Genomic DNA, 234,982 nt, shown 5'->3' with positions numbered 1-234,982 from the left:
AAAATTGTGATGTGTTCAATACTTTATTTTTGCGTGCTGTATCTTGAAATGTCTTAACTGAACCAATGAGCAAGGGCTCACTCTTTTGATAGTTAAGTTTATACCAAGAGTATGTTCCAAAGCATTTGAAAAGTCACGATTATGTCTGTCTGTATCATGTTTTGCGTTTCCTGTTTTATTTTATTAACTTTCCTGGTTTCCTGTCTGTTGTGCCTCCTAGTGTTTTGGTAAGATTGCTTATTGGTTTCCTCCCTGTGTGATTGCCCTGATTTGTATCACCTGTGTCCCGTCATCCCTCTGCCCCTGTGTGTATATAGTTAACTTAGTTAACTTAAATTAAAGTTAACTTAAGTTGAAGTTAACTTAATTTACTAGAAGGGGGCAGCTGAGTGTTTTTTTGACCCAAGAGGGCAATTTAGCGTATTTTGCCAACCAGGAGGGCACTTCAGCACACTTTTTTGCCTCCCAATAGGAAACTTTAGCGAGTTTTGGCTCCCAAGACGGCACTTGAGCACGCGTTTGGGCTGGAACTGGATTTTTACACTTATTTTGTATTTTATTCAAATACCAATACAAATACTGGAATGTTTTGCACACTATTGTCACTATTATTTGTGCTTATATAACGTGTCTTGATTGAAACACTGTGATGGCAGTCTTGTGCACCATTTTGCATACAGAAAAGAAAAGGCTTTGATACTGACAAGTGGACTGTCCGCCATTTGCCACAAAAGTGGCTACATCCCCCTCTGATAAGGAGAGACTGCATCTTCTCAGGTGTAGAACATCTTCTATCTAGATGTTGCTATAGTCACTGCAATGTGTTCAATTACAACTTCTTAGCCTAGGCACAAAAGATGTGAAGCGACGTTGCAGGTAGCTCTTTGATGTCAGTTTGTTGTGTCCTTCAGAGGGGAAATGATATTTAAAAGGTCTATATGAAAGGCTCCGGCCAAGAGCAGGCACTTGGTACTTTGTGGATTGTAGTTGTCATAAACAATGTACTGAGATAAGCAAAGATTTAGATTATTGTATGTATTCCACTAAGGACAAGTGAAGCAAATCATTTTTGATGTTAGTGCATGAAAGAGTAGCACTAGGAGCACAGACTAGGAGCCCTGCTCCTAGTTAGTTGGATCAGTTAATGTGTGTATTTAGACCAAGGTCTAGTTGTCAAAGTGTCGATGTACGTGCGACTAAATAACTTTTACACAATTTTTATATGGAAAAAAACATTCTGCACTTTTTGGTTAACCAGCAAGGTGGAAATTCTAAAGAAACAAGAGATTACACGATAAAACAAATTCTGTAGAAGTACTGTGTCATTTTGGTCAGTTTGTGATGAACACATTTCATTTCTATGGTATTAATTTAAAGCAGAAGTAGCTTTTTCTAAACTATAAATGAAAACGTTAAAGTTAGGTTCATATATGTTTGGACACTGAGACTATTTTTCTTTCTTCTGTTTACCAAAAACTATTATATGTATGGTCATATAATGAATATGTACAGACTCAGCTTTAATGTGAACACATCCAATTTGGAGGAAATACTAGAGGTCCCACTTTCTTGTGAAGTCGTCTCAGGCAAATGCACCCAAGAAAAGGGGCCAGATTAGACTTTCTCAAAAAAACAAAAACAAACAAACAAACTATACAAAAGATGCCAATGCAGTTGTGGGGGGGAAAAAAAAAAAATTTATTTATTTATTTTTAATTTCACAGCATGTCCACTGTAGAGGATAACAGGACGACATCCGTGTGAAAATTAAACTGAATTTAGAAAATGAGAAAAAGGAGCAGATTATATCTTTCGAGTGATATTCACCCAAGAACAATAAACGTCTGTATCACTATTATGTTACTTGTTGCTTACAAGGACAAAAATGTATGTAATAAACTCCCAACCTTCTTCCAGTTTGTCAATTGTGCCACCCGTGACAATAAGACTTTAGATCTGATGTATGCAAATGTTAAGGGTGCGTACAGCTCCACTGCCCTGCCACCACTGGGCAGGTCAGACCACAACCTTGTCCTGCTCTCACCATCATATAAGCCTGTGGTTCAGTGGCACCCAGTCACAGTGAGGACAGTGATGAAATGGTCTCCTGAGGCCATGGATACACTGCGTGGAGCGCTGGAGGCCACAGACTGGGATGCTCTTTATGAGCCACATATTGAGGACATTGATGGCATGACTGACTGTGTCTCTGAGTGCATTGGGTTCTGCACTGACAACACCATCCCCACTAAAGAGGTCCGCTGCTACTCAAACAACAAACCATGGGTAATCAGCGACCTGAAGGCCCTTCTCAACAAGAAGAAGAGGGCCTTTAGATCAGGGGACCGAGCAGAACTCAAAAGAGTACAAAGGGAGCTCGAACGCAGCATCAGTGAGAGTAAGGACAACTATAGGAGGAAACTGGAGCACAAACTGGAAGAAAACAACACCAGGGACGTCTGGAGAGGGATGAGAGAGATCACCGGCTTCCAGAGGAGAGGTGGGGGAGCAGCAGAGGGGGATGAACAACGTGCGAACGAGCTGAACTTGTTCTTCAATAGGTTCAACTCCAACCTCAACACCTCTGTTGGCCTCTCTACTGCTTCTACTGCCTCTCCGAGCAACAACCCCCCCCCCCATCACTCCCTGCCCCGCACCACTCCCGTCTACCCCCACCCCCCCGCAAACTGGAGAACACGCAGGTCGGTGCTCCCTTCATCGCTTGGGTCGATGACTAACTGACGGGTGGACCGCAGTTTGTGAGATTACAGAACTGTGTGTCTGATCGTCTGATTAGTAACATCGGGGCCCCCCAGGGAACTGTACTGTCCCCCTTCCTCTTCACCACATACACTGCTGACTTTCAGTACTGCACTGAGTCGTGTCATCTGCAGAAATTCTCTGATGACACGGCCATTGTGGGGTGTGTTGAGGGGGGGAGGGAGGCTGAGTACAGGGACCTGGTTGACCGCTTTGTGAAGTGGTGTGGGGAGAACCACCTGCAGCTGAACGTGACGAAGGAGATGGTGGTGGACTTCAGGAGGAACAAGCCCCTGCCCTCTCCAGTCTGCATCGGTGGGACGGATGTGGAGATGGTTCCTGCGTATAAGTACTTGGGGGTCCCACTGGACAATAAACTGGACTGGTCCACTAACACAGAGGCCATCTACAAGAAGGGCCTGAGCCGGCTTTACTTCCTGAGGAGGCTCAGGTCCTTCAATATCTGCAACAAGATGCTGCAGATGTTCTATCAGTCTGTTGTGGCGAGCACCATCTTCTTTGCTGTGGTGTCCTGGGGTGCAGGCATCAAGTCAAAGGATGACAACGGACTGAAGAAACTCATCAGAAAGGCAGAGTCTGTTGTTGACTCTAAGCTTGTCACCCTGGAGGAGGTGGTGGAGGACAGGATGCTGGCAAAGCTGCTGGCAATCATGGACAATCCCTCTCACCCCCTCTACAAAACACTGGACAAGCTGAAGAGCAGCTTCAGAAACAGACTCATTCAACCCCGCTGCTCTAAGGAACGATACATTACATCGTTCCTCCCAACTGCAATAAGACTTCACAACTCATCCACCTCTGTCAGATCCACCATCACAGAACTGAATCTGCACTGAACTGTCACCCTTTACTTCATGTCACTTTTGCACTTCCAGTATATCTTACATATTCAAGTACTTATTTGCATTTATTATACCTATACGATATATATTGTATATTATATCCTCTTGTGTGTGTGTGTATATATATATAGATATATATGTACATGCATTAATACATGTCTACATAATATATATTGCAATTATGTTGCTGAAAGACCCTTTGAGAGCAAAGTCTCCACGAGGTCGATCGTTGTGAAATATCGATCAAAGAACACATAAGTTCCTGTAGGAACTGACTCGACCATTCGCAAGACTGCTGCAGCTCCAACTCCAACTCCCAGCCTTTGGCCCCCGAATGTGTTCTTGCTCTGAGACACCTTGAAATCCAGGACCAGGCCATTTGGGGAGGCAAGCACAAAAACCTATAGTGCTTTATATCTGTAGTTATATGTAATAAAGTTATAATAATGAATACATCTCCCTACAGCACACAGTTATTAACAGCTATGCAATAACATAAGTGCTATTTGTCAGCGCTAAGTAAAGTGACAAGAATATGACACTATTATTAACAGATATAAGTTACTATGAGTAATTAAAGGTGCAATGAACTAAGTACTGAGTCTGGTATCTTTACCCCATATGCACAATGTTAATATCATAGGTGTTATTTGTCAGCTTTAGGTAAATTAGTGCAAATGAGGTGTTGTGGATATAAGACTATCATAAACAAATATGAGGCACAATGAAATGAGAGCCGGGACAGTAAAGACAAAAGGAATGCATTTAGTTCACTTTATTTTCATTTAAACCAACACACATAATCAGAATGATTATCAATGCTCTGAGCACATTACACAAACACATGAAACATGTGAAACAGGCCACAAAAGTGTCCTAGAGATGTGGCTCTTAAAAGTGCCTTTGGGTTGGTGAGGTGATTCAGGGTCAGAGGTCAGGAGATGGTTTGACAGCAACTACAAGAAGAACAGAGGCAAATCTTTAGTGCTCTAGTTGGGTTTGTTTTTAATGCAGGTTTGATTGAAAACACATAAGTAGATCACGTTTTTTTGTTTAAAGCAGCCTAATGAGACATTGTGTTACCGCATATCATGCAGGCAGCGCAGATTACCCGTAGGTGGCTTAAGCTATCTACACGAAAGTTACCAGACACGGCTAGTTTTCCCTCACAAGTTAGATCGTTTTCATATTCTTGCGTTTAATGATTGAAACCATTCGAAATCATTGCTTTATTACGTAAACGATGTGCTTCATGTAAGCAATGTAAGGCATTAACTCACAAAACATTAGCAGGACAGAGAGACAACCTACCTTTACATTTGACCCTTGGATGCGCAATCTACCGATACCTACACTCTTCCACGAGTGGGTTTCAAAGGGTTGTAATATTTTCATATTCCAGATATTCCTCATAAAACATGTTTGTGACATGAGGCCATTTGCATTTTATTTATTTTTTCATTACTTAAAAAAAAATTGCAGTTTTGTATCACTACCCCACTCTTCCATAAGTGGTGTCAAAAATGACCCCAATTAAAATCAATGAGTTTTTGCAATAAATTAAAGACATTTCTCTCATTTTGGTTAGAGATGATATATTTTGTTCGAACAAAAGAGTCATTTCATTTTTGACATGCACATTTTTTACTTTTCATTCACATTTTAGCACTTAACAATCAATCAATCAGTTAAAACATTAAAACATGTTTGTGTGTCCCTATGTCCGGAGGACGAACAGAGAACATTGAACTAGTCCGGAGATCATAACACTGACTAAAGCTGTCTAACCCTAACCCTATTATCAGATATGAACAGCTTCCATGCATCTACCGGGGAGACAGTACTAAACCCAGGTGCGGGCCCTGGCCGACTACTTAGAATATTGTGGCTTGGTGTTTCAGCCTGGCTTGGAGGTAACTCTGCCCAGTAAGAGCCCTTGCGGCTCATTCTGTTGAACACAATATCCATTTCCTCTTCAGAGGACTCCTCTGTGTCTGATTGGCCTTGTACAGTGGGGGGACAATAGTCTGGGTCCTCTACATCTAAGATGTCAGATTCTGAGTCAATGCCTCCGATGGGCTCTTCGTCCTGTCCGTCCTGGATCATTTGAAGGACAAGGTCCACAGGAATCCTAGCCATGTTACTTTAGATAAAAAATAATAATAATAAAAACATTAGATAGGAAACAATGTTTGAAATGCACAGAAAACTATAAGTCATATACAAAAAACTAGCTAATATAACATTAGCCAATACTGTTAGCTAACACAACACTGTGTTACCTACCTAAATACAACACTGTTAGCTAACAACAAAGTAGGCTAATCTGATCACACATTTCATACATTTCATCACTAATTTGATCACACATTATAATGTGTCAATGAAAAACAGGTTCATAAATGGAGATAATACTCATGTGTATGTTGCTGTGTGAGGCTGCTGACAGCAGATGTATAAGTGGGACAGTCAGTTGCTAAGAATTGAAGGTTCATAGAAGATTCCACAGGAAATGCTTGGGGACATTTTTGACCCCGCTTGTGGAAGAGTGTGGGGTAGTGATACAAAACTGCAATTTCTTTTTAAAATTAATGAAAAAATAAATAAAAATGCAAATGGCCTTATGCCACAAACATGTTTTATGAAGAATACCTGCAATATGAATATATTACAACTTTTCATTTGAACAGTGAAAGACAGTGAAAGATACTAAAATATGTTGGATTCATGTTAATGTGCATTTAAAGAAATTTAAATTTGCGACCCTCTGCAGTACCCCCGCGGACCCCCTACGTTTCGCGAACCCCCTGTTGAAGAACTATGATTTAGACCGAATGAACCCATGCAAACCAGATGATGTCATTCTCACCTAGTTTCAGGTTCTGATCATCAGGATCCAATTATTCATCGTCACCAGGCGTGTCTGGACGGGGCAGGACCTGCGGTTTGGGCTGCGGCAGCAGCGCAGGAGCCACTTGTGCCCTGGGTAGTCTTATTCTATCTGCAGGTGAGTTGATGCTGACACTCGGTGGGGTAGGGGTGACCTCTGTTGAACACATGACAGATGTTTCAGGGGAGCTCTGCACTATTGTGCTATTTCTAAAAGCGGGTTTCTCACGAACCGATGCGAGTGTCATAGAGCTGAGACAACATGTAGGGGCGGAGAATGTTCTCATTTTTTTCCACGAAGTATTTAACCGCATCATTCAAGGTAGAGATTGTCACCTGGAGGAAGACACATGCAGGGAGAGAGATGAGGAAAGCTTCTTGACTTTACTGTACTTTGATTAAAGTAGTCTTTACAACAGGGATTATGTGAGAACTGCAAATTGATTCTTTTAAATGTTGAAACTATGATGTTGAGAACAAAAGAAAAACTTTAAGGTGTCACATTAGCTTCCTTAAATTGTTGTTAATTATTAAGAGTGTATTTCTTGATCCTGTCTGCAGGATCTGAAACGATTTTACATGTGATACAGCATTTAGGGATTTTAAATTAAGTGAAATGAAATGAGTCGCCTTCAGGTTGGTTTTTGTAAAGCGTCTTGAGACAATTTGTAGGGTTATTGACGCTATATAAGTAAATGTGAATGAATGAATGAATGAAATTTAATTAAATGGAATTACATAATTTCACATCTGGCAGATTTACGCTACTCTAAACACAGACCGTATAAAGAAGATTTATTCCAGATTTAGGATGGATAACTTAAGGGTGATAATAAAGCAAGCGAGTGACTTCATTTGTGCTCCAGTATATAGATGCAATGCGTGCAGGACTTACTGGCTTCTCCAGTTCAATGACGAACCCTGACTTTGTGGCGGCCACTCTGTAGTTCTTCATGACAGCCCCCCTGAAACATGAGGAGTGTTGCGATAATTAAATGACACTGAAATACAGTAACAACAGGCCTCCGAGACACTTTTAATTAAATAATTCATAGTTTTGTGTTGAGCGTTAACACATTCAGGTTATTGTTTTCATGCATGCCCCGTGGACCCTGACCATATGCAATAGTTTTCATAACCTCCTATACATCTAGGTGTCAGATAACTCTCTAGGCGCACATGTTATAGCGCTGGTTTAGAGGGAAAACTATGAAACTTTATGAAAATGTATATGTGTGTGATTCATTTTCCTATGTTCAATCCCATGTTCTCTTTCTTTAGCGGTACTTTTCAGAGGCTTGGTTGTGGATGGTCAGACCTGGGTGTCGGCTGCCTGAGGGTCAGCGCGTAGCTGTTGGCTATGGCGGATGGGCGCAGGATGATGCCTCCATACTCGGGGTTCGCCTCCAGCATCTGCTCAGCCTCCTGTCGGGTCACGTCAAAGAAACATCTGCAAGATTCAAAGACAAAAAATGACACTTTGTAACCAGTGTAAGGTATTAACACCTTATGTCTGTCACGTTTTTCATGCCTTGTTACAAACAAAGACGGAGTCGTTCTGTTTTAACGTACTCTGGCATCTCAAACGCTGGCTTGTCTGTGTTGGCCGTGGAGGAGACGCCACCTGAAGCGGAATTTCTTTTTCTCTCCTGAGCCAGAATGTCCTGCAGCAGACACATCTGGCCCGGCAACAGCTGCAGCTTAGCGGGAATCTCCTTCTACAGGGAGGCAGAGCTCCTCATCACTAATACCATCACACTCAGGTGATTCAGTTAAGAAAATATGACCTGGTACAGTTCAAGTAAATATGAATGTCTTTTTTGGTTCGGAGTCAAACCATTTGTATCTTTAACCCGTTAAATGTTATGTTGAATAAATACAACCTCTTTATTTAAACTGATTTAAACAATCTTGTTTGTAACATTTTGATAAATGATTTGTGTCCTTGGCACTTTAACTTTTAAGAGGTGTGTTCATCCCACAAAGCGACATAAGTCAAAATTTCATTTGATCATTAACCATGGTCCGTTTGCAGACAAGAATTAATTTCAAAGGGAATACAAATATTTTCTGGCAACCCGCAGAAGCACTGTAAAATGAGTGAGTAACTGAGCTGAGAGTCGTGCGTGTGTGCTTGCTTACCCTGACCACAGTCAGGATGTAACCCCTCCACTCCTCTCCTGTGTCAGCATCGTCCATCTGCACAGTCACACAGGACACAGAGTATGTAAAAGCTATTTTAGCGCTTGAAGTAACACGTCATTTAAAACAATGCTGCAGTATTTTTTTTATCAATTTGTATCTGTGGCTAAAATCGGGTGAGTGAGAGGTGGTGTAACAGACCTTTAGCTGCACCTCCTCCGTGGGCAGGATGAGAGTGAAGATGGTTGGTGTCTTCTGTTGGTACGGAGTATCCAACTCCATGGACTTGAGCTGCTCCAGGTCCAGCATCTCAGTGTACTGACAAAAAAACAAAAAACAAAACAAAAAGAAACGTCAGATTCACGTTTTCACCATTCAAACTACTTCCTCGTCTTAAATTCTCATCATTGTTACATTTATTTCAGGGCAAAAATTCATTTTCACATTTTCTTACAGTGTCCTGTGTGTCATCTTTGTACAGAAACAGCGTAGCTCCACGGAGCTCTCCGTAGTACCGCTCGAAATCCTGAAAACCAAAAATGCTCATTTGTATTTCTTTTAATTACTCAAGTACTAATATAGTTAATTCCCTTTTTGATTGACCTTTGCGGGTGAAAAATGTACATACGATTATATTAATTGTAAACTTCCTGCCAGTGTTAACACAGTTGCAACAACTAAACACATCCCTCGCAGAGGTCAGTCTCCATTAACAGAGCCCATTTGATACTTAATTATTTACTTTTTCGCCCCATCAGTTCTGCACTTCACTGCTCAGTACGCTCTCTGTTTTTGTCCTTACCCTCTCTTTGGAAAGCTTCTTCAGCAGGTGTCCAGAGTAGTAGAGAGGCAGACATGTGATGGTCTCCCTCCTCTTATGAACAACTCTGTGGTGTACAGACATTTTCCCAGCGTTTGGTCAGATCCGCGAGCTTCTTCTGGTCCGGTTTGCTTCCACTTTGACTCCGTTTACCTCCGTTTGTCCAGCAGCGTGCTCATCAACCTTGGGGCAAACTGCTTAGAGTCCTGCTGAGAATATTTCCTTGTGCGGTTCTTAATGAAGCAATAACTTAGTATGGGTCTGTAATATAAAAAGATAAGCTTTTCTTCCCTCCTTTGTTTCAGGTTTATTGTTGCTCCATCCCCTGAATAAACAAAAGATTTTGTACTTTGAACATGGGCAATACTCCAGGCAGACAGACAGTAAAACCTGCAGACACACACGCACACACACACACACACACACACACACACACACACACACACACACACACACACACACACACACACACACATACAGACACACACACTGACTTACTAACAGATTCATTATTTGCATTTCACATAAGATGTGTTTAGGTAAAGAAATTTAATGTGCTTAAACACAGCATCTGTTCAGCATCTGTAATTGGTAACATTCATTCATATCAAGGAAACAGGAATTCAATTCTATTATTGATATACAAGTTTACAAAAAAAAACTCACCAGTGCCATGTTTACACTGTGTTTACACATATGTTTACACTGAGCGTCGGTCAGCGTTGTTAAGTGCTGGACAAGGGCAAAATATATAATGTATTTTACAAGGTGGTAAAATACTAAAAAGGAAAATTAGAATCATTATCAGAAATATTTCATTGATCCCGAGGGGAAATTACTTCTCATTAAGAAGTAATTTGTCCAACCAACTGATTATCCTCTGATAATCAGATAATCAGACAGGAGGGGTTGTACAGGTTGATAGCCACAGTCAAGAATGATTTCCTTTGGCGTTCTTTAGTGCATGACCAGCACATCATGAAGTGGGCCTGGTGGATCAATCTGATCAGTCTACTGCCCCAGGACACAACAGCATAGGAGATGGCACTGGCTATCACACACTTGTAGAATATTCATAACACACATTGTCTAATGTGTCTTTAAAATCTTTAAAATAATTGCTTGTAGCTTCCATTATTGGTGTACATGCAAATTTGCAAATTCCTGAATGTAAAAAATAGGCTTTTGTTTTTTGTTTTTTAATGAAAAAAAGGACATCAACATTTTCAAAAAAAAAATAAAATAATGAAATTTATGTTTATTTTATATACCTGCTGCAAAAAAAAGCAAAACATTTTGTTTGTCTTGGGATGGACTATTTGATTTACTTACGCTTATACCAAAGTAGGACACACTCTTTCATTAAAGTGAATCCTTTTTAATGTCAATAAAGATTAAATCCTGTATGTGACCAGAATCACAGAATTGGATGCATTTAAGCTTTTAATTTTACTGTTGTTCGTACTTGACACTTAGTTGCCATCTACCAAGTAAAGGATTTTAAATGCTGTTTTGAAATCAGAGACACATTTCTGTTCGATTCTATTTGATATTGTATCAATGGTAGAAACTGTCAGCAGTCATTGTAAAAAAAGCTTGTTGTTGTTGAATCTACTCACCATCCACAAACAGCATCATAAAGAGTTTCTGTCACCTGTCAGGTTAATCAAAACAATTTCAACTTTAGACTCCGTGTCATGTTTTACAACTTCATTTAATTGGTGACCAAAGCTTTTAATATTTAACGTCAAGAGTTTTGCCCACGGGTTTCTCATTAAATTGCGCAGGCACATTACATCGTGTAGACAAATGAATGGGAAACACAGCCACAAATAAAATAGATTACATACTATCTGATTTAAAACGGCTGCATTTTATATTCAGTTAGGGGTAACACATAAAGTTGAAAAACTGAGGCAGGCTATGCCAAAATCTAGCTGTAAAAAATCACTATATCAGAGATAAGATAACAAAGAGTGAAGAATGAAGCGTGCACTTTTGAACTGTCCAAAGTTACCGCTACAGAGGTGGAATAAATATCGGTGTCCATAAAAAATGATAAGATAAGAGCTGATATGCCTTTATTCATCTAACAATGGAGACATTCTCATTGTTAACAGCAGCAGGGACATTTAGGGCAGATATGGTGAACCACCTGGTAGTGACAATATAGATGGTAAACTGATAAAGACAGTAGCTGCTCAAATCACCGCCCCAACAGCCACAGCACATACACAAGTGAGAGGAGACGGGTTGAGAGAAAGACAGGGGGAAAAAAAGGTGGGAGTGGTAGAAGTGGATTACAGTGGAGCCTTTGATATAATGGACCATGGACTGTGGTATATTTGGGCCAAATCACTCACTGAACAGTAAAGCCCAGTTACATTTAACAATGTTACTGTTGAGCAGGTTGAAGAAACAAAGCTCTTGGGTGTCATTTTAGAAAACAATCTGTTGTGGACGAGGCAGAGATGGGGAAGAACTTATCAATCATAAGGAGATGCTCCGTGTGTTCGACACCGTAACTGGTCAAACACGTAATTGATACACTAGTGTTGTCACTAGTAGATTAACTGCTCAATGATTTGGTCAGAAAAGAGCAGCTGGCACAAAACAGAGCAGCTCCACTTGCCCTTAAGTGAACAGTAAGGTCAAATGTAAATGAGATGCAGGCCAAGCTCTCCTGGACGAACATCACAGGGAGGCTGAAGGTATCACTCCTCCCCAAGCCAACAAATCTGATTCTGATACACCTTGAAACACTGTGATTTGTAACTTTGGGCTATATACAGAATATAAACTTGACTTGAGTTAAGTTAACAGGGCTCTCCTGTGAAAACAGATACATTATCAAGATCAGCTCTTTTTCTTGTAGAAATGAATGAGTCAGCTGTCTTGCCTGTACAAACTCCAGCAAGAGATGATATGGGTTCCTGGTGTTTTTCTCTAATGAGTTCTGAACAAGGATATGTTACAGTGTTTATTAAAGGATTATCTGTGGGATAGGTTACAAAGCAAACTACTGATCTTGTATAGCTACTGCCCCCTACTGGCGTCAAAACACCACGTACTGAACAACATGGACCCATTTCATTGTTTTCACTTAGCTTCCTCCAGGACTGAGCGACGAAGCCCATGTGCCAAAAACTGCAGTGCATCGAGTGGCCGCTTGAGGCTGATTCCAAAAGGGAGCAAATCCCCTTAGACCCCCAGGGCAAACTTTACAGAAATATTAATCAAATCAAATCAAATCAAACTTTATTCATATAGCACCTTTCAAGCAAAGAAATGCAACCCAAAGTGCTTCACACAAATAAGAACTTAAAACGTTATAAGCAACAAAGAACCCCCACCCCAACCTACCATCACCACACACACACACACACACCACAGCCTCCACATACACACAGACCCATATAAGTGGATATACTGACATGCAATTTAAATGCAGTTTAACTGTGTAATCTTGTAAATCTCTTATTATTTTTGCATTTTATGGTCGGATTATTTTTGGATTCTCCTTCAGTCCCCATCAAATTTACCTTTTTGTCTCTACTATTCATACATTTTTTTTTCATTTTGTTTATCTCATTTAACTTTTCACTTCTAATTTGCAGTCACATTTGAGTGCTGTCAGTACCTGCACATAAAAATATGTGACATATGTCCCATCCAACACAAACACTCCATAAAGAAAACGTTACATAGACACAGATGATAGCATAATGTGATGCATGCAAATGCGTGCATGCTTGTGGTTGTTGTGGAAAGACGAGACAATAATATGCCTCCTGTAGACCGATCTCCACTGCAGGACACATTTCTTTCTCAGTGGTGTTCCTTGACCCTGCTGGTGCCTCTAGTAGCAGCTCCCCTTTCTTTAATCCCTCATCCTGGAGGGGAGGCTGGAGAGACGCACACTAAGGAGAAGAAACCGTTGCTGTTCTCCACCATGGGGCCCTTAATGATGCCCCCCCTCAACCACTGACTGAGGAGAAAATGGCCACGGGGGTGGTAATATGCAGGACTGATGAAGCTGAATTTGTCTTCTTGAAGACAAGCATGTGCATGTTCTTTTCTCCAAACGATGTAAATAAACATGAACATGAGAGGCGTTTCATTTCAGTTTTATTTCATCAAGTTTGTGTCGGTGATAAATAGCGATGATGCTTTTCCTTCGCAGCATTGTTCAGTTATAATGACACGACAAAGGGCCTAAACAGGAGGACAGATGAGGATTATGATACGCTGCTAGGCTGGGGTGAAAGGTCAAGCGTGGGTGAGACTTTTCCCAGGCGTCATTACAGGAACATGGATGGTTGTGGCGCACACCGCAGGAGACGTCCCCTCCTGGAAAATAAACCAGCTTCAGCCAAGGTTCACATTTACTTCCCTTCCCACCTCCATTTCTGTCTTCGCTCATTCTAATTATGGGAATGATAAAATACATGTATGTATGCATTTCCAGGGGCAACCGAGCGCATTTATCTGTGCAATGTCCTGCTCTAATGCCTGCAGTGATGGAGGAGTGGAGGTGTAAGCGGGCCTGTAATGAGAGGCCGAGGAGAGGCACAGAGAGCCTGCTGATTTAGAGGACAGGAGCCTGGAGAGGTGAGGTGGGCTTCATGCTGCGGAGGTTGTTTCTGCCGGATTAATATTAACACAAGACAAACCGGCCTCACACATCACTCTGCTCTGGAACAGCAGAGACACTGCGGCGATCTCTGAGTTTACTCTCTAAATACATCCATCTTCACAAAATGTTTACAGACACTAACGTCTAAAGAAAAAATTATTAAAACAATGAATCGGAAAAGACATGGATTCAGAGCCAGTGACCGTGAAATACAATTAAATGAACCTTGTATTACCAGATATAAAATAAACATATTTTTAAGTAAAAGAACAAACATCCAGTCATTAACAAGTGCCTTGAAACACATTTAAATTGACACAAACTGCAATAAACCATTTTGGTCAACAAGCTGTGAGCGTATTTCATGCAACATTAATTTAATTATTTGAGTGTATCTACAAGAAAAGTAAAATACTTAACTGATTGTAGAAGAAAAGAATAAGTTTGGTCGACTTTTACAAAAAAAAAAAAGAGCTTTTCACATTAGTCAAACATTTAATTAGTTGTGGACATTATGAAATCAGCAGGAGTAAAGATTGAGCCAAACTAAAAATAACACATTAAGCGGAAACAAATAGAATTATTTTGCTGTGGCACTTTCAAACAAATAGAAATACTAATCACAGCCACGGATATTATTACCTTCTTTGTGTTTACTGCTGCATTTCTTGATTCCCAGAATCCCACTGATAGAAAAGCTGGATTCAGAGGCTGTTCCCACGGCAACAGGTGATGCTAGGGACAGAGATTATAGTCATGAAACATCAAAGTGAAGAAGATAAACAGATTTAGAGGAAATGGACAAAAGAAAGACGGACCCACTCCATAAGACTCGGCCTGGACTTTGTTCCTGATGATCCTGTAGAGGCAGAGGTTTAAACTCACTCAAAAGTCATTTTAAAAGTCTGTTGTTGTCGAGCACACAAATACACGTGGTCACCTGTTGATGGAGCTGATGCTGGGCACGCTGTTGCGGTTGCACACTTGCTCCAGCACCAGCCTGTCTCGGATCTCCCACGCGAACATGGTGGGGTTACTGTTTTTTAGATGCAAGATGGTTTGCACAACTCTGGGAGTGGCCACTTTGGGCTTCGACCCTCCAATCAGTCCGGGTCTAATGCTTCCAGTCTCATTGTACCTGGGTGAAGAATATGAATGTGATCAGAGTTTACATATGACCTGAGGACAAAGCTATGGCTGAGGTTCATTTCACGTTTGCGTCAAATGTGTAAAAATTTTAAGATGACAGGCCCTGAATCACTCAGGGTGTTCCTTTGGATACTGAGCTAATTTGATGCGCCTGTTAATTATTTTAACTAATTACATAGCTGTCATTAACACAAGTCAATTTTTCTTTTTTTCAAATAAACAGTTAAAAACACACCCAGTAGAGTTTGCCATCATCATCAACATGAAAACCAGCAAGGATTCAGGTCTAAGAAAGTATAAAAGAGTCTTTTGGAATATTTGAACGAACATTTGAATGCAAATTTCGATCAAAATTTTCTATCCAGCAACCAAACTTTTTTTCTGTTTAAATCCAGACATGTCTGAATGCTTTATACGTAAATGATTATACATTGTACGTTTGAATAAAAAGAGAAAGAGGAAAGACCTTCACCGTAAAGTCAAAAAAGAACAACTGCAATTTAAAAGATCTTAGCTTTACTTAAATCAACTAACAAAGACATGAATAAACTAAATAAATGACCAAACTCAGCCCCCTTTTACCTGGCCAGTATTTTGCTGACACAGCCGTGACTGACGCGCAGGCGGCGGGAGATCTCACAGGGACGAACGCCGCGCTCAGCGAGCTCCACGATCCGCTGCCTCACCAGGTGCGGTAACGGGCGCCCGTTGACGAAGACACCTCCGAGCTGGTTCACCCCACCGTGACCTGAGCACCAATCAAACGGGAAGTGCTATACCAACATTGACGCCTAATTCACTGCGTGGACAAAGACAGCGTGAAACTCATAAACGAGTTTACTTACTGTGCGTAATGGTGAGTGGAACCTGTCCAAAACGCACTTCCATCCCAAACCAGCCTTTTAAGGTTTGTAGCCCTGGAAAAGTCGTAGTCTCTACTCAGTTTGGAGGACGTAGCATTTCTTTTCAAAAACTGAAACGTCGTGCGTTGCAGGGCTGCAGGTGGCTGCGTCTGCTACTCACACAACCTGAGATGTGGACGGTGGCACAAGCTTTTGGATGTACACGCATGGGGCCAGACGCCGTGTTTACTTCAGAAGTGCTTAGAGCTAGGATTTTAGAAATAGGCTGCGAAGTCCGTCTTCCTCCCAAGACACCACACTCCTTTTCCACGCTAGTATCCCCGTATAGCCTAGTTAGGAATTTGTCCAGTTAATTGCGGACTATGCATCATTGTTGGCCCACAACACAAAGTTCTACCTGGTGTTTAAAAGTTGTCTCGTCTAGGAATCTATGATAGCTTTAAATTTGGATGGAATTAAAAAAAATAATAACATATCATCTCGTCATCAACTCGTGTTCTTGTTTAATTATAGATGACATGTGTATGAAGCTCCTCACGTGGACGAGCTGTGATCCATACTGCCTTATACTTTAAAAACCTGTAAAGAAGTAAATAAATGACACAGAATTTCATTTGTTCCCAGCACAGCAGTTTTAGAAACAGGCAGACGCAGAAGTGAATGTCAGTATTTTTGATGTATTTTAGCCCACAGAATTACACTGACACACATTTCCCTCTCAGAACATTTTGTCTTCGATGTGCCCCAGAAAAGTGATTTTTCTCTTAGCGCACCAAAATGTCAGCCTCTAAAGGCGAGTGGGCTGTTGCTCGTTTTGTAGTAATGTGCAAATGACACATCAATTCTTCGTAAGGCTCATAATCAAAGTTCACAGCTGCTCAGCAAAGAAATACGCGAATGAAGCAACCATGGTTTATTTAAAAAAAAAATGGAGTCGTGTTTTGGTAGTTTCCGCCCTCACCCACTGTAACTGAAAATAAATCAGACGCAAACAAAGAGCTGAAAGTGTTTGAAGAAGTGAAAAGAAAAAACCGAGCCAAGACACTTTTGCGTAATTAGTTTATAGCTCCATCATCTGGCCATGTATTATCATTTCACTCGACAGTTTTGAAAAAGCCTACATCATTAAGTTTATTCCATTGAGAAGTGGCACAAACAAGAATTTATCAGAGAGATATTAAGAGCATAAGAGGCACCAGGAGTGCTTCCTTTTGACTCGAAGTCTCTTTTGACGTTGCTGCTCTGGTGAAGTCAGGAGGAAGCTGAGGAAACTGACACAGGACCGGAAACACCGGCGGATAAATCGTCACACATGTAAACACAAGCGTGGAAGGAGCAACTTTTAGTTTGAGCTATACACGAGAGCCGTATTCATTTATATTAGTGCAAGAAATCTCAACCGAGGTATTGTGGATTAAGGCGATAAGTGACCAAAGGAGTGCCTTATTTTACTTGATTTCTAATTTAGCTACGTTGCTAACAGCTTCTTCTACTACTAGAGCTAGTTAGCATCGCGTTGGTTAGCCAGAAACCACGTGTATAAATATTAGAAATGTTTCCATAGGAACGCAACAAATTAACGTTTCTGAAAGAAACACTCAGAACAGTGCAGTTTTAAATCTATATGAGCAGGTTATTAGTAAAAAATGTTGCGATGAACGAGCCATTAGCCGCCGGTATGTGACTGCAGTTCAGATAGCGGGCGTTAGGTGGTGCTGTTCAGCTGCAGCGTTGGGTCATACTATGGACGGCGCTAAGGAAAATGAAGTTGGTGGTGGTGAGGAAGCTGCCGAAGACGACCTCTTCTTCATTGGGGACTCCAGTAGTTCAGAAGGAGAAATTAATTTCAGCCACCAGCACAATGACATGAGCTGCAAGCAAGCCACAAGACTCAGGAGGGAAAGCTCTCCACCTCTTCTCCTGGCCTTCTCCGTCCACTCAGCAAGATCTCTGCAGGACACCAGCCTGTCCTCCAGTGATGACTCACAGGAGGACGACGAGGAGGACGGTGACCAACCCATTGAGGAGTGGATGATCCTGGAGGAAGAGGAGCAGGTGGGGGACTCGAGCATCCAGCTCAACCTGAGCTACGGGAACAGCTCCGAGGATGACTCTGGAGATGAAGGTTAGACTTCACGTTTTCCTCCAAGTGATTGCCTTTTCACCTGCATTAGTGCAGGAAAGTAACTATTATAACTGTTATATTTTAATGCCGAACATCAGCAACCAAAAAGTAAAACCTGAGTGAAGAAGACAGGATGTGACATCAGGATCAGTCGAACTGATTTTAGTTCAGGGGTCACATTTGATCCCAAGCAGACAGGACCAGTAACATAACAGAATAATAACCTATAATTAACGACAGTGCCCTTTATTTTAGTTCACAGGTGTACATTAGGTAAATGTTTACATTTAACGAACTATCCTTTTAAAAAAACATTTTATAAACAACCTGAAATTTATATTTATTGTTTCAGTTTTATTGAAATATAATTGCTCTTAAGCTTAATTCTAATTTTCACACTTTGCACGTTGCTTTTCCCGCGGGCCAGATAGGCCCCTCTGGCGGGATGGTTGTGGCCCGAGGGCAGTATGTTTGACACCCCTGACCTAGAGGGTCCTGCTACATTTCGTGCAAGAATAAAGATGCAAGAATAAAGCCCGAGAGAGTTTCCACAGCCTGACAGTAATGGGCGTTTAGACTAAGAGTCATGGGTATGAGAAGATCTTAAATAGATTTTATGTGATTAAAAAATGATACTGTGTAATCTGCGCAATCTATTTTACTTGCTAGTATGTGACTGGAAGCACTTATCGTGTTGTGTAATTTATGAGAAAAACAGAGAAGAAATTATCCACGAAACTGGATCTGACTCTTGCTTTTATTTAACAATGTCGAAGTGGTCATGGGTGGATCTCATCTTTACTTAAAACTGGACGTTGTTCATCAAAGGACAGCTTGGTTTTGAAAGACAATGTTGTTGCAGCAGCAGACTGTTAAGTTTATTGATTTTACACCTTCCAATAAGGGACAGACAAGTCCTGATGTAAATACATTTTTGTAGATATATTGTGCTTTCTGGTGGGAGAACACCAGTTACAGTTTGCTCAGGATGCACAGAAATTCCTTTTTGTATAAACGCTTCACAGAAATGAAGATCCCCGTAGTCACACAGGTAGTTGCACTACACATTTTTTTTCTTGTCTTGTCTGCTAAATTGGTCTTCACTGGATGAGAGGTTTAAGGTTTTCTTTGCACATGGTTATACGTAATAATTGGATCATGTTAGAAAGGCCAGATATTATTCATCACATATTTAAGCCTTAAGAGGTAAAGCATTTACAAAACTGAAAACCTTCCACTAATATTATACTCTATTTACTGGGCTTGGTCTGTTTTTGCACATTTTTTTTTCTTTTAGAAGTTTGGGTTCTCGTTCAAGGACCATCGCTGAGAGCGACAAAGATCTTTCTCTGAACGTACTGTATTGGTGCCTGTGTGACAAATGCCTCATTTGTATTTTCTCAATCACAGATACAGATAGAACTGACAAGAATGTGAAACCATTAAAAGATATCTGGGATGTATCAGACAAAGACAAGGTAACCTTTGACATCTATTAGTTTTCACAGATACCGCAAGAGATCTTATTTGTATCGAATAAACCGTGGCTAGAGAAAGGAAAGAAACCATTTTTCTGCAGTCTTTGAGCGGCCTTTTAAAAATCTCTGTCTTGTCCTTTCGTCTTGCCTAGTACGGTGCCTATCAGTCTCTGACCAGCCGCTATTTCGCGCCCGGCCGCTTGACGATCTGTCACGTCTGCAACAGGACAGGACACCTGGCCAAAAGCTGCTACTTCCAAAAAGTAAAGGAACACACTTGTCTCTCCCTTCTCCGTGCAATCTCCAGTGCCCCCCATTCACCTGCAGAGGTTGGGTGACAGAGCATAGCCTAACATGTTCTTAAAAACTGTATGTCAGCAGAAATGTCCCACGTGTGTCCTTTGTGGGATCCAGGGCCACATCCGGAGGGACTGCCCGGGCCGCCCCTGCTCTAGCTGTGGACTGCCTTTCCATGGCCTCAGGCCCTGTGAAATGCCTCCAGTGTGGAACCAGCACTGCCAGCGCTGTGGGATTACAGGACACCTTTCTGACGTGAGTTTGTCGAGGCAGGTTCTGTAGCCTGAAGGAGTGTGTGGGGCCCAATTTGTGAAGCCCCTATGAGAGTTAAGTATTTTTTTTCCTGTTTCCTGGGTTTTTTTTTTTTCAGGCCTGCCCCGACACATGGAGACAGTACCACTTGACAGTGAGTTGATTTACCTACACTTTCCAACGTGCAACGTGCACACACCTTTCTGGTTTACTGTATAAACATAGTTACACATTTTAATTAATTTGACCATAATAATGCAATTTAATTGAGCTAGAAGCAAATACCAAGGTGCTATTGTAATCTATCGTACTTTTTTATTTACATGGTGAAATTAAGAAACCAAATTCATGTTTGTTTTTCAGAAAGACACAGAGTAATACAAACTTTTTTTCCTTCTGTCTAAAATAGCACTCGTTTCACCATTTTCCCCCCAGATCAGGTTAGAGGTTCCCCTCAGGCCACAGATTGTGCCCAACGTCAACCACAAGAGATTCCATGCTCATTGTTACAACTGCTCTAAAAAGGGACATTTTTGGCTATGTAAGTGATACATTTAATCAGCACTTCGCTTATTTCTACCACCTCTTTCAGCCTTCCTCACTAAAACTTGCAAATACTCTCTTTCTGTTGCTTCCCTTTCTTCACATCGTTCCTCCTCCATCCAACATGCCATTGTCTCTCTCTGTTTTGGATCATTCTTTAATAAATCATCTTGCTCCATCGCATCCACTCTTTCTCCCCCTCATTTCCTTGTGAGTTGTTCCTTTTTGATAGCAGCTTTCTCAGTTTTGTATTCATCTTTCAGCTTTTCTCTTCTTGTCCGATTCATCTGTCTTTTTGTTGGTATCAGGAGTGCACTAGCAGGAGGATGGTCAGTGGCACTTTCCCTTCAGTGCCTTATGTTTGCTGCTATGACACCGTGCAGGACATTCTCCAACGTCGTACCAAGAAAGGAGTCAAAGGTGACCAAACATATATTATTGTGTATTGTACGTGCATTATTGTACGCAAAATCACTTAAACTTGTTTCCCTGGAAACTACAAACTCTAAATTACCATAGTTTTTATGTAGTAGTCAGTGTTGGGCAGATACTGGTGTGTAGGTGTCGTATTGTGCATCTGACATGAAGGTACAGACATAACAGGGCAACATGAATAAACTACACCAGCATTGAAGGCAGATTGTTATGTCAAGTCCAAAACCAAAAAGTTGCACATATCTACAATGCAAAGACTACTTGTTGCAGTCATGTGCATTGTGCTCATGTGCAAAAAGGAATAACTTTTGCTTTTAGCCCAGATGCTAGGAAGCTAGTGAGAACTACAAATCGTCATGTTTTGTAATGTCTAGATCAGATGATGTAAAATAAGAAAAAAAAAAATAAGAAGAGCCTCCTGCGTGCCCTTTGAAGTATGTAGTTTTCTTTACTTTGGTCACCTATTAGGCGAGCTGGAGTAGCCAACACAACATGCTGAGTTGGCTGGAGTCTGACTGGTGTCACCGATGCAAGACACAATACAAAAACCGAGTCTGGTGGAAATGGTGGAACTTGACCTTGAGCTGATTGAAAATAAATATCTAGCCCTCAAAGAGTCACCTTTTACAGATACACAACACAATGGCTAGATTTTAGCAGAACATTTAATGGAGATGATAGTAAAAAATAGAGAGATGTGAGCAAATGAAAATAAAGGTCTTAATTTTTATCTGCTTGCATTAGCATCCATTCACTTAATTTAACAGACGTAAGTAACAACAGGTGGCCTCTTATTTTAATCTGTCTTTCAGTCTCCACCTGCTCTTAAGCAAAATATGTCTTGTTCACCTTGTTCATCTGTCTCAGGGAGCATTAAATTTGGCCTGCTGTTAATATATAACAGTAGTTATTCTACACAACAGGATCACACCATTGATCAAGGAAGTCTTTTCTGTGTGTTCCAGAGATTAAGAGTCCTAGACCGCCGCCCCCTTCAGATACGGACCAGTTGTCTGAAAAAACAGGGGAGAGTGGTGAGGACAAGGAAAGGAGCAAGACAAAGCAGGAGACATGGAGTACCAGAGCTGGCAGGAGGAAGACGTGGCCAGAGAGGCGCAGGGAGAGACGTGAGGTGAAGCGACTGAGGAGGGAGGCCCAGGCCATGCGAGAAGGGAGCCTACTGGGGAGAACTCGAGGTGACTCTGATGATGAAGGCCGCCACGCAGATCCCCTAAGACACCGCCTGCACAAACAGTGCACCCCCCCTCCACAAAAGAAGAAGAGGGAAGAGACAGGTGCCAGAAAGAGCAAGAAAAGCAGAGAGGCAGAGAGGTGGAAGAAAAGAGGTGGGACAAAACGTGGGGATTTGTATCCCCATGGTGACGTGGGCATAGGAAATGAAAATCTTCTTTCTCCAAGACAAAGAGTACGCCACAGAAGAAGATGATGTGTCTTTTCTAAATGTTTTTTTAATTTACTGATTTAAAAAGTGTCATTGTTCCTTGATGTCTTTATTTATTTTATGTACAAAAAAACGAGCAGGATACTAATTTGTACTTTTTGATTTTAACAATGTTCGGTTATTACATCCTCATTTTTAAACTGCAAAACTGATACTGACTGTTATCAAATTGTATGTCTTTTCTCAACATGTTTTGAATATAGATAGAAACCATGGGCCTTTTTGATTCTTATACATCATAATGTGGTGCAGGTGATTGTTTATCTTTCTAAATATAATGCTAGTCTTATGGTAATAATGATTTTCTTTGTTCAATTGCCCCAAATTTGTATAAAAGCTCCCTACAAAGGAGCATCGGAAATATTGTAAGGGTAATAATAACCTACTTTTGTGCACACGAAACAAGGCGATTTTGGGGACGTGTGATGAGTAGAAACGCGCTTATGTTTATATAGTATATAGGTGAGTATGTGTATGTAGTAAGTGACTGAGTATGTATGTGTAAGTGAAGCACATCTACCTGAGAAGCGTATGAAGCCAGCGGCTTTCAAAGCGTGGTCCTATAGTATTTCTGATATGAAGCTGCTGAATTATTAATGAGCGGGGCAGCTGCCTGGGGTTGTCCAGACAGAAGTAGTCAACTCTGATAACAAACGAATTAAAACCATCCTTAGACGGTGCTAATAAATTAAGTCCGACTCTGATATATATTGTACGTGTTTTAACGTTTCGACGCTCATGGGTTGCGATATTTTATTTGAAGGTTAGCACGTAATTGTCTCATGACGAACGTTATATGTGTCTGTTATCGATTAGTGTCGACTCGCCAGAGATGTGAACCTCCCATTGATTGATCTCCACTACACTCCCCGCTGACCAGAGACGACGCTCCTCAGCGACTGCGAGAGGGGATTTAAATTAGACAAATGTTATCCGTCTCACTTGACGGACAATGTAGCTTTCCACTTTCTCGCGTGGCCAGAGGTAATTCGCTATTTGCACTCCAAGAGACTAGCATAACATCGGTGCAGCGCGACGTTAGCTGGCTTGTAATGTCGGCGCGGTTGGACTTGTTTTCCCCTCTAGTCCCCGCTTCCTGTTAGCCTTGGGCTAGCTGGAAAATCGAAATTATGCTAATGAACGAGCATGTATAGTTAACCAACGCCAAGGGGTGTTACTTGAATACTTACAGTAGGCTAGTCGGCGCAGTTTAGTTGTAATTTATTCACGAACCCGTGCTAATAACTTAGTTTTACCACCAGTCATCGAGACGGCTTTGCTAACGCTCGCCAGCTAGCCCTCTTGCTTGTGTTGACGGATTCAAGTATTTAACTTGGCCAGCTTTTTAGAAGCCAAGAGCAATATTAACTTCAGTTGTTTGTTAACATAGGCGTCGACGTAGCGCTCGCTCGTAAACTACCCAAATGCATGCGAATAAAGCGGATAAAACACTTTATGTTACTGTGGGTAAAGACTGATGGTGTTCACTGTGAAAAGACAATAGAGAAGAAGACTTGTTCATCAGTCGTTGTTCTGGTAACGAGGACACCGCGGATAACCAAGAGAGACATTATACCTCTTGGGATATTGTTTTTTTTTTCATTATTATTCTTTTTTTTTTGATACTACGTGTTCACGTAGCTGTTTTATTTTTGAAGACTAAATTCTCGTACGTGGTCTGAAAAAAAATAATAAGAAAGACGCGGTTTCCGTCAAGTTAAGCCACACATATAAAGGGAGAGTGGATGGAGTCGATGCAGCTGGTGCTTGTGCGACAGATGAGGGCTGCGCTTCCCTGAACCCACCTCTTCCAGGTACCTCACCTCGTTATATTAAAACAGTAGCTTTAAATGCCCCTGAAAACACTCGCTGTGCCGGGCCGTCAGCAGAGGTAACCAGGGTAGGGGTGTAGAGAGGCAGAGGAAGCCGTCTGAAGAAGCGAGGTTCCTGGACGTGCGTCCCTCCAGCCTCTACCTCCATCACATCCATCCACCACCGCCCTCCTCATTCCCAGCCATGGACCCCCCGAGGACTCGGTCGCGGTCTCGGTCTGGTTTTTATCATTTCGCCATGAACGGCAGCGTCGGCAGCAACGGCGGCAGCAACGCCGTCGGTAACGGGAGCTTGATGACCGCCAGCGGAGGAGGGGTGAGCTACCCGCAGCAGAGCAACCCCGGCTGGGCGCCGCATCACGGAGGTCGCAGCTACCAGGAGAGCCAGCAGCAGCAGCACTCCCAGGGGAGCTACCTGTCCGCAGGGCCGCAGCGCCACTCTTCCCACGGAGCCCACAGGCACCCCGGAGCCGGTAAGCGAGCTGAAGTGAACAGGGCCTGCAGCCCGACTGGATGCATCATTGCACACACTCACACAGTGTGCACCCCACTGGGGATGCAGGCAGGCAGAGAGGCAGGCAGGCAGGCAGAGAGGCAGGCAAACCACTAGCAGCTCATCGGGCTTGGGGACATTGAAACTAAAAGACTTTCACTGACAGCTGTTGCTTGCAAAGCCAGCTGCATGCTATTAGAGATGCTTTACTGTAGAGGTCTTCCTGATAGGATCCAGGTAAACGGGGCAAACTAGGTTCACGAACTTTGTCCCGTATGTCACTGTCTGCCTTTATCCTCCGAGTGCAAGTTATCTTGGCTCACGGTAGGAATTTAACACTGCTGAATTTTCCTTAGCATGAGCCAAGTATTCTGATGAGTTGCAGGTCACATTATGTTACTTCTCTGGATGTAGGCGAGCGGTAAGAAAAGTTGTGCCACAGGTTATCCGTTAAGTGTCTTAAAATAGTATTCCAGCTGTATAGCCGGAGATTTCATAAGCAATGAGGTAAATCTTTTAATGAAACGCTTATGCTTCAGTCCTTTCTATATGGATGTATAAGATTTCTGATTAGAGCCTTGAAACAAGTCTTTGAACTGCTTTATCTTTTTTTCTGTTTTTTGTTTTTAAACCCAGATTTCTCACTTTTGGTAATTTTCTTTGCATCCTAAAGCCTTCATACTATTTAGTGAAAATGTCAACATGCGCAAGGCTTTGACTTGTCCCTGACTAGTCAGTCTGATTTTTCTTGGCAAAGTAGAGTAAATATTGCTGGTATTATTTCAAAACGCAAAGAAATTAACTGTAGAGTTATATTTGCACAGTGCTGGTTTCTTACTTTGTCAAGTCAGATTGATTCGTAACAACCACTATCAATCAGATAGTAGTTGAATTGGCTTTTCCTCATCATGAAATCAATAGTTCTTTACCCAATCCAGACTGAATATGGAGACAACGAAAAAAACTCCCCGTGCCTTCAAGACATAAGTGAAAGCAAAAAATGGAATTCAGTGTGAAACTGCTTTTTTTATTTGCTTCTTATTTTTTTTTAATTTTTTTTCCTGGTACTGACACTGCTTTTCATTGTTCAGCAGCTTTTTTTCATTGCTGACCATTAGAAAGCAACCAGAGAAACCTTCTGTTACACCAAAATGGGTTCCCTCAAAGGCAAAAAAAAAAAAAAGAAGAAGAGTGCCGGATTAATGAAAGCAGCCTTTTAATGGCACTGTGTAGTAATAGCGGCGCTGTTGCCAAACAGCCAAAATAAGCCACACAGAGTGGACACTTGCAGAAATGTATGCTTCCCAAACTGACAGACTACAGCCTGGTTCGTGCGAACGACTTAAAAAGTGCGTTTCCCATCTGTGTGAGCCGTGTCCTTATTGCTCCTAGCAGCTGCACATGCCTCATTCTTTGTGGCCAGGTTGTTGTGTGTCGATGAGTGTGAAATGTTTTCCGTGTCTAAGCAGAATAAAGACCGTGCATGTGTAAGTACATCACAGGTTCTGGTTAGCTGTTGCATGTTTGTACATGTCATTGTATTACGCCTCTTGTCTTCTCTTTATCCTGGATGTGTCAGGTTTGTGTTTAGGGGTGTTAAAAATGTGTCCCACTGTCTTGCCTCAGTTTAGCCACCTCCTATTTTCTCCTTTGCTTTTACTCCCCCAGTTTCAGGCATGTAGCTTTAACAGTGGGTGCACTCCCAACCTGACATCATTGCACCACTTTATGGACCTTCATTAATATTATTATGTGACATCTTTGCTGATTATGTGGCTAAAATATGTTTTTCTAATTACAGCTTGTCTCTGCTAAATATTAGTTTCAAGTTACTGCATGTCAAGTAAATAACATGAACAAATTGTGTCTTGATGACAGCTAATACCCTTAAGTTCACTTCTCTGTCTGACTCAGTCGTCTGTCGTGAAAGAAATGGTGTCAGTCTTCCCCAGCAACCGCGCTAGGAAGGAACGAGGCTGAGTCCGCTCGCCATCAGAACCCGTCCAGTCTGGTTCACCGTCCCCTGGGATGAATCAGCATTAACAGGCCTAGTTCTCCACAAAACGCATTGGCGATCTGAGCCCCAGGACCCTATGCGGTGTGAAGAAAAAGGGATCGTAAGATGAAATAAAGATGTAAACCAGTGCGCCGGCCCGACCGTCGTCCAGTCAGTCAGCCGCCCGTTCCTCTGTTCTCCGCAGCCACTAGCAGGGCGTCTTTGAGCCGTCACTATCGGCAGACTTCACATGGCTCTGGAGTGGCTTCGCAAAGACAAGAAAGGGGAAGAGGGCTGCTTTCAGATCTGTTGTTTCTGAGGAGGCAGAGTGGGGGGTGCGGGGGGGCTGCTTGGATGAGGGAGGCATAGAGGAAGAAACTGAAAGGCACAAAGGGGGAGTTTTCTCCCCTCTTTTTTTTTTGTGATTAAATGTTATTTGGGAGGGGGAACTGCTTAGAGGAAACTCTTGTCAGCGGAGTTCAAGGACATCCTTCTTAAGCTGTTGAAATGTCCGTGTGCACATGTTGCATCCAGACTGCACATGTGGGCTGTCAGATAAACAGATGGGAAAGCGCGTTTTTTTTTTTTTTTTTTTTTTTTTTTTTTTGTAAAGATTATGTTTATGACATTTGTGTTCCGCTCAGTAATGTTTCTTTTTTATTTTACCATTTTTTTCATATACTAATCTCATTATCATTAAGGAAGCTTTTGTTTGCGATGGTTGGTTGAGCTTAGGATCAGTTCATCTTTATCGCTTTTATCACCACCACATGGAAATAATAATAATAATAATAATAATAATAACAATAACAAAAAGAATGGAATAAGCACAGTGCTGAGCTGTTGTTGTGGAGATAATAGTGGTTGCCCTGCTCAAGGACACTTGAACATAGCACATGCTTGCAAACGGGGTTACTCCAATTTATGATGTTGTGCTGGGGTTCCAGTTGATTTGTTAAATATCTGTAAAGTGTCAGAAAATCCCACAAAAATCCATCATAATTTCCCAATTAGACATCTTCAAATTGTGTCTCGTGTCCCAAACTGGAACATATTCTGCTTACGATACTGGCAAACTGACAAATGTTTGTGTTGATAACTATTACAGTCATTATCAAAATAGATGCCAGTTGACCAATAAGTCGTTCCTCCTCAGGGCAGCACACAGTGGTGACAGAAATGAACGTGAACTGGTGACAGGAGACAAAAGTGGTTATCAGTATTCAAAAAATGTTACGTGCGCAGAGTCAACAAGATGGACTCTGGTGTGCTGGACGTGTTTGATTGTGGATTGTCTGTTTGTGTGCGTCTGCATAGGCTTTTCATGGCAGATCAGAGGGAGTGATTTGTCTGTGAGAGCCAGGGAGGATAAGTCCAGCGTGACATCTTCCAGAGATGGATTGCTTTCTTGTCTGCTTGCTTAAAGCAGGAAATTCAAAAGCCTGTTTGCAAGACGAAACCCTCGCTGAGGACACAGCGTTTCTCTAATAAGATGTCAGATGCGTGTTTTTATTATCACTGTTGGATTTTGCGGCATTAAGTCCGTGTAACTATTCTGGCAAATTAGAGAGGCTTCATCAAGATAACGTCTTTTTTTTTTGTTTTGTTTTGAGCGTCCCGTGTGGCGTTCGAATGGAAAATATAATCAAAGGAAACCAGCTGCTGTGTGTGTGTTGTTGTGTTTTTGTTGGCTTAACAAGTGCATGTCCATGTGTCTTGTGATGTTGATGTTTTTCTCAGCCCCATCTTATCTGATTATGTTTTTTTTTTTTTTTTTTCCCCTCTGTGGCCTGCAGGAGGAGTGTTACATTTTCATCCAGATAATGTCTGCAATGAGGATCGGGACAAAGTAAGTATGAGAGATGACCACGGCCTGTTGCCTCCTGGTTTGAATTGAATTTGTATGTCGTTGTTTTCTCTCATTTATTCATTCGCCTCCTTTTTTCCTGAACCGACCTTCCCCGTGGTTGTCTCTCCTCCTTCGCTTGTGCGTGCAGATGGAAGACAGCCCGAGCCCAAAAAGGCAGCGTCTTTCCCAGCAGTCCATGTTAGATCTAAGCTCCGCCCCTCCCTCCACTCCTTCCTCTCCCATTCGCCCGTGGGAGCTGCCTCCGAGCCGCAGACCACACCCCCACTACATGCCAGAGAGATGCCACACACCTGTTCGAAATCGTCGCAGGTATGATCTGACTATTCGTCTGCCAATAAAACACCACAGATGACAAGTAAACAACATAAAATCTTGAAATCGCTCACATTTTTTAAAAGGAGATGTTGATGTCTGTTCACTGAACAATGAAACAAGATAAAACAAGGGTTTAGAGAAAATGTAATAAAAAAAAAAAATGTTGTCCTAAGTCAGTAGATAACTGTTAACGAGTCAGTCTCACAATTGTGTACACTATACTGTATGTGTGTGTGTATATATATTTCTTTCTTCTTCTTTTTTTGGACTTAAAATAGGCCAGAAACAGTCCATTGCTATCGCTGACACTTTTAAGAAACGCTTGCCGCTTTATTCTTTTGTAATGCAATTGTGAATATAATATATTTGAGATTTAGACTGTTACATTTAAAGTCGTCACCTTGGGCCTCATTAAACGTTCATGGTCTTAGCATAAGTGATAAATTGAAAAACCAGGAAACTTACATATGTTTTGGTTCATGTTCTTAAACAAGGTAAGCACAGAAACACAAACTAAATGTATGACTCTATCGAACACAATCACGCAATGTTCACTGGGAGTGTAAGTGATGTTTGTGTAAATATATGTCACTTATATAGGAATGAATTTGATTTTCTACATTAAAGCTGAATGTCAGTAAGTGAAGAACTAATCTGCATGTTGAGTTAATTTCAAACACTTGTTTGGTTAAAACGTCTTTCTGTCTCTGTCACCATTAAGTTTTAGGTTCAGGAGTTTATTACTTAATATTTTGCTCTACATGGCAAAATATGTTTGATGCAAATGACGGCATGATTATTTCTGCCTTTCCTTTAGTTTTTCCTCCTTTCTTCCACCTCAGCCCTCCAATGAGACGCCAGCGTGGCCGAAGAGACCGCCTGACCCGCCACCACCACACGCACAACAACCACCACCCCTACAACAACAACAACAACCACCACCACCACCACCACCACCACCCCCCCAACGCCCACCACCACCACCACCACCACCACATGCACTCCCACCACGGCCCGTCGCCGGGCCATCAGGATGAAAACTACCGCCACCCGGCTCCTCCTCCTCCTCAGGGTTACCCGCCCTACAGCCAACAGCCTCCCAGGGGACCCGGGCCGGGACCCGGGCCCGACGAACGCCCGGGTTACCACCCCCCTAACCCCTCCCCGAGGCCTCTTCACCAGTCGCCCAACTTGTCTCCCAGGCTGCTGCACCCTGCGGCCCATCCGCAGCACCCGCACCCGTCCCAGCAACAGAGCAGCGTGATGCTGGACCTCCATGAGCAGGTGGGTCGGTGCAGCGGGTGAGGAAGGATTCAAGTGATTTCAGTAAGGTCCCTGAAGTCAGCACCTCTTTAAAAAACAATGAAATGGAAAGCCGGCTGTTTACATTAATGTTTTCGCAGCTTAAAATGTCCATTAACATTTTCTGTTACTTGTCAAGGAAACTTAATCTTTACCATCCAGTATCAAATCATTTATGGCTGTTGCTGTTGATGGTAGTAAAGTGTTTATTCTCTTGACAGTGATTCCATTTTTTGAAAGTGATTTAAATTTTCTATGAGTCTTCACTATCTGTGCTCAACAACAAGAACAAATAAGTCTGCGTGGATAAAGTTACGAGCCTCTTTGATTTCCGTATTTAGGGTTCAGCTCCAGTATCATATCCTGTGTCTCCTCCGGGGGCGCCGCCCGGCCTGCCGCCTCGCTCTGCCCCACAGCAGATCCCAGCATGCTCGGTGGTCTTCAGTGGACAGCACTATCCCGTCTGCAGTGTCCCTCCTCCTGTGAGTGTGTTTTATTTCTAGACGTTCATGACGTGAGTAGTTGGGTCAGGATATTTCCACTGATGAGTTTTCTTTCTATTCTGTACTTAATCCTTGTTGAATATTAAGTCCTGTGTCCTTGTGTTTCTCTGCCAGGTCCTTCAGACTTGTTCTGTGCAACACTTACCGATGCCCTACCCGTTTCCCTCGCTGCTCTCCAGTGACCCGGCCTTCCTCCTCCCCCCTCCCCACCTCACCCATCCTCCAGCACACCTTTCTCACCATCCACCTCACTTGCCGCAGCCGGGGCAGTTCGGACCCTATCCGGCGCAGCAGGCCAGATCGGTGAGTAGGAATTCACGTGTTACGACTGTTACAATAACAAATGCGTCTTTTGTGAATTGATCAGATTTGTTTCTTGTGTTTATCTACCGACACCTTAAATAACTAAGAGTCTATAATCTCCCTGGGTGACTTTCAGTATTTCTCCTGCCATTCAGAAGCAGTAGAGGTGGTTTAAAACGTTAAAGCAAAGAAGAATATTCTTCTGGTGAACTGTCTGAGTTGCTCTCCTGTGCTGTTTACTCAGGCAGGGTATTTTTAGTAATAACTCAGCACATGTACTTTTAACCTCCTGAGACCTGAGGTTTTGTTTGCAGTACATTTTTAATTTATCCAAGATATTTGGGATTAGTTGGACCCAAGGAGTATTAAAACCAAACATCGTCTTTGAACAGGAAGTCGTTTTTGAAGAAAAAGCAGTGTAATGTAACAAAATATAAAAATATATATTTCAATACCTGGACATTGTTGTGCAAAATCAGGATTGCAAACACTTAAGTCCCGATGTTCTTATACTTGCTAATTAGTGACGTTGTAGCTTGTTACCACTCGTAGAATTTGTTAAATCTTCGTGTCATATGTTAACTAGAGAAGTTAGTAATCATAAATAAACAAGTCACAACCATAAAAATTTGATGAGGTTTTGTATCTTATTTACGTTTGTCTCGTTAGCTGCTGCAGAATGAATCCGCTCAAACACCACTATCACGTTCTCACACCGACTGGTGCAGTGACCCTTTGCTGCCACTAGATGGCAGAATAAAACGTCCACTTATGAGGACAACAGGTCTAAATGAAGTTTAACATAATAAATGTTACATAATAACTGTTTGAAATAATTAGTATGAAGGCTAAAGTAGCTGGATGAATTGTGAGATTCTGTTTTATTCTTGTGATGCTGTGGTGTAACAACTCTCTTTCTTTAGCTATGTACACAATTGTTTTTAGGCTTAACTTTACTCCCAGTCACTTATCATGTATGACAAATAGTTACGATGAAGATACCTCCTCTACCTTCTTCAGATATTTCTCTTTTGCCTCCTCAGCCGTTACAGAGGATAGAGAATGACGTGGAGCTGCTTGGAGAGCATCTGTCTCTGGGTGCTGGGCTCCACTATCCCCCTGCCACCCACCCTGCCCTCACCCCACACTCCACACAGCTCCACTTCCTCTCCCACGACCCTCTGCCTCAGGAGTTCTTTGGAGTGGTGAGCATGCATAATAAATTGATGTAAAACACACAGATCGCAGTTGAGAAGTAAAAATGGAAACGGTCAACGATCTGATCCGTTGTGTACGTGTTGTCTGCCGCCCCACAGTCCTATCCAAACTTCATTCCTCGGCGTCTACCAGGGCGACGGTACCGCTCGCAACAGCTGCCACCTTCGCCTTATCACCCCAGCCTCCTGCCTTACTTCCTGTAAGTAGAACTGTTATTTTATAAAGCGAAATGGGTTTAATTGTTTTGGTCAAATATAGTGAATGATCTTTATCAAACAAATGTGAAATGCAGGGTGTTGATGATGTTTATGTAAACATTTCTCCAGAACCGTAAAGGAAACCACCAAAGAAATCCATAAGTCTGAAAACTTATTCATTTTTACACAGATGGATAGATTTTGTGGATTTTGTGTCAAATCAGATTACTTTTGCAAAGTTTTGGAGGAATGTTTGCAGCTCTGAAACTCGAGCTCAAAGTGTTTAAATGTCTCTCTCCATAGATCAATGCTGCCAGTCCAGCCCACCGGTCCTGCAATCAGTCTAGAGCTGGATGTAGACGATGGAGAAGTGGAAAATTACGAGGTCTGATACTTTCTGCTGTAATTATTTCGTCTGCATGTTTGATAGAAGCCGACGATCATGCGTGTGTTGTTGATGGCACGTTTTTCCCCGAAGGCCCTCCTGAACCTCGCGGAGCGCCTGGGAGAGGCCAAACTCCGAGGACTGACCAAGGGAGACATCGAACAGCTTCCTTCGTATCGATTCAATCCAAATAATCATCAGTCTGAACAAACACTGTGAGTGCTGCTTTTACACAACCACTTCGCTGGCTGGAGATTATGTCCTCATAGTGGCTAACTTTTATTAATCGCAGCTGTTGTGCAGTTTCCATATTCGTCTTTGTGAAACCGCAGTGAGGGCCACCAGTGCCAATCATAATCTCTCTCTGTGGGGTTGGGCTTTTTGCTAAACAAGCTCCATTTCTTGGTTACATTTATAAGCACATATCAAGAAGCAGTTGACTGCTGTTCTTTTTTTCTAATATAATATATTAGTATAATAATAATCTCTTTCCCAAACGCAATGACTGAACTCAACAGGCGAAGCTAAACTTTCCTCAGTGCCCTGGTTATTATATGGAGAGTGTGCTAAACAACGGGTTTGCGTTTCTGTGCTTTACCTGCTGATACATGTCGGCTTTCAGGTGTGTGGTATGTATGAGTGACTTTGAGTCCCGCCAACTGCTGCGAGTCCTGCCCTGCAGTCATGAGTTCCACGGGAAGTGTGTCGACAAGTGGTTGAGGGTAAGTATACCTAGTGTGGAGACCACTTAATTACACCTAGTTCGTATCCGTTTCAGTTGTTATAAGTGCACATTAATAGAATAAAAAACGGAAGCAAACATCTGTCCGCATGTGTCCAAATGTTCCTCAAGTCACCACGTGAGTCACTAAGAACCACACTAAACCCCAGGACAGAACCACCCGAAGATGCTTTATGCATATGTGACATGTGATTTACCACTGAAAATGATTAGAGGCTCCTAAACACCGAGTTCTGGTGTTAAACCACATCGTAGTCTTGTGATTTAGAGACGTGGAGCGTTGCCTAAACGATCAGTGTCAGTTTTTTGGAGCGGATTTACAGAAGTGTGCAGTGGTGAGTTTAGAACGGGGTGTCATAAGCAAAGACATAAACTTCCTGTAAAACCTAATTTGCCGTTTCCACTCTCAGGCCAACAGGACTTGCCCCATTTGTCGGGCCGATGCCTCAGAGGTCCAGAGAGACTCGGAGTGACCACATGAGGGAGCCAGACACTCCCCGTTGTCTGTCAGACACCATCAGCACTGCCTGCTCCTGATATATTGATACACGTGCTCAGACACACACACAAACACACACACACACACACACACACACACACACACCATTACCTTAAACCTCTGTGCAGCACTTTTTCTTCTTTTGTTATTTCATTCTTTTCTAAAATATTATACCCCCTCTAACACGTCATGTAATTTTATTTTTTGTTATCTTATTTCCTTCTCTCCGTTCTTTCCTGTACATGCATATTGGTCCTCACATTTTCCCAGCAATGACCCACCATCCTACAGTGGTGTGGGTGTGTGTGTGTGTGTGTGTGTGTGTGTGTGTGTACATGTGCATGCACCACAACTGTGCAAGCGTTGTTCGGTCACAACGTTGTTGGTACATGATTGTGTATTTTGCGTGTGCGTGCGAGAGAGAGATTTTTTGGTGTCCTGGAGCATGCCTGAGTTTCTGTTGTGTATCAGACAAAAGTAACGACATGTGAGAGCTTTTTTTCCTCTCATGAGTGACTGACTTTACTTCCTGTTTGTACGTTTATGCACTGTCTGTCTGTATGCATACTTTGTGTGTATGTATGTTATAGACTTAATCCTTTTCTCTAGTTTGACACTAAGGGGTCCATGCTGCCACTATAGTTCTCGGTTACCATTTTGATCCATTTATTCAGTAGATTATTATTATTATTATTATTATTATTATTATTATTGGACCATTATAAGTGATTGTTTTCCTGCCTGGCAGTTACCTCATTCATTCCGGTTTTGTTCTTCACTCGTTACAAGCGGTTCACTACTTGCGCTACTTGGATATTACGCACATGTATTTTTCTTTTCCTTTTTTTTCTTAGCAAAAATAAGTTTGTCTGTGACTTTGCAGTGGCACATGTTACATATATATATCTATATATAGATATATATACATACTGTATAAATCTATGAATATCTGTATACCAAATAAAAGGCTTGATAAGAACTTTTTAAATGTGGTATTTTGTTTATGCTTTTCCTGTTTTGATTGTACCGATTGTATAACATTGAGGGATAAATCAGGTCTACTTATTCTTGATTTTTATGGGATAAATAGTATTGAAACGTTTTGAAAGTTTGAAACAAGGTTATACGAAACTGAAACTTCTGAAGGCTTGCATAATGTTGCATAATGTTCTGAAACGATGTTTTAATCTTTTTTTTGTATAACAGAATATAATTTCTTCACATCTGCAGCATTATTTTTAGTGTTTCTCCAGCACATACCAGACAGGTCTATATTTGCGCTCGTATTGCACTGTTCTCGGCCTCACCATCTGTTTCACAGTTTTAAACTGGAGCAATGACAAAACCAGGCACAAAAAAAAACAATTGCAAGCGAACAATTGTCTGGTCAAACTTCTAGAAAGTGGCTTCAGCACAAATACAAATTTACAGTACACAGTTCAGAAGATTTCATCCACAAGAACCTTTTGACCCTTTAAACCCAAACAACGAACCAATAAACTAGGAGCACGGTGACACATTTTTAGTTTTAAAGAAACATCATAATTGTCAATTATAAAATATTTGTAGATTTTGCAAAACATTTTTTATTGGTGTCAAGCTTTCAACGTTTTGAAACACCCGCAATTTTGATGAATCTCGTATTTTTGAAGGGAAGATATTAACTTGTTTCCAAATTCTGTTTAAGTGGTGCAACCCCTTCAAGCGACCACTAGATGGTGCCACCGTTTCTTTTGTTTTGGTTTCTGTGATGCATACACTATGCTGCACTATTGTGGTATTATGCAACTGGAATTCCTTCATTGGAGGAATAATAATACCAACTAAACATTAACTGTCTTTTGTGTAACTCCAAATTCACTGCAAGTTGTATTCAATCTCTGCTGTTATACCTGTGACTTTACTGTAACACAGACTAGTCCACCTAGAGAAAAATGTAATTACGTAAATCAAACTCATGGCCTCTACCAATGTACCGAGGATGTATTATTAGTGATATTGTTTTAAGTTGACTATGTGAAACAAATGTATGCGTACAGACAGGCTGCCCTCTCCTCACGGCTGACATCTGTTGCCTTGGTAGCACTCCTGTTGTTTTGTGCCTTATGTCGATTAACAGAGCAGGAAACTGTGTTACAGTGCATACTAACAGACTGTATACAGCTGAATTCCAAAAGCCCGGCGTCACCTCCAGGCTCTGCAGCGCAAATGGCCACACTGCGTAAAGCTGCTTGAGGCTCAGACAACACAAATGTCATTGTTGCTTTACTGGACACACGATTTACGGAGCGCGTTTATGAAGGATGCGACGCGGGTCACAGGGACCTGAGGGCTGTGCTCGTCTTATGCATATTTTACCAGCTGATAGAAAAAGGCCTTTTATGTTGACATTTGCTTTTGTGTTTTCAAAAATAAGTTCCTGAGACAAATTCACATTCGCTTGCTGTTTGAAAGTCGCTGGAAGCAGAAAAAAGTTTAAAATTAGAAATGGAATATTATAATTTTAAACAACATTTAGTATTTAAAGTTTTACTCTGGAGAGCTTCTGCGATGGAGACGTTTCTTAAGGTTTTGCCGTTGTCCTTCACCCTTTCCCAATGTTAGCGTCTCCTCTCCTCTCTATATATTTTTCATCTTTCATCTCACGCCTTGTACCAGTTCTCTGCTTCAACGCCCCCTTTTTCTTTTGCATCCCTTCCTCTCTCGTCTTCCGCCCTATCACCTCCTTTTCTGCTCTTCTTCCCCTCTCCTCTACCGCTCCCGTCCTTTCCTTCAGTGACTCCTCTTCCTCCCCCCCCGTCCTCTCCGTGCACTCTCCTCTGTTTTCGTCCTCTCTCCTTCAGCTATCTGCCCTCGCCGCCCCGTTTTCCTCTCCGCTGTCTGTTTACTTATGCATCTTCTCTTCCACCCTGCTCCTTCTCTCCTTGTTTGCCTCTGCTGTGATCACCACCCACTCCTTTAACCTGCTTCCGCTGCAGTGAAGTGGAAGTGATGGGGGATTTCTGTCTAAAACCGTCTGCACATTTACTCCCAGGGAACACATAATTTGCCTTGTCTCGTTTTCTCTTTCCCGGGCTGGAAGTTGCCCAAACTTTCATGGCTGATGAGCCCATCTTCGAATATTTTATTTGAATTACCCGTGAAACATAAAAAATAACTATTTAGGACAGAAATCAAGCAGCTGTGGCTCCTTCTCATTTGTAAAGCTCAAGAATCATTACAGTTTGTACTTACATACAAAATAGTATCTAACTGCATGATATTGCTTTTACACATGGTATTAAGTTTAAGATGCCCAAAAAGAGCTCTGGTGTGGATGACCGCCTGCTCGGTTGGTTAGTTGCACTCCGGTCACTTGTGTGTGGCTGTCGTGCCCCGAGGCCGCGCCCGGACTGGTGACATGTTCCAGGCAGCTCGTCGTCCTACAGCGGCTGTGAGGAGGAGGAGGCTTCTCCAAGTGTGCTGCTATCAGATCAAACAGAGGGGAAGGGAGGAAAAAAGACATTTCTGAACACGGTGCCTGCTTTTGTTTCTTGACGTGAACTTTTTAAAGGCCATTGGTGTCGCTGGAAAAGCCTGTGCACACGGCTGCTTACTGTTTGTTATTATTTTTTATTTAACCCATTTCTTCCTGCAAGAAGTAAATCATCTATTTGATTATTCAGCGTCGCAGTGTTCAATAGAGAGGAGCAACATGCACAGTATTTGACCACTGGTTTAAGATAAACTGGAGCACTCGTTAGGTATTTATTGTGATGTTGGGCCTCTTCGTGATTTCTTATTTATCTATTTTGCTTCTTGCTTTGCTTAAATGTTTCAGATCATCAAATAAATTTATATATAAGACAGTTTTAAAATTAAGATTTTTCTTATGAAAGTCCAAATACATATTTGACCCCTCTGTTAAAACATAACCTACCTGTGGTCTATCACACCTGAGTTTAGTTTCTCCAGGCCTGATTACTACCTCACCTGTTCTCAGTCAAGAAATCACTTAAACAGGACCTGACAGACCAAGTGAACCCGAACAAAAGATCCTCAGAAGCTAAACATCATTCTGAGAGCCAAAGAAATTCGGGAACAAATGAGAAAAGGAAGTCATTGAAATCTATCTGTGGAAAATGTTATAAATCCATTTCTAAAACGTTGGGACTCTAGAACCACAGTGAGAGTCGTCGTCCACAAATGTTGAAAACATGGAACCATGGTGACCCATCCCAGGGGCGTCAGGTCGACCAAAATTAGGCCCAAGAGCTCAGCAATGTCTCATCCAAGAGGTCACAAAAGACCCCACAACAGCATCCAAAAAACTGCAGGCCTCACTTGGCTCAGTGAAGGTCAGTGTTCATGACTCCACCATCAGAAAGAGACTGGGCTAAAATGGCCCGGAGAGCTCAAAGACCAAAACCGCTGCCAAATAAGAAATCGGGAAGAGCGCCAACACTCTTTCACACCTCTGTAAAACCACCACAGGTCGCTGTGAGCACAGACTGGCCTATTATCATACCAACAGATATATTATTTGGGCCGTTTGTGATCAGATTAGTTTGGGGTTGGGCAAACTGAACTGGTTGGTATATCTGTACAGTCTCAATGATGCACTCATTGTGTGTGAGTTAGTACAGTTGGAAGAAACTGATATATTTTAATGATATATTACAGTCTTTCTTATTCATTCACCAATAGTGGAAGTTGCCGTGCAAGGTGAAAGTCGGTGCTTTAGGCCCAGAGTTATTATGGCAGATTTCTACATATTTAAATACGATGCAACACATCGTTCATTCTGCACTCAGACAGAATGATTTCTTCCTTCACTTTACCTCTGTCGTCATTGTGCTGTCTAAACAAAGAGAGGGGCAGGTTTACGTCTCAGCTGTCTCCACGGCTCTCCTGCAGGCAGTCAACATTTCTAATGTGCGAATGCAAAACAGTATTTGTGTGTGTGTGTGCGTGTGTGTGTGTGTGCATGCAGGCTGTCCCAAGCTGACAGGGTACACGGATTCTCCATCCTCCTCGAATATAAAAAGAAAGTGAACACATCATACTCTGCCCGCTTTACTTAGAGTCACACAAGCATGTACACGGCAGCGTGCGCTGCATCCCCCTTCCTTCATTTCTCCTCCGCACTTCTGCGCTCAGGAGTGTGAGGGTTAAATGTGAACCCGCCAGCAGGGGAGGTTGTTCCCTGCTCATCTCCCTAGGTGAAGTGTGTGTGTGTGTGAGTGTGTGTGTAACATTTATTTCATCGGGATTTCCCTCTCTGCGTGTGGGCCGGCTGCCGGCCGTGTCATCATGTTCTGAGTTGTCACATGCCGTCACTGTCACAGAGCATGAGAGGTGTGTGTGTGTGTGTGTGTGTGTGGGAGACAGACAAGACAGCACTCTGTGAATGTGTGTGTGTGTGTGTGTGTGGCTTTCAATTACACACGGTCGACGAAAGGCCGTGCTCGGAGGCAGAGGCATCATACATGTTTGTAACGTATACACACTGTTTTGTGTAGAGCACAGAGTGTGCATGGATGGCAGGACCCTCGGGGGTCGTCTTCCCACTCTGCTGTGGGATGAGGTCGTCTGAGATAGTATGAATGCTGACATCATTGTTTGCTGCTGTTGGAAGATATTAGGAGTTTAAGTCCAACACAGGAAAACAATAAAGTCCTGCCTCTTTCAAAGAAATAAGAACTCGGTGTGTAAAGCAATGACAGTGTTTGTATCGGGCTCTTGGTGTCACAGTTTTTAAATAATAACACTTGAGATGCATTTTACTCTGAAAATAGATGTGGACTTTTCATTTTTATCTTGTCACATAACGTATGTGGAGTATTGAAAATCAGAAATGAACAAGCAGATGAAAAAACTGGAGATTTTTATGTGCATAAAGTTGCATTGCAATAAAAAGCATTTAATGAGTTTTTATTTTTCAAGTACCGGGCAGTTCATGATTAATGCATTTTGTGGTAGACTTAAAGTTCTTAAAATCTGACCATGCATATTGGCTGAATTGGTTTTCTCCATTTTTATTTTTTATTTGAAAATGTGTTCACTACATAGTATGTTCGACGCAATAATGTAATTTCCATCCATTCATTTCGTTAAAGGCCATGCTTGATTATTTCTTTCTGACGGGAATAACATTTAACAAAATTATTTATTTATTCAACACAATTTTAAAAACTAACTTTATGATTTTAACCCAACTTTGAACCCAGTACCAGTCCTTTCGTCTGATTTTGATGGTCACATAAATATCCACATGCTGTATTAATAAATCACACAGATATTATTCGTCTCGGTGCTGTTGTCCCCTCTCTGTCCCTTTGGCCGACACTCTAAAGTCTCTGAGGATCTGTTGCATCAGTCTGATGGTCTGATATTATTTCAAATGCCAGCAAGCACATCTGGTTCCAGCTGTCTCTTTGTGACTTTCCTGCTGTTCATGTCTGCACAGGCCAATATGTCAGACCACAGAAATACAATTTAGCACCATGTTCAAGTGATGGTTCCCAGGCTGAGTCTGAGACAGTGAAACAAATGGAAAAGCATTGGCTTCAACCTCACCTGATGTCGCCTACAGTTTGTACCTAATGGAAATCTGTCTGTTCTTGGTGGAACACGACCAAAACACAGTACTAAAATTCAAACTATCAGCCACGAACGGTAACACAGAAGAGAGATTTGAAGAGTACTTAATATCTTTGTTAACCAATGAGTACGAGGGGCTATAGATTCAATATTTGGAGAAAAGATTGATTTTCTGTGTCCTTGTGTGTCCTCTTCACCTATTTGTATGCAACCTTATCATTCGTCTGCTTGTTATTCTGTGTCTGTGGTCGTGTTATTTCAGGTTGAGGTATTGACTGCAGGCCCAGCAGCAGCCTGAGTAAGGTGTGCTGAGGTCAGCCACAGACTGAGTCATGTTGGCGTAACAGTGTCCAGGATGCAAAACTCTCCATCAGTGCACTCACACGTCCCAGCATTTTGCCCCACACTTAACCTTAGATGACATTTTAATCATATTTTTGTGTCTCTTCTCATCTCATCTTCTACTGCCGCTTATCCTCAAAAGGGTTGCGGGGGTTGCTGGAGCCTATCCCAGCTGGCATCGGGCGAGAGGTGGTCTGGTCAGGTCGCCGGTCTATGTCAGGGCTAACACAGAGACAAACAACCATTCGCACTAGCACTCACACCTAGGGTCAATTTGGAGTCACCAATTAACTTCTCTGGAGGTGGGAGGAAACCGGAGTACCCTGAGCAAACTCCACCCAGAAAGGCCCAAGCTGAGAGGCATCAATGCTAAACACAGCCCCAATTTTTATGCATAATGCATATATAAAATATATAAAATATTATATATATATATTTATATATATCACATCAGATTAAAGGCTGGAAAGTGACCCAAAACCAATTGCCGTTACTACATCTTACCATGAAGCTGGACAAAAGCTTGACAGTGACAATAACTCATCTATTTTGTTTTTTGTGTGTTGTATGTTGTGTTATTTACTTTCCTATGGCGTCAGTCACTTCATTCCAGATTTGAATGAAGACTGATAACTAACCTTTTGCTCGCTCGGTTGACTAAAAACTGTTCCCTCAAGGACACATTTCTAAATGAAGTTTCTCCATTCACGCTCCAACGTTTTTCCCACTTTTGAATTATCCGGGAGTTGGGTGACCTCAATTAGTGAGTGTCTGTTGAGTCAATGTGTCCCTCATATGTTAAGGCTGCTTGCCTCGTCTTATCAGTGGTGTGAATTTGTGGATCTTCTGTTAAAAACATATGCACAAGTCAATTAAAATACCAAAAGATAGCGAGTGCTATTTGAGATGATTTTATACATTTCTCAGCAAACACGATAAACTGATTTAACAGAAAATCTATGACATTTAAAATGCTTTAGTGAACAAGACATGCTCATCTCCTGTGCAGAATTAAAGCAACAGCTTGCTGACTTTAAATATGGGACTACACAAATAACCTCTTTACGCATCATCAACATCCCTGATATCATAAAACCCCTCAAGCCAGGCACCATCAGGCTTCCCTGCTGGTTTTCAGTGGGGACTTGGACTGCAGCAGCAAGCTTTCCAAGAAGCTCATGTGTTTGCCTTTACTCTGAATGTGTTGCCCCAGATAATTACGTCGACTCTCATTCGTTATGTCGGTTAACCCCTAAAAGCTCATTTGTTTACCTATAAAGTAGCTTTAATAACAGGAGTTCAGATGCTGCTCTGTTTCCATTTAGCTTCAGAAGACAGACTAATGGCAGAGAGTGAAATGAAAAGGACTTATTCTGTCTCCTTACTTTGTAAAAACAGACATATTAAACATTTATCACAGGAGACCTTTGACAACTTACCAAATTGGCTATTTCAGAAATGTTTCGTGTGAGGATGTGTCTTCGGTTCAGTATTAACCTTCTGTTTAATTCAGTCCATCGTGAGCCAGTAAGCAGTCAGATATGGATCCACCTGTACTGTCACGTTAAAATGAACCAGAGCCATTCAGAGAGAAGAGCTGCAGTATGAATCAGTTTATTATTCATGAGTGTTCCCGGTCATGTAAAGGCACCTGAAGACACTAAATGTAAAGCCAAACCTCCATCCCAACCCAACTAAGAGTAAGGATTTCCCACATCACACCTGAAACAATAATGCACTTTTAGTGCACCTTTAGATAAATGGACACGTCTACTCACACATAGTGACAGATCATTGGGGTTGTGTCATGATGAAGAAAATGAAACCTCGAACCCTGATCACCTAATGCAAACATGGAAATGTAATCACTATAATAAACCAGGCCAGCGATTTTAACCTTTTTATTGTCCTCTGTGTCAAACGTGACCCATCTGAAATGTTTCTGTGTCACATAATTTGATATAAACGTGGTCACTGCCCATGGATTCTGAAAAGAAGTTTTCAGTATGGTGTAATTAGCTGAGTCATAATGTGTTAGGCTTTTTAAATAATCAGACAGACCAGGTCATTTTTGGACAAAAGTTGCATGGTTGACAGGGAGAAAATACAGTCTCCTGCTTTGAATGGTCTCACGTTTTCATCCATGTATGCATCTGTTTTCCCCTTACAAATTTTTTTCCCCAGCAGCTGAATGGAGTTGCTGTCATATTTTTCTTTCCACAGCATGTGTGTGGTCCATGGCCTCATGTCAGAGTTTTGTTGGACTGCAGGCGGCACTTCGTGGCCTGCAGTAAAGATGGAGGTTTATGTGGAGGACGGCCACAGTAGGCACTACATATCCATCAATGTACACCACCCTGCACATCTAGAGACCTGTAAGAACGTGTTTCAAATGTGATACACTTATCCCGTATTCCTATATACTTTTTAATTACTGGCTCCAGACTTTCAGATCACAAAAAGGTGAACAGGGGGTCCTTTATTCAGTTGGATTTACTCACTTCCCAGACTTTCAGATTGTCTTTTTAGAGCAAAATCCCATGAACCACCTTCCTCTTTCACAGAAAACAAAATCACGCAATATGTGGCAGAGCAGCAGAGACACCCATTCGAAGATATGCTGTAAGTCCGAAGGCCTAGATAATATTCCTAGGATGTTTTCAACATTTTTCTCCCACCCACTAACAGCTAAGCAGGGGTTTCTATGTCAGTTTGGTTAAAGAGAAATGAGAGTAGGGTAAGAAGAAACCTCAATAAGAATAAGCAAAAGTCGGAAGAGGAGGCGACAGAAAGAGGTGAAAAGGTTAGCAGGCACATGAATGGGCCAAAAAGACACGGAGTACAAGGGACAAACAGTGACAGACGGCTATTGCTGATGATGAGGAGCTTAAAGCAGCAGCAGGGAAAACAGATGAGATGCATTCATCACCACGTGTTCAAGAGTTCCCATCATACTTACTCTGTCCCACCTGAGCAAGGCAAGGACCCAAAGTGACAGGGCACCAAGCTAGAATTTAGAAAGTCTCATATTATACTGCCTGTCCAAGATACGAATTTATGACGACATTAATTCAGCAGGGGGAATCGGCCACCTCGCCAGACCCCGCTGTTACTGCCTGAGCAGCCTGGAGGCAAACAAACACACCGTTAGATGACGGAGGAGCTGGCGAGGAGGAGGCTCTTTAGGACGGGAGGACACGAAACAAACTTAATCCACTCAAATGATATACGAAATGAAAACACAGCCGTAGGGAAATAGATGCAGATGTTTGCCGTAACTCAGGTGTGGAGTGTGTGTTTCTGTGCGGAGAGGATGCATTACATGCACATAAGGAGCTGTATGCAGTATTGGTTAACTGGATTATGATGTCAGAGTGGTTTGGTTATGGCATATCAGAGGATCATCGCTGTGGGAACGGAGCTGGTGAATGATTATGCAAATAGCACTTTGAGGACCGGACTGAACCAAAAATGTGTGTTAAATATGTTCTCATGATTTTAAATGGGTTCATAAAAGGCAAAATAGTTTTGGTTTAAATATCATGTGAATGTGTTTATTTTCCCAGTTTATCCACAGTCTATTTTTATGTTGATGATTTACCTTATTTCATGTTTATGTCTGTCAAATGTCCATTATGGCAGAAACAATTTTGTGGTATAATGACACTTTTTACTTGCGTGAACATAAAAAAAAAAAAAAACATTGCAACTCACCAATATCACTGAGCTGTTTTTCCTGTAACAACATGGATCCCTTCTTATTTCTAGGCATGTTGGGACAAAGTTTAGGGGTCACCCATGAAAATGGACTAGACACACCTATGATGTTAGAAATAGGTCCTACTGTATGTGACTTTCTCAGGATATCCAGCCTTTACTTTGAGGAGCTGATCTTGTTCCTGGACTAACATGAAAGGTTCGTCGACACGGGGAGATTCACAGATCAGTCATGGATACATAGCTTTGCATTTCTTCCGTCATCTGGTGCTCTTCAGTAAAGACAGATGACTGCATACCAGCTGGTATTACAGAATAGTCCAGCCTCAGTGTGTCACAGAATCTATCGTAATCTTGTGGACATGTCACATATGCTCCTTTCCACTCAAATTCATCACAAGTTCAGCTTTGAATACAGACTGGAGAGAACAGACTGTTTTTCTTCAAAGAAATGTCTGTGATGCTCTGAAAACTCTATCTGATGGGCCGTCCTTGTGGGGAGGCTGGACAAACCCACAGCCTGTTATGTTGTTGTGGTTTTTGCAGAGTCATATTTTTCTTAAGCCCCTGAAGCAAATGCTAAGCAACGTCCATGGCCCTGTGGTTGGGGACCCCGCTCTAAAACGAACACATCCCTTCTTGCCAGTAGCCTATCTTTCAACAAAATACATTTTCACCTCAACCACAACCACAAACTGTTTTCCTGTGAGTTGCATACAAAGTGTTCAATCCGAGGGTCCTCATTTGCACTTTGATGAAGACTTGCTTTTAATGATGATTAATCTCCCATATATTTTAGTTACAGCCTACAACAAACATGGGAACAAGGATTTAATCTCTATATTGCACGTATGTTTGTGTCTTTGCTGGCTGTCTCTGCAGAGACCCAGCAGACCCCACAGCGAGCTTAAGTAGCTCTGATTAAATCTGGCCTCCCTCTGCTCCTCTCCATTGCTTTTAGGATGCAGAGATAATGCTCATTAGGCGAGACGGTGAGGACTTTGAGAGGCGGATGCTCGCATGTTGCTAAAGTGAGGGCGTAATGAGACGTGATGGTGGGGTAATACAGTTTGGTTGAATTTGGAGCTGTGAGCCGGGGGTTGATTTTATGGAGTGTGTGAATGCATAGGCAGTACAATGCCTCCATCGTATGAGGATGAGGGATGAGGATAAGGTTCCGACGAGAGTGCTCCATGTCCACGCACCTTCACTCGAATGGTGAAGAGTAACATATTACAGAAGCTTGTTTCTCTGCTCTCAGGATCATTGTTTGTGTGAGGCTTAAAGGAATAGTATGAAATACACTTATTAACATTTTGACCATGATTTATATGAAAAATTAACACCACTCTTATTTATATATATAAATATATAAAGCGTTATAGCTATATATAGCTATATTTAGCATATAGCTAAAGTTACAAAATCTGTTGATCAGCATCTTTAGTCGGGTGGGGAACACACCAAACACCAAAACTCCTATGACTGTATCCACAGCAACTGGTTTCATTATAAGTAAGGTATATCTATATATATATATATATATATCATATGACGTTTTGTGTAGTAATTGTGTGGTTATGCCTTCAAAGCATGTCAGAAACCTGCAGGGGCAAATACTTTAATGACAAACTGTGAAATTCCCTCTCTAGATCCAGTGTTTGGTTCATCTTTTCTCAGCCAGAAAGATGGTGGTGATACATGGTGTTCTCTGAGGAAACTTGTTAATTGATCCTTCTATATGTTCCTTAATATTCCTGGTAAGAAAGCTCACATTTTTATCCATATGGAATATGTTTAATCCATCTTTGTAAGAGCTTACCTTTTTATTTTCTTTACTTTTTTTTACTCCTCTTCTTCATGTCCCTCTCCTCTCCCATTTCTCCATCCACGAGGTGAAAAGATTAGAAGGAGTCATTTTGTGAAGCACACTTTGGGTCACGTCTTCCTGCGTGCCCTCACCTCTTCTCACATCATCGAGGACCTCTGGGGGGCTTTTACCACACTGATGAGCGCAGACTGAGGAAGCCTGCAGCTTTTCCGTTCTGACAAGCTTGCGCACACAGACGCAGACACACTAGACCTGTAACGGGCTGCCTCTCCGCATGCTAAGTGTGCAATAAAAGGCCTGTCATGTTCCCCGTGTTGATCGATCTATGTCAAGCTGCGATTAGAAGTCAAATATGAAGGTTTCATAAAGAGTTACAGGGGTTTGCTGGTGTTGCTGTTATGATGCACGCCTTTGGCTGATGTAGTGATTCGCTGAATTGATATTATTCCAAACGCTGGGCTGTGAGGATCCAAAGGTTTTAATGATTCCTGTACAAAAAATAAATAAATAAATAAATCAAAAAGCCCTCACCTAAAGATCAGTCTCCACACCTCATTTTTTCTCAACCTCAGTAGCAACAATGTGCTCACTGCAGATAACAGCTCTTTATTTTGCTTCTGGGAACCTGCTTCAGTCTCTGAATTATTGGCATTTGGCTATTTTCCTAATTTGGTAGATTATAAAATAGATTATGAGATAAAGTCTACTTTTAATCGTTCCAGCAAAACTTGGGCTTCATGAGTGTGTCTTCTCATTAACTTGAAGAGGAACTCCAGGTTCCCGAGAGATGCTCGTTTAATTCGAGGCCATAAGGTTGGTTTTTACTGGCTCCTGGGGGTATCAAAGCTCTTCCCTGGGGGGGACTTCTAACCGTTATCGCTTCCTGTTTGCTGTCGCACATGTCAGACTGTGTCAAAAAGAGTGAAACTGACGCCCGGCCGGGGAGCGTGCTGGGTGGGCAGATCGAAGTGAGGACCAGGGCGCTTAAATCTTTTATCGGAAGAATGGGCGCTTTGGCGATAACGGGACTGGCGTATCCCCACTAGCTCCTGGCCCGCGTTCCCCTGGATAACCTTGTTTGCATTGCTCAAGAAGAAGTAAGGGTCACTCTGTTCTCTGCAGCCGGTTTCCGCTGTGCGCAATCACAGCTCCAGAACCAGCGGTGGAGTCGGTGCGCTCTGGCAGAAAGCGTCCAGCCTCCTCATCTCTCGGCTCAGACAGCAGTCAGCGTTCATCTCCATGCGTACCAGCGTCAGCTACCGGCTGTCATCTGTGGCACCCTTCGCAATGGAACCGCTATAATTCTATTTTCGGTCTTTTTCTTTGCACCCCACACCACATTTTACTCACTAGAAATCGAGCACAGAAAGGAAGTCAAAGCGACAAGCACACCATCTTCAAGTTTTCTCGTGTGGTTCGCACTGGAGGGGAGGAAGCGATGGCAGCCCCGGTGAAAGCAGTGTTGGCTCTCCTGGTTCTCACCGTGGCAAGTAAGTAATCCGTTTAAATAATCCTGGAGTGGGACGGGTTCTGCTGTGGGGGTTTAATCACCAAGTATTGTGCTGTCCATTATAAAATGACAAACTCTCTCTTAGACATATGCACTTAACGTATTGCACCCGGTAAGTAATGTAGATTTATTAGTATTATTATTATTATTCACTAAAACATCACAGTGTCACAGTAGGGCAAACGCATAATGATATCTGCTAGCATTTACCATTTTAGGGAAATGTTAAAGTCATACGTTTACCTTGCACACACATAGCATGCCAGTGGTGAAAAGTAGTGGTGCGCGTCAGACACATCAGCACGTGATTTTTCAGCGCGCCTCAATTAACCAACTTGCTCCTCTTTCCACAGCAAACCCATGGAGTCATAGCGAAATCGAATTTGGACGGTCATGGGTGTCAGATTTGAGACGGGGGCATTTATTTTGCTCACATTTACCTTTACTTCCTCTGCATTAAGTCCCAGCCCGGAATTTGATCAACACATTTAGCAATGTGTTCTTCTCCTTACTCACTGAGCAGCTGGTGCTTCTAAATGCAGACACAACTTGAGTTTTCAATCCACATCAGAAATCCGGGGATGTCATCCTGTGGCTCTTGCTGTACCTAATTGCATGCACATTACAGTTTGCAGTTTTGCTGTTTCAAATGCTAGATAGATAGATAGATAGATAGATAGATAGATAGATAGATAGATAGATAGATAGATAGATAGATAGATAAACTGTGTTAATCTCTGTTCAAGGAGAACAACATTGTAGAATCACTACATTTAGTTCAATTCAATTCAACTCCCCCATGGACATTGTTTTTGTTCAGTTTAATTAAAATCAGTGATTTGAGATTTAATTTGAGGTTGAGTCTGTGTAGGTTAGACTATAATTAGAGCAAGTGCTGTGCAGATAATGTAAAAATGTGTGTTGTTATTCTAGAAACAGTAACTTCCACAGAAACCAGTTTCAGTTTATTTAGTAAAAACCACATTAAATTCATTAAGTAACTCTCTACTTTCACAAACTGGACACGTGTATCCATTATTAAGTGAAACAGGACAAACATGAAGTTTATGGATCCAACTTCATCTGTGAATCATTCATTACCACCTGTGCTCCATCTGCAGCTGAGACAGTGTGTATCTGTGGCGCTGTCACTCCTGTCAGACTTCCCCCTCCCCGCAACCATAAAAAAAAGACTAAATCCAGTCAGTGACTCTGTTGGGATTTATTTGCTCCACATCGCATTGTGTCTACTGTTTGCTCCTGCACCCTTTTCACTGTCTGTGCCGTTCCCTGTCTGGTCCTGTTTGCTGTGTTTTCACTTTGACTCTGTATTTCCAGACTCATACTCTTGTGCTATAACCTTTCTGACACACAGTCTTCTGATGCCCCTGCTTTGTGTCTCTCTTATGCTCATTAAATTCTTAAAAAATGACTTTCAGTGCAATACGGAGTCACACAACACCCACTGTGTAATCCAGGCCATAATTTATATTGGGTATATGTAAAGAAACATGCAGTTGTGAGTTTTGGCATTTGTTTCCCGGGACTTTTTAAACTGCTTTCTCATAACTGCTGATGTGAGTCCGGTCAACCGAGCTCAGCGTCAGTGAGTCAACACCTGATAGTAAACTATTAGTCACTGTGTTGGCACACTTGTTTGGATGCAGCTCTTTGAAGGAGAGAAACAGGCAGACAAAGAGGGGGATCAGTGCACTGTGCAGGCTACATCAGGTGGTGCCAGCCCAAGCAGCAGTTACCCTTAAAAGTGACGTTGAGTGAGCTAAGAGCAGAAGAAAGACACTTTTTGTCTGCGCTTCTGTCCTAAATATGCGCTTGTTCCTGTCACTATGCAAAAAGGAAAAGAGCAAAGAAGGATGAGAAAGACACAAGGGAGGAGTTGCGACAGATAAAAAAAAATCTTTGTAGTAAGAGCTCTTTTTATCCTTAGACAGAAAGAGTCTGCGTTGAGGAAAATCCCACGAGATGCTAAAAACACAAAAGCCTCTCAGGCAGTTGATTCACCGGGAACAATGCTTCATGTGGCTGCATGTAAATGGTACTTGGGAGTCTTTTATAACGTAACCGTTTTGGCCTGTGTAGTGAAGAGAGCCAAAGACAGCTCAACTGTTTTGGCCTCGGAAAGACCACCCGAGATGCTAACACAACAAATAATTCATTATCCTAAAAAGAAACCTACAAGGTTGCAGAATTTCTCTGTGCTCTGGACTGATGAGACAGTCTATCCAACCATATGGAGACACTGCAGCTTTTCGGAGCGTTTCTTTTGTGTGTTTATTTGATTTTACATTTAGCGCGTGCCGTGATGGACATTGTGTCGATTTCACGTGGGCGAAAAAGACTCGGAGAATAATCTCTGATTGTGTTTGAGTCTCTGTGCATGTAGGATGATGGCATTTTTATTTTAGCGGCAATGAATTATTGAGGTGTGGAGAGTGCAGTGGGCCGGACAGGAGTGTGTGTGTGTGTGTGTGTGTGTGTCTGTGCATACATGTGTGATGAGACCTGCTGGTAGACTCCCTAATGCGCCATCTCTACTTACGTCAACCTCATCTCATTTTAGCCTCTTCTGCCATTTTAGCATTTCCTGTCAAACCCATTACCTTACATCTCTCTTAATAATCTTTACCTCCGCTTGATCCTTTTCAGTGGGATTTGTTGGGTTTATTTTTACGCTGGCCCCTTTACATTTTTAAGGCAGTGTGACACGTCGTCTTTCTCTCAGGCTGAAATCAGAGAGCAGCCTCCAAAGACCAAAGGCTGAAGCCATGACACAAGGAAACGCACTGCAGGGTCAAACCGCAATTTGTGTTTAACATTATATATAAATATATTCTGATTTGTGTGATATTGAAGCTGACAACTGGAACACAATACTGAGGTTATATGTCTTTGTAATCCATCCTTTCCTAAAGTGACATTCAAGCTCAAATTTCCCACTTTTTAAGCAAAATAAAATAAAATACAAATAAAAATCATCTTTTTTTCCTCTAGAACTTGAACTGTCGTAAACTGGGATTTTACAGTGTATGTTGTTTGAAGAGGGATTTCCCAAAACTGTAATACCGTGGATTCTGCAGTGACTGAATATGTATCGTTATAATTGAAATGCAGTTTCTTTCTGTTAGAGACAGATTAAAATGGATAATGCCTGGATTTAATGCAGCAGAGGTGGAAATATCTTAATCTTTAGACCCCACTGGATCCCATATTTCATGTAATTCAACCTCTGGCATCTTGTTTGACCCTGTCGTCCTGCCAATGTCTCTCACACTCAAGATGAGTTATTACGCAACTGTTTCCGAGGCCGAGTTAAAGTTCTTGTGACGAGTGAACTGAGCTTAATGTGTTAAACTTGTGAAGTGTCCCTTTAGCTGAATGGGAGTATGCCTCTTGCTTTTTAAGATAGCTTTAATCCACTTAACCAAAGCCTGATGACTACCAACAGTGAGCAGACACAACAGGATTCCTAGAGAGGCTTGTCTCAGCTCCCAGTGCAACCTTAATCTGAAAACCAGTTGCTTTTAATTAGAACCCAGCGTTCCCTTCATGCATCGGTTTGCCCTCATATTGCACATAAACGACATATTGTTGCCGAGCTGTAATCCCATTAAGCAAATTTACGAATCGCTGCCATTTCCCATGAATCATCAACGTAATACGACATGATGCCGTTTCTTTTTATCAGATGATTATCCCCCAATCAGGGAATTGTTTCGCATCACGCTCCGTGTATTGTAGTGCGTTTGTGTGCATTGTCCTTTTCTCCTTGTCTCCGTCTCCTCTCTCCGTCTAATCCTGACAGACAGAGCTTTCTGTCTCTAAACCCTCAGGGTTTAGTGTCATGTCATGACTGCTCAGACTGCTCCTGTCTCTTTTTCAGATGGAGGGCTGCTGGAGGTTAATGTGGAGTGACCAAGTGTAGAGTATACCTCCCTACCCCTGCACCTGTCTTTAAAGCGCAGCGCCTCTCCTCCTCAGTTCACGGACGCGCCTCAAAACACATTGTTATCAATGAAAGTGTCAAAACCAACAATATTCCAAAGGTTCACAGTCCTGACATGCCTGGACAAAATATGCTGCTGGTTTTTGTTTGCACAACTAAAAATGTAGATGCATCAAAAGAGGATACAGCTCTCGTGTATCATATAGCCAGCTGTTTAAGTCAAATGTGACATCCCTGATGTTTCTCAACCAGAAACTTGTTTTCTTGACTCATGTCTTAGAATCAGATTAGGTATTAAATTCTGTATCTGTAAACTTTGCCTGGCAACGGCAGATCGCAGTTTTCTCTCTGCCTACTGGCAAATCCATGGCTGATTCATCTCAAAACAGATGACACCAGGTTTTGTAATAATAGACAGAATAGAGGACTGACAGAATTGTAACTCACTAAGAAGTCATATTAGTTACTTTTGTAGCTCTATTGGTTTTTGATTGTGTTCCTAAAATAACAAGTTGTGAGGTTAAGATTAAGCTTCATTCAGTTTCATACTTAAGTAAAATGCTCGTCACTCCAAATTTAATCCACCTTTCTCTTGTCTTTATTGACACCCCATAGTTTGCACTCTCCTTAAAGCAGGAAATCCAAGAATCATTTCAGGGAACTAAGCTGTCAGAAAAGGCTCGCAAAAACCATGCAACATAAAAACAGACAAGGCAAACATGAGATACAAGCTGATACTAAACTGAAGACGTGAGCAAATGTTTATTTAGACAGCAAGAAAACACGCCAGCTACTGTAAGAATCCATCTCAATATTTCCTTTCTTAAATATTAATTCTTTCACAAGGATCCTCGATCCCTGATCCTTCTCCATGAACAGCAAACTGATTGAAACTTTTGTTGAAGTTAAGTATCATTTGTCCAGCTGACTGCCTCACAATCAGGTTAGGGCCTAATGGTTTCTAAGTTTAAAAATGTATTAAAGTCTGGGAGGGCTCGTGTTTTAAACCACTCAATGTCACTGAAGCTCTGTGATCCAGACAGATGTTCTGTGTCGTGGGGTGATGTTCTCCCTGAGGTGCTCTGCCTCCCTCTCTGTATTTCTGATTAAATGTGACCGATATGAAGCGCATATTGCATGCAGCGTTGACATGCAACATGCAACATGCAGCATGCGAGGTATGTGATTAAAGGCCTGTGAAGGAGGCACGTACGTATAGAGCATGTTTGTGTGTTTATGTTTGTTGGACTGTCACTAAATATGATGTTACATCTGATCAGTGTGTTAGATGTGGATAGTCCGCTCCTTCCCTCTCTCACACTCATTGCACACTCATTACATTCGGGCACATGCAGCATGCTGCATCGCTACAGCACTTGGCACGAGATTTAATCATCACTTCACCAGCTAAAGCTCTGAGAATGTGCACGTGAAGATCAAGTGTTTGTCAGTGATGATCAGGAATTTTAGATTTGGCGTGAGTTGTGTTTCTATTTATTAGTTGTTTGTGGACATCACATGAGAATGTAATGCCTGAAATAAAGCGAATGCAGTTAAGAATAAGCAAAATATGTTCAAATGAGGAACAATGAAGTTTTTAAAAGCATTTTAACTATCCATTAATGTAATAGCTTGATTTTAGCATATTTTTTCTTACTCAGCGAAGAAAAAAACAACTAAATGCTTTTTGATCTCATCAAACTCAAGGTTAAAATCAGATTAAGTCCTACAAAATCCAGCGTGAGGCACCACCAGTGTCTGCATTTAGGTTATTTTTCTGCTATTTTATCCAGTTTACTTTCTGCTTCTGTTGTTTAATTTCAGGAATCAATCATCCTGTATCTTTTAGTTTCATTGTTTTCATTCGTGTCTTGTTAGCTGTGCCTTCTGTTCATGCTGGATGCGTTCACCTGTGATGTCTTCTCTCAGGTTCCTGTGGCTCTTCTTCCCATTTCCTGCATTTGGGTTCATCTACGTAGACGATTTCTTTTTTTAACCCCCATCAGGTTTTAACAGTGTGCCGAAGAAATGTAGGATTTACTGCTGTTATTCAAGCAGTAATGATGATGGGATTTATTCTCAACATAACATAAAGCGTAACACAGATATTTATTAGTTGAACTTACATTCATTGTGTGTTTATTTCTGTGTATGTGCAGCTGCCCGCTGTGCGGAGGTTGAGGAGCGTCTGGTGAGTCACCTGCTGTCGTCGGAGCGCTACAACAAGCTGATCAGGCCAGCTGTCAACAACAGCCAGCAGGTTACCATCTACATCCAGGTGTCTCTAGCTCAGCTGATCAACGTGGTACGAAAACACCCACGCACACTAATCCAAAACCACATAAGCTGCTAACGTAAAGGCCTGCTCTGCTCATTTAAAATTTATTGAAGAATATAGTTGGTTGTTGGTATTAAGAGTGAGTTTGGGGTTTTCAGTGATACATTAACCTCGTGTCTGTGTTTTAGAACGAGAGGGAGCAGATCATGACAACCAACTGCTGGCTCTCTCAGGTTTGTGTCCTCCTTATTTGACTATACTTCATGTGTGTATTTTTACTGCATGTCTGTGGGTCAAACCATAGACTGTATATAAACATGGACAATGCATCCCCACTCCCTCGCATATGCCAAACTGATGCTAGTTTCTCAGGGATATGGGTGGCGCCATCTTGGCGAGTTTTACACATGGAGCTGTGTTAACAATCCTCCGGCTGCACTCCCGCCAGACTCACCAATGTTTTCGCTACATTACTGCATTCTGCTTTACCTCCACCAGTTACAAGTTGGATTATACACTGTATTTTTTTCCTACTCTATCAGCCTACAAGACAGAGCGGTTGGCATGGTGACTGGTAGTCAACCTGTTTTTATAGTGTTAAATAGTTAACTAAAATGCAACTAAAAATTGACACTTGAACATACACTTGCTGGCCACTTTATTAGGTACACCTTGCTAATAAAAGGTTGGATCCCTTTTGCCCTCAGAACTGCCTTAATTCTTCGTGACATACTTTCAACAAGGTGTTGAAAAATCAGAGATTTTGTTCCATATTGACATGATAGCATCACACAGTCACTGCAGATTTGTCGGCTGCACATCTATAATGTGAATCTCCCGTTCCACCACATCCCAAAGGAGCTCTATTGGATTGAGATCTGGTGACTGTGGAGGCCATTGGAGTACAGTGAACTCACTGTCATGTTCAAGAAACCAGTTTGAGATGATATGAGCTTTGTGACATGGTGCATTATCCTGCTGGAAGTAGCCGTCAGAAGATGGTACACTGTGGTCATAAAGGGATGGACATGATCAGCAACAATACTCAGGTAGGCTGAGGCATTTAATCCATGCTCAATTTGTACTACTGGGCCCAAAGTGTGCCAAGAAAATATCCCCCACACCATTACACCACCACCAGCCTGAGCCATTGATACAACGCAGGATGGATCCATGCTCTCATGTTGTTTATGCCAAATTCTGACCCTGCCATCTGAATGTTGCAGCTGAAATCGAGACTTGTCAGACCAGGAAATGTTGGTCCTTATACTTATATTGTCCAATTTTGTTGAGCCTGTGTGAACTGTAGTCTCAGTTTCCTGTTCTTAGCTGACAGGAGTGACACCTGGTGTGGTCTTCTGCTGCTGTAGCCCATCTTCTTTAAGATTCAACGTGTTGTGTGTTTTTAGAGACGGTATTCTGCATTCCTTGGTTGTAACGAGTGGTTATTTGAGTTACTGTTGCCTTTCTATCATCTCCAACCAGTCTGCCCATTCTCCTCTGACCTGTCACATTAACACTGGATATTTTCCCTTTTTCGGACCATTGTCTGTAAACCCTAGAGATGGTTGTGGGTGTAAATCCCAGTAGATCAACTGTTTCTGAAATACTCAGACCAGCCCGTCTGGCACCAACAACCATATCACGTTCAAAGTCACTTAAATCCCCTTTCTTCCTCATCCTGATGCTCTGTTTGACCTTCACCACGTTGTCTTGATCACCTCTAGATGTCTAAATGCATTGAACTGCAGCAATGTGATTGGTTGATTAGCTATTTGTGTTAACAAGCAATTGAACAGGTGTACCTAATAAAGCGGCCAGTGAGTGTACATCAGCATTACATTATCTACATAAATTGAGAGAATCCATTCTTGTGTTTGGCCAAGTACACTTATGACCTATACTGCAGCCAGACACCAGGGGGAGCTGTGTTTACTTTGACTTCACTTTTGGGGAGGCGTTCCACTGCCCATCTTTATTTACAGTCTTTGGTTAAAACACTGTCTCCAAGGGATGCAACAGGTGTGTGAGTTGCATTAGTCACTGACCGGCACACACCTATGCAGGTACACAGATGTAGACATCCACCTGGTTCACTGGGCAGGCAAGCCCTTGGCATGTAAGTTAAATATGTCAGTGTAGTGCTGTTTGAAATGCATTTTGCCAGACAGGTATGACTCAGCCAGTGTGTGTCTTGGTTTGTTTATCTATGGTCTCCAAATTCTTCTGTTTTATTTTGGCCCTGTTATTTGTATGTGTTCTTGTGTTTGGGTGCAAATGAATCCTAATCGTTGTTCCTATTTGAGCGCGGGACCACTGAACGCATTGATGTGCTTCTACATGTGTTGTCCACTTTTATGTTAGGGGTGGAACGACTACAGATTAATGTGGGACCCTGAAGAGTATGAGGGAATCAAGAAAATCAGGCTCCCGTCGCAGCACATCTGGCTGCCAGACATCGTCCTCTATAACAAGTATGTGACCGACATAATGAGCGCGCGCGCGTGTGTGTGTAAAACTAAGTAATGAAAGTGGGAACAAAGACTGAGCAACTTCATTGCAATAGTTACAAAATCCCCCATTTTCCTAAAAGGTTTGTTTTTGTTTTGTTTTTATTATTTTATCCTCTTATGCCATCCATCCTCGTACGTGTCCCTTTTAAACCCACTTGTCAGATCTTTTGACATAATGAATTCCACCAAATACATTTATTTAACACCACTGGGAACCTTGTGATGACACAAAGTGAGATTGGGAGAGAGTGAGATTAAAAATCTGGTGAAAAGCTTAAACAAGTAGGGCCATAGTAGACATTGTTAAGTATTAATCCTGAAGATTAACGGTTCTAGTGAATTTGGTCACATTTTAATTATTAGTGTCCTTGTCAAGAAACTAGTAGCTAGCAATAGCAATTGACTTTAGCATTAACTGTAATACACATGGCATCAAAAATATCTGCCTTGCAGCCACTTTAACTCCATTAACCAATCAAGGGATTCTCCTGATGTCCCAGTAGGGTTGATCTTTGACTTTTTACACATAAAATGTTATCACTAAATAATTTTATCCTGTTAGACATGTGTGGGAAATTTGATCCTTATTAGCATATGACCAAAAATGTGTTTTCTGAGGATACAGGGACCAGAGATTTGACCTTTGAACACTTAATTTAAATCGGTTCATCCATGACTCCAAGTGTTTGGAACAAATCTGTAGAAATTTCTTCAAGCCACTCGAGAGATGTCAAGATGAACAAACCAAAGGACACCCTGAACACATAATATTATAGCCCATGATTACTGCTGCTGTGAAGGCTATATATTATAATGTTTAGCTTCTAATCGTGCTTGAGATAATTTTAACCAGAATAAGGCCACCAGACGATCACACATGACAGGGTTTATTTTCCCACACATACAGAGTGAAATACCTTAAATTAAAAAAAAGTATTCTTGTGTATTTGTACTGCACACTACAGACCTGGAGGTGGATCAATACAATATATACACAGGACCACATCATGGCCTTCACTGGCCATTAATGTTTTGACAAAAATCAGTGTGCTATAACACACTTACACTAACTTACCGACTAATACGGTTACAAGCTGAACAGGACTGAAACAGGACAAATCCCTGTGCAATTTCGTGCGTGTTTCTTCTTACTGAGCAGCACAAAATATTGATCGAAGATCATTTTCATGTTGTGTTCACATCTAAAATCTGCATAAAATTGTTACAGAAGATCAATACAGGAGAAACTCGGTGCTGTTGTGAGTTGAGTCAAGGACAAATTAGTCATGCTGCCCATATTCACTGGAGTATTATGGTATGGTAACAGATACGAAGGCTTTTGGACCTCACTTCATCTGTCATACATACAGATGAACACATTGGTCTGATGTTGATGTGTTGTATAACATTAACTGCTCATTTAAACCTTGATGTATCCATGAAGCCTTTAGTCTTATGATCAGAGTTCAATCTAGTTTTGACTGTACTGTTTTTTATGTTTTTTGTTTTCTGTGAAGTTTCACCTACCTTATATTATCATCACTTCACACACTATCACATCTGCTGAGACCTGAGAAAGCTGTCATATTGTTTCCTTAAACTGTGCATTGAATGCCATCTATGCTCTCAGCCTGAGGCTGAGGTGACTCACAGTTGTTTGGACTTGTAGCTTTTGTGTTTGGGTCAGCGAAGTCATTGCACCGTTAACAGGCCGTGAAGGCGTTAAACTTTTATGAACATAGATTGCTGGTCAGCTAAGGAACACATTACAAAAGTGTAATGATTTTGCCTACACAAAATGATAAGAGATGATCAGCACTACTTTATACCTTCAGGTTGAGCTTTCTGACCAAGTCTGACAGGTCACAGTGAGCAGGTGTGGTCTCTGCATTTTTAATTAGCCTACGCTGCAGCACCAAAGAGGTCAAGTGTGATGGTTGAATTCCTAAGTTGCTTTATAATTGATGTGCGCTGTATTCATAATGCATCAACTGCAGACTTGGTGGGACGAAGAAAAGTCTCAGCAGGTTCGATGTTGCTCTTCTCTGGAGATGATGAACACATCGTCGTTAAAGGTTAAAGGTGTGGAAGAATCTGTCAATGAGCAGTCTGATGAAGCAGAGTGTCAATTTGCAGCCATGGCAGGAATATTTGATATGAATAAATAAAAGCATAGCTAATGGTATAAATCATCTGCCAGGGTTGGCGGCTGGGTGAGGTAGTATTGAGGCAAATACAGGGTCAGGTTTAACTGTAGTTCAACACCTCTATTACATCAGCGCTACCCCGACCACATCACATTAACGTGTGATAAGGGTTGTAAGGTTTCCCAGAGGAATATGTGTTCAGATTATTTGAAAACTCCCTCAGACAGAGTCTTACTTTCCATAATCTTATACAGAAAAGTGTTCATTATTGACATATCTCAAGGGGTTGGTTAGATTTTAACAAGCTAAGCAGAATAATCAGTGGTTTTTGATTAACCTATTTTTTTTTGAAGATTTACCCAGGCTAGACAAGGTATGTATATAAGGCCTGTTTGAAGCACCTGCCTTAAAAGCAAATAAGCATTATCAATACTATCACTATTATCTTCTACAGTATCATCTGTGTTTGAAGTGTAGATAGGTTGGAATGAATTATTAGATAGCCTCAATATGATTTGCCATGCTCCTTGCCGTTATCATCCTTTATTTCACAGCTTAACTTTTCTTCCTCTTTTCTTTTGATCCCTACATTTTTTCCTCAGTGCCGATGGCACCTATGAAGTCTCTTTCTACTCAAACGCTCTGGTCTCCAACAATGGCGAGGTGACTTGGCTCCCACCAGCCATCTACAAGTCAGCCTGCAAAATCGAGGTCCGCGATTTCCCCTTTGACCAGCAGAACTGCACCCTCAAATTCCGTTCTTGGACCTACGACCACACGGAGATCGACCTCATCCTCCTCAGTGACTATGCCTCACGCGACGACTTCAAACCCAGTGGTGAGTGGGATATTGTGTCACTGCCTGGGCGCAAGAATGAAGACCCCAATGATATCCGATACCTGGATATCACCTATGACTTTATCATAAAGAGGAAACCTCTGTTCTACACCATCAACCTCATCATCCCCTGCATCCTCATCACATCTCTAGCTATTCTGGTGTTCTACCTCCCGTCAGACTGTGGCGAGAAGATGACTCTTTGCATCTCTGTCCTCCTGGCCCTGACTGTGTTTCTACTCCTAATCTCTAAGATTGTGCCACCCACGTCTTTAGCAGTGCCTCTGATTGGGAAGTACCTAATGTTTGCGATGGTGCTGGTCACCTTCTCCATCGTCACCAGTGTTTGCGTGCTCAACGTGCACCACCGATCCCCAAGCACGCACACCATGCCCCTCTGGGTCAAGCGCGTCTTCCTGTACCGGCTCCCCTCCTTCCTCTTCATGCGGAGGCCCGGCAGCTCCAACATCCGTGAAAGGTTCCGAAAAAAACACCAGAAACAAAAGTACTCGGAGCAGAAGCTGCGCGGCGCGGAGGGCGGGGCTGGAAGCGGCGCAGGGATGGCGGATTCCTCCTCGTCCTTCTACGTCAACGAGGAGTCCGCCAAGCGCTACGGCTGGAAGGTCAGCGACTTGTCGGAGAACACGGAGTTCAGGAAGAGGATGACGCTCAAGAGCAACATTGACGTGGAGGATGCAGTGGATGGAGTGCGCTACATTGCAGAGAAAATGAAGAGCGAGGATGATGATGAGGGGGTGAGTGTCTGTAGACAAAATAACAACAGGGTAGGATTAAATAAGGCTTCTTCCTACTCCTTTTCAGCAAATATTGTTCAAATGTTCTATTCTTTGTTTTGTTTTTTGGTATTACATGTTCGAAATAAAGCATTCATTTATCAGAGCAGGTCTTTGGTAGGTTTAATTCAGTGAGTTGCGAGTTGCTGAAGACCTATGCTATATATAAAAAATAAGAACCAGAGACAATAATATATTATAAAAGATAATGGTTCAGTTCAAACACATTCACAAAACAGAGGCTGCATTGCACATCTAGTTTCTCTCTCTCCCTGCAGATCATTGAAGATTGGAAGTATGTGGCCATGGTGATCGACCGCCTCTTCCTGTGGATCTTTGTGTGCGTGTGTGTGGTCGGGACATTGGGCCTCTTCATGCAGCCTCTGTTCCAGAACTACACCACCCCCATCCTCGACGACGTGGAGCATAACTGAAGTCCGAGCTTCGCTCCTGAACTTTTTACTCCCCCCTCCTAGAAACAGAGCTCTGCAAAACATTTTCTCACATGAACTCACACGTCCGCCTCTCACCGCACTCTGACTGGGAATTTATATCAGTGCACTTCAGCGTACTTCCAACACCTGCTCCCCGTCTGCCATCGTCATCCTCTGCATGTTATTTACAACAGGAGCTGGGAATCGTGCATTTTAACGAACCTGAAAACCTCAAATTTGCTTAACTTATTTCAGTGAGGAAGATAAAGGAAGGTTTTTGTTATAGCATCAGTCGCAATATTTACTACTATATTTCTTTTTTTTTTTTTTCAGGAACTCCTGGGCAAGCCATAGTTAACCATATTTACATCTGAATTCAAAACATGAAGTGAAACCTGAAAGTGTATTGACCTTTATCACTGTTAAGATTAACCTGACCAGCAGCAACTCAGGACCGTAATTTTTTCCTGTGCAGGACTTTCAAGTCTAATGGGTAAAACATGACATAATTGGGGCTAGCATGGACACAGCATTACATCTGATTTTTGTTTACTCAAGGACAGACGTAGCCCAAAGACGAACAGAACCACTGACTCTCACAAGCAGGCTCATCGCGTCAATAAGGGCCTCACATCGCCATCACTGGCCCTGAAGAGAAGAAGACGAATCTCTTCTGTGGCAGACGCATGGAAGATCACTCCCCCCTTTTGGCCACACATGCTGCAAGAACTTTTTGATATTTGCCTTGAAAATGAGACTGAGAGAGGACGCAGAACGGCCGACAGCTGGACTGCTCAAATGAAAAAATGGAGCGCGGGGGAGTTGGAGTCTGTTTTTATGCTCACTCGGACTGTGGCCTGATTTATTTCATAGACAAATTAAATCTATGACTTTTGTGAAGTTTAAAAGCAGATTTGCTTTAAGTGAATGAGGGTAGTGCTAAAAATACAGCTGTTGCTGCTCACTGTGCTTTTTTTTTTAGAGGTACAGTATGCTGGCTTTGTCAAACCAATGCTTGATAGCATCCATCACCAAGGAAACCAGCAGAAATAATATTGTATAGTATTTTATATGCACTAAGCTGAAACAAACCGACCATCTCTTCACTCGCATTATATTCCGTTATGCTGTACCCTCGATTATCGCGATTTGTTATCTGAGATCTTACTTGAATCTGTGTCCAGTAATTATTTCTGAGAGGTGTCACTGTCATGATGCACTCATCTGTCACTGCTGCCAACGGCGGAACAGTGTATGAACTGATTTCTTCCATCTTTGTTTTCTCGGCGGTTGATAGAATTAAACACGCCTTTTCTTTTTCTTCCCACTTGCCAGTCTTGTTGCGTGACTTGTTGAATCTTGTCTTTGAGGAGGGGACGGTGATGAGACCTGGCATCCTGCTAAGTTGATCGTGAAATAAATTGAAAGCAACCATCAGACTTGATCAGTCGCATCTCTTCTCTTTTTTTTCGGTGTGGTCAAGGACACTGTATCATTTTGTTGAGGTCATGGCAAAGTGAAATGTGCTTTAAAGTTAAGTTTCTTAATTGCAGCTGCTGACAGTCTGACACCCTCGAGGCGTCCAGCTTCACCTTCCGTTCGCTGAAGACGACAGCGAGGTTGTGCGGTTGCTGAAGAGCAGCCTGCGAATAAAAATGTGCATGCACACAATCATAAATCTGGAAGTGTGTGTTGAGATGCTTCCCCTCCTTATCTCATAACAGCTGAATTATGATGTAGCACTAAAAAAGAATAAGTAGAGCTGACTGACTGTTGGTGCTATGTCAATCAATTTAAAAAAAGCTCTTGTTAAGCTCTTTTAATACTTTTTTTTCAAATGAGAAGTGTCTACAGTGTCTGAAAGACACCCCATAACGGACAAGAACACACGCTTCTGTTTTCCAGCGACTGACGGTGCTTCCAACTAATTCTCCAGCAAACATCTTGTCGGCCACACACACGCACACGGTTGTGTTCACTTCAGAGGACATTACATTGACTTGCCTTCACTTCCTGGAGGCTTACTCCAACCCTGTGTGTAAACACCCCTTGCCCAACCATTGCTTTATTAGATCTACACGTCAGTACATTATTTAGTCTAACGCGAACATAAACCTGATTCTATCCCCGACCCTAAAATCAGGCGACAGCTCTTGCGAAGTCGTGCGGGCAAGCCCAAATCCCCCTCGGTGCACAACTCTGGTTTGTAATTAAAAACTGTGCATGCAAAAAAAAAAAAAAAAAAAACACAAAAAGAGAGGCACAGACACACGCACAGCGTCGTAATCCTGCAGATGTAGTGACAGCCACTGAACTGGAATTGGGCTCAGCAATTATAGCTCGTATTTGTTCAACCATCCTCGCCCTGTTTGACACATAAATTAGATACTTGACATCTGCATCAATTTCCATTAGGAGAGCAGCCACATGAGTGTGGCTGGGATGGAGGGACTGAGGGGTGACTAGGTGTTGTGTTGTTGGGCCATATCGCTGCAGGGCAAGACTGTCGCATCATATTGTGGGTTCTAAACGTCACTTGACCTTTATTGCTTTTTTTTGTTGCTTTTTTGGTATATTATATTATTTCTTCTTCTTCGTTTTCTTGTGAGCCAATGTTGCACACGATTTGTCCCTCCGTGTGTGCAGCAAAAATAACGCAAAACATTAGAAGAACATGGATAGGTGCCAATTTATAATTGCATTATCTGAATAAAAACTCAAGCGTGAAGATTAATCCCACCGAGGTGTTTGCATATGGTTGCAGGTGTCTCCAATAATAGTTACACAGCAGGTTTTATTGTATAAGCAAAGCAAAAATGTCAAATGTCAGAGGTTGAACACTGATGGATTAAAAAAGGAGAGCAGGTCACTCTCCATGTCTGACAAAAGAGATAAAACTGGATGGGTGTGTAGAGCGGGAGGAAAGAGGAGTAACAAGCAGGGTGAGAGGGAAAAGGAGAAGGGGAGGTACAACGGAAGATGACAGAGATGACAAATCTCGGCCATAAACAAGAGACACAAGACTTTTGCAGTCTGTTAGACCGGCAGGGAGCCAACAGTAAAGAGCATTTCATGCTGCAGTCAACAATCAATAAGCATTTATTCTTCTTTGCGAGACAAACCCACACACAGATAATATGCATACGCACACTGTATGTATTTCACCTTGTGGTTCGTTTTTTTTATATTTGATTGTAGGTACAAGCTTTTTGAGCATCATCATGATTGACCGATTTAACCGAGTCTCAATCTGACTCTACTTTGATGCAGCACGGTGGTGAGCGTCAGCAGTTTGATCTCTTTCCTGTAGCTGCCCGTCGCCTTCCATCTCCCCCATTATCCTGCACAGGACATTCCTCTAGGATTTATACCTGCCATACCAGCCCAGTGGTCGATATTTATGAACTACATTACACCATTACAGAATCTGTAGCTGCCGTGCAGTTGAGTCAGGGGGGAGGGGGAAGGAGGGGGGGCATCGATCCTCATCCCTGAGCTGCTGAGCACCTGGGCAGAGGGAAAAACACAGGAGCGCTTTACAGGGTTTTAAACTGGGCTCAGGGGTCGCTCTGTGATGTCCCAGCCAGAGAAATAAATATCTCCTCAAGTCTGTAACCTGCTGACAGATAGAGTGCGTGCTGCTGCTTGCTAGTGGCCAAAAGAGACACTGCAGAGTTCAGCGTTCGACTCAGCGGAGCTTCTCAGGTCACGCTTAAAGTCTAAAATAACACACATATTTTAAACAAGAATAAAAAGGTCAGGACAATGTACACTTTTTACAACAGCCTGGTCACAATACAACAAGTTTGTGCCAGGAAATGGCTCCAGGAGCCTTGCAATGCTGATAAGAGTCATAACAGTTAATTTGATCAGCAAGCTGGACTCCAAAAGCTTGTAATTAAAATGCTCGCTGCGCATTTCAAACTGCTTGGGCATCACTTGCAGCCACGATGAGGACATCATCTGCGGAAGCGGGGAAAAGTAAGAGTTCAGATTTCATCTCAGGACAAATATGAGTGCATGGTATAATGAGTAAGCTTGGCATGACACTGTTTAACCCCTCTGGCTGCAGCTGTTTAGCTGAAAATGACACTGTTGGTCAATCAGAGAACGGGAGGGGCAGAGACGACACAACAGGAAGTCAGATGGAGGATGGAGGAAATTAACTTATTGTGAGATAACATAAAATAATCCTTTAATTTATCCCACGGTGTATATGTGAGAAAAAAAACAGAAGAGTAAAGAAGGGAGGGTTTGTGGGAAAGAAATGGCAGGGAGATGGCAGTTTAATTAGCAGCAAAGGACAAATGTGATTTGACCAGTGAAGGGACTTTAATTAGTTGCTGATGGCTGGCACTGGCCACAACATGACCAAGCAGGCTGCACACAGTGGTCGGTGGATGAGTGAGAAATAAGACGTAAACTCTGTGGCGTTGATGGGTTGGGAGCAAAGGGGGGAGGAGGAGGAGGAGGAGGGAGCAGTGGTTAAGAGGGGCTGGAGGATGCTGCGAGGATGAGAGGGGTCACGGAGTGTAGCGTGACTGGCACATCAGGATGAGCTGCGGGAGAGAATGGGGGGGATGCTCTTAAAAATGATCTGTCAGAGGGTGGTGATAGTGGAGCCCTGGGATTAGACAGAGCACAAGGAAGAAGGGGATTATGGGAAGATGGCTAAACTTTTTAGAGTAGGGTTGAAGGGTGCGGGGGGAAAATGATGAGATTTGAAATCTTATTTATATCATATTTATTCTTTTTAAATGTTATAAATAGATGAAAAGTGGAAGCTTTTGGCTAGATATCGAACATGCATATCACTGTTTGTATATCAAGACACAGCGGAAACATTCACCGTATGTACCTGATGAGTGGCACATAAAAAGATGAATGGGTGTGTTGTAGTTAAAAGAGGTTGAAAAGAGAAATATTGCCAGTAGGATTGTATTAGAGTTAATGTTATGTTGTCAAAATGTAGAAAGTTTGCCCACTTTTTGCTTTTTCTCTTGGTCTTTTATATGAGAGCAGGAACAGCAGCCTGCTTCAGTGCTTTCAGCCTGTGGGAGTAAACCAAAACTGTAAACTGAAACTGAAGGGCTGAGCTGAAAGCTGCTAAGTGCTGAGTGGGATTGAGGACTAATAAAATAAATAAATAAACTAAAAGTAACTGTTTTAATACATCATTTTTAATACATGCAAAAATGTGTAAAAATTTAACTGTGCAGTGCTGTCCTTTTCTTCCAAGTCGTATAGTTATGTTTATTTGAATTTAGATATTTCACTTGAATTTCAGTTTGCATTTGTTGGTGCATCTCTAAATGTAGTTACTGTACAGCTGATTACAAGTGTAATCCAAGTGGAAGCTAAATTTGCCTCAGACACAACCTGATCAATAATACAGGTTTGGAATCAGACGTGCTGTAACATCAGACTGCAGGTTGTTTAAATGTAGACGCCTCGTTAAAGTGACTGACAGGTAATGAAATGGGACAGTGACCAGCTAAGGGCGAGAACTAACAATGCACTCAATTAGGCATGGGAAGCCACTTGTGTCCTCGTCTCTTATGTCCCTCGGTCTTAACCTCTCCCAGTAGATCCACTCTGTCATGAGCTTTGCCTCACGCGCCTTAGTGGCCTTTTTACCGTTCACTTGTAAACACACCAGTAAAAAGACTGAACCAATTACATGAACAACAGGGCTGTAACAGCAGTTTGTGCAGCAGTTAATAATATTATTACTTACACTTGTGTTTGTCATTTTAGTCAGTTGTGAAAAAGGCATGAGGCAAAAGCAGCACTTTCAAAAAAAAAAAAAAAAAAAAAAAAAGCAGAGTCTGAGCTGGAGGGATGTGTGAACCTGAAAACCACAGATGGGTGTGGAAAGCAACAAAACCAGATATATTCAGCCAAGGAGAAAGAAACAGTGGAAAGTTGATGTGAATGAGCTGGGACAGTCCTGTCTGATACACACACCGGTACTACACTTTTCCTTTTGGCTGAATACAAATGTTTGGACTTCACTTATGGGCCAGCTGTACTCAGAGCCACTTTGAGATCTGAAAACATTCTCTCTTTTTCATCGTCACCTACATCATCAAGGTTTCACAGAAAATGTGAATAGGCTGAACTAGACAGCCAGTGGCTGATGAAGGAGGAAGGATTTGTAGTTTAATGTCGTCTGTGCTGGTTTCTCATGTAGATGATTATCTGTTTTTCTGTGCATTCTGCGTACTGGTCGACTCTGGGTGATGGATTCAGCCTTTCCTTTTTCTTTTCCCTTTCAGAAACACAAAAAAAAGTCACACAGTGATTAAAAGTGGTACTCAGAAACAGGACGAGAATGTTTCCATTGTTTGCTTTCCTTTTTGTGGGGGGATAACACAGGCATGTCCCTTTGGTTTGAGACGGTACCCAAACACCAACACTGTGGGGCAATAGTCTCCTCTTGTGAACCTGACTAATTCCTGCATCACTGGAGATTTTCTGTCTCTTTGATTTTTTTCTTTCCTTCTCTCCATCCGACGTTTCCTCCCTGCTGGATCTAAGCCACTGCAAGTGAATATAAAATCTTTGTGTGATCAAGCGCTTATTTATCTTATAACGGCGTGGTGGTGGTTCAGATTGGTATTGTTTTGCTGTTGCTTATTTTAATACTGTTGTTAGTGTTCATATTATTATTATTATTTGCATATAAGTGCAAAACATCCTAAACATTTCCCGACTGCTGTAGATGATACACATTCTTAGTCACTTGCTCTTTTCCTTTAAGGGATTTGAAAGTTTTTAATTGGAAACTAATCTCAAACTAATCTCAAAGGTAGGAAGCAGATAAGACGCAGATGTGTCTATGCTTTAGACACAATCAATTGTGATCATGGCACATTCTCAGCATCTCTTTCATTAAATGCTTCTAAAGTAAGGACCTAGATCATTACTGAAAACCTACACCTTCATTACTCCCTCCTTTAAAACACACAGTTAAAGGTAATTGCAGGAAAAATAATCAATATTCAATAATTGAGAAAGGCCAAAAGTTGACCTTTTGTCTTTAAAGCTGAGCGCCATAGGAAAATAAGACAAATGTTTGTTTCCTCACTTTAAATGTCATGGCCGTTTCAAATGCTCGCGTCTTGCTCACGGCACGTCTCTGGGAATGAACTTACTGCATTTTAAGCTGTCAGTGAAAAGGCTGTTGTCGCAGAAGAACAGACTTGTTAAAAACAAATCTGGAAAACAAAGAAGAGGACTGAAAGAATAAAGTGGTGTTTCTCCCCACCCTGGGCCGGTGGGTGGAGACTCCTCCTCAGTTTTTCCTCTGCAGCTTGCTAATTCAGAATAAAAAAAAATAAATAATAAAAAAAAGAATTTCTGCAAATAGATTCACTGGCTCTGTCAAACTGAAGAACATCAAGTAGCTTTTCTGTTCTGTTCTCCCTCACCACTAAATGTCAGTCATGAGGAGCTTTTTCATTTCTCATGTTGTTGTTTTTTTTTATTTTATTTTAAGGGCTTCCATGTAAGACATTTAATCAATCCATGCTTTACCCCTCAAAGCCCCAAGAACAACCTCAGTTGACTTCCCAACGACAAAGCTAATTGAGCTTAAAATTGAAGGGTTCTGCTTGTCTTCAGCCTTGTGGCTCTTGACCTGCAAGCTTCCAACATGTGAGGTAGTTTTTTTGCTTTGCAACTAACAGCCACACATTAAGTTGCATCACATTGCATTAAAAAAAATGTTAAAAACGTCCTAATCTTCTCAAATATGCACCCACACAACAAAAATACTTTAGATGCGTGTCTGTTGTGTGTTATTTTCAGTGTCAGAGTAACTAGTGTTCTCACAGATGAAGTTGAAAGATTTAAGTAAAACATAAATTAAACATCTTTCAGTAAAAGTTAATTCATTTCGAGGTTCACTTTCTATCTGAAATCCCTTTAAGATGAGTCAGTAGTCATGCAGCCTGGACGTCCTGAAAGCTCCGGTGCAGTTCCATGCAGTGCTGCTGAGCATTAATAGCTTTCCATTATGTGAATTAGGTAGACTCTGCAGCCTTCAAGGCTCTATTATAGAGCAGCTAATGCTTTAAGCTGCATGGTCATTGTTATGCGTACAAAATCAATTAAGTGCCTAAATAGGTCATTTACAACTCACTACTGAAAATACGCCATCTGACTGTGTGTGTGAAGGTTTGTGTGCTACATCTTCCTCCAGAGCTGCATGAATAAATGTTTGAATAACTGTGTGCGTGGAGACGTTTGTCCTTTCATTTTCTTTTCATTCCAGAAATATGTTGACAGTTTTAGATGAATCCACCTCAGTGTTCAGACACATAGACAGACAAATTAGAGTACAAATGGATTGTTAATATTGATATTTTTTTTTTTTGCAGAGAGACATGCAAGAGCCATATTTGAAAACCATGTAATTATTCACAACCTATAACCTCTGAGTCACCGTGAGTCAGGTCGTCAGGTTTGGCCTTTGGGTGCGTGTGTGTATGTGTGTGTGTGTGGGACACAGGGAGTGGGGGATGTCTAGGGGAGGCGGGACGTGCAGAAGTTGTTCATGTCGGCAGAGCGCACCGCGACTCCAACCTCTCCAATCTCGGGAGCGCAAATGACAATGTCGATCTAATTTTGCGACCCCGTAAACGTCTGCAGCGGGTTGCCGAAAAGAATTTATTGCTCAAGCATTAAGAATCAACTTTTGTCCACCGAAAGCAACGCCAGGCGCCGATGTATCGATGAATTTCGCCGGGAAACTAACGAACGTCCTCCTGCTGGTGCTCCTCGCAGCGCAAGGTAAGGCGCAGCGCGCTTGAACTGGTGCCTGCAGCCCGCAACACAAAATGTACCGTTACATTACTTGTGTTAACCATCAGTGTACCTTGGTTGTCACTACAGCTTTAAGCACATCCAAACTCCAGCTCAAGTTAAGTCCTTTGTGCGCTTTTATTTCCGAACTGCAAATAATGTCGATATATTTCCATCAAGAGAGAGGAGGTTAAACTTTGTTTTATTTTATTATGCGAGATGGATTGTACCGATTTAGTGCATTTGAGACGATGACAAATATGACAGTTGATGGAAAAAAAAACCAAACACATTTGTCTTTTCAAATTACTCTGGGAGTTAAAGTGCGCACATCCAGCAGCAGGGCTGTTCTCGACATTTCACTGTAACAATATCCCAGAATCTGCATTACGTTAAAGTGAGAGAGACAGCTAATAGCAACATGCGCGTGAAACATAATATCTTATTCGCTCCCCAAACTTATAGACCCGTTGTTACGCAGTACAGAGCTCCCAGTGGGATCTTGGCGCACGAAATAATTCAGTTGTGATTATCTGACATGCACGATGGATTTAGTTTCCCCAGGTGATTATGATCTGGATCATGACATGTTGCACTATTCCTGGTGCATCAGCTCTGGAGCTTCTGCGAGGCTGTTATATATGGAGAGAAAAAAAGAGCCAACGCATGAATGACATACGTTTCTACATTTCGCAGCTCAATAAATGCCAGTTGTGATTTCACCCTTGAGTTCACCAGGTGTGGAAGTCTGGCATCGTTCATCCTTAGGTCAGAGGTCAGGGTTAGGTACATTTGATCATGGTAGACCTGAGGCTGTACAACTCAGCAAGCAGGTGTTTACAGCACAGTATCTACCACCTAGTGAGCAGAGGTGCTGTAGGAAAAATGAGTGCAAGTTGTTAAGATAATAATAAAAGTCCTTTATAAAAGTGCCTCCCTAGTGATTCACAACAAGACAAAGCCAAATTCTTTAAAACTTAACTTTGTGCTGCATGCCCTTATCCGCATGCTTATTTTAATCCCCATTTTCATCTCACTCACCTGCACAGACACAGACAACACAGGTTTCTTGGCGTCTTGAGTTCGTGCAGGACAAAATAACTCCCTTCAAAGTGTAAATATATATTTTGGCATCCACTTTGCTCTAAGTGCTTGCTGGTGGTTTTGCTCTTTAACGCCTGTCAGTTCAACATTTCAAAATGTGCTGTTGCATCCTTTTTTAATGGATATTCTGAAGTTTAACCCTTTCCCGCCATATCATGATGGAGAGATCAGTAACTACAGAGGCAGCTACGATGCACAAAACTCACTGCACAATATGGCTATTGGTATAAAAGGCAGGCCCACCACAACAGCAGTATTCAACATTTGGTTAAATATAGCGTATGCTTATAATTTAAGCATCTATTTTTTTGTGACTGCTGTTCATTTGAACGAGTTGATTAACTAGTTGCTTTGTTTACAGGCCATAATTTAAATTAAATGTATTTTTGCTTTGCAGTTTCCTGGTCCATTTTCCTTTTTATAATAAAATTAATTAATGAATCAATTTACCATAGGACACAATTAAATATGAACATTTTAATGGTAGCTTTGCTAACCAAACCAAATCAGTTCCATTTGAGTCATGAACTATGACAGCTCAGTGTGTTACAAACGTAATTTAGCTTTCTTTTCAAATTACTGCCTCATTAAATTTGGTGTTCAGTGGAATAACAAACTGAACTATCAACATATTTAATAAATATCAAAGGAAAAGGGGGAAACATTTTACATTTCAGAAAGTCAGATGTAATGTCTTTAATAGTAATATGAAGGCTAGATACTGTGTTTGCATTTTTTAGGGAGGTTTAGTTGAGTTTGTTCAGTCATGAACACCCAACCCAACTCTCCTTTGGTTTATCCCAAATAAACCAAATGTTTTCCTGGAAACGCCCGACTGGTAAGACTGTAGAAGGAGAAATTAAACGATCTATGGGTTAAACCAATGTTGTGATTACTTTCACACAAACCTTGAGTGAAACAGAGAGTGCTTCCCTTATGTGGTACTTAGCACGCTGCACTAAGTGCCTTTGTACTGTCACACTCCAGTCATCATGTGAAAGACACAGCCTTCGATCATCCTGAAACCTGACACAGAGTCAGAGTCGAGGGGAAGCGATGATGTGTTTCTGTACAACACGTGGGCGCATGGACACCCCTCAGTTCTCTGTCATTCTCTTCAGCTGGAGAGATTTGCTACAGCCAACTGCTTTGCCCTTGAACTGGGGGGAATTTCAAAAGGAAACTGTGACTTGAAAGGCTGAGTGTGAGCGCTCTCACAGCAGAACAGATTTTAGTGAGAGGAAATCCAGTCTGGGTTTTTTCTGGTTAGATGTGGTCAGCTTGGCTCTTTAGGGGGGGGAAACTGAAAAAGGAGAGGATTTTGCTCTTACCTTCTTCTTTTACCCCCACTCTCTCCCCTCATCCCCTCCATTTCTCAATCCCTCCGTTAACTGCATTTGCATGATTTCGAACAGGGGCTGTGCATGCAGATAACACACACACACGCACACGGAAATACACCCACACTCCCAGTGGTGGTCCGATTAGTGGGCTTCAGAAGGTATTGTCTCCTGCCATCCAGGATTGGACGATTTGTGCCCATAACTGAGGAAATGCTGATCCTGCAGTTCATGGGATTGGGGTATTTCAGTCCAAAATAGAATCTGGTTGGAGTAGCTTGGAGGTAAGGATTGAGAGATCTGTACAGCATGGGGGTTTTTAGATGTGACATTCAAAATGAAGTCCAAACCCTGTGGAACAGATTGCAGTGCACGTGAGCATATTTTAGGAAAGATAAGGGGAGGGAAAGAGTGCACGATGCATTTCCTCGCAGCAACCTGCCTGCACCATCTCTAGCAGAAATGTCCCGCCAAGCCTGCATCACACTGATCTGATCTGCATTATGTGTCAGCTTTGACCCTTTGTTTCACTTCATGGTGCGTTTTAATGGGCTGCAGCTGTGTGATGGCCGTGTGATGATGTTCAATAGCAGGCTGGTAATATGTCAAAAAACACCAAAAGTTAGCCCAACTATGTCTCAGATCAATAGAAGTTGTAGTGTGGCAACAATCAACTCATTTTTTTCCATGAGCAGCATGAGAAATGGTTTATATTAAGCTGTTGGCGTTATCTAAGTCTGCATGGATGGAGTTGTCACTGCAGCATCATGAAGCATATTTGCCCCTCTTCCAGACTTAAACGCTTATCTGAGATTTGCTCAGAACTGGATCGTAGCTCTCTGGTTTCGTTCCTAGAGGCAATACGGTTGTATTAAAGCCTGACAGCCACTCTATACACTATGCGTGTGTGTGTTGCTTTGTGGCTTATGAAATGTGTGGAAGCCTGAGGATCATTTGACGTGATTGTCATGTGATTATTTCAACTGACTTCAACCAGCTGTGTAACCACCACATTCATAGGTCTTATTCCCCTTGTACACACGGTCCACACAGCCCTGCTGCTTGATCCCTCTGGGATATTCCAGGCTTCTGAGCTGGCAATGAACTTAGTCACACTTCAGGATGGTGGTAGAAAGGGTGAGAAACAAAATGTAAGAGGTGAGGTTGAGCAAGAGATTGGCGATGGCTCACTGTTTTCCAGTGACCGGCCTCTGTCTCTCTTGTGATTTGGTGTTTTCATGAACTATGCGGAGGTGAAGGTGAGAGCACATGACCCGTGAGCTTTTACAGGTCACAACAATGTATTTCATTCTATATTTTAAGGATCTCAAGATGTTAAATTGGATGCTCAGCGCATCTGTTGCCTGCATTATCAACAGATGTGTAGGATTAGCAACTTAAATGAGTTTGCAAACTACAAATATGTTCATCTCATTCTAAGTAATATTGTTTCAGCATCTCGTGACATGATGGTCCTTTAGTTGTCTGCAGATATCAAATTTTCTCTTCTTTAAACTTCATGTCCTTGATATATGCCTTGACATCCAGCTATTCATTCATTTTCCATTCACTTATTCACGTCTAAGGCTTGGAAATCCACACTGTGGACGGGGAGACACATAGAAGCAGCAGTTGCAGTAGGTACTCTGAATGGAAATTTGGCTTTGAAGCCCTTAAGTTCTTTGATTCATTTCATCAGTTGTAAATTGTGCATGATAGACAGGACTGCTCCAGTATAACTGCAGAAGAACGTAGTACTGATTACTCAGTTATCTGAAGCTGTATCTGCAGTGCTGCAAACAAACACGCCACAGACCTCCTGCTCCAGACGGTACGCTGTTACTCGACACCCTTTTCCAGTCTGTCTGGCAGCTCCAGCCACCAACTGAGACCTGGTTGATAGAAGTGGTTTATATCAGTCATAGTTTCCTGTCCGACTTCAACATTCATCTGGACTCAGGGATGCATTCAGAGATCATTCCTTCTTCTCTTTTAAACCTCTGTGTCACTGAAGTGTTCCATGCTCCTCATCCCAGAACAAGTCCTGGAAGATGTCAAAAAGGAGTCAGGGCGGCTTTCCACTCACGCCACGCGATCACACAAAATAAATTGAGCTGGTTATTTGCCTGAAGCTCATTTTCATTGCCAACGATCCGTGTCTGTTTACCGAGCTTTGTTCTGAGCATTGATTGTAAACGTAGTATTGGACTGATTCACTTAAATGTATTGTCGACTTGTTAGATTATCTATGCAGTCCTTTGTGTAAAAATGTGAACAAATGTCTCCAAATATCTGCGGAGAATCTGACCTCAAATTTAACACATCTTCTCCTATGAAAGCGCCACTGAATTTCACGCACCAGTGGAAAACAAATCATATGCTGCACAGAGTGAGTCAAATCAAAGGTGAATGGACATACTGTATATAAATAGGAACATGTTCCTACACATGGGAACGCATGGCTACATGTACGGTGAAGGCTCATACATGAAGACACATATATGTAGGTTAAGGCAAATTTGCTTAATGGGATGGTCACGGCCAACGCAGTAATCACTGCGGATCCTCTTGTGCGTCATTCAGCGTGTCACAGTCGGGCCATCACAAACCCTGGAGAGCAAAGACACTTTATCTAGCTTTTCTCCGCTCGTTCCTACTGTCAGTTTTCCTCCCCCTATCTCTTCTCTCCCCCCGTCTCTCTCTCTCTTTCTTTGTGTCTCTTTTCGATGCACTCGCACACTGTCAGTGGTGTATTTTTGGAGGGTAATTAGTTCCTTCAGAGTGTCCACCACTGGCTCCCAGGCTCAGCGTGTTAAGCACATGTCTGATCAAAGAGCTCTCCCACAGGCCAAGGTTCTTTCTGCAGCTTCAGGCTCCTGTAGTCACGAGGGACCGATTCACTGTTTGGCTTGCTAATTCTAAATCAATGTGGCTTTTTAAGGGGGAAATGACTGCTTGACTTGGCTTCATCTGCATCAGTACAAAGGCTTGTCACTTTGATGCCACGTCACAAAGACGGGGGAACAGAGGAGCACATGCCTGGTAAAATGAAACACGACTGTGAAGCTGATTTCCCGTGATTTTCATCATCAGGGGCCGAGACAGTTTTGTCTGCTTTGATTAGATTCTTTCCTTTAAAGTTGTATGTGTGCTGGTAAAAGACGGGGGTATATTTTGAAGGTGATGAGTCCTGGTAAAAATATTTTTTTATGATGGTAAGTATGGCCATGCCAAAGATTTTACACAGACATTTTTGTTTCCTAGATGATGCCTCCCAGTGACTGTGGTGATTTTTTGTCTCACCTCGTCATTTTAACTCCACCATTATTTGATCAGTAGGTTCCAATCAAAATTTATCATCAAGCACCTGATGAAACCAATGCCATTTTCAGCCGTACTTTGAATTTACTGCTGAATAGTCATGATTTGCTACGGCAACTCTGGCGAATAAATGATGAACAATCAAATTGTTTGAGTGTAGTAGCGATGTAGTCATCCACATTATCCGAGCACTGTGGACTTGAGTTTATTAACAACAAAATGGCTCTGACTGGATATAGGACGACACAATGGCATGCAGCGCTCTTACTTTCTCTGTGTGGGTTGAAACATGACACCTAATGCAATCCCAATGGTGCGTAATTCTTAGCATGCTAACGTGCTAAACTGAGATGATGAACATGGCAACTGTCAACTAGTCAGCATTTTTTCCGTGGCATGTTAGCATGCTGACATAAGCATTTAGCTCAAAAGCACCGGTGTGCACGCATAACTACAGAGGACTGTTTGCTAGCTGATGCATCATTTTAATATTTAGTTTGATCTGAAACCTATAAGTGATCAAATTTCGCAAACATATTATGTTGAAAATTTAATTTTACAGTCGAATCAGTTTGAGTCAGAACTACATGTGCTCTGGATTTTCATTTTAACTCGATCTCTATACGAGACACGCCGCTTATTTACTTCTTGAGGAGAGGTCTTAATGAATGTTTCTTGATAAGCCCTGCCTTTAGATTCACGTGCGCACTTACAAATTAACCGTGGCAGCACGCAAATTAAGTCCTTAAGTTAAATACCGAGGGTGTGTGGCGAGCAGCAGAAGTGGAATAAACTGAGGTGAAGGTGCAAAGGTTATAATTAAGTTCCCTTAAACTGAGGCTGCTTAAAATCTTCAGTGGCATAACAAAAAAAAAATGAAGTGAGTCACTGTTCCAACAGAGGAAGAAAAAAATATTGTCTCAATTAATTATTTTTTTTTTGGTCACAATGAACAAAAGGTCCAATTAATTGACTGATTATAATTGCCCTGGTTTTCCCTCGGCCAATTAGAGGCTTAAACAAGGTTCTGACCGCGCAGTGAATCATTCAGCAGACGCGGTTTTAAAGGCAGGTACCAAGAGCTGAAATTACACAAGTGTCTCTAGAGAAAAGCCTTTTCATTAAGCTTTAAGACTCGGTGACCTCAGGAAATTTCTTAAGAGTTTTGAAGTCGCTACATAAAGGAACCTCCTCTGCACTGGAACTTGTAGATGTAGTTGTGTTGCAGATTTGTAGCAGTGTTGAGTTTTGTCGCCTTGGTTCAAATTTATGGAGTTACTTAATAATATGTAATATTTAATTTCTTTGCCTATTTGTCTGTCCTTATTGATTTCACCTGTTCCTAGTTTCCCTGTTGGCTCTCAGTTTAATCTGTGTTCTTGTCTGTACTTGCTTCTTGTGGACTTTTGTGAAAAAATCATCACCTGCTGCCAGAGTCCTCTTCCAATTTAAAGTACGCAACTGACCAAGTACAGTATAAATACCTGGATGTGTACTTGCCCCACCTGTTTTATCAAGGATGCATTGGGAGGTAACTTGTGTGGCCTTGGTGCTGCCAGGTATCCCAGGATGCATTTCATGTATGCCGCTGTTCAAATCCTAGAAGGAGTGTCCTGCGTCCTCTTATCCTCCAGAGTCCACCTTTTAAAACGAAACTTGTGAAGCACGAGCCAACGTATATGAAAGTAGAGTCACTTGCTATTGCCAAACGTCTCACAAGCTCGTTACCTTGTGTGTCTTTCACACATCGCTGCGTGTACTTTACCTAAAGTTTAGAAAGGATGATACCTCACCACAATCTGAGTGGAATTATGTAAATTCAGTGTTGTGTGTAAATTATGGGAACACATCCAGTCGTGGCGCATGCCCCATTTTTGCTGCAGCATGCGCATTTTAACCTTTGTGTCCTGTCACTCCGTGCACCAGATGTTGTGATTACATAAGTGTTGTGTTTTAGTGACTGAAATCTGAAAGCTCAATCGACTGTCTTTACCGTAGTTGTACTAGTCCTCTTTGAGGTTAAAACTAAATTTAAAATGTCTGGCTTAAGCACTGTGTTCACCGTGTTTCTAAAATATAGTTTTTAGATTCGAATAAGGCCTCAGATAAATTAACTTGGCATCAAAATAAGTGCCCTGACGTGCCTAAATAAATCTTGTGAGCTTGAGTAAACGTATTAGTCTCCCAAAATGAGAATTCAGGCAGACTGTGAGCTGGAATGTCTGGAAGACACTCATTAAAGTTTACTCTCAATGGTAATAAATGGAACAGCTACATGACTGTGCTGTATGAACAGTGAATATGAGATATTTGTTTCAATATGTAGCTTATTAAAAAAGTGTTTATTAAAGTACCAGCCTCACTGAAAGCAAATCTTTACAAAATGAATGTGTTTTGTGTCTTGTGACAGTTGAAAACATCATTCATAATATCCAAGTTTATATTAGACGTACAAAAATAATAAAGTTGACACCATTGGGAAAAGGAGGGGCGGTCAGAAAACTCACCTCTTTATTGCAAAAAACCTTTTGATCAACAAAGCAAACAGATAAATCTCCACCTTGTTGGTAGGAATGCATGTAACGTGTCAGTATACTGGACTGTAACATAATGTATATATAATATTTTTTATATATATATTTTCTGAGACAGTGAAGAAAAAAGGACAAACTGAAAGGATAAAAAGTGTCTTATCTAAAAGTGAACCAGTTTCCGGTGCCTTTTGGTTAGCAGGGGGTTCACTGACTTGATCCATCCATCCATTAAGGGTCCATGTTTTATTTATTGTTGTCAAGGAAACAAACCTTTTTCAGCAAATGTGGCTTTTTTTGTGTTCGTATGGACTGTGTTCAACTTGCCCTTTTTTTTGATGCACATCCGCTCTAAGACGCGGCTCACTAAGTGCAGGTTTGATGGTTTCATACTATCGAATAACGTCACTTCTTGACTTTAAAAGCTGGGATGGAAGACATTTGCTTCTGCTCTTTTGCAGCTATTTGCCTCAGCGCTGGAGCTGGAACAAAACGAATCAGTCACAGTGAAATCTGAGAGAACAGAAACGATTCGTGTTTAGTTAGGATCCAATGGAAAAAACTGGAATAAAGAAAGTAAAAATAAGAGATTAGGTCCATTTCCATTACGTGCAGAGGATATGGAGCTCATTAAAGTCACTACAGTGGTGTTTCTGAGGCTGGTGGCGTGAGCGTCTGCTGTCGCATGTGAGGCAACATTTTCTGCTTGGACAGGCGTGGATCTGCACGTGACCGTAGGCACTGGAGTTACTAGTGGCATTTTCCCCAACATAACCTTGAGTCAAATCTTACACTTCTGCAGTCACGCTGGCCGAAGACACATCATTCTTTGTTGCTTCATTGTGTTGATAGCTTTCTAACAAAGTATGCTCAATGAAAAATTAAAAGCAGAGTAAAGCGAATTCAGTTTGGCTTCATATTTGTCTATATTACGTTCTTATTTGCTGGTAAACGTGGCTCCAACATTCAGAACTGTGTCCCTGAAATATTTGCTCTAACAGACACTAATGTTGAATGACTGCTACTTGTAGTAATATTGGAGTTAAATTCAATTTACCACCATTTATTATCTTGGAGGACTTACCAAGGCCTACATATTTCAATGTAATAAATGCACATAGTTTTCCATACTCTCAGTGTGTTATGTCATTGTATTGGCTTATTTTCCTCTAATACGTCGTACCCTTTCTCCTCTATTTCATCAGGTTGTTTTTCATCGAAGGGCGAGGACAGATTATTTCGGAGGTTGTTCCGAAGGTACAACCAGTTCATCCGACCAGTGGAGAATGTTTCTGATCCGGTTACTGTGGAGTTTGAGGTGTCCATATCTCAGCTCGTCAAAGTGGTAAGAAGAGGGAAACAGTGTCATTAATATCTGTGTTTAAATAAAGAAAATATTCATTATTCTGAGATGACTGGTCCTGTCTGACGTTTTCAGGATGAGGTGAATCAGATTATGGAAACCAACCTGTGGCTGAGACATGTGAGTGCTGGTCACGTCTTCTTTCTTGAGTTGTGTTTTATAACATGTTCATAATAAATGTAAAGTAATATCTGATTGTTTTAGGTATGGAACGACTACAAACTGAGATGGGCTCCTGTTGAGTATGATGGGATTGAGTTCATACGAGTCCCGTCCAACAAGATCTGGAGACCAGATATCGTCCTGTACAACAAGTAAGGTTTAGTGTGTAAAAGCTAAAGGTGTTTGCACAACAACTCAGCATAACAGTCACATGCAAAGAAACCTTTCACAGTCCAGTGCATTTTATTTCTCTGTTTGTTGCAAAAATCTGCAAGAATTTGAAGGATTATGTGGTCCTGTCACTTTTACAAGGAGAAAGTAAAGGGATAATTTAAACTTTAGAAGAAGAAGTTAACACCACAGAGTTTTAGCTTCGGATTGTTTCCAGGTCTATTTGAGGAAGTCAGTGCGTGTAAAAGAGGCTTTTGACTGATGCATAAAATTGAACCTGAAACTTTAAAGGCTTACCAAAGCATCAAAGTTGGTGTGTTAACAGGATAGACACATCCTGTCACAGTTCTGGATGCTACATACGTAGCTTGTGAGCAAATTGTGATCTGTTGGAGTCCATGTTGAGCTTCCCTGATGCTGAGCTCTTCTTCAAGCTTAATTCTAAGATAATTAAAGTGACAATTTATTTTCTGCTTTCTCTTTTGCCTGAGAGGCTATTTATACACTTAAAATATTGCATCATGTGTGCTCTGCATATTTCTCTAACATAGTTTGCTGTAATTAGCCATCTGATGACTCTCCTATCTTACTAACTCTTAACCTATCATTATTAATTCTCTCCTAACATTCGACCTATCACAGTGCTGTGGGAGATTTCCTTGTAGAGGACAAGACCAAGGCTCTGCTGAAGTTTGATGGTACAATCACTTGGGTTCCTCCAGCTATCTTCAAATCCTCCTGCCCCATGGACATCACCTACTTCCCCTTTGACTACCAGAACTGCTCCATGAAGTTTGGCTCCTGGACCTATGACAAAGCCAAAATCGACCTGGTGCTCATTGGCTCAAAGGTCAGATAAAGAGAGATTCTGGCTGTCTGCTTTGTAGCACATGGCATTTTTTTTTTTTTTTTTTTTTTTACTATACTTTGAAATATTTATAGAGCGCATCTTTTTTGAAGGTTGTAAACTTATCCTGGTTAAAATGGGTCCCTGATTAATTTTTTAAAACAGAGTCTTTTAACTATCAAGAATAATTTACAACCAGGTTTGTATTTTTAAACTGCCTGGATTTTAAATTTCACGCACTAAAAATAACTTTTCTCTTCATCAGGTCAACCTAAAAGACTTCTGGGAAAGCGGCGAGTGGGAGATCATTGACGCACCGGGCTACAAGCACGACATCAAGTATAACTGCTGTGAGGAGATCTACCCTGACATCACCTACTCCTTCTACATCCGCCGCCTGCCCCTCTTCTACACCATCAACCTAATCATCCCCTGCCTCCTCATATCCTTCCTCACGGTGCTGGTCTTCTACCTTCCATCTGACTGCGGGGAAAAGGTCACCCTGTGCATCTCTGTCCTCCTCTCCCTCACTGTGTTCCTCCTGGTCATCACTGAGACCATCCCGTCGACGTCGCTCGTCATCCCTCTGATCGGCGAGTATCTCCTCTTCACTATGATATTTGTCACGCTCAGCATTGTCATCACGGTCTTTGTGCTTAATGTCCACTACCGCACCCCGATGACTCACACAATGCCAGAGTGGGTGAGGTCCGTGTTCCTCGGGGTGTTGCCCAGGGTCATGCTGATGAGGAGGCCTATTGACCAGGGCTGCTCCTCGCCTCCTAGTATTACAGGAGGCATGGTGGGAGGGAGCGCTGGAGGAAACAAGAAGAGGAAGAACAGCATAGGAAGTGGGTCAGGAAGCGTAAGTATTGGAGGCATAACTGGAGGCGTGGCATGTCCGCCGCTGGAGAGCGGTGCGGGAGGAGGAGGGACCTCCTCGGCTGGTGGCTCCATGAACTGTGTGGAGTATGGCGAGATGAATCGTGACTTGAACAGGGACATAAACAGGAGGTGTCCCTACAGAGGCAAGGAGGTGCCAACTCCTGTTCCTCCCCCAATGGTGCCGCCGCCACCGCCACCGCCACCTCCTCCCCCGGCTCCTCCGACCCAAGGGCCCCAGGAGTCAGAGCTTCCCAAGCTGCCCAGACCCCTCAATGCTTCGTCCCCAGTCAATGCCGTCGTCGCTTTTTCCGTGGTGTCCCCGGAGATAAAGCAGGCCATAGAGAGCGTGAAGTACATCGCAGAGAACATGAGGACACGGAACAAGGCCAAAGAGGTATATAAGCAAGCATACACTCTGTGTTGTGTGTTAGTGCTGTAATAAAGTATTTGTTGAAGAATGAATGATTTATGGAGGCTTGTAAAAAGCAGACTGTGTAAAGGTCAATTATTTGGTGAAGCTTTAAATTGCATCTTCACTTTAGGTTTAAGATATTTTTCAGCACATGGTTGAATGCCGTTGAAGAATGATTCAGTATCTCACTGAAAAGACTCGCGTGTGTGTAATGGGAAATAAACTCATTTTGCACACTTTTTCGTTATGTAATAAAAAACGACCATGAAAGACCTCATCCCCAACTCCACAGACTCTGCAGTCTATTTACAGGTCTTTGGGTTTAGCACATTAAATGGGAGAAATGGTTTGTGACTTTAGAAAGAGCTGCGCTATATCTGGATTGCTTTAAGCGACTTCTCTTGAGGAAACTTGGTTTAGGGCCACAGGTTTAAAAATAAAAATAATCTGGTGGGGTGAGTCAGAAAAAAGTGAATGTCTGTCGTCCGCGCTTCATGTCTCTTTGCCTGCGGTTCTTATAGCACCACTACTCACTACTACACCTAATACGATCCCCACTGAATCTCTGACCAACATGTCAGTGTTTGTGTTTCATGGTTGGCATTACAGGCACCAAGTTGTCTTTCAAACTGCAGAAACACAAACCCGCTTTAGTTGTGAAGACATTGTACAGACTTGGATTAACAATGTCTGGCACAAAAACTGAGTCTGTTTTCCCCAAAGGACGTGTACTAAAATGAACATACAAGTGCAGATAACCTAAACACAACCAAACAAAAGCAACTGGCAGAGCCAATTGAGGAATGAAAGAATGGAGCTTTAGACAGTTACACCTAAGGGGGCATTTATGCACATACTGGCTATGTGTAACTAATACAGAGTACTGAGAGCACCTTCAGGGAAATGCAAACACGAGCACATAATGAGGGTAATGAGGCACCATCTCCTGGCAAATGGCATAACCAGACACAGTGCTATTGCAGAGGCTCACACAAATGTTCACTAAACCGTGTTAGATTGCAGCCTTACCTTATCCAAACTTAATCACATCCTCATCCCAAAACAAAGCCTTAATCCACAAAACACATTTAATTTGGTGAAAAGATCTTGTCCTCACATTATAGCTGGCGCACAAATCAGCATGCACACGTAACAAAGCTGCAGTGCACGTGTTATCTCTGCAGAGTAGGTGAATTTCCACCAGGGTCTCGTCGGTGCCATAGAAGCCATTCACACGGGGCTATAAAGGGAGTGTAAAGCTGCTTGTTTGCCACAGACGGAGGGCTTTGTGTACTCCCCTCACTCCCACACTCTGGATGGTCCTGATATGTTTGTTGCTTTTGCCTCCATCTTTTCTTAGCAACGCTTGGATCTTGGTGCGTGCAGAACAGCCCCGCCGCCTCCTCTGTGTGCACAGTAGCATAATGGTCACTGCAGCCATTGTCCACACCTGACTGATCAAGGAACACTCATACTGTACAGTGTGTGTGGTTTTGGAACTATTAGGATGAATGGGTGCTTTCAAACCAATGACATGACTAGTTATTATTCATAAATTAAAATGAAGCCCTGGTTTTATTATTATGGTTGTTCCCTGCAGATTTATCATTGCTGGCTGGTCACAAACCTCCATGACTGTTAAGTTTCTAAACATCTGAAGAGCTTAAATATTTGCACAGCATTATGTTTTTGTTGCAGAAACTACTTCCAGCATTAAACCTTTGAACCTCTCTTACAGAAACACACTTAGCCATACAGCCAAAGTGTTGACACAATGACATGCAATTATCATTCAGCAAAATTCTCCAGAAGGTTTTGTGGAGGATTGTTTATGGATGCACAAACCAAAATTCCCGTCTTCTCTCTCCTCAGGTGGAGGACGACTGGAAGTACGTCGCCATGGTCATCGACAGGATTTTCCTGTGGGTTTTTGTGACAGTGTGCGTGCTGGGGACTCTGGGACTCTTCCTCCAGCCGCTCATCAGCTTCTTCAAATGACGCCTTTTGTCTTTGTCCTCACTCTTCCTCCCTGTCTTTTCGTCTGCATCCGTCTCCCCCTGCACTCCACGCGACTTACTGTGGGAATTATCCATCTTGCCGCTCCTTCACGTCAAACACCAGAGTCTAGTTGTCCTGCTTTCTTGGCTTTCTTGTCCCCTATATCTGTCTTTTGCTCTTCTGTGGGACTCCATCATCAGCCATCACTCGCAGCCTTCAGCTGTCTGTTTTTCTCATGTGACTCACCCAGATTTCCTCGTTCCTCTCCATCAATGTGCAAGCAATGCTGTTAGCCTGTCTCCTTCACTCTGTCAATGTTTTTTTTTTTTTTTTTCAGATCTCGTTATCACATCTGTTCTCTTTTCTTTGTTTTTTTTTTTTTTTCCAAGTCTGCGCCATGGTCTGACCCACCACTGCTGAAAGCATATCTTTTAAGAGTTGTCTTGCCATTGTGGCTTAATTTCCTTTGTGTGTGTGTTTTAACTGAAGATGTTGACTCGGCCACTGTGTGTTAACGCTGTCGGGCTCTTGTTTCAGTTGTACAGTAGAAGAAGCTCTTAAAATAAACAAGTCACTAAAGAAGAAGAACATGAATAACTTTAAAGAAGCACATTGTCATTGTAAGTCAGTGCAATAAAAACAGTGCACTTTGGAGAGCTGTAGCACAGTCTGTCTTTTTGAGGTTAACGACGTATAAAACCCAGCAGTTTTTGAAAGCTGACGCCGACTGTGTGTTTCGTTGTCATCAGTTATCTGTTTGTCTCCTTGTAAATACATTTGTAAAATATAAGCATGGCTTCTAAGAAGGACGCTGGCTATGCCGGCGCATCCTTACAGATCATGTGTGTCTTAAAATACTATGCACCACACAAACTGTACATCCACATCAGTGTAAGCTAACAATGTGTAGAAACACTTCTGAGCACACAACGTAGATTAAGCTAAACAAGATAATGCCTCTTTTCATTTCTGGCACACTATCACTGCCAGCAATTTACAATTTACTGCGCAGAGGTTTGCAGAGGCACGGCCATCTGTTGTAGCTGTCCACTGCCACTTGGTAACAGTGTCAATAAATATGCAGAACAACTGGAAATGAAGGCGACTCTCTGTCCACGTTCGTGCTGTTGTCGGTCTTTTAGTTTTGACCCTGCGACAGAGTTTTAAGATGTTTAAGATCATTGTCTGTGACTCTTGTGAGTTTTCTTATTTTAATTTTCTTTTGCGCCCCTTCCTATCAACTTTCAATTTAAAGCCAAACTTCCAGCCAACTGTATGCATAGTGTTAACATTGACTGGCAGCAAGATGTACCAAACAACTTTTACAGTACAGTGACCTTCAGCTCTTAAAATAAATAAATAAATACAAATAACTGATGACTGTGTGGACAATGAAAATGTTCCTAAGACAACGAATGTCTGCAAAGATTATTGCACCTAAGTGAAGCTGGTGATATAACCCAAGAAATCATATTCTCGTAGAAAAACAGAAAATATTTGTGGATTGAAATTTGACGTTGTTTAATTTCTGCATGTTTTAATGAGCTTTTCTACTTCTTTGCTCTCCTACGAGTCCTACAAAATTTTATATGAGGGACTCACACATATTTCTAGTTGCGAGACCACAGGAGGATTTTGCATTAGGTGCAACTCAACGAGTTTGTTGATGCTAGACACTAAACTATGTGTTCGCAGAGAAGCAGGAATGGAGGATTGGATTAAAAAAAAGGCAGAAAAAAAACAGGTGTCAGAAAGATATATGGAAATATTTGAGGCAACTTGACTTTGTGTGACTATTCCTGCAGTTTCTGTGTGAATCCAGGCCGGCGAGGTAATGAGGTGAGAGTTATTTCCACAAACAGGCGTCGGGTCTGATATGGTAAAGTATAACCACGGAAAACAGCATGGGACTTTCCTTTGAAGCTCCCTCTTCCCTCAACTCATCCCCCTTTGCCTCCCTCTATCAAAGGGCATGGGCGAGTGTGAATGTGCCTGTCAACGTAAGGCACAACATACAGCCCTTCCTCCCTCGAGTCGAATCGGAGTGAGGCTGTGGCTTTGAGTCGGCCCTCTCTGTGGCTCCCAGCTACTCAGCCGCTCACACTTAATCCCTTCTTGTTCGCGCTCAAGGAGCGCATACGCACTTGTGTTTGTTCACGAGTGTGTCCACGATGACGAGAGGACGGCGATTGCACATGTCACCTGAGGAAGTGAGAGCGAGGGAGAGGTTGATGTAGTCGTGACAGTGTGTGCGAATCCGTGGCTCCATACATGCGCTCAGCAGCACTGCTGTCACTACATGCGGATTATAGACTAGATGGAGACTAGCTATAAATATGGGGAGTTTGCAGCAGCAGCAGCAGCTCTACCACAGATACACAGTATCCCTTCATTCTCAGGCTGCAGCTTGACAGGGTCACATCATTGCCTGGCAGCCACAGAATGAAGAGACGAGCTCAATATCCACTCCAGCTATACTTGGATACTATTTGTGTGAGGAATGCAATTTCCCTAACTTGAACGTAATAAATTGCCCTTTCAAACTTTTAATAAGGAGCGGACCAGTAAATAAGCCTGACAACGCTGTGTTCCTTAATAATCAGTTTCATATTATATGACTCCCTTTGCTCCCAAACAAACATGCTTCTGTTGGATGACATTTTGAGAAAGACTCACTAATTGCCTGCTTCGAGAAAGAGGCCTAATGGTGTAAGTTTGATGTTTTAAAGCTGAGGATCTTTCTTGAATGATTGGACTTCAAGGACTTGGTGGCAGTCAGAGCAAAGCAAAGCACAGCAAAGCTCCGGGTGGCAAATTGAGGGATAATACATTATTAAGCTGGCCTCACGGATGAATATTTTACGTGGTTTTTCTCCGTTGATGCAGAATGTTAGCATCCAGCTCCTGGATAGCAAGACTCCAGGATGGGACAGTTGTCTTCTTTTTAGGCATTAAACCCTTGAAAAATAAAAAACGCTGCTCTAACATGGTTTGTTTTCCTTTTTTTTTTTTTTTTTACTCTATGGTGAAAAGTCTTACTCCACGTAAGTCTCATATTGTCTTCTTTGTCGTTTCATCCGTGTCTGGCTTTTTTTACAGTCAGTTTTGGGAACGTTGTCCGCGGAGTTGCATGGACTTGAGGAGGGGGACATCTGCAGCAGACCCATCGAGCTTCTTGCTGGGGAAAGTTAGGGTGGAGTTGAAGGGTGAGATTGGGTCATGCTGCAGATGGTGAATTAGGGTTGTCTCTTGTGTCGTCGGGAGCAGAACGGTACACGCCTGCAGCCAGTCGACCATGGATAACTAAAGGAGACTCTTTGCTAAATAATTCATTCCAAAGGGAGCCTTCTGAACGCACACAAACACACACAATGAGGGTCCCTCTCTCACACACAAGTGGCTGCTTCTCGAAGTAGAATACTACACACACTCACATATGCTCGCAAAGAACAGAGTTCTAATTTTACTCTTTGATGAATATTTATACATGGTAGAAGAAACACTGCCTTGGAATTAAAAGAGTGCCTCTTAGCGAACTGGAAAACATTAAAAATGTAAGAGAAATGCATACAATAGTTTGATAAATAAGCAAAAACACCTGCCTTCATCGTCCTAAAATAGTTGTTAGTGGGATTCTTATGCATTTATTCCACCTTGTGTTTTTTTTTTCTTTTTTAACAGGAGTTATTTACAGCAACAGAAAATAGTGAACTGCTTTTCATGACTCTACCGTCAAAGAAGGATCCTCATGGCTGTGGGAGATGTACCTGCTGAGAGCTGAGGCAATTAAACACAACCAGATAGACGAGCACCCACCTGTAGGCTCCGATATTTGACAACACGGGTGAAACAGAAGGAGGAAAGACAGAAAGACTGGATTTTTAAAAGGACTGTTTGAGGTTTTGCCATTGAATTAATGGTGCATATCATTAGCCTGATAGCATAATTCCCTAAGCCATTTTTTAAAACTTTTGAACTTTTGTCAGAAAGAATAAGAAGAGAAAGAAGACAATATAAACTAATTTTAATAATACTGGCCCTTTTTATGTTGTTGTTGTTGTTGTTGTTATTATTATTATTAACAACAACAGCAGCAATATTAATAGTAATAACAATGATACTAACAATATGGAGGGAGGAAATTTAGATTTTTTTTCCTCCCCTTTTTATTAAGTTTAGTTAAATATAAGGATGCCTTAAGCATTCACAGACCCATGGGGGACCAGCCTGCAAAATAATATTAAAATAAAGCAAAGGGAAAGATAACATTTACTGTGAAAACCTTAAGAAAGGGAAAAGCTTAAGGAATAAGCACCTTGGACAGCAGCAGCTCTAACTGCCATTTCAGCCCCTCACACTGTAAAGAGTAGCATAACCTTGACATTTCACTTGTGAGAACTTTGTCACAGCTGCTTCACTATAAATGGCACTCTGTGAGGGCAGCTTCGGTACAGGAAACCACTATTGATATCACACCTCTCACCGACACACACACGACTTGAGACTTTTGGCACATCTGAGTTGTTTGTGTGATTATGTTAAAGGCGTATCAAGCTGTTTCCTTTTCAAAGGTCTCTGCTGTGATCAGCTGGAATTCAAGTGCATTTCTAATTTATTGCACAGTGGATTTCATGCTTTGTGAACTGGGAGAGATTGACAGTGATAAACAGGATTCGTTGGCATTTTAATTCAGATTTATGGCTCTGTGCCATTAAGATATCCACTGGCGCACAATATTTCAAGCTTTGAGGATGTGCACACAATGTCAGCTCCTCTGTCACAAACTCAGACAAGTCAAGGCTCCTGTGACGCCATCACTTAGAGTTTCTGTGAGTGTGACACACCGCATATGTGGCCGCGTGACAGAAGACTCCTCATTATTTTCCCATCTTGTCCAGAGTCAACTGAAGGTTGCGCCACATTTCTGCAACTCCAGATGAGAAATGGAGATTGATTTTTTCCCAGGACAGCAGGCACTGTGAACTCATCATTGGCACACGGAGTGGCGAAACCCAGACGCCCTCTCTGTTCTGACTCCCCAAGGTGCTGAACCCTGAGGAGTAACTGCGTCAGGGGAGAACATGTGCTGTACAGATACACAAAAGCCATGGAAAGATACAGACACACACATTCATGATTTCACAGCATGTGGAGGCTCATGAAGCAAACACTGACAAGAATATTTGGAAATTCAGATTTGCACACATGCATTCTGACACTCACACCAACACAGGTGGGCACACACATGTATATACACACACGCACGCTCTCTTAAAGTCATACATCTATGTATAAATACAGGTGAGAAGCATGCACAAATACACAAATCTGACTCACATTGGATGACAGCAAGTGTTAATTTACTCTTCTCCAACTGGTTCTGGATGGACGCGCCTCCTGAGGCATGGTATTTAAAGGTGTAAATATACATTAAAATGTCACAGTTAAATTACCATCATCAGTGTCAGGGCTGAAGTACATTTGACTGTTTGATTCAAACGTTCAGTTTAAAATCAGGCTCTAATTATCCCGTTTAAATTCTGAACATCTGTCAAACTTCCTTCAGATTTCAAGATCCCATCTAAACTCTGAATCCTCATTTTTGATACAGAAAAAAAAAAGATACTGAATATACTGAATATACTGAAATACTTGATACTGAAAAAGCAAATTAGTTTAAACCTTCAACTTTCTCAACTCATTCATTCCATACGTATGAAACCTGATTATGTCTAAAGCTCTGAATATTTCTGCCAGACACAGCAAATCTTCATCTCATCTCATCTTCTACTTCTACCTCGATACTAGGCTTGTGAGGGTTGCGGGAGCCTATTCCAGCTGTCACTGGGCGAGAGGCAGGGTACGACCCCAGACAGGTCGCAAACCTTTATATTTACTAAAAGAAAACATTAGACTCATTACATTTAACATTAGAACCACATTTTAAACATTCTTAATATTTTAAATCTCAACATTCAATTTTAACATTACAGATTACACCCAAACTCACCGCATTCATAATATTTTAATGTGAACATCAAGTCCAAACACTGTATTTAAACTCTGAACATTTTAAACATGTTCAGCTCTTTAGTTTAAATCTGGACTCTGAACTTTCTATTTAAATTCTAAACAACACTCTTTGTTTTATCTGCAGCAAAGCCTTCTATAGCCCATATAAGTCCATTTAAAGTTTAAACACATTATCCAAATTATTCAGATGATATTTGATTTAAAATGTTTAAACTAAGTTTAAAGTGATCGTTCTGTTTCAGACTCTGAATTCTGGGATCAAACATTCTGTTAAAACTTAAAGGGATTTTTCAAAGCTTAAATAACTTAATTTCCATTTTATTGCCAGCATCCATCCAGTTATGTTTCACTCAGATCATATTTTATCATGGCAGTGCTTTAAGGATCTCCACTGTCACTGGGATTCATCCAGTGGAGACTATGGATGTATTCAGGGCCGTGCACTCACTGATGTATTTCAGTGTGAAGCAGCAGATTCAAGAGACCAAAAACGTAACTGCCACCTCGTTTAGCTTTGACCTTAAGGTGTCACCCTAAAATGTAATGATTTATTTAACAGGGTCACAATATTGTTCTCCAGAAGGGGCTGAGGTCCTTCCAAGATGACCATGTGACTAGAGCACACATGGACACACACGTCCCAATAAATATTTCACCTTTGTGCTGCTCATGATTATTGCTCCATTACAAGTTATCTGAAGGAGACAGTATTGTAACACAGTCTGACAGGCTTGGGTTTCAAACAGTCAGCGGCCTTTTCTTTTTTTTTTTTTTTTCACGTCACTCAGATGAAAACAAAAGGAAAATCAGTGTGAGCTTTCTGGACTGAAGTATCGTGTTCAAGGTCAATGAATATTTAGTGTGTGTGTGTGCGTGTGTGTGTGTGTGTGTGTCTACTGATTGAGAAAGCTCACCCTGCTGCTAATCTTTTCCGGGCTGATTGTTGAACTTGTTGAACTTGTTCACACTGGAGCACAAAGTCCTGCGTCTATCCCAGAATGCAGTGGGAAATGTCCTTAATTAATCCTTTCACTTTTTTTTTCTCCTCCATTGGGAGTTTTAACATAAAGTTAGCAATCATTGCAGATCTGCAGTCACTTGGTTCTTCAGAAGATTAAAATATTAAATTTACTCATTATTTATTTATCACTTAATCGAGATCTTTTTAAAGATTGGCCGACAAAAGTTTTCAAAAGGGTGTGCGTTCCACCGATAAAGCAAAATGTATGAGATTATCAGGTTCAAATTGAAAGTGCTGGTGCTAGCACATGTGCGCTTATAGTATTAGCATGTGTGAGAACACTGACGTTGTGTTTTCCTTCTAAGCTCGTGTGATGTTTGATTATCTTTGCTGTTTCTCCTTCCTGCCTCCATCTCCAGTACTTTAAAAAAAAAAGCCTTAAAATAACAAACAGATTAAGATTAAACCCCCTCAGGCCTTGAGAGACAGAGCTTTTTCGCTGTATATATTAAATATTTCTGCATCAAGTGAATTTATGCAGACTTTAATTATGAGCTCAACAACGGCTGAGAAAACAAGAACAACACCAAATGGAGGCGAGAGGAGAACACACAGGCACACGAAGAAGCTCCGAGATTTCGGTAAACACACAGCAAATGTATTCGCTTTGGACACACACACACACTCAGAGTCATCAGCTGCCCACAGTCATCTGGGAAGAGACCGGCAGGTTCCAAGCCCATGAGAATTTCTGCTTCCAAATGATTAGAGGCCAGGCGGACGGGACGGTTTTGGAGGCAGCAGCTGCCCGCCCGGCGGCTCCAAGTGGAGCAGAAAATCGGGATAATTTCATTGTGATAATCAGCCTCGCGTTATCCCTGTCACTGTCACCCGTGGAAGAGTAAAGAGGAGGGGGGGCGAGGGAGAGGGTGTGAGCGTGAGTGATCTATAAACAGAGACGGACAGGATGGAGAGGAAGGAATTAAAATACATGCTTCATGCCTGGTTAGCTGGTGACTACACAGGCGTCTCTGTGAGTGAGTGGTGGAGTGAAAAATCCCTTGATCCTGTTTCTTTATTGTCTTCTCCCCTGACTCTATATCCTTAGTCGTGTAGATACAGCAATTTTGGTTTTACTTGTCCAGATTTTGAGATATCAAAACAGCTAATTTCTCATCTTTAAATATATTATTCCCTTCTAGACGTCAGCTGGCGAAGCACATATTTCATATCACACTTCATTTCTTCATGAATTTCTTTGTTGTTGCCCTCCACTGTGGTTCACAAACCATCTCACCATCAGTGTTTATTAGGAAAGTGTTCTGTGCTAATGAGTTTATTCTCTCACTCTTATTCCCATCTTCTATTTTTATTCTATGTCTCTTTCTTAGTGTGTGAAACAGACCTTCTGTTCTGGTTTTCTTGTCCTTTATATTTCGTTCTTTCCTTCAAACTCTCTTTTTCACTGATGATCCCTGAAGGTCAGGCAACCCGCTGGTCACCCTTACTACCGTTGGTCTGTCTACACATGTGCAACGCACACATACAAACATCTTGTGAGGACAAAGCCACTCTGGATGACAGTCTGACACTGGAAAGACCTGAAAATAACACACAACTTTGTGCGTAATGTCTGAGTCTCCATGTGTTCAATCGGAGTAAGAAACTGTCAGCTCGGCTGCTTTGCTGAAATAACCAGGCTTCCAACAATGGAGACACCTACACTGTCAAGAAAGGAGGGAGGACATAAATACGAGGCAAGGGAGGCAAGGAACACAATGACTTTAGTAAAAACTCAATAAACAAAACTTAAGGCACTGGCACCAAACACACAAATCCAAAAGAAACTGGTGAAAACCAAAGACAAACCACATGGAAAAATCCAATGAGCCAACAACACGGGGGAAAAATAACAGGCGACTTGACAAGAATAACATCAAAGACAACTTGACAAAGAACAAAGTGAGAGGCAGGATTATATATACACTCATTATATACACACTCACACATAAAGGAGCTGATGGAATAAATGAGAGACAGGTGAGAACAATGAGGGCAGGAGGCAGGAACAGACGGTACAAGTTAAATCCAACAAAATAAAACACCAGAAAAACCAAACATGGTAACACAAAACATTCAAAACTCAAAAAAACACACTTGACGTGTAAATAAAATGTTCACTGTAATTTAGAATGAAATACTGAATTGAGTTTTAAGTGAAGGAGACATCTAGTTAAACTATTAACTGTCCAGTGGGTGAGAATGAATAGATGTTAGTTTAAGAAGAAGTCGTAACAAGATACATTTTGTATTTTAAAAATAACTGGGGGCATACAAGGTAGCAAAACATCCTATCTTTTCACGTAATTACTGCACAACCCAGTCTTATCATAAAAGTTAAAGCAGATGGAGGTTACAAATGTTCAGAAATTGAGCAAATACTGTCGTACAGTCACTGCCTCATGAAGACTATTCCTGAACCACACTTCTCGGCTTCACTTCCCGGGCATCCCTCCTCCTCCTTCTCCTCCTCCTCCTCCTCCCCTCACTCCCCCTCTTCCCCCTCCTCTTCCAGAGAGCCTCCCCAACCTGACCGACGCTCCCCGTGACGCCTCGACCGGAATCACAGTACGCGAAAACCGGCCACATGCGCTCTCACATCGTGCCCATGCCCCCTGGAAAACGGCAGCAGTGTTGTTGTTTTACGCACCGTGTCGACCACCGCCGTTGATGGGCTCCTGGGTGTCTTTACCAAATCCTTGTGTGTTTATAGTCCTCTCCAGCTGAGCAGCACTTAGTAACGGGAGGCTGCAAGAAGCGGGACAACACCATGAAGTTGTCCGTCCACCTCCTCCTCTTCCTGTCGGTGTCTTGTCCGCTGTCCGACTTCAGCATCGCCGGTGAGAAAACTCTTCGTGTGTGTGTGTTTTTTTTTTTTTTTTCTAAATATTTATTTGGATAAACACCCGACGCATGTGTATCGTTTATGCAGAGAATGTTAGCGAGGTTAACGACATGACAAAGGGCCCATGTGGTTCAACATCTGCCGGTGAAGGTTTACATCAACGCCTCTGATGACCTAAACGAAAAACAAGTTTACGATTTCCTTTAATGTCTCTCTACGGCAACTGTTAAAATATTTAACGTTTGCTTCATGGAAACTGACTCTGGGATGTAGATTTAAAGAGTTCAGTGTGCTGCTCAACTTTAGCTCAACAGTTACAGAGAAAATCATTTCAGTTTTCCTGGGTATACAGTTGTAGAGTGACGGTAATTAAATTGCGATATTTATTCGGAGATTAAAAGATACAATGAGTCATATTTGCAGAGTGAGTTATTCTCCTACACTCCTGCTCATAACCGTGATGTATTGGCCTCACAGCTCTGTGTCTGCTGAACTTGATTGGTCATCAGAGAACAGGAACACAGGTGTTGGATATCAGTGTCCATCTCTCTTTGTCGCACCTGCCCTTGGAAGTACAACCACAGCTTGTGACATTGAACAGTCTAGCGGTGTTTTATGTTTGCTCGCTGGGTGGTAGTCAGACAGTCAGACAGATATGAGATCTGGTGAGAGGGTGAATGCAGGTCAGAGGCGAACAATCCTCCTCCCTCTCCCTCAGCACAAACATGACATGTGTCTAACATCATAGCTGTCTCTTATCGGCGTTACTGTCTCTGTCTCTCTCCTGTCATATCAGCTCAGTCTAACTGATGTGCTGGCTGCCCAGTTTCTGTCCTCCATACTGTATTATCCATGATTTGTCTCTATTTTCTGACAAACCTGAAGCTTTATTATTCACTTGTCATTCTGTTTGAATGTTCCTGAGAAACCCAACTCCGTATAAAGTGTTCTCTGATTTCCCAAAGGAAGCTCATGTTACAGATATAACATAATACACTGTATATTTTCCAAGCTTTCCTAAGTTAATGATACTTGTTAGACCTCTCTGTGCCATCCTGAGTGTGAACATTTCATTACTACAACAAATCATCAATCAAATCTTGTTATATTCCAGTGGTGTGGTGTCCAGCAAAATTATTTTAAAGTGAAATTCATTTGAGCTTTCACAGGATGCTGCCGTCAGTGCAGTGTCTTTCAAGCTGAAAAATGTCTCCAAACAGCAACTTAATGTAAATTGCAGCAGCATTATAATTTTTGTTTATATGATGTTTATCATTTTAAATTATGATAGAAATCATGATTTTACTGGAATTACAGAGACAGTTGTAATTATCTACTTTCTACTCATCTATTGATACGGCACAGTGGACGTGCTGGAGGAGATTTATGGAGGAAGGACAGTTGTTAATCCTTTTTGTTCCTCATTGTTCCAGCTCAGAATGAGTTCGTGTCCTTGGCGGAGATGGAGGACGCCCTGCTCAAGAACCTTTTCCAAGGATACCAGCGCTGGGTGAGGCCCATCCAGCGTGCCAACGACACCATAAGAGTGCGCTTTGGACTCAAGATCTCTCAGCTGGTTGACGTGGTGAGATGACGCCTGCACAAACAAACATATTTTCTGTTTGCCTCATCTTATTTTTTCTGAGGCTTCGGCCTTAACTTAATCTAAACCAAATTCAAACATTCGCCACATGAACTTTCAACAAAACTCCACATATCAAAGTTATTTTTTGTCAAGGTCAAAGGTTGTTGTTTTCTAAGTATTTTAAAGCTTCGAATTAGCAGAATCACGTGAAAGATGTCACACTTGATGACATGATCTTGTAACTTGTGTACTTCACAGCAAAAGACTAATCACTTAGGGACCAAGTCCATGGCTTTAAGTGTTATTTTTGAAAACTAATTCTATATTTAGTTTGTCATGAATTCAATGAACAGAAGAGTTTCATTCAAACGAAGAGAACAAATTAACACCTGAAATATACTGTACCAATCTAAATGTAGCCCTGTCTTAGCTTGGTTGAGCGTTGTCGCTGTCCATGGTGCTGCAGCCAAACGAACCACTGGCCGCTACTCAGCGTGGAGCTTTCCATGGCCCTTAAATAGATCTGAACCACTCTGCTCATATCTACAACTACACTGCCCCTCTCTGGAGTGTTCCTTTAATATTTCAGAGGCTGACTGTGATAGGTTGAGATGGTTTAGGTGTTCAGGAGGGGAACACTGAGGATGCTAATGGACGGGCCGCTCTTCACGTCGTGAAATATTCATTTCAACCTGTTTAGATTTCGTCTTCATCTCTCCTCTCTCTGCCAAAGACAAATAAGAAATAATTAAATAAGTCCCCTTCATATTTTTGTCCAGCAGAAAGACTTACCTCGATCCGTTGGATTTCGGAAAAGAGAAACAGAGCTAACTGTAAACAAAACAGCCTCTGTGCATGTCTCCTGAGTCTTTCTGGGCTGCTGCATGGCTCTATATTAGATTATTGTTCACCTCTGGTCTATGTGATCACCAAAACATCCAATTCACTCTGACAGCTGAGGCCTGGCTGGAAACATTGAACGGCTGCAGCTCCGAATACGTCTCTTTCTTTGTTGGTGCGTTTATTTTTGTCTTTTCTGTTCATTTTTCTTTCAAACTTGCCTCCGGTGATGTGGAAATAAGTTAATTGCTCCCTCTATCTATTCTGGTCTTCTTCTACTTAACTGTTGATGTATTTATATACAGCCCTGTCTTGGTCCACTGGACCCACCTTTAGGTTTATGTTTATTTTTCTAGTTTGTTAAGTAGCTTAAAGTGAATCTATGGCTTAGTTTACGTTCCATTAAGTTTCTCGGGTAGTCTGCTCTTTAATTTAGCTTACATGATGCGATGGCCAGACTAGAGAGTTTATATTTCACAGATGTTGACTTGAATCAGAAAAGTATGACACAAAGTCTGGACATTTAACCTCAACAAATAAGTCTAAACGTGGTCCTGAATATCTTTAGTGTGCAAACAATGAACAACATTACACAAATGATCACAAATGAACAAATATGGAATGTTAGCACTTATTCGCTTTTTTCCCTTTCTTCATATCAATATTTTCTCTGTTTCTGCTGTGTGTGTTTTAGGATGAGAAAAACCAACTAATGACAACTAATGTGTGGCTGTGCCAGGTAAGACACAAAAATGAAAGTTACATGCCCACCGTGAATGTTATTATTCCTAACACTGGCATCTTGTATCAAAGAAATACTGTAGTATTGTAAATATTGTAAATCAAACACTAGTTCTAGGTCTTAAAGAGGATCTCTTCAAGTTCTATAAATAAAAAAAATAAAAAAAGAAGCTGCTGACAATGTGTCCTGTGCATTTATGTCGACCAGGAGTGGATTGATTACAAGCTGCGATGGAATCCAGATAAATATGGAGGAATCACCTCCATCAGAGTTCCCTCAGAGAACATCTGGCTCCCAGACATCGTCCTGTATGAGAAGTAAGACTGATCATGTGTTCAGCATGCCAGCTGACTTATGTTACTTCACGTGAAGCTTAGACACTCAAAAACTGCACTAAGAAAAAGTAAATATTTATATGATCTTTATCTGATTTTGTGTGGATTTTAGAATTCAATGTGTAACCAGAGTTTAGTACGTTAATCTGAGTAGCTAGTTGCAGTTATGAAATGTCGAGCTATGATCAAAAGTTATTAAATTACTATTCTGTGAATGCCGTTGTGATCGGTCTAACTTTGTCTCTTTCTCCAGCGCTGACGGGCGGTTTGAAGGATCCCTGATGACCAAAGCTATTGTCAAGTTCAATGGTGCCATCACCTGGACGCCGCCTGCCAGTTACAAATCCGCTTGCACCATGGACGTCACCTTTTTCCCCTTCGACCGCCAGAACTGCTCCATGAAGTTTGGGTCCTGGACCTACGACGGCAACATGGTGGATTTGGTTCTGATGGACAATCAGGTTGATCGGAAAGACTTCTTCGATAACGGAGAGTGGGAAATACTCAGTGCCACGGGCGCAAAGGGAAACAGGAAGGATGGCTTGTATTCCTACCCCTTCATCACATACTCCTTCATCCTGAAGAGGCTGCCGTTGTTCTACACGCTCTTCCTGATCATCCCATGTCTGGGTTTGTCCTTCCTGACCGTCCTGGTGTTTTACCTCCCGTCTGATGAGGGAGAGAAGCTGTCGCTCTCCACCTCCGTACTCGTGTCGCTCACTGTGTTCCTCCTGGTCATTGAAGAAATCATTCCCTCTTCTTCCAAGGTGATCCCGCTCATCGGAGAGTACCTGCTCTTCATCATGATCTTCGTCACCCTCTCCATCATCGTGACCGTCTTTGTCATAAACGTGCACCACCGCTCGTCGGCCACCTACCACCCCATGTCGCCGTGGGTCCGGAACCTTTTCCTTCAGACGCTGCCTAGATTGCTGTGCATGCGAGGACACATCGACCGCTACCACTACCCGGAGCTGGCTCCCGAAAGCCCCGAGCTGAAGTCTCGCTCTGGAGGTAGGAGAGGAGGAGGCCAGAGGACAAACAGTGGAGCCCATGGGCAAATGACTTCTGAGGGGAAGGAGGACGAGGCCTGGGCCACCATGCTGGAGAAAGCTATCTATTCAGTGCGCTACATCAGCAGACATATCCGCAAAGAGCACTTCATCCGCGAGGTGTGTATAGCATTAACTAACAAAAGATTCGCAAGAAATTATCACAATCTGTCGTGACATCTCGTTTCTGCTTCTTACCAGGTGGTACAAGACTGGAAGTTTGTGGCGCAGGTGTTAGACAGGATCTTCCTGTGGGCTTTCCTCACCGTCTCAGTACTAGGCACCATCCTGATCTTCACCCCAGCTCTGCACATGTTCCTGAAAATCCCTCCACCAACTACTAGCGAGGATCCACCATCAAACTAGGAGCCAAACCCAGACGCTTTCACAGGCAATCAATGGCCTGCCTGTAAAACACGTTACCACGGAGCAGGAGGACGCCATCACGCCATGTGCGTTTGACTGGAGCACTTTGTCTTCTTCTCTCGATTCACTGTGTAAAATGTTGTGTACATCAAGTCACACCATTACATGTATATTTCTGTGCATATAATGTTTCAGATTGTCTTCACGACATACCATTTGGTTTGTGGGCCAGGAGACAGTCTCGGTGAAAGTTGGCATCAAAGAAATACAAATGTCTAAATTTAGAATTCTACAGAAAATAGCAGCGAGCTCAGAGTGCACATGCTTGTCGTATTCAATCTGAAACTAAATGAAACTTGGAAGTAAAGCATAAAAAACAACCAGCTTTTTCAGCGTCCAATCAGACTATGAACACACTACAGACTTTACTAAGTCGAAGTCCTCATTACTGTTTGTTTTTTTGACATTTTCTAACTTTATTTTGATGCATGTTGTTTTTTAGAAAATCACAGTGCTGCAAAATAATCCCATTGTCTCAACTGTTACAATATGTTTATATAATTATTCTGTCCCTATCACCTGCCATTTAAATGAAGCACACATGCAACTTATTGTAATCACTTTTTCGAAGTGTCTAAATATTCTCCAATGAAGTACCTCTAAAGGTACCAACAGGTTTCAAACTACCTGACACTTTTATTAGAAATCGTTTGCAAAATATCTGAAGAATACACATTAGTCATCCTTTGCAAATGCGAAATTTAAAGTTAAATTACAAAGTGTCTCAAAACTACGATATTTGCATTGTTCAGCCATGCTTCTTCACAGTCATAAATGATGATATGCTACTACTTATCTTTACTGTAATTGTGCATAATATTATACAAAAACCAGTTACAGATTTTGCATAGCAAGTGCTACAAATATATGGAGGAAATGAGATCCATAAAGGAATATATGCAGCTGACAGCACCACCCAGTGGTAAACTTGAGAGAACACTTTTTTATTTTCCACAGCAATTTCTGAAATCCATGCATTAAATAACTGTCATTTCAATCAGTTTACCAAAAGCAATAGAGCAGTAAAAGCAATAAAATCTGTAATAAAGGCTACTTCTGTGTGGATCCTTATTACACTGTTATATATTTTGTATTAATTGTATTATAAGTTTATTAATCCTTTATATCATTATTATACACTCTCTTCATAAATCTTCAGCATTATTTTAACATCATGACATACAGTAGAAGTGATTTTTATGTTCTATCAAGGCCTCATTATCTGCACATTGTTTAGAAACACTTAGATTATACAGTTATAGGATCTTATGTAATTGCAAAGCTAACACATTTCAAGTTCAATTGGACACAATGTGAACCTGGTCAACATATAAATCATTTTAGGATATATAATGATAAATGTCTGAGCTTGGCTGTAGTATTACTTTTTCTTGATCTAATATCCTTCAGGTCTTAATCGTCTCTGTCTTCTACCTGCGTTGACCCGTTTGACTGTCCAGGTGAGCCCGTGCATTACGCAGCATCTCCATGTAGAGCCTGTTGTTTTCACTGTAACATAACCAGATAAAAGAAGATGACTTGAAAACAATTTATATAACATTTGACATTTGGGGACATAAACATTTTTGATAAATGATAAATACAAGGTATGAGTAATGAACTAGGTGGAAACTCTCCCATGTTAGTGTGAATATGGCAAAATAAAACATTCTAATGTCATACACCTCATGTAAAAGTGGATTATCTTACTCAGCCACAGAACGGTCAAACATCAGGTTACCCATGTCCATATAGTACTGAGCATCTGTTCGAATGGCTGTCCAGTATTCATTAGCCTGCAGACAAAAGATAAACCTTTTTTTTTTTTTGAATCGCTTTCAAGAGATTATGCTGAAACTGCCATATTTTCTGAAACCAGACCACAGTGTCACCTGTTCCTGAATGGTGTAACCCCACTGGTTCTGAGAGTGGTATGGATCCCAGTATCCAGACTGTCTCTTCAGCCTGATGAAATGCTTTGCCTCCTCTTCCTGCGTGAAAGGGGCGGCAAGAACCCCTGAAAACAATGTAAATTAATAAAGAGTTATTATTAAAGCAGAGGGAACACGCTTCCCTGGTTGAACTACAAGATTAAAAGAAATGACTCACCGCTCAAAAGGGCCCACAGAATCAGAAACTGCATGTCTATGAAACGTTTACACTGTAAATAATTAGCAGAAATATTGACACACGTGCACATAATGTATGACTACCTGAGTTTGTTTCAGCTCAGTGAAAAAGCGGCACACCTAAAGAAGAAATCTTAAAAACAGCCAGAAAGTGAGCTTTACCTGCAGCCAGTGGTGAATTGCTGATCAGCTGAAAGTTTGTCCTCAGACCTCAGAATCTTTCATCCGAATGTGAAAGTGAACAAGAGATTCTTTCACATTTTCTTTATTTATTTTTTTCCTTTTCCTGGGAACCAGAGAGGAATGAATAGACTCAATCAAGCCAGACCGCTCAGTCAAAGTAACCACTCTTCTGGATGCAGACGCTGCAGCAGACTATCCAAACACACGTAAAGCGCAAACACTGTGGTCACAGTCAGGCTGTGAGATTCGGCATAAGGAGGCTGCAGTATGGACTAATAGTCAGTAAACAAACGCAGTGCAGGATCTTGATTTGCACAAACCAAGTTCTACTCAGTATTTTAAAGCCCTGACAGCCTCATGATAGGCTATTAAATCTTTCATTAGGTTTCTTGTGACCTTATTTGAAATAAATTAGGTTGATGATGTGGAGATTTGGAAATGTGTCTTTTTTCATGTGTTTTTGTTGGGGTGCCATTGATTTGAGTTGCAATTTGCGCTTTGTTGTGATATAACCTTTGTAATTTTATACTTTAAATATAAGAGAGAGGACGGGTATGTTGAACATTGTTCAAAAAAATAGCATGACTACACGAAATGTGTTAATGAATTCTGTTTTTGTTGACACTGTAGAAAAATTACTTTAAAAAAATGCATTTTTAACATATACACAGTGTGTTGTGTTGCAAACTTCTCTGACTATATTTCTGTGAAATTCATATAAAACTCTATTAATAAATTCTTCATGTTTTATTGCATGGGTTTAAAATAATTCTTCATTTTAATAAACACATGATTTTATGACGTGGTTTTGTTAAACTATATCTTAATATGTGTATTATTAAATAGATGAATTGAGTGTACATCCACATAACTTCCACTGGGTGGAGTCCTAAGCCTGGATAGACAATTAACTAAAGATTTAATAGAAGTGTGTTCACTGTTTAGGAACCAGGCATTGACCTCTTTTGAAACAAAATGTTCAAAAGTATCTTATTTAACTCATGCAAACTGTTTCAATAAATCATAAGTAGAGGAAAGCGCCATCATCAGGACTTTTCAAAAAAAAAAAAAAAAAGAACATAATGAAAACGTGTGATCACATATGCAGTAAATCAATGACATAAAATCAGGAATAAAACAATAAAATGTTACAACTAACTTAAACAATGCAATTCATCAAGAAGGGAAATATTATAGTTACCTAAGGGAATGTAATTTAAACCAGTTTCTGAATTGAAGAAAGGTCGACTGAGTCCTCAAATATTTCAAAGCAGCCCTCTAGAGTGTTAATTTCAGCTCCTGATTGTTAAGGTGCTGCATGAGGCCTCTTATCCTTTATAGCATGAGCAGGAGACTCCAAGTGAATTTCTTAAAGTGATGTAATATTTAATAAGATAAGATAAGATAAGATAAGATAAGATAAGATAAGATAAGATAAGATAAGATAAGATAAGATAAGATAAGATAAGATAAGAAAACTAGTGACCAAATAGAAATTAAATAGGACAGAGACAACAGACAACAAAAGTTATAGATCTTGCTCGGATGCAGTCATGTGAAAAATGACCACATAAAAGCTGAAGCGGGGCTTATTCCCAGAGAAAATGAACAAAAAGATCAATAATCATTAATAATTTAAATCATTTATGAACACTAGCACTTCTACGTTTCTGTGAGAATACTTTTGTGCATAATTGTTTGTGCCCCTCTCGATGTTTTAAAGTTTTTCTTTGATCATACCTCATTTTTGTTCTCCCACACAGTGCTCAAACCCTCGAAGGCCTTTTTGCTGTTTTCCAGACTATCTGACCTTGTGTGCCCTGCTGACCTTTTCCACTGTAAACTCCCAAGTGTGTGTGAGAGTTCTGACCTTTCTGTGACATACTATGATAAAGAGCCCATGAGTAAAGTGTAACAGAGATACATGGCAAGTTGGCAGCAGCACAACAGAGGAAAAGTCGTCCCAGGAGGGATAAGACGCACTTTGCTGTGTGGGATGGATGTTCACACACACAAAAACACAGTGCAAAAACAATTTCAAAAACTGCAATAATTGTTCTTTTAGTACATGTCATGTATATATTGTTAGAGAATTACACGCACCAACCATGTGCACTCTCGCTTTCATGGACTCGCACACCTTGGCGTCTTCTGCGCTTAAAAAGGAAGCAACTCAGACAAAAAGCTCATCTGACCTCATTCCATCACACACATGCACACATATGCAAGCACCGTGCTGGGATATTTGTAATATTTAATTTAAAAACAGGGGAAATAGATGAGACAAATGTTGGACAAAATGCAGTCTTCTGTTGAAAATTTCATGCAAGTAATAATTTAAAAGCGTCAACTGAGATGAGAAAACATCTGTCTACTGTTTCTGACTTTATAGGCTTTTGCTTTGCACCGCGGTGTTCACATACATCGCCATATGAGCGGAATAACGTGCCGCAGCTCTGATTCTGTTGCTGGTAATTATCCACGCTGGGTTTGCTTTATGTACTAGAAAAATACCACGGAGATATGGCAGGGGGAAAAAGACAAAGAGAGGAGGAAGAAGCAGAGGCGACTGCACAACATTAAGTCCATTAACAGAACACTCCTCATTTATAAAAGATAGAGAATTAATAGCTCCCACTGGCCTTAACGCTCCTTTCTGTGCTTACCGTTTCCTCTCAATCGTTCAACTCTTACTGGGAGATTTGTGCATTGAGCGGCCCTCACAGTCCTGGAGATCTTCAACCTGCAAAATTTAAATGTTGGGCCTTGAAGTCTCGGGTCCTAAAGATGCTTTCACCAACGCAGACAAAGCAGAAATACAATTATATCAGGAAAAATCCAGATTTAACCTTTTTTGGTTGTTGTTCAAATCAGCAATAAGACACCATAACCACAATAAAGTGTTGGTTTGTGACAGATCTTCTTCAGCTGTGCTTTAGTGAAAGAAAGGGATGGGATCATGAATCGGTCCAAGTATCAGTCAGGTTTGATAAAGAGTCTTCTACACGAAGAGAACTTTGACTTTTCAGCATGACGGCAGCCGAGAGCACATCTGAAACCAACAAAAGAATGGGTTAAGCAATAAAAGATTAATGTTTTAGAATGGCCCAGCCAGAGCCCAGATCTGTTTCCTATAAAAAGAAATCTGCGTGCGCAGATTGTGGCACAGTGTTAACAATTGAGACAATCAGTGTGAGTAGGGTTAGACACACCTGTATAGGTAGGTGAGCCAAATGGATTTATGGCCTTACTCCTGAAGCAAAGTTCTAATAATGTCATAAATCTCTAGGGTGCTGCTAAAAAAAAGAGACATTTGCTTTAACTAATAAATGCCAGGTGTGTTTATAAAGAGCCAGGGGCCAAGATTTAAGTCCCTGTTTCTGACGTTGTAATGCTTTGCTAAAAGAGTCTCAACAGGTAAAAGTTTGCTGAGGGCCAGACTCCCTCAGTTTGTTTGTGCAGATCTGGTCTAAGAAAAAATATCAAGATAATTGATATTTAAGATATAGGATTTAAGATATAAGTACAACTGAGATCCATCTTCAGACAATACGAACAACTTTTTATATTTCATGCTATCAGACTTTTGTAGTTCCTGGCTTTTTTTTTTCAGCTTTGAAATGGATTTGGCGTTATTTATCTTAGATGTTTTCTTGTTACGGGTGTCATTTTGTGGCACAGATCAAACAGATCAGATCCTTATAACCATGAACTGCCAGATAAGGTCGGCCCCGAATAGGCCGACTTTCATCACAAGTTTTTATTGTTACTGAAATATTGTCACTTGAGAACTAACATTTTAACATCCAAACGCCACATGTTGGTCAAGTGGCACTGCTGGTTTATTTCAGCACTCTGGACAGCTCTGCCCTAAACCTCTATAGCAACACTTTTAGTTCTAAGTTCACAGCTGGCTCAGTATTTCTATGCCAAAATGTCACTGTCTTCTGTGACTGGAAGTTTTCCAGTGGGAGCGTAACTGAGGATGAAGAGCATAATCAGAGGTTTTGTGGAGCCCACACTATCACTGACACATATGCAACGAGGTATCAAGTCTGACAGAATAATCTTCTCTGAAGAAGCTTCATGGGACAAACACACGTGGAGCATGAAAAAGAGCACAAGCTGCTCTAACGCCGTTGGCACAGGACGGATATTTGGAAATGTGCAGCAGTGTCCCCCCTCATTGCCTGTCCGATTCCATTTCCAAACGAAATCATTTATGTCATGGAATAAATCGGTCATTTGATTATGAGCCAGCCTGGCACAAAGAGGAGACAAATATGACAAAATGCAGTTGATGAACCTCTTTGTGGTGCTGGGAAGGGGGAAATTGCAGTGTGACACAGGGCGCATTCATAAATGATAGTCTACAGCTGCTGGAGAAGTGGAGGGTGATCTGCGCTTGTTTTATGGCCCAGAGCAGTTACTCCTGTCCAGCACAGAGACAAATGGTGAGATGAACGACGTGAGTGTTTAAAGCTGCAACTCTCTGGTTTTGATTTAAACCTACACTAATCTAGTTTTATTGGGCCTCCTGGGGTAGCTAACAAGTCTTCTTGTAGTGCATAGAAATTAGACATTAGATAGATTAGATTAGATTAGAAATGTTGACATAACCATTTGGAAAGTATTGTTAAGACTTCGGTGATCGCTGAGTCCCTTGAGGGAAACAAACGCAGCTGCACCATTTGAGATGTTTGTTAAAAGAATAGCCTGACATTATGTGAAATACACTTTTTTAATCATTATAATTGTTATTATTGTTTTTGCAGGCTACATGAGAACATACTGATTCTGCTACAAACAATTTGGGTAGTTTAGCTTAAATGGACTAATGAACGCGCATGTCATTTATTAACTCTGTCAGAGCATTGAAGTACAAAAACACACATTTTTCTTACGGTTACCTACCAGACTATTTCATGGCCAAGTGCACTGATAAATAAACTACTGATTTAAGTCGATAAACTTACTGTCACTGATTTTTTCCTCACTAAGAGACACACTGTAGTCTGTGAACAGATCAGTATGTTGTAGCGTCCACTGGATATAAATGTGCGTGGGGTGACAATCTTCTTACATACAGAGTCTTATTCCCATGGTTTTGCCATGATTCTCCCTCCCCAATGTTTTGTCTTTTATTTGTTCATGTGCTTGTGTTTCTGTTTGTGTGCCTGGACGAGGCTCAGTTGCCTATCCTACCTGCACACCTGAGGCTCATCTATCACTCCAGCTTCTGCAGTATCCTAGTCTACGTACAGTACACAGTTTGTTTTGTGATTCCATGCGTTGTCTGCACTTTGGCTTACATGTAGTTTCTCTGTCCAGAATATGCCTCTCCTACCAACAGCCGCCCTCTTGCAACCTCCATAAAATATTCAGTAAATCAGGCTATCATTCAGTAATGTACGTCTGAGTTCTGATTTTGGAGAAAGCAAACCTAACACAGACCCCAACCATGAACATGGCATCATTCTCAACCTAGCATCAAACCAAGTCTCAAGGATTCAGGAAAGAAGTTGTACTTTTTTGTCCCCCAAAGTTAGGTGCCCCCACAATGAGACTGTGTTTTCACGTCCTATGTAATATAAGTACAATATAGTATTAAATTTAAAGCACTTATCTAAGTGGATTCACATCTAAATTAACCCCATTCGTGTCGACACTCCAGACCCGACATGATTCAGTCGTGCTCCTCCGTGCAGCGCTGTGTGTGTGTGTGGTACAGAGAGAGGGGGGAATTGTGATACGTGAACGCGCCAATCTCAACTCTTGTCTGTCTGTCTTTTCATCTCTCACACAGCTGCCCCCCTCCTCTCTTTCCCTCTCCAGCCTCATGTTCATTCCGCCGCCGAGCCGGAGCAGAGTCGCTGTCTTTAGCCCACACTGAGAGCCCACAGCCGGGCACCGGCGGAGTTCACTGAGCGGTGCCAGGATGCGGTGCCACAAGTTTTGGGGACCGTGGTCGGTTGGATTTTATATTTGGACAGCTATTCTTTTCAGAGGTAGGCTTGGGTCCCTTTTGATCAAGTTATTCGTTTATTTATTTATTTTGCAGCTTCTTCAGCGAGATGATAAATGAACAGGATGAGGGTTGATAAGGCTGCAAGGAGGAATAATTTAATTAACTGAGTCACAGCGTAAAGTTTAAATCTCATATTCCTAAAGAGACTGTGGAGGTTTAGGAAACATTTATTTCTACCTTCATAGAAGTTCTCTAACATTAGACACATCATATGCAAATATTTAAACCTAAATTTGAGATTTTTTTTCTCATGCTTTACTACAGTTTGTATGTCCCGGTGGAATGACAGAGATGGAACTTTTTGATATTTTATTTATAAATTTTATGTGAAGCTCACAAAAGTGGAGTAAATAGCTGTAATTTATTTGATGACAATAAATTAGCTGCTTAATCTTTGAATGGCCAATATGAGGAGGTTTAAAGACTCCAATCATGGTCGTGCATCCGTGTTCTCCTTGACATGTAATGCGTCACTTTATCACCAAAATACTTAAAACACCATGCACATGTCTGCATGCATTTATGTGTATATGTGTTATAACGATAACAGTGCGCGCGTTAATGTTTGCCTATTCGTGTGCAATGAATGAAGCCTTCAAACCCTCTTCCTGCGTGTGTCTGCGTGCGTGTATGTGCATGAGCTACATGTGTGTATGTCCGCCTTGTACTCAAACCTGCCACCTTCCATTCCCCATTCACCTCACCATGCTGAATCAGTCAATGGTCACCTTGTAGTGAAGAATGGATGGGTGGGGGGATGGGAATACTGAGTGGATGGATAGGAAGAGGATGGATTACATGCAGGTCCATGACAGGAGGCCTTCACGGTCTTTTATGGACATTGTTGTTGTTGGTGTTGAATGTGTTTCCTGTCTCCAGACAAAAAATAAAATAAAAAATAACAAACCAAAGATCCACTATAAATAAAACAAGTTGAGCCCAACTTTCTCCATTTGACAGTTTTCATAAATGTACCAACAAGACGAGAACTTGGTAGTCTTTGAAAACAAACATCTGTCAATTAATTACTGTGGACTTTCTAATGTTGAGACTGTGATCTAGTGACACAGACAGCCACACACCACTGCAAGCTTTTCAGACGGGTTATCTGTTGGGTTTCCTCATTATTTAGTGTCGTGATGTGTCACGGCTGACTGTTGGAAGCAGAATAGAGGCTTTGTGCGTGGAGATTAAAGAACGAGCTAGCCGCTGTTGAGCTCAGTGTGTGAGCATTCACTGTGCCACTGATAAGCAGCTTTAATTTGTCAAGTGAAACCCAAGACAACAGCCAAAATAGGGGATGTAGAACTTGTTGGCTTCCTTGAGATGTTTGTTACGACTGCATGCAGCCACACGTAGCGTGGAGACGTAGGACAGATCTCACTCAGGTTATTCTTTTTCCTGCAAGTTGCAAGGGGGACTGAATAAATTCACTCTATAGTAATTGAAAGATTTAAAAGCATTTTAGCCCTATGTTTAACAGTACCCACTAAAAATACAATAATAATAATAATAATCTCACTCTATGTCTTTCACTTTATTTCTCTCCTCATGTCTTTTGCATCATCAACATTTTCTTAATGCTCTTTAATTGCTGACTTTATGTAAAACTGACTTTCAGCGCCCCAACAGGTTGTGCAGCCTTCAAGTTAATTCACAAGTTTTGAGATTTTAATTCAAATTGTAAACCAGTATAAACAATAAGCAGTTTCAGTTCTATCCCAGTGGGCTGTGTGTTCAACATGGTTGAAAAATGGCAGACATGCACTCCAGCAGAAGTCTTAGCCCTTGGATTAGGATTAAACATCCGGCTGATATAGGACTCGGAGCCTCCGAATATAGATTATAAATCTCTCCTATATGAATCCGTTCATTCGAAACATGACACGCCCTGATCCCTGCTCACAACTCTGGTCAGTCACATGAAGAAAATTATGTGTTAATGAAGGAGTTCATCAGTTGATTTAAGCATCTCACACACTGAGCGCGTGCTCATGCCCTTTGGAAGTGTATCCTTTAAAGTTTCTCATTTGTCCCGTTTTCATCCTCTCTCCTACCCCTACCATTATCCTCATCATTACTCATTTTACACGTTATTTCTTGTTGCAGACATATTGCCCTTCTTACACATGTTTGTCTGCTTAAGTTTGGGAGATTCTACTCTTTTTTTTTTATTGCCAACTGGAACTGTGTCGACGGCATAACTACAAATGGGAACATAACAGATGTTGCAAGAGTAGGATAAATTGTGTCTAAATATTTAGAAAGTAACATGTCTCTGTGTCAAACTGACTGGAAGCACGGAAAAAAATAAAGAACAAAATAAAAAAGTTACTGTCAATTTAATCATTTCGTAGAAATAAGACATTTCATCCCCCTTTGCAGCATTTTCACCTCCGTGTAGCTCCACTTTTCCACCCATCCTTACTTAAATGTTTGGCCTCCCTCTTTTTTTTTTGTGCCTCCAGTAATTCCACTCATTTCCCTGACTCTAATCTCTTCTCTGTGTCTCTCCATCTGTGTTCTGAAACAGGTTAGGTAATGGGCTAACCACCTGGGTTAAGATGTAGGTTTAGAACAGCTGAACATCTGGATGCTTCACTGCCGAGCCCCCCCCCCCACCCATCCCCCCACCCCCGACTGACTCGTTCCACTGCCAAATGATTGATGGTGAAATAATGCGGCGCTAGACCATTGCCAATGAAGATGTGACCTTAATTTAAATCAATTCACACACTTGGTTAGTGTTGGAGGCAGAACTGTGTGTCAGCTGTGCACACATGTGAGTGCACATTGAAATTAATCCACAATAACTTCATGGCCAGACTAAAGAGGTGCTTACTGAAGATTAAGTGTCCTAGTCTGCCACCTCTTGGAGGACACTCGCTACGCGCATCAATACAAGACGGTGCATTTTCACGCACATGTTCACTTCCGTCCACGCGGTCACACACTTTGTTCGTCGCAGCCCTTCAAACATTATAGTGCTCAGAGCTCGTAATTTCTTCACAGTGGGGTTTTCAAGGTTGGCCGTAACCTAAAGGAGAGATAGATTGCCCGTGCTCGTGCGGGCGTCCATTTGCAAGCGCATGGACGTGTTAGAATTTGGCAGGGAGTTGTTGGCACACACCAACGTGAGGTCGCTGTGACACATGTAATTGATCGATATCTGAAAGATTTATTGTTGACCGTGACATTTGGCGAGTGAAAATTCAGAAGAGTGCCGATTGGGGATTGGCTCTGATTTGATTGATACCAACGCCATTATCGATTCTGCTTATGCTTTCTTTCAGAAATTTTATTGAGTTTCAAAACAAGAAATAAGAAAAAATAGGGAATTGGCCCCTGGGTCCTGACCAGCAATGCTCTTCTGAGACTTGTTGACCAGAGATGTCGAACCCATGGCGTGTGTCATCAACAAATACCTCAGCATGTTATGTTGGAGATGTTGTCGCCCTTGCTTGAAATTACGGTGCTGCATAAATTGGACCTTGCACTGCTACAATTACTTCCTGGTGAAGTGAAGCCACACAAGAGCAGTTTTGAAGGTCTGAATGGTGGCAGTGTCTGATTTCACCTAGATAATCCATATGCAGTCGGTGGTTAACACCCAGGTAGACTGCTGGTAATCTGTGACAAAACGAATCACACGTATTAATTATGCATCACTTTGAGCGTTGGTGCAATGTCGTGCTAGACTGTTTACCAAACTGTGAAGCATGGGGGTCTTTGGGGATTGATACGGTTTGAAACCAGCCAAAAGTTGTCCTAGTTGTCAATTTCTTGGTATTTCTCAGACTGGATTCATTTTTCCGAATCGTTGTCGCTTATTTATGTTGTTTTTTTAATCTTGCTTTGTTTCATTATGTCAGCGCTTTTGCACTATTTCCTGATTTCATCACAGTCGGTTAGAATTCGTAACCAGAATGCTTGTTCTTCACCCAGCCTTTTCTAGTTTATAATCTCAAGGTTTAAACTCATCAAATGCATCGGGAAAACATTTGTCTCTATTATAGTTCTCCCCGTACAATATCATTCGATCTGCATCAGAAAGGCCCTAGACTTGTCGTGGTGTTGACTCTCCAGGCCTTCAGGGAGCGGTGGTCTGTCTGTGGTTTCTTTGTGCAGCTCAGTCAGTACCCCCTCAGGTTCATAACTCTGGTCTCTCTGTCTCATTCCGGGATCAGTGCCCTTTTTGTGTTTCAGACCTGACAACAGAGTTAGCTTTTAGAGATTATGATAGCATTTTGGATGAAATTAGATTACGCTATGCAATGAAGGATCCATTTCAGTGCAATGGAATCTAATATTAGCGTTTTAAATTCTTTCTTTCAAATACAAGTCTCAAAAGAAAGAACCAGCCGGCAGCATGTTATTTAATGTTCAGTTAAAGTGAAGTGGTTGTCTTTTTCACATCTGTTCTAATATTCCCAGTCCTTTTGTCGCCACTGCCCATTATTTATTCCTCGGGATTTGCATTACGTAATTCAGAAGAGCCTCCAGTGTAGCTGGGGCCCTTTTAAATTACGTAATGCGAATCCACTTCCTGCAGTATGTCTAGCATCAAGATCACTGGTGTGAACAACAGTTGGTGAAGCCTGTTACACTCAATTCGATGTGTGGTGACATCATTTTTGGATTTCCCAAAAGCACAGGAGTACTATGACGATGTTTGATTTAACGAGTAAGGCAGATTACCTTGGCAGAAAGAGACCGATGAACAAAGCTGTGATCGTTCCTCCGCCTCTGATATGTGAGCTGGGAAGCAGCTGAGCCTGGACGGGTTTAGCTGGCCACGTCAGGGGCACTAAAACACCCTGATGTAAGAGGTGGTCATTTAGTGCTCGGCCAAAAATAGCAATCCTGTTTTGTTTTTGTTTTTTTTGTTTGGGTGGATGTCTGAGAAGTGTGTGTGAGAGAGTCACGATGATACCTCAGGCTGTCTTTTTGTGGATAGTCTCATCTGAATGCAATGACCCAGTAAAGCTACTTCAAATGGGGCACCATTGCATAGCTAAATTTCCGAGCATTCATTATTCCGAGTGTGATGCCGAAAGAGAAGAAGGTAAACGTGCTTAGATGCCAGCCCAAACAAATATATTTTGGGCTGCACAGTTGGAACAGATCAGTTTGCACCAATCACCTTCTACCTGTTTATTTGGCCTCACTTGCCCTCTACCAAAGTTACACGAATCCCACCATTTGTTTACCAACTCAGAGCTGAGTTAGTTTTGAGACTTATTTCTCTACAATTCTCTCTTTCACTGCAGCTCAGAACCAAAATGCTGAAAGTAGCAGACAAGAGGGGGGCTAGAATATATGTGGAGGTTTGGAAAGGCTTGTAAAGGGATAAAGGCATTATTTGAGGATAAGAGGTGCAGCGATACAGAGAAGAAAAAGGCAGGATAGAGGCGTGCAGCAATAAAGACGCTGAAAGGGAGGAAATATGGGAATGATCTACTTTTGACTTTCACTTTATAGATTTGCACATGACATTTAAAACTGCCTCTGTCCTTGCAACATGTAAGTGTGTCTATGACGCTCTGTCCTCCCCATTGACAAAGGATGATGAATTGCATCACACAGATTACAGATTATTATGACCACACCGATGATGGTTTTAGGTGCATGTTTTACCTGTGAAGTTGAACATTTAACCGGTTTGTCCTCCTGGACTACCTGCTCTACAGTCATACTTCTGCCAATATGGAATTTAATTTATTTAACAGATTTTTTTCAATTTGACAAAAAACTCTGTTTGTCTCTAATAAAGAAGCTTGGGAGTTGACTAATTTGTTGGACTTGAAATCTTTGAGTGATACAAAATTTTCTGGGATTCTGTCTGGTTTATATAGAGCTCTGGTGTGTCTGTGTCATTTTCTTCCTACCTTGCAAACACTAAGTAATTTCCTTGACAATTATGCTGAGCAAAATTATCCCTAATCCTATCCTAGGTAGCTACATCTACGTGATACGAAGGCATTACTGTTGTTGTCAGGCAGTTTCTCAAACCATCTCTCTGTCCTGATGCTGTCAATTCTTAATTGTTCTTCCAGTACAACAAAAATCTACGAGTCCCGTCCACATAAATTTAACATTTTTCTCCATGAATTCATTCAAAACTTTTACATCCTAGTCTAGACTTTCTCCCGTTACAGATTGAAATGATGACACATTCGTGGACAGGCTGTCTCTCCACCAGTTTATGCAAAGACGAGATTATACGGACAAAATTTACATCTGTATGTGTCTCACATTTTTTAATTTCCTGCCCATTCATATTCACAAGTATCTGCCACATGGCGCACCTGTCCAATATTCTTCTGATAAATGACGATGTCAAGGAAACACAGATGGAATTAGCCCGATCTCAAAGGAGACATTGTGAATATGTAAACTGTATTAATTTTAGTCCCTCGGGGACACTGAGGTGCACAGAAGCAGCCTTGGTCTGGTTATTACTGTGAGCTAGGACTAATTCTATATGCAGACATCCTGTGATCCTGCTGGAGAACAACGTTCTCGTGAAGTTTGAGAGGAAACACTCTCAATGACCTGTTAGAAAAAAAAGGAGTGTGCAATGCCACATCCTTTATTATGCACACCGGCTAGTGTGGGAGCTGTGGTCTTACTCTCCACTTACAGGTCTGTCGTTTTTATAGAGGTGCACAACTATTTGAAGCATTTTTTAAAAATATCTTTTGTCTGAGCTTTTTAGCCAAGCTGTTATTTCTGTGAATAACGTCAGTGGCAAAGATTGTATAGTGTATAAATGGTAGTAAAGGCACATACAGGGTAAGCAGGTGGTCAGAGCCATGGGACAGAGCTGAACACATTTAGCTGGGAGGGGGTACAGATGAAACACAGAACCAGTCTGGCCCCTGAGCCTGTGAGATGGGTCTGATCATCACAACACACCTATCCATCTCAGTATCTCACGCTGATGTTTTATTTTCCTCATTGAGCCGCTGGCTTAGTTTGTGTAATGGCCCGTTGAGCAAAACTTCAGGTTCTCCTGATGACCTCTCTCACACTGTGTACGTGTTTGTGGCTCTGTTTTGTACGAGCCCCAGTCATATTTGCACTGAGTAAAAAAGTGCAAGTCACAGTGATTATTTTTAATCATGAATATTAATGGGCCGGCTGCAATTAATGGATGCAAAGGTTAAGGCGTGACATTAAAACTTTGCCTTCAGTGCGTCAGCTTCTTTCATTCATGCTTAACTGACACATTCACCAGCTCCGCGCTTTTCAGCTCCTAACCTCCAGTCAAATCCATCTGCAGGTGAACAGCAAGGCCATTAAAGTTTCACTCACTACCGATGAACCCAAATAACTGGATCCCAGCGTGCTCCCTATCATCTATTGCAATGTCACCACAGATGAGTTTGTCAAGGGGACGTTTCATATACCCAACAAAATCTGTGCTGCTAATCGGATTCTTTCAGAACATAAAGAGTGAGGAAGGATTTATAAAGAAAAAAAGGTTGAATTGGAGAGAATGACTTAGTTCTTTGTTTTCCTTTTGTTTTTTTTTTGTTTTTCCAGCAATGCTGTCATCTGCAACCATCTACATTTATGGACTGTGACACTGCCTTCGAGCTGTGTGTGGGCTGTTGGTTTGTGTGTTTTGTGTGACCTTCTGAAGGAGGCTGGATAATCATATTTTACTGTATTTTATTTTGATGATGCCCACAGCGTTAGATACCAGTTTGAGTTGGGCAGCTCATATTAGGATGAATTGTTCTTTGACCTTCTCTCTATTTATGGATATTACCTTTAAATGTTTGACCTTAACACATGAAGACGTATACAGTACAATCCCTGTTTTACCTGTTTTTTTTTTTTTTTTAGTGCTGATCAATAGTTTGTTTAATTCCACTAACACACCTGACCTGGACACAGTGATGACCTCTGACATTTCCTCTAATGACCCACATTATGTTAGAATTGGATGTATTGATCTGTGTTTGTTAATCTTCATTAGCGTGTCAGTTCAACATGCACACACATGTTACACTGTTATTCACACTAATTTTCTTCTCTTTAGCAGGAAACTAAGATCAATACTAGCAAAGTTTGCAGGTGAAAGGTGAAATGCCTAAAGTGACATTAAGAATAAACATACGGTTTAGTGCAAGGATGTCAAACTCGTTTTAGTTCAGGGGTCACATACATCTGAAGTGGTCTCAAGTGGAGCGCACCAGTAACGTAATGGCATAATAACGTATAAATAACGACAGTTGTGAATGTTTCCCTTTATTTTAGCGCAAAGAAGAACATAGATTATAAAAATGTCATTTCACAAAACATTATTTGAACAACCCGTCATTTTTTAAGAAGCATAAGCTCAATTTCAGCTCTTTGCTGCCATCTGCTGTTTAGTTCTGGTCTCTATGTTGCGTTATATTATGTCCTCAACATTTACTAAAACAATGTGAACCCTAGTGGACAAAATAGTAACAGCAGTTACTTTTATTGAAAAACTGCAGTTAATGCTTTTTTAATGTAGTTTTCGCACTTCCTACGTCTCCCTCCTTCCCCTTATCCATTTCAAATTCCTCCCATGGGGCCGGGTTGGACACTCTGGCGATCTGGTACTGGTCCACAGGCTGCATGTTTGGCACCTCTTGTTTAGCGTCAAAATCAACATAATTGTTTTATATTTTTGATCCTACTGGCGTGAATGTGCTTTAGATTAACAGCAACTATGGGAAAAGACAGAGAAGCTACATCATTAATCCTCTAGACCAGACGTCATCAACATTTTTCAGGCCAAGGACCCGCAAACTGATGGAGGGATTAAGTGCAACCTCTATTTATCCCTTTACTAAAATATGTTCATATTCATGTTCATGTTGATTAAAGTAATTTAAAATTGTGGGGGGAAATTTAAAAAAAAAGAAAAAAAAAATGCACTACCTCCACGGACCCCGTAGGGGTCACGGACCTCCTGTTGAAGACCTGTGCTCTAGATTCTACCCAGTTCATCTGTTGGTGCCAGTATAGTGAATGGGTAAGAAAGACGATTCTAATAAAATAATGGAACAGCAAGTGTTTACCCTGAATTAAAACATCCAGCGTAAAGAGTAGGACTATAAATAAACATCTGCTATATTTGAGCCCTTACTAAATAAGTTCACAAACAACAATCAACAAGAGGCAAACTTTTTTCTTCTTCAAAGTATACCAGAGCTTTACCAACATCTTTTATATCCTGTTCCTTGAATAAAAAGACATTTTTGGAAAACAGGGATAAAAACCGAATTTGTGATGAACAAATGACAGATCTTGTATTCGTCCCACTCCCTTTAATTCCCTTTTTCATTCCCCCTGCTGGAGTTTCTTCATGGTGCCTCCCGTGGTGTTTGAAAGATGATACCTTCATGCCAGCTTCTCATATTAGCTTCATTAGAGAGATGATTAAAAAAAAAATCAACAACTCACGAATCCATCCCTCCTTCCCTAGCGTACGCCACACACGGTCTGTTTATGAATTCAAGTTGGCACAGTGGTTTATTTCATTTGAGTATCTGATTCCTTCTGAACACGGTTTTATGAGACGAGCAGCAACAGAGAGTGAGCTTTCAATTCTTCTTCACTGACTTTATTAGTTTAGTTGTGTTTGTTCAGCCCCAGTTCACATTTCACAGTAATAAAACGCAGGAAAGATGCAGGAGGGAGGCTGGCAGGGCAGAAGCTGTAGTAGAGGCTGTCTCACAGTTTGTGTGCACGTCCATATTTGTGCAAATATGAGATTTACGGCTCGGCCGTTCTGCCTCTTGATTTATTAAGACTGTGTAGAAACAATTGGACAAACAGCCTTTACAACACTTACACCGTGTCCGTTCACGTCTGTTTACAAACAGAAAGACAATATAGTGCAAAATGTGTCTGTGGATATGAATGTGTCTGTGGAAAGCAGTGAATCACTCAGTGGTCCACAGAAGGACGTGGAGGATGGATGGGTGGATGCACTGGTGGGGAGAATAAACTAATGATCTATTAATCAGAGCGCTTGTGGCTCCTCGGGAGGCGTGCGTGTATTTTGCTGCGCTGAGCAGCTTCTTGCGACTCCTCTTTCTCTGACCTCGGGCTCAGTCCTGCCATAACTCTCCTCATTACAGCCTTAATGGGCCAATCAGCACCACGCTAGGCCAAAGGCGTACTCCTCTCCTCTTCACAGCTTTACAAGGCTGTGTCTGTAATACTCGCCTCTCATTTCTTATTCATACTATACATCTTCGATTCTTACCTCGATCCATCATTTCCCAGTAGATTATTTACTAAGTGTTTAAATGTGGAAGGTGACTTTATCAGCTAAATTCGTGTGCATTAACGCGACCGCAGATGCTCCAGGGGCACTATATGCCAACGGCTCTGTTATAGACATTAGCATACAGGTGACAACATTCTGTTATAATTTATGACTTAATGAAGTTTAAGTTTAAAAAGACTTGTTGAGCCTGTGAAACTCTTTCTAAAATCTATGAATTTTTTAAGAAAAACCCTTTAATTTGGCTGATTTAGTCCATAAGGATTCAGTTTGTCTTGGCCTCTATGTGCATTTCAAATAAGCAAATGGAAAACCATAAGTTGCAAATGTAATAACTTTATGATCCAATATATTTTTTGTCTGTTAATCACATTTTACTTAATCGAAAAATTGATACCTTTTATTCGTTTGCTTGTGTTTTTTTGTTTTGTTGAGGTAAGAAGGCTCAATATAGCTACAGCTAAAGAGCTAAAGTTAATTTCCTGCATTTTGTTGCCCCGCCTGCAGCCTGTAACCATCAACGGGGAGTGTGTAGTACCTGGGTCTACAGCTGGTCAGCTAACATAGACTCAGTACATAAAAATAGGTCAGAGCCATCTCTATTTCCTCAGGAGATTAAGATTGTTTAATACCTGCTAAGAACGTGACATAGATGACCTGCTGTGACATCAGATTTGTGCTGCGACGGTTTGAACTTGTTGCACTCTTTGTCCAAAAGACTCTCAACGCTGGAGTGCGACAGAGATTCTGTCTCTTTAGCTGTCCCTTCATTTTGGCATAAATGGACCGTTCTACCTGTGTGCTGCGAGTGATGTAGAGGATCAATAATGGTGATGAGAGCTGGGCCAACAAACACATTATCCTAATTACCCAAGACCTTAAAACTACACCAATTCACAGTCCCGCTGCTCTTTCTGTGTGTGTGTCACAGTCAGCAGACGAATACGCAGATGTCAGCACATGTTTATTTATTCATTATTCTTCAAAACTTCTGCCTCAACACATACTCACCTTCCCCTTACATTATACTGTGTTTATACCGAACTTTACAGGGTGAACTGTAGAAACTTTTCGGGCCAGCCTCAGCAGAGGGAGTGTGTGCAGTGTGCGGTGCGTGTGCTTAAAACTCTCCCAGGTAAATTATAATCTGGCTACCAGCTGGTGCCAGCAAGGGAAGGGTAAAAGGTTAGGGAGACCATTAAAGCTACTCTCTGGATTAGAAGGATACATGAAAACGTTCCAAGGAAACGGATAGCGAAAGCCAATACACTGATGGCGTTTTAAAAATACCTTGTCTGGAACACCGGAGCTAGATTTACGGTTTAAAATGAAAGAAGAAAACCTCCATTCTCAGTCCATACGTCAAGCACTGACCTTCAGAAACGGTTATGGCTGGAAGGGTCTCACATACAGTATGTGCTAACCGTGGGTGGGAGACAGTGTAATATCAATTCTTTATTTTGTCACACAAACCTCTGTGCTTAAATATTGGTTGTTGTTTTTTTTTAATTTTTATACAGATGTTGCAAATTTAATTTAATAAAATACTGTATCACACAAACCACATCTGTTTTTTCTGCTTTCTCTCCAGGCTCCCTGCAGGGGGAGTACCAGCGGAGGCTTTACAAGGAGCTGCTGGCGAACTACAATCGATTAGAGAGGCCTGTGGTCAATGACTCAGCGTCAATCCTGGTGGAGCTGGGCCTCACGCTGCTGCAGATCATAGACGTGGTGAGGAAACTGAATTCATTCGAGTTCTTTGCACGTATGTGGCTCGGTTTGGACAGTGCAGAGTAGAGAAGGTTTACCACATGATCACACGATGGCGGCTTAAAGTCCCACAACACAATCATCACAACTTATCACAACCAGTGGAATAGTGCAGTGAGTCGGCCAGATATGGTAACTGTTTCCTGGGTCTGGAGGATGTTTGCACAAAAAATGTGGAAGAAATTAAGTTTGACAAATAAAAACCGTTAAAGTCTTAAGTAGATCTCTAAGCTGTGTGTGTGTTTAACGCTGTGGGTATCCATGCAGTGAGTAATACATCCAGCGGCAGGGCTGTACTTATGAAACATGTTAAATGGTGGCGTGATGCACTTCTTCCGTTTAACTTCTGTTACATAAGGACCCACTGGACCGAGGCGCATACTGCAATAAACACTTCACTATCACACGCATGCACACACCGATGGCTTTGAGATGTTTATACATTACATTTAGTGCTATAATTTAGCCGCTGTCTGCCTCAACTCACACCTTTCAGGCCATAATTCCTCCCTCTCTGACATTTCATTGTAAGAATCCAGTTGTTTTGCATACCTACAGTCCTATTGAAGTACTTTTGGGTTAAATGTTTAATTCATTTTTCCCATTCACATTTTTTCTCACGTCTAGACTGTAGACAAAACAAAAGCTCAACAAAAGCTGATGTCTTGCTAGAATTTCTGAGAGTTTTACACATTACCTTCCTCTGTCCTTCAGATTGTGGCCCAGAGATTAGTCCTGGTCTAGTATCTGTAGAGACTTTTTAAACTAGGTGTGATTTAAAAAAAAAAAAAAAAAAAGGACTTTGGAAAACCAAACACAGGCTCTGTGCGCATTTGCGAGTCAGTTCGTCTCCAGAGAGGAAACAGTTCAGGGAAATGTTAACGAGTTAACTGAGCTGCGTTTTCTACCAGCCAGATGTCTGCTCTCATTTGTCAGAACAGACAGATAAGACGGTCTGTGTGTGTTGTGTGCTCTTCCCCCAGGGCTACATGGTTTTCACAGACGGGCAGTTTGTGAAATGTTTGTCTGTGTTGTTTTTAGTTGTTGCCTTCTCATCTGTCGGAAGAAGACAATAGAGTTTATTTGCAGATTTACTTCCATCCAGCAGTTTAGGTAAAAACTGAAGTGAAAGGTCAACTAGATTTCTGAAGTGGATCACAGTTGTTGTCCCTTAGTTAGTTAGTTACTTAGTAGAACCTTTCAGTCCACCCAGATGTGGGCTAGTGTGCTGCAGTTTTACTTTTCAGCTATTCCTGAGAACCCTGGTGTTAATTCAACAAATTTATGCATTAAATTTAGAGTAAACAGAGTTGACTGACTGGATCTTGTATGTTTCTAGGTCAGGCGTCTCTAGGTATACTTTGTTCGTACGGAGACTCACAGGAATACACAGGCTCACTGTAGATAGCAGGCGTGCTCGCACAAAAATAGTATCAAGGAAGAGCTGTTTGCAGATTAGCAAACATGTTTATTCCTGTTTATTTAATTGCATTCAGAGGAATCTGCGTTAATGTACATCAGCTCACTTTTCCTTTCGTTGCTGTCAGTTTATTTGGAACACTATGAGGATGAATTCCTCTCTATAACCAGGCAGCTTTTTTTTTGGGTTGCAAGGCTTTATTTCAAGCCGGCTGGTCTCAGAGCACCAACCTTTTCAGCAGCACTGCATGGATGTGCAGTAGCCACAAATCCTCAAATATGTGAGCGTGGTAACTTCAGTGATCACCACAGTCTTCTGACTGGAGTATCTTAAAGTGGCTGCTATTTCTGGGAATATATTTGTCGGGCCCGGCATCTTTGACTGTACTGCTGCCTGGGTCAATTACCCTTTATGATAAGAAGATTTCTTGTTGATCTGAGACTTGATTTGCAAGATGAATAGATGAGTGTTTTCAACACTGGTTCACATTTCTGAGAGTTGGAAGCTCATCTTAGACGGCTCTCACACAGAAGCTAACTTTATTTATTCTCTTGTCCTATAGCTTTAATGAGCTGACTTTCCTACAGTCACTTTCCAGTCTTGTTCAGTGTCTCCGGTGTGACTGGGACACTGCTTTAGCGCACACAATCTTTTCCTTTTGCTGCAGTCTCTCCCATTTACTGCCAGAAGTGGACCTTTGGACCTACGCCAGGAAACTCTCATCCATATTGTGCCATCCCAATTATGCCAATGCATACTTGAGTGCAGCTTCTGCCTGTCGTCACTGGATATCATTGGACATTCAGTTCTCAAAATGTATCCTAGTACTCAGTCTTCAGTCATTTCTAAGAGAGGCAGTTTAACATTTGATACACAAGTAGGTGCTGTTTTAGATATCTTGGCTGTTTGAGATGGTTTCTAATAAAGGAACTGAGCACGTACCACAGTTTTATTGACCTTTAATGATTTGGCCTTCATATGGCAGCAGGGGCGTCGCTAGGTTTGAAGGACAGGGGAGGCTTAGGCCCCAGGAGATGCACAGGATGTGAGCGAACAAACTGTTAACAAAGACTGAGAATTTATGTGTGTGTGCTTAAACACATTGCAACAACAAACACAGGTTCCAACACAAGTTCCAACAAAATCTTTCTTAAGTACTTGAATTAAATTAATATTAATGAGTGGAATGGATCGGATAAAGACACAGTGGAGGAGGAATTTGTCTGCAGCTTTCTGCAAAAAAATATTATTTTTTTTTAAATAAAACAGCACCAAATTATTTAGGGAGGTCTAACCTAACAACATCAGTGACTGGCAGCAAGAGCTGAATCCTGCAACAAGTTTTCATTGATATCTTTTAACAAGCTTCGTATAACTGACATTTGCATTATTCCAGCACCTTAAGCTCTCAAGCAGCACTTTAAAGACAGTTGAAGTTTGTTGCCTGTGTAGAGCTTGTCACAGCTGTCGCTGGGCGAGAGGCAGGGTACACCCTGGGCAGGTCTCCATTCACATTCATACTCACATGCACACCTAGAGCCAACTGAAAATCACCAATTACCCTAACAAGCATGTCTTTTTGCGCTGTGGGAGAAAACCAGAGAGAACCCATGCAGACACAGGGAGAAAATGCAAACTCCACGCAGAAAGGCCCCAGTCGGCCTGGATTCGAGCCCTGGAAACTTCTTTCTCTGAGGCATCAGTGCCAACCACCAATCCTAATTTGTGTTTTCACTGAATTACACATGCGCATCTACACACTCGCACACAGACTACTTGGGGATTTTAAATCTCTGAAGAGACATACATTTCAAACTACTTTGAGTTGCAACTTTAGTTCTGGCATCTGGGTCATCAGCTTCCAGAGAAGTCATCACAGAGGGGTTTGCCATATGTGTCCAACTCCAGTGGACTCATATGTGGCTCAAGCGGCAAAAGGGTGAAGAGAGAAAGAATAAATAAACAGATAAAAGCGGAGTATTTTTTTTTAAGGGAAACTTTTTTGGTCCCTTTCAACCCCCCTCACGACTCCTTTTAGTCAAAGAATCCTCGCCAGCTCTCCTGATGTTTTCCCTCTGCACTGAGAGCAAAAATTCTGATGCTTGCAGAAATGCTAATTTCAGCCTGCAGCAAGAATATGCGCAACGTCATTTCCCAAATGCAATAAATGCACTTCAAATGCATATCTCAAGGTCATTATTCGCTGAAGACAAAGGCTTCATTCTGAAGCGTTTAATCCTTATTTTTATTTTTTGGGGATTTTTTTGGAAAATGATTCATATGAAGTACGAAGTAACTGTTCGCATTCACCTGTTTTTGTGTGCATGTTAAAAAAGAAAATAAATTAAATTTCATATATCTCAATGTTCATTGTGCATCAGTTGGTTGAGGAATGAGGCACTCAGAGCCAGCCCGACAGTTTATTGCCACAGCTTCAGACCCGCTGTGTTTAGCTGTCGTAAAATTGTTGTGCACTTTATTAAATGGTCCCACTGTGCAGCCTTTCAACAGCACTACACTTGGTTACATACAGCAAGAACATTTATTTGTCACCGCTTACATAAAAGCAAACTTATCTCTTTGTTCTTTTCCTTCTTCCGTCCTCAGGATGAGAAGAACCAAGTGCTGATGACCAACGCCTGGCTGCAGCTGGTGAGACAAACTTTCAGAAGGGAACATTAACACCAACTTGACGGGATTTAATTATACTTTTATTGCACAATTATCTTCGCAGCACCGTGACCGCGTTTCTCAAATTACTAGTGCCACAAGATTAAGTGCATATAGATGACGCTGAATTAACAGCACACAACCGGTGAAACGATGAATCTTAGAGTGTACTGCTGTACTGTACGACCACATAGCCTAATTTAAGCTATGCGAAATTATTTTCACAGCTCACGTTGTCATCTTTGTCACACTTTGTCTGAATAACAACAATGGATCTGAACCTCACATGTGCACGGCCCACGGTGTGACTCTGCATGTCATTCCGTCTTCGCCGCTTATCCGAAGAAGGCGAAATGCAAAAAATATAAAAACCCTTGACTCGTTGCATTTATGTGTGCATGTTCAAGCCTCGCATCAGCACACTCAGGACTGCATCCCTTCAGGCAGACTGTCAAGCAGAAAGGAGAAAGAGTGGGGGAATAATTCAGCATATTTAAGCAGCAGTCAACTTGATTGTGAGCAGACTTAATGCCATGGGGTGAAACATTTCACACACAGATTCATAGCCTCCAGCCAAATTAGTTTGTGCATCAGTTACAGTTCCCCCGGGGCTCAAATGGTGCTAGGTACGTCTAAATAAATAGGTGAGTTCTCATGAAGCGGAGAGGAGAACCATCACTTGCTTTTTATATAACATGTAACAATTTTAAGGCGCTTTTCTGAAGGAATCACTATTCAGATACATTGTACGTACTGTATTTCTGATAAGAAACATGTTTCCAGGAAAATAAATTTTTCTTTGCTTCTTTTAAGCTTTTGAAAACTTTAATAACAGTAGCGTCATTCATATCTCTCCATTTTCATTTCCTTTGTGGCACAGTGCAGCCCCTTTTTTACTAGATTTTCCTGTATAAATTCACTTGGATTATGGCCATTGCAAGTTAAATTCCTTTTAAAAAGCATAAGGATTATAAAAACGCCACATGATCTCATAGTCACTTGTTGAAGTGCATTTATCTATTTATTTATTTCTCTTTTGTGTCAGCACTGGACAGACATCTACCTGAGCTGGAATCCAGAAAACTACCCCGGTGTCCAGAACCTGCGTTTCCCTTCAGACCAGATCTGGACGCCTGACATCCTCCTCTACAACAGGTTGGAGCTGCCTTCCTCTACTCACTATAGGGTCATTGAAAAAGGTTATGATTTAGTTTGAAAAGTCTTTTTCTTGAGAAAATAGGGGTTTGTGTTTGTGTATTCTCGGGCTGCACCAAATAAACATGTCTGTTTTGATACGGGGAAAAAAAATCTGTAAATGCTTCTGGTTATTATTCATCGAATTCAAACAAAAACAAATATTCTTTAATGAGCAAGTTGATAATCAGAATGAGCTGAGGTCAAAGTCTTTATATTTTTACAAATGAGACTCATTTCATTTTGTGATTCCAGTCAGACCTGCGCTGCACTGTTTGATTGTGCTCTGTTCTTCACGCTCTTGGGTCAATTAGAGACGTAGGCCGGTTGTTTTTCTCCAACACAACTAATTGCGTTTCTGCATGCTCGGGACAGACACGGATGTTTGAGTCTGAAAGTAAGGGGAACGAAAACATAAGACGAGATGGATTTGCTCAGTCACAAAGAAATACATATATATACCATGACACAGACATAATGTGATCTGACCAATGCACAACAGATGTTTGGATTGGCTCGAAAACAGAAAACAAACTTAAGATAACACTGAGTGGGTGACAGAGGAGCCTCAGATGCTTCCCTTGATGCCTGCATTTGCCTGCAGCAAACACATTAACACAAACAACACACACATTACAGGGAACACGAGGACAAGACAAAGGTCTGGGAGTATTAACCCAAATTTTAAAAGCTCAGCTTTTAGACCAGCCAGGATTACCGACACTAATCTCGGTGCTCTCACCCCTCTCTTTCCCCGTCTCTTTGCCTTTTATCCTCTCCCTGTGTGCGTCCCCTCTCCCTCCACTTCGTCATCTCTCTTTTCATCTCATGCTATTTGTGTCTCCCTCCACCTCTCTTTCATAACTCACTGTCCCACTGTAATTCACTCTATTCAATCAACTCTTTTCCTCTTCATATTTTATTGTCCCCAGCCTTGGTGGTCTCCCCGTTATAAATCATTCCACCTACCTGGCTCTGTCTGTCAAAGTGTCGTCACCGTTGTCCTCCGCTCAGAGTCCACCTGTCGTGCTTCTCATGCATGCTTCTCTCAAATCTGCGAAAATACCAGCCCATTCTCTTAAAACACCTTTAATCATTTTTTTTTTAATCTGGGAGATGTACCAGAAAGCATGCATTGCACAGAAATCATTCCGTAGAGGTCATAGTGAATTGGTAGTACAGACAACCATAGTGTAGGTTTTTCGTACAAAACACGGGACTTTGACACTGGAGACGGAAGACAGGACGTCCTGTGTGAAACCATACAGCTGCAATAAAAGACTGGAGCTGGACACAGCAGCAGTGCTTTGGCTAAATGCTAATATCAGCATGCTAACATGCTCACAGAAACAGCGCTAACATCGAACTTTAGCAAACAGCTTTGCTATTCTCATCTTCTTAGTTTAGTATTTCAGCCTTGCCTACATTTTCCAATAAGTGAATGAGTAAATTACATCCGAGTCTGATAAGAATAAATTTGTTTTTGAAGATATCTGTTATAAACTAACATGGAGGGCAGTGTTGTATGCACTCAAGAATGGCATGGGAAAAAGGACGCAAAATATATAATATATATAAAAACTAACTTTTTGTGTGTCTTTTGTAGATTTCACTTGACAAGGTGACTGAGGAGGCGCACGTACCAAATTTATTAACAATGCATAGTTATTCAAGATTTTCTAAATGGTGATGACTCACAGATCGACACAGACAAATATTCCCAGAGACCACTCAACACAATGATCTAATCCCTTTTGTACATTTGGGTTATTTTACTGATATTGTACTGATATAGCTGAAAAGGAAATACTTCACAAAATGCATTCACAAATAATTTCATTCATAACAGAGCCCAAGACCATAATAGGTATCAAATAGAGTGCAAATATAGAAACGTACATTGTAAGGTGGATTTTATGGGACTGGGACTGGATGGCCTCGGGAAAGAAACTGTTCAGTAGTCTGGTGGTGCAAGTTTTTATGGACGTCTCAGAGAACAGGAGTACAAACAGTGGCTGGTGACAACAGAATGATATTAGTGGGGGTCTTTGGGTCCTAAAGGTTGAGGGGACTCAGACTTATCCCAGTGTATCCCACAGATACTTGATCAGTTTGGGATCTAGTGAATCTGGAGGCCAGGTCAACACCTTGTACTGTTCTTCATATTTTTTTAGTTGTTCCCAAACCATTTGTGTGTGTGTGTGTCAGACTGCATCCTGCTGGGGGTGGCTGCTGTATAATTGTAGCTTCACAATGTTTTGGTAAAGAAATACAATTACAATTACGTGTATCTGGTTTCCAGCCTTTGCCTCAGTGAAGTTGAAAAAATCAACACTGATGTGAAGCTGAACACGAAGTCTCACTTCACAGCTGAGCAGGAAGCTTTACGTTCCCACTGAGAGAGGAAAATTTACAGTTCCCACCAATGATATGGATCACTGCTGGAAACACACACACGCCTAGTAACTAATTACTCCACACGCCTCCGAGCGCTCGCCACAATAATTCTCAGTAAACAGCCGTGCTTGCACATGTATGTACACCGGTTGCAAGAAGGAGCACAAAAATAACTTGGCATGGGGGATTCGATCTTATCAGAGCACCACATGAACACACTGTCATACAGTCACAGGCAGTAATGGCACAACACACACCATTACACAGATGGTTATCAGTGCACAGCCAATAACACGCTACTCTTACTGCACCAAAAGGCAGGTGTATTCAGACTAATTAGCACAAGACAAGATGTCCCAATAAATCACTATTTATTTTTTTATATATGAAGTCAGTGATGTTAATGAGTGCTGAGGTCAGATGTCATCACGATATGGAGAAAATTCAGTCAAAAAAATTAAGTTAAAAAAGTTTGATGTTGTCTGTTTCTTTCATATTTCAGATCATTGTGCTCACACGGTCTCATACTGTCTTCATGCTAAGATGTCTTCACTGTGATTGATGGATTTACCATCCGTAGCGTGTCTGTGCATAGTACTGCACAGGGAAAAATTCACCGTCTTTGCAACAGCTTTGTTCTGTAATCGGCAAACGACATCATCCAGTTAATTAATCACCGCTTGTCTAATTACACCCCAGCATAGATCTGAATAATAATAATTTGTTTTCCAATCTTTTTCTGTAACTGAGCACAAAAATCTAACTTTTCTTAATTATGATCTTAATTATCACAGTATTGATTTAGACTTGTTTTTTTCTTTTTTTCAGAATAACATAAAAGTCGAGACTAAATCCAATTTAATGATAAAAACTAACTATAAACTTAATGTTTGCTCCCTAGTGTGTGGCAATGAGTGCATGTTGGCAGACAGTTTGTGTGTTTGTTTGCGTGTATGGCGTGTGTCTTGTTATATATAGATAAAAAGAAAAGCTATGTAAGCTGTTGACCTCCTCTCTCATTAGAAGTAAAAGCCAGTGGTCTCGGTTGACGGGGGATCGATGAGGCACATAAAGGACGTACAACTCAGGTGAACCACAGACTGAATCCTAATTCTGTCGGCGGGGAAGGAACATGTACAACAAAGACAGAACATAGTGACGGGCCATAAAGAGAAAAGGATAGTTAATTCAATAAATTATGGGTATGGATTTGTTATTGAATGAATGGAGTAGATGTGAAGACTGTTCTGTAAACCTTTAGGTTTAGATAAACATCACAAAATATATATATATATATATATATATATATATATATATATATATATATATATATATATATATATATATATATATTTAGTCGTTTGCGCTGACAGTAGTGGACAAAGTGTTTACATCTGTTACTTATGTTAAAGTAATAATACCACACCATAAAACAAAGTATTACAAAAACAATATACTCAAAATATTAAGTAAATGTACTCAAGTCATTGAAGGAAAATATCACCCGTATCAGGGGATTGTTACTTCTGCAAAAGTAGTCGTTTGATTTGATCATTTTTATTCTGAATTCATTAACAAGTCATTTTCGCCATTAATCAGTTTAAGGCTCAGTTTGTAAAGTGTCTGCTGTCACAGGAGCTCTAAATGATTAACAGAACTGCACTTGTCTGAAGTGTAGTTGTAGTAGTTTTATTTATAACAAACCATGATATATTGTTTGTCCTTTATATGTCCTGAGTCCAAAAACTCGTATTTGTACATTCATTTCTAACTTAAGATATCTGATCAATTTAAGTGCAATATTTCCCTCTTCTTTGAAAAGACTCAAGTGACATAATATTCCATTAACGGTTTGTTTGGAAACCAAGAAAAATAACTGATTCACAGGGTAAATGACAAACTTGGTAGCAAAACCATGTGGCATGTGTATAAAAATGTACTGAAGTGTCGAGCAGTGGTACAGTACCATGAATATTATTGAGGGGACGAGCACACACTGGAGATCAAAAAAAAAAAGGCAGACGTTGTGCTAATCAGCAGCGAGGAGGCTGCACAAGACGTTTCAACTGAAATCAGTAACTTTTTTTTTCATCTTATCTTTTTTTTTATCAGTTATATAACATTATCATGATCTATTTAGCTCAAAACTCCAACCCTTCTTTTTTCTGTTTCCATCCTGACTTGGTGAAAATGTTTAGAAGTAAGCTCAGATGTCTCTGTAGGCGCCTCTCCCACGCAACTGGAAATCTGTTTTAGCTCTTGCAGTTTTCTTGTCCGGCCAGTTAACTGCAGCACCTCGAGGCTGTCTAACAGAATGCCTAATGTCAGGAGCCCCTGAGGCTGATTAGTTGACTGCTACATTCCTGGGATGTGACATAACATGCATGAATGGGTAGGTGTCTCCTTAATGCAGTTTGAGTCTGAAGCACCGAGCAGAAGCATTACAGTAGTAGTACAGTAGCAGTACATTGTTACAAGCTTCAGAGATGTTAATCTTCTCCACTTAAGAAAAACATTCTTCATCTCTTTTATAGTTTGTGGCTTTGTGGCCAAAGTGACAGTTTCATGTAGTTTCATGACTAGCTACAAACAAAGGCATTTTAATTTTATTTTACTGCGACACCTTCTCATTTAATGTTGAATTTTACTCATTTCTAATGTTATGTGACTTTTTATTTCACTTTACATTATTTTCCTTCTTTCAAATCCTTGTGCCTTTCATCTGTTTGTCATGGTGGCTTTGTGGGGACAGCAGCAGGTGCTGAGCGAGCGAGAGGGAAGCTTGTTGACTCACGTCCCATGGCGCAGGAACTTGTCACTGCCTCCATTGTCACTGTCGGTCAGACTCCGTTTCCCGCTTGACTCCACTCTGACAAATCCACAGTGTTCTTTCTAGAGTCTGTCTGCGGTATGTGTGTGTGTGTGTGTGAAGGTGCGTGGCACGAAGGCAACCACTCTCCATTCTCCCAAGAATATCACCTTTCCTGTTGGATGCACATTTTAACATAATTCCAAAGGGTTTTGTTGCAGAATCTTAAATTACGTTTAAGGTAGAATCTATCTTCTATAAGACACAGCTGTTTTCATATAATGCAAAAACATTTTAAGTTGATTAACAAAACTGACTTAACATTTTTAAAGGGAGGCTCCTTGGCCTTGTCCTTTGGGCCTGATCTGATTTATGTGTTTCAGATTAACTTAAATAACCATATATCATTCAGTATATCTCTTATGATACCACTCAGCTTGAGGCCCATGACATGAAGTGGGGACACGTCACATGAGTTACAAAACTAAGGGTATATTTCATCCCTTACACAAATCAGGGTTTGTATCCTTTCCTTTTATTCCACCCCTTCCCTTTCTGGGGAAGGAGGTCGTTCGGACACCCGACTGGCACAATTGTGTATTTTATTGAGTAGCAGTTAAAAAGGGCTGAGCTAATCTCTCGGTGGTTGAAAGTAACATGGTTTTGCGGTGGCAGAATGGAAGGGGGGTGACTCCGGGGTGCTGGAGTTCACTATTAAGCCTTCTTCAGGTGTCGTGCACCTAACTTAACCAAACATCGCTTAAGGTAGGTGCCCACTCGAAAACCCCAATGATGTGTCGCACACTGCCTACAGCTGTTCACTAGGCTAGTTAGCTGGTGTCTTCTTGTTGGTTGCTAGCTGCTAGCTTGCCGCTAGCCTGCTGGTCAGTTTTCAGTTATAACATCTTATCCTGTGTGGTAATTAATGCATTAAAAAGAAAACAAAAAGGCCACCGTTGAGACATGGTGAGCTTCTGCAGCTGAAAGGTCACCATGCTCAACGACGCCCTTTATTCACAGGTGTGACTGGTTAAGGTAACTACCACTTCAAGGCCAGTGGAGGTGCAGAGGGGCATAAACACTTATGTTCTGTACTGTCTAGAAGGAAAATGTTTTTCTGCTTTTGATTGATGCATGACAGAAGAAGATGTGCCACAAAACCACAAGCTAAATATTCATCCAAGTGTCTTCAATGGGAATGAGAAGGTTGCTATAAGACAAACCATTGGTATAGTTTTAACACGTATGTGAAAACAGAGGACATTCTTTGCTGTGGGGTGGTTAAGCTGTGGGGTGGTTAAGCACTGATTGCATTAAAGCTAATACATTCAAATGAAGCAAGGCCGACCTTGAATAACACATTGCACAGCCCCACCGTGGCACGTCACACACATTCCTCGGCCTCTACCTGGAACAACAGTAGATGGCAACAGACACAGCGAAGAAATAAATTACATTGCTTAACCCTCCAGAAAAATGCAAATTGTTCTGACAAAAGAGAGGCAAAAATAAAATGGGTCCATCTACAGTCTCTGTTAAGATGTACAGCACGTTCTTTTGTCAAGGCAGAATGAGACTCCAGGATGTTTCAGATGTTATCTCCCCCGCTGAGGACTGGATTGTGTGTGTGTTGATTTTCATGGCTGTGTTGTGTGTGCCATGATAATGTCCATGCAAAGTTCGGTGAGAAGTTTTAGGATTTTAGTTAGTGTGTGCTGTGAAGTACTCCAGAAAGCTTTTTTATATCAATACATACAATCATAAATATATGACTTTACACTAATATTTATTACAGTGAAAAATAAAAGAGATCAACCATTCAGTTTCCTTTATTAATTATTACATTTTCATCAACTATATGAGTGGTTTCCTTTTCTTGCAGTGTGTGACCAGAGTCGTTATGTGTGACATAAGTTACCTGCCTGTGAATGCAATATCTGAATGAATGAATATGAAAGAATTTCCTTGTATCTTCTTTTGTAATTTGGTGATCAAAGGCCTTTCTTACATTTAAAAATGTGCTTTGAATTAGGCAAAAATTTAAGAATTCATTCACTATTTATGACAAAATGTCTAATAAAAAATGTTGAATAGGATAAAATAATTATCACAAGGTCAAAGGTCAGCTTCGACATTATAAAGTCAAAACAAATAATTCTGATTGGTGTTAATCACATGTTATTATTAGTTTAAGTTCAATAATACTTTGTTTAAGAGAAAAAGATGATCTGAAACAGATAAGTCACAATGGCAAATAGTATTTTGTAAATGTTACATAGGTTTTAAAGTTTTGTTGACTCAAATCTTATATTCTCTGTTGCCCACATTTAATAATAGAAAGTAGCGCTGAAGAAGGAAATACAGCTCTGTTATTCCTACTTGCTGCTACAGTGGAAAATTAGTTTGTCTCGTAACACTGACCCTAAACCATAAGTTATTTAAAAATTCACTCTGCTTAGAGCACTTTTCTAAGGAGTTCACAATCTTCACTACACAAGTTCAACAACTTGATTTATATTATGTGCAGGTATTGTTTCTACTGTATCTTACACAAAGACTTTGTTTTATTTTTTATAGATTCCTTTTTTTTGTGCTTTTTGGGGGAATCTTGAAACTGAAACCAAATCTATCTCAAACTTCAGATATTTCAGATTCGACTGAACAAGGCTTGCCCTTCAATTATTCCAAGCTCACTGTGAGTTTCAGAACCTTGAGTGAGGCATCTGTTTTGTTTTCTCGTGTCACTGATTTGGTTCCTGTCACTGCATTTTTGGCATGGTGATGGCTTTGAATATTTCATTTCACTCCAAGCTGCATTTCAATTGGGTTTTAACTATGTGTGTGCGATGTGAAGGACAGGAGCAGCGGGCTGCTTGGTCCACAGATGGCTGAGTAGATATATCACTTCACTGCTCGCCGCTGTGACAGGTTAAGGCTCAAACAGCAGAGAGACAAACAAATGTTAACAATAGTGAAGCTGTGGGCTGACGTAATGTGACCCTTTTCCTTCTTCTGACAACAACAGATAACCTCACAGTAAAGGTCAATTTTTTTCAGTACTTCTGAATAACTTTCAAATCATGGCTGAAGCTGCTTGTGAGATATGTACAACCTAGTAGATGTGTGCAGAATTACACAGCTTACTTTCAGTAGCAGGGTTATTTTATAATGAGTTTTCATCTGCAGTACTAATTGACAAACCCCATTTAGATATAATTGCCAGTTTGTGGTTGTACTGTGGTTGCACAGGCTTATTATTAAATATAAAATGAAATTAAAATCACATTACCCTCTGTTCCCGCCCTCCCAGCGCGGATGAGCGATTCGACGCCACCTTCCACACCAACGTCCTGGTGAACGCGTCGGGCTACTGCCAGTACATCCCCCCCGGCATCCTCAAGAGCACCTGCTACATAGACGTGCGCTGGTTCCCCTTCGATGTGCAGAAGTGTGACTTGAAGTTCGGCTCGTGGACGCACAATGGCTGGCTCCTGGACCTCCAGATGCTCGATGTGGACACGTCCACTTACATACCTAATGGGGAGTGGGACCTCGTGGGTAAGAGAGGCTCTTTATGTTTTGTCACCGCAGGCGAAGCTATCAGGACAGATGAATGTTGTCACGGTTCAAAGATGTATATAATTGAGGTGTTAATATCTCAGTCTGTGCCCTAAGAGCGGGGTATTAAATCACTGGTCTAGTAAGTGATAACCAGCGTGCCCTACGTTGGGTGTTACAGACAGTATCAGCACAGAGGGCAAGCACTTGTCAGGACTCGTTAGTGTTAAGTTTCTGTTCTGTCCAGGGTCCCCTTGTGTTCTTGCCACTTCCTGTTTTATTTTGAAGTCCAGCCTCATCCTCATCTTCCTGTCAAGTTTCCCGCCTTTGTGGTTGAGCTGCCTGCTCTAACGGTTCCACCTGTGTCTGGTTGTCTATGTAATTATGGTATATAAGCTGTGTTTCCCTTCCCCTCAGTGCCAGGTTGTCTCGTTATTTCATGTAGCGGTCCAGCTTTTCTCCCCCCAGAGAGATTCCTTGTCTAAGACTTGAAGTCTGTTTTTCTTTTTTCTAAGACAGCCCAGTGGTTTTGTACCTCTGCCTGATTTTCTGCCTGCCTGGTTTCTGATTTTGGGCTGAATAAAGTGAATAAACCGTTTTTATCAATGGTGTCTGGTGGCTTTGAACAATGTAATGGCTTTCCTAAAAAGCTTTCTCGCAGCAAACCACAGTGCCTCATACAACCCCACTACAAAGAAACTGAGCTATTTACCATGATTTTAAAATATGACAAAGCAAAAATATTCAGGCGTTAATGACAGAGATTAAGCCTTTGTCAACTGTACAAAATGAAACCCAATGAATTACTGTCATATAAAATAGTTTTCACTCTGTGACAACATCTGGATGGATGTAGCTGAATGACATGGAAAGGTGAGAATTTTTGGAAGACTTCCCAAGCAGGGTGTCTCCAGCTGGGACTATACAATTCAAGAAGATCCCAGTGGCCGGAGCCCCTGGGGTGATAGTTAGCTGGAAATGGGTGTCAGACAGGAGCAGATGGCATGCAATAGGAATATTTGACAAACTGTAGGCGTGCAGCCAGGCCATATGTGAGGACAACACCCCTAGACTTGGAGTTGAAGGTGACAATTTCACCTTTTGAAATTTCTTGTTTCTGTCTTTCCGAACATTTTAAAGTTACAAGCCGGGTCTCTCTCATATTTATTCCAGTTCAACCGTCCACCCTTATATTGAGAGTCAGTTTTTAAATAAAGTAATTTACCAGAGGGTGTTTGGTTTAAAGAAATTCTCCACAAAAACGTGCCTTTATGTGTGTGTGCTTCTCCCTCAGGTGTGCCGGCAAAACGCAATGAGCTGTACTACGAGTGCTGTAAGGAGCCCTACCCAGATGTGACGTTTACAGTCACCATGCGCCGCAGGACTCTATATTATGGACTAAATCTTCTCATTCCCTGTGTGCTGATCTCTGGCTTGGCCTTACTGGTCTTCCTATTACCTGCAGACTCCGGAGAAAAGATTTCTCTGGGTAAGTGGAACATGATTAACACATATATTGAGGTTACTGCAGTGTTGATACTGTACCAATAAGCTGGAAGAAATTGCAGCGCAGAAAAAACAAAGTTACCTGGAGTTATTTATAGTCGGTGTCAACATTAGTGAGCATAGGTGGTCCACCTTAAATGACTTTGCGTGGTTTAATATTTGGAATATGTTGAATTTAACATTTTTATTTATTTTACTTATGTATATGTAGAGACATGTATACCTTATTTTGCTACAAAAAACATCCATATATACAATGTATTAAGCCATGAATACATGCATGTCAAATTACCCTGGAGTAATTGTGACCCGTCTAAATCCATTCTTTGACACTGATGCATTGCTGTCTGTCTATGAGCAGCCATCAGTTGCAAGGTGTTTTAGGGATTCCTGGAGCTGCAACCTACCCTGGATACATCAAAGGACACAAGATGACAAATAGTTGTCTTCCTGAGAACATAACTGATTACATACATAAGTAACTGCATGTATAATTTCATACGCCAGTGACCCTGATCACATCATTATGTGCTGTATATGCTCACGTTCTCTCTCCCTGTGCCTCCTCTCTTCGATCTCTGTCTGAAGGCATCACTGTGCTGCTCTCACTAACCGTCTTCATGCTCCTGGTAGCAGAGATCATGCCTGCTACGTCCGACTCTGTTCCTCTTATCGGTGGGTTTTATTTCTGTGTCTGTGTGTGTTTAAATGTAAAATAAGAAGGGAACTGATTGCACATTATGCCTGTTTATACCCTGTTTATATCTCTTTACCAAACACAGCGGAAGAAATAAGTGGAAAACAACTGAACTTTAGACTCTAAACTATAATATTCATTCAGTGTATTAGCCACTTACCACTGCTGACCGCTTGACAGTTTCTTGCTTCCAAACATGCGTTAATTATTGAGAGTTCTCAAGAAAAGCGGCTGCCTGACGCCTGCCTCCTGACAAATAATAAATAAAAAAGCACCTCTGCATCTGACTTGGGTTTGAGTAGCTCGAGGGCATCTATAGGTAATTCTCAAAACGTGCAGAGTTGATTGAGTGTTGGTAACTTAATATGTCAGCACCATTCATTTAAAGAAGACATGTGGGGGGTGGCTAACCTCTGGGGCTGACATTCAACTGTCAGCACTAAGATCTCACCAAAATGGAAGAAAGTTAATTTATCGTATGCATGCGTGAGTGTGCGTCTACATGCTTAGCATGGGCCATAATATCGGTTTCACTCAGTCAGTGCTCAATATGAAGCCTCGTATGAATGTCAGTGTATCGATGGAAGTAGTGTTGGTCACGCTGAGCTGAGCACAGTTACCAGTCTATCAACACACTAACTCCCCTCACCAAGGAAAGCTTGATAAATTCCTAATCAATACAATGACTGATCTCTCTATTTTTCTGACCACAAGGCCACGATGGAAATTACTCATGTCCCCTATCGTCATCATGACTGAATGTGGATGTGCATTTGTGTCTGTCTGCACTATAAATACATGAAACATGTTTTCAGCACTTAGGATGCATGCAGGGTTATGATGCATGTCTTTTATCATGAGCCCTTAATCACTGGATAAGTCAAACGCATTCATCTCAGTTTAACTCATTTACTTAGACCGGTCTTATCTAGTTCAAGACCATTTGGCTCATTTCATTTTAATTCTGTTTAGTTGTAATTCATTTTTAATTTAGCTGGCTCACTCAATAACAATGTGACTGAAGGTCTCACGATTATGTTTTAAATGGCTCTCATTTAAACTAAACAGTTGTACTTTGGTCTCATCTGTCTGCAAAACATTTCCCCAACAGTTTTCTGGCTTATTTCGTTTTGGAGAGCAGGGACTTTGTCCTCGTCACTCTGCCACGCACAGTGTGGTTGTTCAGTGTTCTCCTTTGTCCATGCCACCATACACTTCCACAAACATCCATTGTGAAATCAAACTGTGACAAATTCTTGTTTTTTTTTTAAGGAAAACAATGCACCGAACAACACCTGAGTCTCGTTACACTCATTGGAAACACTCCTGAAACAATGGACTCTAATTCGTTCCTCAAATTAACTTGTAATCCTAGAGGTGCATTCATTTTTCAGCTTATATTTGTGTAATATTGCCTCATATTCCTGAATAAATATCAAGTTTATATACATTACATGCGCATGCTGCCCTTATCTCCTTCTCTGTCTCTGCTTTTTTCGGGGGTTTGTTTACCTCCGTGCTCTGTCACAAATTTTGCACTCCTTTCATTTACCCTGTTTGAGTTCAAGTGTGCATCTCTTCCCCTTAGCAATATAACTTACTGTAGCTCGAGTAAACTTGCCGTCCTTTCATGCTACAGTGTGAAATCAACCTATTTTTAAGAATTAATTCTTGTTGTTTTACCTGTTAGTACATGCAAATTAGATATGACCACAGGCTAGAGGAATGTAAAGTAGGAAAAACATTCAACAAGTAATAAATTGCATGACCTCGTATGTATTTTTTGTACAATAGCCCAGTACTTTGCCAGTACCATGATGATTGTGGGAATGTCTGTGGTGGTGACAGTTATAGTCCTGCAGTTTCATCATCATGACCCTCATGGAGGCAAGATGCCAAAATGGGTGAGTGACTGAAATCAGTTTAATCAAATCTTCATATAGTTTCTGAATGCCTATGTTTGTACTAATATATTAGCGTGTGTTTGCACTAACTCCTGTTTTCTTTCAGGTCCGTGTGGTTCTTCTGAACTGGTGTGCGTGGTTTCTTCGTATGAAACAACCTGGTGAAGATCGCAAGCGGCCAAGTTACAAGTACCGCAACTCCTCCCAGCACCACTCCAGCACCAGCTCCATAGAGATGGGCACAGTACCAAGCCTCAACGTGCCCCTGTCACAGACGTCCTGCCCGCCCTGCCCCACCTCCAATGGTTCCATGAGCCTCTACTTTAGCAGTTACCATCCCATAGAGAGCCCACACTGCCCACCTTCCAGTGACTCCGGGGTAGCGCTGGGGGGACGTGCACATGGCTCTCTCAGTGAGGAGGCCGAGCCTCCTGGAGGAGTCGGCAGCGGCGTTGGATGCCTGGGGATGGGAGTAGGCATCCCCCCACCAGAGATACAGCGCATCTTGGAGGAGGTGTCGTACATAGCCCAGAGGTTCCGGGACCAGGACGAGGCTGAGGCCATCTGCAGCGAGTGGAAATTTGCAGCGGCGGTGGTGGACCGACTGTGTCTGGTGGCCTTCTCTCTCTTCTCCATCATTTGCACCTTCACGATCCTCATGTCAGCTCCCAATTTCATAGAGGCGGTCTCCAAGGACTTCACATAACTGGTTGCGCCAGAAAGAAGGAAGGAGGTGTCAAAATGTAAGAGAAAATTGAGAGATTAAGAGATTAAGAGAGAAGGTGTACAGGAAAGGAAACGAATGTGGTCCCCAATTAAGAGTTTGGGCGCCTGTTGGATAAAATGAGGGATTTGCAGTGTGTCATGACAAGAATAAGAAAACTTAAGAAACTTTCCATTTACTTTAATAATTGTATTGGGCATATAATTGTATTATACAATTGAGTCGTGCTAAATCACAAATCTCAATTAATTTTACCACTTTGTCAGAAAAAAACATTACTTTTACTGTTTTGAACAGAAAACTAATTCACACCTGCAGATGAAAGAAGAAAGGTACTGTGAATACTTTAGGCCAAAGTTTAGGAATCGTTAGGAAAGTATGAGTAGAGTACTGTATAGATTTTTTACATTAAGATATCAGTAAAGGGAAGATAATGATGGTAATAATTGTCTTTGCCCTGAAAACAATGTAAATATCATAGTTTTAGCTGCATTCTTCTATAAGAAACAGCTTTATTCATTCATATTTGCTGTACAATGACACGTTTAGCGCCACCATCCGCCACTCCGTCTCCTACCTGACTTTCTTCTCTACTGCCCTGTATGTACAAAACCACATGTATGTACAAGCACTGCCTCGGTCTGAGCTCACATCAGTTTACCTTGAGGACTCTTAACTAATTCTGATGATGCACCATCCTTGTAATGATGTTAGGCTAGTTACAAACTGAGATGTTTCACTGTGAATCTTATTGTTTCTTCTTTAACTTAGGTCAGCGGATCACTGGACACAACTTCGTAGCGTACTTCCTTTGTTCAACAGTAGGAATTCCTGTTTTAGATCACTTCATCACTTCTCACTTTGTCTTGCCTGTCCGTTGTGAAATAGAGAATCTGCATTGTACCTCAGATGAACAGTTTGGGGCAGGCAGTGTATTATAAGAATTATGATAACAATGACATATCCAGTATATTGTAGCAAAAATCCCTGTGTGGACTGGCATTTATGGGCATTGACCAGTAACACATGACGTAGAGGTGTCTTTCTAAACTACAGTCAAACGTTGAACTGTGCTTATTTTATGTGAGTGTGCGGGTCTTTTTTGCACCAATTTCTGCTGTAAAAATTGCGATGTTCACTTACATTTGAATGATCTGTAAAAATGTGTACATTTTGGACTTGTTGAGCGGTTTCTGAAGAAGAAAAAGAGATGTGACTTTTGAACCTTTGGCAGACATGGAAAAAGGCTCAACAGCAAAACTCTTTTCACTGGAGAATAGATGGTAGATTTATCAACGGTCCTTTTGTCAGTGAAATTTGTGTGTGCTTTGTTAGAAGGAGTCACGTAACTGAAAGTGGCTGAGAGTTGTAAATGTGTTTGCTTCCGTGTGCCACTCACATTTTTTTGTTGTAGGTGCAGCCATTAGTTTCTGTCGTTCTAAGCGTGAGTTTTCAACTCTCTGTGTTAATAAAAGGCTATTTATTCTCTGTAAATAAAAGGTCTGCATGAATCTGTGGCGATGGACTGTCGAAGGAAGGGAATGCTTGGATTCATTGCAAGTCATCTGGAAGACTCTTTATAACAAAAAATGCAAATACAGTCACATTTTTCAGGTTCAGTCTTATAAGTAAAATCCAGTTACAGGACAGAATAAATCCACCACAGACTTCTTCAACTTGTGGAACAAAACGACAGTCAAAGATTATTCTTCGAGTTGCAAGTTCAATCCTAGTGCAGGCTGATTTACTGCGCGCTGCCAGACTGGAAAAGACCAGACGAGCCAGATGACTGCCGAACAAAATTTAAAGCCTCAGTTAACGAGGATGTGATGAGGGATACTTTGAATGAGAATTGCAAATGGTCGCAACTCAGTAATAATCGCAGAACAGAGGCCAATCAATAAACACAAAGTCACCATCAGTGTCCTCGCTGATAATTAACAAGATTAGTGAGACATTACAACTTTTGTGCTTTTATCACCAGTTTTTATCACTGTGATCCATTCACTTTGTCACGGTTTTAATGGGCCGAGGTGTCCTTACCATGACTGAAAGGCGAAAAGAAAGTAACTAGTTTAATCTCAAAACAAGAGTCTTTCACATGAGCCCTGACGAGTTTTGATAATTTACTAAATAAATGTGCAATAAAGCAGGTTTACTTAGTTAGCAGTAGAAAATCATTTTTGATCTCAGATAAACACGGGGAATAAAGATTTTAATGGGAGAGAAAATCAAATATGAGAAATCGGCTCTAAAATAGGCCGTGAATGTGGGGCATGTTTTGCTTCTATGATTTAAGAAATACGCTCCGATTTTTCCTTTTTTGCGAGGCCAACAAAGACATCCTCTCAACTTCCAGTTGTTTGATGTTTTGTGGATGAACTCCAGCCAGTAAGAGTGGGCCCAGATTTCAGGGCTGAATGGTTGATGATAAAGTTTTATTTTAGTAAGTGTGCAGACTGTGGCACACGGTTAAAACCCTCCGAGTGATGCAAATAAGACAGGAAACTTTTCTCTCAAATGGTGTCATCATCATGTGACTGCTATGCAGGTAATGCTCACAGATTTGATCATCTTCATTGAGATGTGCCTCCTGCACGGTGTCAGTAGTGTAATCACTCAATAAGGGAACATGGGAATTAAAATGAGTCAAACCGTCCATGACAGAGGCAGATGAAAGTGCTGCAGCTCATGGGAGGCACACTGAAGAAGCTTTATCAGAAGAGATTTGGTGGAAAATTTACAATCTAGATATATAAATGAGGCATCAAACCGTATGATCTGAGACTGAAAAAAGCTATTGGGGTTTGGGCCAGTCATGCGTTAAATGTATGAGAAGCAGTAGTTATTGAACTGTATCTGAATACATTTGCACCATTAAATTGCCATGCCAGCTTCAATTTTGAGGTGGAACTCGGAAGCTGTGTTACCTGTTACTTGCTTTATATGGTTTTAATCATACCAACAAATGCTGTTTCTTTGTCTTGTTCTTTGTTTTAGAGCATAGGTCTTTAAACGGGGGTCCGCGACCCCTAGGGGGTAAGATGAGGTACTGCAGGGGCGTCACAAAATCTTTAGTTGATTAGACATTTTCATATATATGTGTGTGTGTGTGTGTGTGTGTGTGTGTGTGTGTGTGTGTGTGTGTGTGTGTGTGTGTGTGTGTGTGTGTACATATATTTCCTCCCACAGATTTCTTTAAATACACATAAATCTAACATATCTTAGTAAAGGGATAGGAGATAGCTTAATGCCAAATGATAATAATAATGTATATTAAACAGCACTAAATATAACATAGAATACATATAGTTGGTAGGGGGTCCCTACTGAATCTCTCTACCAGTTTGGGGCCCTTGGTCTGAAAAAAAAATTGAAGACCCCTGAATTAGAGGTTAGACAAGGTTGAATTTTGGTGGAGAAAATATGTCAAATTGTAACAATGAGCAGCCAACATGAAGTCCAAATATAATTTTATGATCCACTTGCATTAATTCAGATGACCAGAGAAGAATAAAACCATTTGGGGTATTAACTGTGTGTGGTTTAAATGGTGTTCTTGAAGGCAAAGAGAGATTGGAAGAGATTAAACTTAAAGGTCACAACCAGTCAGTGGGGCACTTAAAAGAATATTACATAACTAAGGATAAAAACAGAATCCCCACCACGGGTCTAGATTAGAGATGGAAGTATGGTTCATGATACAGAACAAGCCCAGCATGCCATATGTTCATGTGAATATGTGTGTATGTGCCCAAAGGCTCTCATGCCATTTTGTGAAAGACTCTCAGTACATACTGTGTTTAAGGTTAATCCCACTCTTTTGGTTTCTGCTAGACAGGCTCACCTTGTTTCGTGTCAATCATCCAGCTACACCCTCAAGGTTTTCAGTACAAAAAGTCTCTATACCATACTGTTCAGTAAAATATAATGCCCCAACACCATCAGAATTTTCTATTTTTCTGCGTGATAAAATATCTAGGTTGAGCTAAATAAACATTGAGCATGCTATCATTCTTAAAATAAGGTGGAAGGTCCTTGATGCTGTCTAGGTACACACAAACAAATACGTGAAGAGTCAAGGACGTTCATTGACAAACCACAACATGAAATGACAGGGAAACACGCCCAAACTGTCACAAAGGAGCAGTAATTCTAGACCTGAACATTTACCACAGCTGGGATTCCTGACACAAACACACAACCAGCATTTGTTGGCTGGTTACTGCTTTTTAGCTTCATCTGATGAGAGATTGAGTATTAGAAACTGAAAAAAAGGTGTGGATATTTAGGTATTAAACATATCTTACGTCTTGATTTAATCCAAAGACCAGGAGGTACAGAAAACATATATGCTCGGCCGAAGGAGGTTTTTGGTTTTAGCTGAAATAAGACACTTTACAATTTCAGATTTTTTGAAGAATAATGATTTAGAAAAATAAACGTTAAGTCAATGATGCAAGAGGAATGAATGATTGACGTTATCTGTTATTGTGGATAGCTTCTTACTTTCCCACGAAATGAGCATGTGCCCACTGACATTAACTCTGAGTTCATACACCAATCCGCCACAACATTAACACCACTGACAGAAGAGGTGAATAACTGACCATCTTGTGGCAATACAGTGTTCTGCTGGGAAACCTTTGGACCTGACATTCATGTGAATGATACTTAGACATGCCTGATCCACAGAGGCCCCTCCAGACAACCCACAGGACACAAAGGTCCAAACTGACTGTTTTTGAGGCCAACACAATATTAGGAAGGTGGTTATAATGTTATGCCAGTTCAGTGTATATCGGAATAGAAGAATAAAAGTATATCCACCATGTTTAATAATTCAAACCAGATTTTGGATACCAAAGTGATGAAATGTGGATTTTCTGAATAGTGTTATGCCAAAAGGAGAAATTCTGGAAGAAGATCCTCAGATTTTGTGTGACTGTAGCAAAACCAACACATTTTTTTTGTCATGAGGGACAAATTTGGATCTTCTAAATCAGTTTACCCTTGAAATCATTCAGGGATTTGGGGGATACCGAGCAATCATTCTCCACATTACTTATTTTAATTAGAAACTTGTTTGCTCTTATATTCCACTGAGATGTGAGAATTTAATCGGGGACCCAAGAACACGAGTGTCGAGAAGGTGGCAGCAGAAAATTGAGTGCAATATAAAAGAATCATTACTTTTGTTATATTATGACTACCATTTGTATTTCAATGTTTGTTTGTTTTTCAGAGTACGGGCACTTCAGTAAAACCTGCGTTCCCTCAGAGGACCTAAACTAAGCTTCTGAGACAAAGAGAAATACAGACATTCCTCCTTATGCTTCACCTCATCATAGAGTGTCTTTTATCATAATAATTAGTTAACAGTCTTGGGGAAACAATTTTCCATTAGACCAGACGTGTGTACCCCAGTCTCATCAACACCACCTGGCATGTGCAGCAAACCCCCAGTGAGGAACAACAGCTCGTCTGCCGCTAATGTTCATCTTCTTGAAAGACCTTCAGAGGCAAGAGGTTTATGAGTTGTTGCTGCTTTTGTGTTTGTCTTTGTTGTTTTGTATCAGGTCAGCAACAGGAGGCCCTTGTGTGTGGATCTGATGGCAGAGAGTCGAGGTTGTAGCGAGGCGATATGAAGGACTCCATGCACGTGCAACACTTGCGCCACCACACTGGACGCCCACTCACACTAACACACAAACACGAAAATCCTCGTACACCACCAACACCAATGCATCCACACACACACTCCAACACACATATACTGTGCACAGCAGGGGCTTGAGCGAGACCAGATTGCACGTTCAGAGAGTGTCGCACTGCTGAGCTCAGCGTGTAACTGATGTATACTTCACAGGGAAACAAAAAGTTAGGAACCAAAACAGGCATTTTCCTTTTTTTTCTTTTTTTCTGGGAGATTACAATCTAATCTGTGATGGTTAATAATGCAAATACAGTGGCTGATATGCTGTGGGTGATTTATGTTGGAATCCAATCCACAAACAGGGATGGGGAAAGTGGGTTAAAGCAAGGAAAGGGCAGGAAAGTAATGAAATCCATGAAAAAGTTATGGGATGAAGCTCAATCTTATTACCGTCCTACGAGGCAGCGACCTCTGCCTGCTGAACTGCTGGCCCAGCATTATTATTTAAAAGAAAAATGAAGCTCACGCTGGGTGTTTGTGAACTTGGCAGGTGGAGTATAGGTGGGGATTTGGCAGCCAAAAGTTATTGCTTCCTCATCACACATCACCTTCAAACCTAAGATATTGGGCGTCACCGGAGGCCATTACCACCTCTCTTTCTCCCTCCTCAGGTTTCCTCATTCCAGTCCCAATCAATCCACCACTCCCACAGTCCCCCGGGGGTGGAGTTAAGAAACAACCCTTCTGGATGCTGCTGCCACACCAGATGATTATCTTTGCTTGCCCTGCATGCTGCCAGACCACCTGTCTGGTCCTTATGTCCAAACAATGTCACACATTACCTCACAGGACATTGCTTAGATCACATTCTTATTCTGTTGTTGTCCTCTTGCTTCAGTCACAGTTGTGTTGTGGCTCTACGGACCTTCTGTCAGTTCATCACTTAGGTCCAGAATAAAATAAATCTCTCCTGTCTGAGTGTGTGCTGCTATTGGTCTTTTGGTAGTTTCACCCCCTGGGAAGAGACTGAATAAAGGACGTCTTTAAAGAAGTTGTACACAAATAACTTTTCAATGAAGGGCCATGAAACTCTATATTTATATAAAAATGTCATATCTTAGCAACTACTGGATAGATTTCTGTGAAATTCCAGACTGATACTTATGGTTTTCAAACAATGAATCTTGATTGTGATCGTGCACGAGCGCCATAGAGGCTGAATGTGCTGGTTTTGAGTGGAAAGCCTCAACAGCAGTTCACAAAGATACTGAAGGAGGAAACAATACAACAAATAAGAATAAAACCACAGAGAATATCAAAGTTTCACTTGTCCAGACTTTCTGCATCAAGGGTAAAACCAAAGGATTAACAGTGCAGACACCCAGCCCACATTTCCAGTTGTTTCACTAATGTTTCACACCTTGTGGCTACAGCAGGTAGACATGTATCAGCATAACTCTACCAGTACCAACACACAGCACCAACAGTTAAATCCTGGAGTCTTGTAGTATGAATGAATGAATGAATGAATGAATGATAGCTTTATTTCAAACATGTAGAAGAAAAGACAAAACAAAGAAAACAATATTTGAACATTTCTTACCTAACATGTTCAAGAAGGAGTTTGAACCTACCCCTTTTTCATTTAACATTTACTTCCTGAGTTTTTTTTTTTTTCTCACATTCATCAGACCCTCCTTCTTCCCTATACCTGGTGGACACCATGCGTTTGTAACGCTGCTTAAAGGTGCTCATGCTTGGACATTGGACAAATGTTTTTAATGTTGTGCTTGCACAAAGATGTTTTAAATTTAGTTCCCCCCTCAAATTATATCCCATCTCTCTTTGAAAAAAAAAGTTTCTGAATGTTTCCATGGAGTAGGTTCTTTATTACTTTAGGTTGTAGAGTACATTTATAAGTATTGCCCCAAATCTCTGCACAGTAACTTAAATACAGTAATTATGTTAAGTATTTAAGACTTTTCACTGACTCCTTCAATGACTGTAGACATTTAACTGTCAGGATTTTTAAACATCTACTGATTTAGTGATTTTCAAATCTGAAAGCTGCAGATCTTGAAGTAGTTCATGGAGGAATCAGAAGCACAGTTTGTCCTGATATAGAAGCCAGCCTCTTTTTTGGTTTCAATTTCCTGACTTTCAGATGCAAATGACTGTTTTATGCAAATGTAGTGCATTTATTTGCATCCGAAATTTGCTGATATTTAGTAGGTGTTCTTCTGTTTATCTTTGCTTTTCTGAGCCTCTGGCTTACCCACAACCCCACAAGTATATTTGCGATAAGGTGCATACTACTACAATGTGTTTCTCTTTATCAAGTGCTGCTCGCATTTCCTTGAAAAACCCAATAGTAATCTAATAATGATCCTCTTCTGAAGAAGCTGAAAGAGGTGTCAGACAAACTTTCCTGCAGCATTTATATGAACATCTTCTTTATTTTCCTGTCTTGGCTTCATCATAATAGCCACTCTTAAATTGCATATCTTTTGCTCTTTTGTCCTGCACAATCTTCTCTGTCTCCTATTTTATACGTCTTTTATCTTTGTTTTCTCCTTAGCTCAGTTTTCTTTAATATGTTCTGTGTTTCTGCGTACCTGCAGTGCTGTTCTGTTCATTAATCCTGTCATGGCGCTTTCATTTCACTAATAAGCTGTGATTTATTTCTGTGGGTGGACATGGGGGGACATACTGAATGCTAATATGATACGTTGCCAATGAGAGAGTAGAAATGGCATTGGCAGGATCGGGATCCTTGTCACTCATCAGTCTGGTCTCCTCTCACTTCACTCAACAACTCTCTCTTGGCTAGAAGTCTGGTTTACTTACCCCTCTCTACTGGCTGGAGCCAAAATATAAGTTTTATCATATGTGAGACACCTGAGTCTTCCAAAAGAGATATGGTAGCAATTTAATATATATTCATGTCACACGCGGACAAATGAGCACAGCAACTGCAATACATCTGCCAAGTCATGATCCTGCCAAGTTTCAAGGACAACCACAGTGAAAGCAGACTTCTGAAATAGTTACAAGGAGAATTACAATATAGATTAACCATGAAGCCTAAACACGGTAAAAACAGAGAAAAAAACAAGATCTTTGAACCGGGAATGACGGCAAAACCGAATGCATCATGGTGATTGAACTCCGATCTAATGTAGCCAGTAGAGGTTCTCAGGTGTTCAGAGGTCAGACTGCAGGCCACAATTTTGATCGTCGCACTGACAGGGGCTGAAAGTTATCTTTGTTTTTGACTGACGAGAGCAAAGATAGAATGCAAACATGTTGCAACCATTGCCTACTAGAAAACATACAAACACAAAACGAGGGCACACATGGATCTCTCTGTTTCACCAGTAAACACGAGGTGATGCACGAGCCATAATCCGCAGGCATGAAGTAATCTGAGTGAATGTGCATTTGGATTATCAGTCTGCAACGATCTAATCTGAAACACTTTCCCAACTGTTTGACAGAGAGGCAGTGAAAGAGCCTGAGCCATTCCGTAAGCTTCACCTGGAAAAATATCCACAGAAACACTTTGAACTTTGAGTGTAACCTGGATTTTGCGCGTGAGTTTACCTCCCCGCTTGGCAGACATCAAGCACGTAACTTGTTAGTGTTGTCAGCCGCTCATCAGCTGCTATTTCTAGTTTCCTCTGATTGCTGCCACACCTTTATCTTAGAATCAGTGGCTTTTATCATCGTGATGCGTTCACTGACAGCTACGGTGACAGCTCTACCTACTCTCTTATCATGGGTGTGCAAATACACTTTTCTGTTGTACCTATCTTGCATCATGTTTCCTTGCCAACCGTGACATGCATTCATTTTGTATGCTTTGCAAATGTGCTTAAAAAATAAAGATTTTACAGTTACCACTTAATCAGGTTTAACATTATGTCCACCTTTCTAATACTGTGTAGCTCTCCCTTGTGCCACCAAAACAGTTGACATGGGCCTTCCTGTGGTGTCTGGCAACACAGTCTATTTAATTGGGAGTCTTTCGGTCCTATTGGTTGAGGAGAGGGGTCTCTGTGAAGATAGTTGATCAGTTTGGGATCTAGTGAATTTGGAGACCAGGTCAACACCCTGTGCTGTTTTTCATGTTTTTTGAGTTGTTCCTAAACAGTTTTTGTGTGTGTGCTTATGTCATGCTGCATCCTGCTGGGGATGGCTATTTTTAAAAATGTGTTGCTTTTTTTGTCATCTTGTCCTTTCTCTTACACAGCTGTGCGACGAGGATGCATGTTGTATCTCTGCTGAGTCTTTAGGGAATAGATTCCCAGACAAGAGACAAGAAGCTGATGTGAAATTCCATCAAGCCAAATGAATGCAAATGACCCCAGCTGCAAGGGCTCACAGAACACCGTTATTCAACGCTGACACACACAGTTTGCTGGAGAGAGTATGCGCATATGGAGACTCGCACACACACATGCTCACACATATTCTTAACATCAACTGGCACATTCTAAACGAGGACGATAATGGTCTCATCCTTGTGTCTTTCCATTTGCTAATGTCCCATATGTTCTCGCTTGGTTAGGATCTAGCCCTTCTGCCTGCTTGCGTTCTCTACAATGAGGCACAAAGTGCCTTCCTTGTGTTTGAATAGAGCATCTCATTTCAATAGAAAGGCTTATTCTTGAACTGTCTCTCCAATACAATACGTTTGTTAGAGTATCTACATTCTATTATTCCCAGTATATATATCCCAGTATATATATATAATGTGCCTTTATCATATTTTATCATTAAAAACCCTGCATTAACATTGTAGCATGACAACAGCAATGATTGTCCTTGTTCTTTATGACATTTTTTGACATTATTTCTTTTACATGATATTTGTGATTGAATAAAATGAATTGAAATGTTGTAATGCAGCAAGTAATTCTTAAAAAACCCAAACACTTGTCAATGTCTGACCAAATGTTATCTAAAAAAAACTAGAATCCGAAACTCATAGAAATTATCAGTAGATCCATAAGATGATTTGCAGAAGACCACTTCACGTTTTGTAAACAATGTGACATATTTTGAGGGGCAGGGCTTAACTGAAAGCAACAGATCTCAAACACACAACTAACGTTGCATTAGTTCGCGGTTAGCGTTAGCATTAGCATTAACATGTAACAAGAATCTCCTAAATAATGATTAACTTGATTTCAGTCATGACTTATTCTAATCCATAGCATTTTCCAGGCTGAAACTGATGATGCATTACATATTAATCTGACCTGTGCTGAAGTGCGCCTGTTGTTTATTGTCTCAATCCAATCCTTACTTTTAATCGCCACAGCCAATCCAAAGTTGTCTACGACTGGCAGTAGCTGGTATATGACAAAACTTCAAGTTAGTGTTTTTTCAAGTTAGTGTTAGTGTTTTTGAAAGAGACAATGTTTAAGCTTCCCTCTGTTTTGCCTCCAGTTAACTTTGTGACGTCACCGTGACGTAAGTCATTAAGGGGTCTAGACACACCCACTCAACCAACGCCTCATCTCTCCACCGTCAGGTCGGTTATACCGGAGTTTTAAATTCCGTCGCGCTCACCTGGGAAACTGCTTAATACCTATACCAGTCATAGCCACCCCAAACAACAGACCCTGATGACTTTCTTTTCTTCTCCCGCCTGTCTGCCATCTATGTCCACCACATTCAATGTCTGATGTCACAAGTTGATGTTGATTTGAGCACTTTCTTGTCCTGTCCAATTTTCTGTTGAGTTGAATATGTGTACAGTCAAGTGGAAACAAATCTCCCTTCTGGGACAAACAAAGTCTAAGTCTAGCATCTATGGCTATAGAATAACATAATCCATGATCAAATACTGAATATTCTTGTTAATTCCTCATATATAATTTTTGCAATTATGTGTATTTAGAGGATAGAAATTATTCGTTAACTATGAGCTAAAATTTCCCCCCTTTGCTGTGCGAACTACTGTCAGTGACAAGCTGAGAAAGCTGAAAGTCCTGTCCAGGCTTAGAATTTAACAGCTTCATGTATTAAAGGAAGTTCACTTGATACTGATTACTAGAATTCACATCTGCGTGATATTATTATTTTCTGTTAGGTTTTCAAAGGCCTCCACTGGGAAATGTCAAGTGGAAGTTTTGTTAAAAATAAAATGCATTTTGTTACATGAGCCATGAACTCACTGCTCCTCTCGTCTCTTTTCTGTCTTTGTCATACCTCATTTGACATGCGTTTGTCATGACTTGTTTTATCCCCCTCAGGAGAATACAGACACAGTGACGAGCCTCCCCAGACTCCCTCCAGCTTGCCATGGGTATAACACCTTATTGATCCATCCGTCACTGTACAGACAACAGTGGGAAACAAATGAAAGACTCCATCTGAATGCTTTTAACCTTGTTTGTTATGTGATTCTCCACAAAGATTTCTGAGTTGGTGCTATTCTATTCTATTCTATTCTATTCTATTCTATTCTATTCTATTCTATTCTATTCTATTGTTTTATTCTATTCTATTCTATTCTATTCTATTCTATTCTATTCTATTCTATTGTTTTATTCTATTCTATTCTATTCTATTCTATTCTATTCTATTCTATTCTGTTTTATTCTATTCTGTTCTGTTGATCTGAAGAGCTCCAACATGAGTGATGCGGGACAGCTGCAGACCGTAAATTATCCTTGAGCCTGTTGTCTCCTTTTAATAGCGATAAGAGATGTAGGGGTCATGAGGTCTGCTGCTTAATGAGGACCTGTAACAGGACGACGCATTTTCGAAGACATGTGGCACTTTATCAAGGAAGGACAGGACAAGACGGGGCCTGGGAGAAATGACCTTTCCAAACATCAATGGATTCACTTTCACATGGTTTAATAATGTACCTCATTTTCTGTCAGAGGACTTCAATGTAATACACATGATGAGTCTCACTATCCACTTTGGATGATTTTCAGATCGTCATGAGACACGATTTCAGATTTTTTTAACCGCCATCAGTCGTTCACTAGAGGTCTATTCGTGCTTTACATTTCCTAAGTGTAAATATATTAATACATATACATATATTAAATGGTCTTTCCCACAGGTGCAGTTCTACTTAGTAAATTTACCTTCTTGTCCAATAGCAGTGGAAGTGGCGTCATCTGATGGTGATGAGCAGTACTTCATCAACACTAGTTATTTATTTATAAATATTTAAATTTATTTCAATCACAGGGAAAAAAAACATAATTAGAAATCAGTTACTCTAATTTAATCTTCCTTTTTCAACACAAGCGACTGTTCAACCTTAGATAGTATGAATACTTTATTCACTTTATTTTAAGGAAAACAGGAAAAGCATTTTCCCACATAAACATGAACACAGCAGTAACTTGGTCCTGTTTGCAAACACACTAAAATTTAATTATGATATTATAAGAGAAAATAGAAAGTGAAGAGGTGTCTTGATATTCTGAGTTTCAGGTGTTTCTTTTTCACGTTTTCAAGACAACAATGGTCAGTTACTCTAATGTGCTGGACTGATGTACTGTAGTAATTGTAGCCTAAGGACTACAGTTTGAGAGAATGGAAAATTATTGAAATTAAGTAAAGTAAGTAATAATCCCAAAAGCACCCCAACACACATTAACACAAAGTGAAGCAACTCACAAACTGTCGCTTTCATCCCTCTTCGTCTTTGAAATGAAAAACTGTGTTTAAAGGCTAGAGTCATTCACATATACCACTTCTGACTGTATGGATACAGAATGAGACTTCTGATTAGTTTTAATAGCAACAGTCATTTGGCTTTGTTTTTAGGTTAGTTTTTTGATAGTTCTCCATGTAAACACTGGCTGCGACTCAAACCACTGTGGGACATAAGTTCTGATCCCAGGTTACAGGTTAATTCAGCGTTACACTTCCAACCACGACAGCTTTTAAGCAGCATTAATAGATGTAACACTGCATGTCATTTCACCATACATGTGAAAACATCTGTTTTTTCACAAGACTGAGGGAAACGAGAACTCTGACTCTTTTCTCACTTGCCCTCCCCTGCCTTGCCCTTGCTTTTGTCCCGTGGCATGCGGCCCATATTGAAAAATTCCAGGTTGGGCCTCATGTCGGTGAGGTGGGCGAGCCGGTTGGACATGGCAAAAAAAGCAGCGATGGCAGCAATGTCCCAGGCATCCTCGCGGTCAAAGCCAACTTCCTCCAGGGACCGAAAGTGCTCCTCTGTGATGGTGTCGCAGCGACACACTGCCATCGCAAAGTCCAGCATGGCGCGCTCTCGAGGTGCCAGCTCTGCATTCTCATAGTTAACGATCACCTGGATGAAAGTGGTGACAGAGACAGTTAGACAGAAAACAGTGTTAGAGTAATTAAAAAAACACACCAAAACACGTCACAAAAAAGTGACTAATATTGCACTAATCTTGTGTTAACACCACAGTGATAGTGGAGAACAATTAGCAAAGAAGTGAAAACTCATAGCAGATGTTATACCTGATCAGAAAGAGTGGGTTTCTTTGAGTAGATTCGGTGCAGTGCACCGTGGGACACCACGCAGTAAAGACACTTGTTGTGAATACTAGTTGCCACGACAATCAGCTCACGGTCTGCTTTGGTTAATCTGCCTGGAACAGAACAGATCACATTAAAATCATGTGAAATTAGCAAAAAAATCACACATAACATTCACATAACGTTAAAATAAAATGCAGACTCAATCAGAGCCAATTGTGGTTTGTGCTCCTCAGGGCTTACATACATCACGTGGGGTTTAACAACAGCAGTGGGAGATAATCATACGTCTCTATTTGAGTAATGTAGTTCCTATGTAGGAAGTCAGACATATACTAATTTGAGTGAGTTAAGCTAATTAGTCTGCAGGGAATGCACAAGAAACTTAAAAACTCACTAATGCACATAGGTATTGAGTTGCAACTTGCAGAGTGTTGTTTTAAGATTAAGATAAGATTTTAGAAGGCGTAGGTGTAAATGCTTAGAGGTGGAGTGATTGATGCTGACATGGCAACACATTAGACAATAAAACCAGAGTGTACTTATTATTTTGATAACCATACATGGCCTAGGCATGATCAGACATGTGAATCACTTCCTGCCTTGTTTCCTGTTTAACAGCATTTTTTCTTAACTTGATGAATTACACGTTGAAGCTCTCTCTATATTTTCCCTGCTTCTCAATCAGTCTACCACCAGGATCCAAACTTCTCCTTGGAATTTGAGCTTAAACATTATTTAACTATTGTAATTCATGTTGCTAAAGAGACAGTCGGTGTTAAAAGCCTATAAAGTAGATGGCAGCACAATAAATCCCTGGTAACTATCTCTTTTACCAGTGATGGTTTCCTGATTATTACGCCTCCTGACTCTGAAGAAACCATGTGCTACCATACAGTCCATATGACATTATTAGAAAATTGACGCATCAGGCGACTTTTTGGTGAAATGTGTTTTCTTTTCGAAGGAAGTTGCTCCCACATAAATCTGCAGTTCTTCTTTTTTAAAGTCACGGCTCTGTTCCTTTACAGATCATGCTGATATTTACTTACTTCAACTTGACTTTACTTACACTTGCTTGCCAGTTCATTACGTACACAAGTGTATATGAATGGAATCTAATAAAGCAGTCCAGTCCTAAACAGTGTAAACACATGAAACAGTGTACGTAGGGTGGTAACTAAACTGTTTGATCATCTTGGAGTAATACGCAGTGCTCTTACACTGTATTTAATTAAACTCTAACATGTTTCTGTTATTTAGCCTGGCCCACTCACTATAGAGGGGTTGTCAAAATAATAGAAACACTTGTAAGTACAATTCAGTTCAGCAGTACTACAAACCACAGACTCCAAAATGAAAACACAATTGAATCAACAGTTCTTTCAAACTGAATACTATAATGTTCATGAAGTTAGGACTTAATGAAGGGCTGTTACATCAGAATTCATTTGTTTCCATTAGAGTACCTAATGAACTGGCGGGTGTGTGTATTTACCAGTGGAAACAGACTCTGTATCACACCCGATAACTTCTGTACAAGCTCAAAAACACGAGATCTCATTCTTCCATCAAACTGAGTGTAGATACATTTACCAGTAGTTAGCAACACCATGGCTGCAATTAATTATGAATGATTTCTCAAAGCTATAGCATTCCAGGATCTCACCAGAAATTTATAGATGGGCCTCATGTTTCTTGTGTGTAAGTGGGACACAACAGATAAACACAACAAACACACACCTGTCTCCTTGTTCATTAGCTCGTTGTAGTAGGCGAAGAAGGCTCTGAACTCTGCAGGTCTGTGAGAGAGGACTTTGAAGACATTGGGCAAAAAGCCTCCCTGTAAATAAAAGGTATAGTTCAGCGGGCAGAAAGTCAAAAGTCAGTGCTTTAATACATGCTACAAAAAAAAGTTTAAACCTTTGATTCCACTTCCTCCATAAGCTCCACTATATCATAGGGTAGGTCTTTTTTGTAAGGAACTGGATATCGACTGATTTTCTCCGGAGGAGGGTCGCTGTCTCTGGATGAATGCCTGGTACCCGCCGCCGCCGCCGCCTTCGCCCGTAAGAAGCAGCCTGAGCGGAGAGACGCCTGCTTGGAAGGAGGAGGGGAGATCACCAACCACTCGGAAACACAACTAAAGACAGCGACTAAACAATGAGGTATTTGACGACTTACAAGTTGCGACAACGCCGGAGGTCGAAGCAGCTTCGAGACGAGCTTGCTCGCCATGTCAGAGAGTTGGAAAGTCGTCTAGTTTGAGATTAATTTTTGCCTTTTCTCTGACACTTTCCAATCTTCCCGGAATTATTAAGGAAGTCAGGCGAGTCCTTGGGAGGTTTTAGGCCGTGCTGTCGCTAAATAAACAATGTTATTTATTAGTCTTTTTTAACTTTCAGTTCAACCTTTAGTGGGTTATTTGTGATGGTGTTAAATGTGACAATATTTACCTGTCAAATTCCGACGTGTAGCTTCGTTTATGTCAGACTATCTACAGTCGAGTGAAAGGAACCAATCAGAGTGCAGTACTGGGTCACTCCCGCTCCCTGTGCCCTCATGGGTTTTATTCCTCCTCGCCTCCAGGTGTCAGGCTGTGGGAGGACCGATGCTAGTAGCATTAGAGACTTTATGGCCACATATAAAAACCAACAAGCACCGTAGATAAGTAAATCAATTTAAGTCTGACGCTCTGTGGGTTTTACCTTTGTACTTATAGAAAAATATGTGAGAAAATCTACTTCCTGTGAAACAGAACCCAGGGCAACAGAAGCCCACAGCCTGCGACCCTTGACCCGGAAGAGACTGTGTTACGAGCGAATGAGCGACAGGTTTTCATTTAATAAGTGTGAAACGTTTTGGATAAATTATCAAAACAAGACCATTTATCAAGGAGTGGTTGAACGTTAAGACAAAAATGTTTTACCATGTAAGTATTTGTATCACTTCCCGAATGTGGACCGGCGATTGTCAGTGCGTAGATGTTTTGCTTATTAGCCTAGCATGGCGCTAGCTAATGTAACGATAGCTTTTCTAAACTTTTTCATATCCGCGCTGTACCTTTATATTAACGTCGTTGTTTTATAGCCATGGAGAAAATACGCCCAGTTTGTCGGTTGGCTTTGATCAGCAGCTGCACGTGTAAATACGTATGATGGTTTGCAACATAGTAAAAACAGTGTCTTACAAAGCATGTGTCTCCTGTGTTCACAGATTTCACTGGAGCATGAAATCTTACTACATCCGAGGTATTTTGGTCCTAACCTCCTCAATACTGTGAAGCAGAAGCTTTTTACAGAAGTGGAGGGCACTTGTACTGGCAAGTGAGTGGATGCATGATGGTGTCAAAGGTCATAGATGTTGTAATTTAACTAGAAAACTGTGCGGTATAAACTGTGAGTCTTGATTTAGAAACTGACTTTTATTTCACGGCTTTCTTAATGTATGTAATATTCTTGGGTGGAAGAGTTTTACATCTGGATTGTGTGTTTTCTATTTGTGTCGTTTTTCAGGTACGGCTTTGTCATTGCTGTCACCACCATCGACAACATCGGGGCAGGTGTCATCCAGCCAGGCAGAGGTTTTGTCCTCTATCCAGTTAAATACAAGGCCATTGTGTTCCGCCCATTCAAAGGAGAAGTGGTGGATGCTGTGGTCACTCAGGTTAACAAGGTGAGGGGCAGCACGATGGAGTTTTATTTTTAAGCCAGCGCATCATATAATGTACCATCATAGTCTCACCGTGTCTTATCTGTTGACAAGCTCCACTTCTGTTGTCTAACTGATACCCTGCCCCTGTTTTCAGATTTTTCAAGTATGATTTTGTCTTGGCGTGATTTTGGCCAAGATAACTACAAATCACACTTGTGTTTTATACAAGTTATATTATAAGATTCTATTGGTTCTCTCTATTGTGGAAGTGCACATATTTGAACTTTACTACAACAATGATGAAATGATGGTGAAATGATGAGAGTGGAAACTATGTTTGTTTTGCAGGTTGGCTTGTTCACAGAAATAGGTCCCATGTCTTGCTTCATCTCTCGCCATGTGAGTAAACATATATATTTGCACTGAACTGTTTGCTTTTCACACACTCTGCAGTTTATATTGTATACTATTTTTATCTCACAAGAAAATTCTTTTTACAGTCCATCCCCTCAGAAATGGAGTTTGACCCCAATTCTAATCCACCCTGTTATAAGACAGTCGATGAGGTATGAAAATTTATTGTATTGTTATGTCGTATTTCCTTCATTACAAAAAAAATCATATAATTACAAAAATGTGTTAAATACACTTCTTTATTTTGGTTTTAAAATGTTTTGAAAGAAAATCACAACAAACATAAAATTATTATTAAGAAAGATCAAATTTAACATTTGTGTGCATCATAGAAAACAAGGGTAGAACAGTTTTTACAAAGAACAATGCTTTTTTCTTATTATTTTCAAGGATATTGTAATCCAGCAAGACGATGAGATCCGGCTAAAGATCGTGGGAACCAGAGTGGACAAGAATGACATCGTAAGTGTTGTTTTTTTCTTGAGATATCACATTTTACGCAGTATTTTTCACAATTTTCAGTAAGCTTAAAAAGCAGCTTTCCCTTTTTTTCAGTTTGCCATTGGATCTCTCATGGATGATTATCTGGGTGAGTATTAGACCCAGAATATTGACATAGATGCTTGTTAGATGGTCTTACATTATATACAACTGTAGTTCATTCACATCCCCCTTAGATGGTTTAATTTCCTGAGTTGCATGAATGGAAACTAATTTTTCTGATTGTTCTGAAGTTAAGCTTTTTTAGGACTTTTTAGGACTTTTTCGTTTTCTGTGATTGTTTTTGTTTGTTTGTTTGTTTGTTTTTTAACAAGCCTTTCTTTATTTTCAGGTCTTGTGAGCTGATTTACCTCAGGGGAGCACACTCCACTAGGGACATTTTATACTCAAGTCTGGTTATGCTTTTGGTAAAACTAATAATTTTTTACTGCGTAAGGTTATGGTAGCACGTCGTCAAACATCATAGTTACTTCTTTTATTATTTTGCTGTACAGCCTATATTTGTTGATTTTTATTGTAACTGGTTTAAGAGTCAAATGTTGTAAACAGGCTCAAGAGATGCTTTCCAAGTTCAAAAGTGGTGCCCACAAGTACTTTAGTTAGTTGCTATTTATGTAGCATTCATAATTTGAATCATACCTATATATTGCGTGTTTCTTTTGTACACGGGCTGTAATAAAGTATTTCATTTGTTCTTTTACCTTAGTATCATTGTCTCATTCTCGTAGTTTTACATTGTGTTGTTATTTTTTGTATATTAAGGTCAAATATTGTGAAAAGTGATGTTGTAGACCATGATGCTAAACGTGAACGCGGAAATTTCAAGGGCGCGCACGTGGTGTGGCCGTAAATACGTCACTGATGCGCGCCGACGTTCTTTCTTTCTCTCGTCCTGAAGATGGCGGCAGGGGTGAGTAAGATGGAGAGCGTTGGAGTCATGGGCTTTCTTTACAGTTTTCGGTCGCAATCCGTCATTAATCAGACCCATCTTCGTTATTGTTGAGCAGGTTTTTACGAAAACGTCACCTACGGATTGTTTGCTGACTGTTGAAGTGTTTATTTCCAGTAAAATACTCGGTGTTCATTCTGACTGAGGTTAGCTTTTGCTATCCCGGCGACGCATTGAAATTGAATGACGACGCTCCTAGCCAAGGCTTGTGCCACGTTATCACAGCTGTTTCACGCTGGAAAGCTCAACTTTTAATTTTCTAAAGCTTTTCTTCTTCTCTAAACTCTTACGTACAGTTATTATGTCCCAAATCTGGTTTGTGGGTTGAGTTTATTTTTGAAAAGCTCGAAGACTGGTTATATTACCAGAAATGATGGCTAATTAGCATGAGAAGCAAGCTAATAACCACGCTAAAGAGGCTGAATGAATCCTTATAGTTGGTTAATTAAAGTTCATCGGCCTTGTTAGTAGCTGGAATTTATTAGGGGTTTGTCTCCTAATGTTTGTACCGTGCTCCTCTCGTTGCACGGTGAGTTTTAAATGCCTGACCGTGGTGTCATTCATTTGTGCGCAGCATTTAAAGCTCAAGTTACTTTTAAGCTTCTCTGGTCCCTTTTTAATTTAGCAATTCTGTCTATCCCAACTTTTCATAATACTGCATCATGACAGATCTGTTTTGCACCAAAGTGTATGTATTAATAAAACTGAGATATTTCCATTAGAGCTTTCTTAGTAAATGTTTAAAAATGCGCCTTGTAAAATCAGTTTTGATTGTTGGTGATTATTCTCGGTTTTCTTTCAGACCCTGTACACGTACCCAGAGAACTGGCGGGCCTTCAAGGCCCAGATTGCAGCCCAGTACAGTGGTGCTCGCCTCAAAGTCGCCAGCAACACCCCTGCCTTCACCTTCGGGCAGACAAACCGTACTCCTGCCTTCCTCAACAACTTCCCTCTGGGCAAGGTAAGGGTTATCCTTGAGTTGACGGTGGTTCTCCTCCTGGTTTGTGGACTGCTGCTTAACACATCTGCACATGCACTCTTTGATTCTCTGCATAAAGACACATTCATCATCATTTGTCTGTTACTTGTAGGTACCTGCCTACCAGGGAGATGACGGCTTCTGTCTGTTTGAGAGTAATGCCATTGCTCACTACCGTAAGTCTTGCTTTTTGATGTTTTTTTTTTTAAATCTCTCTCTATTACGGTAGATTTCTTTTGGCAGACGTGTGGATTGACCAATCCAAGTGGCATGCATACTTTATTATTGCATTCAATAAGGAAATCGTAATAGTGCTACTCGACTCTCATTCTGATATAGACAGACTAGCTCATGGATGGTTTCATCAATGTTGAGATACAGAGTTCATAACGTGAAAATACCTACATAACATTCAGACTATTTTCTTTCTCTCATCAACAGTGAGCAATGATGCCCTGCGCGGCGCGACCCCTCAGGCAGCAGCCCAGGTGCTGCAGTGGGTGAGCTTTGCTGACTCGGAGATCATCCCTCCGGCCAGCGCGTGGGTCTTCCCTACTCTGGGGATCATGCAGTTCAACAAGCAGGTGTGCGGCTCAGCATATTCTGGTTAAATTGATTTGGTGGTAGCTGTGGTGGAAAGCGGGCCGCTGGCCAGGGTGCAGCATCCTGTTGTTGTGACTTGGCACTGGACTGCGTTCTAAGTAATTGTTCTCTCTGGGTCGACCCAGGCCACAGAGCAGGCCAAGGAGGATGTGAAAAAGGCCTTATCTGTCCTGAACCAACACCTGAACACCCGTACCTTCCTTGTGGGAGAGAGAGTCTCCCTGGCTGACATCACCGTGGCCTGCTCCATGCTCTGGCTCTACAAACAGGTTTGACATGCACACAGCAGAAACATTACAACAAAAAACGGCAAAAAAAAATTTTTGTTTGTTTTGCAAGTTTCTTTAGTGATCTCTTGGCCACGTCTGTCCCCTCTAGGTCCTTGAGCCTTCTTTCCGTCAGCCTTATCCCAACGTCACCCGCTGGTTTGTCACCTGCGTCAACCAGCCCCAGTTCAAGGCTGTCCTCGGGGAGGTCAAGCTGTGCGAGAAGATGGCCCAGTTTGATGGTGAGTCACCAACGGCAAGATCAGAAGGTGGTAGGAGGGAAGTGTATAATTTAGAAGATTAGACTTATCATGCGGTTGTGACGGTTGACTCAAATGTGAGGAGTGATATGAAATTAAATTTGCTGTGTGACTGAGGTCCTTGTATCTAGCTTTTTGGCATCCTTTTCCTTCGCGTTCGTTTAAACCGCTCCTTAAGATGCAACTTTTGCTTACTTTTGGAAAAGCCGTGTTCAGTTTAAATGTCTGCTCCTCAGATTGAAGTTATTTGCATTCTTTCTCTTTTATATAAGGCTTATGTAATGTAAGTTTTTGTCATTCTAGGGTGCACAAAACTTAAGTGTCGGGGTAATTTGTAAAATACTTAATTGATTTCAAAGGCAAATACTTTAAGCTTAAGTCTTTTTTTTCTAAATCCCAGCCAGAATGTGTTACAAAACAAAAGATGGATAATTGCAACATTTAACAGAAAACACATTTTTTTTATTGTTTTGTTCCATTCCTCCAGCCAAGAAATTTGCTGAGATGCAGCCTAAGAAGGAGACCCCTGCCAAGAAGGAGAAGGGAGGAAAGGAGGCAGCCAAGCCCCAGGAGAAGAAAGAGAAGAAAAAGGAAGAGAAGAAGCCTGCACCAGAAGAGGAAACCGACGACTTCGATGATGTCTTGGCTGCAGAGCCCAAAACCAAGGACCCCTTTGCACACCTGCCAAAGAGGTGGACAATCTTTGCTTTACATTTAGTTATTCAGAAGATGTCTCATTTATTCTTGCACTTTATAGATTTGTTGATCCACAGTGCAGTCACATGAAACAAGTCACCTTAGATTTGATTTTTGTCACCCCTGAGTGCTTGTCCTCTACATGAAAGACATGCATATTGGTGAGAGAAGACACTGCATTTGCAGCATTCAGTGGCTTATTGAGCATTCAGTTATTATGCAAGATGTTTTCTGCAGACTGTGTTTGAGTGGTAACAGGCCTGCACATGTAAGACAGATCTCTTGTCTAGGGAGGGATAAATTGTCCCCTGTCTTTGGGCAAGGCGGTGTCCAGTTATGGCACCAAGTCTTAATCTGACAGGGGAAGAAAAATTAAAGACCACATTCATCCCAGTCATCTCTGATTCAGTGAGTTAAAAGGCTGGTTCATGCTGTGGCCACAAACGGATAGATGGGAAACATCTAAAGCTGCTGTATTTAAAGATTACACAGCAGGAATATGGATTAATGTGTGTAGATATTTCCAAAGCACAAATAATTAAAATGAAAACAAAATTCGGTTAAAAGAATCCACCTATATCACATTTTATCTCCTTCACTGAGCTACTTTCTGCCCCTTCCATGTACCAACAGCAGATCTATATATGTGACCTGGTCTCTTTTCCTTTCCTTTTAGCTCGTTTGTCATGGATGAGTTCAAGAGAAAGTATTCCAACGAGGACACCCTGACAGTAGCCCTTCCCCACTTCTGGGAGCACTTTGACCGTGAGGGTTACTCAATCTGGTACAGCCAATACAAATTCCCTGAAGAACTGTCACACACCTTTATGAGCTGCAACCTTATCACAGGTGAGACTTGGCAACGGCCACATACACCACACTCTTAAGGAAGTGATTTTGGCTTTCTGTGTTAAGGTTCATTTAAACGCATCTTTATTTTTATATGGTGGAGGTCGGGACATGGGGTGTTGCCGGTTTATGTGTTGGGCGAGTCTTCGTTTGTTCAGGTTGACTCCTATGTTCAATGCAAGATGGGATCGAAACCAGTTGTCCTCATAGATGTGAAAGACAAAAGCTTTTTTGTGTGCAAAATGCAAGAAAAGCACAGGAGATTAAGGTCAATTCTGATTAATGAATAGTTGTAAGTAAACCAGGGCTGGTCTTTGATAAGGCCAATGCTTGTCTTGAGAATAGATAATATTGAAAACACCTCAAGCAAAGTTCTTGGAAGGAAAACAGGCTTGATTAGATTATCGGGTCACTAAATGTTTTAAATATGATATACTTGTCATCTCCCAAAATACACATCTGTTCCACAGTAAGGTCCCCTGGTAGTCCACTGCAAGGGGTGTACTTTGCATTTTATATTTAATTAGGAGGAAAAGCAGTTGTCCCCTGTCATTGGGCAAGGCGGTGTCCAGCTGTGGCACCAAGTCTTAATCTGACAGGGGAAGAGAAATTGTAAACCATATTCATCCCAGTCGTCTCTAATTCAGTGAGTAAAAAGGCTGGTTCATGCTGTGGTCACATTACATAAGACAGAATATTGTCCCATGTCTGGAAAGTCTGACGACATAATGTTTATGAAATTTGTTTCAATAGAGTCAAAGCCAGAGTGTTTAGATAATCGTTGTCTAAAACTCCTCGCTGTTTCTAAACAGGCATGTTCCAGCGCCTGGACAAACTCAGAAAGAACGCCTTTGCTAGTGTCATCTTGTTTGGCACAAACAACGACAGCTGCATCTCGGGCATCTGGGTGTTCAGAGGCCAAGAGCTGGCCTTCCAAGTAAGTATTCAAAAGGGCGCACACACTTAACGCTTGGACTAGAGAGCGTCCGCCACCTCAAACATTTACTGGCTGGTTATGACTTAGGTTTGATTTAGTCAAACCTCCACATGTAGGTTTGCAGCTCTGCATTGTTAACTGTGGAAACACAATATTAATGAGTGATCTCACAGTAAACGGTTTGATATTGATGATGATTTACCATGCAAGTAGATGTCCCCTGTCTTTGGGCAAGGCGGTGTCCAATCATGGCACCAAGTCTTAATCTGATGGGGGAAGAGAGACTAAAGACCACATTCATCCCAGTCAACCCTTGTTCAGTGAGTTAAAAGGCTGGTTCATGCTGTGGCCACAAACAGTCAAGCACTACACTTGCCCTTGGGGTATTTAAATGTAACGAGGTAAACAAAGTATGTACAGGTATTTACGGATTCATTAGTTTCTGGCTATTGCCACTTGCCATTGTTTACTGTGGTCCCTTAGAAACCCTTGGCTATGCCCAAGTGCTTCTCAGAACAAATCTGCTAGATGGTGTCGGCTGTAATGACAAAGTGTCATGCAGCTTTAATGCAAACTGGAAATAATGAATTGTGTGATCTAACATCTGATGGCAGCAGTGGTACACCACCGAGTCAGATGTTTAAAGTAATTCTTCCCATTTCCCTTCCAGCTTTGTCAAGACTGGCAGATTGACTACGAATCATATGACTGGCGCAAGCTGGATCCAGACAGCGAGGAGTGCAAGACCATGGTAAAAGAGTACTTTGCCTGGGAGGGAGAATTCAAGCACGTGGGAAAACCCTTCAACCAGGGCAAGGTCTTCAAGTGAGAGGACACTGAGACAGTCCAACGAAAGCACTCAGCGCGCTTCTGCTCTCCGACACTTAAAACCTATGAACTTTCAGCCACACGTGCTTAACTGCGACCTGGAATGACAGTGTTTGAAGACGAGTGAATTTGTCTCAGTGGCCCCCAAACTGGTTTTTGTTGTTATGACTTGCGAAATAAAGAATTTCCCACAATTCCATCCAAGGTATTTGAAGCCTGTGGTGTGTGACCTCTCTTTGTTTTGTTTTTTTTAGAGGTTTTGTGCTTTTGTCTTGTAAATTACTGAAACATCAACAAATCTATTCAACTTTCTAAATTCCTCAAAAATGTTACTGGACAAAAGTTTAAATGAACCATTTATTTGGTCAAATGAACCTGAATAGCCAATGCAATAGCAGTTTAAAGTCTTTATTTGGCATCAAGCTAAAAGTTGGGAGGAAAAAAAAACACGTGCTGCCATTTTGTAGAAGTGACACTCGCATCACTGGTGCTCAAGTGTGCATTTAAAACCACAAGTCACGGGTGTTGCTGGGTTTGTTTCCAGATGTCTTTTGAAACTTTGACCAGCAGGGTTCAGTAAAATCACACCTTTCAACTTGGTAACAAGTCACTGCAGCCTTTTGCAAGACTGAGTCCACTGGTTTTGTGAACAGGTGACTACATTAACCTTCTAGCTTGAAGGAAAAAGCCTTGAATGATTTAAGTCGCTCCCTGAAAGCTGTCCAGCCCTTGCACTTTTCCATGAACCCTGCAGAGGGCAGGCAAGTTCTAGATATGTTTAATGGAGAGCATCCAGAGAAAATGACTGGGCTGAACTCTCGTGGTTTCCAAAGATGAGAATGTTGTTTGCTTTTAAACTATGGGTTCTTGTTTTGATTCGCCTCTACCTCCCTGAGGGAAAGAGGCCTGCAATCCTTTATAAGGAACTCCTCTTGGAAGCTCCAGGGCAAGGGTCGTCAACATAAAATGTGTACTTCAATTACCGGTTTTCCCCTTCTAACTCCCTAGAAACTTACTCTTAATATGTTGTACCACGAGTGAGTGGACTTCATTTAAAGCCTTTTTATGAATGTGCTTTAGAATTTAGCAGCGATTCAAAAAGAAACACATACTCCAAGTGGTACTAGTAACTCTTTGAAATCTCAGCCAGATCTTTTAAGTCGGTCACATTTTACATATATATATATATATATATATATATATATATATATATATATATATATATAGATATCATTCATTGGCACTTCTTTGTGACTGATCTATTCACTTGAAGGGCGGCTACAAAAGCTGGTGCGGTCTGACCACACCCCAGTCAAATGCTGAAATGCCAGGTTTCAGAGCTCACTTCTGCAAGTTGGTGTCATTAAAGGCAACAAAACAAAGCAGAGATAGGCCTTCCATTCAGCCGAACCAGTCGGCAGTCTCGTGTCAGACTGAGCGCCTAAACTGGGGCGAAAGTCTCTCTTTCATAAATATTTTTTTTGCGTGAACTGTGTCTGCTCGAGTTGATGGCCTGTGAAGACAAATGACTCTGCTTTCATCAGACACACCCAGCAAATGAGAAGTTTGTATAACGCATTTGATCGTTGGCTGTTGACTGTTCCCACATCTGCACCCTGGCTTGTCCTTGATTTCTTTGTTTGGGGCCTCATTGTACGTGACTGCAGGTAAAATAGAGACACCTGGACCGACTCGTTCAAAGAGTCCATATACCTTATCTTCATGTCAGAAGTTCCTGTCATGTTTAAATGGCAGTTTAGAGACGTTTGAATAATGCCTTTTGTGCAATTTACGTTGTGGATACGTTGTGAAATTATACAGTTTGGAAGCTCTTGGGCGGATCTCTGTGCTTTCCGTCTGATTCATGCATCCACACACACATGAGAGATGCACAAGAGAGGACTCTCATCCCAGAGTGAGTCAGATGTGTCATTTTTTCCTACTTGCTAAGCGTGATTCAGGATCGCTTTGGCCCAGCCATAGTTCCACCGTGGTGTCGAACTGGGGAGGCCATTTTAGTTTGTTCTGTGGTCTCATGGAAATCAGAAAATGGAAATGTTCCCACAACAGTGAAGCGCCCAAGTCCTTGAACACATGACTCACCCATCCTGTGGATCACGGTGGAAGAGGGCTGTAACTTGAGCAAATAACTTCGACTTCACCCGCAGCACTGCAGCCGTTACAACACCGCTGACGGCTAACCCTTCGACTGCTGAGGGAGAGGTGTTGCAAAAGCTCGTTCGCCCCGCCAATTAAATCTGAAATCAACGCCAGGAGAGAGGAATGAACACGGATGATTCAGAGGCGAGTTCCCTGCGCAATAGCTGCGACTTCAAGTCCGGACAATAATCCGGTCCTCACTTATGTTTAGGAACTTCAGAGTTAAAGAGCTAAACTCAAGCAAGCCACAAGAACAATAAGCAGTTTTATGCCAACAGCAACATTTTCTCTTCCAGTCCTGCCAACCTTCCTCCCTCTGGTCTTTATTCCTCTCTTGGCCACACACTCACTACGTTTTCCTTCCTCTCTCCTGATCCTTGCTCTCAGGACATTTTTCTACGTCCTCGCGCGAGGGGTGAGGGGGCGGGTGGGTGGGCAGTTGGGGGGGTTTTGTTAAAAGCAGTTCGCAGCAGTGAGCAGCGCTAGTGAGGGAGGAACACAGAGAGAGGCTGTATTGTTTCACCACACAAGGTCCCTGTGTGGCTGTCAGCCCCCAGTAGGAGCTTTAGACATGGTATGCATGTGCTGAGCATCTGGTGGTTCAAGACGCACATCTGGAAAAGGGTGAGGTAGTCAGCGGAGGGCTCCAAACTGCGAGGTGAAGAAGTGGGGAATCGGAGCCTGAACTGCCGCAACGCACACTTTTTTTTTCCTGAAGAAACACTTCATGTATGGGTCTGCTGTTTTTGCGACTCTAAAATTACCCAGTTATGATTAGCCATAGGAATGCGGCGGTATTTTTAGCTGCTTAAATCCCTACATATAGACGCTTTCCTGCTCTTTGGCGTGTTTACGGCCCTGCTTCAGTGTCTGCTCCTAATGGCCATTACGACTGTTGTCAGAGGGACGTCTCTAGGAGGACAGAAACAACCCCAGCCGCCACAATCCCACCCCCGAGCTTTTATGAGGTTTCCTGAGACTGTAGTCTGGAATTGGGCTTCGGCGACCACAAACACACTCGCACACATGCACGCATGCACGCAGGCACACCGAGCAAAATGAATGGGGGCTGGAAAATGTTCCTTACTCAGCACCAGGGGGCCGCTTCACCTCGACTGTCCTCTGATTGCATTTGAGGAGCAGCCGGGGACGTGCGCGCTGGAATCAAACTCAAAAAGTTGGGACTTTTACAAATGCATGCAGAACAGAGGGGGCACGAAAAAGTAAAACTTTCATAATAGGCAGGTATTCGCATAAGTGCGTCTGCTTTTGTTACACCAGAAACGTGTAACCTTTAGATGTTCTGTTTCGGAGTGAGAAGCTCTTCCTTCCATTAGTGCCTTTCAGGGGTGTGTGTGTGTGTGTGAGAGAGCTGCACATTTCTCTGTGGCACGAAAACACAGCACAGTAACTCAGCACTGGAATGGAATGAGGGAGGTCAAAGGTGAGTCCTCCGAGGGGAAATAGCTGGAGAAGGCAGAGGGAGACGAGCTGATACGCAAGAGCGTCTACAAGTAACAAACAGCCTTAAGCTGAGGCATATTCAAGAGAAGTGATTGCTGGTAGTCGCTCCTTGGTGGGTTTCTGTTGCCCGGCATTAGCGGTTGCCAGCGTGCGAGTGCGGAGAGGAGAAGTGCGTGACACGAGGGAAGAGAGGAGAGGTATGGAGGGGAAACAGACAGCCCCTGCAATTTTGGACTTGAAACCCCAGATTTGCTTCTGGCTCATATTACCAGAATGTGGAGGTGGGGCATGTTGTCAAACCAAACTATAACTGTAATATGGACTATAATAATGCACTACCATGACTACGGAGGCCAGAAGCATTATTGATCGTTGTCTCAGACCAAAACAAAGGCACGCACACAGAAGGATAACTTCTGCAATGAAACATTAAACAAATTAAAAACAGTTTCTTCAACCTTCCGGTTGCCATGGTCAGTGCCAAGTGTGCAGCGTTGTTTATCAGGCAATATGGAATTTAAAAGCTAGTCATAGTTGCTTCACGGCTGTGGTTTGGGTGTGTGCTGCTACCTTAAACTGGCCCAAGGCAATCCTTTATGTTCTCATAAATAACAGGCCGCTCTCACAGGCCTAAGAACAAAAATCAGCCACCCGCTTTTGTCTCTCTTCCTTTCAGGACGCCTCCTTTTTTCAGTGTTTTGGTAAATAAAAGAGGGTTTAGAGCCCAAGGAGTTTCCTGGGTAGACCGACCCGATTGATCGCTTCATGTATAGACTTGCCGGTGGTTTACATCCCACCCGTAGAAACGGAGATGGGACATTTATAGCTATGAGTGGAATGTGCGGCTCAGGAAGGTATCTGCCTGTGTCGAAGCACAGCAGATGGGAGGTGAGGCAAGGCACAGGGAGGAGAACGCCCTCACCACGCCTCTTGGTTCAATGAACACTTAACAGTACTGTAACACTGTAAAGAAACTGATCACGCAGTAATCTAATCATGTTCAAACACAATGGTATTTGTGTTTGTGTGTCAAATCGCCGGGCCTGGTGTGTTTAAACAGAGGCCAGTGTGACTTAATAGTGTGGCAGCAGTAGCAAGACCAAACCTGTGAAAGGTGTTCCAAGCATCTGCCCTGTTTGGATGAGCCTAGCGTGCATGTTGAATCGGAAAAAGAGGAAGGGGGGGCAGATCATCATGGCTACAAACACTTAGAAACTTTGTGTACCAAAGTAGACCAGAGTTCCTTACTACATTACACACTTTGTGGCATGTGATATTTATCCATACACACACAGGGCATTGCTATGGAAACATCCCTGCAAGTACCTGCCCCCTTGCTTATTATGTTGCTATAGCAGCCATCCCAGAATAGTCTTTTTTTTTCTTTTTTCCTCCTCTGTCCCTCCCTCGTGTTCGTGACTCACAACTTGCAATGGAAACCACAATTCAGTCTGTCTCTCATTCCCCTCTTTTCCCCCTTGCATTCTTTTCTGCACCAAAGGAACAGCTTGCCTTTCTGAATCATCAGCCTGCGTTCGTGTGTACGCAGTATATATATATGTGTGTGTGTGTGTGTGTGTGTGTGTGTGTGGGTGTGTGGGTGTGAGTGTGTGTGTGAGTATGCATGGGATCGCACGCTGAGGGGAATTCCAGGAAGATTACCAATGATGAGTTACTATGGTGATAGCAAATATCAGGCGGTGTGACCTGTGTGTTGCAAGATAGTGTATCTAGAGTACTGCACACTGTCATTAGCTGCCTGTGATTTCTTTTTAGCTGTAATCTCTCCTTGGATACAATCTCAGTGGTTACTTTAGGTCCACTTTGTTTTGAGAAGTCGCAGCTTACTCACAGGCCTCCACAGCAGGATAGCGGAAAAAATAATAAATGAGCTACGCTGTAACGGTATGACATGCGCGTAGTCTGAGCTCAGCCGCATGGGTTAACTAAGTTCCCAGGAAGATCATGAAAATTAAATCAAGTTCAAATAAATTGGAGTTTAAAAAAGAGGTTCACTTCAGTGATGAAGCTGTTTTAACTTTAACTGTAGTTTAACAAGTCAGGATTACGGGTTAGGGTTCTCTTCACAAAAAAAAAAAAAAAACGTTTGGAAATATTTCAATTATAAGTAGTGAATTTTTTATCATGTCATCATCAAGTCAGGGGTCTTCAATGTTTTTCAGGACCCCCAAACTGATGGAGAGATGAAATAGGGACCCCCTACCTACTATATGTGTCCTACATTAAACACGGCCTAGTGCTATTTATAAATACACATTATTATTATTATCAGCTTCAATATTAAGCTATTCCTAATTCCTTTACTAAAATATGTTGGATTCATGTTAATGTGTATTTAAATAAATGTAAGTTTTTGGGAGAAATAAAAAAAAATACATATCTACAAAAAATGTCTAATCAACCAAACATTTTGCGACTCCCCCTGCAGTCTCTCCATGGACCCCCTAGAGGTTGTGGACCCCCTGTTGAAGACCTATGATGTAAGTGACATCAAATAATATCCAAGGGAGAAAATAGCCTGTTACCAGTAAACATAGTCTAAGTCCTTCATTCAAAATTGCTTAGTTAAAGCAACAAGGGTCTGCAATTTTTATTTTTATGTCACTGACAAATATCAACTATCAAAGTGAAAACTATATGTGACGGTGCATGAATTTTGTTCACTACTGTTCCGACAGCATCATGTTCGACAGCAGCCGCCATCTGTTTCAGTTAAACGTATCTACAAAACCACTTCACAGACACGGTTCCCGTCGGCTGACGGACAAAGTGGAGCGTTAAGCTGCTAAAAATATGCAAGGTGGAGACCAAAGCGGAGCTACGAGAGTGGTTGGTCGGCTTAGTTTTGTCTGGTAGACATAAACATAACTCAAAATGAAAGTATAATGTTGCACATTAAATGCAGATTGTGGAGTCGGGAGAGTTTTTAAATCTCTTAAAATATGATAATTTATCGCGATCAACATGTTTTCACTGTACCCAAGGTTTATAAGACTACAGACAAATTGAAACAAATTGAATTAGAAGCAAAAGTTAAAATTCCTGCTAGGCAACAGAAGAGCACTGTCGGGGTTAGAGTTATCACTGACATAATAAGTCATTTTATTGGAGCATTTTACTCTCTAGTCAGGATGAGGTGGGGCTTTTTTATGTAATCACATTTTATAACAGTTATATAAATACATGCCAATTGTTGCATGTGCATTCCTCTTTCTTTCTTTTCGTATTGCTTGGCATAAAACACTGAACGATGCACTGCAAATATGATCCAGGGGCAGTGAAAACAATATGTTCAGTCAATTATTTGCCAAGGTTTGTCTTTAAGGGACACCATGCAGTGCTACTGAAATAAACACTAACAGCAGAAAAGAAGAAAAGAAATCAACAAAGCTTCATCCTGTTTCACTGAAAGTGGAAACAGGAGTAGGAAAATATGACGAGCCTCGATTTCACAATCATTTTGACTGAACTTCTGCAATGCTGTGTTCATCCATCAAAGAGGCGAGCTGAATCTGTGGCGAGTTTGACGTTCTCCACCACCGACAATGCCCCTCTGTCGATGTTTATCTGACTTCGGTATTGACTGGCCAAACAGATCACACAACACTGACAATGTTTCATTGTGTAAATATAAAATCTAATGACGTGACAAAGAACTCCTCTATTTGCAGACAATCCGGTTTGTCTCGGGATCTGGGGCTGCTGTCTACTGAACTGAACTTTTTCGTTTATTGACATTTTCATGTGACCGCAAATGCAGCAAACAAGAGCAAGTCGGTGTCGGTTCATGTAAATCACTATTTTGTTTGGCAGTCAGTGAAAATTACACTCAATCTTTCAGCTCACAACACAAGTCTTAAATACTTTGATACTTCTGAGGGCGTAGGAGAAGGATTTAGTCACAGATTTTTACACCTTGCTTTCATTGTAGTCACTTGTCATGAACATAGAACAAAAGAAAGTATGATAAGAATTACAATCTTATATGTGTCTTGGAATAAGCCCTTCTGTTGTATCTCAGGGTCTTGCACATGATCTTGATGAATCATGCAAAACGACCTTTTCCAAGTTCACTGCTCGCATTGTCTGCATTTAGAAAATAATTTGACATTTTCAAGTGCTAAAGCCTACTGTAAGTTTCTTTCTTTGACTGCACAGTTTGCCAGCCGCCTTCGCAATAACAGTTCCTTTAGGCTAAAAACTGGAGCTCGCTTCTTCAGATTGTTCTCTGACTAAACCTGCAAATGTGCAACTCACACCCATCTGGCTGCTATGCCTACGGGCAGAGCCAAACAGTTGCTCAAGGAACCTTAAATAGTGATTAGGTGTTGTGTCACTTTTGTTTAACCATATCACAAGTTAGAGTTTTTGCTCAGGCCAGCGCCGTGTGACTTCCCATGTCCTGCGGGAGACATTAATCATACGCGCGCATACGCAAACATAACGCGCGCGCACATCCAACCGTCCGTCCCCATCTAATCCTCTGATTTTACTCCCCTCTGCAGTCTGAGCTTCCCTGTTTTCATTGTAGTCGTGGGCTGTGACTCATCCTGTGTCTGAGCCAAGCTATTTGCGCTGTTCACACTGGCTGACACACCTAGGACCAGGAAACACACCCATTCCCACATATCCTTGTATTCAACCACAATGACCTGCCATGAGGCGATGAGGGAACTCTGTTTTTAAAAACATGCAAAATACTCAACGTTTCATTGAACACTATTCATCTTTTGCACACAATCTCTGTCCGTCGCCTCAAGGCTGACTCTCATCTTTATCGGCCTCTGGTCAAATTGAGAATTTGTACATGTTCACTCATTGGGCGTCCATCTGGATCCACGTCACTGGAGCGACCTGCTTCAAAGTTGTAGAGCAGCACACAGCTTGAAAAAGCTCCTGCTGTTTACATGCGGACAGATCACAGAAGTTTTCTATATGGAATATGCAATTTCTGTAAACTGGAATTCTTCAAAAGCAACAAAAGCCACGCCCTAGTGGCCAAAAGGCAAACGCCTGAGGCGCTGAGCAAACAGGTGCAGTAGCAAGCCGCTTTTTGTTAAGACGATAGTCTTTGCTTAAAACTTTATATATGTAAAAATTCACCATCAAATGCATTAAAATTGATCCGAGGAGTTATCAGAAATGATTTTGTACATGTTTTCTCTTTGATTTGCAGAATCCAAACAGTCCGAGGCCTACAGTGGTGTATGTTTGAGACGTCTTTTGTTTATTTAAAAGGCTGTAACCGATCTAAAGGGTAAATATCACACTTCGCAAAGAGTTCTTTCTCGACAAGGATCTCTTCTTGTCTTGCGCGTGGTTGGGGTTACTCCCTTTATCTCAGTGTGGTCGCAACAGCTCGACATCTTCCCTCTTGTGGGAAAGCTGCACCCTTTTTCCTTTGGGGCGCACACAAAAGTTGAGCCGTCGCAACTCACGGTGGTGTAAATTGCAGCAATATTGAAAATGTGTCTGCACACATGTACCGGCGTGTGCGCACCACTCCCTCGATGAACAATTATACGACACAGGGCACAGGGAGGGATGTGGTCATTTCAAGGTGTGTGTTATACCACAGTTATGTATGTATACATCCACATGCCAGCGCATTTGCGAAACTTCTTAGAAGTTCCAACTTGGTGTATTTGTGGGTGTGGCAGAATGTAGGAAGAAGAAGAAGAATGTAGGAGGAAACAGAGATTACAGTTCAATTAAAAATATAAAATACCGAACAGGAAGTGATGGATAAGTGGTGGTCTTTGTGAGCATTACAAATGTCTAAAAATGAATCCAATAGGTTTATATCAGGAACGTCTGTGGATGGTACCTTAAAATTGACATGACTGAGGTCTGTCAACAATCCACCCAATCACTTAGGACAGAAGAAATAGTTTTGTGGGGATAAAAAAAATCTACAGGAGCATCTCAGAGTTATCAAACCCATGTTTTTATCAGAGATTTTTGCCTGTTCGTACCTGCAGTCCCTCGTTCTGAGTCAGTTGGAGGCGCCACCCGGTGTGACTTGCAACTTATCCTCTCATCTCTTTTTTTTTTTTTTTTCTGTCGTAATGAAACACAGTCTGTCACCTGTGAAATATTTAATGCACTGCTTGTTCTGTAAATGCCTGAAATGACTGCGAGTGATAAGAGACGCAGTGCTGAATGACAACAAGGACTCCACAGAGATGTGGCACTATTACAAAATTATGCAGCAAAGTGCGCGTGGTATTCCTCCCTACAATTACAGAGGTTACAATTGCTGTTTTCTGCTCATGGAAGTGCAGGGGGAGAACAGCTCCCGATCTAATCCATGCAATTAGAAATTTTCAATACTTAGCCATACGAATAACGAATGCGGAAAGAAAAGTGGTTTATATGAAAGTGAACAGTTATTGAAGCTCACCAGTCTCTTTGTGCGTAGTGAAAACAAAAGCCTCTATTGTAAATCTAGCCCTGTAAACAGACTCTCTGCCTTTTGTGTAGGTGAAAGACTCACTCCTGAGTAATTTTGTTAATGACAATGTTGTGCGACTTTGTGTGCAGCAGTTTAAATGCGGTAATAGCACGTTTATGTCATTGTCTGCCGTATGATAATCTTTTTCGTGACGTGTTACTCTGTGTACCTCGGTGCTTTTCTGTAGCTAAAGCCAAACGGTGTAAAAAGAAACAAATTCAAGCTGTTTTAAGCTCAGATTAAAACGGATAAACCAAGCTTTGCAAAATAAAGCAAAAATCTCCACATTCCTTCCAGAAAAAAAAAAAAGAAAAAAATAAGAGTTAAGCTATACACATACTCATGTTTAAAACTACTTTAAAACTACTGCTGCATTTTGGAGATATGTGTGTTGGAGAAATGCAATGTCTTCTCTTGAATGTTGCATATCACTGAAGGCCCCTGTGTGAAGCAGTGGGTGGTCCCATGTCTGCCGAGGACCACTCCCTCACACAGGTCCCCTCCCCTGCATTCCCCTCCCTCTGCAAAACAGGAGCCCTACCCAGCTCCCTGTCCAACCACTCTGCTCAACCCAGAGAAGCAGCCGCACAGAAAAAAAAAAGAGGTTAAAATCAACCCGGAGCAGAAGCGGGAGGGAGAAGGGGGGGAGAGAAAACGCCCTGGAAGTCTGGTTGATCGAGAAATAGGAAAGGAGTGACAGAGTCCTTACAGACTGCGAAGTTGAGACAGTGCGAAAGTGCTTTTCTTGGGCTGGGGAGAAGGGGACACGTTTTTCAAGGATGCTCAAGCTGGTGTGAGGCTTCTTGGGCGCAAAGGCTGCGCACAGGTAAAAGATGCACATTTTTCTCACATTAAATCAAATGAAATTGAATTTTTTTTATTCTTGTTATTTTGTTTGGTAATTGTGTTTCTAAACTTTGCCACCTGAACTTCAGACCGTCTCAGCTGTGCTGCAAACTTTTAATACTGCTTTACACACAATAACTTGGTTAAAGTTTAAAAAAGTTTGTTGCGGTTCAACATTCCTGTAATATACCAGGAGGCTCGCGTAGTGAGAATGTGTATCAGCAGTGAGATTGCAATGCCTTTATCCTGTTTTATTATACCTGCTTATCTCGGGTGGTGTCTGTTTGCTTTTCCTCTGGAGACATTTTTTGCTTGGGAAAGTTCTGCATGTTACATGTCTCCACTGCAACTAGTTTGTTTCTATACAACTGTAAGGTGGAAGGGATTTTATGTGGAAATCATCATTCTTTCTAAGTAGTTATGTCCAATAGTGCAGGAGCATGAGAAGTGGGTGTGTACCCACAGCCACCACATGAATGCAGAGGACTTGACTGGAGTTGCGCACTTCGCTTTTCCTTTAACAAAGGTCGTTATCCTAGATGCATGTGCGAGTTGAGTCCCCTCTTGTGGAGCTGATGTTTACATGATTTGTGTTGAATGAATTAAGAACAAAAAGGCTCTCCATTTGTGTTGAGATTTGACTGTTGCGCAACGTGGACGACCTTTGCATACACATTAAACCCTTTCCTCTTGGATCACTTTTTAACTGGACTGGAATGTCAAAAAGGAGTAAATGAAAGCAGTGTGGAAAAAATAGGTCGGGACGATAAAAGAGTCGTAGAGGTTGTATCTGCTGATGTTATCTAGTTTCTCTTATCTGTCCATTGCCCGTTGCTGGAACTTGGAAGTTTAAAAACTGAAGGTACTTCCCTATGAGAGCCTGCAGCAACAGGCTTGGGTGTGGATCCCACTCCTTCACCTCCCTCCTCCCACTTCTTTCTTTTTTTCCTTCCCTCCTTCTTGCTGCGCTGTCTCCTCACAGAGGCACACCCTTTACAGTCAGAGGAAAAAAAGCCCACACGCTGCAGATAGCCGTCGCACTATAACCCTACGTGCATATCCAAAGCTATCCAAAGGGGTGGCAGTAAAATGAAAAGTACTGATCGTAACTTATTTTTCCTGCCTCGTCCCTGTGTTGCCTGGTGCTGTATAATTATCTTTCACGTGTAGTCTGAAAGTCTCAGGCTTTTTCAATGCGAACTGCGTTTGTGAAACGTCTCCTGAATCCATTCTTTAAGAAGATATACCTCTCTTTTATTTATGTTACATAATGCGAAGTTGAAAACTGCCACCGATGCTTGGTTCCGAAGCGCGTACGCGTGCTTTTGTGACCGACATCTCGAAGTCTTAGAACGAGAGAAATTTATTTTTCTCGGTTTTACCTTGGGTCTCCTAACCTGGGCTCCAGGCCAGGGCGTGCAGGGGGAGAAGAAGGGAGCAAGACAGGGAAGGAGAGTCAGCGAGAGAGAGTTAGTGAGGGGGGGATGGGCGGGGCGGGGGTGAGGAGGGGAGTAATGGAATGTAGTGGTTTGGAAAGACAAGCTAATTGAAACCAGGTTTGAGGCATAGAGGGGGAGCTAAGACTTTGCACGTTTGGAGAAAGAGAAAACCCCATTTCAGAAACCCGGCCGTTACGCCTATAGCATAATTAAAGCCCAAATGGCGTGTTTTCATGTGTGGTTTGAGCTGTAATCGTTGCATGTCGTCTGGCCTGTGTTTGATATGACATGGACGACTTCGAGTTGAAAGACGTAGATAAGAAAAGGGTAAGGCAAGATCCTTTGTTGAATCTCAGCTGTAAGGCAAATTTCACTGTGTGCAGTTGCCTGTCCTCAGCGACTCCCTCCTGCCACACCCAAAACTCAGCTCAGACAAGAGTTGCTGCTGCTTACTTCACTCCATACAGTCTTTTCCACAGTGCGCACTCAGCCCACATCACGTGCCCCGCTGCTGTAAATGTCTGGCATTTCTAAAATTGCTCTTGTCAAGGTGATTGTTTATGATAAAGGCTGCTTCGAATGCCACATGGTGACATGGGGGCTAAAAGGTCGTTGGGTAGTAGGTTGCCCTTTAAACCGGGATATGTTTGAATTCTAAAAATTCTCAAATGATGATCGTATGCTGGAACGTATCACGGGTTTTTGCAGGTGCAGATTTGCTGCAAGCAGGGGCGTTATAAAGACATAACAAACAAGACCATAATTCAAGCTCGGAAATGTTCACAGGTCTCTGTAACTGCCTGTAGCTGTAACGCATGTCAGTTAACTCCAATTGGCCTGAGGCGGATGCTGTTTGTGTAAATACTTGCGCTTGTCTACAAGTGCACCAGTACAGAGGCTGTATTATGTTGTCACCTGAAGTCATGCAGGACATTTAGAATTCCAAAAAACCACACCGCAAACTTTTGATGCCGCTTCACTGGTTACATTTTGCTCAGTCGCCGTGGCTGAGATCGGCAGTTAACGATCATTCAGCAGCACTTGCCGCCAGTATGACAAACAGCGCCTTTAGAGGGCTACCCCACGATGGTTTGAAGCCATATCAAAGCGCCACTGCATGTTCCTGCTCCGCTGGATGACAGCGCCGGCGAGAGGAGTGGCGTTGCACGTTCGTGCCACTGTGAAACGCAAGGAAACTGGTCTCTAGCACACTTCCTCTGCCACTTCCTCATGGGTGTGTGGAGAGACAGTGTGTGTGGTGAAAGGAGGGAGGTGGATGTTCTGAGCAAGTTGAAAGGAGAGAGGGTGCTTCACAAAACTTTTCTTCACACTTGGCACGTATTTAGAAGCAGAGCCGAGCGCTCGGACATCCTGGAGCTCCAGATGAAGCCCCACCCTTGAGGCTATTGCATAGAACAATAGCAAATTTGTAGATGCTCAAGATTTCCACTGAGGGAAGTTTCCTAGCAGTTGCAAATAAACATTTAACCATAGTGTGCGATTTTAGAAGGACTTTCGAGGCAATCCACCCAGCAGCCACTCCCTTCTCACCCGTCCTGTGCTGGCTTGGAATGTTTCAGCATGTCCTCAGTGTTCCCTGTGCAGCGCCCATCATTAGCTTGCCTCCTTGTTGAGAAATAGTGATTTGAGAGGTAATAATTAGATAATAATCACAAGTCACATATAATAATCTGCTAAAACCACACCCATCCACGCGTGTCCAATTTAGATTTGTTTACTGTAGCTATGAGCTCGGAGGAATATTTTTAAAAAGGGTGTGAAGGCTGTTTTGCTTGATAAGCCAGTGACTTTCACCGCCGCTCTTCCAAACGTCTGCACGAGGCCAACCCAAAACAAGAGCTCTTATACAACTTCTGCAGCATCGCACAGTCTGCCTACTCACCTCGCCGCCTGAACAGCAGCCCTACCCCCATAAAAACTGTTACGTTGTCCTGTGTGAGGAATGACACGAAGCATCTGTTACCAAAACTCTGCTCGGAGTGAGGCGCCCGAAATGTCAGGGCAGCAGTGCTTGGAATGTAAATTTAGCTTTTTACATTCAGCTTTGTTTAGGTTTTCTTTATCTGGTGCAAGATACTCAAGGATGGCACTCCTCACCCATCCAATAACTCTCTCTTGCTCTAAACAACTCCGCACAACTCTGGTGTGGTCTCAGTACTAGGCATGAATATCCAGCCTTTAAGTTTTACAACTAAGGACGACGTATGTATGTTCGTATATATTTACACTCTGCTGCTTTGGTTGTCTCTTCCTGACCCTCTTTTCTTCTCCATGAATGGACTTGCATTTGTTCAAACTGCAGCTGTCACAGACTGAGACTAATAAATGGCCAAATTAAATTGCGTTTTAGCCGGGGCAGTTACGTGGCTCGAACTGTGTGAGGTTGCTAAGGGCAAACCTCTCGTAACACAACTGTTCATGAAGCTCCACTGCGCAAACCTCAATCTTCTTTGACGTTGGTGTAACTAGTTCTGCTGGTTCACAATTTGCATCCGCCACCGAATTATTCTGAATATCTCTATTCAGAACGAACTCGCCCGTGCTTCTCTTTATCCTATGTATTTCTTCTTAGCAACCCAGTGTTATTGGCTCTGAAACTGCTCATGGGCACCATCCCAGGATCACTTCTCATTTCAGAACAGACCAGTCAAAAAAAGTTGTGTTTCGTTTTTGCGGAAACGTCATTGACGTGTTCTTTCAAATGTCAAGTTGTGTGTACAGCACATAACACTGAATGCACTGTCTCAGTCGAATTTAGACACCCACAACAGCAACAGTGTGTGGTGCCCTTCACAAGAAGAAAGGAAAAACGGGAGAGGGAATTCACAGCGTGATCCTCCCTTCTAAGACCTCTTAAGTGGTATAATAGAGAAAGCCCCATGATAGGAGTCATGGGTTGTTTGGTCATTACCGTCTCATATACTATATTATCTTCTGTCTTTCTGTGATTTTGAGAACTTGTGTCTCAAAATATAATTTACGTGAAAATCAGGTCATAGCCGAAGTATGCTTTCAGCACGACTCCTGGTTTTGTTTGTGAACTCGTAAAAGCAAGAGAGGAGCTTTTTAAGAGTTTTGTTCAGTTTTTCCACTTGGTGCCTGACTCCTGCCAAAGTCACAATGGTTTAATCAGCACCAGGCCAAGTTGGCGTCAGTGGGCAGGCTATGGTCTTGTGCAGGACTTGTGGTTTGGTTCAGGGCTATGTGGACTGTGGGGTGCAGAAAAGAACCATTTATTTTGACGCTCATTCCTTTTATATGCGTCACGCGTGCATGTCCTATCTGCCGCTTTTGAGGAGAGACTGAAGGCTGTGGCCTGCTGTGTCTCTTTTTGTTGTACTTGTTGTGTCAAACTACAATGCAGCAAAGGGAACAGGGAGTCTATTCTGTTTTGACGAGACTGATTTGGTCACTGCTGCTCTCCCTCCCTCTTAGCCACTCTGCACTGAGGTCTTTTTATTTGGCCATAATCAAATCTTATCACTCGCCAGCACCACTGTGCGTGATACACTTACGATGGAGCTGTAATCACAGTCACACTGCTCCTCTCTTCTGTTCACCAAATTGATTGGATTTGGCAATCAGCTCGGTGGATTGACTGAAGCTGCTTTGATCAGTTTCCAGTGAATTTTGACCTACTTGAGCACAAACTATCACAGTCAAACACTTCAGGTGTGTGTTTGCAAGTGACAGGAGGAAAGATAAGGCCCAAGGTGTCATGTAAAATGATAATGATGAGAATGACTGCCATACTAATCATGGTAGTTTAAATAATGAAACTGTTCAGTTACTCTTCATTTGCAAAGAGTGTTTTTCAGGGTGCCTTTTAAACGTGCATATCTCAGTAAACGTGGTGTTCTTGCTTATTTGAGCAGAACGTGGAGGTTTGGGGGGTGTGGTGGACTGACAGCAGGGGGTGGGCACTCAAGCAGGGTACACGGTGGGCGGCGTAAAATGGAGCTGGAGTCAGAGAGAAAGAGGACATTTCTTTGGAGTTAGTCACCGTGGGGAGAGGCTGGGCTGCCTTCCAGCTGGCCTGACGGCTCTATCAAGGAATGTGTGTGACTGGAGGCTGGGTGGGGCCGTGCACTGAGCTGCTCCCTCTGCAAGCAAAGCACAGGGGCGAAGCGACGTGATGTGCGTCGTGGACTGCGGTGTGGTATTTCTACTCACACTGCGCGTGTTTTTGTTCATGCTCCCCTGTCAGCTAGCGCCCGCATTTCGCTTTGCCGAGATACCTGCGTGTGTGTTTATGTGTGTGATCTCACCAAGGAAACAAGTACAGAGGATTGGGGAACTGACTTCTTATCTTTTTGGTTAGTTTAATCTGATGCGGCCATTGTAAATAATAATAAAAAAAGAAACAGAAAGAATAAAAAGAATAAATAAAAAACACTTTACATATTTCTCTTTACAAATCAGAGTACAAATATCACATATACAAAAGCATAATAATTTACAGGCCTCTTTATCTAATCTTGCATCTTGCACCTTTTAAAACTGTCAGTCAGACGGTACCTGAATGCGACTCTGTAACAGGAGCACGGGCCAAAGAGTGTACACAGCTGCTGCGGCGCAAGTCTCCCCACACAAACATAATGACAGCCATGTATTGGCTGCCATTTATCTCAGCTATGTGCTATCTATGTCAGTATAAGACCCACTCAAACACACAGTCAGTAACAAAAACATTCTTGCTCAAAACTTTACAGTCCTTTTACAAGCTTTGCATCAGCGTTAGTGGAACGTTACTTTCACTCTCGTTGGTTTTCATTGGTATTAAATCCTGACCGCTTAACAATTGTTTCTTTCTCACAAACACAGTTATTTGGCATAATTTCCACTAAAGCAGTGAGCAGTTCAGTTTATTGGGCGCGGGGCTTTTGCGGAGGGGGAAGTTAATGATGGGGTAGGACAGCCTGTCTTCGAAGAATGTTTCTGAGGGACATGTTCCCACCGGTAGATGCCTGTCTGTGCTCACATCAGGTCTGGTTCTGTTTGTACTGCGACTGACAAAGAGAAGGCTTTGTTTCACAATATGCTGTTAGGTTGACACAAGAACCCTCAAAAGACATGTAACACGCTGGTCTAGTCACTACGAGTAGAAGTAAGCTTGAGCAATTGCAAATACAATTTCCATCATTTGTTTGTATGGCTGCACATTCGTCCTGTTCTGTTGCAATGGTTTCACACTGAACTCAGCGGTGAAACAAAAGCACAAGAATTCATGTGCATATTTTAAGAGTGCATTTCCTTTTCAAATTCCTTCAGAACTCGATCTGCTTCTATATCTATATAGTATGTTTTTTTTTGTGCGGTACATCAAACAAGTGGCTGGATTTATTTACCAAAAGGGAGTTTTGCATAATTACTTACTAGGGTCAGTGCTGCTGCCACTGGTTGGTTAATTATTATATAAGCACTAAAGGCCCTGATTGGACATCACCAGTCCATTGACCATGTATAGTGAAATACCATGAGTAAATCCTGAGTGTAACCACTGCATTTAGGGCTTTTTGTGTCATATGTAGGCACGCCTCTTAACACAACAGCTTTTGCGATCTCTTAGCCAGTCCTACAAACGACTTCTTAAGTTAATTTACCTTTAACAAATCATATTAACTAAACCTGAATTCCATTTTTGTTTTTTTTGTCAACAGAAGTCAAGAGACGGATCGGACTAAAGCCCTTGGCTTTGCTTGAGCAATCCAAGGTAAGTGTTCTCAGACGTGGTACCAAAACACCACACACTACAACTGTTACTGACTAGATAAAGGAAAGAAAACTGACTTTTGTACTTCCTGTCACTTCAGTCCAAGTCACTGTCACCTCAGAATTATGTTTTAATTGGGCCAGATGCCCAACCTCTGTTGGAATGTCTGCTGCAAAGCTTCCTTTGAACCTGGAAGGTCATGCCTCTGCCATTCGACTGTGAAAGGCCTGCCTTGTAGAAACCTGACACTTGGCTGCTTCTGCGCCCCATGCCTCCGTGTTGCACGCCTTCTTCCTCCCCCACCGACCACCTGTTCCCCCTGAACCCCTATCCCCAAACCTGTCAAAAGCCCGCCAAACTCTGCGCTGTTTTAACTGTTTGTAGTCGGCAGCTGTGGATAATTTATTCCCTTTATAAGGAGGGACAAGCTAGCAGTAATTAAGATGCTTCTGATGGCCAGTGACAGGACATAAGAGATTGTAACCAGAAATGCTCTGGGTTTCATTGTAGTTAACAAGAACTTTTGTGTGGCTGGCTTTCCACACATCCCCCCTTTCACCACACATACCAAGACATAATAAAACATGAAAAACAGACAAGTCTGTCTGTCTCCCTTTACCCTAATTTTTTTCTCCCGGCAAGTTTCACATGCCAGTTTTACTCACATTGCGATGAGCTTTCTGATGTCATCACTTATCAAATTTAAGAATGTGTACACTCTGGCATGTCAGAGAAATGAGTGATTGAGGACTGTGATTGGATTGCTTTGAGTCACTGACTGCATCTCTCATCATTACAGGAACATGACATTTAACTGTACAGCGCTTGTTCACACACACAGATCTGTAGATGTAGGAATTTTGTGGTTGCGCTGTGATTATTTGCCACATTATGGCATATTCTAAGCTTATATAAAGCGAAAAAGAAATACTTGGGACTGAACACAGTAAAAAAAAATATATATATAAAAGATGTCTTGCTGATATTAAATAGTTTGCCCAATGCTTCTGAAGACATGCTTGAGTGATTGTCCCACATTGCATTTCTTCACGATACGCATTGCCTAACATTCCAGTTTTGCAGACATTCCTTTCCTTTTCTTACTTGCGATCCTCACTTTCTTTTTTTACCATTTCCTCTTTCCTCCACATCCCTCCCTCTTTCTATGTTCCTTCCTACCCTCCTATGTTGCTGCGTGCCCAAGGCCCTCCCCGCGGCTTTCTGCCAGCAATATGTCAACACACTGTGAGAACAAGGACGGGCCTAGTTGGTAATTTTCAGTCATGAAAAGATTTGGTTTAAGGACAAATTGTCAGAGGAGAAGTTAAACATTTTATTAATTACATCCTATGTGATTATGTATACATATAAATCAAAGGGCAAAGGCATAGACAGAGATATATTGTTAATCCTTTAAGTGGGAACGTTTTTGTAAGTGCAAGAAAGTTCCCTTCCCCTTGAGACATTTTTTTTTTCTAAATAGTTAATCCAGCCAACAATAATACGTGCCTTGTTTCGTAGTGCTTCATATTCACTGTGGCCTCTCAAGCACAATAGTTCTATGCAATGTCAATAAACTCACGTGAAAAATAGATCGTGTGAAAACTTTGTCAGTACCGTACTGAATGAAGAGAGGATGTGAATACGTTAAAATGGGCACATAATGACCTATGGGGAAAACACAAATTCCTTTTGGTTTCTTCTCAGGATGAGGTCAGAGGAGCATGGTTAGGACACTACAAGTGTCTGCTGGCCTGAGTAAAATTAGTTCATACAAGTTAACTGGATAAAACTGGGTCTTTGGTACTGCGCACTGCCTTGTTATTCACACGTTTTCACTCATTTGTGCTCTAACCGATGCATAAAACTGTTGTGGCTTGAGGTCTTAAAAGATTCGGGTTTCAAGGTGCAATCGGGTCACACTGGCAGACACAATACACCGAGAAGAGGGTGGAGGAAAGAGGGAGAAAGAAAGGCAATATCAGGTTGTAGGAGCCTGTGAGTGGTTGGCGTCATGTTTGGCATAAGCACCATCCTATTCTCTGGTACGATCACTCCCCAGAGGTCCTGGCTTGTGTTATTTAGTCGTGGGACTCTGCAAAAGGCTATTTTTGAGAGAGGGTTTAATATTACCTCAAAGCATTGCATGCATTCTTCAGAACTCCCAATCACACAGAGCCTGTCTATTTTTTGACATGTGTTAATTGGCATACATGTGCACTTGGACGCAGTCCAACAAACTCTGGAGAACAGTCAGTCACAAAAGTTGTTCTTTTTGTTACTACATTCGCTCACTGTTGCTCTGTGCAAGGAATCAGGCCAGCAATATGGCAATAATTTGATACGCAACCTAAATTTCCTATGGAAAAATACAAAATCTAAAACATAGTTTTGTCAGCAGACAAACAGGTCTCTTTCCCTTTCACATTCATACATAAAAAGCTATATTCACCACTTGGATTTGCAGTTTCACATCTGAGCAAATAAACAAAAGCACCAGCGTAACATGCTGTATATTGGCAGTGCAGCAAGAGTGGCAGATGGTCGTTGAGTGAGGGATACATTTTACCAATCCTTTTGAAACAGATGTTTCTTTATCTTGCCTCAGGTTCCCCTTGCTTCCAGCAGCTGGTTATCTTGCTGAACAGTGTGTCTGTTTCAGGGAATGAGGAAGGGATTTGTGGCTTACTGGTGTAATTGTATTATTTACAGTTGTGCTAAATTGCTCAGAAGTATGGTAGTAGAATACTATAAAGTATATAATGAATAAAATAAAATAAAATGTCAGGAGAATTTTTTTTTTTTTTTTTTCAAGCATAAGGGATATTTTTGATCACACGGGAATTACAGATTTGAAACTAGAACTGTTGCAAGGTATACTTCTATACTACTAGTCTCTTCTTTGTCTCCCTTGAAATGTTAGAGGTGCTGGGGTTTTGAATTTGCCAGTCTGATGTTTGGATTCTGTATATTCAAATGTATATTTCAAGTGTATATGGACTTCCTTCCAGGTTTCTGGTAAAAACACCAGCAATCAATCACCATCGCGACAATAATATTATATTTCTCTTGTGTTAGCAACAGACAGGCTTTTGCTATTTGTATGGGTTATACGCAAATAGAAAAAATGTATTGCAGTCTGGAGGCCTTCTGGATACTGATTATATGGTGATAGTTCAGGTGGATGCATGGGTTGGTTGGTTATTAATGTTAAAGATTTCAGTTTGGTTTCGTCGTGTAAATACCAGAGCAAATGACTGAATCCCAAAACAATTAAGTCACCTTGGACAGCAAGAGTGTATTATATGACTGCAGTGCATTCATATAATACACAAATGCAAGCATGCATGAAATAATGAGTTATATGTGTCAGAGAGGAGAGTCAGTAGGACTCATCAGCATGTTTGAAGAGGCATGTCTGGAAGTTATGTAAACACACCTTATTGTCATGATGATTACAAAAGTGTTCACAACAGTGCACACAGATATAGAAAAGCGCAGAATGAATTTTGTTGTGTTGATATTAGGTGATAAAAATATGGTGAATTGTAATAATATTAAAGGAACCCGTATTCATATCTAAAGTCAAATGAAAAAAAGAAAATAGCATGAGATGATTTGTCATTGTGACAGTAGATAACAGTAGACAAATGTATGGTTTATCTGGACTGCAACTGATATGTCATAGTGTCATTAATTAATAGATATGATGTACACTGTGTGTGTATACTTGGAATGCTTACTTGTTTTATTATGGGACCATTGTTTATAAATGGACCTGTGTATCATTGAGGGAGGGAATACATTAAGATACTGATGTGATGTGTTACTATATATTTCTGTACCTTAGTGTGTGTGTTTTCATCAAGTGAGGCAGCGTTAACCCTCATTGTTCTTTCTGTTGACTTTGGAGCGGTTGTGTAGGCGCATGATTGGGCTGCTTTCCTCTTCAGGGTGTGGTCACACCAAATTTCCAAAACATAGAATATCCTAGAGGGAGGGAGTTACCAGCTTTGTGCTTTGGGGAGATGGAGGCTGTGTTGTCTGAAAGACTTTTAACACCATCTAGTGTTCACCTTTGGGTCCTATAACCCAGACTACTTGGAGAGCAGGGCAGGTTGTTCATTTAGTCAAATGGACAGTGTTTTATATTTTTTTCTGTCTAGGCTGATTTAATTTGAATGCTTATTATTGTCTTTCATTTGTGCAGGAAAACAAAAACAGAGTTTCCATTACACCAGGGCTGGAATAAAGAAACACAAAATCAAGGTAAGATTTGTCATTTTCATTGTGATATCCTCTGGTAAGTTCTTGCCAGCTACCTTGTGATTTTCAGTCGAAAACTTCAGAGATGAGAATATTTGTATGGTTGTCAATACAGATGGCTGATGAAGAGGACACCAGAGAGGTGCTCTTTCCAGACTGGGAAGGTCCAGACAAAACTGGCTTGACCATTGAACAGACAAGTGAAGGAGAGATCTTTGTTAAGGAGGTAAAAGGAGAGTCACCAGCAGCACGATCTGGAAAAGTCTATGAAGGTAACAAATTCATTTTTGTTCTCATTTTTTAAAGTTGAATATGTGGCGATGTCGACTAGATGATGACATCACATATACAGTACCAGTCAGAAGTTTGAACTTCTCATTGCATTGAATGAGAAAGTGTGTCCAAACTTTTGACTGCTGGTGTAAAAACACAGTGGAAAGTTATGCTTTGCAACAATGAAATCAATATTCTTCATCTGAACACATATTGTAAAAAGAAGCATGTACAGTTGGACTGACTTACATATCGTCGCTGTCCGATGAAAAACACGTATCTCCAAATTTCTTTTTTTCATACCTGCTTTTGATACATGCTTTTTGACTGACATTTCTGACATCCAATGGAGATACGTTTTAAATAGATTGCGTCTTAAAGCATTGTTCCATCGGTCATATAGATACCAAACGTGTCAGTTGCTAGGGTGGAATGCAGACATGTTGTATACTGTAGAAAGCCAAAAACATCAAAAGTGGAGATGCGTGTAGTCCACTAGTCGATTCAACCCCAAGTACATACCAAGTACATTACATCCTTAACAGAAGTTTTTGTTGCTATCTCAACTTCATTCATAGGTGACCAGATTGTGGGTGCCACAATTTACTTTGATAACATGAGCTCTCAAGAAACAGCAGAGCTTCTGAAGACACTGAACCGACACAAGGTTGGACTGAAACTACAAAACAAAGGAGACAAATCCCCTTGCTACTCGCCCTTGAGCACACCATGTCGTTCGCCAATGGGCACCCTTACGTGGGAAGGCAAGACCCGCTTTGGAGGTTCCAGTCCAGACATCATTCTTGTAAGTTTCTTTTTTTTTTGTTCAAAGTAATTTCAAAATAATTTGTTTGTAAGGAATATAATGAATTAACACACTGCAGTACTCAAACTTTACTTACCACTGTTTTTCAATCAACAGAGTGGGGATGATGAGGATTACAAGAGAATATACACAAAAAAGATTAAACCAAGACTGAAGTCTGAAGACCTTGCAGAGGGAGTAGATGTTCGCACAGAACGACATAGCAGCACGAGCAGCGATGGCAGCACAATTACTACCATCACTCGCCGTATCACTACCTATACAGTGGATATGCCGAGTGGCATCAGTGAGCAACTTGAACTTTCAAGCCCAGACTTCAAAGGGCTACGGCATGATTCTGGAGATGGCTCACCTCGTATCCGAATCTCACATGGGAGCCCTTCAGGTAAAGTGGGAGCAGAAGAGGGAGTTTTTGAGTCAAGCAATATAACTTACACTGTGCCAAAAGTTAGCTCCACTGAGACACACTGGGGTAGTGGGGGACTTCAAACCACAAAAAATTTAAGAGAGGAAAAAGAAAGTACGGATCTTAGATTTAAAGGGCCTAACTTTGGAGTGACCATAGCTAAAGGCCAGGAAAGCTTTGAAATCTCGAGAGGGAGTGGAGAGGAAGGACATGGAAGTATTCAGGTTTCTGACACGAACATGACACTAAGAGACAGCACAAACACTGGCAGTAGGCATGTTACAATAAGAGGGAGTGGCATTGTAGCTGATGAAAATGGAGGGTCTTTTGGTCCTGTGGGAAATTTTGGTCTCAATCTAGGTGAGGGGAAAAAAGTGAAGATGCCTGAATTTACCATCAACCAACCACAGACAAAGGGGATAGGTAGCACAGATAGAACAGGAGGATCAACAATCACATTAGGCAATGTTACCACAGGATATTCCTCAGTGCCAGGAAAGATTTCAGTGACAGGTATGGATGATAATGTTACAGGTCCAAAGTTGAAAGGTGAGATTGATATCAACCTGACAGACACAACAAGAGGAATTAAAGATGCTGAATCAGTCATTGAAGTTCCAGGATACAAAACAGAGGGCAGTGTGAGTGGCATAAAAACATCAACAATCAAGATCCAAGCCAAGGGACCGAAAGTTGATACAAAATCTCCTGCAGTTGATGTTAACACAACAGAGGTTTCTAGTAAAATCAAGGATGCAGGTGCAAAAGTCAAAGGACCAGAAGTAAATGTCAACCTTACAAAAGCTGACACTGAAACCATAGCACCAGGAGTAAAACTAAGTGGACCAGGCCTTGACACAGAGGGTCCTAGCTGTAAGATAAAAGGACCAACCATTTCAGGACCTAAAATCTCTATGACAGATGTGGATTCACATCTGAAAGGCCCCAAACTCAAAGCTGGCTTGGATGTGACAGCTCCACAGATTGTGGGAGACATGTCAACACCCGGTGCCAACATCGAGGCTCCAGAGGTTGACATTAAAGGTTCTGGATTTGACATGCCTAAAATCAAAATGCCATCATTTAGCATCAAAGGTCAAAAGGTGGAGGGCCCAGATGTAAAGGCACCTAAGTTTGAAGTAAAAAGCCCAGATGTTGATGCAGAAGGTCCTGATGCAACCCTCACACTGCCATCGTTGTCAGGACCAAAGCTACCAGACTGGAATATTAATCAAAAAGGACCACAAATTAAAGGAGATGTTGATGTATCTGTTCCAAAGATTGAGGGGGGTATAAAAGCACCCAAGGTGGACATCAAAGGAACAGATGTTGACAATGAGATAAACAAAGAAGGATTTAAAATGCCTAAATTCAAAATGCCATCCTTTGGGATGAAAGGCCCAAATGTCGAAGGACCAGAAGTGGATGTGAGCCTACCTAAAGCTGACATTGATATCAAAGCACCAGAAGTAAAACTGAGCGGACCAGACCTTGACATTGAGAGTTCTAGTGGAAAGATCAAAGGACCAAAATTCAGCATGCCAACAATTTCAGGACCTAAAATTTCGATGCCAGATGTGGATTTAAATCTGAAAGCTCCTACACTCAAAGGTGATGTGGATATGTCAGCTCCAAAGACAGAAGGGGACATGTCATTACCTAAAGTCGACATCAAGGGTCCGGAGGTGGACATTGAAGGTCCTAAAGGAGGAATTAAAATGCCCAAGTTCAAAATGCCATCCATTGGGATTAAAGGTCCAAATGTTGAAGGGCGGAAAGTTGATGTCAGTCTTCCCGAAGCTGAAATTGATATTAAAGGACCGGAGGTAGACATAAAAGAACCAGACCTTGCCATTGAAAGTCCAAGCGGAAAGATCAAAGGACAGAAATTTAGCATGCCAACCATTTCAGGACCTAAAATCTCCATGCCAGGTGGGGACTTCAATCTAAAAGGCCCCACACTTAAAGGTGGTGTGGATGTTAAAGCTCCAAAGATTGAAGGAGACATCTCAGTACCTGATGTAGACATCAAGGGGCCAGAAGTTGACACTGAAGGTCCAAACGGTGGATTTGAGATGCCTAAAATCAAAATGCCATCATTTGGAATTAAAGGTCCAACAGTGGAGGGCCCAGATGCTGATGTGACTCTTCCAAAGGCAAATATTAATATGAGGGCACCAGAGGTTGACATTGAAGGCCCAGAAGTTGATGTTGAAGGCAGTGATGCTAAATTTAAAGGGCCCAAAATCAAGCTACCTTCATTGTCAGGACCCAAGCTACCAGACATTAATTTGAAAGGGCCCAAACTTAAAGGAGATGCTGATGTGTCTGTTCCAAAGATTGAAGGGGACATAAAAGCGCCAAAGATAGACATTGAGGGACCGAATGTTGACATTGAGGGGCACAAAGGAGGTTTTAAAATGCCTAAATTCAAAATGCCCTCCTTCGGGATGAAAGGTCCAGATGTTGAAGGACCTGAAGTGGATGTCAGTCTACCGAAAGCTGACATTGATGTTAAAGCACCAGAAGTAGATTTAAGGGGACCAGACCTTGATGTAGAGGGTCCTAGCGGAAAGATCAAAGGACCAAAATTCAACATGCCGACCATTTCAGGACCTAAAATCTCCATGCCAGATGTGGATTTCCACCTGAAAGGCCCCAAACTGAAAGGTGATGTGGATGTGAAAGCTCCAAAGATTGAAGGAGACATGTCAGTACCAGAAATAGACATCAAGGGAGCAGAGGTGGACATTGAAGGGCCTAAAGGTGGATTTGAGATGCCTAAAATCAAAATGCCATCCTTTGGAATCAAAGGTCCAAAAGTGGAGGGGCCAGATGTTGAAGTAAATCTTCCAAAGGCAAATATTGACATAAAGGCACCAGAGGTTGATATTGAAGGTCCAGATATTGATGTTGAAGGCCCTGATGCAAAACTCAAAGGATCCAAATTCAAGCTACCTTCAATATCAGGACCCAAGCTACCAGACATTAATCTGAAAGGGCCTGGAATAAAAGGAGACGCTGCTGTGCCTGTTCCAAAGATTGAGGGGGACATAAAAGCCCCAAAGATAGACATTGAAGGACCAGATGTTGACATTGAAGGTCCTAAAGGTGGATTTAAAATGCCTAAATTCAAAATGCCATCTTTCGGGATAAAAGGTCCAGGTGTTGAAGGTCCGGAAGTGGAGGGCCCAGAGGTTGATGTGAATCTTCCAAAGGCAAGTATTGATGTAAAGGCACCAGAGGTTGACATTGAAGGCCCAGATGTTGACATTGAGGGGCACAAAGGAGGATTTAAAATGCCTAAATTCAAAATGCCATCCTTTGGGATGAAAGGTCCAAATGTTGAAGGGCCAGAAGTAGATGTCAGCCTTCCTACAGCTGATATTGATATCAAAGCACCCGAAGTAAAACTAAGTGGACCAGATCTTGACATTGACAGCCCTAGTGGAAAGATCAAAGGACCAAAATTCAACATGCCGACCATTTCAGGCCCTAAAATCTCCATGCCAGATGTGGATTTCAATCTTAAAGGCCCCAAACTAAAAGGAGGTGTGGATGTGAAAGCTCCAAAGATTGAAGGAGACATGTCAGTGCCTGATGTAGACATCAAGGGTCCAGAGGTTGATATTGAGGCCTAAAGTGTATTGAGATGCCTAAAATCAAAATTCCATCCTTTGGATTAACAGTCCAAAGTGGAGGGCCCAGATGTTGACATAAAATCTCCAAAAGCAAGTGTTAAATGTAAAGGCACCAGAGGTTGACATTGAAGGCCAGATATGATTTTGAAGGCCCTGATGCAAAATCTAAGGACCCAATTCAAGCTACCTTCATATCAGGACCCAAGCTACCAGATATAATTTGAAAGGCCCAAAATAAGGGAGACGTTGATGTGTCTGTCCCAAAGAATTGAAGGGGACTAAAAACTCCAAGGTAGACATTGAAGCACCAGACGTTGATATTGAAGGGCACAAAGGAGGATTTAAGATGCCTAAATTTAAAATGCCATCCTTCGGGATGAAAGGTCCAGATGTTGAAGGTCCGAAGTGATGTCAACCTTCCAAGCTGACATTGATATCAAAGCACCAGAAGTAGATGTAAGGGACCAGACCTTGACATAGAGGGTCCTAGCGGAAAGATCAAAGGGCCAAAATTCAACATGCCACCATTTCAGGACCTAAAATCTCCATGCCAGATGTGGATTTCAATCTTAAAGGCCCCAAACTAAAAGGAGGTGTGGATGTGAAAGCTCCAAAGATTGAAGGAGACATGTCAGTGCCTGATGTAGACATCAAGGGTCCAGAGGTTGATATTGAAGGTCCTAAAGGTGGATTTGAGATGCCTAAAATCAAAATTCCATCCTTTGGGATTAAAAGTCCAAAAGTGGAGGGCCCAGATGTTGACATAAATCTTCCAAAAGCAAGTGTTGATGTAAAGGCACCAGAGGTTGACATTGAAGGCCCAGATATTGATGTTGAAGGCCCTGATGCAAAACTCAAAGGACCCAAATTCAAGCTACCTTCAATATCAGGACCCAAGCTACCAGATATTAATTTGAAAGGGCCCAAAATAAAGGGAGACGTTGATGTGTCTGTCCCAAAGATTGAAGGGGACATAAAAACTCCAAAGGTAGACATTGAAGCACCAGACGTTGATATTGAAGGGCACAAAGGAGGATTTAAGATGCCTAAATTTAAAATGCCATCCTTCGGGATGAAAGGTCCAGATGTTGAAGGTCCGGAAGTGGATGTCAACCTTCCGAAAGCTGACATTGATATCAAAGCACCAGAAGTAGATGTAAGGGGACCAGACCTTGACATAGAGGGTCCTAGCGGAAAGATCAAAGGGCCAAAATTCAACATGCCAACCATTTCAGGACCTAAAATCTCCATGCCAGATGTGGATTTCAATCTGAAAGGCCCCAAACTGAAAGGTGATGTGGATGTGAAAGCTCCAAAGATTGAAGGAGACATGTCAGTACCTGATGTAGACATCAAGGGTCCAGAGGTCGATATCGAAGGTCCTAAAGGTGGATTTGAGATGCCTAAAATCAAAATACCATCATTTGGAATCAAAGGTCCAAAAGTGGAGGGCCCAGATGTTGATATAAATCTTCCAAAAGCAAGTGTTGATGTAAAGGCACCAGAGGTTGACATTGAAGGCCCAAATGTTGACATTGAGGGGCACAAAGGAGGATTTAAAATGCCTAAACTCAAAATGCCATCCTTTGGGATGAAAGGTCCAAATGTTGAAGGACCAGAAGTGGATGTTAGCCTACCAAAAACTGACATTGATGTTAAAGCACCACAAGTAAATGTAAAGGGACCAGATCTTGACATTGACGCTCCTAGCGGAAAGATCAAAGGGCCGAAATTCAACATGCCGTCAATTTCAGGACCTAAAATCTCCATGCCAGATGTGGATTTCCATCTGAAAGGCCCCAAACTGAAAGGTGATGTGGATGTGAAAGCTCCAAAGATTGAAGGAGACATGTCAGTACCAGAAGTAGATATCAAGGGTCCAGAGTTTGACATTGAAGGTCCCAAAGGTGGATTTGAGATGCCTAAAATCAAAATGCCATCATTTGGCATCAAAGGTCCAAAAGTGGAGGGGCCAGATGTTGATGTAAATCTTCCAAAGGCAAATATTGACATAAAGACACCAGAGGTCGATATTGAAGGCCCAGATATTGATGTTGAAGGCCCTGATGCCAAACTAAAAGGATCCAAGTTCAAGCTTCCTTCAATATCAGGACCCAAGTTACCAGATATCAATTTGAAAGGGCCCAAACTTAAAGGAGATGTTGATGTCTCTGTTCCAAAGATTGAAGGGGACATAAAAACTCCAAAGTTAGACATTGAAGGACCAGATGTTGACATTGAGGGGCACAAAGGAGGATTTAAAATGCCTAAATTCAAAATGCCATCCTTTGGGATGAAAGGTCCAAATGTTGAAGGGCCAGAAGTAGATGTCAGCCTTCCTAAAGCTGATATTGATATCAAAGCACCAGAAGTAAAACTAAGTGGACCAGATCTTGACATAGAGGGTCCTAGCGGAAAGATGAAAGGACCAAAATTCAATATGCCGACCATTTCAGGACCTAAAATCTCCATGCCAGATGTGGATTTCAACCTTAAAGGCCCCAAACTAAAAGGTGGTGTTGACGTGAAAGCTCCAAAGATTGAAGGAGACATGTCAGTACCAGAAGTAGATATAAAGGCACCAGAGGTTGACATTGAAGGGCCAGATGTTGATATTGAGGGGCACAAAGGAGGATTTAAAATGCCTAAACTCAAAATGCCATCCTTTGGGATGAAAGGTCCAAATCTCGAAGGACCAGAAGTGGATGTGAGCCTACCGAAAGCTGACATTGATGTGAAAGCACCCGAAGTAGACATCAAAAGACCAGACCTTGACATAGAGGGTCCTAGCGGAAAGATAAAAGGACCAAAATTCAATATGCCAACCATTTCAGGCCCTAAAATCTCCATGCCAGATGTGGATTTCAATCTTAAAGGCCCCAAACTGAAAGGATGTGTGGATGTGAAAGCTCCAAAGATTGAAGGAGACATGTCAGTACCTGAAGTAGACATCAAGGGTCCAGAGGTTGACATTGAAGGTCCTAAAGGCGGATTTGAGATGCCAAAAATCAAAATGCCATCATTTGGCATTAAAGGTCCAAAGGTGGAGGGGCCAGATGTTGATGTAAAACTTCCAGATGCAAGTATTGATGTAAAGGCACCGAAAGTTGACATTGAAGGCCCAGATGTTGACATTGAGGGGCACAAAGGAGGCTTTAAAATGCCTAAACTCAAAATGCCATCTTTTGGGATGAAAGGTCCAAATGTTGAAGGACCAGAAGTGGATGTCAGCCTGCCGAAAGCTGACATTGATGTGAAAGCACCAGAAGTGGATGTAAGGGGACCAGACCTTGACATAGAGGGTCCTAGCGGAAAGATCAAAGGGCCAAAATTCAACATGCCAACCATTTCAGGACCTAAAATCTCCATGCCAGATGTGGATTTCCATCTGAAAGGCCCCAAACTAAAAGGTGATGTGGATGTGAAAGCTCCAAAGATTGAAGGAGACATGTCAGTGCCTGATGTAGACATCAAGGGTCCAGAGGTCGATATTGAAGGTCCTAAAGGTGGATTTGAGATGCCTAAAATCAAAATGCCATCATTTGGTTTCAAAGGTCCAAAAGTGGAGGGCCCAGATGTTGATGTAAAACTTCCAAAAGCAAGTGTTGATGTAAAGGCACCAGAGGTTGACATTGAAGGACCAGAAGTTGACATTGAGGGATACAAGGGAGGCTTTAAAATGCCTAAACTCAAAATGCCATCCTTTGGGATGAAAGGTCCAAATGTTGAAGGACCAGAAGTGGATGTTAGTCTACCGAAAGCTGACATTGATGTTAAAGTACCAGAAGTGGATGTAAAGGGACCAGACCTTGACATAGAGGGTCCTAGCGGAAAGATCAAAGGGCCAAAATTCAACATGCCAACCATTTCAGGGCCTAAAATCTCCATGCCAGATGTGGATTTCCATCTGAAAAGCCCCAAACTGAAAGGTGATGTGGATGTGAAAGCTCCAAAGATTGAAGGAGACATGTCAGTGCCTGATGTAGACATCAAGGGTCCAGAGGTCGATATTGAAGGTCCTAAAGGTGGATTTGAGATGCCTAAAATCAAAATGCCATCATTTGGTTTCAAAGGTCCAAAAGTGGAGGGCCCAGATGTTGATGTAAAACTTCCAAAAGCAAGTGTTGATGTAAAGGCACCAGAGGTTGACATTGAAGGACCAGAAGTTGACATTGAGGGATACAAGGGAGGCTTTAAAATGCCTAAACTCAAAATGCCATCCTTTGGGATGAAAGGTCCAAATGTTGAAGGACCAGAAGTGGATGTTAGTCTACCGAAAGCTGACATTGATGTTAAAGTACCAGAAGTGGATGTAAAGGGACCAGACCTTGACATAGAGGGTCCTAGCGGAAAGATCAAAGGGCCAAAATTCAACATGCCAACCATTTCAGGGCCTAAAATCTCCATGCCAGATGTGGATTTCCATCTGAAAGGCCCCAAACTGAAAGGTGATGTGGATGTGAAAGCTCCAAAGATTGAGGGAGACATGTCAGTGCCTGATGTAGACATCAAGTGTCCAGAGGTCGATATTGAAGGTCCTAAAGGTGGATTTGAGATGCCTAAAATCAAAATGCCATCATTTGGTTTCAAAGGTCCAAAAGTGGAGGGCCCAGATGTTGATATAAATCTTCCAAAAGCAAGTGTTGATGTAAAGGCACCAGAGGTTGACATTGAAGGACCAGATGTTGACATTGAGGGGCACAAAGGAGGATTTAAAATGCCTAAACTCAAAATGCCATCCTTTGGGATGAAAGGTCCAAATCTCGAAGGACCAGAAGTGGATGTGAGCCTCCCGAAAGCTGACATTGATGTGAAAGCACCCGAAGTAGACATCAAAGGACCAGACCTTGACATAGAGGGTCCTAGCGGAAAGATCAAAGGACCAAAATTCAATATGCCAACCATTTCAGGCCCTAAAATCTCCATGCCAGATGTGGATTTCAATCTTAAAGGCCCCAAACTGAAAGGAGGTGTGGATGTGAAAGCTCCAAAGATTGAGGCAGACATGTCAGTACCGGACATCGACATAAAGGGTCCAGAGGTTGACATTGAAGGTCCTAAAGGTGGATTTGAGATGCCCAAAATCAAAATGCCTTCATTTGGGTTCAAAGGTCCAAAAGTTGAAGGGCCAGACCTTGACATCAACCTGCCCAATGCTGATATAGATGTCAAAGGCCCTAATGCTAACATTGAAGTACCTAAAGTTGATATTGAAGGTTCAGATGGAAAACTAAAAGGAACAAAGTTCAAGCTGCCATCAGTGTCTGGACCTAAATTGCCCGATGTTGACCTTCACCTGAAAGGACACAAAATGAAGGGAGGTGTGTCAGTTCCAGAGATTGAAGGAAACCTCAAAACCCCTGAGGGAGAAATTGAAGGTCCGAACCTTGACTTTGAATCACCAGAAGGAAAACTAACTGGGCCAAAGTTCAAGTTACCCACAATATCTGGACCCAAAATGTCACTGCCAGATGTTGACATCAGTCTGAAGGGGCCGAAATCAAAGGGTGATTTGAAAGGGGATCTTCAGTTACCAAAAGGTGAACTTGATGTACCAGATGTTACAACTGATGTTCCAGACATTGGCTCAAAGAAATCAAAGTTCAAAATGCCCAAGTTTGGATTTAAGGGTCCAAAAGTAAAGGCCCCAGAAACCGATGTAAAACTGGTACAAGGAGATATCAACTTGAAAGGGAAAACTGGTAGTTCTGAAGGTCTTGATCTTGATATGGGATTGACTGGTCCAAAAACTAAAGGAACCAAATTTAAGATGCCAAAATTTGGCTTCAAAGGCCCAAAGGCTGAAATGACAGAATCTGGAGCAGAACTAAAAATACCAGACATCAACGCCGAAGGACCAGAAATTGAAGGTGGCAGTCCAAGTGGAAAACTTAAAGGATTTAAGATGCCAACTTTCTCAGGACCAAAACTTTCCATGCCAGATGTAGACTTCAACCTGAAAAGTCCAAAAGTCAAAGGTGATGTTGATTTGTCAATTCCAACAATTGAAGGCCCAGATGTTGAGATAAACCTTCCAAAGGCAAGTGCTGATTTAAAGGCACCAGAGGTTGACATTAAAGGCCCAGAAGTCGAGGTGGAAGGTCCTGATGCCAAACTAAAAGGACCCAAAATCAAACTACCATCAATATCAGGACCCAAAATGCCAGATTGGGATATTAATCTGAAAGGCCCAAAAATAAAAGGTGATGTGGATGTGTCTGTTCCTAAGATTGAAGGTGACATTAAAGCTCCAAAAGTGGATATAGAAGGACCAGATGTTGAAATTGAGGGCCAGAAAGGAGGATTTAAAATGCCTAAATTCAAAATGCCATCCTTTGGAATGAAAGGTCCAGATGTTGAAGGTCCGGAAGTAGATCTCAGCCTACCGAAAGCTGACATAGATGTGAAAGCACCAGAAGTAGACATAAAAGGACCAGACCTTGATATAGAGGGTCCTAGCGGAAAGATCAAAGGACCAAAATTCAATATGCCAACCATTTCAGGACCTAAAATCTCCATGCCAGATGTGGATTTCAATCTTAAAGGTCCCAAACTGAAAGGCGATGTTGATGTAAAAGCCCCAAAGATTGAAGGAGACATGTCAGTACCTGATGTAGACATCAAGGGTCCAGAGGTCGACATTGAAGGTCCTAAAGGTGGATTTGAAATGCCTAAATTCAAAATGCCAACATTTGGTTTCAAAGGTCCAAAAGTTGAAGGGCCAGATGTTGACCTCAGCCTTCCTGAAGCTGACATCGATGTTAAAGCACCTAAAATGGACATCAAAGGGGCTGACATTGATATTGACAGCCCTAGTGGGAAGATCAAAGGACCAAAGTTCAACATGCCATCAATTTCAGGACCTAAAATCTCCATGCCAGATATGGATTTCCATCTAAAGGGCCCCAAACTGAAAGGTGATGTGGATGTGAAAGCTCCAAAGATTGAAGGAGATATGTCATTGCCTGAAGTTGACATCAAGGGTCCGGAGGTCGATATTGAAGGTCCTAAAGGTGGATTTGAGATGCCAAAGATCAAAATGCCATCAATATCAGGGCCCAAATTGCCAGACTGGGATATTAATCTGAAAGGCCCTAAAGTAAAAGGAGATGTCGATGTCTCTGTTCCAAAAATTGAAGGTGACATAAAAGCCCCAAAGGTGGACATTGAAGGTCCTGATGTTGACATTGATGGTCAAAAGGGAGGATTTAAAATGCCTAAATTCAAAATGCCAACATTTGGGTTCAAAGGTCCAAATGTTGAAGGGCCAGATGTTGACCTCAACCTTCCTGAAGCTGACATTGATGTTAAAACGCCTAAAATGGACATCAAAGGTGCTGAGATTGACATTGACAGCCCTAGTGGAAAGATCAAAGGACCAAAATTCAACATGCCATCAATTTCAGGACCTAAAATCTCCATGCCAGATGTGGATTTCCATCTAAAAGGCCCCAAACTGAAAGGTGATGTGGATGTGAAAGCTCCAAAGATTGAAGGAGACATGTCAGTACCGGAAGTAGACATCAAGGGTCCAGAGCTTGACATTGAAGGTCCTAAAGGTGGATTTGAGATGCCTAAAATCAAAATGCCATCATTTGGCATTAAAGGTCCAAAGGTGGAGGGCCAAGATGTTGATGTAAAACTTCCAGATGCAAGTATTGATGTAAAGGCACCAAAAGTTGACATTGAAGGCCCAGACATTGATGTTGAAGGCCCTGATGCAAAACTCAAGGGACCCAAAATCAAAATGCCGTCAATATCAGGACCCAAAATGCCAGATTGGGACATCAATCTGAAAGGGCCTAAAATAAAAGGAGATGTAGATGTATCTGTCCCAAAGATTGAAGGTGACATAAAAGCCCCAAAGATAGACATTGAAGGACCAGATGTTGACATTGATGGACACAAAGGAGGATTTAAAATGCCTAAATTTAAAATGCCATCCTTTGGGATGAAAGGTCCAAAGGTTGAAGGGCCAGATGTGGATGTCAGCCTTCCTGAAGCTGACATAGATATTAAAACACCTAAAATGGACATCAAAGGTGTAGACATTGACATTGACAGCCCTAGTGGAAAGATCAAAGGACCAAAGTTCAACATGCCATCAATTTCAGGACCTAAAATCTCCATGCCAGATGTGGATTTCCATCTAAAGGGCCCCAAACTGAAAGGTGATGTGGATGTGAAAGCTCCAAAGATAGAAGGAGACCTGTCAGTACCGGAAGTAGACATCAAGGGTCCAGAGGTTGATATTGAAGGTCCTAAAGGTGGATTTGAGATGCCAAAAATCAAAATGCCATCATTTGGCATCAAAGGTCCAAAGGTGGAGGGGCCAGATGTTGATGTAAAACTTCCAGATGCAAGTATTGATGTAAAGGCACCGAAGGTTGACATTGAAGGGCCAGGATTAGATGTTGAAAGTCCTGATGCTAAACTAAAAGGACCCAAAATCAAAATGCCATCAATATCAGGACCCAAAATGCCAGACTGGGACATTAACCTGAAAGGGCCCAAAATAAAAGGAGATGTGGATGTATCTGTCCCAAAGATTGAAGGTGACATAAAAGCCCCAAAGATAGACATTGAAGGACCAGAGGTTGACATTGATGGACACAAAGGAGGATTTAAAATGCCTAAATTTAAAATGCCATCCTTTGGGATGAAAGGTCCAAAAGTTGAAGGGCCAGATGTTGACCTCAGCCTTCCTGAAGCTGACATCGATGTTAAAGCACCTAAAATGGACATCAAAGGTGCAGACATTGACATTGACAGCCCTAGTGGAAAGATCAAAGGACCAAAGTTCAACATGCCATCAATTTCAGGACCTAAAATCTCTATGCCAGATGTGGATTTCCATCTAAAAGGCCCCAAACTGAAAGGTGATGTGGATGTGAAAGCTCCAAAGATTGAAGGAGACCTGTCAGTACCAGAAGTAGACATCAAGGGTCCAGAGGTTGATATTGAAGGTCCTAAAGGTGGATTTGAGATGCCAAAAATCAAAATGCCATCATTTGGCATCAAAGGTCCAAAGGTGGAGGGGCCAGATGTTGATGTAAAACTTCCAGATGCAAGTATTGATGTAAAGGCACCGAAAGTTGACATTGAAGGCCCGGAATTAGATGTTGAAGGTCCTGATGCTAAACTAAAAGGACCCAAAATCAAAATGCCATCAATATCAGGACCCAAAATGCCAGACTGGGACATTAACCTGAAAGGGCCCAAAATAAAAGGAGATGTAGATGTATCTGTCCCAAAGATTGAAGGTGACATAAAAGCCCCAAAGATAGACATCGAAGGACCAGATGTTGACATTGATGGTCACAAAGGAGGATTTAAAATGCCTAAATTTAAAATGCCATCCTTTGGGATGAAAGGTCCAAAGGTTGAAGGGCCAGATGTGGATGTCACCCTTCCTGAAGCTGACATAGATATTAAAACACCTAAAATGGACATCAAAGGTGCGGACATTGACATTGACAGCCCTAGTGGAAAGATCAAAGGACCAAAGTTCAACATGCCATCCATTTCAGGACCTAAAATCTCCATGCCAGATGTGGATTTCCATCTAAAGAGCCCCAAACTGAAAGGTGATGTGGATGTGAAATCTCCAAAGATAGAAGGAGACCTGTCAGTACCAGAAGTAGACATCAAGGGTCCAGAGGTTGATATTGAAGGTCCTAAAGGTGGATTTGAGATGCCAAAAATCAAAATGCCATCATTTGGCATTAAAAGCCCAAAGGTTGAGGGGCCAGATGTTGATGTAAAACTTCCAGATGCAAGTATTGATGTAAAGGCACCAAAGCTTGATATTGAAGGCCCAGACATTGATGTTGAAGGCCCTGATGCAAAACTCAAGGGACCCAAATTCAAACTACCTTCAATATCAGGACCCAAAATGCCAGACTGGGACATCAATCTCAAAGGGCCCAAAATAAAAGGAGATGTGGATGTTTCTGTTCCAAAAATTGAGGGAGACATAAAAGCTCCAAAGGTGGACATTGAAGGACCAGATGTTGACATTGATGGACACAAAGGAGGATTCAAAATGCCTAAATTTAAAATGCCATCCTTTGGAATGAAAGGCCCAAATGTTGAAGGGCCAGACGTTGACCTCAGCCTTCCTGAAGCTAACATTGATATTAAAACACCTGATATGGACATCAAAGGTCCTGAGATTGACATTGACAGCCCTAGTGGAAAGATCAAAGGACCAAAGTTCAACATGCCATCCATTTCAGGACCAAAAATCTCTATGCCAGATGTGGATTTCAATCTGAAAGGCCCCAAACTGAAAGGTGGTGTGGATGTGAAAGCTCCAAAGATTGAAGGAGACCTGTCAGTACCGGAAGTAGATATCAAGGGTCCAGAGGTTGACATTGAAGGTCCTAAAGGTGGATTTGAGATGCCAAAAATCAAAATGCCATCATTTGGAATCAAAGGTCCAAAGGTGGAGGGGCCAGATGTTGGTGTAAAACTTCCTGATACAAATATTGATGTAAAGGCACCAAAAATTGACATTAAAGGCCCGGAATTAGATATTGAAAGTCCTGATGCTAAACTAAAAGGACCCAAAATCCAACTACCATCAATATCAGGACCCAAAATGCCAGATTGGGATATCAATTTGAAAGGTCCGAAAATCAAAGGTGACGTGGATGTGTCTGTTCCAAAGATTGAGGGTGACATAAAAGCCCCAAAGGTGGACATTGAAGGACCAGATGTGGACATTGAAGGACACAAAGGAGGATTTAAAATGCCTAAATTTAAAATGCCATCCTTTGGGTTCAAAGGTCCAAAAGTTGAAGGGCCAGACGTGAACCTCAGCCTTCCTGAAGCTGACATTGACATTAAGACGCCTGATATGGACATCAAAGGAGCAGATATTGACATTGACAGCCCTAGTGGAAAGATCAAAGGTCCAAAATTCAACATGCCGTCAATTTCTGGCCCTAAAATCTCTATGCCAGATGTGGATTTCAATCTGAAAGGCCCCAAACTGAAAGGTGGTGTGGATGTGAAAGCTCCAAAGATTGAAGGAGACATGTCAGTACCGGAAGTAGACATCAAAGGACCAGAGGTTGATATTGAAGGTCCTAAAGGTGGATTTGAGATGCCTAAAATCAAAATGCCATCGTTTGGCATAAAAAGTCCAAAAATGGAGGGACCAGATGTTGATGTAAAACTTCCAGAGGCAAATATTGATGTAAAAGCACCAAAGCTTGATATTACAGCCCCGGATTTAGAAGTCGAAAGCCCTGATGTTAAACTAAAGGGACCAAAAATGAAAATGCCATCAATATCAGGACCCAAAATGCCAGACTGGGATATCAATCTGAAAGGCCCCAAAATAAAAGGAGATGTGGATGTGTCTGTTCCAAAGATTGAAGGTGACATAAAAGCCCCAAAGGTGGACATTGAAGGACCAGATGTTGACATTGAAGGACACAAAGGAGGATTTAAAATGCCTAAATTTAAAATGCCATCCTTTGGGATGAAAGGTCCAAAAGTTGAAGGGCCAGATGTTGACCTCAGCCTTCCTGAAGCTGACATCGATGTTAAAGCCACCTAAATGGACATCAAAGGTGCAGACATTGACATTGACAGTCCTAGTGGAAAGATCAAAGGACCAAAGTTCAACATGCCATCAATTTCAGGACCTAAAATCTCATGCCAGATGTGGATTTCCAATCTAAAGGCCCCAAACTGAAAGGTGATGTGGATGTGAAAGCTCCAAAGATAGAAGGAGACCTGTCAGTACCGGAAGTAGACATCAAGGTCCAGAGGTTGATATTGAAGGTCCTAAAGGTGGATTTGAGATGCCAAAAATCAAAATGCCATCATTTGGCATCAAAGGTCCAAAGGTGGAGGGGCCAGATGTTGATGTAAAACTTCCAGATGCAAGTATTGATGTAAAGGCACCGAAGGTTGACATTGAAGGCCCAGGATTAGATGTTGAAAGTCCTGATGCTAAACTAAAAGGACCCAAAATCAAAATGCCATCAATATCAGGACCCAAAATGCCAGACTGGGACATTAACCTGAAAGGGCCCAAAATAAAAGGAGATGTAGATGTATCTGTCCAAAGATTGAAGGTGACATAAAAGCCCCAAAGTGACATTGAAGGACCAGATGTTGACATTGAGGACACAAAGGAGGATTTAAAATGCCTAAATTCAAAATGCCATCCTTTGGGATGAAAGGTCCAAAGGTTGAAGGTCCAGAAGTGAGTCAGCCTTCCTGAAGCTGACATAGATATTAAAACACCTAAAATGGACATCAAAGGTGCAGACATTGACATTGACAGCCCTAGTGGAAAGATCAAAGGACCAAAGTTCAACATGCCATCAATTTCAGGACCTAAAATCTCCATGCCAGATGTGGATTTCAATCTAAAAGGACCCAAATTAAAAGGTGATGTGGATGTGAAAGCTCCAAAGATTGAAGGAGACCTGTCAGTACCTGAAGTAGACATCAAAGGTCCAGAGGTTGATATTGAAGGTCCTAAAGGTGGATTTGAGATGCCTAAAATCAAAATGCCATCATTTGGCATTAAAGGTCCAAAGGTTGAGGGGCCAGAAGTTGATGTAAAACTTCCAGATGCAAGTATTGATGTAAAGGCACCGAAAGTTGACATTGAAGGCCGAGGCATTGATGTTGAAGGCCCTGATGCAAAACTCAAAGGACCCAAAATCAAAATGCCGACAATATCAGGACCCAAAATGCCAGACTGGGACATAAATCTGAAAGGGCCTAAAATAAAAGGAGATGTAGATGTGTCTGTTCCAAAGATTGAAGGTGACATAAAAGCCCCAAAGGTGGACATTGCAGGACCAGATGTTGACATTGATGGACACAAAGGAGGATTTAAAATGCCTAAATTTAAAATGCCATCATTTGGAATGAAAGGTCCAAATGTTGAATGTCCGGAAGTGGATGTCAACCTTCCTAAAGCTGACATTGATATCAAAGGGCCGGAAGTAAAACTAAGTGGACCAGACCTTGACATTGAGAGTCCTAGTGGAAAGATCAAAGGACCAAAATTCAACATGCCATCGATTTCAGGACCTAACATATCTATACCAGATATGGATTTCAACCTCAAAGGCCCCAAACTCAAAGGCGGTATGGATGTGAAAGCTCCAAAGATTGAAGGAGACATGTCAATGCCTGATGCAGATATAAAGGGTCCTGATGTCAATATTGAGGGTCCTAAAGGTGGATTTGATATGCCAAAAATCAAAATGCCATCTTTTGGGTTCAAAGGTCCAAAAGTTGAAGGACCAGATGTTGACCTCACCCTTCCTAAGGCTGATGTTGATATTAAACATCCCGAAATGGACATCAAAGGAGGAGACATTGAGATTGGCAGCCCCAGTGGGAAGATCAAAGGGCCAAAATTCAACATGCCATCCATTTCAGGACCTAAAATCTCCATGCCAGATGTGGATTTTAATCTGAAAGGCCCCGAACTGAAAAGTGGTGTGGATGTGAAAGCTCCAAAGATTAAAGGTGACATGTCACTACCGGAAGTAGACATCAAAGGTCCAGAGGTGGACATTGAAGGTCCCAAAGGTGGATTTGACATGCCAAAAATCAAAATGCCATCATTTGGCATCAAAGGTCCAAAGGTTGAGGGGCCAGATGTTGATGTAAAACTTCCAAAGGCAAATATTAATGTCAATGCACCAGATGTTGACATTAAAGGAACGGATATTGATGTCCAAGGTCCCGATGCAAAACTCAAGGGACCCAAAATCAAACTACCATCAATGACAGGACCCAAAATGCCAGATTTTGATATTAATCTGAAAGGCCCGAAAATAAAAGGAGATGTGGATGTGTCTGTTTCAAAGATTGAAGGTGACATAAAAGCCCCAAAGGTGGACGTTGAAGGACCAGGCATTGACATTGGGGGCCAAAGAGGAAACTTGAAAGGGCCTAAAGTTAAATTGGAAATGGATGCTTCCATGCCAAAATTGGATGTAGATGTGAAAGGTCCAAATGCTAACCTTGCCATTGATTCTGAAAAGACTGGGGTGACGTTTCCTAAGTTCAAAGGTCCTAAGTTCACAATGAAATCCCCAGAAGTAAATGTGGGAGGAAAAGGGTCTAAGACAGACCTAAGCGTTCCAGTTGCTGAAGCAAGCGTTGATGCCCCTGATATTGATATGACTGTAAAGGGGAAAAAGGGAAAATTTAAACTTCCAAAAATGAAAGGAAAGTCTAAAAAAACCGATGCTGACATGGAAACACCTGCTGTAAACCTGGATGTTGACACACCCAATGTTCATGTAAAAGGAACAAAAGTAAAGAAGCCTCGTTTCGGAAAGCTTCATTTTCCTGATGTGGAATTAGATATCAAATCACCAAAACATAAAGGGGATGGATCTTTATCTGAGGGATTTAAGTCATCCAACATAGATATGCCATCTGGTAGCATGAACACTGCCATTGACTGTGCCAGTACCGGTAGTGCAAATGTTAATTTGGGAAGGACAGATGTGAAAGTAAAGACCACTCATATTAAAAGTGATGCAGATGTTAGTGCAAGTGTTTCAGGTGAAAGTGCATCTGGTGGCCTTCAGTATCCAGAGGGCACAGTAACAATTCCAAAAATCAAGGTACCAAAATTTGGTATACTTCTGCCTCAAGTGCCTGGCCAGGAAGGTGGAGGAAAATTTGAACCTGAACTTGCAGCCAGTGGAGACATAAACATTCAACCACCATCTGTTAGCAGCTCACAAACAATTGACATTGCCAGTCCAGAAGTGAGACACAGTGAAGGTAAAGTAAAGGTAAAGATGCCAAAATTGTTTGGCAAGTCAAAAGCGAAGGGCAGTAGTGCAAGTGACCTTCATGGACCAGACGTTGAGTTGAGTTCTAGTAGCAAAGGTGGCAAGGCCTCTAAAGAATTAAATGTACATTCTGGGGAATTGGTGGGTGGAAAATTAGGACTGGAGGGTGATCCTGGACTCAGTGTGTCAACTAAAGGCAAGTCAGCCTCACTGGACCTATTTAAGAAATCAAGACATCGGTCTTCTTCTCTGAGTGATGAAGGTGGACTTGCAGTTAGTTCTCCTTCAGCTCACTTAGATGCAGAGGGTGGTGACATTGCATTAGATTTAGGAGAAAGCAAGGTCAAGGGAAAGAAAGGCAAGTTGAAGTTTGGAACATTTGGAGGGTTTGGTTCAAAGTCAAAGGGCTCATATGAAGTGAGTCTTGGAGAAGACAGTGAAGCAAGAGTAGAGGGGAGTGCAGGTGTTTCTTTACCTTCCAAAAAATCAAGATTGTCTTCATCCTCAAGCAGTGACAGTGGTTCAAGAAGTGGTTTCAAGTTCCCAAGAGTCGAGCTATCTGTTTCACCAAAAAAGTGATTGTGAGGCAAATTAAACTCTCTTGTGTACACCCACATTCATTGTCCTAATATAGAAAAATTCTTTATAAGATAAGGGGACATGCACAGACATCTCAACATTGCTAACTATGAGTATGTTTTTTCTTAGCAATTACACCGGTGCATGAGAATGTTTAAAATCCCCTCAAAATGTAAATAAGATTAATTTGTATTGTAATAATAGATGTTGTTTTTGTACATAGTCCAGATTTATTGAACATACACCATCTCATGAAATTTCCACCAATACTTTATTATAGGGCGTGTCCTGTTTCATTCAATTAAAAGAATGTTGTTATGAATGGGCTCTATTACGCAGATCATTTACTTACAATAGTTATTTTGAAGGAATAAACACACATACAGCATGAACACTTTACAGTTTTTTAACGTAAAAAATGGTTTTATTTTCAAGCTTTAAGAATATATAATCAGTGCAGAAGCATATTTACGCAACATAGAGTTGGCCCTTTATAACACATTCTGAAGAGTGATACTGCTGTATATACCATAATTGCAAAGACAATCACTGTTTGGAGATTCTTTGAAGTGCTGTCAGTATTTTTCTGGTCATTTTAAAGAAAATGTATCTACTTAAATACAGTGCTACTTACCACAAATTGTCTTGTTTATTTTAAACAAGTTCTGCTTCTTAAATTAGTTATTTTCACAGTTTAAGGATGCTCTGTATTTTGTTTCGTTTTGTCACTCCATCTTTGTATACACACCTTGTGCTTGCATATAAAATGTCACAAATAAACAGTCACTTTTTGATGTCATTTGTTTGCAGACAAATTTGTGTGACAGAAAGTTGCATATTATTGATCAATTATGAGGGAGAGCATGTTTTTGGGGTATATTCTTTTGTGTGCATTCTGCTAAATAAACTAAATAAAAAGATTTATAGTACTAATGTTTTTTTAAAGCAGAACTTGTCAGTGCCTTAACATGTAATATTATGATGAAAAATTTGATTATTACTTATTTCTGAATGTGATATTCTTGAATTATCATATGTGTATGATATTATAACGTCAAGTATGAGACTTGTCACTTGTTATACACTTTCACATCTAATTAAGAGACATACTTTAACAGTCAACACCAGATAAATGGAGACAATAAATGCTGTGTAAATTTCATTACAAATAACACACAATGTGCTGTGGATTGTACTAGTCCACTCATAAAAAGTCCAAAACATAAATGATATCACAATGTGTATATTAAGTAGATTCATGGAGTATGACATTCAGAAGTGTTGTTATTATCAGAAACAGAAATGTAATAAAATATAATAAAAACAAAAAGTGACTATGACCAGTTCTTTTTCAACAACTTGATGACCTATAAACCTATAAAGCACAAGAATTGGATATAGCTATTTTTTTTTCTTGGTTATCTACTATGTAGAGCAACAAATAAAAAATTGAATAAAGCAGTGTAATACTTCAATTCATACTAAAGTACTAGTACAAATAGATAATGAAAACTCGCACAACAATTTGGATAGTACAGAAATTTGGATGGTACACCCTATACCTACTTTGTGTGTAGCATTTAACATTTTGTACATCATATATCTATCAAGCTGATGCTTATGTGCGTACGTCACAAATTTAATAAACAACATTGTCTAATTCTAGCCATTTGTGATTATTAATACGCATAAATGTATTCTTATTTTACTGTCTAGCTTAGACGTCTAGTACGTCTAGTGAATCTTTATCTATAATACTCCACCAAGCTGAGTAGAGCTGGAGATGGCAGTGTTTCACCACTGCACATGAGCCACTGCAATGTCACATGGATTTTGTCATTTAAGAAAAAAGTACAAATGGAAGCAGTGATGAAACGCAAAATGAGATTGGAAAACAGTAAAGAAAGACCATCTTCACTGTACAAACGGTACAAAAGTACCCAGCATTTGTGAAGGCTGACATTGTTTACTAGGTGTTAAATATGGTTTCCAATGGTGTGCTAATATGCTTTTCAAACCACTGCATTCTCTCCATAGGACAACATTTCACTTCACTCTTTTCCACTTAAAAAGAGCAATCACTACTCAGACACCTGTAAGAGGCTGCTTATCGAAAAACATCATCCAAAAGTTAGATTACGCATAGTTTGTTATGCACACGGTAAAGGATAGGATATGAATGTAATAGGATATAAAGTGTAAACACTTTATTTTGCTGACTTAATATTAACATTTCTGAATGTGAATTTATTTGCAGGTTTTTACTATTCAAAATATTATCCCACTTTTCACCAACAGTATATCTCAAGCTTAGTTTAAATGTGTTTTGCAGCTATCCACGTGGTCACTAACTTCAGTAACTTAAATAACTTAAATGATAAAATACATGGATATGGTCCTACGCCACCCAGTGGTTGAATTATATTATACTTTCACACAAATGGCCTTCAAAATCTTGTTGATTCTGTACTGTATTCTTTAAACTCATGTAATAATGTAAATCTTTAAGTCATCTTTAAAGCCTTTATTATTTTTAAGTTACATTACACGGTTGATTCATCTTACTGTAGTACTTCATTTCAACTGGCAACTGTTAAAAATCCTGGCCGCATTAAATTTCATTATCACTAGCGTTACAGAGTTCTACCTCAAACACAGGATGTGATCCCAGTGTTCCTGGTTGCTTGAATGCAATTGTTGTGGAGTGCGGAGGAAGGAAATTATCAGGAGTTTCCTTTAAAAGCGGAAAGTGCCCCTTTCCTCTCTGGAGAAGCAAACATTTCTGCAGTGAAACTGGGACACAGGAGAAGAAAGAGTTGGAATAGTCATGGACATCGTCTCTGCTGGCCATTCATTTTAGAAGATAACTCTACAGTTTGAATCCTGAAGATTAAAATCAGTTCCTCGGGTAAGCAGAGATATTACCAAATGTAGTGTTTTATTTCGTGCAGGTTCTACAAGATATCTGTTATAAATTACCACATGAAGATGGTGTAAGTAAAAGATTTTAATTCAACCTCAAGCTACTTTATTTTATTACACGTTTATTCTGCCTCTGTAACGTACTTTGCGTTGTGTTCAGATGTGCCTGAAATACTTTATGCTGACTCATAACATTGTCTGCTATTTCAGCCATAAATGGGAGACTAAACTTCATTTTCTCATAAATGTTCACTTTGCCTCTTCTCACTTCTGTGTGAGTGAATGCCTGCATATCACTGTTACGCACACCAAGTATTTTTCTATACTGCGCTGAAATTTTTTGTACACACATAAGTACTGGTGAATGCGTCAGCACATATTCTACTGCTTTTTATTTACCGAACTGTAGCCTCTCGTTAGTCACTGCCCAACAAAGCTCAGAATTTGACATGTAAGGCTTTTCTTTCATCTTTGCAGGAAGTATTTATTTTATATTCATGCTAGGATCACGCCGCGAAGGTGGAGTGGGATGCCATTCATGTTTTATGTATCCCACAAAAAAAATCGGAATAATCCGCCGTGCAACCCTATGAGCAAAACGTAAAATAAACATGCTTTTTAAATTACCTGCAGTTTATAGAATTTCTATAGCAGAGCAATTATTTTGCTGCTATTAAGCAATTATAGCAATTTTTTTCTTGATTTACAAAATTACTTTCCACTAATATCATTTATAGGACAACAGCAGACATTTTTTAGGGATTTAGTCATTATAGATTGATTACTAGTGCACGCAGGGCTCATCTGCACATCTTGCACACTCAAAGAATAACTAGCTAAGCACCTAGGCATGTTCAGTGGGGAGGCAGATGTTGGATGATAATGTGGTTTACCACGCCAGTCTGACATCTGACATCTCATGTGTCATGCGGCGTGCAGCCAGATGGTGTCCTTGACTTCTGTAAGAATAAAAGAGGTTACCCAGTGTGATGGCTTGATGCTATACATTAGATCATATCTCACTATAATGGGCTTTCCTCATCATGGCGCATGGAGATTTTCTGGACATGTGCACAGTCTCTACACAAATTATCTTTATGTGACAATATGGATTTTCATCCAAATTTTCATGCATGAAGAATCAGCTTTAATATGCCAGGGCTTGTTTTAATATAGGTGGCTTTATTGGTAGTGAGGAAATTGCTGCGGAATCACCCTTCTCTCTTTTTACTTCATTTTCCAGGCACAACACACCACACACTAAATATAATTAAATTAAAGATAATACTGTAAAAGCAGATTATATGTTGTATTCAAAAAGAAATATAGTGTAGGGAAAAATAAATGCATCTGGGGCACGGAAGGAAAATATCTGTCCAATTACAAAAACACAGGGAGCCCTGCCATTCATGGGTTTATGCATACAACTAATGTTACCTGGGGGGTTAATGACATTTAATGATAAATCACTCTGCCAAAAGGGAACTGCAAGAGATAAAAATAACATTATGAAACTACATAATTAAATTGTGCGTCACAAATTTAACCACAGCAGGCACAGACATTATTTGCATTTTTTTTAATGCTTGTAGTTAAGAGTGAGTGTGAACTACAATTTCATTTTAATTTACACACAATGTACTTGATGTTATCATAGTATTAAATGGACTTGGTTATAACATCACTACCATAGCATAGTGTGAGGAAGATACTCTGGCTTACGATCAATAAATGCTGCACATCAAAAAAAGGCATTTAATAAATGGAATCCATTAATTTAGACACGGAAGATGATCACGATTTCTGTTGTGAAATGGTTCATGTCGAAAGGTGAAGTTCTAACGTACATAAAAACCAAGATGGACTTAGAAAGGAATCCTTGGGACAACTGAAGCAGTGCTTTGGTCCTTTGTTCAGAGTAGCTGCTGTATGCTGCACCTTTTGGCCTAAAATAACATTATATACAGTAAAATAGTTGTATACGCAGAGGAATCCCTGATTAATTATTCAGTGTTTTGGCTGCAGATAAAGAAAACAAGCAATGGATATTGCATGCTCAAATTGCATAGTGAATACATATTCATAAATGTAATTTGTAATGTATACTATTTGTTACTCAAAAATAGTATCGTATTTTAGTCAGTCAGCATTTGTTCGCTAGACCTGCTTAACACATGAGCTACTATGCTATCAGTGCTAACAGGCTGGTTTAAATTTGCCTAGCAACTCAGCTAAGCAGCTCGCTTGCTATAGGTAGGAGCAGTATTCAACTTTAACTACAAAATTAAATTTTACCTTATATTGTTTGACTCAGACATGTTTTGTTTTTGTTTCTTTTTGGTATGAAGCTGTTGCACTGGTTAGTGAATGTGCAGGTCAACAGATGCTTGAACTTGCAGGACAGGATGTATTGCAGCCCTAGTTTCATGTTGTGTTTGGACAGGCATGCTACAGCGTGCACATGATAGGTGTACACTTATGAACTAAACACAAGTAATCCTAATTTAATTCTTGTCCATACACTTCACACAGCTAGTTTCAGGCATTAGTAGTTTCACAGTTTCACAGTTCATCTGAATAATTCATTGACTTGATGATATTTTTAACATGTGATTTTTGACACCAGTGCAGAGAGAATCTCAATTAATTAAAACCGTTTCTAATACTCTTAACAGTTACTGGCAATTCTGATTTAAAGATGTAAGCATTGAATGGCATTTTATCACAATATTTGAATAAATTGACAGAGAATGGAGGCGGTTAGTGGAAGTAATTTTAATATATTTCATAGGTCAAATCAAGGCAATGTCTACATAACATACCAATAATGGGGGCTTAAGCTTGAGATAAATGGTGGACACAATATCTGATTGAGCCCAAATCTGCAGTGGGAGGTAGCGTAGGCGGAGGAAAGCAGTTCAAGTGCAAGGTTCTCTGCTCACTATTGTCATGAAAGTGGAAATTAGGAACACGTACAGGCATTTTCATCTATTTCACAGGAGCAAAAGCTAAGTTAGCTGTGAGTCTGTGATGCACTGATAAAAAAGTCATGGGAGCACATGTATAATAGGTGGCTACAGTGAAAAAACATCAATGCTGTTATTCTATTGCAGAAACCCTTAAATCCTGACCAGACACTATTCTGTATCGAGCAAGTCGAAGATGAATAGACATTTTTGTTCATTTCAAAATCCAATTACCACCTGTCCCATAGGCATGTACAGTTTTCGTTGACAATGGTTTCCTAACAAAGCACTCAAAACGTCAAGATCCAGTAGTGTTGACAGAACACCCTAAAGCATAGCTCAGTACCATGTGTTTTCATACATTCTTGATGCTGTCAGCATGTGCTCGTGTCACTTTGACTTTGAAGTAGGAATTTAGGAATGCTTCTGAGTTCATCCAGAAGCAGGGTTTTGGTATTGTTGAAATGTTTTAAAAAAGGGTTTTCTGATGCCCTGGCTGTGGGAGAGGCGTCTTACTGACCTTGAAGGTTCATCAGTATGTAGTTTTTCACTTGTAGTCACAGGGGGCTTCAAGACAGTGACTGAAGGAGAATATTTTTTCTGCATGGCTACCTACATTGAGACGTTCCCCCTTGGGATTCTGTTTGATGTGAGAATAGCCGACTGCACAGATGCGTGTTGGTGCAAAATTAATTTGCCTTTAACGGTGTGTGCTGGTGTGTGTTGCTTATTTATGAAAGATATATTAATGTATCCCCGTTTTGCCGTTTATGGATGAGCGTGCATGTGTGTATCCGCATACACTGATGCATAACAAGCGCCTGAAACACTCCATATAGCACAGTTAGTAGTCATCCTCCTGTGTCCCTCCTTCAGCAAGCAGTGATTTACTTTGTTAAGGTGTGACCTCATCATCCTGGCTCCCTGACACCCCACCTCCTCCACGCAGCAAGAGCAGGCAGCCCCGTTAGCACACACAAATACAGAAATATACACATACTCGCACAGGGACACACCGAACAGCATCAGAGGGGTCTAGGCAGGGCTCAGAAGATTTTCTCATTTTAGTTCCAGAGTATATGGGTCTGCCTGTCAGAGAGTGCACGTATATATATATGTGTGTGTGTGTGTGTGTGTGCACAGGAGAAAGGAGAAGAGAAGGGGGGGAGAGAGAAAGCGAAACAGAGGAGGCAAAGGGGAGGGAGTGTGGATCATGCATGTGCATTAACTCAGCTCCAGCACAGCAGCAGCAGCAGCAGCAGCAGCAGCAGCAGCAAACAGAAACAGCAGCAGCACAGGAGGGAAAGAAAGAGAGAGAGAAAGACAGAGAGGGAGAGTTGGAGGGAGGGTAGTAGTCTCAGGCACAGGAACAAAAGCTGCAGAGGACTGCTTTCCATCTCCAGTAAAAGAACAACGGAGGAGTAATAGAAGGAGGAGGGGGTGGACATGATAGTAGTGAGACAATAACGGAAGAGAAGGGGCACATTGTAGTCACTGAGGATTGAAACCAAGGCTCTTCTCTTCTTTGCTCTCCATGTTTTTGGGGACTCAACGTACCATTGCCTTCGTCTCCAAAGCCAGAGCAGGATGTCTGTGTCGGGGAAGAAGGAATTTGACGTGAAACAGATCCTCAGGCTCCGCTGGCGCTGGTTTAGCCATTCATCCCAAGGTTCGGCCGGCAGTGGAGGCGGAGGCGTTGGCGGTGTGGGAGGCTACATCCAGCAGGATGGCCTGGACCACAGAGGAACGCCAGTCCAGGGACGACTGAAGAGTCACTCACGGGAAAGGGGCATTGGAGGACTCCGGAAGACTAACAGCCCCGTCCACAGCATCTTGGCGCCTACGCCAGGGCCCACACCTGTCTATGTCAGAGCGGGTCATCAGTCATGGCATCATCAGCAGAACACCATCCAAGGTCTCCAGGTCAATGAGGAGTCTTCAAAGAGCAGTTCCTCTCCCAGCACCACGGGGAAAGAGGACACGGACACTGGCCAAGAAGATGTGAAAAGCAGCACAGAGGAACCTGCAGAGGTGGAGGCCAGAGAGAGGTACGGCTGTAAATAGGTGTTAGAAACTTAAGAGACGGGGTCTGTTGTGCCACGTTAATCGCTAGTCGTTCTAGGCTCGATTATCAGAGATTTTGGAGACACATGGTTCATTTAGTTTTCAAAATGAAAGTATAGCTGCTAAATATAATCGCCATCTTATCTGAACTGCAGCATCATTAAAAAGCAATGGGGTTTGTTGTGATCCGGGAAGATGGACCCGACTTACCACCTAACAGACAGACTTAAATTCCATCTTTAATCTTTTTTTCAAGTCAATCTGCACATAGAGGCTTCAATTAGGCTAAAAATAAATCGTCTGCACAGCTAACATTTTCCAGTTTACTCAGGCTAGTCGGTTGCCACTGTGGCTCACCTGGGGACTGCTCACTTTCATTGTCCACCGCATGTTAGGCAGGATAAACCAATAAAACATCCTTTTAATTATTCATTGCACAGAAAGCCGAGGCCTTTACTGCTCCTTTGTCCGTGTTGTGGTCCAGGTGACATGCACAGAATAGCTTTGCCCGATTCCTCAGAGTATTTCGTTTTTACGTGGCAGACTAATGCTTTCTTCCGGAGTTAAAAGTGGACAGTGAGAAAAAGCCATTACATCACCTTACACATACTGGACCTATAAAGAGAGAAAGCAGTTCTACCATATGAATTATGTAGGCTGCCGACCACAAATATATCCACTTTTTATGCTAAAAGCTATCCTAGCTAGTGGCTGGAACAGGATATTTAAATCAAATATCTCAATGCCAAACTCTCACAAATGAGTTTTCCATCTATAAATCCCACCCCCTGTCTTCCTATGCTGTCTTTCTTGTGATCCTACATCTTCTTCCAGGAAGTAAACAGGTTAGGGATATGTGTGTGTGTGCGTTGGCGTGTGTGCGTGTGTGTGTGCTGCCTGGCTGGCTGAACACTAAAAGCACCTCACATGAAGGATGAAAAGACCAAGTCTCCTTTTATCTCGTCTGTGACATTCTAAGGTTATTGGTCCTTCAGCTTTGCTGTGGGCTTCTGTTCTCTGCACCTGGTGATGAAATGAACAATGGAAGGAAACCTGTTCCTTTGTTTTTATGTAGAGCTCACAGCTAATTCTAAATACATAGCCTTCACCAAAAAAAAAAAAAAAACGTGCCAGTGTGGATTAAGTGACTGCCACAGGCTGTGAATGGTCAGATTCAATGAACAGAACATGAATTATTCTGAGTTAAGATGCAGTTTTGGAATCAACTTGATGTTCTGCTCTTCATGTTGGCATAATTGGCAGATGTTCATGTTTTGGAATCCCTATGTGTGAAACGTGCATGCATAAAAGATGTGCCTCACAGTAAAAATGTGTAACTTACTGGCTCCCGGGGACCTTGAGTTCATGCTGGCCATGTAAAATACAGAGCAGCCGTCATATTTTGACAATAACACTAAAATATTGAAACGGTCCTGCGGTCTGGTCCAACTGCACTTTATTGCAGCTGTACTCATATACGGCAGGAAACTGTGTACGTAAAAAGTTAATTTTCCTTTGCAGTGCATCAAATAATATTGGCAGCTTCCTCTTTCTATGCAAATAATCACCCACTCAGCAAGTGTTTTACATAATTATTGAATCAAGAAATGTTTGAGTTTTGTGGACCGATCTGGAAAAAGAAAAAGCTGGAAATAAGCTGCTTGAGCAGTTATCGGGGAAATACGTATCTGTATGTTGGACAGTCTCACTTCGCTCATGCTCGTCGCGCTTAATGCAGATTACAGCCACTCATTAACTGTGATGGAGTAATTGCTCGGAATGACTTTGGGACAAGTGCAGCATCTGTAGATGTACAGTGCAGCACGGTGAATTAGACCAGTGACTGTGTGACACATCATGGCTCGCATGTTCATCTGCGGCTAAGCAGATGTGTGGATGTCACTGAGATATGCACATTCATTTGCTCCACCAGCTGGGTGGCCCTATTACGTCTCACATCATAAATCCCTGACACATAATTTGTCACAATCCCTCAGGCTGAATCTAGAAGGAGCTCTGCTGGCTGTGAAAAATACAAAAGTTGTATCCTTCCCTCTGTAGTTGGAAAATATGTGTCAGTCATTTGGGGGTGCGTGGCCCCCAAGTGATGAGTTTCATCCACACGGTGTACACAGAAATCCATCCCATCAGTTTTTTTTTTCTCCACGTTTTGATTGATTTGGTTTCTCACCCCTCCAATTATAATAGTTCAGATTGTTGTCAAACTCGATTACCGGCAGAGTCAAAGAAAGCAGCTCATGCTTTTATTATTTTGACAAGCGCATTTTAGCCCGTGGGCTGGGCTGAATAACAGACACACGTTGGTGTTTTAATTCAATCCAGTTTAGCAGCACCACAAGCTACGTCCTACAGGACGATTACACGGTTGAATCGCCACCTTTCAAACACAGTTTCAACGTAAACTCAACATTATATCAGGAGTGGAGGAGGATTTAGTGAAGAACTGTTGTATTACAATGCATTTGTTATAATTAGTGTGCATATGATGTCAGTAAAAATGTGTTACATCTATAAATCATAAAACCTTCAATTCAACTAAACGTTAGCACATTAATGACTTTGGCCGGTTGTATAATGTGGTACCTGCATACATTTAGTTTAATAAGTTATGTTCACATCAGTTTACTGGAAAGTCAGACATTGCACTAAAAAAACGCTTTGTTTATCTTATAGTTAGCTGAATTTTTTATCCCATTCTTAAAATCTGCATTAATATAAACACAAACGTAAAAGGTCAGTAACTCTTATGCTACCTCCAGAACTTAGTCATCTCTTCTCATTTAAGTGACTGCTCGATGTGTAATACCTTGTTGTTCCTCATCCATGCACTTAACGCCCCTACATATCCATATACATGATATTTGCTCTGTCCTCGTGACTCTCATCCAAATAACCTCTCGCTATCGTTGACGCAGAATATACGACTCAAGTTAACCTGAATGGAATGGAAACCCTGACCTCTCCCACATAAACACTAACGGAGGCTTGAGTCAGCGGGTTGTTAGTTTGAATGATATCTCAATTCCCTCTGCACCGCCTTGGAAAAGAAATACCACCATCTCTCCCCCTGTCAGCAGCAGTAATTCAGATATTTGTTGAATGCCTCATAACACCACAGAGCTTATAGGGTCCTGTGTACATCCCGTGGAGGCATCAATAAGATGCAGTAAATTGCAAAGCACGGTATACCTGTTGTGATCTCGAAAGGATGCCCCCAGGGGCTGGGGGGGGTGGGGCTGTTTGATTGCATATAATAAATGGCGAACGTTGTTCTTAAAATTTGCCACATCAGCGTGCACTCTGCCAAAGACCATCTTAGATGGTAGTTACGGACGAAACTAGTTCTGAACGATGCTTTGAGCAGCAGTGAGAAGACATATCGCCCCATTACATGCTGGGCACATTCTCTAATTTCTGCTCAAATACGGATTCGTCTTTTTTTCCCAAATGGACATAATTCAAAGAAAAAAAAAATCCCTGACACGGTTTCCTATTAATTTTACATGGGCTCTCGTAGTGGGGGCCTTGACTTAGTCTAACAGTGCCCTGAGGTACTCGCGTACAGTAATTTGCATTGAAATAGAATCAATCAACAACTGTGGTCAAACTGAAAATATGACAGTGTCGACAAAAAAAAAAAAAATCATAACCTGCTATAGGGAAAATATAAGCACACATCCAGTTTGTTTAATATGCGGATCCATGGGAGGATTTAGGGGAAATCATTATTGAATTATCCATTCAATGATTCTGCTATTTTTACTTTCCTGCCAATAAAAACATTAACATTTAAGTCGCCATTTTTAGATGATCTAACACTGCATAAAGCCTCTAGTAAGCTAAATCTATAAATGATATGAATATGTAGCAGACCACGGGCAACCCACTGCAGCAGTGGTTCAGGTGAATTTGTTAACATCAGATGCAGATAAAATATGGATAATGCAACAATGACCGCACGTCTACACTGTGTAAGTTAACCTGCCATCAGCAAAGCAGCGAGGAGCTTTCTGCTAAGATCTGCACATTTTGCATTTACAGGATGCCCCCAACCCTCAGCCCATGCGTGTGCGTGCGTGTCTTTCCGTCTTTGTGAGGACAGTCATTGACGTAATGCATTCCCTTACCCTTTTACCCCAACCTTAACACACATTCTATACCCGCAGCACATTTCTTTATTTGGCCGTGCTTTGTGTTTTGTGTGCGGAGCAGTCAGGGCCACCCCAGGAAAGTTAGAAGAAGGCCGTATTTCATTTCTGCTAATAGCTGTGTCAGGTTTCCATCACGCTCTCCAACAGAACCGGCAACAATTGCGGGCAGATTCTCGCATTCAGCCCGAGGTCCTCAGCCATCGTTGATATTAGGCAGGTACGGCCAGTTTAACAACGGCATCAGAAGAAAAATATCTGTTGTGAGCCTCGGCTCCTGAGACAGGAGACGTGCAGAGAGAAAAATCTATTTCTGTGCAGAGTTACCACGCCAGTCTCGCTGCCCGGATCAAGTTATTACAGTCAGTGAATATACTTCTCTCCACACAAAGCCCAGTGACAGCACACTGGCTGTCAAATGACAGGGGCATAAAGATCCCGTGGAATGTATAGGCTTGGCATATGCTGTATGAGGCTTTGTGTGAGTTGTTAAATTCTCAACCCAGCACAAGCTACACGGCAGCCTTCTGGGTAAAATGGCTGTTGTAATCCATTTTGAAAGATACATTTCCCATTTGGCCCAGGCAGGCACGACTTTTCCTCTTGCAGAGGGATGAAGTTGACACTAGTTAGAATAAGAGTAAGAGTTTTTCAGCGACACGGCTGACTCATAACCTCTACAGCCAGGGGCTAATCTACGCTGATGAGTCTCCTTAGCGATCTCATCTATTAAACACAAACTACACTGCGTTGTTATTCATTCTGAGTGTCATTTTCATATATTTATTCGCCCGTGTCTCATGGGGGGGGGACTCATAGGGAGTTTGAAATCTTATTCATCTGCACACCAGACATTGTTGAATATGCAACGTCTTTGCGGTGTCTCAGAACCAGGTTGACACATGGTGGTGTGATAGCTGCGAGGTGGTGAGGGGCAAATGATGAGACTTCAGGTGACGTGCACACACTGAAGGAAATCTGCTGTAGGATGAGGTGCGATGGTAAATAAAGCAGCAAAGTCTTCTATTCCATTCCAGTTCATCTGGCTCTGTTTTATGGACTAACTTGTCTTCACTTGTCTTGTTCTGTGAATGCAAAAAGCCTCACTAAAAACGTTCCTTTAGTCTGTGCACCACTAAGAAAAAAATAATCTATATGTTCTCTCAGACTTTCTGTAAATTGTTTAGCAGTGTGCAATGTACAGCATTGTCTGTACAGCAGTTTCTCTGGTGCAAGGTGTTCTGGGGTTTTAGTGCCTCAATAAAATTGGGCTGTACCTCGGATGATCCGACCCTCTAGTGGAAGCGAAATATACACCTCAGAGCAAATTTACTGCTCCCTAGAATGTGATACCAAAGCAATTAGTGTCTGAGAGATTGGTAGGCACGAAAAATCCTTACAGCGTGCTCCGGAGCCAATACAAAGGCAATGCATCTCCGTTTTATGGCCCAGTTGCTTATTCAGTCTCGTTTGGTGTTCCTTCCAAAGACTTTGGAGTCAGTGGGGAATATCGTGACAGGGCAATAAATTACCCTTGCATTTAGCATAAAGTCTCCCAATAAAGATTAGACTATAGGTTGCCGCGGTGACTGGAGAGCAATATAAACAATTCCCGTAGGGGAGGGGTTGTTGTTGTTTTTGGTAATCAAAGAGGAGAAACTTCAGCGCTGTGCTAAAAACTTTATAACCGTGTGCTAATCAGGACGTCAATGAGAGCCAACCCCCCCCCTCCTCCGCTTCCATCTTTTCTTCCTTCCTGCAATATAAATCCTCGTGTGGGCCAATATGTTGCGCTGCCGAGCATTACAGGGTTTTCAGTTCATTTGTATTGACAAATCTGTAACTTTACTAGTTTACGCAGCTCTCATATCAGTGCCTGGGTAGTAACGAATGGGGACATTAACCGTCGCTTTAAATAGCAGTAATGTTTTTTTTTTCTTGAGCGCTATCAGCCTTCACACAGCAGAAGGACCGTGAGATGACAGAAAATTCCCTCTGGGAGACAACTCGGATGTTTATGTAGCATAACAAACAACCCTAAATGTCAATGAGTGGACTTTCTCTGTGAAGGACACCAGAGTGACTGGGCTGCATTATTTGCCATGAGTGCGAGGGATTACTCGGATGCCTGTACAGCAGCATGTAATCTTGCCGCCCGTAGGGACGGGGGACTCAGCCCAGCCACAATGCAACGAGGAACGGCTGGTTCACTTGTTAAGTCCCTGTTTTTGGAAAAAAAACACACACATGCACACGCCGATATGCAGATGCACAGGGGGGACAGACAAAAGAGACACGCACACTCTCCGTCTGGAAAGCAGTTCCATGGATTGTCAGCGCTGGCTTGTCCCGTTGGAGTGAAACGCTTAGTTATCCACTTATGTACGGAGTTTAGTCTGTAACGGTTTTAATTTCAGCTTAGAGTGGCAAGAAAGATGCAGATGCACCATGGGGGAAAAGCGGATTCAGGGGTGCCATTTGTCCAAATAAGCTCTATTGTGTCCTTAATAATTTGTTGCTTATCTCACTGTGTACAGCTATTTATTCATTTATTTATTTATTTGGCTTCACACTTGGACAAGAAGCACAAACAGTGAGAGAGGATGATTGAGTTGTTTAATTAATTTCTGCTACTAAATGAACATTCCTCATTTATTTCTCAAGTGTTTCATGTTCTTTTTTGGTCTATATCTCCTCAAATGAAGTAGTTTAATATATTTTATCATTTTATTTTATTTTCCAGTATCAAAAATTGAATTGTCAACAACCCTAATGCCGTCTTCTGACTATTAATTCAAAGGAGACTACACACCATGTTCCCCTGTGGGAAATGGATTCTGATGCAATGCCAAAATATTATTAATAATGTATATTAAAAGCACAGAGTGTAAAGAGGCTGCAGTTATACAGTCAGGGTTAGTTGCTCGCATCCATTTCTTTTTAATCACACCGCATGTCTTTTCTCTGCCTCCCCCCGCGCTTGTTATCCACAGGTTGGTTCTTAGCACCTTCTCCAGGATGAACACCAACTCCTCTGATGAGTTTTTCCAGGCCACAAATCACGCGGAGCAGACGTTCCGTAAGATGGAGACCTACCTCCAGCACAAGCAGCTGTGTGATGTCCTCTTGATAGCAGGGGATCACAAGATACCAGCTCACAGGTTGGTGTTGCTTCGGTCTGCTTTGATTTTTGTTAATTAACACCTCCATCTACGTTGCACATAAGGAAGCCTGTCAGGATGCATTTCATTGAGCTGGCGATGCAGACATTCCTGTTTTTGGTCTGGATCACAGTTCGCAACAGGTTTTGCCATTTAATCCATCTGGAATCATTAAATGATCTTTGAGATGCGAAACAGGTTTCCTCTGACGTTCAGGTGAAAAGGTGGAACAGTGGAAAGGGGGAATGGATGGAGAGAGCATCTAAATAACCACACTGCTGTTGTCCAATTACGCCTCTGCCCATCCTCATTTCCGCATCGCATTCGATACGCGGAAGAACACTGTGATCCGCTGCACAGAGGTGTCAATATTTGGGTGTCCAGGCCTTGGCTGAATGGCCGAATTGAGCAACTCGCATCATCCCCTTGATGCTCTAAGCCGCTGGGTTCACCGAGTGCATCTGCTTGCATGTCTGTCTACCGATATATTTTGTCAGTTCATCCGGAGCGACTCGTGAAACAGAAACTGGATGGCTCCACAGAGACAGAAAACAAGTATCCCAGTAACCTAGTTGGGTAAACATGGATCTGTGGCTTCATTTTTGTAGTTATATTTCCCTCAGATGTAAAGCAGGGTTGAGTCATAATGAATGACAAATGATATAATAAATATGAGTATTACAAACCATAAAATTGTGGATATGTGGGTGTAGGCTGATTTATTCTCTCAAACGCATTTCCTTGCTGTGACATACGATCTCTCCCTTTCCTTCTTGAATCTAGTTAGTTGTGCGAGCTAGACAAATGAGCTCACGTAATTAGAAGTCTGGTCATCGCAGCTATTAGCAACATGAAGTATGTGAGACGAAATCATTTGTCACGCGGTGACAAAGTGAAATCGCACCATATTGGAGGTGGGGTCCATTTCTTCCTGTGACCTGCATGGTGTAAAAGCACGCAACCTCTATAAATCACTGTAGGAATGGGTGCACTTTCATTTATTACAACTAGATACAATGTACTGAGGATAGATAACTTACATTATAAGGCAGAGCAACATTCGAGGATGTGAAACCCACTCCTGAAATAATCAGCATCTAGATCTCCCGTGGACAGGCAGCGTAATGCAAAGCATTAATTAAATGCACTTTTCCTCCGTGGCAGACTGGTCCTAAGTGCTGTGTCGGACTACTTTGCTGCTATGTTCACCAGCGACGTCAGAGAGGCAAAGCAAGAGGAGATCAAGATGGAGGGAGTGGATCCAGAGGCCCTCAGATCTCTTGTTCATTTTGCCTACACTGGTGAGTGCTCATAAAGACGTTCACTAGCTCTTGTAATAGTTATGAGACTTTCTGAATCCAGCATGATTAAAATGGATCAATAAGAGAATCTGTCGTCAGGCTGACTGACTGGCAGCACTTCAACAGAAAATTGCTTTATGTTAACAGGCAAATTGGCCTTTTGGCAAATCCCCTACCATATATCTGAATCAGAATGTCAACGATTTTACACTGTTGCAAGTAAATCATATTGATTCAGTTTTGTTACAGTAAATACAGGAAAAAGAAACAGCTGAGATCGTTGCCCTGGTATTATTCTTACACCCCGAAGTGTAACTATTACTCTTGAATCTGTATTTAAACCGCAAATACTGGATGTGTTGCCCTTTACCTGATTACCATCACCTGATAATACTTCTTCCAGAGCTGTTTTAGCCGTGGAGCCTCCGCTCAGTCATGTCGTGAAAAACGCATTTCCCTTGTCCTGACATTGCAGGTGTCCTTGAGCTGAAAGAGGAGACCATCGAGAGTTTATTAGCGGCAGCTTGCCTCCTCCAGCTTTCACAAGTCATCCAGGTGTGCTGTAACTTCCTGATGAAACAGCTCCATCCCTCCAATTGCCTCGGAATTCGCTCCTTCGCGGACGCCCAGGGCTGCGTGGACCTGCTCAATGTGGCACATAACTACACCATGGTAGGGCAGCGAGCGGTGCCAGAGCATATTTACAGGGTGGGGTGAATTACTGCATGGGATTCGCACTCTCCGTTGCATGAACACCCACTGGCTGGAAGCTATAACTGCAAAAAGAGGTTTTAAAAATTCAGTTTAATTACATGTGAAAGGCAGCCGCATTGTAGTAGATCAAATTAACTCTGCTCCTCATAATGTAAGACTGACAGGATTCTATTTTTTTTTGCCTCCGCAGTCTATTGCTTTGTGAATTCAGTGCACATTTTGAATATAAATCTGCATGTTATTTAATTTGGTTACGTGCTGTCAGAAAGAGATACCACATTGATTACTGCACTGCCAGGCAGGCAATTATTACATATGTAGTCCTCCCAGGGCTGTGTGCGCTGGATTGAGATTCATCCGTATATTTCTCCGATAATTTCTTGCTGGTCATGCAGAAGTGACGGCGTGAGACAGGCGTTATCTCCTGAAGGACATCTGCTCACCGTGTTTACACAGTCCCCGTCCAAGACCAGGGGGTTAATCTAATCATCAGACTGCACAAGAGGGCCAACTTCCTGTTCAATCACCTCAGTAATGAGCGGGGAGAGCTGTGGGCTTCCTGCAAGACTGTCCTCTGCGTTCTGAGTGGACCGAGTTGTGTTTTGATAAGCTTGGTTTCCCTAGCTGGGCACGGCAGCTCTGCTTCTGACATCCTTTTCCTTTAGTGGGGAGCTGCCCTTTTGATGTTGATGAGTGCATACAAATGTAGTGTTTCATTATTTGCGTTGGCAGTAGTTCTTTTCGTCAACAGAACTCTCAATAAATAATTTAGATTTTTGACATAACAAATCCCAATTTTTTCCAAAGATAATTATGGCAGTCTGCTCTGGCCAGCCTCTACAAAATGAAGTGGAAATCAGAAAGTTCCTGGAAGGTAATTGTTCCGGACTGGATTGCGATTAAGCATCAGCGTTCCTCCTCCTCCTCCTCAAAAACATCGGTATTTACACAATTACACTTATGCGGTATTTAAATCAATTAGTCTCCTCTCCCGCTGATCTTGTTTTCCAAGCCATTTACTCACAAATGAGTTTGCCAGCATCTAAAAACATGTCGTTTTAAATGGCTATAGAACAAACTTGCTTAAGATTTCAGTTTTGTTGTCAGCTGTTCTGGTAGGTAATTACAAATAATTGGTCTAAAGCAAACGGCAAAGAATTGGAAAGAATTCTTCCTCAGCTTTACCACCAGAGATCAATAGATGTCTCTCATTTCATTAAGGCTGTCCGTGTTAAGCTCTTTAAACCACTCTCATAATAGATTGGACCAAGACACTGTAATTTGCTGCAAGTTGATGATCAATAGCGCGCTTGTTTTTTTGTAACTGTTGAGCACCCACTCGAGAGTGAGGACTTGATTTGTCAAAGTTAGCGCAACGGCTTAATAATTAATGCTGCGTTGGCTTGTTCAGAGAGTAAACAGGACCGGATCATAGCCAAAGATTGCCCTGCATGTCTGCCATGTATTTAAATGCATACAGGAGGGAGAGTGTTTTATAGATCATCTCTAATGGAACTGCCCAGAGACAAAGACCTTGGAGAGGTAACCATGCAGTGCCGTAATACTGCCTGGGCCTTTGGCCAATAAATGGAAGATTAATCTTTTGGAAGGCCATAGAAAACAGCTTCCACAAAACTTAGAGTTGGACACTGCTTTTGGTGGGATTGTTACGGTGGTTAGCTGAGCTTTGCTGTTTCTCATCAAAAAGCTTCTAACGGCTTAATGGTATCGTGTACAATCAGCAGCAAAACTGCCTTAAAAGCTTATGAAGAAGATTTTCGGGGAGTACTTCATGCCAGATTGATTTGCAGTCTGTTGTTGTATGGATCATTTTATCTCAAGAGCTAAGTGAAACAGACGACAATTTCATGTCTTCGGTCAAAACTGATGAGTAACAGAGAGAGAGAATATCATGGGTTGTGGGTTATTGTCGATAGAGACCTCCAAACTGGCGCTCTCTATCTGCTAGCATTCATTTTTCTCTGCTCCTCCGTCCTTGTGCCACTGGGCCCTCGTAGGTATAGTAACACACGCGCGCGCACACAAATTGCTGCACCAAGCGTACTCCTCGGCTAATAACTGATGATTATCTGTCTCCTCCGTGTCTCCTCTGTGTTCCAGGAACACTTCCTGGAGGTCATTCAGAACCAAGAGTTCCTGCTGCTCCCCACGGCTGAGATTGTTAAGCTGCTCTCCAGCGATGACATCAACGTTCCCGATGAAGAAACCATCTTCCAGGCTTTGATGATGTGGGTGAGGTACGACGTGCAGCACCGACAGCAGGACCTTGGGGTGCTTCTCGCTTACATCCGCCTGCCTCTTCTTCCCCCGCAGGTGAGACAGCTAAGGATCGGTACTTAGTCTGTAAGTGGAAACTCAAGACTGCCCAAGACCTCTGTCTGCTCTCATAAAGTGAGATATACTGACTGCTCAGACCTTCTCTCAGAGTTGACCGCTGACAGGCCATGAACGACTGAATGATGACTTAAGAAAAAACTGGTTTCCCTTTGACATCCCAATTTACATAACATCAAACACAGACAAGGATGTTTGGCAGTTATGAAGCGTGAAAATATCGCCCCTATTGAATAATGCCTCTTTGTTTCTGTGCTCATGTAAATTAATTTGTTTATTGTCAACAGATGCACAAATCTGGCACGAATGCCCGCGAAAAAAAATTAAATGAATAAATGTTTTTATGAATGACAAAATATGCGGAAAATGTGAGCCAATACATAAGTTATTTCATCCGTTGGCCTGGGAAAATGCTGTTTGCTGCGAGGCAAATAAACAACGCGAATGAATCATCGTTTTTGTCAAACTGCACTGTTTTTTAAGATGAGCGGAGCGGCGCTGCCAAGATTTGAAGGGAGAGCAAGATCAATAAATGAGGTTAAAATCAACTTTAAAGTGAAAATGGAGTGCGTGGAGACATGTTCAGGAAAACGTCTGAAAAGCAACCTCTTCAATCTTCAAAGACCTATTTACATATTTAACACGGAAACAGTATAATTACTTTTGCATGTACTGACAGGTGCAAACGACACGGACTAAACTCATAGGAATAATTTTTTGCAATAATTAGCTGAAAATAATTTACTTCAGTCCAAATAAACAGACAAACAAGAACATGTTTATGCACCAGGATCTAATGAAAATGGTCTTGCAAGATATTGATCTTTGATTAAGGTGCTGAGTTACAGCATGATATGTGCGAATATGTGTGCCTGTTGTGTTGTGTTGTGCTGACTATTAAGAATATTGGTTTGTCCCAAGCAGCAACCTCCAGGTCTGAGCGATGAAGCCCGTGTGGAAGTGCAAAACACTGTAGTTCATCGAGTGGCCACTTGAGGCTGGCTTCAAAAGGGACCAAATACCCATGTTAAAAAGCACATCTTAACAGCGTTATTAAACATGTTTAGAAAAAAGGTTTTTGTCTTAATAGTTTATTTCACTACTTATGACATGATTTTTTCTAACCCATTCATTTATTTTTTATTAAAGTTTAAATTCTGCGTAGTTAAGGGCGTCCCCGCTTTGCTACCAGCAGTAGCCTGAGCTGACAGGTAGAGGAGGGGTTGAGTGGGTGGGTCTCAACTTCTGACACAACCCCGCCCCCCACGTCCATATTTGGAAAATCCGTGGGTGGGTGGGGTAAAGGTCATCTAATATGGCGACCCCAATCTCCGCCCACTTCAGGCTTCATTTTCGAGGTTCAGAATCCAATGGGTGATGTCATAGTATCTGTAGTATGTCCATAGTTTATACAGTCAATGGTTTGTCCAAGGTACTATGCAAGCCAGGTATAAAATAATAACCATCTTCCTAATACAATATCAGGAAAAATGGTCAAAATGTTATGCCTGGTCTCTCTTGTGCCTCCAAAATAGTTGTGACTCATCAGAGAATGGACATGGGCCTTCGGAGGATGTCCTGTGTCTGAAAACAGGATGTTGTTAGTGGGGCCTTTCAGTCCTATGGTTTGAGGGGAGGATCAGGCCTGTGGATCAGGCTTGGTCCAGTGCATCCCATAGATACTTGATCAGTTTCTGGTGGTACATGTCTAGGTCCAAAGTTTTCCCAGTAGATGACTGAATTCTCACAAGATGGTCAATGTTATTCACTTCTCCTGTCAGTTGTTTTAATGTTGTGGCTGATTAGCGTAGGTTTCTCTGCATGTTTTAATGCGTTCTCTTTTATGTAGCTCCTTGCGGATCTGGAAAACAACAAGATGTTCTCTGACGATCTGGAATGTCAGAAGCTGCTGATGGAGGCCATGAAGTACCATCTCCTGCCCGAAAGACGCCCCATGTTTCAGAGTCCCAGGACCAAACCCAGGAAGTCCACTGTGGGTGCACTTTACGCTGTAGGAGGCATGGACGCTACCAAAGGTATAGCTCAAATGCACTAGTTGTCAACTCACAGCAGCAGTTTGACTTTAATACTTTGAATTTAATACCTTTTAATGTAGGCTCCACCACTATAGAGAAGTACGACCTGCGGACGAACACTTGGGTCCAGGTGGGAATCATGAATGGACGCCGGCTGCAGTTTGGCGTGGCAGTGATAGACAACAAGCTGTATGTGGTTGGAGGGAGAGATGGACTCAAGACGTCCAACATGGTGGAGTGCTACAACCCCATCAACAAGGTGTGGTCCACCATGCCCCCAATGTCAACACACAGGCACGGCCTTGGTGAGTGTTTGTCTTGGCAGACGTCTGTACTCCAGATTCTTTCACTAAAAAAGAAAACTGATACACTGATTAATTTACACTGCCATCTAGCTTTGACAACAGGACTTTGTTTGAAGCAGGGGTCTTCAACGTTTTTCAGGTCAAGGTCCCCAAACTGATGGACTCGACCTAGTGCTATTTATAAATATATATTATTATTATCATTATTTTTCATTCAATATTAAGCCGTCCCTTATCCTTTCACCAAAATATGTTGGGTTCACGTTAATGGATATTTATTAGTTATTTTTTTAGTTTATTTAAAAATTTTTTTAGTTTTATTTTTTAACTACTTTTTTATTTTGTCCACAGATTGTAACTAAGCACAAATTAATTTAGCACAAAGTTAAAGGTATTGGTTTAACCCCTTTCACAGACAAGTCACAGACTGCTTTCCAAAAAATGTAAAAAGAAAAATGAAAAGCACTGCTGACAAAAGAGCTCTGTAAATAAATCTGGTAAAACCCCACAAACTCACATCTGCTCCCATATGTTTTAGCTGTTTTTCAAGGAATATAATATATATTTCACTAAACACGCGATTTTCAAATCAAATTTTTGTTCATTTGCCTTGTAATTTTCTAAAACAAATGAGTTACTATTTCACAGAAAAGCAGTTGTTACCATTCATAAAAACATACATTTTTTTTCTAACATTTAAGGAAATTGTCTTTCAGTAACATTCAGTAATTATGACTTCCGACGACGTTAAACAGAATTCTTTTCAGGGTTTTGGGGTTTGAGCTCAGTCAGGGAACCCGCTGTTATGAGACATCAACAATCGCAGGAAGCCTGCTCGGTAGGGTCACAAATGGTATGCTCAAAAAAAAAAAGAAAAATCACACATTTCTTTGACACAGACCTTTGATATTTTCCCATTCCCCTATCAAAGCTTGGCAAGCTGTGCTGGCCCTGCTCTTCCTTACCCTTCCCTGCCCAATAAATCTCATATCAGAGGGGTTTTGATTCACAGTTGAAACAGGTCTGAGTAACAGAACAGGGAGATCTTGTCAAAGCATTCAGCTCACACGCCCAGTGTGGTCGGAGGTATCAGCGAGCCCAGGAGATCACACCATACAGATTACCTGTGCTGTCTTTGATCCTTCCTGTAGCAAATATCTCTCGCTGCTTTGCTTATCTTCTGCATATTTTCAGTCTGAATATATTTGAAGTTGGTATCGACCAACATCCCTGCATGGTAATTTCCTGCTGTGTGCCTTGTGGGTGAAGACAAGAAAAAGAGTATGTCTTTTTTATTCCAAAAGCACCAGTTGGTAATAAAAAAAAAGAAAAAAAAGAGAAGCTTCACTAGCAGAACTATTTCTGTTTGACAGTGTTAATGTTATTCCCTGAATGTGGTCTTGCCCTCGCGTTCCCTCGAAATAATTGAACTCTCACCAAAGGAAATAAGGCTTGTAATATAAAAATCCATTGTGCTAAAACATCCTCTGCATTGTTGCTGGCGAAAACCGCTTTCCTCTGTGACTTGGGAATGAGGAATAACAATGTAGTTTTATAGTCTTCCTGTTTTTCTGAATAGGTTTGGTCAGCTGGATGACTCATGCCGCTCAGTCCTAAAATGGGAGATGTACCGTAGCTTGGCCGCAGCTCTTTTCAAGAACTGTCGAAAATGGAAAGAGTTTCATTTCATGTTTTTTTTTCATTGATTATTCACTGACATGTGGTTTATATTTACATTTGTGCACCACCAAAATTGAAAAAAAAACAGTCATTTTTGTGTCGTTTATCCTCAGTGAGTCATATGACAGAACATGGCACTCAACACTTGAATGAAAATATTTAATATAATAAAAGTAATGGTTAGAGCACCTACTGTGCGCAATATAGAGAATTGAAATACATGATGTAAATTGAACCGCAACACAATTCATTATGTATTTATGGAGTACAAGTAATTACGGAGACACTATGTGTTGGCTTTTCAACAAACACATCAACATGGAAATATAAAACTCCAAGTGGTGGCCTGACAGCACCGTTCATCCCTTCAAACAAATCTTTTATCTAACCTGGATCTCTCGTCTCCGTTCGTGTAGGTATTGCTGTGCTGGAGGGGCCCATGTATGCTGTGGGAGGCCACGATGGCTGGAGTTATCTGAACACGGTGGAACGCTGGGACCCGCAGGCAAGACAGTGGAACTACGTGGCCAGCATGTCCACACCGCGGAGCACCATGGGAGTCACGGCTCTCAACGGAAAGTATGTCGCGCCGCCTCCTTATTGTTGAACCGTCCCAGCGTGCGACCTCACTTCACTGTTGTGTCTCTGTTTCTCAGTAAACACGCACGAGGCAATTAAATACGGCAAAAAAACAAAAAGCCAGTAGTTAGCAGTAGTTGTTTAAGCTTTGTTGAAAAGTTGTTTATTTCAGTGCTATAGTTACTGTGCTGTTTCCTGTTTCACATCAAGTTTTATTGCAAAATCTTAACTTCCTAGTGTGGAATCATTTGTGAGTTCACTTCCACACGGTGCAAAAAATGAGTTGAAAACTCAAAAATCTTCATGCACATGCTTTGTTCTGATAACGGGTCAGAATCTAATTCATTATTTCCAACAGAAAGTGGAGTTTTACTGTGCTATTAGTCTCTGTCTGACAGCATTGTGCTTCTTGAATGGCTTTGTGGTCTGTGTGAGATAAACTAAAGCACGGTTGTGCAGCAGTTAGCAGCTCAGAGCAAACGCTACTCTGATTAGTGTCGTCATTTATACTGTGTAGTCTGGACTCTATAAAAGCAAAAGCACTTAATGTATTTGTATGTGTTAAAGGCATTACAATGCACTTTAGAAGTAAATTAAGCAAAGAACAGAGCAGCTCTAATTGTGTTTGTGTACCAGAGGAGAAAATAGGCTGCTGTTCTGCTACATCCAGTATTCAGTGCTGAGTTATTTTTGCAGCTGGGTCAAAAATAGACAACAAGTAAGCTATTTCCCTCGCCCCTGCTTTCTTGATGTTGGTCTTCAAGTACTTAAATCCCTGATGTGATCTTTCTGGAACGCTCAACAAGAGGGCCTTCAGGGGAGAAACGCTATCCACCGCTCACTACTGCGTCTTCTAAAAGTCTCTCACGTTATCACTGTCCTGTCATTGTTTTTGTCATTGTTTGACAAGTGAGTTACTTCTGCGCTCATTTTGACTTCACATTCTCGTCAGGCGTGTTTTTGAACCGTTTTGTTGATTTCCTCAGATTGTTTGCTGTGGGCGGTCGTGACGGCAGCTCGTGCCTGAGGTCCATGGAGTGCTTCGATCCGCATACCAACAAGTGGAGCATGTGTGCGCCCATGGCCAAGAGGCGAGGAGGAGTGGGCGTAGCGACGTACAACAACTTCCTGTATGCCGTGGGCGGACACGACGCGCCCGCCTCCAACCACTGTTCTAGGCTCTCCGATTGTGTCGAGAGGTCAGTTTATGTTTCTGCTCGGGAGAAAACACACAAACACGAGGCTGCGTTTGGATTGCTGCTGATGGGGCTCGGTAATGGGTGGGGTCAAGCTTATTGACATTTTCTCATGAGAACAAAAGGCAGTTAAACTCTTGATCCCCACCCTCTTCCTGCATTTTGAGACACGCCTGCATTATACTGCACGACAGTCAATTGAACAGATGGTAGGTATTAGGCCTGGCTTTACTTTGTAGTGTCTGGCACCATCTGGTGGCCACGGTGTCCTCCTGAATCTGCACCTGAGCTAAGCAGGTTGGAATAATTTAGTGGGATGGAAGTGCAGATATCATTTGCACAGTTATCATATTAATAACAAACAAATGACATAGATTTAATGTCTCTTGTCTTGATTTAGTCAATGTGACAAAAGACACTGGAAAACATTTGCCCTCATTTGTGTTAAGCGAGTAATGAGTAAAGTAATTTAACTTTTAAATTCATGCATTTGATCCTCACTATCTAACTAAAGAGTCTTATACTCCCTTTAACCAACATATTATGCTAAATAATCCGTCCTAGCATGGTAAAACTGCTACATATTCATGTGATTGGGGCCTTTTAACTCATTTTTATTATGTGTAGTTGATCTACTGTTTACATAAATATGCAGTAGTCGAGGACATCTATGCAGATCAAGTTCTGTCACATAATAATTAAAAATATTTGCGCTCGCACCGACATAAAGCCTCATGGTAATGAGACGCAACTGAGTCTCTGAACATTTGAGTGACTTTATTTTATCTGGAATCATACAACACAAACCACACTCTCAATCTCTCCCTGGGCCCAGCGTGCATCAGCTGCTGTTCAAAAGTGCGACACTTTCCTTTCGTTTTGCCTCCCTGCACTGAGAAGAATTCACCAGCGACCGTTAAGACGACCGTGATTAAAGAGGGTGACCGCAAGGGCGCTCCAGTTGGCGTAGTTTTCCTCTCGAGGATGGGCCTTATCTGATGAACGCAGTTTTTTTTGCTTTTATCTGACCCCAATATTGCAATTACAGGTATGACCCAAAGACGGACACGTGGACCACGGTGTCTTCCCTCAGCGTTTCCCGGGACGCCGTGGGCGTTTGCTTGCTAGGCGACAAGCTTTACGCGGTGGGCGGATACGACGGGCAGTCTTACCTGAACACGGTCGAGTCCTACGACGCACAGAACAATGAGTGGACGGAGGTAAAAAAAAAAAAAAAAAGAAAAATGGATTTTTCCTATTCCAGAACTAGTCTTTGGTGAACTTTTGATCTTTAAAATTGTTATTTTTGTGCTAAAAACGTGTAACATCAGGGCTCTTGCTCATTCCTTAACACCCTTCACCGCATAAGTCTGGTAAAGACAGAGAAGCTCATCAATGTTTTATAGCTTGCTTTTCCTTTTTTCTTTTTTTGGCCACTTTAACCCTCTAATCTGCATGAAGTAAAAGGGGATTATTTTTTTTTTCTGAAGACAGCCTGCATGTTAACCTTTTCTGTCTTCCTGCAGGAGGTCCCTCTCAACATTGGCAGGGCAGGTGCCTGCGTGGTGGTGGTGAAATTGCCTTGAGGTTTTTTTTTTTTTTCATACGACAGCACGGGAAACGAATGAGAGAGCAGCAAAGACGATCGGACGAACTAAACAGCAGATCAAGGACGCATCCTTCGAGAGTATTTTCCTTTTCTTTTTTTCCTTCAACTCGGCTCTTCAGATTCTTTCAGAGGAAAACACAGACGGTCAGACAGAGCCTTGCCCATAAACCATTGTTTCTATCATTAGTGGACATGCCTGCCCACTGGCGAGGACTTGTTCAGAAACTGGACCCCCACTCCACATTCTCAGAATTCTCAACCGATCAAGAATTTTCACAGACTTGGCGAAGCTGTAGCAGATCAGTGCCAAGTCTTTGTTGTCCTGGTTTGTTATGCTAGTTTTCTGAAGGAAGCTCTGTGAATGTTAAGATTAAATGTAAAAGTTTTCATTTTGAGTAAACTCCAGGTTAGTTTACATTTATACATTTCTTATCGGTGCCATCTCACACAGTATATTTTTGGGTTTATATGTCCCTTTTTAGCCAATATAATGAACATTGTTATAATAAACAGATGTAACTATGTAAAAGTGTCTTTCCTTAACGGGTGGTCTGGACTGATTCTTACTCTTTAGTGAAAGGAGACCACTGTGAACTAGAATGAAGAAGAGCGGGAATGGGGTGAACTTTTTGCTGAATAATATATTTGAACATTTTCTTGATTCTTTTTTTGTTTTGTTTTTAGCTTGTAGCTACAGAACACCAAAGTCATTTGCTTGTCTTAGATGTCTTGTTACACACTATATGAAGGTTTACAAAATTGTGAATTACAGAAAATATATCATATTGATATTTCACACTGCTGTACAGGTTTCTGTGATCTTTCTCAATTTGCGTTAATGGACTCATGCCTCAGCCAGTGCCCTCTGGTGACCGCAGTCACTCTTATTCATTTGGTTTTACTTTTGGGCATGCGAGCTGAGCAAATGTCTCATTTGATTTATACAATATCACTTGCTCTTCTGTATTTTTAATGCCTTCTTTATCATGTAGAGCGTTTTCACTCCCGCAGCTCGACTTTTGGATTAACCCTGAAGAAACGACAAAGAGGAACCAGCTTTATTAATTCGACTCATTACAATTTTTACATTTGTAATTGATTGTTCCGCTCAAAAGAATATTAAACATTACCAACTTGTTCAGAATGGAATCAATTTGTAACTGTAATTTTAAACATGTTTTTGGGCCAAATGTTACTTTTAATGTTTTTAAATCATGATTTTGTACAGCATGCAAACCTGTCAATAAAAAGGACTTCAGTCTTCTCTGCATGTTCAGCGCTGTGGCCCCACAGCCGGTCAGACTTTGATTCCTCTTGTTGTTCTGTAAACAAAAGTAAACAAAAGTGATTCTCTGACTAAACAGACTCCAAAGCCGCTTTGCTGTCAGCATTAACCTTAGCTTTTGTTCTCGTGTGGCACCCGCTCTTTGAATCGAGCAAGTGTGTTTGCTGATATCGCTCTGTTCTTTTTTCCATCAACAAACTAAGGAGCAACTGCTTTTGCTTGCCTAGGATT

At 41.5% G+C, this 234,982-nt stretch overlaps 14 protein-coding genes across 24 annotated transcripts; 10 read left to right on the top strand and 4 right to left on the bottom strand.

Annotated features, from left to right (window-relative positions):
- Positions 1 to 4,520: 4,520 nt before the first annotated feature.
- Positions 4,521 to 9,772, bottom strand: LOC125008038 (signal-transducing adaptor protein 1-like). 2 transcript variants are annotated; one of them, XM_047585042.1, is made up of 10 exons: positions 9,457 to 9,771; positions 9,109 to 9,180; positions 8,856 to 8,972; positions 8,655 to 8,711; positions 8,085 to 8,230; positions 7,831 to 7,962; positions 7,408 to 7,477; positions 6,746 to 6,848; positions 6,493 to 6,669; positions 4,521 to 4,579 (listed from the first exon to the last, which is right to left on the bottom strand). In XM_047585042.1, exons 1-9 carry the CDS (start codon positions 9,556 to 9,558, stop codon positions 6,524 to 6,526), a joined length of 945 nt encoding a protein of 314 aa, XP_047440998.1. In that variant the 5' UTR covers positions 9,559 to 9,771; the 3' UTR covers positions 4,521 to 4,579; positions 6,493 to 6,523. The 2 variants fall into 2 exon arrangements, with proteins under 2 accessions (XP_047440998.1, XP_047440997.1); XM_047585041.1 differs by lacking the exon at positions 4,521 to 4,579 and adding an exon at positions 5,249 to 5,766 and having other exon boundaries at positions 9,457 to 9,772.
- A 3,813-nt stretch (positions 9,773 to 13,585) lies between these two features.
- On the bottom strand, positions 13,586 to 17,096 carry LOC125008040 (paired box protein Pax-5-like). 2 transcript variants are annotated; one of them, XM_047585048.1, is made up of 6 exons: positions 16,105 to 17,096; positions 15,842 to 16,007; positions 15,051 to 15,248; positions 14,929 to 14,969; positions 14,753 to 14,845; positions 13,586 to 13,824 (listed from the first exon to the last, which is right to left on the bottom strand). In XM_047585048.1, the coding sequence occupies exons 1-6, from the start codon at positions 16,145 to 16,147 to the stop codon at positions 13,664 to 13,666; spliced, it is 702 nt and encodes a 233-aa protein (XP_047441004.1). In that variant the 5' UTR covers positions 16,148 to 17,096; the 3' UTR covers positions 13,586 to 13,663. The 2 variants fall into 2 exon arrangements, with proteins under 2 accessions (XP_047441004.1, XP_047441005.1); XM_047585049.1 differs by having other exon boundaries at positions 14,933 to 14,969.
- A 296-nt stretch (positions 17,097 to 17,392) lies between these two features.
- Positions 17,393 to 22,758, top strand: LOC125008039 (zinc finger CCHC domain-containing protein 7-like). Of its 5 annotated transcripts, XM_047585047.1 has the most exons (8): positions 17,418 to 18,247; positions 19,658 to 19,725; positions 19,878 to 19,988; positions 20,104 to 20,277; positions 20,393 to 20,428; positions 20,710 to 20,811; positions 21,123 to 21,237; positions 22,218 to 22,758. In XM_047585047.1, the coding sequence occupies exons 1-8, from the start codon at positions 17,866 to 17,868 to the stop codon at positions 22,697 to 22,699; spliced, it is 1,470 nt and encodes a 489-aa protein (XP_047441003.1). In that variant the 5' UTR covers positions 17,418 to 17,865; the 3' UTR covers positions 22,700 to 22,758. The 5 variants fall into 5 exon arrangements, with proteins under 5 accessions (XP_047440999.1, XP_047441002.1, XP_047441000.1 ...); XM_047585043.1 differs by lacking the exon at positions 22,218 to 22,758 and having other exon boundaries at positions 17,393 to 18,247; positions 19,878 to 20,054; positions 20,140 to 20,277; positions 20,710 to 20,815; positions 21,126 to 21,237; XM_047585046.1 differs by lacking the exon at positions 22,218 to 22,758 and having other exon boundaries at positions 17,401 to 18,247; positions 20,140 to 20,277; positions 20,710 to 20,815; positions 21,126 to 21,237.
- Positions 22,759 to 23,568: 810 nt separating this feature from the next.
- LOC125008036 (E3 ubiquitin-protein ligase RNF38-like) lies at positions 23,569 to 35,357 on the top strand. The gene is made up of 12 exons (XM_047585037.1): positions 23,569 to 25,019; positions 28,832 to 28,884; positions 29,033 to 29,214; positions 30,063 to 30,504; positions 30,864 to 31,004; positions 31,140 to 31,328; positions 32,372 to 32,533; positions 32,645 to 32,745; positions 33,047 to 33,128; positions 33,222 to 33,343; positions 33,751 to 33,850; positions 34,281 to 35,357. Exons 1-12 carry the CDS (start codon positions 24,731 to 24,733, stop codon positions 34,341 to 34,343), a joined length of 1,926 nt encoding a protein of 641 aa, XP_047440993.1. The 5' UTR covers positions 23,569 to 24,730; the 3' UTR covers positions 34,344 to 35,357.
- Positions 35,358 to 47,837: 12,480 nt separating this feature from the next.
- On the top strand, positions 47,838 to 62,763 carry LOC125007647 (neuronal acetylcholine receptor subunit beta-2-like). Its single transcript, XM_047584374.1, has 6 exons — positions 47,838 to 48,331; positions 54,475 to 54,620; positions 54,782 to 54,826; positions 56,958 to 57,067; positions 59,856 to 60,846; positions 61,164 to 62,763. The coding sequence occupies exons 1-6, from the start codon at positions 48,280 to 48,282 to the stop codon at positions 61,317 to 61,319; spliced, it is 1,500 nt and encodes a 499-aa protein (XP_047440330.1). The 5' UTR covers positions 47,838 to 48,279; the 3' UTR covers positions 61,320 to 62,763.
- Positions 62,764 to 69,862: 7,099 nt separating this feature from the next.
- LOC125007635 (neuronal acetylcholine receptor subunit alpha-3-like) lies at positions 69,863 to 85,638 on the top strand. Its single transcript, XM_047584359.1, has 7 exons — positions 69,863 to 70,115; positions 79,629 to 79,768; positions 79,862 to 79,906; positions 79,991 to 80,100; positions 80,762 to 80,969; positions 81,232 to 82,245; positions 84,136 to 85,638. Exons 1-7 carry the CDS (start codon positions 70,058 to 70,060, stop codon positions 84,259 to 84,261), a joined length of 1,701 nt encoding a protein of 566 aa, XP_047440315.1. The 5' UTR covers positions 69,863 to 70,057; the 3' UTR covers positions 84,262 to 85,638.
- Positions 85,639 to 93,849: 8,211 nt separating this feature from the next.
- On the top strand, positions 93,850 to 100,193 carry LOC125008453 (neuronal acetylcholine receptor subunit non-alpha-2-like). Its single transcript, XM_047585717.1, has 6 exons — positions 93,850 to 94,155; positions 95,594 to 95,745; positions 97,280 to 97,324; positions 97,535 to 97,644; positions 97,916 to 98,834; positions 98,916 to 100,193. The coding sequence occupies exons 1-6, from the start codon at positions 94,086 to 94,088 to the stop codon at positions 99,078 to 99,080; spliced, it is 1,461 nt and encodes a 486-aa protein (XP_047441673.1). The 5' UTR covers positions 93,850 to 94,085; the 3' UTR covers positions 99,081 to 100,193.
- Positions 100,194 to 100,345: 152 nt separating this feature from the next.
- LOC125008454 (uncharacterized protein C3orf85-like) lies at positions 100,346 to 101,661 on the bottom strand. Of its 2 annotated transcripts, none has more exons than XM_047585719.1 (5): positions 101,432 to 101,661; positions 101,250 to 101,285; positions 101,033 to 101,157; positions 100,851 to 100,936; positions 100,346 to 100,649 (listed from the first exon to the last, which is right to left on the bottom strand). In XM_047585719.1, the coding sequence occupies exons 2-5, from the start codon at positions 101,281 to 101,283 to the stop codon at positions 100,571 to 100,573; spliced, it is 324 nt and encodes a 107-aa protein (XP_047441675.1). In that variant the 5' UTR covers positions 101,284 to 101,285; positions 101,432 to 101,661; the 3' UTR covers positions 100,346 to 100,570. The 2 variants fall into 2 exon arrangements, with proteins under 2 accessions (XP_047441675.1, XP_047441674.1); XM_047585718.1 differs by having other exon boundaries at positions 101,250 to 101,301; positions 101,432 to 101,659.
- A 5,599-nt stretch (positions 101,662 to 107,260) lies between these two features.
- LOC125008451 (neuronal acetylcholine receptor subunit alpha-7-like) lies at positions 107,261 to 139,916 on the top strand. The gene is made up of 9 exons (XM_047585716.1): positions 107,261 to 107,460; positions 119,348 to 119,487; positions 123,554 to 123,598; positions 124,662 to 124,771; positions 133,327 to 133,574; positions 134,869 to 135,063; positions 135,669 to 135,755; positions 137,572 to 137,681; positions 137,788 to 139,916. The coding sequence occupies exons 1-9, from the start codon at positions 107,391 to 107,393 to the stop codon at positions 138,385 to 138,387; spliced, it is 1,605 nt and encodes a 534-aa protein (XP_047441672.1). The 5' UTR covers positions 107,261 to 107,390; the 3' UTR covers positions 138,388 to 139,916.
- Positions 139,917 to 151,357: 11,441 nt separating this feature from the next.
- Positions 151,358 to 155,130, bottom strand: si:ch211-175m2.5 (uncharacterized protein LOC568697 homolog). Of its 2 annotated transcripts, XM_047584651.1 has the most exons (6): positions 155,026 to 155,130; positions 154,754 to 154,932; positions 154,493 to 154,669; positions 154,313 to 154,412; positions 152,552 to 152,682; positions 151,358 to 152,375 (listed from the first exon to the last, which is right to left on the bottom strand). In XM_047584651.1, exons 2-6 carry the CDS (start codon positions 154,805 to 154,807, stop codon positions 152,088 to 152,090), a joined length of 750 nt encoding a protein of 249 aa, XP_047440607.1. In that variant the 5' UTR covers positions 154,808 to 154,932; positions 155,026 to 155,130; the 3' UTR covers positions 151,358 to 152,087. The 2 variants fall into 2 exon arrangements, with proteins under 2 accessions (XP_047440607.1, XP_047440608.1); XM_047584652.1 differs by lacking the exon at positions 155,026 to 155,130 and having other exon boundaries at positions 154,493 to 154,666; positions 154,754 to 154,996.
- A 162-nt stretch (positions 155,131 to 155,292) lies between these two features.
- polr2g (RNA polymerase II subunit G) lies at positions 155,293 to 157,838 on the top strand. Its single transcript, XM_047584653.1, has 8 exons — positions 155,293 to 155,501; positions 155,786 to 155,895; positions 156,085 to 156,244; positions 156,572 to 156,622; positions 156,724 to 156,789; positions 157,028 to 157,099; positions 157,193 to 157,226; positions 157,470 to 157,838. Exons 1-8 carry the CDS (start codon positions 155,490 to 155,492, stop codon positions 157,481 to 157,483), a joined length of 519 nt encoding a protein of 172 aa, XP_047440609.1. The 5' UTR covers positions 155,293 to 155,489; the 3' UTR covers positions 157,484 to 157,838.
- Positions 157,839 to 157,893: 55 nt separating this feature from the next.
- On the top strand, positions 157,894 to 163,713 carry eef1g (eukaryotic translation elongation factor 1 gamma). Its single transcript, XM_047584650.1, has 10 exons — positions 157,894 to 158,048; positions 158,890 to 159,048; positions 159,179 to 159,242; positions 159,508 to 159,650; positions 159,795 to 159,938; positions 160,048 to 160,177; positions 160,683 to 160,887; positions 161,568 to 161,740; positions 162,553 to 162,677; positions 163,348 to 163,713. The coding sequence occupies exons 1-10, from the start codon at positions 158,037 to 158,039 to the stop codon at positions 163,504 to 163,506; spliced, it is 1,314 nt and encodes a 437-aa protein (XP_047440606.1). The 5' UTR covers positions 157,894 to 158,036; the 3' UTR covers positions 163,507 to 163,713.
- A 10,452-nt stretch (positions 163,714 to 174,165) lies between these two features.
- On the top strand, positions 174,166 to 207,739 carry ahnak (AHNAK nucleoprotein). The gene is given in 14 exon segments (XM_047584603.1): positions 174,166 to 174,430; positions 181,571 to 181,623; positions 185,834 to 185,892; positions 186,005 to 186,161; positions 186,741 to 186,967; positions 187,085 to 191,017; positions 191,328 to 191,440; positions 191,442 to 191,566; positions 191,569 to 195,557; positions 195,699 to 202,701; positions 202,704 to 202,805; positions 202,808 to 203,110; positions 203,113 to 203,260; positions 203,262 to 207,739. Coding segments are annotated over 11 exon segments (19,248 nt in total). The 5' UTR covers positions 174,166 to 174,430; positions 181,571 to 181,623; positions 185,834 to 185,892; the 3' UTR covers positions 206,410 to 207,739.
- A 1,455-nt stretch (positions 207,740 to 209,194) lies between these two features.
- klhl4 (kelch-like family member 4) lies at positions 209,195 to 234,736 on the top strand. 3 transcript variants are annotated; one of them, XM_047585974.1, is made up of 12 exons: positions 209,195 to 209,317; positions 213,875 to 214,345; positions 221,524 to 221,691; positions 222,856 to 222,992; positions 223,468 to 223,664; positions 225,828 to 226,040; positions 227,911 to 228,097; positions 228,178 to 228,402; positions 230,499 to 230,661; positions 231,648 to 231,860; positions 232,906 to 233,077; positions 233,384 to 234,736. In XM_047585974.1, the coding sequence occupies exons 2-12, from the start codon at positions 213,885 to 213,887 to the stop codon at positions 233,441 to 233,443; spliced, it is 2,196 nt and encodes a 731-aa protein (XP_047441930.1). In that variant the 5' UTR covers positions 209,195 to 209,317; positions 213,875 to 213,884; the 3' UTR covers positions 233,444 to 234,736. The 3 variants fall into 3 exon arrangements, with proteins under 3 accessions (XP_047441930.1, XP_047441932.1, XP_047441929.1); XM_047585976.1 differs by lacking the exon at positions 213,875 to 214,345; XM_047585973.1 differs by lacking the exon at positions 209,195 to 209,317 and having other exon boundaries at positions 213,315 to 214,345.
- Positions 234,737 to 234,982: the final 246 nt, after the last annotated feature.

This window comes from Mugil cephalus, chromosome 5 (assembly GCF_022458985.1).
Source record: "Mugil cephalus isolate CIBA_MC_2020 chromosome 5, CIBA_Mcephalus_1.1, whole genome shotgun sequence".
Lineage (NCBI taxonomy): Eukaryota > Metazoa > Chordata > Actinopteri > Mugiliformes > Mugilidae > Mugil > Mugil cephalus.
This window is presented reverse-complemented; position numbering and strand designations above follow the sequence as displayed.

Coding starts and splice junctions, on each gene's coding strand:
- LOC125008038 (XM_047585041.1), bottom strand. CDS start 9,558: ATGTCTGTACACCACAGAGTTGTTCATAAGAGGAGGGAGACCATCACA. Junction 8,973..9,108: donor AAGATGACACACAGGACACT/GTAAGAAAATGT, acceptor TTTTTTTGTCAG/TACACTGAGATGCTGGACCT. Junction 7,478..7,830: donor CTCAGGCAGCCGACACCCAG/GTCTGACCATCC, acceptor CTCATGTTTCAG/GGGGGCTGTCATGAAGAACT.
- LOC125008040 (XM_047585048.1), bottom strand. CDS start 16,147: ATGGAAGTGCGTTTTGGACAGGTTCCACTCACCATTACGCACA. Junction 16,008..16,104: donor TCCACTCACCATTACGCACA/GTAAGTAAACTC, acceptor ATTGGTGCTCAG/GTCACGGTGGGGTGAACCAG. Junction 14,970..15,050: donor AGCATCAGCTCCATCAACAG/GTGACCACGTGT, acceptor CTGCCTCTACAG/GATCATCAGGAACAAAGTCC.
- LOC125008039 (XM_047585047.1), top strand. CDS start 17,866: ATGGACGGCGCTAAGGAAAATGAAGTTGGTGGTGGTGAGGAAGCTGCC. Junction 18,248..19,657: donor GGATGACTCTGGAGATGAAG/GTTAGACTTCAC, acceptor TCTCAATCACAG/ATACAGATAGAACTGACAAG. Junction 19,726..19,877: donor ATGTATCAGACAAAGACAAG/GTAACCTTTGAC, acceptor CGTCTTGCCTAG/TACGGTGCCTATCAGTCTCT.
- LOC125008036 (XM_047585037.1), top strand. CDS start 24,731: ATGGACCCCCCGAGGACTCGGTCGCGGTCTCGGTCTGGTTTTTATCAT. Junction 30,505..30,863: donor TGCTGGACCTCCATGAGCAG/GTGGGTCGGTGC, acceptor TTCCGTATTTAG/GGTTCAGCTCCAGTATCATA. Junction 32,534..32,644: donor CTCAGGAGTTCTTTGGAGTG/GTGAGCATGCAT, acceptor GCCGCCCCACAG/TCCTATCCAAACTTCATTCC.
- LOC125007647 (XM_047584374.1), top strand. CDS start 48,280: ATGGCAGCCCCGGTGAAAGCAGTGTTGGCTCTCCTGGTTCTCACCGTG. Junction 48,332..54,474: donor CCTGGTTCTCACCGTGGCAA/GTAAGTAATCCG, acceptor GTGTATGTGCAG/CTGCCCGCTGTGCGGAGGTT. Junction 60,847..61,163: donor GCGAGGATGATGATGAGGGG/GTGAGTGTCTGT, acceptor CTCTCCCTGCAG/ATCATTGAAGATTGGAAGTA.
- LOC125007635 (XM_047584359.1), top strand. CDS start 70,058: ATGAATTTCGCCGGGAAACTAACGAACGTCCTCCTGCTGGTGCTCCTC. Junction 70,116..79,628: donor GGTGCTCCTCGCAGCGCAAG/GTAAGGCGCAGC, acceptor CTATTTCATCAG/GTTGTTTTTCATCGAAGGGC. Junction 80,970..81,231: donor TGGTGCTCATTGGCTCAAAG/GTCAGATAAAGA, acceptor TCTCTTCATCAG/GTCAACCTAAAAGACTTCTG.
- LOC125008453 (XM_047585717.1), top strand. CDS start 94,086: ATGAAGTTGTCCGTCCACCTCCTCCTCTTCCTGTCGGTGTCTTGTCCG. Junction 94,156..95,593: donor GTCCGACTTCAGCATCGCCG/GTGAGAAAACTC, acceptor TCATTGTTCCAG/CTCAGAATGAGTTCGTGTCC. Junction 97,645..97,915: donor GACATCGTCCTGTATGAGAA/GTAAGACTGATC, acceptor CTCTTTCTCCAG/CGCTGACGGGCGGTTTGAAG.
- LOC125008454 (XM_047585719.1), bottom strand. CDS start 101,283: ATGCAGTTTCTGATTCTGTGGGCCCTTTTGAGCG. Junction 100,937..101,032: donor GTTACACCATTCAGGAACAG/GTGACACTGTGG, acceptor TTTTGTCTGCAG/GCTAATGAATACTGGACAGC. Junction 100,650..100,850: donor TTTGACCGTTCTGTGGCTGA/GTAAGATAATCC, acceptor GTTATGTTACAG/TGAAAACAACAGGCTCTACA.
- LOC125008451 (XM_047585716.1), top strand. CDS start 107,391: ATGCGGTGCCACAAGTTTTGGGGACCGTGGTCGGTTGGATTTTATATT. Junction 123,599..124,661: donor CCAACGCCTGGCTGCAGCTG/GTGAGACAAACT, acceptor CTTTTGTGTCAG/CACTGGACAGACATCTACCT. Junction 124,772..133,326: donor GACATCCTCCTCTACAACAG/GTTGGAGCTGCC, acceptor CCGCCCTCCCAG/CGCGGATGAGCGATTCGACG.
- si:ch211-175m2.5 (XM_047584651.1), bottom strand. CDS start 154,807: ATGGCGAGCAAGCTCGTCTCGAAGCTGCTTCGACCTCCGGCGTTGTCG. Junction 154,670..154,753: donor CTCCGGCGTTGTCGCAACTT/GTAAGTCGTCAA, acceptor CCTCCTTCCAAG/CAGGCGTCTCTCCGCTCAGG. Junction 152,683..154,312: donor GCTAATGAACAAGGAGACAG/GTGTGTGTTTGT, acceptor GTTCTGTTCCAG/GCAGATTAACCAAAGCAGAC.
- polr2g (XM_047584653.1), top strand. Junction 155,896..156,084: donor GAGGGCACTTGTACTGGCAA/GTGAGTGGATGC, acceptor GTCGTTTTTCAG/GTACGGCTTTGTCATTGCTG. Junction 157,100..157,192: donor GAGTGGACAAGAATGACATC/GTAAGTGTTGTT, acceptor CCTTTTTTTCAG/TTTGCCATTGGATCTCTCAT.
- eef1g (XM_047584650.1), top strand. Junction 159,049..159,178: donor ACAACTTCCCTCTGGGCAAG/GTAAGGGTTATC, acceptor TGTTACTTGTAG/GTACCTGCCTACCAGGGAGA. Junction 161,741..162,552: donor GAGCTGCAACCTTATCACAG/GTGAGACTTGGC, acceptor GTTTCTAAACAG/GCATGTTCCAGCGCCTGGAC.
- klhl4 (XM_047585974.1), top strand. CDS start 213,885: ATGTCTGTGTCGGGGAAGAAGGAATTTGACGTGAAACAGATCCTCAGG. Junction 228,403..230,498: donor AACACACAGGCACGGCCTTG/GTGAGTGTTTGT, acceptor CCGTTCGTGTAG/GTATTGCTGTGCTGGAGGGG. Junction 231,861..232,905: donor CTCTCCGATTGTGTCGAGAG/GTCAGTTTATGT, acceptor TTGCAATTACAG/GTATGACCCAAAGACGGACA.